Source organism: Zootoca vivipara, chromosome 6 (assembly GCF_965207765.1).
Source record: "Zootoca vivipara chromosome 6, rZooViv2.hap1.1, whole genome shotgun sequence".
Lineage (NCBI taxonomy): Eukaryota > Metazoa > Chordata > Lepidosauria > Squamata > Lacertidae > Zootoca > Zootoca vivipara.
Genome location: NC_142589.1, coordinates 54,974,415 through 55,203,123, shown reverse-complemented (window position 1 = coordinate 55,203,123; position 228,709 = coordinate 54,974,415). Strand labels below are relative to the sequence as shown.

General features: G+C 46.9%; 10 protein-coding genes and 2 long non-coding RNA genes across 25 annotated transcripts; 4 read left to right on the top strand and 8 right to left on the bottom strand.

The window, feature by feature from the left end:
* The first annotated feature begins 20,025 nt into the window (after positions 1 to 20,025).
* Positions 20,026 to 38,981, top strand: LOC148685346 (uncharacterized). 2 transcript variants are annotated; one of them, XR_015950586.1, is made up of 3 exons: positions 20,026 to 20,280; positions 28,394 to 28,501; positions 38,790 to 38,981. It is a non-coding gene; the product is annotated as an uncharacterized LOC148685346 (long non-coding RNA). The 2 variants fall into 2 exon arrangements; XR_015950585.1 differs by lacking the exons at positions 20,026 to 20,280; positions 28,394 to 28,501 and adding an exon at positions 35,639 to 36,030.
* A 10,920-nt stretch (positions 38,982 to 49,901) lies between these two features.
* On the bottom strand, positions 49,902 to 58,716 carry LOC148685345 (uncharacterized). Its single transcript, XR_015950575.1, has 3 exons — positions 56,271 to 58,716; positions 51,012 to 51,493; positions 49,902 to 50,215 (listed from the first exon to the last, which is right to left on the bottom strand). It is a non-coding gene; the product is annotated as an uncharacterized LOC148685345 (long non-coding RNA).
* Positions 58,717 to 66,459: 7,743 nt separating this feature from the next.
* Positions 66,460 to 84,872, bottom strand: PNMA3 (PNMA family member 3). The gene is made up of 4 exons (XM_088671317.1): positions 84,713 to 84,872; positions 72,096 to 75,878; positions 67,088 to 67,177; positions 66,460 to 66,549 (listed from the first exon to the last, which is right to left on the bottom strand). Exons 2-4 carry the CDS (start codon positions 73,332 to 73,334, stop codon positions 66,460 to 66,462), a joined length of 1,419 nt encoding a protein of 472 aa, XP_088527443.1. The 5' UTR covers positions 73,335 to 75,878; positions 84,713 to 84,872.
* An 8,978-nt stretch (positions 84,873 to 93,850) lies between these two features.
* MARCKSL1 (MARCKS like 1) lies at positions 93,851 to 97,818 on the top strand. Its single transcript, XM_035118447.3, has 2 exons — positions 93,851 to 94,220; positions 96,271 to 97,818. The coding sequence occupies exons 1-2, from the start codon at positions 94,125 to 94,127 to the stop codon at positions 96,922 to 96,924; spliced, it is 750 nt and encodes a 249-aa protein (XP_034974338.1). The 5' UTR covers positions 93,851 to 94,124; the 3' UTR covers positions 96,925 to 97,818.
* Positions 97,819 to 103,209: 5,391 nt separating this feature from the next.
* Positions 103,210 to 121,323, bottom strand: HDAC1 (histone deacetylase 1). Its single transcript, XM_035118448.3, has 14 exons — positions 121,238 to 121,323; positions 116,562 to 116,674; positions 114,477 to 114,594; positions 112,702 to 112,776; positions 111,785 to 111,923; positions 110,163 to 110,304; positions 109,238 to 109,330; positions 108,670 to 108,778; positions 108,324 to 108,464; positions 107,666 to 107,774; positions 107,417 to 107,547; positions 106,894 to 107,040; positions 105,053 to 105,101; positions 103,210 to 104,615 (listed from the first exon to the last, which is right to left on the bottom strand). Exons 1-14 carry the CDS (start codon positions 121,284 to 121,286, stop codon positions 104,588 to 104,590), a joined length of 1,443 nt encoding a protein of 480 aa, XP_034974339.1. The 5' UTR covers positions 121,287 to 121,323; the 3' UTR covers positions 103,210 to 104,587.
* Positions 121,324 to 122,807: 1,484 nt separating this feature from the next.
* LCK (LCK proto-oncogene, Src family tyrosine kinase) lies at positions 122,808 to 149,861 on the bottom strand. Of its 3 annotated transcripts, none has more exons than XM_035120089.3 (13): positions 149,615 to 149,861; positions 141,972 to 142,075; positions 141,241 to 141,322; positions 140,271 to 140,361; positions 139,477 to 139,575; positions 138,441 to 138,544; positions 137,283 to 137,432; positions 136,552 to 136,704; positions 136,047 to 136,226; positions 132,196 to 132,272; positions 129,534 to 129,684; positions 125,559 to 125,690; positions 122,808 to 123,930 (listed from the first exon to the last, which is right to left on the bottom strand). In XM_035120089.3, exons 2-13 carry the CDS (start codon positions 142,068 to 142,070, stop codon positions 123,728 to 123,730), a joined length of 1,521 nt encoding a protein of 506 aa, XP_034975980.3. In that variant the 5' UTR covers positions 142,071 to 142,075; positions 149,615 to 149,861; the 3' UTR covers positions 122,808 to 123,727. The 3 variants fall into 3 exon arrangements, with proteins under 3 accessions (XP_034975980.3, XP_034975981.3, XP_088528366.1); XM_035120090.3 differs by having other exon boundaries at positions 149,760 to 149,861; XM_088672240.1 differs by lacking the exon at positions 149,615 to 149,861 and adding an exon at positions 141,690 to 141,748 and having other exon boundaries at positions 141,972 to 142,008.
* Positions 149,862 to 154,917: 5,056 nt separating this feature from the next.
* On the bottom strand, positions 154,918 to 175,091 carry FAM167B (family with sequence similarity 167 member B). Of its 2 annotated transcripts, XM_035117653.3 has the most exons (3): positions 174,977 to 175,091; positions 158,196 to 158,614; positions 154,918 to 155,764 (listed from the first exon to the last, which is right to left on the bottom strand). In XM_035117653.3, exons 2-3 carry the CDS (start codon positions 158,487 to 158,489, stop codon positions 155,501 to 155,503), a joined length of 558 nt encoding a protein of 185 aa, XP_034973544.1. In that variant the 5' UTR covers positions 158,490 to 158,614; positions 174,977 to 175,091; the 3' UTR covers positions 154,918 to 155,500. The 2 variants fall into 2 exon arrangements, with proteins under 2 accessions (XP_034973544.1, XP_088528364.1); XM_088672238.1 differs by lacking the exon at positions 174,977 to 175,091 and having other exon boundaries at positions 158,196 to 159,307.
* Positions 163,275 to 185,165, top strand: LOC118086249 (myotubularin-related protein 9-like). Of its 8 annotated transcripts, none has more exons than XM_088672234.1 (13): positions 163,277 to 163,565; positions 165,224 to 165,346; positions 166,866 to 167,160; positions 168,333 to 168,392; positions 170,158 to 170,266; positions 173,592 to 173,717; positions 174,793 to 174,966; positions 176,428 to 176,645; positions 177,554 to 177,715; positions 177,951 to 178,092; positions 178,726 to 178,946; positions 181,071 to 181,216; positions 182,026 to 182,614. In XM_088672234.1, exons 3-13 carry the CDS (start codon positions 166,964 to 166,966, stop codon positions 182,115 to 182,117), a joined length of 1,647 nt encoding a protein of 548 aa, XP_088528360.1. In that variant the 5' UTR covers positions 163,277 to 163,565; positions 165,224 to 165,346; positions 166,866 to 166,963; the 3' UTR covers positions 182,118 to 182,614. The 8 variants fall into 8 exon arrangements, with proteins under 8 accessions (XP_034973538.3, XP_088528360.1, XP_088528361.1 ...); XM_035117645.3 differs by having other exon boundaries at positions 163,298 to 163,565; positions 166,897 to 167,160; positions 182,026 to 185,165; XM_035117647.3 differs by lacking the exon at positions 165,224 to 165,346 and having other exon boundaries at positions 163,275 to 163,565; positions 166,897 to 167,160.
* On the bottom strand, positions 183,663 to 189,658 carry EIF3I (eukaryotic translation initiation factor 3 subunit I). Its single transcript, XM_035117651.3, has 11 exons — positions 189,608 to 189,658; positions 188,799 to 188,891; positions 188,389 to 188,476; positions 187,674 to 187,739; positions 187,042 to 187,191; positions 186,816 to 186,943; positions 186,512 to 186,622; positions 185,647 to 185,736; positions 184,380 to 184,453; positions 184,108 to 184,200; positions 183,663 to 183,994 (listed from the first exon to the last, which is right to left on the bottom strand). Exons 1-11 carry the CDS (start codon positions 189,608 to 189,610, stop codon positions 183,913 to 183,915), a joined length of 978 nt encoding a protein of 325 aa, XP_034973542.1. The 5' UTR covers positions 189,611 to 189,658; the 3' UTR covers positions 183,663 to 183,912.
* Positions 189,659 to 189,977: 319 nt separating this feature from the next.
* TMEM234 (transmembrane protein 234) lies at positions 189,978 to 194,495 on the top strand. 2 transcript variants are annotated; one of them, XM_035117663.3, is made up of 5 exons: positions 189,978 to 190,155; positions 191,238 to 191,389; positions 192,601 to 192,667; positions 193,375 to 193,467; positions 193,665 to 194,495. In XM_035117663.3, the coding sequence occupies exons 1-5, from the start codon at positions 190,143 to 190,145 to the stop codon at positions 193,739 to 193,741; spliced, it is 402 nt and encodes a 133-aa protein (XP_034973554.2). In that variant the 5' UTR covers positions 189,978 to 190,142; the 3' UTR covers positions 193,742 to 194,495. The 2 variants fall into 2 exon arrangements, with proteins under 2 accessions (XP_034973554.2, XP_034973552.2); XM_035117661.3 differs by having other exon boundaries at positions 190,143 to 190,398.
* Positions 194,496 to 195,438: 943 nt separating this feature from the next.
* Positions 195,439 to 198,714, bottom strand: IQCC (IQ motif containing C). Of its 2 annotated transcripts, XM_035117659.3 has the most exons (6): positions 198,588 to 198,714; positions 197,927 to 198,083; positions 197,651 to 197,794; positions 197,155 to 197,482; positions 196,785 to 196,903; positions 195,439 to 196,380 (listed from the first exon to the last, which is right to left on the bottom strand). In XM_035117659.3, exons 2-6 carry the CDS (start codon positions 197,981 to 197,983, stop codon positions 196,342 to 196,344), a joined length of 687 nt encoding a protein of 228 aa, XP_034973550.1. In that variant the 5' UTR covers positions 197,984 to 198,083; positions 198,588 to 198,714; the 3' UTR covers positions 195,439 to 196,341. The 2 variants fall into 2 exon arrangements, with proteins under 2 accessions (XP_034973550.1, XP_034973549.1); XM_035117658.3 differs by lacking the exon at positions 197,927 to 198,083 and having other exon boundaries at positions 198,588 to 198,713.
* Positions 198,715 to 199,809: 1,095 nt separating this feature from the next.
* On the bottom strand, positions 199,810 to 227,424 carry LOC118087354 (CD2-associated protein). Its single transcript, XM_035119919.3, has 18 exons — positions 227,287 to 227,424; positions 224,002 to 224,159; positions 217,912 to 217,972; positions 215,276 to 215,400; positions 213,791 to 213,881; positions 213,386 to 213,474; positions 211,390 to 211,462; positions 210,658 to 210,758; positions 208,083 to 208,181; positions 207,494 to 207,530; positions 206,878 to 206,952; positions 205,984 to 206,101; positions 204,345 to 204,415; positions 203,648 to 203,763; positions 202,751 to 202,810; positions 202,025 to 202,176; positions 201,520 to 201,583; positions 199,810 to 200,886 (listed from the first exon to the last, which is right to left on the bottom strand). The coding sequence occupies exons 1-18, from the start codon at positions 227,288 to 227,290 to the stop codon at positions 200,731 to 200,733; spliced, it is 1,650 nt and encodes a 549-aa protein (XP_034975810.1). The 5' UTR covers positions 227,291 to 227,424; the 3' UTR covers positions 199,810 to 200,730.
* Positions 227,425 to 228,709: the final 1,285 nt, after the last annotated feature.

The following is a 228,709-nucleotide window of genomic DNA, read 5'->3' as shown; positions in this document are numbered from 1 at the left end:
CGAGCTCCAGAGGAAACTGGTGGCTCTTCACAGATTTTAGAAGGTGCTTGATAGTGGTGAGCTGGGAAGAGCATTTGCAGAGTCCTGGTTCATGTGAGAAATCTTGAAATATGATTCACACCATAGTGCAGTTTGGCAAAATGGGGTGGAGAAACCTAATGGGTGTAACTGGATAGAACTACGTGTCAGCCATAATCTATAAGCATTAAAAGGCATGCATTAAGTAAAAAAAACTAGACCACTGACTAGCAAATGTGTTCTTAGTGCCTTCAGTATAATAACAGTGGATTTCACCCAAAACACAACAAGCCATCTTTTTGACTGCTGCCTCCTTCTCAGCTCTTTAAGAGGACGTTGAACAGATGCCAGGACCAACCCCGGCAGAGTAAAGATCCTTTCAGACAACGGCCCGTGATTCATTCTGCCTGGGTGAGTGAGTATACCATCACACCAGTTTATTTGATCTGCACCTTTATTTTAAATAAACAAACTGACAGTTTCAAAGTTCTTATTCTTTACAGGTTTGTGGGGGGGGGGTTTTGTTCTAGTGTTCCAGTTCAATAGAAACTTTCAAATAATGGCTTCATGTTCTGTTTGGGTTCAGGAAGATTCAGGAAGTTTCTGGTTTTGCCTGACTCCCTGAAATGTTGTATCACATTAGCCGTTTCCTGCACCCGTTCCAAAACTCTCCACCAGTGTGAATAATACTCCTGCAGACGGCTTTATCTGTGCAAAGGTTGTGTGGTTTTTTCTTGTCGTGGAAGCAGATGCTTCATGCTCCCACTTACTCACACATTGTTCTCGCACCCAACCATCTCGTCTCCTGCACTTATTCTTGGGCTCCCTGGTATTGGCCTGGCGAAGGCATTCTCTGTCTGAAGGACTATCCCAGGCATCCCCAATCTTTTGCCCTCCAGATGTTTTGGACTACAATTCCCATCATCCCTGACCACTTGGTCCTCTTAGCTAGGGATCATGGGAGTTGTAGGCCAAAACATCTGGAGGGCCGCAGTTTGGGGATGCCTGGACTATCCAGTCCAAATCTGGTGGGTGGGTGGGTGGGTTATGCAAATGTGTCTCTCTTTTTGTGATGCTCGCCCTCTTTTTTTAAAGCAACGCATAAGTGGCCAGCCACTCTACAAGGAAGCATTTTGCTTGGTGTACTTGTTGCTAAGCGTAAGGTAAAGGTAAAGGTAAAGGGACCCCTGACCATTAGGTCCAGTCGTGACCGACTCTGGGGTTGCGCGCTCATCTCGCATTATTGGCCGAAGGAGCCGGCGTATAGCTTCCAGGTCATGTGGCCAGCATGACAAAGCCGCTTTGGGCAAACCAGAGCAGCACATGGAAACGCCGTTTACCTTCCCGCTGTAGCGGTTCCTATTTATCTACTTGCATTTTGACATGCTTTCGAACTGCTAGGTTGGCAGGAGGTTGCTAAGCGTACACAGAACTAAACAGAAACAAGTTAATTTGAGAAATGCTGGCCAAGCAGCTATAAAGCTGTTGTGCAGAAGACACACGGGTTGTCGTTGTGTAACCAATGGTTCTGGAGTGCGCTCCTGAATTATAGGCTCTGTTTCGCAGGTAGTAGTCGTATTACCCCAGCTGTGTGCATCATGCTTTACATGAACAGGCCTGGTAGGTCTCTGCCCCAAGGTGCTTACAATCTAAAATTTAACATCAGAAAAAAGGAGAGAAACAGTGCCAGACACAGATAAGGGAAAAACATGCTGTTATTTTCAGGTGACGTATAATTTCACTTACTCAGCACACACACCATACATTTTCCCCAAGAATTCTGGGAACTGAAGTTGGTTAAGTGTGCTGGGTATGGTAGCTATTTGAAGGGTAAGCTACAATTTCCAGAATTCTGAGAGTGGTGGTTTGTTCACAAAAGGATTCATGGAAAATTTGCAAAAACTCAATGTGTCCTGGTATCTAAGAGCACACTCTACAAAGGTTTCATTGTTTTATCAACCATTTATTATGTCCGCTTCTTCTGGAAAGGTAAAGGTAAAGGGACCCCTGACCATTAGGTCCAGTCATGACCGACTCTGGGGTTGCACGCTCATCTCGCATTATTGGCCGAGGGAGCCGGCGTATAGCTTCCAGGTCATGTGGCCAGCATGACAAAGCCGCTTCTGGCAAACCAGAGCAGCACATGGAAACGCCGTTTACCTTCCCGCTATAGCGGTTCCTATTTATCTACTTGCATTTTGATGTGCTTTCGAACTGCTAGGTTGGCAGGAGCTGGGACCAAGCAACGGGAGCTCACCCCGTCACAGGGATTCGAACCGCCGACCTTCTGATCAGCAAGCCCTAGGCTCAGTGGTTTAACCACAGCGCCACCTGGGTCCCTGGGTCTGGAAATGTATGAATTACAAAAAGGGAAACTTGGTTTAAATTAATGATTTAAACGCTGTTTCTATTCCCCCTTGGCAATTTCAATCACCTTGATTTAACAGCGTACCTGCGCTGGGGCAGGCAGGCAGCTTGAGCAGGCTCAGGGGTGTTGGGGTCTCTCATGGTCTTGCTGTGAACTGTTGTGTCGTCATGACTCAGCACCCTGTCTGTATGCGCAGGGCCTGTTGTTTCCATGTGCATGTATCCCTGAGTAAGGGAGCAGAATACAGCCGGGTCACCTGGCACGAATGGCAATAGTTGAAACAAGATGAAAAGGGAAGATGAAAGCAAATGACTTGGCTGTTTTTCTGCACACCTCGCAGGGCACAACAGGAACCTGCCCAGCCTGTTTGGCCACAGGGTGCAGTGGGGCAAAGGGGGCACCCCATGGGCCAGGATGCTTCTTCCACGCCTCTTTTCAACGCTCCAAATTAAGTAGCATCTCTCTCTCTCTCTCTCCTCACAAAAAAGGCAGAAATGAAGAGCCAGGCAGGCATGCTGATCCTAACAATAGTCATATTCAGGCAATTTCACAAAGCTTGAAGAAACGAAATGCACCTGTGGGACAGATATTGACATTGCAAGGCCGGGGCGGGCTGTCTGGAGGCCTCTCAGAAGATGGGAGCAGACTGTTTTTGGCTCCTGCGCCCATTTTTGTACAGAAGAGGTCCTAGGTGCGATACATTCAGTGTCTGCCTGGCCCCTTTGCCTTCTGATCACCACACATGACAGTTGCCACACACACACACACACACACCACACACACACAACCTGCACACAGGCCCAGAGGCTGCCATGAGGTGTCTGTCTCTGGCTGGCCGCAAGCGGTGATTGGCAGTTTGCAGACCCATTGACTGCAGGAATCCTGCCTGCCTCGTATTCATTCTCCGGCTTTGGGTATGTGTGTAGGGAGGGTGGGGGAGCGGTCGTCTCATTTGTCAGGCTGGGCACATCTTCCTGTGCAGCACAGCAGAGAGAAAAATGTCTGAAATGGGCGGCAGCGGGGGGGGGGGCGGGCAGGGAGGATGTGGAGAAGTATTGGAAGAGCAGGCAGCTCACAGCATGAGCCGCCGGAGGAGATATTCTCCTCCCCAGACCCAGCGCATACACACACACCCAGCAGCCTTGTTGATATTCCGGGCAGGAACTGCTCTAGCTGCGGAAACCATGGTTATAAGAGGCTGGGGGTGTGGCTTCTGTGCATGGGGGGGCATAGTGGGCCATTCACAACTCTCCATCTCTCTCTTTCTCTCTTGCACAACACATGCCATTCTGGGCCACGCGGAGGGAACTAGACCATCCTTTGCACAACACAGCAGGCACCTGTATAACGTGGCACTTTTTCCGGAAGACAGTTGCTCGCTTGCTTGTTTTGGTGCCACACCAAGGGTGGGCTGCAGAAATGGGCAAATACCTTGATATATTACTGCTGCTGTTACTGGTACTAAGAATGCCTTCCAAATGGTCTGCTGATATTTGTTCTTAATTTGTTTTTCTTTCAACTCGTTACAGTTTGGTGTATGTTTTCTTATTGCTGTGATATATCTTTAAGATGCAGTGGTATATATTTACAAACAAACAAACAAGGTTCTGCCAATATTTATCAAATGCTTTCCCCTATAAATCACAAAGAGGTTTGCAGAACAATTACTGAAATAATTCCCCATTCAGATAATATGTTTTTTGGAACAAGCAAACAAATCATAGGTAAAAACTTAGCGCAACTCACTTAAACTTAGCACAACTCACTTAAAATTCCTACCAGCATAGAAAGGACTTTGTCAAATGCCAGGACGGGGTCTGTCTGATGTCAGCTGGGAGGGAGTTCCACAGCATCAGGCCCCCAGTATGGACTGTGCTGCTCCTTCTGGTTACAAGCTGTGTATCTGAGCCAAGGCGGACGATTAACAGGATCCCTGGAAGATCCCAGTGATCGGGCAGGGATATGACCACCAGAATCTTCTTTATCTTGGCCTGCCTAGCCGTGTGACAGCACTTTATAATCCCAGGTGACAGGAAAGGACTTTCCCAATCCTGACACCTGAGGGCCAAAGAGCATCAGGCACTTGGCTGAGGTTGATGGACATTGTAGTCCAAAACATCTGGAGGGCGCAAGCTTGGAGAAGGCTGCCTTGCACCAACCTGCCTCTTGCTGTTCTCTCCACCCCTTTCGACTGGCTCCTGCACAGATCATCCTCTGAATTCAGCTGAGCCGCTGGCATCCAAGTCTCTTCTGTCCCCTGGCCAGCTTCTTTGGTTCAAACCTAGAAAAAAAGCCAAGCTCGCAATGCAAAGATGGCCTTCTTACTCAGGACCTTGGACCTCCTTGGCTCCCAGGGGATGGAGGGGGAAACTGAGACAGGGCAGCTGCTCCAAGGAACTCGAGGCTCGCTCTTCAGCCAAGCACATTCTCCTTCTCTGAGGTTTTGGCCTCTTTCTGGGCTCATGGACGTGGCGTTCCCAGTCCCTGTGGTGTTCAGCTCAAAGGCACATCCCCTATACAGCGAGCTCGAGAGGTGAGAACACCAGGCGTGTGGCCCATCAGGACAGGAATCTCACAACATCAAGGACAGAAATGGACAGCTTCTCCTGGAGACGGGTGGATCAGAACAGCCAGCCACACACACAAAGAAGAGGCCTCTCCTTAAAGGTCTGTGGCTTGACAGGAGGTAAAATCCCCAAGTTGAAGTGAGCCTTTGAACACTCTCCCCCCTGCCACCATGGCCCTGTTCTTTCATAGACTCATAGAATCATAGAGTTGGAAGAGACCACAAGGGTCATCTAGTTCAACCTCCTGCAATGCAGGAATCTCAACTAGATCATGCATGACAGGTGGCCACCCAACTTCTGTTTAAACCAGTGTTTCCCAACCTTTTCCCAACCATGGCCTGTTCCAACCTTGTTTCGTCCCTGTGGCTGCTCCACGGATGTAGCCCACATTGTAAAACACATACCCCTTGCATTGGTTTTCCCAGTGCAGGCATTTTCACTCCAACTCCTTCCATTTTGTCTTCTGCTAGCCCCTAATCACTGGCTTTTCTCAACCATGTCTGCCTTATTGTAGTGTGGACACAGCACATTTCCATCGTTGCGCTTGTCCTTTTTTGTTAGGAAAAATTCACAAAAAATAGTAAATCGCTGCCACTTCCGCTGGGGTGTTATCTTGTTAAAATGTATATGATTTATGTAAATAAATGCTCATTTTAAACGGAAAAGTACAAATTATTAACATAATTTCGTCTGTGCAATGGTTCCATCACACATGCTCAGTTTATCAGGTAGGAGTGGTTTCCATGGAGACGGGGTTAGAGGTGGAGTTAGAGGCAGAGATATTCCTGATAAATAAAGGGGAGACAGCCATGGAAAAACTTAATTTTCAAAACAGTCCATGCACAAAATGCTTGATTAACGACAGTGTGAGGCCAACCCGGATTTTCTAAGCAGGTATGGATGACATTGTCTTCAAACAACAACAGTCTTGATTCTTTCCCTCTGTGAATTTCGGGATATGGAAATAATCCACTAAATTGAGGGAAATTGGGCTCCAAACCACACCACCATCACAGACAATTTGTTTCAATTTTGGGGTGGGTGGATCAATTCCCTCCAAATCACACAAAACCAGAAAATGACACAAGCAAACCAGATTAAAAAGATCTACACCAGGTATATTGGGACACAATCAGACAAGAGTATGCTGAGAATTTATCATTGCTTTCACTTCTTTTCCAAGCATGCTAGTCAAGGCATGTCAAGAGCTTGTGTGTGTGTATTTGATCCCTCAGATTTGTACAAAACCTGAAAACTGCGCAATCCTCAAATGTGGCAAAGCCCTGGACTGCCCACTTCAGACTGTTAGGGTTTGATACCCAGACTAAGGAAGTCAGTGTGGCAGGTAATTCTGCAGGTTACAGGATGATCTAATGAAATGTTCCCTCACAAAAGAAGATTCCTACACATGTGCAGGACGCAGGTGGCGCTGTGGGTTAAACCACAGAGTCTAGGGCTTGCCGATCAGAAGGTCGGCGGTTCGAATCCCTGCGACGGGGTGAGCTCCCGTTGCTCGGTCCCAGCTCCTGCCAACCTAGCAGTTCGAAAGCACGTCAAAAATGCAAGTACAGTAGTACCTCTACTTATGAATAACTCTACTTACGAATGTTTCTACTTACGAATGGAGCTCCGTCCGCCATCTTGGATGCGATTTAGATAGGATTTTTTCTACTTACGAATTTTTAGATAGGGTTGCTTCTACTTACGAATTTCTTCTCCCAATGCATTCCTATGGGATTCAACTTACAAATTTTTTTGACTTACAAATGTGTGTTCGGAACGCATTAAATTCGTAAGTAGAGGTACCACTGTAGATAAATACCTACAGCTGGAAGGTAAACAGCGTTTCCGTGTGCTGCTCTGGTTCGCCAGAAGCGACTTTGTCATGCTGGCCACATGACCTGGAAGCTGTACGCCGGCTCCCTCAGCCAATAACGCGAGATGAGCGCCGCAACCCCAGAGTCGGTCACGACTGGACCTAATGGTCAGGGGTCCCTTTACCCCCTTACCTTTACCTTTACACATGTGCAAACTAGGATATCAGGGTCCTTTATCACAGACTTCAAGGCTGTTTCAGCGGTGGCCAAGCCATGCCCAGAACTCAGATCCAACATCCTTTGCCAATGCCGGGGCTGAGGCCTAGCATGGATGGAGTAAGCATAACTGTTTTCCCTGAAAATGGACAATGGGATTGAGACCTGGCTGGCATGAACAAAGCCTGGCCACAGTGGTCCTACCCTTGGAGGCTGTGCTGCGCAAGAGGATTCCTTGCAACCCAGAAGAGGAAATGCAACTTGATCGCTGGATTTCCGAAAAGGGGGTTTCCCCCTTCCTCTTCTGCTTGGTTTCCAGTTTCATTTTACCGGGTTTTCCCTTCAGTTGCTCAGCTGTTTTACTGAAAACTGCCCCAGTTCCAGCTTTTGTGGCTGCCTCCGGATGGGGGCTCCCTTTGGGGAATTCCCCTGTTTCACTTTCATTACCAGATAACTTCAGAGGGTCCCAAATTGTGTAAATGCCAAAGGAAGAAGGATCTGCAGCGTCAGGCTCTCTGCAAAGCTGCCTGGAACTGCACTTTTGGTGCTAGGAGTTCAGGAGGGGAAGCTGCCGAGGAAAGGAGTCGTCTTCCACTTTCTTAGCAGTGCACCAAACCAGGCAGGGGCCAAAGGGAAAGCTGAGCAAGTGCTGGGGAAGATGAAAGGAGTCCCAGTGTGAGGAGCTGGAAAGGGCAGCCAAGGACTTCAAGTTTAACCTTCCCCAACCTGGTGCCCTCCAGATGTTTCAGACTACAACTCCATCAGCCCCACCCAGCATTGCTGGGGTGCTGTCACAAACATCTGCAGGGCACCAAGTTGGGGAAGGTTGGGGTGGTGGTTGCAGAGCTTTGGGATGGTGGGGACCCCAGCAGAGGGCAAATAATTAGGTGTGGAAGAGGGTTGAGTGCTCATTATGAGATACAGCGCCAAGCACAGGCCCAGGGTGCCACCAGACTCAATATTTTGTCCATACTGGAACTTTTAGGTTTGTGCAATTAGGATGGGTTAAAACATCCTCTCAACCTGGCAAAACAAATCCACTTTTTAAAAAAGGACTTTTTGCAGTTTTGAAAGTGATGAGGAAATGTGTGGGTTGAACAAATCATAGAATTGTAGAGTTGGAAGGGACCCCAAGGGTCATCTAGTCCAACCACCTGCAGTGCAGGAATCCTACTCACAGCGGTCCTTCGGGGGCCTCGAACCATCAACCTTCTGTTAACAGCCAGATGTAATGACCCACCGTGCCACATCCATCGAATGGTGAGAAGTGTAAACTCCCCACAGGCTGGCAAATCAAGATGAATGCTCGTTGCCATATAACTGCCCCAGAAACAAATCAGAATGGATGCTCAATAGAGACTGGGCATGTAATCTTTGGACAATGCAAATCAGGACAAGCGCTCAATAAGCAGGTTGTCTGGAGGAGCCACCACCCAAGACTCCCTTGCTCCTTTTTATACTGTAACTTTATCAAAAAAAGAGGCCACCTACTGCCTTTTAGCCCGCTAGTGAACATATTCATTTTCTCAGGAGTGCAGTAAACACAGTTTCATGTTTATAATTATCTTTCTGTCCAATAATAATGTGAACAGCAGTGGCACACTTTCATTTGCAGATGTATTGTTATTCTTAGCCCAACCTTCTTTGCGTTCCATATAAAGATTTCAGCAAGTCGTCAAAATATTTTAAGCCAATTTGAGATGGTGACTTCGGAGAGATGTGGCCGTTGCCTTTTATTCTCCATTTCTAGAACAGTAGTTGTGCAAGGGACTCTCTCTCTCCCCCCCCCATCTCCCTGGACCTACAGCAGGGATGGGGACAATCCGTGCCCCTCCAATCATTTGCTTGACCCCCGTCAGCTCCACCTGAATCCAAACAATTCAGGATGACTCCAAGATGGATGCTCATTGTCATGTGACGCTCCTGCAAACAAATCAGAATAAATGCTCAAAAAAGACTGGGTGTTGTCGTCATCTTCCCATGGAGAAGTAAATGGGGCATCTTTGGCTGCCAGCCATCTGCTGGGGTCCCTCTAATCCCGTGGATTAGTGGCTGAATGGCAGGTGCAAGTTTGCTGCAGGTAATCAGAGGGAGGTTATGGACCTCAAATTGCAGCCAATTACTGCTAATCCTGCACCTGTGCCCAACCTGGGGTGGCAAGGAGCCAGCCTGTATGCAAGGGAGAGACAGGCACCTGTCTGTGGAAGGAGGGGACAGCAGGGAAAGAGGGACCAGGAGACACCCCTCACACGTTCTTTGAGCAGTGGGAAAGGTGTTGGAGTGGTCCGGCAAGGTCAGTTTTCTCAGCTGCACAAGCAACCCAAGCAATGCTTTAGGAAGAGCATGGATCTTCTGGGAAATCTCTGGGTGATTTGAAATAGATTGGTAAGAATTTCTGTCAGCAGTGCTAGGAACAAAATCCCCCCTCCACTGCGTGCCAAAGCTGCTGAAATCAAGAAAGCAGAACCAGGAGTGGGCTTTGAACTCCATTCAGTTCTGGGATGATTTCCGGGCTCCAAATTCTTTAATGCTGAGTGTGTTACATGCATTGCACCAAGGATCCAGTTGGTGGATCTTCTAAGCTCTAAGTAAAAAACACAGCAGATGATCCCACAAGCCTGAAGTGACCTTGGAAAAGGAATCTGGAGCATACTTCTCAAGTCTCATTATGCAGCCACTTGGGGCAGAAAAGTAATAATACTTGGCATTATAGCACATTTTGAGTGTTCAAAGCACTTGGCCTACATTATCTCACAACAGCCCTATAAGGTAGTCATTATCATTATTTTTATTATTACTACTACAGAATTAATCACCATCATATTGCTGCTGGGAGGCTGAGGTTGAGAAATCAGGGCCTGGCCTAAGGATATCCATTGAGTTCATAGCTGTGAGATTTCAGCCATGAACTTCTATTCAGAGGAATAGAATCTGGGGATGAATGAATCAGCTGTGCCAGTTTAGTGGGGAGAATTATCAGCGGCTACTAGTCACAGTGGCTCTTTGGCATCTTCAGGTATAGATAGCATTGCCAGGTCAAGAGCATCCCAGATCCAAAGATCTGACCTGACACCAAGGGGCAGTCCCTGGTGATATCATTGGGGCATCTCCTGGGGAAGTAATGTGGCAGGACCTCACCATGCACTCACAGTATGGAACAATTTGCAGCCAACTCATGCTGGGCTGAAGCTCACAAGCTGTGTGCCTGGGCCTTATTAGTAGTTTTTTTAAAAAAAAATTAAAATATGATTAAAGGCACTCTCAACCACCATTTAAGCCCTCAACCTGCCACCTGGACAGGCCAGGCAAACCTGGAGACTGCAGGCCAGACCTGGGGATCAGGCAACTCTAGGTGCCTGAGCACCAGTTGCTGAGGTCTGGAGCAACAGCAGAGGAGGGCTATGTCCCCTGGAACTTCTCCTTGCTCAGAGAAACAGTGTGAACTTAGCTATATCCGCACATGATGGTAATAAACATCATCCACTTCTCAGGGCTCCTCTGCATTCAGAGCTGGGTAGATTCCTCTCTCCTGGCTGTGGGGCCTGAGACCTGAGGGAGTATAGCCTTTCAAACAGCACGAGGCCAGACCCCAGAGGCAGCGGCTATTCTTGAAGTCCTATCCAGTGCATTTAAAGATAGGTTACAACCTGGACTTGGGAGTCATTGAAGGATAGGAGGTTTGGTTGCATCTCAAGAACCACCAGCAGATAAGCAGGAAAATGATGTTTCCTGAAACAGCCCTCTTTGTGGTGAATTATATCCTTACTCGGTATGTATCCTTGCTATACTTATCTTTGGGGCAGAGGGAGGGTGGCTGGACAAACACCCACCAATCAGAATGGGGCAGGGCGGACTCCACAAAACACCCTTGCTGGAGTCCTTTGCCTTGGACCTACCGTAATTGCCATGAAAAGTCCCTGGCCAGCCTTTTTCTTTCTCCTAAGCCTATTTTGAATTTTTAGCTGTACCACCAGTTGGTTTGGACTACTGTTTTGCTTAGGGATGGTGGGAGTTGTATGTAGCCCAAAGCTTCGGGGGGGGGGGGAGCCAGGTTAGGGAGGTCTTAGGTGGAGAAAATAAACAAGGTCCCTGCTACAGACACAGCAAAAAATGGGAGGGTAAGCTGTGACATATTACAGGAGAAGGCAGAAGTGCCTTTGCTTAGTAGAACAGCCATATTCAGTCACAGGCTGGATATTCAGACTGACTGAGAAGAGTTAACAGCAGCCAAATGTTTTGGCCCAGCCTTCCCTGTTAACTTGAAAAGAAAAGAAAAAAAGGAAAAAGAGGGGGGGGGACAGATGGTAACAAACATGGATGGTTACTGGCCATGATGGCTGTGCTCTGCCTTCACAACTGGAGACAGCAATGCTTCTGAATACCAGTCGCCGGAAACCACAGGAGGGGTGGATACTTTAGTGCAGGCATCCCCAAACTGCGGCCCTCCAGATGTTTTGGCCTACAACTCCCATGATCCCTAGCTAACAGGACCAGTGGTCGAGGAAGATGGGAATTGTAGTCCAAAACATCTGGAGGGACGAAGTTTGGGGACGCCTGCTTTAGTGCTTGAGTTCCCACAGGCATCTGGCTGGCCGCTGTGAGAAAGGATGCAGGGCTAGATGGGCCATTGGCCTGATCCAGAGGGCTCTCCTTAGGTTCTTATGTTTAACATCTTATTCCAGTAGGCCTTCAGGGTAAGTGGAATTGTCCCCCCTGGTCAAATTGTCCCTTGGACTTGTGCATCTTTACTACTGTGCTATTTTGATTTCCATTTATTACCATTGTTTTAAAACCTGTATTTCTAGCATCTTTGCTGGCCCATCACCCTGGGGGCTCTTCCAGCCATTACTATCCACCTGCCCCCACAAAGTTGTCTTTATACATTTTCAAGGATAGAAACAAATAAGTTACAGAACCTGGAGCATTGTAGCAAATTTCTAACATGAGAGGTACCAGGGCATCTTTGGAGAGAAGCCTTTCCCAGGGGCGGAGGAAGTGGGGGCGGCCCACCCCAGGTGTCACCACTGAGGGGGGGTGACAAAATGCCAGGCGGCACTCACCATGGGGCCTGCAGCCCTCCTGGGAGTGATGTGGTAGCTTGGGCACCCACAGGCTCTGCACTGCCCCAAACGGTCCGCCCGCCTTCTCCCTCTTAGCTGTAGGGCACCTGAGTGGGAGGAGGCAGGCAGACTCCTCAGAGGCCCCGCGAAGCATCCTGTCCTGGCTGGCCCCGTCCCCACAGCCAGCTGGCCCCGCCCCTGGGCGCAGGGCACGCTCACCGCCCCAGGCGCTTGATTGGCTTGCTTTGCTGCTGGCCTTTTCCCCCTTGTTCGGGGCTGGGTGTAGTAATTTAGTCGGCCAGGCAGTCTGTGTATAAGCAGGGACTGTTGACAAGGTTGCTGTTTTACAGAGGTCAGCCTGCTTTTTTAAAGTGTCCCCTGTTTGAAGGACGAACCAAGTCCAGTTTAATGAGAAAGACCTATAAGAAGGCAGAGCAGGAGAGGCCTTGAAGGTCACCCAGGCACAGCCTTCCCCACTCTGGGGAGATGTATACTATTCTTCTTTAAATGACATTATTTCATTTCCTCCCTTAAACTGATAGGTACGAAAATGCCACCTTGGGCAGGCACAATATTCTTTTGACAAAAACATTTCTAGCAATGAAACCGGTGTATAGTCAGAGGGACCAGATTTCCCCATTGCTGCTGCTGCCGTCACCCCTGTCTTCCCTTACATACGAGATCTGTCCTTGGAGCGCTGTGGTCGTTGCACATGATGCCTCTGTGACAGTTTCATTGTGTGTGAAGACTGGTGGCCAAGTGCCCTACTTTACAGTCATAGAATCATAGAGTTGGAAGGGACCCTGAGGATCATCTAATCCAACCCCTGCAAGAGCAGGAATATGCAGCCATCTCATATGGGGATCAAACTTGCAACGCTGGCAATATCAGCACCAAGTGAACTATCTAGTCCTCTGTATTTGAAAGAGTTCCCTGTTTGATGGGCTGTCTGGTTTACCGAGAGAGAATAAATTGGGGGGGGAAATGTTTAGAAGTACTTTTTTTTAATTAAAAAAAAACAAAACCAGAGTCCTTTTTGTTGGGGATAATTCAGATGGAAATTCCCAGGTGTCAAAAAGGTTATTTATGTATGCCACCACTGCGGCCCATGTTTCGTTAGCCCAAAAATGGAAAACGAGCAAGGTCCCAACTAAAGAAGAATTATAGGGTGGCAATGACCAGGGCCAGAATAATCCTGGTCAGGCCATAAGAGCAAGAGGAACTCCATTTTGTATATTCAATTCTAAATCTCTCTGCCTCTGATAGAAAGCAAACAGGCACAGCATGTTTGCACATCTAATGCAAAGATCTAACCACACACAGCACTTCTAAGAAATTCTAGCATAAACCACAAGAGCAAGAGGATGCAGCCCACCGCAAATTCTAAGTAGAGCACAACCACAATTGTGCCTGTAAAATTCCACATAGACACGTGTATGAAGGTACCAGGTACATAACGCCACCTAGTAGAGTTGGGCGGGTGACTTTGCATCTTGGGGTGCTCTCTCTTGATTGGTTGATGAAGTACTGCAGAAAGGCTGATCTTCACTTCACTCTGTCAAAAAGGTATAAAAGCACTCTGTGTATGCCCATGGGTCGGGCAGAATGAGAAACTCATTCTCACTGCCACCATTTATTGCAATAAATGTTTTAATAAATCTGTTTTATAATATGTACAACTGCCTGAGATTTCGTCTGGTCAATTTGGGAAGCCAATCATCCATATTACATTTCTGGTGTCCTTACATTTCTGGTGTCGTCCGTGACTCGGATGAGGGCATTTCCCTGAACCAGAGGCAGTCCCCTTTTGCCCCACTGGACAGGGCGCAGATTCCTAACGGCGCCTCTGGTCTGGTGCACACCGGCAGACTTTTTCCGGAGGATCAGAGGTGGCCCTTGAGTTTCCGTGCCCTGGACGAAGAGGCAAAAGGACCGAGGTTGGAAGGGAAGAACAGGAAAAGCCGGCTGGGGTAAGTAGAAAGGGAAAAGGTACCTTGAAGGGAATTGGCCCCCTTTAATGAGGGGAAGGGAGATCCTGATCACATCTCCAGCGTGTTGGTAGTACTCAGTTAATCAGAGGTCAACTGGGAAAACCAGGCGCTTTGGGTAAGAGGCAAAAGGGAGGAGGAAAATGTGTATGTTAGTAGTCAGTAGGGAGGAGGTCCCCTGACAAATAGATACTTAGGAAACAAGGAAAAACTGGGAGGTAGAGTGTGGTAAAGTGTCCAATGCATGGTATGTGTGGCAAAGTTTGCAGTGTGTGCTGTGAATGAGGGGATACTTTACAGGGCCATAAATGGGAGGAGTATGGTCAAGAGGAGGGAAAAATGTGATTTCCCTAGAATTCATGATAGATAAAGTCAGAATGCTATAAAAGAAATTTAATTTACAAGTCCTGCCAACAACAAGTTCAGGAAAAAAAAAAGGTGGCGTCAACCAGTATTCCCCCCCCCCCCCGAGAGAAGAAAGGCATTGTGAGAAAGAAGATGAAGAGAAAGGCAGTGGTTAAACAGCAACAAATAATGGCTCAAGGACCAGTGAGGAACCAGAAGGGGTTCAAAGGTCACTGGTGAAGGTCAGTTGCTAGGACGGAGATGTCTCGGTCAATATAAAAGAGGAAGGAAGAGTGTTCGGAGAAAGATGGGACAAGGGGGTCCCAGCAGAAGAGAGTTCGTCGGTTTGGCAGGCATGGCAAGGAGCCGTGGTCAAGGTGACCTAAGAGTTACCTGCATCTGGACTTTGTTATAAACATAGGCACCCAGTATTCTGTTTTTAAATATCCTTGAAACAGCACCAAAAAGCCAAAAGAAGCATCAGACTGATTTTATGCCTAAAAGGGCTGTACAAACAGACAGCGGAGGATTGGTTCAGAAAAATCATCTCTGGAACCTTTAAAATGCTATTCACCACACTAGAAATGAGGCTACCGCCGCACAGGATACTGACAAAATGCCAGTAACGGTGCTCAGAAAATGTTTTCATATGCTTCAGCTGGCTTCAAAAGAAAAGAAAAGAAAAATTATGTACTTAAGTAGTTCACAACGCAAGAGACAATAGATTTTATTTGAACAATTAAAATCTTTTCCCCAAGTCCTGTTGGAACTGTGCAGACTTTAGTTTTTGGGGAAACTTACAAGAATGGGGAAAAAGAGACATTTGAGTCCTTCAAAAAGCAAACTACGTTTAAAGGGTTTAACCCTCCTACCTGCAACCCCATTTCATATGTTTTTGTGACAGCAACATGTTGGAAAATTTGTAGAAGTGCATATTTTAATGAAATGAATGTCTGTCAACTAAAGAATTCAGGATAAGGTAGAAGGAAGTTATACTGAATTGAGATTTGTGTGTAAAGACATTGTTTGAATCTAACACTACGTTGGAAGACAGGCTGCAACATCTCAATAACTCTCAAACCTCCGGCAGAGATGTGTGGCGTAACCCCCCTTATTTGGTTACACAAGCGATTCTGCATGATTTGTATTTGCACAACTTGTTTTCTCCTGCAACCTGCACTTAGAGACTGTGGCTGTGCCTGGCTGGTGTTGCCATTTCGGACATTCTATTGTGTGACATTGTGTGACCAAGACCGTTGCTGTGAAAGTAGGGAGAAAAAGATGTTATGTTTTGGAGGTCCATGTTTCGGCTTACAAAAACACTACTGCTCTAAATGCTTTGACTTTAAAAAATTTTATGTCTCACAGAAACAGCCCGTTGCTACAAAGCATCTGTAAGTTTTTCTTCTTCTAGAAACCACAAGACTTTGCATAATTTGAAAAACAGGCTTCAGTATCCTAGCAGAACTCAGCCGTCGGCAGCTGGATGGGAGGCAAATACGGATTTAAAGGACCCCTCCTTAACCCTGCACATGCATGAAGTTCTGTGGAAGGAAAGAGAAACCACGGGGAGATCCTGAAAGATGGACCAGACGTGGAATCCTGTTGCAAGCCTTGTGAAATTCTGCAAAGACTGCTGTAAGGCACTGCTGCTATATCCCAGAGATGACTTCTCAACTAACTGCTGCTACATCCCAGAGATGACTTCTGTGTGCCAGACACACCTCAATGTCCAATACGTGGGACGCACTACCTCGGAGAGTTTGGTGGTGGACTAACCAGCAAGAAGTTCTAAAACAGCAGCGGCAGCTACAAGGACAATCTCTCTCTCCCCCCCCCCCTCCTTTGTTTTTTATCTACAGGAAATCACTCGAGCGAAGAGCGTGTAGCCTTGCGGAGCCTGACACGATGGTTCCAGCCTGACGCTAGCGAGTCCCTGAGTGAATCCTTGAAGGAAGGGAGACGAGACCCTCTTCATTCCTAGGTGGTGAGGTATCCATTCCATCCGGTGAAAGTGCCTGAGATGACCCCCTGGATCCACACCCTGCTGTACCTAATCAGGAGTGGGTACCCAGCGCACGGTGCACCAGTTTCCCCTTGCAGCGTCTGACCGGCAAAAGACGCCCAGCGCATGGGAAACCGAAGTAGCCCCTGCTGTGACACTCCGGACGCTGTCACTCGACGCACGGGTTGAGGAATGTCCATCTTATGCAGCACCAAACATCAAGGAGACAAGGAGACGCAGTAAATCTTAGACCCTTATATATGTATGTATGTATGTATGTATGTATGTATGTATGTATGTATGTATATTTGTATGGGAGGCATCAATTGAGTGGGACCCACAGTAGAAGTCTACCTGCCCCCAAAGCAGTATCCTTAATTTGGAAGGAAGGGCAGTGTACCTGCCTCACTTGAGCGAACAGACCCAAAACAGTTTCAGAAATTGAACCATGGGGTGGGTTCCAGCAACTCCCTAGGTCATACAGATATGGGGAGGGTTCCAGCAACTCCCTAGGTGATACAGGGCTATAGCTGGGTTGGGGATGTAACTGGAAGAGCTGGCCAGGTGCACCCCTCAGTTCTGGCTTTGGAAATGATGGGAGAAGCTTCTGGTAGCCCACTGATATCTAATGCAAGCCTCTCCTGATTCTGGCAAACTGGAACAATAGCCATTCTTTCTGCAGCCAAATGCTCAGCTAGGACAAACTTCCAATTGTTATATATATATATATTCCTGGCCTTTAGAACTGTGTAGGAACTTTTGAAACCCACTGATTTGCATTGAAGCCCAGTACTGAGCTGAGAGAGAACTGTGTATTTTCCTGCTGACATAAAGTTTTGGAAACAGTGGCTAAAGCCCCTTGGCTTTTAGATTTCTAGCAACTATAGTATCCTAGTATCTCTGAAGACTAGTGTGGCCATTATAGATTCATGGCCCACCTGAGAGAAAGAACCCTTTGTTGCCAAAAGTCTGTATTGCGATTTTTTTGTTGTGCCTCAAATGGAAATGCAATGTAGTAGAAAGTGGCACTTGTGCTTCGACAAAAATGATGTTTGTATAATGCAAATATGTGTTCCCAGTTAGGTCTAACACGAAGGCTAAAAACTTCAACAGAAAATGCTTAGGAGTTATGGAAATAGATTAATCAAAAGCTGAACCAGGCTTAAATTCAGCAAGCATTTTTACTCTGCTTTATAGCATCAAGCTGAAGCAGGAAAAAAAAAAACTTTCATGGTTATTTTACACTGACAGTTCTGCAGACTGAATGCCTTAATCTACAGGCTCTCAGAGTTTGTGTATAGCCCTATGAATTAGCTGATGGTGTCTATCCTAACAATGAATTATCCTTTCCCCCTTAGGAAAGTTTCCAACCCCATGTGTATGTGTGGTAGCATTTTTAAGAAACTGCTTAGTAATGCACGTTATTCACAAGTTTTAGAAACACTAGCTTGTATACCTTAAGTTAAGAAGTTTCAAAATGAAGGTCTGAATGTGCCAGGTAACAAAATTTAGGTCTGTTTGTAAAATATTTTGCTATTTGATTTAAGAAAAGCAATGTACTATGTCTTTAATGACTGCTAGTTCCTGATCACAGCCGGAGGTTCCTGGAACCTTTTTAGTTCTGGTGACACTAAGAAACATTTAACAGCCTTGGTCAGGTATTTTAACTGTTCAGTAGAAAAGGCAGCCCCCACCCCGAAGTTCTCTATCTGCCTTGCACTGTTTCCCTGGAAGTCAAAAACCTAACATTTGAGCAAGCTTCCAGTTAGCCTTCTTCTGCCCTACATACCTCTTTGCAGCCCAGCAATCTTCTGAGGGCTCTGAACTAGCATCTGTATACAACCAGAGTAAACGTGTTGAGAGTGATGTTAAAAACATTAAGAAGCAGGCTGATTTGTACCGCAAGGTTAGCCTAGACGGTGCAGGTCTACCCAGTGTATGGAGTTAGATTAGTTCTTGGCTCCCAGGTTGGTCATAGTTAAAAGAGATTCTGCTCATAATATTAATTTTCTTTCTTATTGTCTTAGCCCTATGCAGAACCTTGGTCTGTATAAAGCTTCTGGTAGCCCTTCTGAGACAAGCTGAATAACAAGCCTGGGAAAAGTCAGCAGAAGCTTCCTCACTTACTTTGCTCTCTGTTGCCCATCCTTTGGCCTAACATTGGAGCATGGGAAGCTGCTGGCTCCTCTGTAGAATCATAGAGTTGGAAGAGACCACAAGGGCCATCCAGTTCAACCCCCTGCCAAGCAGGAAACACCAGGAAACACTGTAGTGCGATGGGTCAGTCAAATGGAGATGCAGAAACACACCTGTTCTTCATCTCCATATTGAAGAGGAGGGAATATAGGGTGGCAATGACCAGGGCCAGAATAATCCTGGTCAGGCCATAAGAGCAAGAGGAACTCCATTTTGTATATTCAATTCTAAATCTCTCTGCCTCTGATAGAAAGCAAACAGGCACAGCATGTTTGCACATCTAATGCAAAGATCTAACCACACACAGCACTTCTAAGAAATTCTAGCATAAACCACAAGAGCAAGAGGATGCAGCCCACCGCAAATTCTAAGTAGAGCACAACCACAATTGTGCCTGTAAAATTCCACATAGACACGTGTATGAAGGTACCAGGTACATAACGCCACCTAGTAGAGTTGGGCGGGTGACTTTGCATCTTGGGGTGCTCTCTCTTGATTGGTTGATGAAGTACTGCAGAAAGGCTGATCTTCACTTCACTCTGTCAAAAAGGTATAAAAGCACTCTGTGTATGCCCATGGGTCGGGCAGAATGAGAAACTCATTCTCACTGCCACCATTTATTGCAATAAATGTTTTAATAAATCTGTTTTATAATATGTACAACTGCCTGAGATTTCGTCTGGTCAATTTGGGAAGCCAATCATCCATATTACATTTCTGGTGTCCTTACAGAATGACAACTTAAATTGATAGAATATGCACAGCTTGCGGACCTAACATATAGAATAGGAGAAAAAGAAGAACATACATTTAAAGAAGATTGGGAAATGTTTATCGAATATATGGGGGGGGGGAATTGTGTACACTTGAAAACGTTGGCAGCATTAAGATAAATTCAACAGTGTAATCAAATTTTGTTGGATGTAATAATGGAACACAGTACTGAATGGTTTAGTAGTTTATGTAAAATATGCAAGGATATGCATACCAGTATTTAAAATATGCAAAATGAACCATGGAAAGAGAAGAAGGGAAGTCACTGGCATTTTAAGGTTGTTTAAATGAATATTACATGGTGTAAAACAGAAAATTTAATAACAATTATATATAAAAATAAAAGAGAGAGAAGTTTAAGAAACGAGAAAAGGAGGGGGGCTGCCCATCCCCAGGGAGTCACACCTGGGGAGCAGACAGAGCAAGAAAGCACACAGCTCACTTGGCCACAGTCTCCTAGAATGGGGCCTACCAGGTAGGGTCATTGAAATTAATGAACAGGACCAAGCCTGGCCTATTAATTTCAACAGGAGTACTCAGAGTAAAACTAAGCCGGATGCAACCTGTATTCTATGTAAGTGATAGCAATTTAATTAATGCCTCTCGGCAACGTCTAACTGAAGAAAGCATTTGGCCTCTTCTGAGTCTCTCTCCCACTCTTGTTGCTGCAGGAAGCCACGGGCACCTTCTCCTCGCCGGGTCATAGTGGAGATGCCCTGGAAGAGGCTGGTCAGCCTGCACCCTGCTCACTACTCCAGCCACCGTGGCCTGCAGGATTACTGGATCAGCCCCCAGAGGCGCTACCCAGCTGGCAGCGCATGGCACACCCCCACCAAGCGGCTCTTGATCCTCCCTGGGAACACTGGCGTTTCAGAAGTGGAGTCCGTTCACTGGCCAAATGCAGGCCAATACAGGCCCAATCTCGTGTGAGTATGGAGCACAGGGGAGCATTGTAACTGAGCACTTGGCCGCCAGTCTGCGTCATTCATTCCTATCGGGGTTTGATTTCTCCCGGGATGCGTTTGGGGGCAGCAGCATGGCTTCCCAGTTGCCCACTTGTTGAAATGACTCCTGCTGTATCATCTGCTCTGGGAAACAGTCAAAGGGGAGGGTGCCAGCGCTCCACAACCTGGCACCCTCCAGATGTTTAGGACTACAACTCCCACCAGCCCCAGACAGCACATCCATTGCAGTTGGGTGTTGTGGTCCAAAACATCTGTAGGGTGCCAGGTTAGGGAAGTCTGTGCTGGTCAAATAATTCCCTTCTGATCCTGATAAGTACTGTAGTCTCCCCGCTATCAACACAGAGGTTGTATTTGTGACAGAGCAGGAGATGTGTACGAAAATGATCTTTTCTGAGTATTTAAAAGCCAAGGTGGACAGGACTTGAGGGAAGGCTCTTTCAGATACAAGCAGTGCCACAGCAAAAAGACAGATATGCTCCCCACCCCCACTCCAACACACTGTTTTTGTGGGGTTCAGACTCCTGGCAATCGCTCCATTGCAAGAAATAAACCCATCCCTCTCTCCTTGCCTGTTTTAATGCCAGCCACCCCACTAAAGTGTTAATTAGCTGTTAGCAGTTGCTGGGTAACCACATCCTGCCTTCCATGGTCTTTAAGCCAATGAGTGTTTGTCCTGGTGATGTCATGCTCTTAGCTCGTGTGTCATTGGCCAGAGCAAGGCTGGCCTTTTAATATTCTGCCAGGATGGTTACCTGGGAGAAGTTTTGTCCTTGCTGGACTAATCCTGTTGCCTCCAGATTGGATGAGGAGGTGTTGCATCTCTGTGTCCTCCCATGGGAAAGAACTGAAACCTCCTGAAAGAAGAGCACATATAGGAGTCGGTCCAGACATACGTGCCCACAAGCAAACAGAGATATTAGTAAAGCACAGCCAGTCTTCAAAGGAGAGATTGCATTGCACTGTGCTTTGTACATTTCCTGGCCCCTGGCTGAGGTTTCAGCCTGAAGTGCTGAATGGACTCTGTCTTTCATAGGGGTGTTTCACTGTGGAAAGGAGATAATCAGAGATCATTCTGGAGGATCAGGTGTATTCTCCTCCTCTCTTCCCATGAAAATGCGTGCAGGAGAAAACAAGGAATTAAAACATTGAATTATGCTGTAAATGTGCATCTCACATTTTATTTTAGCATGTCGGTCGTCCAGAGATTTAGCATTTTACAAACAAGCAAACAGAAATGTCACTCCCAGGGCTCAAATTATGGATTGACAGATCTGTATTTCAGGTAAATAGAAGTGGGAGCCAAGCTTAATTAGCAGATCAAGCAATGAAAGTCTGAATCCACTGATTTCTGGGAGCCAATTTCAATAGGTAGCACTGAGGGTTTATAGGCACCCTTGTTCGCCTTCCAAAAATATTTGGAATGGCCTGTTCTTCTAGAACAATCAGCCATGACTTTATTCAACATTCTTTCCACATTTTAAAAAAGACATGATGTGTTGATCATGTGCAAACTGACCTTTAAATTGATTGATCAAACAATTAGAAGCCTGATGCTTAATCAAGAGGAAATGCTTTTTTAAACAGCCTGTCAGAATATATTGAAATGAGTTTGCAACTTGCCTTCAAAGTCTGCCTGGCATGTCTGTTCCCATCCCATCTAATTCCCCCCCCTTTATTCCCCCATTCTTATCCTCTGCTTTCTTTCATTTAATTTGTTTCATTTTTTCACCCAGGAGCGTGAGAGGTGCTTGTCCCCTTGGATGAGTGCGAGGGCCAGTGTGAGGAGGCATTGGGGTTTCTTTGATCATTCCCGATCCCTTTGCCACCAGCATTCAAAAATGGCTGGAAAGAAAATGAGCTAATAAGAAAGCCCCCATTGACAGGTGGCCGGCCCGACTGATGGTTGGCAGGGCTGGAGAGCCCAAGGGAAAAGCCCTCAGCCCTCTCTTTCTAAGTGCTTTTCTGCCTCTTCTTGCTCTGGCTTCCAGTCCACACTACCACACCCTCCCTTTCTCCCGCCCCTTTGCTGCTTTCTTATTATTTGGGTCTCCCCTTTTCTCTACTTTTTCCTACCCTCCTCTATCCTCTGTCCTCCCCCACCCCCCAATCTTACAGGAGCCTTGGTCTCTTCCTCCTCCTCTTCCTGCTGCTGCTGCTTTCATGCTTCCTGGTCCCAGATGAGCTCCTCTGCTCCTCTGTCTCCATCTGCCCCACCTTTTATGGAGACTTGAGAAGCTGCCAGGTCCAGAAAGAAGATGGGGTGGAGGAGGAGAGAGAGAGAAAGCTGAAGAGAGGTACCCAGAGACCCTGGGTGGCCCAGCCGCTGAGGAGCGCCCCATTGGCAGCCCAGGGGAGGCAGGGGCAGGGCAAGAGCCTCCGGGTGGGAGGTGGAACAACCTGACCCAAGGCACGCCACCTGCCAGGATTTTCTCCTGGGTGCCTCTTCCTAACACTGCTTGCAAAAAAACCCTGGCTCCCATTCATAGAGCTGTAGAATGGTGGAGTTGGAAGGGGCCACCCTGCAATGCAGGAATGTTTTGCCCAATGTGGGGCTCGAACCCATGACCCTCGGGTTGAGTCACATGCTCTGCCACAGGAGAACACCCCCACGAGGCTGTGCCTCAAAGTAGTCAGTGTGGAGGTGGTGGCAGTGGGGTTAAGATTGTCACGTCAGGAGCATAGCTGCCAAGTCTCCCGCTGAAAAATGTGGGATCAGCAGCGGCGCGGCACCGGAAGTCGCTTCTACGCATGTCCAGACATACGTAGAAGAAACTTCCGGTGCTGCTCTGCCCAATTTCCGATGCCCAGGCATGGGCAGAGTGGCACCCAAAATGGAGCCTCCCTGGCAGGTAGGAAAATGGGGGATTTCCGGGATTTTTTCTATTCGGGATAACAGCAGGAAACGGATTAAAATCCGCGGGTTTCCCATGAAAAATGGGAGACTTGGCAGCTATGGTCAGGAGCATCCTAGATCCTGAGCTGTTAGGGCCCATACCTGAGACCTGGGGGCATGGATGGCATTACGCATGACACATCAAAACAAAACAAAAAATACCAAATGTGACAAATGAACAAATATGTCACCAGTTGGAAATTAAGGGGTGTTCCCAGGTTCAGCAGAAGTGAGGGGATCATTCCTTCTCACCTACTTAGGGAGTCTAGGTAAGGAAGGTGTTCTTGCCCACCGGGAGATTAAAGACCTCCCTTTGTCACCAGATGGCCGGGAGGCAAACCTGGAGACTTTAGGTGAGTCTCCTAGGCAGTGCTTTTTTCCTAAATAAATGTTATGGGGTACTCTCATTTTCCTACTCATATTGAAATACTGCCCCTCAATGAGGCCAAACTTAGATTCACAAAATGTTTAGGGATATGCATACCTCTGCGTCTCCCCCAGAAAAAAAGCACTGATCCTAGGAGTATAGCAACCTAGGGAAAGGGGTGCCATGTGGACTTTCTGCCTTATAAAATCATGGAATCACAGAATTGTAGAGTTGGAAGGGACTCAGAGGGTCATCTAGTTCATCCCCTGCAATGTAAGGAGTTTCAACTTGATCAGATGGCCATCCAACCTCTGCCTAAAAACCTCCAAGAAAAGAGAGCCCACCGCCTTCCAAGGGAATCCATTCCAATGTCAAACAGCTCTTACTTTCAGGAAGTTTTTCCGTATGTTTAGTTAGAATCTACTTTCTTGTAACATGAAGCCCCTGGTTCATGTCTTGACCTCCAGAGCAGGAGAAAACAAGCTTGCTCCATCTTTCACATGACAGCCCTTTAGATATTTGAAGATGGCTGTCGTATCTTGCCTCAGTTTCCTCTTTTCCAGCCTAAACATACCCAGCTACTTCAACCGTTCCTCATAAGGCTAGCTTTCCAGACCCTTGATCATCTTGGTCGCCCTCCTCTGCACACCTTACAACTTGTCAATATACTTCTTAAATTGTGATGCCCAGAACTGGACACAGTATTCTACGTGTGGTCTAACCAAGGCAGAATAGAGTGGAACTACAGTATTACCATACTCCCCTTGATCTGGACACTATGCGTCTTGATGCAGCCTAGAAATAGCACTAACTTTTTTTACTGCTGCATTACACTGTTGACTCATGTTAAGCTTGTGGTTAGGCAGATGCAGCACAAAGGAATCACAAAACTGTAGGGTTGGAAGGGGCCCTGAGGATCATCTAGTCCAACCCCCTGCAATGCAGGAATATGCAGCTGTCCCATACGGGGATCGAACCTGTAACCTTGGCGCTGTCAGCACCACACTCTAACCAACTGAGCTATCTAGGAAGGTTTATCAAGAACAGTGGCTGGCCAGGTGAGCCCTGTGGAAGCTCGCAAGCAGGGAAGTGTCTATGGCGCTTCTCCAGCATCTAGTCCTCAAAGGTATAGTGCTGCGGCAGTTGGAGGTACCACTTAATTGCTATAGCTGATGGTAAACCTCACGAGGATGCCAAAAATCCCTTTTCAGGGCCAAAAAGGCCTCAGGGGGCTCCTGCTAGTCAACCGGAGGTGTTAGCTCCCTGTCGATTCAACAGGATGCAGACAGAGCATGTGGAGTCAAGCTCCTGAGGCAGGCAAAATGACATTAATTGGAGAATTTTCTCTTTCTTGATGGGGAGGCCCCCAAGTCTGGGCCAGCAGGAAGACTAACAGCAGCTTTATGAAGGAGCGAGGCAGGTGGTCCCTCCAGGTTAGGAGGAAGGGAGCAGATCAAAGCGGGAGATGTGAACAGCCACCTGCCCTTTGAAATAGCAGCAGCAGGCAGTGAGGAGGGGGCCACTGGGAGGGGAGAGAGACCACATAGCACAGCCAGGGCTGAGAAGGAAGAGCTGCTCCTTCTTTTCAGCATTCCACAGGCAGAGAGTCTCTTGCCTGGCCAGTGATCGAGGGAGAACTTCCCTGAGGGGATCCAATTCATCTGTCTCTCGCTCTTCTGCCATTCATGCTGCCCAAAGGTACTGCTTGCCACTTGGAAAAGTGGCAGCAATTGGGACTTTTCAGTTTAGAGAAAATGCAAGTAAGAGGTGGCATGGTAGAAGTTTATAAAATTATGCATGTCACGGAGAGAGAAAAGTTTTTCTCCCTTTCACATAACACCAGAATTCACGGACATCCAATGAAATTCACACTTGGCATTTCTAGGTGTACACTTTAAAAAGAGGCCCTGGGAGCCCCTGAAAAATGTGCAAAAGGCCTGACATCTAAAGGTGAAAATGGGCTTTGCAGGTTGTGGGGAGATGTACATTTGTACACTAAGATTTGGAGCTTGCCTGGCAGCACGTGCCGCTGGACCGCAATAAAAGCTGTCTGCATATTTTTAGCCTGGTCCTTCAGCACCAGGCCCATGCGCACCTGCTTCTCTCCATCAAACTCGGCAAGCCTTGCAGTGCTGTGTGTCTTGGGACACGGAGCACACAGGGAAGAGACACCGGGCTCTTCAGCCTGGGAAGAGAACAGGCGTAGCCACAGCAGCCGCTGCCATTTCTACCACAAAGCGACGCAAGAGCAAACAGATCGCCTGCGAGAGCAGATGGCTCTTTACCGAATTACCGCACCAGGCGTGGCTCAAGGAGAGCAGATGGACTTGAGGGGGAGACTCATAAACAGAGAGGGAACTTCGCTAAGCCAGCTCCTGACGCTTCCTATAAATACTTAACAACCTCCAAGCTTTCTCCTGTTATGAAACTGAATTCGTTAAACTGCCTTCAGCTCCCGTGGGAGAAAGGGAGGGAAGCCCATCCAGCAACCAAGAAGCAGCTCTTCTGTTTCTTCCTCGGGTGAACGGCTCCGTGATTCATCCTGGTCCGAGACCGAAACCCATTAGTTTAAAAGCACCTGCTTGCAATTTTCGGGGCACCATTTCAGTAGGAAAGGAAGCAAAGAGATTTCAAGATGGGTGGGAGAAAGGTTCACAAGAAGCTTTATCTTTAAGGCAGGGATGGGAAAATGTAGGACTGGGGGGTCAAATGTGACCCTCCAGGCTAATCTATCTTGTCCTTGGCACTCTTCCCAGACCACTGGCCCTGCTCTGCACCCTCCTCAAGTGGCTTTGCCTGGCTGGAATGTGTCCTTCAACTCTGATCATGCTCTTTGCTTGCCTAGATATAGTGGCGGTGTCAGTGTACAAGCCACTTGCTTTTGCATGGCTGGAATGCAGTACTGTACAAAAGTTAAGAGGCACATCCGTTATTCTGCCAATGTTTCCCTCTGGTCGTGCTCACCACTGTCATGTGGCCCTGAGGAAATTTGGTCCTCAGGTTCCCTGTTTCTGTGGGAAAGGCAGGCTCATGGACATACTCAGTTAAAATTTTAAAAAATCCTTCTATGTGGTAGCACCTTAGAGACCAACTAAGTTTGTCATTGGTATGAGTTTTCGTGTGCATCTGAAGAAGTGTGCGTGCGCACGAAAGCTCATACCTATGACAAACTTAGTTGGTCTCTAAGGTGCTACTGGAAGGAATTTATTTATTTATTTTGTTTCGACTACGTCAGACCAACATGGCTACCTACCTGTAATCTGTTAAAATTGTAAGAGCCAAGCCCCAGGGAATCCTAGCTGGGGTGACCTGTGTGATGGCCGATTCATGCAAGCAACCATTTAACCCTGCAGTTATTTCAAGGGATGAGCACAAAGGTGTGCCCCAGTCCAAAGTCCATTTTGGATGTAAGGGGCAGTTCATGCACACATTATCTCCATGTGATCAGTGTCCTTGAGGAATGCAACCACATGAAGAAATTCTTGTGCGAACTGACCACTTACCCAGGGACAGCTGCAGCCATGGCAGTGATCCCAAGCAAGTTTGGGAAGAAAAATCTCTAAATGCTCATTTGGGTAGGTGGGACTTAAACTGTGTGTCGGTTTAAGCACAAACCGAATTAAGAGGCCATCAGTGTGTCATGAAAATGCAGCCTTTGTGCCGCTCTTTCCAGTTCCGGATTCCCAGCAACAGCCCTTCAAAGGTGGCTTCATTCTCACCACTTGCGGGTCTTGGTGTTAATGGCTTGGGCCTTTCTTGCGCTTGCATAATCCATTCTATTCCTGGCTGAGGACTGAACCTTGTAACCTACATTACTAGTCACTTTCTCCAGAATACGTGATTACACAGTCTTCACTCAAATAATTAAATTACTCAGGCACACCACTGACTTTGAATATCAAAACACCCTCAAAAGCACAGGCAGAAAATAAACGGAGCTCATGTAGCAGCTCTGGTGCTCAACCAGCGGGGTGTGGGAGAATAACTGGTTCTGCTTTGTTCCTTAATGGAATTATTTGGGGCTATTTTTTCTTTCCCCACTTCATCCTTCCCTCCTGCACCAGGGACACTTTCCTTCTCCGCTCTCTCACATATGACTTGGATTGCAATATTATAACACATTCTATTCAACTTACAATGCAGTTTCACTTTGCCAAACCTACTCGGCTGTCAGGTGCCCATAGCCCAGCTCAGGGGTCAGCAAACTTTTTCAGCAGGGGGCCAGTCCACTGTCCCTCGGACTATGTGGGGGGCCGGTCTATATTGGGGGGGGGGGAATGAACAAATGCCGATGCACCACAAATAACCCAGAGATGCATTTTAAATAAAATGACACATTCTACTCATGTAAAAACACCGTCCGCAGGCCAGATTTAGAAGGCGACCGTCCCGGACCGTCCGCAGGCCAGATTTAGAAGGCGATTGGGCCGAATCCAGCCCTGAGCCTTAGTTTGCCTACCCATGGCCCAGCTTATCAGCTCTGCTTGGGACTGGTTTAATTCGCTTGATTTCTGTTGCTAGAAGGTATTCAAACTTATATAGGTAGGCCAAAAAAATATATGTCCCAAATCAGGATTGTTCACCATGCGCACCACACACACTCTTACCCTCAAATTTCTGTTTAATTACCTCATCCATATGGTGATACGGTTGTCAACATTTCTACTGGACTCTCCTCCTGGGCCTTTTACAGCCGCTCTAGTTTTTCACAGCATGGAGACAAGCCCCGGCAAAGGCACTAGGAGCAGAACAGGACAGTATCTCCCTGTCATTTGGTAACCTAGGCATGATCTAGGATGATATCTCTTTTGCAGATGGAAAAAGCGCTGGCAGTACCTGAACCATTATTACCTGGGCAAGAGAGAACGCCACTTCCTGTAGCTGAACTTCTGAACTCTGGCCCCAGGGCCATGCACTCAGAGGTAAGTAGCGAAGGCCTCCAAATTCAATTATAACACACACCAGGGAACAGATGGTGCCAGAGAAATCTCTGGTGTAAATTGCCTGGGAGAACTAGGAGGTCAAAGGGGACAGAGCCACCTCTTCCACCTGCTGGCTGCTGTGAAGGTGGAAAGGGGCTCTTCGTTTCTATACGAACTTTCAAGAATATGCACAGACCTACCTAACTACTTAGAACATTCACGTTCTGCTCCATAATTACAGGAATTAATGAGGCAGATAACAGATAGAAGATGTAAAACCGCAATAACATCTCAATTCAAACCATTAAAACAACCTCAAAGAAAACAACCCCAACAAACATTACAGTGTGTGTGTGTGTGTGAAAGTGAGAGAGATGGCATTTGTAACTTTTTTGAATCTGCCAGGGCAAAGAGCCCTCTTACCTTTTGTGAAATCACTTCCCATCCCCACCACCACCACCTGTGGTTTATAGAACAGTATGAAGGATGAGTTTTGCACATTTCCTTTTTAAAGTTCCTCTACCTTTTGGCCATAATCAAGCACTGAGAAGAAGATCGGATTTATTCTGTCTGTGATGCTGAGCAAAGCATCTGGTGATGAGAGTTTTCCTAGGCTAAGTTGTATGAAACACAAGGGGGCATTCTGGAGTTTGCAGGGTGAGTCTCTTCCTGGACCCTTCAGGGAAGGTGTGCTTTGTAACAGGCCAGATATTTGTCACACACATACACACACACACACACACACACACACCCTTCCTGGTATCCAACCCCAAATTATGCACACCCGCTCCACTATTGGTTCAGATTTGGCAACAAAAATTGGCAGGCTTTTGATTTACTTTTTAAACAAAATTTACATACCACTTGGTTGTTTTAAAGAAACACAACTCAAAGTGGTTTACGAAAATAATAAAACAGTCAAAATCAGCAATTTAAAACATTCAGAAACATTTCAAAAAACCTTCTTTCCTCTTCTCTTTCAATCTCTATTGTTCTCAAACCAAACCTGCAGTTCCTTAAACCTTTCCCTACAATTCTATGCATATTCTAAAACACTCGCCTCGCACAGAGAGAGAGAGAGAGAGAGAGAGAGACAGAGAGAGAGAGAGAGAGAGAGAGAGAGAGAGAGAGAGAGAGTATACTTTCTTTTTTTCTTTTATTTTTAATGCCCTCTTTTAGGGCCAAAAAGCCCTTTCAAGGCAGCTCATAATACATTTCAGAATACAAAAACAAACACCTATACATAAAAAAAATGGAACAAAAACAGGAGCATAAACATCACCATCCAACCCCAACCCCTGCCCCAGTCTCCTCCTTCTCAAGCCGTCCTGGAGCAATCCAGGGAGTCCCTTGCAGGTCATCGCCATGCCATGCGCCAGCAGCTGTTAGGCCCTGCATGCTTACTGTCGCAGCTTATGAATGGCTGCATTATGCTCAGCTGGACCAACCTCCCCTCCCCTCCCCTCCCCTCTCCCCACCAACACCACTTTTGCCACACTGTTATTTTACACTTGTGCCACCCACCATCGCTATGTTTGATCGTTCCTCCCTTGCAGCTGCACCTGCTGGGAGCTGGTGGAGGGAGGGAGCAAAGGCAGAGCAGGTGCGGCTGGCTTTGCTGCTCTCTCCACAGATGCACAGGCCTTGCTGAGCGGAGAGAGAGGCCTGGGCCTCAGCTTCCACGCTGGCTAACAGGCAGCAGCCCTCACTGTGGCTGGTGGGAGAGGTCCATGGAGCAGAAGCAGAGCCCTGCCAGATCAGACCAAAGGAGCCACCGAGACAACCCATGTCAGGCGTCAGCAAACGTTTTCAGCAGGGGGCCGGTCCACTGTCCCTCAGACCATGTGGGGGGGCCGGACTTTTTTTGGATGATTTTCGCCCTCCCGCAAAGAGGCCTGAAGGTGCTTCACTTTACCTGTCCCAGTTATCGTCCCTCCCAATAGCCACAGTTGGGCTTCTGCAGCCAGCCAGGCGCCATGGCAGGGCAAGAGGCTGCATTGGCCAACGAAGACAGGAGGAGCCATGGATGGAGGTAGGGGAACCGGGGGGTCGCTGGAGCTTTTTCCCACCACCTGCTGCTGCTGCTTCCCAAGAGGCACCGCAGAGAAGAAGACAGAGCTGCCTGCCAACCCGCAAGCGGCAGCCGTGGCCACTGCAACAACCCGCCTGAATGCCATGGGAGGAATGAAAGAGGGAAGCAGGCAGGCAGGCAGGCGGCGAAGAGGAAGAAAGCATGCGAGAAAGTGGCGTGGAAAAGGGGCGCGGAGAAGGGATGAAGGGCAGACTTAGGGAGAGGGAGGAGGAGCAGGAGGAAAACACAGCAGCAGCCAGCAGCCGGCGTCACACGCCCCCTTCACAACACCACCCTGCTGAGGCGGGCAGGCAGGCGAGCCGACTCCTGCTGTTGATAGCGTCCAGCGTGGGACAAGATTGCTCCGTCCCTGAGGAGAAAAGCGCCGCCGTGGGAGGGAGAGGGAAAGAACACGTGTGCTGCCAATCCACACGGCGATTCCTGAACCGTCTGCGGGCCGGATCTAGAAGGCAATTGGGCCTGATCTGGCCCGCGGGCCTTAGTTTGCCGACCCGTGCCCCATGTGCTAGCAGCTGTCGCTCACATGCCCCCCTCGAAAAGCCCCCAAAAGCAGTGCATGAAAGTATCATCTTACTGTGGGAGTGGGTTACCTCAGGCCTGGTGGAGATACACAGGCAGGGAACATGCCCCCCCCAAAGGCCAGGGATGGGCCGCAGCTCAGTAGCAGAGCATCTGCTTTAAATGCAGAAGGTCCCAGGTAGGGCTGGGAGAGACCTCTGCCTGAAATCTTGAAGAGCTGCTGCCAGTCCGTGTAGGCAGAACAGAGCTAAGTAGAACAGAATTCCAGAAGAGTTGGAAGAGACCACGGCAAGCCCGTCTTAACCACATCAAGCGCCGTGGCACAAAGGTCCCTCTGCCGCCGCCGCCCCCCCCAACTAACCGCGGACGCAGAGGAGGGACATGGCATGGGCGGGCTGGGCGCTGAAGGTGGGCCGGGCTCAGGGGCGCCGCAGCAGGTGGGCCGGGCTGCCTGGTTGTCCTCCGGGGCGCCGGTGCCGCCTCCTCCTGCGCGGAGGCCTCTGCTGGGGGGGGGCGGTGCCGCGCAGCGCCCGGCCTCTTGTCCTCCTCATGCCCCCAACACGACCCGCCAGGCTGAGGCCGGGACTCGAACCCGCAGCGGGCGGGCAGGAGATTGGCAAGGAGCAGGGCGAGCGGGAGGGCGGCTGGGCTGTCTGGCGGGCGCGGCGCCCCTTGGCAGCTCGGCGCCCTGGCGCATTGCGCCACCCAGCCTTGACTTAGGGCCGGCCCTGGACCACGGGGATTATCTCATCCAACCCCCTGCAATGCAGGAGTCTTTTGTCCAAAGAGGGGCTCAAACCCACAACCCTGAGATTAAGAGTCTCGTGCTCTACCAGCTGAGCTATCCCAGGAACTCAGTTTGAGAAAGCTTGCTATGATCGATTCCCATGTTCTCTCCTCCTTGTTCTCGGGAGACTGCAAAGGCTGCACCTCCTTTCCCTAGGCCACACCCCTCACTGGTGCCACTTACCCCTAATTCAAACAGCCGCTCCAGGAGGACACCATGGTCGATGGTACAGAAAGCCTCTGAGAAGTTGAGAAGAATTAACAGGGACACATTTCGCCTCTTTCTTTTTGACAGAGGTTGTCATACGGGCAATCAAATCAGTTTCTGTGCCCAAACCAGGTCTAAACCCTGATTAAAATGGATCTAGAAAAGCAGTTTGCTCCATTCAGACCACCCGCTCAAGAACCTTGCCCAAGAAGGGGAAATTGGCAGCTGGCTGGTAGTTCCTTAGATTTTCCGAATCCAGGAAAATCCACAGACCACATCCTGACTCATAAGTTTCCATTCAGGACCATTTTGTCAGCATGATAATTTATTTCTGTTTAATTTTTTTAATTGATTGTTTAGTTTGCCCTAAAGCATCTGTTCTGCACGCACACACATTAAATATTCAAATATCCATACAAGAGCACTTAAAAGAAACATTAAATTTAAAAACAGTACCCTACTTTTTAGGTTGGCACCATTTTTGAAGCATGTCCCTCCCCCAATTTGAAAAATATCTGCTAATACTTTGTGCCTACTTTTTTTAAACAACAACAAACCATGATTTTTTTGGGTGAAATAGTACCTAAATAAAAAGGCATATGAGCACAAATTTGAAATTGATATTAAAAAGTGGTATGCGCAGAATTTTTCTTTTCCTGTCCACGCATCTATGCTCTTTTGACTGTTGTGAACAGAACATCCTTGTAGGCTTATGGGCAAGAACCCATGACCTGGTCACTAGTTGGGAAAGACCCAAAGCAAGTCTTCCTCTGTGCCTCTGACTACTAGTTGCAGGGGATCGCAGATGGGCAGAGTGGCTGCTATGCTCATGTCTTGCTTGCAGGCTTCCCATAGGCGCTTACTTGGCCCCTGTGAGAACAGGATGCTGGACTAGATGGGCCCTTGGCCTGATCCAGCAGGCTCATCTTCTATTATTATATATGCTCTTACATTTAATCAGGGCAACAAAATGACCTTCATAACCCACATCTTATATTAAGTGACAGCCTCCTGTCTGCCCTTGTGGAACTTGCCTTGGTCCATTGCCAGCTCTCCAGCTTCATCCCCCACCCTACACCCCGCTAACCTGGAGCACATGCATGGCTCAGAGAGATAAGGACCTGCTGGCCCCCTGGCCCATTCCTCCTCATTACTTCCTCTTCCCCATCTCCGCTTGGATTCCCAGGCCTTCCTGCTGACCTTGGAATGTTTCAAGCTGCTTTCCTGACCTCAATCTGTCCCTCTTCCTTCCCCTCTCGTCAGTTTCCTGCCTGTGAGGGTCCTGTGCCAATGCAGTGCTTTGATTTATTCCCCACTTCCTTTGCCGCTGTCCTCATCCTAAAATCATTACACACCGCCAGCGCCTTTGGCGGGTATCCTCTCTCTGCCCTGGCCTCTCCCTCTTGTTTGGTCCTCCAGATTTTGGGAGAGAGTAAGGAATGGCTCTAGGAAACTGGTTACATCTGGGTGTGTGGGATAGGCTCTGCAGTGTAAACAGCAGCAATGAGGGAACTTGCTAGGAGGAAACTGGGCCTCCACTCTTCACATCCCATCACCCAGTCAACTTCCCTCTGTTGCTTTTGCCACATTGCCCTATACCTTTCAAGAGCACTGCACACGTCTGTCAATTAAATTTAATGCTGTGACTTCCCCAAAGCTTCCTGGAGATTGTAGCTTAGTGAGCGCACTGAGCTCTAATGGAGAATTCTCAGGGCAGGGGTCAGAAGGCGATAATTTTGTAGCTGCTAATAAACTACATATTAACTCCATGCTTACTTGTTTAAGTAGCCTATTTTTAAAAATCTAATGCAGGGATGAGGTGCCCTCAAGGACCCTCAGGTGCTGTTGGACTCCCAACTTCCACCCACCCCAGCAGTTGTTGTGATTCTGTTCTGCTTGGTTTTAGTGTATCTGAAGAAGTGTGCATGCACACGAAAGCTCATACCAATGACAAACTTAGTTGGTCTCTAAGGTGCTGCTGGAAGGATTTTTTTTTTATTTTGTTTCGACTACGTCAGACCAACACGGCTACCTACCTGCTTAGAATAGTAAGGCTACATACACGCAATACCTTTAAAGCACTTTTGAAGCACATTCTTACCCTCAAAGAATTCTGGGTACTGTAGTTTACTCCTCACAGAGTTACAACTCTCAGCAGCCTTAAGGAACGGCAGTGCCCAGAATTCTTAGAGGAAAAGGATACCGGTATGCTTCAAAGGGTCTTTAAAGGGCAATGGCGTGTATGCAGCCAGGGTGGGAGGCCTGTGGTCCTGCAGATGCTGCTAAACTTCAGCTCCGACCATCCCTGTTCATTGGCCATGCTGTCTGAGGCTGATGGGAGTTAGTCCAAAGGCACCTGAAAGGCACCACATTGAGGAAGGCTGCCTCAGTCACAACAACTCTGAACAAACTTGGTCATTGCTATTCTGTTACGAACATGGGGAATGAAACCAGGGTTAGGGCTAGGGTTATTCCATGTACTGTATACTGTATATTACTTCCCACGAGAAAATTCTGGAGCGATTTACAAGCCAGTAAACAATAATGCAATTACAAAAGCATATTAAAAGCAGATTTAATAATATCATGTGTGGCCCAAATGCCCGCCCCCCACAAATGCATTTGCCTGGCACCAAAGGATGACCAGTTGGTGCCAAGAGAACATCCCCCAAAGTGGAACAGTTTGTGGAACAGATATCGTTGCTTGCCTAAGATCATCCAGGATGCTCATTATGACTGAGCTGGGGACTTCCCAAGTGTTTTTCTGATGTGTACAGAGAGTGGCTTCATCAGGCACTTTACACCATGCCTGTGTTTTTCCTAAGTTCAAAGTACATAATCCTCTTAAGCAGGAGAGAGAGCGGCGGCGGTGGTGGAAGTTATCCCAGCTGGCATCTTCCGCTTGCCCGCTCAGGCCAGCAAGTGATCTGCAATGGCAAGGAGCAGCAGCGCTGTGCATCCTCCCTCCCTCTGGGCATCACCAGTTGCCCACTGGGCAGGAGGGAAGCGTAAAGGGGGGCACTGCTTAGCCTGTTTCTCTATCAGGGTGAGGATGGAAGCGGGGAGGCATCCTCAGTGCAGCCTGGCACAGCACCAAGCAGGATGGATCCAGGAAGGCGTAGCCACTGCCTCACCTCCCCCCTCGCTTTGGGCAGCAGCTTCCACAACCACACTGAGCGGGAGAGAGCACTGCCCATGTTAGAGACCCTTGTGGCCCATAGTGCATGGAAACAAAGAGTCCAGCTTCTCTGCCTGGGAATCCACTCCTTGTTTTGACCCCGTCTTGCCTGATGGTTGTCCATCCAGTTCAGAGTGTGCCTATCTTGTTTTATTTACTGTGTCAACAGTTTCCCCCCCCCCCCTTTACGCTAAGCAGGGACTGGGTGAGATGCCTTGGTGACTCAGAGGGTGACTCACCCCGCAAGCTTGGGATGGCAAAATGCAGCCATTGCAGACATGCCCTTCAGAAGCAGAGGCCAGCCCAGCTCTCCGTTCCTGGCTTCCGGTCAGGAAGGGGGACTCATAGGGCTGCAATGTTTGGCGCAACTGAGCTGTGAGCGCATATCTGGCCCAGCCATGCCAAAGCGCGTCAGCCCTGAGGAAAGCAGCTTCCGTTTCCTTCCTTAACTTCCTCCGCCCCCGTCGGAAGCCACCAACCAGCCAGACCCCTCTTCCTTGTCTGCTGGGAGAGAGCTTTCCTGTGCCCCCTTCTCCACCCAACAACAGCTGTGGCCTCAAGACCACAAATGAATGAACGGAAATTGAAGTGGGCTGTGACCCCGCTAAAGGGAGGTTGAATGCTGAAGCAGAGGGGCCCCGAGGCCACTTCATAAGAGTGACACAAATGTTGTCTAGAGCAACATAAGAAAGTTCAGAAAGCTTCGCATGCATGGTTTCATTCATCATGTACGACTACCCTGCAAGGTAGGTCAGTATTACCCCCATATTGCAGAAGTGCAGCTAAGAAAGAAGTGGGTTAAAGATTACCTGCTGTGTTTGGGGCAGATGTGAGATTCAAGCCAGAGACCTCACAGTCTGTGGATCAGGATCTTAACAGCAATTCCTTCAAACCTAGTAGGCTCTTTTTTTGTCAACTTCCTGCCTTATGGCAACTAGCAATAAAAGAAAGTTACTCTACACATGCTCAGAGGTATCATTTGTGCTGTTTTCCTCAGGTCCTAGGGCTGGAAACTTTGTAAATGAAGCTTCCAAGCTCAGCAGCCAATGCCTTAAAAAACAACAACTCATAAGCAGTGACACCTGTGATTCCTGCATTGCAGGGGGTGAACTAGATGATCCATTGGTATCCTTCCAACTATGATTCTATGATTTTATGGTTCTATGAAACGGGGACTCCTAGGCTTTCTAGTTAGTCTGTATTCTGATCTATTCTGGTCTCTCAAATAATAGCAGGATCCCTGTGCCACTGGTTGCTCATGCAGAGGCTGCAGACAGGAGCTGCATATCCTGGCTCCTGCAGAGAAGCAAATATTTGCTCAAATCCTAGGTGATAAGCATCCCCCCCCCAAAGCCTGCTTGCTGACACCCTGGCAAAGTACACAGCAGTATGGAGTGAACAGCATTATTCAGGACATGTGGAAAGTGTTAATGAATCCACCTTTAGGATACCTTATAAAATCCAGAGAACAAGTTTGGAAAATCATGAGATTTTAAGCCGATTTCAGTTTAACTTCGAGACTTCTTGTTGCTCTTTCTACGTTTTCAAGCAGGGCTGGTGCAAGTAATTTTGCTGCCCTAAGGTGGAACACCCAAACGCTTCTCCATTGCCACCGCTTGTGAACCTGCAGCACAACTCATTGAGAAATTATTTTGTGCAAGCCCCATTTGAAAGCCTCTGAGCATGTGCAGAGTGCACCTTCCTTTTTCACGTTTTTAGGAATTGGGCACTTGGCAGCTTCAGGCTTCAGCGCCTCTCATTTTAGCCAGTAAGAACTGAATTGTGAGTTCAGTCTTAGAAGTGGGGCATGTATATATTTTGCCGTTCCTAACAGCCAGAATCTGGCTTGTACTATGGCAGGATTAAATGCTGTGATTGCAAGGGTTGTGAACTGCCCTTCCAGCAGGAACTGCTACGTTTAGCGTGTGTGAGAGTGCACAGCCGCTGACGTAATGTCCTTCCTCCTCATCTGTGAGAAATGCTGTAAAATCCTGGATCAGGCACTTGAGGAGAAGGCGAGGCTCATGTAGCTTGTCCCCAGCCTGAAATTCTACCCTGCCTCTGGGGCACTGGCAGCTGCGGTGTGACTCCAGAGACTGACATTCCTAGCTGTGCCTGGGAGACCAAGCCTAGAAAAGAGGCAAGGATGCCCTGAAAAGTGGAGGAGTGCTTGAGAAAGCTGGGAGGGGATGATATGTATTGATCTCTATTGGCACAAACTACATTACAAGCAGAGCTGGATGTCTGCTGCCAGAGAGCAACAACAACAAAGTACTAAAGGTGGCCTTGTGTGTAGAATGCAGCTTCATGAGAATCAAGTTTCTAGTCCTTATGCCTGCCACGGTACTTTTGAAAGCTGCCTAAGGATATCCAAAGGAATCATCACATCCAGGAGGATTAGGGCACCGACCACTGCCATAAGTGAGAGGAGAGGAGATGTGTGGGGTCAGCCATAATAATGAGGAACAGCAGAGACTTCTGAGCCCCAGCATTTCCTGTGCTACCAACAAGAATGATAGTTATTAATCAGCATCGTTTCCCGGGATTGGAGCTTGTTAAGGACTCCTGGTCTCTTTCCAAACACAGCACTTCTGTTAATAGGAACCAGCCGCTGGGTGTATTTGTGCACATCGGTGTCTACATTGATGCAGCTGCAAACACATTCCTGAAACCCCCTCAAGATACACATGTTGCTTACATACAAAGCTGCATACATAAAAATGCACGAGTGGGCATTTGCAAAGGCTCCTATTTCCAGAAAAGTGCAAAAATTTAAAAAGGGCAGCGGTGCCTGCGCATTTAAAGCACGTAGGTGCATCTACACACGAAAGGCCGCATAACCCCAGTGCTCTCCTGGTGGAGCCCCTCCCTCCCGCTCAGCACTGCCGGACCACATGTCCGCAGCACAAAGGAAATGTCTCAGGCCGTTCCAAGCAGAACAGCTGCCACTGGCTCACTCAATTCCCCATTCATCGGAGCCCCATCAGACAGAGGATGGGGGCTTAAAGGGACAGTAAGCCGTTTCTTTTGAAAGCCTGCTCTCTCTGCCTGGAGGAACCATCTTTGCATTCAGGTCTCTCCCTGACTCCGGATTGGGCCAGGTACAAGAGAGCTTGAGGAAGGGCTTGGCAGGGATGGATCAGACCATGATGTGCAGGAAGCCCACTTTAAAGGAGATTCTCCTAGAGATGGAGGAGGGAGGGGCTGAAGGTAGGACCGTATTGCCACTGAATTGCACTTAATACAGATTCAAGCTATTTTGTGAAGGAAGTACTGTTCATACCTTCAAATTCTCTTTGAGTGAAGTTAAAATATCAGCTGGCAAGACAAACAGAAGTTCCAGATTTTGTTCCTTTTTTTTTTTTAGTGTCATGATTTTCAAAGCAACCGTTGTCGTTTAAAGGCTCCAACGTTATGCCAAACCAGGGCGGATATGGGGGGAAATACTGGCACAGTTGGCAACAGTTGGAACTGACTTGGCTTTTTCTTCTTTTTCCTGTTTCAGCTTAAAGGTGGACTCCAAAGGAGCCTGCTGTACCCACCTAATTTGCCTGCCTGGATTCTTTGGTAATTCCTTGGATTTCATGCTTCAACCTTTTCTGCTAAGGACGATGCTTCTCATTTGATGCTGTTCTTTCTCCCTGGACCCTGCCTGGCTCTGTGTTATTTGTAGCTCTAATAAAATGATTGGAACATCTTCGCTTTCCCCCTCTGCTTCTTCTTTCCTACCTGGGAGCAACCTGTGCAGTTAAACAGGAGCCAACTGCTAGAGCCTTGTGCTGACTGTACATTTAAAGCACTCTTATACCACTCTTATACCACTCTTATACCATTCATGGTTTGAATCCCTGCAACGGGGTGAGCTCCCATTGCTCGGTCCCAGCTCCTGCCCATGTTCAAAAGCACGTCAAAGTGCAAGTAGATAAATAGGTATGGCTCTGGTGGGAAGGTAAATGGTGCTTCTGTGCGCTGCTCTGGTTCGCCAGAGGCAGCTTAGTCATGCTGGCCACATGACCCGGAAGCTGTACGCCGGCTCCCTCGGCCACTAAAGCAAGATGAGCGACGCAGCCCCAGAGTCATTCGCGACTGGTCAGGGGTCCCTTTACCTTTACTTATACCACTTTAGCAGTTGGGGCTTCCCCCAAAGAATCCTGGGAACTGTAGTTTTTAAAGGGTGCAGATAGGTGTTAGAGAGATCTTTGCAAACTAAATCTCCCAGCATATGTCCGTGAGTGGTCCTAGTCTCAAGGCAGAGTCAGTGCAATGCCAGAGTCCAGCAAGACAAAGCACTTGACACCTCCCAAGCCTCTGCTCCTAAAACTCTCTGTGAAGCCAGCTCAAAACAACCAAGGCACCAAACGATCTCCCAGCTCTTCAAGCCATTTTAACACCTGGGATGGGCAATTGAACTGGCACTCCAATCCCAAGCAGGATGGTCCACCTGACCTGGACATTCTCCTGTGCAGGCATCATTTAAATCAACATTGGGCAGTTTGCCTGGGTACCTGCAGTGAGTAAGAATCTCCTCCAGGCTGCCAGGTGGAGGAAGCATTGTTAAGAGAAAACAACAAGAGAGTCTTGTGGCACCTTGAAGATGATTGCTTAAGCTTTCATGGGCTGCAGTGCACTTCAGCAGGCTTCCCCCCCCTCCCCACCTTCCATGCTGTATTGATGGGCCACAATCAGCCAATATAAAACAATGGCATGGCTAATTTCTTAAAGGATACTTTCCTGGCACATTTTACCTGGCACATATTTTCATAAAATGGGCATTGGCTGTTTTTTTTTATGAATAGATGTCTCTGGAAAATTAAGATTTTGGGTGACTCGGGTCTCGCAATGCAGTTGTGTGTGTATGTTTCTAAACCGCTTTAAGGGCCCCTCCAGGCTGGTCTTTGGTGGTGAGTGTATTCTACAGCATGTGCTTGAGACAATACTAGTGAGTTAGTGGTGGATTCATTTTGCTTTATTACCGTATATTCCGGCGTATAAGACGACTGGGCGTATAAGACGACCCCCAACTTTTGAGAAGATTTTCCTGGGTTAAAAAGTAGTCTTATACGCAGGAATATACAGTAGTTGTTTTGTGATGCTTCCCCAATGCTACCACATTTTTGAGGTCCAGATGGGTCCAGAGGGGCTAGAACACAACAGAAGTGGAAGAAAAACAGGACAGCACCACACCAGAACATATGTGCTATGCAAAGGTGTGGGATTTTGGCAGGAAATTCAAGGATATGCACTGATTGGAAATGAAGCACTATAACCGCCCCAAATCTTTTGCAGGTGCAAAGAGTTTTAAAAGTGGGATCACATGAGACTGTCTCAATAGCATCATGAGCACAAATAATCATGACTGTACCATAAAAAGGGCACCTGAAGGACCCCCTTTAAAGTGGGGAGGGCCCATAACAAAGATCTGATGCTCAGATCCCCTACTCCATCCTGTAACAACATCCGTGGTACAGGCTGGTGAAAATTTCTACAGGCCAGTGGATTTTGTGTGCTGACTTGCAGGGCTTTTGCACAGTTGTGGTTGTGAGGACACAACTAGGTTTGTACATGTGATATCTTTTTGTAAATAAGTTATCTGCTTTCCATTTACAATGGCTAAAGTTGATCTTGTGAGGAGTTGAGGGGGACCCATAATTGGCCTTTTTTGCTATTTAATTTCTTCCTATATACATAAAAAAACAATGCTATCATCATACAGCCCCCATTGGAGAATTTGTAGTGCCATATTAGAATCCTTAAATTGCATGAAGCCAAGAGTAGGTGCGGTTGGCAAGCAAACACTAGTAGTTTAATATTTCTATGCTGCTTTTTCAGCCAAGATGAGCTCAAAGTGGCTCACAGCAACAGCAGAGCATTAAGAAATAACAGCAACACTTCCTAATACAAAAAAAATACACAATGAAGGTGCAATAAATGAATCAAAACAATAGCCTAACGAATCCCTGGGTTGCTCCCTGGAGCAGCCTAGAGCAGGCCTCCATTTCCTAGGAATCTCCTTTGTCTGGGCCAAGATGCATCACTTTGACCCCACCTTGTCTGCTGCAGGTGTTTTCTTTGGAAGTGCTTCCCATTTTGCTGCCTGTGACCTCCACGGCTCCCTGTGGCAAGCCACGTCACTTCTTTCCTCACGTCAGGCAGGAAGCAAACGTGATGATGAAGTGGCAGCAGAGGAGGCCCCTCGAGTGGCCTCATGCCACAATAAACATGATAGTTTTTAGCATGCCATTGAGTCCCACGTGTAGATCTCTCACTAGCAATCTGTGGATAGTTTTTTAGCATAAACCTGTAATCATTTGCAAAATACTTTTGCAGTCTTGACTGTGTTCAGTCTCACAGCAATCCTAGAAAGCAGGTCATTGGTAGCCCCATTTCACAGATGTGATTTTTGCCAATATGTTTGCTTGGCCTTACCATCAGGACCTAGGGATGGGGAACTGAAAGTGATTGACTTTTCTCTCTGACTCCCCTCCGCATCCCTCAGTCCAGGAAGTCCATCACAGAGGAAGGTGTCTATGTGGTTTTAACTGTGCTTATGATCCAATCTCCTTAAACCCTGGCCGCCCCCCCCCCAAATTCTGAATCTCCCCCTCCCACAAACCTAGCTTTTGGCAGGTATCCAGATCTGATAGCGAGCTCAGACAGTGACTGAGTGGTGTCCAGTGAACTGGCAAATGACGAGAGCTACATTAACACTCTCCTATTGTGTGGGCATTAGCACATGGCGGAATGCACACATAGTGGCTATCCCTGCTGCTGAGACATCTCTTCTGCTCATCTGGCTCCTCACATACCAATCCCACCCAGCTAGGGCAAAGGTAAGCAGGGTGGGCACTGGGCTGGGGGCATGGGGCCAGTACTCTTAGCAACTGCAGTTGGAAAAGTCCAGCCTGTTTGGGTGCTGCTTCCTATTTCGCTTCCATTAACTGACAGGCTGCTCCCGTCTCTCTATACATCTCAGCGTGAAACCTTTTTAGCACATTTAAAAGAGCTGTAGCGCATGAACAGCTCATCCCTTTCATTAGCGTTAAAATAAATTGACATATCTGCATCCGCCTTGTTACAGATCACAACCATGCAAAGGGTGACCCCTTGTGCATCACCAAAAAGGAGGGCAATCACGGACACTGATAAAGTTTACATATACTAATTTATATGTGCATTTTCCTAATTTCTTAAGAAATATTGTAATTTAAATAGAAATACTGCGCCAGATTTCAGTGGTAGGGCAACAGAAGACTCCCAAGTTCAATCCCCACCTTCTCCTGGTAGGGATGGGGAAACCTTCTGGAGAGCCACTGCCACTCAGTGTACTGAGCTGCCAATAATCATTGGTCTGACTCAGGATAAGGGAGTTTCTATGTTCCTAGAATCATAGAATCATAGAGTTGGAAGAGACCACAAGAGCCATCCAGTCCAACCCCCTGCCAAGCAGGAAACGCCATCAAAGCATTCTTGACATATGGCTGTCAGGCCTCTGCTTAAAGACCTCCAAAGAAGGAGACTCCACCACACTCCTTGGTAGCAAATTCCACTGCCGAACAGCTCTTACTGTCAGGAAGTTCTTCCTAATGTTTAGGTGGAATCTTCTTTCTTGTAGTTTGAATCCATTGCTCCGTGTCCGCTTCTCTGGAGCAGCAGAAAACAATCTTTCTCCCTCCTCCATATGACATCCTTTCATATATTTGAACATGGCTATCATATCACCCCTTAACCTTCTCTTCTCCAGGCTAAACATACCCAGCTCCCTAAGCCGTTCCTCATAAGGCATTGTTTCCTGCATCACCCTGGTTGGGAAAATGGTGCCCTTGTGTTTTGTGTTCTTTATCTTAGGGCTCATCCACACTTACCTTTTCCCCTGTGCTTTCTAGGGACAGGTCCATGTTTTAAAGTGCTGTGTCTGAGTGCTCCCCCACCCCCGGTACTTTCCCCATTAAAACTCAGCCTTTAACAGATTGCCATTTGCTCTGATTCAGTATTAAAGAGTGAGTTTCCACTCAGACTTTAAGATGCAGACCTGTGCCTAGAAATATAGCACAAAAGGAAGGCTGGACGAGCTCTTTATCTCAGGCATGAACTGGATAGCCTATTACATAGAGGACATCTCTAAATAGAAGACTTCCCTCTGTAAAATAGGACACATGGCCACTCTATGCCTGGGTCCATCACATGGTGAGTTTGCCAATGCTTCCTGGCAGTGCCAGTCTTTGGGGTCTGACGGGGGTTTGAACCACTTGCCCAGAGTTTATGCCCTTCTTTCTAATCCCTGTCAACACCAACCACATGGAATCATTCACCCACACTGTCTAGTAGTTCTCCAGGATTTCAGACAGGATATTCCCAGCCCTGCCTGCAGATACCACAGATTGAACCTGGGACCTTCTGCAGACAAAGGCGAGGCTCTTCCACTGAGCTACGACCTTTCCCGTTAATGAACATTGTATATGCTAAGATATACGTCTATGTAGAAGCCATTGCCATAATTTAAATAGAAATGTGTCCAATGCCTCTCAGCATAGTGAGGAAGACTGTGTGCATATGACTTTTGTGCCACCTCAATCTGCCTGATGGGCTGCTGTGTACAAGAAGACGCAAATATGTTTTCTTTTGTCCTGGAGGGTAGGATCTGAATTACAAGAAAAGCAATGTAGACTAGTAGACATGAGGAAGAAATTCCTCTTGGTATGTGATTATGAGCTCTTTGAGAGTGGAATAGTGGAGGTGCCTTGGGAAATGGTGGGTTCTTCTTCAGTAGAGGCTGGATGCTACAAGAGGGCATTATTCCAACTCAATGATTCTATGAGTCTTCAAATAAGAGAACTGTCACCTGTAAACTAGGATACATGCCCAACCTATATAATGTACCTGAGTGCACTTTCATGTGGGTCAACTAACTCCAATGTCCTTTGGATGGCATGCCATTAAGGAGGCTGCCTCTTGATGATAGATTAATGGCTGTAGAGGAACTGAGGTTGTGGAGAGCAATTTGTGGAGAGCTGAGGCATTATGATCTAGTGCAGAGGGGAATGCACTGAAATAAACCAAAAGGGAGATCCTTTAACCAGAACATAAGTATGTATTAGCTACAAAAGGAAGTGTGACTGTATTGCAAGGAGTTTACACAAACAATTATGTTCCTGAGCTGCCACTTTGGAAAATGCAATTGCTGTGTGGTATAATAAAAGATTATAATGGCTGCTGCGCATTTGTGGCCTGTTTAACCAACTCTGCATTTCCATAATTAAAATAATTAAAACAATGCAACCAGGCACCAATGATTATAGTACTATGGTCACTATATAGGCCCCTTGACGTCCTATTTGTTTTGCTCTCTCAAGTTGGAGGGTGGAGAGGCAGCCCGTAATTTGCCAAGTTTAAGAGTGGCAGCTCTTTGGGGGGAAAGGCTCAGGGCTGCACTTGTTTATTGCAGGGTAGCCATCTGATTAAGCATGTGCCTTTCAGAGTTGCCAACTAACCAGGGGAAGAATCATTCTGACCAGCTCTTGTGCCTGTAACAGCAGCTTGAGCCACACAAATCAAAACAGGAAGATTATCATCAAGACGGACAAAAACACAGCAAATAGTTAAACCATGGAATTCATTCCCACAAGACGCAGCAATAATGGCAGAATAACGCTACTCTTGTGATGGCCACCAACTTGGATAGCTTTAAAAGAGATTTAGACAAATTCATGGAAAATAAGGCTTTCATCAGCTATATGATAACTATGTTCTGCCGCCACCAACCAAGCCGCCGTACACAAATGATGATGAAATGTTTATACTTTGCTACGTTGCCTCAAAGTTCAGAAATTAATGTGTAAATTGGCCAAGGTCAGCATCTCCCTGTGGCCAAGGCCTCTGAAATATCCCCCTCTCTAAACACAATTTGAGATTGCGGGGCCTTGGAGATGAGCAGGCCTGTTCCCTCCTGGGTTGCTATGGCAACTGCGCTGAAGCAAGGAGCTCAGCTGAGAGGAAGGAAGGGCCTTTGTGTGGCCTTGGCGGGTCCCCTGGGTGTTGCCTTGAAAAATGGGGAGGGGGGAAGGTCACAACGCGGTGCAAAAACAGAGGCGCACGCCTGTCTAGGAGCTATGCAAATAGGGGCGGGGGGCCTTCAGCCAGCAGCGGTTCTTCAAACTGCAGCATTTACCTTCCAAAACAAGCCACCCTCGCCAGGCCAGGAGGAGGCAGATTAACCGGCTTTGGGAAGTTGGGTGTAGATCTGATTTCACACACGCACACCATGCCAAGCCAAGGGGGTCCTTCTAAGTCCAGGGGTTTGATGAGGAGCAGGACGAGAAGGTGTGTGCTGCGACTTGAGTTGCCAACTGACCAGGCCAAAGGAAACAGCCTGGCATGCTGTTTTAATATATTAGAGGCAACGAAAGAGCAGAAGCCAGTGAAATAGTTGGCAGCCCTAACCCACTGTGGCCTCTTGAGCTGAGCACCAGAGCTGAGCCCCAGATGCATTGGAGGAGTCATGCCTTTACTACTTTTTGAGATGCAGAGAGCAAAGAGACATAGTACAGGTCTGGCCTTTAACAGTCGCCTGGAGAAAGGAAACAGAAGGGGGAAAGCAGAGCTTGCTGTCTCAAAATAACCAAAGAAGACATTTCCCAGCAGTCACAACGCATGGCAGAAACAGACATTGACTTATTTTACAGATCTCCCTCCAGTGTACATTTCTTTCTTTCTTGAAATCATTTCTAGACCGCTTCATGTTTAAATAACGAAATAAACAAATCTCCAAATCCTTTACAACAGGGGTCAGCAACCTTTTTCAGCCATGGGCCGGTCCACCGTCCCTCAGACCATGTAGTGGGCCGGACTATATTTTTTTTGGGGGGGGGATGAACAAATTCCCATGCCCCACAAATAACCCAGAGATGCATTTTAAATAAAAGCACACATTCTACTCATGTAAAAACACGCTGATTCCCGGACCCCGGGCCGTTGGTTGCCTACTCCTGCTTTACAGTAACTCACATTGTCAAATAGAACATTACAAAATATCAAAATAAAACATTACAGGTAAAGGTCAAACACAAACTGCAATAAAGAGCCATGCTTAAAGCAGCAACATTAACAGGAAAAACAAATTACTATCTGAAACAAAAAACAAAACAAAAAAATGCATTACAAGCAAAAATTGTACAAAATAGACATTCAAAACTCCACAAATAAAGCATCATTAGTAACCATTTCCAGGGAGATTTGCAAGAGAACGAAACACAGTAACGCTAGGAGCATAAACCTAAAAGGAAGAGGGAATGAGAATTACAGCTTTCATTTTTTTTAAAGAACAAGTTTCTGGACCTCATGATCTAGTTGTGATTGTTGTTGTTGTTGTTTAGTCGTTTAGTCGTGTCCGACTCTTCGTGACCCCATGGACCATAGCACGCCAGGCACTCCTGTCTTGCACTGCCTCCCGCAGTTTGGTCAAACTCATGTTCGTAGTTTCGAGAACACTGTCCAACCATCTTGTCCTCTGTCGTCCCCTTCTCCTAGTGCCCTCAATCTTTCCCAACATCAGGGTCTTTTCCAAGGATTCTTCTCTTCTCATGAGGTGGCCAAAGTATTGGAGCCTCAGCTTCACGATCTGTCCTTCCAGGGAGCACTCAGGGCTGATTTCCTTAAGAATGGATAGGTTTGATCTTCTAGCAGTCCATGGGACTCTCAAGAGTCTCCTCCAGCACCATAATTCAAAAGCGTCAATTCTTCGACGATCAGCCTTCTTTATGGTCCAGCTCTCACTTCCATACATCGCTACTGGGAAAACCATAGCTTTAACTATACGGACCTTTGTCGGCAAAGTGATGTCTCTGCTTTTTAAGATGCTGTCTAGGTTTGTCATTGCTTTTCTCCCAAGAAGCAGGCGTCTTTTAATTTCGTGACTGCTGTCACCATCTGCAGTGATCAAGGAGCCCAAGAAAGTAAAATCTCTCACTGCCTCCATTTCTTCCCCTTCTATTTGCCAGGAGGTGATGGGACCAGTGGCCATGATCTTGGTTTTTTTGATGTTGAGCTTCAGACCATATTTTGCGCTCTCCTCTTTCACCCTCATTAAAAGGTTCTTTAATTCCTCCTCGCTTTCTGCCATCAAGGTTGTGTCATCTGCATATCTGAGGTTGTTGATATTTCTTCCGGCAATCTTAATTCCGGCTTGGGATTCATCTAGTCCAGCCTTTCGCATGATGAATTCTGCATATAAGTTAAATAAGCAGGGAGACAATATACAACCTTGTCGTACTCCTTTCCCAATTTTGAACCAATCAGTTGTTCCATATCCAGTTCTAACTGTAGCTTCTTGTCCCACATAGAGATTTCTCAGGAGACAGATGAGGTGATCAGGCACTCCCATTTCTTTAAGAACTTGCCATAGTTTGCTGTGGTCGACACAGTCAAAGGCTTTTGCATAGTCAATGAAGCAGAAGTAGACGTTTTTCTGGAACTCTCTAGCTTTCTCCATAATCCAGCGCATGTTTGCTATTTGGTCTCTGGTTCCTCTGCCCTTTCGAAATCCAGCTTGCACTTCTGGGAGTTCTCGGTCCACATACTGCCTAAGCCTGCCTTGTAGAATTTTAAGCATAACCTTGCTAGCGTGTGAAATGAGCGCAATTGTGCGGTAGTTAGAGCATTCTTTGGCACTGCCCTTCTTTGGAATTGGGATGTAGACTGATCTTTTCCAATCCTCTGGCCATTGCTGAGTTTTCCAAACTTGCTGGCATATTGGGTGTAGCACCTTAACAGCATCATCTTTTAAAATTTTAAATAGTTCAGCTGGAATATCATCACTTCCACTGGCCTTGTTATTAGCAATGCTTTCTAAGGCCCATTTGACTTCACTCTCCAAGATGTCTGGCTCAAGGTCAGCAACCACACTACCTGGGGTGTATGAGACCTCCATATCTTTCTGGTATAATTCCTCTGTGTATTCTTGCCACCTCTTCTTGATGTCTTCTGCTTCTGTTAGGTCCTTACCACTTTTGTCCTTGATTATGGTAATCTTTGTACGAAATGTTCCTTTCATATCTCCAATTTTCTTGAACAGATCTCTGGTTTTCCCCATTCTATTGTTTTCCTCTATTTCTTTGCATTGCTCATTTAAGAAGACCCTCTTGTCTCTCCTTGCTGTTTTTTGGAAATCTGCATTCAGTTTCCTGTATCTTTCCCTATCTCCCTTGCATTTTGCTTGCCTCCTCTCCTCCGCTATTTGTAAGGCCTCGTTGGACAGCCATTTTGCTTTCTTGCATTTCCTTTTCCTTGGGATGGTTTTCGTTGCTGCCTCCTGTATGATGTTACGAGCCTCCATCCATAGTTCTTCAGGCACTCTGTCCACCAAATCTAAATCCTTAAACCTGTTCCTCACTTCCACTGTGTATTCATAAGGGATTTGATTCAGATTGTATCTTACTGGCCCAGTGGTTTTTCCTACTTTCTTCAGTTTAAGCTGGAATTTTGCTATAAGAAGCTGATGATCTGAGTTACAGTCAGCTCCAGGTCTTGTTTTTGCTGACTGTATAGAGCTTCTCCATCTTTGGCTGCAGAGAATATAATCAATCTGATTTCGATGCTGCCCATTTGGTGATATCCATGTGTAGAGTCGTCTCTTGTGTTGTTGGAAGAGAGTGTTTGTGATGACCAGCTTGTTCTCTTGACAGAACTCTATTAGCCTTTGCCCTGCTTCATTTTGAACTCCAAGGCCAAACTTGCCAGTTGTTCCTTTTATCTCTTGATTCCCTACTTTAGCATTCCAATCCCCTGTAATGAGAAGAACATCCTTCTTTGGTGTCATTTCTAGAAGTTGTTGTAGGTCTTCATAGAATTGGTCAATTTCACTTTCTTCAGCACCAGTAGTTGGTGCATAAACTTGGATTACTGTGATGTTAAAAGGTCTGCCTTGGATTCGTATCGAGATCATTCTGTCATTTTTGAGATTGCATCCCATTACAGCTTTTGCCACTCTTTTGTTGACTATGAGGGCCACTCCATTTCTGCTACAGGATTCTTGCCCACAGTAGTAGATATGATAGTCACCCGAACTGAATTCGCCCATTCCCTTCCATTTTAGTTCACTGATGCCCAGGATGTCGATATTTATTCTTGTCATCTCATTTTTGACCACATCCAGCTTACCTCCACTCATGGTTCTTACATTCCAGGTTCCTATGCAATATTTTTCTTTACAGCATCGGACTTTCCTTTCGCTTCCAGGCATATCCGCAACTGAGCGTCCTTTCGGCTTTGGCCCAGCCGCTTCATCAGCTCTGAATCTACTTGTACTTGTCCTCCGCTCTTCCTCAGTAGCATGTTGGACGCCTTCCGACCTGAGGGGCTCATCTTCCAGCGTCATAACTTTTATATGCCTGTTGTCTTTGTCCATGGAGTTTTCTTGGCAGGGATACTGGAGTGGCTTGCCAGTTCCTTCTCCAGGTGGATCACGTTTAGTCAAAACTCTCCACTATGACCTGTCCATCTTGGGTGGCCCTGCATGGCATAGCTCATAGCTTCTCTGAGTTATTCAAGCCCCTTCGCCACGACAAGGCATTGATCCATGAAGGGGTGGATCATGAAGGCATTGATCCATGAAGGGGTGGATCTAGTTGTGATAGCTAGACAAATTCCTGACATTGTCCCTTAATATAATGGAAGCTGCCTGTTGTTGCTCAAGGTTTTTTTTTCCTTTTTCTTGACCTCAAATTAGGAAGGTGGGTTCAGAATGGGGAGGGGGAGGAAGATGAAGATGAGGGTAGCAAAGGAACAGGCCAGGGCTGTAAGAGGCCTGCACTCTGGGTAGGTGTCTCTGGGCTTGTTTTCTTTCTCCCCTTTGCTCCTTTCTTCATCTTCTGCTGGGGACGCAAAAGAAAGTTGCCCAACAGGTTCCAGCACCAAGTCCACTCCTCATATCCTCATATCCTTGGGAGAGAAAATAAATATGAAGTCATTTCTGTGGTGAACTCTAGTGAAGAGAGAAAAGAGTCAATGTAAGATAGTACAGTAGTGCAGAGCTTGAGCCAGACATCCCAGATTTGAATCTCACCTACCAACTACTAACTCACAAAAGCAAGCCGCTCTCTTCCACCACAGCACTCCTGCTCTTTCTGCAAGGCAGGGATCACAACACCGGTCTGCCTGGCAGGGCTGATGTAAGGAATATATATATATTTACATTTATAACCCACCTTTTCCCCAAGATGCTCAAGGTGACTTAGACGGTTCTTCTCATCTCCATTTTTTATCCTTACAAATAGTTGTAAGTTACAACAATCTGCAAGGTAGGTTTGGCTGAGAGACTGTGACTGGCCCAAGGTCACCCAGTGAGTTTTACAGCTGAGTGAGGATTTGAACTCTGGTCTCCCAGGTCTTAGTCCAGCACTCTAACCCCTACACTACACCGGCTCTCAAAAGTCACTGGATCCCCATTGGAGAATCAAGCCCAAGTCTCTCATGTGACAGACAGATACTTACCATTGTATGAATGAGGAAATTATGATAAAATGCATACAAAGCACTTTTGAGACTAAGCATTATAAGGTGCTATTAAGAACCACACTGTCCATAGAGGAGGATGTTTGCACACAGCAAGTGCAAGAATGAAGAAGTGTGCATGCACACGAAAGCTCATACCAAAATAAAAACTTAGTTGGTCTTTAAGGTGCTACTGAAGGAATTTTTTTATTTTACTTCGACCCAGACCAACACGGCTACCTACCTGTAACAAGTGCAAGAATGATAGCCTTTCTTCCTTAACCTTTCTCAATTGCCTCTGACCTGACAAGTGTGCATCTTGTTATGGCTGGTAGTCACCAACAGACATTGCCTCCATGTTTTTTTAAAATATATTTTGTACTTAATAATAATAATAATAATAATAATAATAATAATAATAGTTGTTGTTGTTGTTGCTCTTGTTTAGTCGTTTAGTCGTGTCCGACTCTTCATGACCCCATGGACCATAGCACGCCAGGCACTCCTGTCTTCCACTGCCTCCCGCAGTTTGGTCAAACTCATGTTCGTAGCTTCGAGAACACTGTCCAACCATCTCGTCCTCTGTCTTCCCCTTCTCCTAGTGCCCTCAATCTTTCCCAACATCAGGGTCTTTTCCAGGGAGTCTTCTCTTCTCATGAGGTGGCCAAAGTATTGGAGCCTCAGCTTCACGATCTGTCCTTCCAGTGAGCACTCAGGGCTGATTTCCTTCAGAATGGAGGAATAATAATAATAATTTATTTATTTATACCCTGCCCATCTGCTTGGGTTTCCCCAGCCCCTCTGGGCGGCTTCCAACAGAAAAAGGAAACAAAATAATCTATTAAACAGAAAAATGAAATAAAATAATCTATTAAACAGAAAAATGAAATAAAATAATCTGTTGTTGTTTAGTCGTTTAGTCGTGTCTGACTCTTCGTGACCCCATGGACCATAGCACACTATTAAACATTAAAAGCCTCCCTAAACAGCACTGCTTTCAGATGTCTTCTAAAAAAGTGGCCTTTTCAGCATCTTGTGGCAATGAGTTCTACCGCTTTGTGATGCAAGGAGAAAATAAAAATACATGCCTTCTTTTACTTATCGTCAACCGGCAACTTATCAACTTTGCTTCTCGAGTGTCAGAGGCTTCAATCTCTGCATGGGCAACCCGGATTTGCGGGCAGCCCTTAAGAACTCTGTTGTCTCATCCACACTTTTACTGGAGCCTTATTTTAATTGTACTGCATACTGATTAATTCCCCAGGGTCCAAGAATTTTTCTTGTGATTCTGCAACTGTTCCTTGCAAAAATCAGATCTTACCCACCAAATCAGATCTTACCAGATGTGCAGAAAATCCAAAGAGAGCTTTTGCTTAACCAAAGCTTCTGATTCAGCATGTAAGATCAGATTTTCCCAAGGCACAGCCATGGAACAACAAGATTAATTGGTGCACAATACAATCAAAATACGGGTCAAGCAAAAGTGTGAATGAGCCCTCTCTGTCTCTCAGCCGCGTTACCTTTTTGCTTGGCCAATTTGTGTTCACACATGAGGGTGGAGACTGCCTGGCACTGCCCTGAGGCGTCTGTTCCGCAAAGCCAAGTCTGTCACAAGGAATGCCAATTAGTGCCAATTAGGGTGGTAGATTCTGTCAGGTGGACATTTGCCCACTAGGAGCTGGATGGCAACCAACTGCTCAGACTTCCCTGCCGGCCAACCAACTGCCATTCAAACAGATGGCTACAACTCATGGGCACTGCGAGGCCAGGCTGGAGAAAAATGGAGGTGAAAGGCTGGGCCCTCTTCCCTCCAGCCCCCCAGAGCCCCCCCCCCAACTGTCATAATTTATAAAGATCGCTCAGTTTAGGGGAGCCCTGTCTACAAAATACCGGTAATTGGTCTTTGGCTATGGGAGTCCAGCAAATTGTAAACAATGTTCCTTCAGTGGGCCACAGTGTTTGTTTAAATGGTGGTTATTGGCTGGTGGCTACTAGATACAAGCATCTGAAGAAAGCGCCCTGGCAGAGATAGAAGCCTCTGTTGTTTTTTCAGCTGGCTGGGAAGAAGGAGCTCTGAGGGGCTTCAAGGGCACACAATTTGCTTTTGGGGGAATTGATGCAGTTATAGAGACTAGCCCTCTGTGTGTGCCTGCCTGCCTGCCTGCCCACACCCTACAAACATTGCTCAACATTTATGTGTGTGTTTTTTTTCAGTTAAGTTTTGTTATGACTCAATTACTCACACTTACAAGGAAACTTTGTAAGAAGTGCCCCCTGGTAGCATTAAGATAAATCCAACAGTAAAAATAAGTTTTGATGGATGTAACAATGGATTACTGAATGGTTACGTTCATGTAAAATATGCAGGGAAGAAATGGTATTTGAGTGGATAAGGGTATGTTTTAAACGAATGACAGGTGTCATGCACTGGCGTTATGAAGCTGAATACTGAGATCAGACCATTGGTCCATTTAGCGCTGTCCCATTGACACACGGGCAGTGACTCTCCAGGATCTTAGCCTTCCACAGCCCTACTCAGAGATGCCAGCAGGGATTGAACCTGAGGAACAAAGGCATACGGTAGATCCACGGCACTTCCCTGTCTTTTGACATATTGCCTTAAATGATGCCTGTTTCTGCGTAGACCACACTACTGAGTCACCAACCTTAACTCACTTCAATTCATTATTGTTCCCTGTGATGCAGGAAAATCCAATACAAATTTGCACAAGAGGTGGGCAAAGGAGTATTTTCTAGGGAGAAGAGAAACCCCACAAAATGCGGTGAAATTTTGAATCTGTTTTTCTCAGAACTACTTGCCAAAGATCAAATGCATGATGACCTATATGTTTACTTCAATTATCATCATGGGAAAAACTATGGAATGAGAATCGGAGATTTACGGCTTGCGACGCCATAAAGGAAAATTTTCTAAAGATGTTTTCTAGATGGTGCATAACACTTAGCAAAATATTTGAAATGTATAAAACAAAATCCAAAATGTGTTGGAGGTGTAATCAAGCAGAGGGGGTGCTGCTACACATGTGGTGGACCTGTAATAAAATTAAGAGCTGAAGAAAATATTTAAACAAACCTTTATTTAAAAAAAACCAGAAGCTTTTCTGCTGGGCATATTAGACTCCGACATTGCAAGTGAAAATAAGAGAATATTCCTGTATGCAACATGGCCAAAATGACTGATACAATTAGGGAACAATCTAAACAAAAATTCCAAAAAGATTGGGGAAAATATGGAGATTATCTTAAAAAGCAGTGTCCTGAAATCAGTACCTGGACTTGCTTTGAGTAATTTTTGCAAAACAAAATATGGTGTAAAAGTATAAAATATAGAGAAAAGCAGGAAAAGGGAAATGAGAAAGAAACAGTTTACCAAATATGAAATTAGACCCGCGTTGAGGACGAAGGAAGTCAGTTAGAAAAGAATAAGAATTGAAATAGGGATATACGTTTATTATTTGTTTTGTAACTGTATTTGTATTTTTTTTTAAAAAATATGTTCATTGTGTGTGTTTGTGTGGTAATAAGAAGCTGATAAAAAGCATATATATATAAAAACAAAAACAAATGCATGAGGACCAGGGAAAGGGCCAATAGTGAGTGATGGCATCATATTTGCAGCATGTCCCCCACAGGCTGTTAGCCTGCCTCTCTGTTTGATGAGACTAAGATTCCTGACCACCCCTGCAGCCCAGATTTAATGAATTTTAGAGCTGAGGTTTATGGTGTTTTAGGGTGCCAGTGCGGCTATTTTATTTGTGTGGACGCATACGTAGAGCCTGTGTACACACTAGACCTTTAAAGCACATCCTTTTCCTCACAGAATTCTGGGCAGACTCTGGAAATGTTTCAGATGGTAGAATTGCCACTTGTCTTGCCATTAATTTTCAGCGCCATTTTAATTTGTTCTTGTGTCCCTATTCGATTGTATTTTTGCCCTTTCCTTTTATCCTGTGTAGCGTTCATTGTATGATGCCCAGATAATCTGAGTTTATTGGGCATCTAACAGCACACAGAAAGTAAATAAATAAAGAAGTGGGCAACAAGCATCATGGACGGAACCAACCTCACCACAGCCCAGGGGGTGGCTGCTTCCATTAGGCGCAGAGCATGTGCTAAAGGGAGGCCCCATCTGGTATCGTCTATTCCAGCAGGGAGAGCCAGTGCTATAAATACAGAGGCTGCATTGCATGCTGTGACCCTGGGAGTGAGATTGCAGGGAGAGGAGGCGGAAGGAGAAGAGGCCTGGTCACATGAGAATGGAGCTAGTGGGCCATCCAAGGCCTGGTGAAGAACAGGGTGGTAATAACCTTACACTAGCGAAGGATTCCCTGTATTTTAAAACATGAGCTTTAGCAATGGAAAATTACAGCCATACAGAATAACAGGAATTGGGTGGCTACTTAACAGAATCTAATTCATATGTATAGGTAAAAAGGTAAATGTAAAGGGACCCCTGACCATTCGGTCCAGTCGTGACCAACTCTGGGGTTGCAGCGCTCATCTCGCATTATTGGCCGAGGGAGCCGGCGTATAGCTTCCAGGTCATGTGGCCAGCATGACAAAGCCACTTCTGGCGAACCAGAGCAGCACACGGAAACACCGTTTACCTTCCCGCTGTAGCGGTGCCTATTTATCTACTTGCACTTTGACGTGCTTTCGAACTGCTAGGTTGGCAGGAGCTGGGACTGAGCAACGGGAGCTCACCCCGTCGCAGGGAATCGAACCGCCAACCTTCTGATCAGCAAGCCCTAGGCTCTGTGGTTTAACCAATATGTATAGGCAGAAATGCAGAAATTACTATAATTTCAGTCAGGGGTGAGAAACATCCATCCCAGGGAGCCAAACACTGTTCTCTGAATCTCAGTCTCTCTCTCTCTCTGGCCCTCAGGACTCTCCCCATAACATGCCTCTCACTGACCCTGCCCTTGCCTGGCTGGAATGTATCCTTGAAGTGTGATAAGGGCTTCTTGCAAGCGTGGATGCAGAATGGAGAGGGAGTGGGGGTGAGTGTATAAACTTTTGACTTTTCTGTGGCAGGGATGTAGCCTACTCAGGACCAGCCCACCCATGAGGCAAAGTGAGGTGACCACCTCAGGCAGCAAGATCCACAGGGACAGCAGATCCAGCCTCCAAGGAATACATTGCCTGTTGCTGCCACCCCCATCGCAATTACAACTGTGGCACACTCCTGGGAGGCTAGGTTTGTTGTCTCCTCAACAGCAGCACCCCCCACCCCAGCCTCTTGGCAAATAGGAGGTGCTGCTGGTCTCCTCCCAGATGCAGATCTTCACTCACCCCTTCTTTCCGGGTCAGGTGCCAAAATGTACTGAACCTACTGTTCAAAGGTCACCATCCTATCCATTGCTCCACCCATGTTTGTCCCTGGCCCCTCCCACCACTGGCATGCACCCCCAGGAGCCTGCACTCACGAGGAGAGATGGCCCACAGTTCCCCACATTAATTCAACTACTGTATATCTCACCTTAGCGGTGTCCTCGTAAGATATGTGTGGCTGCTCAGTCTGCTGTCCAGGTACAAATTGTAGGTGGGTGACTTCAACTGCTGTCCCTTCTTAGGGCTCTTTACACTTAATTTGGACAGACTGGCCTTCAAACTGAGGATTCTCCTCCTCAATAAGACACACAGGCATCCTAAGCAGGCATGGGCAAGACGCAGCATCAGTGGAGAGAGCCTTCTTGAGGTTCTGCTTTTGGGCTTTCCATCAGCATCTGGCTGGCTACTGTGAGAAGAGGATGCTTGACAAGGTGGGCCTCTGGTCTGATCCAATAGCCAGGCTCTTCTGATGTCCTTATCCTCTGGGAACATCCCCTTTGCACATCATGAAGGCAGGAAGAAGGCTAGTTGTCTGCTCAAAGTGGACTGGGGGATATGCAGAAAACATTCCTGCTGGGTCCACATGGGGCAACTGTCCCTATTTATCAGGGGCAATCCCTCTTTTCTGGCCTCTGTCTCTGATAAATCCTATTTCTATTTTGGGGGTTAAGCCAAAAGGCAGGTGAAGGTTGTTGTCACCTAAAGGCACTAACAGCCATTCCATAAGGCTGCAGAGAAGAGGGAGAGGAAAGAAGCAGGGCAATTCCTGAGAGAACAGCTGCCTTTGCTTCCCCCCCTCAACTGTCAGTTAGTGGCAGATTCCATCTGGCTATCGGAACTGTTCCATCCCAATCAGCAGTTGCCAGAAGACTAACTTTAAAAACTGGTGCCCGAGCTTGCTTTTTTCCTCCTCCCACCCCATCCCTCTTTCTTTGTGTGTCATGTGCTTTTGCTGGTGAACATGAAGGCAGACACTGTCCCACTACTGATCTTGTCAGCTGCCCTGAGAGCCTTTTGGGCTATAAGCAAACAAACACATTATTAAAATGTTGTTGGTGTGAGTTGTTTCCACACTTGCCATTCTTCAGCCCTACCCCCAGAAATTAAATACCTGAGTTGCTGAGGGTGATGGAGGAGGATATATTTTTATCTCTAGAACGCATGAACATAAATGCTCATGCACGGACAATGAATGTATGGACATTAGATGCTGCCATTTTACAAGCTTGTGAATCTCTTCAATAGCAGATTGTAAGACAATGATTGCATATTAATAACCGAATGGATGAAAAAACTTCCTGTTTTTTTTTTAAATCAGTGTGAGATGAGGCTGTTGCAGAGGCAATGAACAATGCCTGCAGCAGACAACAGGGCCTTCAGCAATGCGTAATGAAAGGGATCAGGGAAGCAATGGGGCCAGAAATGTGTCCCTATTTTCATTTATGAAATGCCAAAGAGTATGAGCATGCAGGAGAGCATCAGTTACACGCAGAGGGAAGACTGGAGAAGAGAGCTCAGATTTATTCAGTTATCAAAATTTCAGTTTTTTGAGATTTATGGAAGGGTGGACTTGAGCTGCTTCCGCATTTGGGGTTAGCAAATTGCAATCACCAAATAGATGGACGCCGCTGTCCAAAACATCTGGGGGGTGAACCAAGTTGGGGGAGGCTGTTTTTTGACAGGTTCCTGCCCCAAGGAGATTACAATCTAACTGCCCACCTTTGGGGGAGCAACAACAGGAAAATGATGGGGTAGGGGTAACATAACAGCAGAGAGGTGGGAGGGAAGGGAGAGGTAGAATGAGCACAGTGAAGTATGTGGAAACATACCCAAGCAGAAAGCTTCCTTTTTTGCCAATGAAACCTATGCGGGAGAGGTGATTTTTGAGCAAAGCTACGTGTGACTGGAGACTACTATTAATGTATTAATGCAAATCATATGCAAAACCCAGCCCTGGGGAAGAGCTGCCTGTTTTGTCAGTGCGCAAGGAGCATGTTTTCATCCAGGTTTTAACATTCAACTACATTGGTACGTGCTGCAGGTGCACCGTTCGCATACATACTGAACACATGCAAGGGCGGCGGCCAGGGTGGCTGCTGTGCACAGTTACAGGATGTGCGGCCACCGAGGCACAGAACATGAATGTCACATGGTCACTCCCTCCGTTGTATGTTGCTGGTGTCTTGTGCAGTAGCAGGAACAGGGTGGCCCTCCAGACCTTCCTACCTGGCCCTTGGGACTCGTCCCTGCTCTTCACCTGGTAGGAATGTGTCCTGAGAGTCCCAACTCACACCCCATTGGCACAGCTGTGGTGGCTGAGACTGATGGAAGTTGTAGTCCAACACATCTGGAGGGCGCCAGGTTGGTGAACGCTGCTCTAGTGGAAGTCCTTTCCTCTTACAAATGCCTCCAAGGCTTTTTCTCATCTCCAGACCCAGCAGCTCAACTTGTGGCAGTGAATTCCATAAGCTCATTATTCTGCCTGGAGTGAAGCCTTCTTTGGCAAACAAGGAAATAAAAGATTGGAGCTGTTCCTCTCTCCTCTCTCTTCTGTAATGTTTAACCAACAGGACAATTTGCTAGCTCAAAAGAAAATACAGATAACATTGTTGTATCCAGAGGAACAACAGCAAAATGACCCTGCAGGGTGTAGGATGGAGAGGAACAACTCCAAGCATTGTGACTTTAACCCTTAGAGAGCCAGCTCGGAGTGGGGCAGGAGACTCCAAGCAACCTTGTCCTGCCAAATCCAGATACTTCGGAGGTGGCAGCCTGGGCAGCATGTTGGACTTGGACAAAATCCCCACACAGCCATCAAGAGAGTCGATGTGGAGTACTGTATTGGTTAGAGTTGAATTAAGACTTGGCAAAGAACAGGGTTCAAATCCCCACTCTGTCAAGAACCTCACTTGGTGACCTCGGGTCACTCTCTCTCTCCCAGCCTAGCCTACCTGCCAGGATTGTCATGAGAATAAAAATGGAGAGGAAGAGAAAACCTGTATGCTACTGTGAGCTCCTTGGAGGAGGGGTGGGATAGAAATGCAATCAGTCAATCAAGCTTGTTGGGCAACCTCAAGCCAGCCTTTCTCTTCCAGCCTGACCTACCTTGCACTGAGGTGTAGGGAAGGAAGGCACGCCAAGACATTTTGCTGCCTGAGGCAAAGACAGGATGTGGCCCCTCCATTCCACACACGGAAGCTGGCTTGCCTGGCCACTGAATCTCACCACAGCACTGCCAATGGGGCAGCACCCTAACTAAGGAGGTATGCCATCCTCTTTGCCACTTCCTGCCTCCTGAGGCAGCTGCCTCACTCTGCCTAATGCCAGGGCTGGCCCTGATATTACCCAGAGCTCCAGGGAGGAAGGGTGAGATTCTGGCTGAGGTGGTGGCAGCGGCCTCGTTTAAGTCCACTTATTATGTGCCTCAGAAGGGGGGTGATTACAGCCGCTTCCTTAAAGGGCTTTTGGAAAAGATGAGGGATATTCCTGGAGGCAGAGGGAGAGAGGAGGAGCAAATCCCCTATGAGGAAAGACAACAACATATTGGATTTTTTTTAGTTCAGATAAAAGGTAGTGAGAGGTGACATGGTAGAAGCTTGTGAAATGATGCACGGTGCAGAGAAAGTGGCTAGAGGAAAACTTTCCTCCCTCTCTCAGAACACTAGAACTTGAGGACTTTCAGTGAAGCTGAACGTTGGAAGATTCAGGATCACAGAAAAAAGTCCTTCATGCAGCACATAGTTAAACTATGGAACTCACTGCCACAGGACGCAGTGACGGCCACCAACTTGGAGGCCTTCAAAAGAGGACTTGACAATGGAGAGGAAAGCTATCAACGGCTTCTAACCATGATGCTCATTCTCTGCCTCCATGGTCAGGAGCAATAATCTTTCTGAAGATCAGTTGCTGGAAACCACAGGAGAGACAGCATTCCTACAGGCTTCCTATAGGCATCAGATTGGGCACTACCAGATCCTGGGGGTGGCAGCCCCCCCCAAAGAGAGGGTGGCCCATTAGAGGAAATGGGGTGCTGCCGCACCAACCCCAGTTTGCCCTCAACCTGCCCCACTTGCCTCGCTTCTTTCTTAGAACCAGTCATGGGGTGGCTCTTCCTGTCATGGACCCTGGGGCTCCATCTACTACCACTGAGCTCCCCCCATCTGTCCTACCCAATGGGCACCAGTCACCACTACTCCCTGAGTCCCCTAAGCTAGACTGCTCTGCACTCCCAGTCCTAGCCTGCTGTGTTTGGGCAGGATGAAGGATGCTGACCCTTCACCAGTGTTGAAGTAAGATTTGATTACCCGTCTTGTCAGAAACTGGGGGCACCGTCTTGTCCTTTTCCTCAGGCAGCAAAACAGCTTGGGCTGGCCCTGTTGGGCACTTTTGACAGTGGACTCCCTCAGAAGCTGGTGGACTCACTGGAGTTTTTAAACTGGTGTTGGATGGCCATCCGTTGGAGGTCCTTTAGTTGTGATTCTTACATTTGTGGAGGGGTTGGACTAGATGACCCTTCGGGCCCCTTTCCAGCTCTGTGATCCTGTGATGCTGGACTAGATGGGCCATTGGCCTGATCTAGAATGTTGTTCTTATGCTCTCCAGGGTGGAGAGCGGACATGGGGCAATCTCCCACGACTGTCACAGAAGGCCACTCTCTCTGGCCTTTGGGACTCTTCCTGAAGCACACACCCTCTCAGCAGCCCTGCTCCACACCACCCTCCTCCAGCACTGGAATGTGCCCTTGAACTTGGATAATCGTGCCTCTCGCTTGCCAGGAGGGAGGACGGAGAGATGGGATGGGTGGGCTGCATAGTGATCTCTGCCTTTTGGGTGAGATCCACATCCACTCTGCCCACCACTAGCCCACAGCCACTGGAGGGAGTGCAGCCCTCGAGATTCCCTTGCAGCCCTGTTACATGCAGAGCCGTTCCAAGTGACTGGCTGTCCAGTTCATGAAGACACACTGGAGAGAATCGAGGTCACTTTGCAAGCTTGGCTGGAGCAGGCTTGCTGTCTGTGAGGGTTGCCACGCCAGGCCACTCCATGCCTCGACTTACACAGGGGCAGAACAATCCTAGCTGGAACAGCAGCCACCACAGCAATAGCCAAGGCAGGCCATGCAACTGGTGTTCGGCCACTGCTAGCACAGAGATGCTCCCAGACCCCCCTCGGCCTATGGCTTATCTCCTCTAAAAGGCAAGGGGGTGCCATGCAGGCTAGGTCTATGGGCAACCCTCCCCCCCCCCAGGAGAGAGGGAGGGAGGAAGAAATACCAGACAAGTCAGAAGGAGGAGGTTGTGCATGCAAGCAGGGATGCGCGTATGTGACAGAATGGGGGCAGAAGGAGACTGCAAAGATAGTTTTGTGCCAGGATATGTGAGCAAGTGCCTGCGAAGGAGGAAGGAGAGAGAGGTAGACCGAATACATTTATTTAACGCATTTCAGTCCCGCCAGGATGCTCAGGGTAGGTTATCCTCTTGTACGGCCTCCTCCAGTGGAGGCTGCTCTGTTAGGATGATTGGAGTCCTGCCTCATCAACCTCAGTCTGCTCTCATCCAGCTGCAACCTGCCTGCCGTCTTACCTACAGCCTGTCCATCGGGGTGGCCCTGCCTGTCAGCTTCCCCCTCCTTAGCCTCAGTGATGCCCTTGGAGAACTCAGCAAGGAGGAGGACAGGGAGGCTCCGCCTCTTCTTGGGCTCTGGATCCACCTCCCAGTGGGGACCAAAAGCCCTTTGAGGTCGGGTGAAGCAGAGAGAGAGAGAGAGAGAGAGAGAGAGAGAGAGAACGTGATTTGCCAACTGAAGCACAGTGGTACCTCGGGTTACACTCTTCAGGTTACAGACGCTTCAGGTTACAGACTCTGCTAACCCATAAATAATACCTCAGGTTAAGAACTTTGCTTCAGGATGAGAACAGAAATCGCTTGGCGGCGGCAGGAGGCCCCATTAGCTAAAGTGGTACCTCAGGTTAAGAACAGTTTCAGGTTAAGAACAGACCTCCAGAACGAATTTAATTGCACCTTAATGTCTAACCAAGTTATTATGGCATCATCGGGCTGATACAGCCCAGTTTGCCAGAGACATGAGAGGGGGTCCCTATAGACAATGTGAAGGGATTAAGGAACAAACAGTTGATTTTGTGTTTTTATTTTTCCTTTTTTTGTAATGTTATTATTGTGGTGTTTTTTCTGTTTTTCTGTTTTTGTGCTCTTTTTTCTTGTTGTATCTTGAAAAACTTTATTAAAAAATATTATATAAAAAAAGAGATTTTCTTGTATACTACAGATTTGAGATCAGGCCTGCCAGTGTTCTCTCCAGTGTCCGTTCTGTCTGTAAGTACTGGCCATATGTCCATGTGTCTTATCCAATAGTCCATACATCTGATCTTCTGGTAGGTAACAAGTTCTGCTTAAAACCAGTAAACCTGAAGGTCAAACTACGCCCCACCCTGCCTTTTTTTCTTTCTTTCTTTTTTAAAATGCAATCGAACAAATCAACAAACCATAGTCCATTACACACAATACAAATCAGACATCAAGAAAGGAAGGGAAAGGGAAATCGAGAAACATGTCACCACTCAGTGCAATAACATGCAAAACTATAGAACGTTGCCTGTATGCTCTGCAATGGCCTAGGATATATACAATTCGCATTCAAAGATCTGTTATATTAAGGAAAGCACACTGGAGGCAATCTGCCTAGAAATAAGACACCAGACCCCTCGAAAAAGAGAATTTGTTGGGGTTCCTCTGTGGTGTTGCTTCTATCTGTCTTTAAGTAAACCAGCTTTTCTTAACTTGGCGCTCTCAAGATGTATTGGACTACCAATCCCATCAACCCCCGTCCAAAACATCTGGGCACCAGATTGAGAAAAGCTGGTTTGTCAAAAGAGAGAGAAAGAGAATACAGCAGGGAGGGGTTATAGAGAATAGAGGAAGAGTTTGGCTCACATGTCCACACAGGAGGGAAGGAATTTGCAACTGGACACATGTGTGACTGTGTGCGAGCCCAGGCAAGCAGAGGGGGCTGTGCCCCAGTGTGTGAGTGGGTGTGCAAGAGAGGCTGCGTGGGAGAGTGACCCTCCTAGGCTGAAGCCTGCATTTCATGCATTTTTCAGAAGAACAAGGTCAGTGGGTCACTCAAGCGCTGGAGGGTTTTCTCCAGCTCAGCTGCTGCGCTGCCAAAGCTGCCGGGAGCCGCAGGCTCCTTTGCCACCAGTGGATGGACGGAGGCAGGGATGGGGGAAGAAGAGAGGGGTGAGGGGAGCTGGCATCACCCACACAGCCAGGGTGATAGGAACGCCAGCTGGCATTGCCCTCACACAGACACAGTCCGGTTAGCTGCAGAAAACCTCCTGCATCTCTCTCCTCACCCAGCTGACCAGGCCTTGGTGTCAGCTGGGGCTTGGAGCCTCTTTTCAATTACAGGCCTTCACCATGGGAAGGAGTGTAAATTATCTAGAAGGGTGCCTCTGGGCATATGCAGAGTGTCCTCTCCTTGCAGCTGCCAGCCCTCACACATCCGGGATTAGGGGGAACAGCTTCCTGCCCAAGCCTTTCCCTCTACCCTCACATTTGTAAAATTAATGGCTGGCTGATCATAGGTCTTGAAGGTTACAACCGAAGCAGTAAATATGGGTGGTCAGGAGCCAGCTCGTGCATTTAGCCTTTCAGTAAGGTCACAGAACAGATGCAGACCCAGATCTTGGGGCTGTGAGTGCCCTCCAATCCCAGCGAATGAAGTGATGTGTGAGTTGAGTCGAGTGTCCCACATGCATAAAAGTGCATGACCATTTCACATGTTTTCCTGAGGGCAGAAAAGGTAGACAGGGACATATGTGGACAGAAATGTTGGGCTTGCATATTCATTACGTTAATTAGTGTGCAGGACTCCGGGGAGAGGGTGCTGCTTAGGTTTTACACCTGAGGCGCGCAGGTGCAGAGCAGTCACAATGAAAAATGGACTGGATGCACAACCTGGGAAAGGTGTCATATTTTCCATCATGCTTTCGGTCAAGGGATACAGTGTGTAGACCACATGCGACAGATTCAAAACATTTGCTAAACAGGAAAGCGTCTTGCAACAGCTTAAAGACCCAACAGAGTTCTTATAGCATAATGCTCTACATCGCATGACATGAGTTACAGGTAGATCTGTATGAACATATTAAAATACACACACAAGGGCAGACAGGCGTTGTAAACAGTGAGGGCAGAAGGAAATGAACTGCAGAAAGTTCTACAGGCAGTGAAAATTTGGTAAATTGAGTCTCTGTGTTCAGAGGAAGACTTCCTCTGAGTGACTGATGCTAGACAAGAAGAGAAGGCTGTTTCCTTTTTAGATGGGTCACTGGTCTGATCCAACAGACTCTTCTTATGTTATTACATTCCTGTTCAGCTTTTGGGTTTCTCAGTAACATCTGATTGGCTACTGATGAAAACATACTCCTGGACAAGATGGGTGCTTGGTCCCATCCCACAAGGATTTTATTTTTTCTGATCTTTAAACTAGTGCAGCCTTTCCCCAACCTGGTGCCCTCCAGATGTTTTGAACCACACCACAGCACAGCTGATGGTGGTCTCAGTCCAAAGCATCTGGGGCGGAGCAGGGGGGACAGGCTGGGGAAGGATTGCAGCTAATGTGTAGCTGTGGTGCAAAAATTCAGACTCGTCCAAAGTGGGAAGATTAATTTTCCCACCAAGCTTTAACAAAAGAGCTTCAGCCAACTGAGATGAGCTTTAGCATAATTTTCAACCAACTGAAACACAACTTTTCGCTTTTTAACTAGAAATGGAAACAATCATGCAGAGAAGCGTTACCATTTTAAACTGCTAGCCTGAAGTAGGAACCCCCTCAAAGGAAAAGAAAGAAGTCTCCGGCCTCTACTTGATTCTTTTCCTCATTCTCTGACTTCCTCTGTGTAAGTCTATCACAAACAATAGTAGAACCTGAAAGCTTTGTTATCACCTCAGTCACTTCTCAGACCAATGAGGGCCTGTCCATTGCCATGGTACTCTAGCAGATTACATCATTGCTCCTGCTCAGAAAAAGTCCCCACTCTGCTACACTCCTGGGCACCCTAAATCAGTGCAACACCCCCCCAAAAGGAGCCAACTGGAAACAGCTTTATCTTAGATACAGATGATAGTTTTTCAGAGACTCAAAGGCAACAAGATAGATATGAATTTCAAACTGATTTCCAGAAAACCCCTGAGCATCTCTGAAGCTGAGAATCTATTGTTCAGTAGGGTGATCCTTGATGAAAAACAAACCTTCCTGGAAGACAACTGGCCCATCACTACCAATCTCTCTCAGTTCAAATAGAGGGTCCACTCCATCTCCAGAGGCTTAGCCAGCGCCTGTGGGAACTGGCTGTGCACCCCAGAACCCACCTCCAAGTCCTTGGCAATGGGCTCAGCAACTCAATGGGAGTGCCATGGAATTAGGAAGTATTAAAACCCTGTGGACGCTTTCCCCCAAACTATCACAACTTGGAAGTGGGAGCCAATCACACGCTGCAAAATTCAAGTTGCACAATTGTAATTGATTGGGAGATGATGCAACACAAATGCCCTTTAAATGGCCACTGTAGTTGACCAATCACGATGTAGCTAAAACTGTCTCTCACCTGGAAGTGCCCTGGGATGTCACCTCTGAGCTGTGTCCAATATTAGTCCTACTCAAGAGTAGACACACTTTCTTGGTTCACCAAGCATGTAGCTTGTAACATGCAGTTTTAACACGTAGAATAGTTTTGGAATTGCTGGTTTTATTTATGCATGGATAACATTTTATGTCAACTCGCTTTTCATGTTTGCTTTTATTGGTATTCTTAAATGGGTATTTTTAGACGGTTCTTTGCGTGCTGCTTAAGACGTTTTCTGCTGAGTAAATGGTATATGTTTGGTTTTATTTTTTAAATGAAATTAAGGAACATGAATAGCATACGTCCATTCATTTTAATGGACTTAGTTAGCCCTTTACCTTAGTGAGAGTGTGCACACTCCTTCATCCGACGGTCAGGATGTGGTCTCTGACCAAACAGGTTTGGCAGGTTTTCGAACCTAGACCGAAGCAGCTGGTCCCGAGAGTTGTGTGGCTCAGGCACCAGCCTTGCCAGCCCTGTCTCCACCCTTCTGCTCTTGGCTCAGTCAGGCAGCCTTTCCTTGGCAAAGGCCTGAGGTGGTGGAGGAGGAGGAGCTGCAGCAGCAGATGAAAGAGGGCCGCAGGTTAAAAGTTAGCTCAGCAGACAATGTGGCGCTGGCCTGGCAGCCTGTGCTCCCGAACATTTGAGCACACAAACCAGCCCTTTCTGATAAAGGAACAAACAGCCCTGCTCAGCAAGCAGCCGAGTGGCCCTGAAGGCCTTTATCCCTGTCTTCCTCCTCCTCCTCCTCCTCCTCCTGGCTACACAGTAGCCCTCCTTTCTGCACCATTTGGAGCAAAGAGGGCCAGCGAGCCTCTCTCTCCCGCTGGCACAGAAGCACTGCTGCTTCTGCTCAACTGTCTCCCTGCGCATTCTTCAGCTCCGCTACAACCAGCACGTACACATATTTCTAGCATGTGCTTCTGCAAAGCGCGTCAACAGCCGAAGCAGCCATGCATGTCAAACTATACAAACAGCATATGCTCGGGCACATGAGATTGGTGGGGGATTATTTCAGCCTTCTCGTGTGCAGGTTGGTGCTCCTGCAATCCCTCCCGTGGTCCTCGCTGGTTGGGCCACAGGACTGGGTTTCTGTCCACACTGCGTACAGAACGGATGCGGGGAGCAGAATTCTGTGCTCGTGTGCAGCAATATCCATTTCCGTGGGAAGATGGTCTGTTGATGCTTCAGCTGTCATCTAGGGCAGATGCAGGTTTAAAGCAGCCCTAAGATGTGAAAGTGTGAGTGGACAATCTTTGGAACTACGAAATCATGGGGTGGCCTTAAGGCAGGCCACTAGCATTACCTCTGTTTCTCACCTGCAATATGAGGATGATAAGACTGACCTGCCTTATCAGACGGTTGTACGGCTCATTTAGATGGTGTTCCTTTGGCCCTGTCTTCGTACCCTGAGGAAGTGTGCAACAAGGAGAAAGTAGAAGAACCCAATAATAATACCTGTCCCCAGTGAGACTTCCTAGAAAAATAACCTGGACACCTTCTTAGTGTCTTAGTGTCCTTGCTCTGGCACAGGAGTGGGGAGGAGGGTGGGGGAAGCCCTTTGCAGGTGATCAATTCATATCTCCAGGGGTGACGGGAAAAGGAGAAAGGGGGTGGCCCACCCACCATTGGCTTGAACCCCATCCACTGCAGTCCTGTGAGCCCAAATAGATCACCTCCAAGGAAAAGTGGTCTTTAATCAAAAGAAGGATCCCCACCAACAGCTCTAGGGAAACCAGCTGTTTGTTTAAGGCTGGTGGGTTGTGCCCCATCTTGATCATAAGCTTCTGTTCTGACAGCCTTAATGGTGCCCAAAGGCTTCTATCCACAACACCCTATCAAAGTTCTCTCTCTCTCTCTCTCTCTCTCTCTCTCTCTCTCTCTCTCTCTCTCTCTCTCTCTCTCTCTCTCTCTCTCTTTCTCCCTCCCTGTCTTTTCCCTTCCTGATCCTCTTCTTCCTTTTGGCATCCATGATCAGCAGCTGTTGCCATAGCTACATACATGCACGTTGTCTGGGCAAAGATGCCTCCGTCACTGAAGTTTGCACAGTGGACTGGGGATGGCAGGAGAGTATGTGTAAGCAAAAAGAGGGGGATTTGTGCTTTCTAGGATGACTTTGCCCTTGGGTGAAACAAAATAAAAAAAATTATTTCCAGTAGCACCTTACAGACCAACTAAGTTTGTCATTAGTATGAGCTTTTGTGTGCGTGCACACTTCTTCAGATACCTTGGGATTTACCAACAGGCCCTATGGTGAGGTTTCTGTATGAAACTTGAGCCCCATTTGCACCATACATTTAAAGCAGTATCAACACCACTTTAAATGGTCACAGCTTCCCCCAAAGAATTCTGCGAGCTGCAGTTTTTCATGGGTGCTAAGAGTTGTAAGGAAAACCCTATATTCCCATCCCAGGATCACAATTCCCAGAATTCCCTGGGAAGAAGGACTGCTAAACCACTCTAAACATTGTAGCTCTGTGAAAGGAGACTAACAACTCTCGGCACCCTTATAGCATTCTTTGGGAAAAGTGACTGTTTAAAGTGAGATGCTTTCAAATTGGACTATTGGGGGAACCGAAAGCTTCAGGACAGGCACAGGGAGCAGCTGAAACCCCCTACACTCCAGATCTTTTGAACTACAGCTGGGTTCTTCCTAGGACTGATGAGGGTTGTAGTCCAAAAAGTTGGAGAAGACTAAAGTAAGGCCCTGGCTGATTGGCATCCATTTGTCTTGATGTTGCCAGCTCTCATGAGTAAGGCCCACAGAGTAGGTATCCTCCTTTTCACTGCAGGATCAACATCGATCAACATGGATTGTGGCCAATGGCATGGGAATGCAGCTTAATACATTATCACTGGATGCAGAGTACGGTAAGCAGAAATGTGAAGATGCATCTGGTGTCCTGCAGATATTTTGGACTACAACTCCCACACTGGCTGGGGCTGATGGGAGTCAGAGGTTGAAGGTCACCAAGTTGGCAAAGGCTGTCTTATCCATCTGCCCCAGTCCACTATTTTTGTATCTGGCTCTCTTTGGTGTATCTCAACCAGAAGTAGATTCTGAGTAACATATTAGATCCCACGGATTAGATCCCACAAGCCTGAAGTCTTCTTTCCCCTGTCTATGCTGTTGTGACGTGGGGTTTGTGATTTCAGCTCTCTTGACATAATATGCTGGAGACAGTTCTCTAGTAACAGCTCTTTATTAAAGTGAACAAGACTGAAGACTGAGGAGAGGAAAGCTACATTTATAGGGACAGGGGACTAGCTAGGAAGGGATACATTTTGGAGGGAACAATATCAAGCAATCACAGTGCTGCCTTTTGGAGGAAACCAATAAGACAGAGGATCCAAATACAGCAGCTTAAATGAACCAATAGTAGCTGTACCCTCTGGAACCAAAAGGCAGTTACTTTATCCTAATGCAAATACAGACAATAATAATACAGATATAAAATCCTTTGACTCAATACACAACACCCCTCCCCCCCTAGTGAGCACAGCAGACGTAATCCCTCAGGTACTGTGGGGTCCTACAACTTCTACCTGATCTCCTGACAACAGGTGTTGCAGGTTCTGGATTGGATGTTACCTGTGGTGGAGGGGCTACTATAGGGGTTTCATCAGGAACAGATGGAGTCCCAGACATCTCAGGGTCCCCGACCTGTACCTCGTCATCATGAGGACTAGCAGACCCTGGTTCATTTGCTGAAGCCCCTGGTGACTGTACCTCTGGGCCATCTTCACTCTGGTCTCGCAGCTGTGCGTCATTAGCCAGGGATGAATTATCTGACTCCTCCCTGCTGAGCGCCCGGCGCCTCAGCTGATCTATATGTCTCTTCCAAACTTGCCCATTTTCCAAGGTCACATAATAGGACACAGGTCCACTAGCCCGGGTGATCACACCGGCCACCCACCGCGGACCTCGTGAATAGTTCCTCACCCAGACCAGATCTTCAGGGGCGAGATACCTTGTTGTGTCAGTCTCAGCCTGGGGGGTTGCTCTTGAATTACGGTTTGGCATTTTATCTGGGTGGACATAATCCAGCACCGTTACCAGTCTTCTACCTAAGAGCAGCTCGGCTGGCGACTTGCCCGTCGCAGTACACGGCGTCGCATGCTGCAAAAATAACATTCGCGCAATGCGAGCCGACCAGTTACCCTCCATTAAGCGCGCAATGGATTCTTTGGCTGTTCTTACCATGCGCTCAGCCTGCCCATTGGAGGATGGGTGAAAGGGCGCGGATGTGACCCCTCTTATAAAGTTATCAGCCAAGAATGCCCTGAATTCTTGGGATACAAAAGCTGCCCCATTATCTGATACAATGGTCTCAGGTAACCCGTGGGTAGCAAACAGCTGCCTCAACACCTTGATTACGGCAGCTGATGCCATGCTAGGGACCATCGCCACTTCTAACCATTTGGAATATGCATCAACGATAACCAAAAAGACCTTCCCTTGGAATGGCCCAGCTAAATCTATGTGCAGCCGGCTCCAGGGAGACCTGGACTGCTCCCACCAGTGGACTGGTGCTCTGGCCACTTCTGGCCGCACCTCTTGGCATGCCTTGCATGTTCGTACCCATTGTTCTATGTTCTGGTCCATTCCAGGCCACCACACATAACATCGGGCTAGCGACTTCATCCTGACCATTCCCGGGTGTCCCATGTGAAGCGTCTCAAGAACCCTGTTTCTCAGTGGTGCTGGGATGATCACCCTATCTCCCCATAGGAGACAACCCTTATGCATGGACAATTCGTGCTGCCTTGTCGCATAAGGCCTGAATTTTTCTTCATGCGGACCACCTGGCCACCCCCTCCCCACCCAAGTGAGCACACGGGAGAGAACAGCATCTTTCCTCGTTTTCTCAGCTATATCCGTAGCTGTTACAGGAGCCCCCAGAAGTGTTTCTAGCATCATAATGTGCTCCGCCGGAGCAGGATCCTCATTGCTCCCGCCAGGAAGGGGCAATCGACTCAGCGCATCAGCATGGCACAACTGTTTCCCCGGCACATGGGTCAAGGTGTACTGGAACCCATTCAGGAATATTGACCAACGCAACATTCTGGGGGAGAGAATTTGTGGCGTTTGTTTGTTTGGGTTGAACAACCCTAACAGTGGTTTGTGGTCCGTTTCAATGGAGAAATGGCGACCGTACAAATAATCATAGAACCTTTTGATTCCGGACACAATAGCCAGTGCCTCTTTATCAATTTGAGCATAGTTGCGCTCCGTGGGCGACAACGTACGGGAATAGAAAGAGATGGGCTTTTCCGACCCATCCGGTTCCCTATGACTCAGCACAGCCCCCAGACCGTATTGAGAGGCATCACATGCCAGGACCAGCGGCTTTGACTCATCATAATGAGCAAGGACACTCCTGCTACTCAGCATTCCTCGCAAGGAGTCAAAAGCCTTCTGCTGCTCCCGCCCCCATCGCCACACATTCTTTTTCTGCAATAGTCTATGTAATGGTTCAGCTACTGAAGCTTTCTGGGGTAAGAACGAATGATAAAAGTTAATAAGTCCCAGGAATGACTGCAACTCCGTCTTGTTCTGTGGTCGTGGTGCCTCGATGATGGCCTTAATCTTAGCATCTGTGGGGTGGATGCCTGATGCATCAATTTTAAACCCCAAGAAATCCACCGTTGGCACCCCAAAACTGCATTTTTCCTTTTTCAGTTGCAACCCCACCTCCTTGAACTTGAGCAACACTGCACGGACACGCGCAACCAGTTCCTGTGGGTCTTTTCCAGCAATCAAAACGTCATCAAAAAATGGCAAGACCCCCGGCAGACCTCTTAACAGGCGTTCCATGAGCCCTTGAAAAATCCCTGGGGCCACACAAACTCCAAACTGTAATCTGTTAACTCTGAACGCCCCTTTATGTGTGACAATAGTCTGTGCTTCCGCTGATTGTGGGGTTACTGGCAGCTGTTGGTAAGCTTGTGCCAGGTCAATTTTGGCGAACACCTTGCCCCCAGCCAGTTTAGCCAACAGATGTGATACGACTGGAATGGGGTATGAGTTTCCCCTGAGTGCCTTATTGATAGTACATTTGTAATCTGCACATATCCTGACTTCCCCATTTGCTTTAAGGGGCGTGACGATTGGAGTCTCCCACTTAGCAGAGTCCACGGGTGAGAGAACTCCCTGCTTGACCAATTTATCCAGCTCTGCCTCGATCTTGGGTTGCAGTGCAAATGGCACTCGCCTTGGTTTGAGTCGGATTGGGGCCACCCCGGGGTCCAACTCGAAGTCAACTGGGGCCCTTTATAACAACCCAGTTTTCCATTAAAGAGACCAGCAAATTCCTTGCATAATGCCTCGCTCATCTCAGGGCAGGTTTGGATTGAATTAAGCCCTGAGATACTCAGTCCCAGGGCGGGGAACCAGTCAGTGCCCAGGAGACTGGGGCGACTGCTCTTCGCAATCACCAGTTTGAGTACAGCCTGTTTGTCCCGGAACTGTACTCTCACGGCACACATTCCCATAACATGGATGCGGCCTGCTGAGTATGACTGCAAGGTTGCCGGGAAGGGCTCCAGAGGGGGCAACTTACCCCTGAGGAAGAATGTCTTCGCGGTCTGGTCCGACACGATGGTGAATGCAGATCCGGAGTCCACCTCCATGTCGCACTGCTGACCCTCAATCTTCACCTTGACGTGTGCCTTGCCTTGCGCTGGAAACTGCACGGCCCTCCCGTTGATCTCCGTTACATAGTGGCAGTCTTTTAGAAAACGAGTTGCTGTGGGCGGTCTGCGATGCTCCAGTCTAGGTGCTCCTGTTGCTCCCGACGCCGCCGATCTACAGACCCTGGCGATGTGACCCGTCTTTCCGCACGTCCGGCACATAGCATCCCTGAAACGACAACTCTTCCGCCCATGGTTTCCGCCACAACCTGGGCAACTGCCTCGGCGATCTTTGTGCACTGTGCAGGCCTGACGCACCAACTCGACCCCACGGACTGGGCTCTGGCTCGGAGTAGCCTCTAGCTCGTCCATGGCATGCGCAACTTCTATCTGTGGCTTAGTGGCCTTGCGACTGGCATCAAGCTCCTCTCTTTCATAATTCTCCGTGGCGGTGGCCTCCTTCAAGGCTGAAGCAAGGGTAACCTCTTCTTTAGCCACGATGCGTCTTCTGGCTTTCTTGCTGCTCAGACCACCAATAAACCGATCCAGGAGAGTCTCTTCCAGATTTTGGAAGCCGCAGTGCTGAGCGAGCTTCCGGAGTTCAGCCAGAAATGTGGATACAGACTCCCCAGCACGCTGCTGCCTCTTATGGAACTCCATCCGCCGGGCCATCTTGGTCTCAGTAGGCGCCAAGTGGCTCGTTAGGCAGGCAAGAATATCTTTGAGAGATGTCTCACTCAGCTTCGCTGGAGCAAGCAATGCCTTGGCCAGCTTGAAGGTCTCGGGCCCACAGTAGCTCAGGAATGTGGCCCTTCTTTTGCTGGCATCGGTGATCCCTTGAGCCACTGCAAAGAACTTGAAGCGTTCGACGTAGTCTTCCCAGGTGTGGGGCTCTGATGGCTGGAAGGGCTCCAATACCCTTGGACTCTCCATTGTCCTAGCGGGCAGGGTCGTCTTCTCAGCTGGCCAGTGAGTCTTGTTCTCAGCTGCAATCCGGACTCTGAGGCAGGGTTGTGTTTAACCGCTCCTCAGCATTCCGGATCCCACCTTCGTCGCCAATTGTTGTGACGTGGGGTTTGTGATTTCAGCTCTCTTGACATAATATGCTGGAGACAGTTCTCTAGTAACAGCTCTTTATTAAAGTGAACAAGACTGAAGACTGAGGAGAGGAAAGCTACATTTATAGGGACAGGGGACTAGCTAGGAAGGGATACATTTTGGAGGGAACAATATCAAGCAATCACAGTGCTGCCTTTTGGAGGAAACCAATAAGACAGAGGATCCAAATACAGCAGCTTAAATGAACCAATAGTAGCTGTACCCTCTGGAACCAAAAGGCAGTTACTTTATCCTAATGCAAATACAGACAATAATAATACAGATATAAAATCCTTTGACTCAATACACAACATATGCAACAGTGGGTTGTTGCTGTTTTCAGTTCCTTGTGAAAGGTTCCTTTTGCCCTTCAGAAAGTTATCTTTAGTGAAAAGCGTAATGACATCAGACATTTCCATCGCCCCAAAAAGAGCAGAGTTAATGTTATCTTCAAGATGAATGGGTGGGAGGAGGCACCCACAGAAGGGCAAGGACTGTGTTGAGAAAGAGTACCTTTGTTATCGCCGGAAGAAAATCTAACCTCATCATGCCTTCAGTAGTAGAAAACAATGAGTTCAACTCCCCAACCTTAAATACATCACCTGAAGGTGAGTCCTAACAAATTAAATTGGACATCACACCTCATTATGTGTTTCGGAACAGAGGGTTTATAAGTGAATCAGTTCAACAATGATCTACTCGCCCCACATTCCTAAAACAGGCCATTTTAAAACCAGCTTAGCTCAAGTTTGCATTTCACAATGCTCTGTGGTAGTAAAGCTGGCTCACTTTCTAACCTGCTTAAAAGAGTTTATCATCACACACTGCAAATGGGGCCGAGACAGGGGCAAGGAAGAGTGTCTTCTGTAAGAACTTAAGAAGAACCCTGTGGCTGAATCTGGCCAGTGGCCCATCTTGTCCAGCATCCTGTTCTCCCAGTTGCCAACCAGATGCCCCAGTGGGAAGCTCACAAGCAGGACCAAAGTGCACCAGCACTTCTCCCCCAGTTCATGGTATTCTGGTATTCAGTGGCATAGTGTTGATTCTGTTCTCTCTAGTTGGTCTGAATAAGGCAGCTTCCTCTGTTCTCCGAATCCATTCAGAGTGAGATTTGAACTGTGGACTTCTCTTCTCAGAGTTGAACCCCTTCATGAACCAAGCCGCAGATCTGGATGACCTTGAGCACCTGACCAGGCGCGGAGGAGCTGTCCCGATTCCCCAGAGGCTCCCTTGATTCATCCCAAAGGGGGGCACAGCCACAGATGTGAGAAGTTGGGTCTCCTGTGAGCATGAGCTGCCACGTGTGTTTGCAGGCCGTGTTTCCATGGAGACCTGCACAATGGCCACATTAGTCTCAGATTTGTTTTAAAAGGAGAAGGCTTTTGTGCCACCGATTTGTCCCTAATCGCAGGCTGCTTTGTCCCACTTTGGGAGGTGGGGAAGTAGGGTTGCGGGCGGGCGGGTGGGGCTCTGAAAGATCTGTTGGTCTTGTGTCACAAAGTTGTGTTTTGCTGCTGGAAATGGACGGCTGCATTTGGGTCACAGTGCCAAGCGGATTGTGCATAGACAGAAACTAGTCAGTTTCACATATACACTGGTCAGTGACACATATACTAAATAAATAAATTTTGAAAAGATACCGAAATAGCAGAAGATTTACAATGGCAAAGGGAGAAGATGGGTAGAATAGTGAGAAGAACAGCCTAGGGTAGGCCACGGATGGGAAGGAGGCAGTGTAATTTCCTGGAGATCAGCAAGGATTTCTGATTCCCGTTTGTTTAACAGTGTCAACAGCAAAATGAGACCCACTTTCATCCTGCTGAAATGAAAGAGTTTTGGGAGGATTTCTGTGTGGAAGGATTTTGTGCTCCATTCAGTTCTGAGATTCAAAGTGAATCTCTGGCCTCAGATTATTTAATTCAAAGTCTCCACTTGGTGACCCTAGAAAAAAGCAAAGTAGATTCCGCAAACCTGGAGTCTTCCTGCCCCTGGAGCAATGGCACTTCCTGCAATGGTAATTGCAGCAACCGATATTGGCTTGAATGCTAATATTATTTATTGTTTTAATTCTATTTTACATATTGTTTTAATTCTTGTTGTTGTTGTTTAGTCGTTTAGTCGTGTCCGACTCTTCGTGACCCCATGGATCAGAGCATGCCAGGCACTCCTGTCTTCCACTGCCTCCCACAGTTTGGTCAAACTCATGTTTGTAGCTTCGAGAACACTGTCCAACCATCTCGTCCTCTGTCGTCCCCTTCTCCTAGTGCCCTCAATAAGTGTTTAATTACTTTGCAATGGTTATCATTTCTATGTCTTTGGTTTTTTTCTGCTTTATCTGTGTTTTTCTATTTTTCTCTGTAAGCTGCCTTGAGTCCTGTTCTGGGGAAAAGGCAAAATACAGGCAATGATTGATTATTGCACACCCGAAAGATGTGCATGCAAACACCCAACCCAGAAGTGATCAAAAACATCACAAAATATGCTACTAAAAGGGTGTAATGTGGGTGGAATGAGGGTGGGGTGTAACAGGGTGGGGCACACTTATACATGCTCCGGCAACACGTGTGGGGGCCAAAAACAGAAACCCCGTGCAAAATGGTCGTTGACTGTCACTGTATAAATAAATAAATAAAATAATAAATGATAGTAGAACACAACACACAGTACGTACATTTAAAGCATGCAACCCCCCTCCTCAAAGAACCCTGGGAACTGTCATAAGGATGCTGAGAATTGTACCTTTGCGAGTGATAAACTACATTTCCCAGAATTTATTGGGGGGGATATTGTATGTATGTAGCCAAACACTTGCATGTATTTTCTCCATTGTTCAGATGCAAACAGTGGAAGAAAGATCAGTTCAAAAGGGCTTTTTCCATGTCTTGCATAAAAATACCCACAACACTCAGGACTGTGATAGTGGATTTCCTGCCATGGGTGGGAGGTTAGACCTAATGTCTTATCCAGGATGATCTGCACACAAAAAGGAAGTTCTGTGCACAGATCACCCTTCTGGATCTCTTAACCTCCATAGTGTCACCTTCCCTGCCAATCACTGCCGAAGCCCCACCTTTTCTAAAAAGACTTTGGCATGACCCCCTGGTTTGCCAGATACCCAGCTGCAAAGAAACCCATTGCACATTCTTCCTATTTTGTACCCCCATTTACCTCCCCTCCCACTGGATAGAGAAAGGAGGGTTGGCCCTGTCGTTGGGCAGAGTGGGGCAACTTCCCCAGGGGACAGTTGCTGAGGGACAGTGGAGGCAGCCCCGAGGACTGATCCCTGTGTGGTACCTGTCCTATCCTGATTCCCCCATAAGCTGCCTGCAGTGGAGAACCCAATCCCGTTGCCAGGGTTGAGATAAGATTTAACCGCCACTCCAGTTGGCTTCTGCATATGGAATGGTGGGGGGGGGGCATCTTTCCCTTTGGCTCAGGCAGTAAAATTTGTTTGGAGAGGCTGGGCGTGAGTGAGCAAGTTATTACTGTATCTCCAAGCAGGTGTTGGTGCTGCTGTCATACCTGCAAAAATAGCTAATGTGGGAGAAGGGGACTCACGAGAACTGGGATTGGTCCCCGGTGGTTGGGAAAGGACTGTTTGCTGCTAATCATGGCTCCTGCGTGACACTGTTCATGAGAGCAGACTGTGTCTCATAGGCTCCCAAATCCCTTCATTTTCAGAGTTTAATCTGGCAGCCATAGACCTCTCATGAGCCTTTCGGTTTTACTTTTAAAAAGGGGTTTTTTTTTAATTTCCTCGAAAGCAATGAGACTCTGGGAAAAGGCGTTTCTGTTGGAAAGTTATGAACAACCCAAGCTCTCTCTCTCTCTCTCTTCCTCTCTGAGCATGTAAAAACATAGCATTAATCTGGTTTGTTTTTAATCTTTATAAGAGAAACTGGAGCTCAAGTCCCACCTCTTTCTCTTTGAACCCCGGTAGCAAATGGGGGTTATTCCTGAGTGAGGAGAATGTACTCTGCATATGCTCTTGAGTGAGAGAAGAGTACACTCTGCATGTGCTCAGTGGCACTCTTCTCTCATTTCAAATAAAAATTATAATTTCCATGTTCCACAGATAAGCCCTCACAATCAGAAGGCCTGCAGTGTAGCTTGGGCACCAGTTACTAGGTAGCCAAAAGTAAAACCTGCTGGGATTAAGAGAGGTGGTTGAGATTTTTCTGGTCTGAGAAGCAACAGTGGGAAGGTTAACAGCTTTGACACTTAAGGCCTGCTAATTGGGCTTTAAAGTTAACAGCCCATTACAAGTGTGTTGGGGGGGGAGGGGAGGGTCTGGGAGTGTTGTTTCAGCTGGTTTGGCTAAGGGTCAGAAAAAGACAAGCGCTGCTGAGGTCTGCCTTGTGGCCTTTGGGTTTTCTCTGCCAGAAGTGAAAGGGAGAAAACAAACACTCAGAGCAAGAGGACTCTGAATTGGATCTACATCCTAGCTTGTAGGTACTAAAATCTGTAGGAAGTCCTTGCTGGGATTGCCAACTTTTGACAGATCCCTGTGCTTTCAGCCCCTGGCTGATGTGCAGGTGTATGTATGTATTTAAAGGAGGCTGGAAGCTCTCCTGGCAATGGGCTAGAGTGCGTGAGATGGCATGATTTTATTGCAAGGTCTTGGAGAAGCAAGAAATCACTCTAGATTAGGTTTAGACAGATGTGTTTTTCCATGTTACTTTCATATCTCTGTCTCCTTTGTAGTCAACTGCTAAAACTGCTTCTAAATCTGTTTCCCCCCCCCAAACTATTGTTACAATAAATGTCAACTAGCTCCTTTTCCAGACTCTTAGTAAAAGCGTTTGTTGTTGAGAAAAACGTATGTACTTAAAAGTGCTATTTCTTCAAAATGGTTGATATACAATCAATAAAGACAAGGCCCTCTCTGCCCATTGGCTTACACTCTGAAAGAAAAACACACACACACAAAGGGGAGGGGAGAGATGAGGCTGGAAAAGCCCAAGGACCACATTCCCTCATAGGTAACCTTCTGGAGGCCACATGTCACTGTTGGGTGGGTCCTGAAGGAAAAGTGGGTGGAGCAAAGGGACCTGCCTCTTACTACATTAGGCTACATTCTCACCATGCAGAAGTCAGATGTTTTTGCCCACCCTGCTCCACCCTCCTCAAGGCAAGCAACAGGCATTATCAGAGACCAAGGACACACCCCAGCCATACATCCTACAGAGCAGGACTCGTGAGTGGTGTGGCCTGGTGGGAGTTCCAAGAGTCAGATAAAGAGGCCTGAGGCTGCATTTTGCCCGCAGGCCTCAGGTTTCCTATCTCCTCTGTTCTAATGACTAGCTGGGATGGAAAGAGCTCTCAAAATGGAGGAGCCTGCTGGAGCAGCTGGTCTCTCAGCAGGGCCCGTGGAGTGGCTCTGCTTCCCATCTCTCCCTCCTCTGCATGCTGGTGGAATGGGAAGCCAGAAGTGGCCTGATATAAATATGAAGCCTGGTGAAGCAAAAGGATGTGCCTGCCACCTGTAACGTCAACACATCACCACAGCGCCCACATCTCATGCTGCAGATGGGGGCAAGGCAACTTGCTTCAAATGTGGTCTCACTTAAAGAGGGCTTCTCTCCACCCTGATTTATGCAGATCAAGCTGTGATTAAAGGTGACAGAGTAGGTCAGAGCCCTGTATTTTGGGTCCGTTGGGATGTCCCGCTGACAGGCAGAAATCTAGTAGGTCTGATCAAGTCCCTATCAAATTTTGTAAACCACCTTGAGGGTTTTTTTTTAAATAACCAGGCAGTGCATACATTTTTAAAATAAAACACAAAATAAATACATTCAGGTGCAATTAAATTATAGCGGCCAATTGTGCATTGCCAAAAGCAACATGTCACCAAAAAGGACAATAGAGGCTACCTATCAGGATTAAAATTGCATACGGCAATTTACATGTGTGCAGATGCAAACATAGAAAGAGAATTGTAGAGCTGGAAGGGACCACAAGGGTCATATAGTCCAACGCCTTGCAAAACAGGAATATTTTTGCCCAACACAGGGCTCGAACCTGCAATGCTGAGATTGAGAGTCTCATGCTGTCCTGCAAAGAAGCAATACATCTTTCCCTAGCAGGGAAAACTGAGGCCTGTGTGGCCTTGCTGTTCAGGGGCTGTTCACTGTTGCTTAGCTCCACCTCCAAGGCCACTACCCTCCCTCCTTAGGCTTCTTTACCTTTGGACCACCAGACATCTCTTCAAACAGAGGACATGGTGGTCACCCTAAATCAAATATATAGGATGTTCACCAGCTGACCCATGCCATCCTACTGAGCCCTGGGATGAGTCAGCTCCCTTGCCCACTTCATTAATGCACTTGCAATGCAGCCACTGCCTCCTCTTTGGGTTGAATTGAGTTTCAGAATAAAGCCCCACGTCAGAAGGAAGGAAGGAAGGAAGGAAGGAAGGAAGGAAGGAAGGAAGGAAGGAAGGAAGGAAGGAAGGAAGGAAGGAAGGAAGGAAGGAAGGAAGGAAGGAAGGAAGGAAGGAAGGAAGGAAGGGCAGCATGCAAAGCTCCTCCTTACTTTTGTTAATTAAATCATCGTTGGAATTTTCAACATAACAGGATTAAAAACAACAAATTGTGAGGGGAAAAAGAATGCAACAAACCCCCACACCATGCTTGCATTAAGTAATACAGAACATGGTAAACTTTACCTGGGAATGAGAGTAAAAGCAGAATATGTGTGAAGCACCATGGATTAAGCTGCATCAAAAGAATTAACTGAAGTCCTCCAAAAGCAAAGGTGGCAGTAAAAGTGATGGGTCGTTAAGATTTATATCAGGAATAAACTGGTGCCACACTGCTGAAAATGGACCTTTAGGTGCTGGCAGCCATTTTAGGAGGTTTGCCCGAAAGAACCAGACCTGCCCTGTAGCCCTTCCAGCTACCCAGAGTCCGGCCACCTCACCTTGCCCTCTTCCGTGGATAAGGGCCTTTGTCCCTGTGTCACTGCCTTGCCTTGCCTCCCCTCTCCCCACCCCACTCCTCCATTCTCTGCACAGACCATCTCTAGTCTCTCTCTCTCCCCCCCCCCCACTTGGGGCCATCAGATGTTGCTGAAAAGGAACAATGGGAAGTATTGTCTCTGCTGGCTGACAGGCTTCGAACCCCACCAGCACAAACAAAAAGACACATTGACTCAGGAGGAGAAAGGGTCCCATAGATTGCAGTCTCCTTGGGGGGGGGGGAGAGAACCGCCTGGTGTGCCAAAGGGGACATCATAGAATTATAGAATTACTTTTCCCAACCACCACAGCCACAGACTCTCTGTGGTCAGATGCTGGGAACTCTCCTCCAGGATAAAAAGTCTCCAGGCTGGGGTTGAAGGGGACCTGTAGCATGGCTTAATTTGAGCTTGGCCTTGTAAGGTCCTTTCAGTGCCAGGGTTTGGATCTGGAACATTTTTACAAGAACAGGGTGTACCTCTGAACATGTGCAGAGTGCCTTTACCGTACCACATAAAACCTATCTTCATTAAGCTTTAAAAGGAAGGGATTCTAAGGAAGGGTCAAAATTCCAGGGAAGAATTAGGCCTGACCCAACACACACACACACACACACACACACACACACACACACACACACTCCATTGTAGTCAAATTTCTTTGGCGAGAGAATTGCAAGTCAGTCACAAAGATGGAGTCATTGCCACCCTCGTGTGTGCTATGGTACATATGCAGGCTTCTGATGCCGGGGTGCTGTTCTACATCTAGTTTTCTGAGCAAGGAAGTTTGTGAAAGAACTCAGGTGTATCCTTATTTATACTGTAATTTGTTGGTTGGTGCATTTTTATCCCACCTTTCCTCCAAAGAGCTCGAGGCGGTATACATAGTCCTCTTCCTCCCCATTTTATCTTCACAACAACCCTGTGAGGTAGGTTAGGCGGAGAGGCTGTGACTGGCCCAAGGTCACCCAGTGAGCTGAATGGCCAAGAGCAGGGGGGATTTGAACCCTGGTCCCCCAGGTCCTAGTCCGACACTCTAACCACTACACCACACTGACACTTGAATTCTAACTACAGCTGGGTCCACATTACTGGCTTAAAATGCAACGGCGTCTCCCCACCCCACCCCCGTGTTTCAAATTCCAAATCGTATGGAAGCTGGGTTGGAGCGAAAGGCATCAAAATGGAGCATTTCCCAAGCACGACAGGATGGGTGCATCATGTGTGGACCCGGCTTCACAAACTGGTCGTGGGAATCCACTGCATGCAGAGTAAATGGGAGTGTTGTTGTTGTTGTTAAAACTGTACACCGCCCTTTATCTGAAGATCACAGAACAGTTCACAACATAAAAACACAAAATGAGAATATAAGGTGCATAATAAACAAACAAACAAACAAACAAACAAACCATTAACCTATGTCTTCTGTTCCTGGCTCTATCTGATAGACCTTGGGCAATCTAGTAAAAAAGAAAGCCAAGACACAGTCCTGGTTCACACTCGGTAGCACTGAAGCCCAGCAAGGTTACGCCTGAACTTGCCTTTCCTATATCACATCCCAGAATCCTCAGTAACATGCTAGCACGACTGTGCACACGTGCACTGCCGCAAAACCCAGAAGTGGCATGAGAAACGGCACAAACAGCCCTAAAAGAGCACAAAATAGGCAAACACGGCATGAAAACAGCGCCTAGCAATCCCACAGTCCTTTACAAGTGCAATCCCAGGAGCCTTTGCACCGACCTTTGAGGCCTGTGGAGAATTAGAGTTTGAGCAAGGAGGTTAGGAGGGACCAATTGCGCTGCAGTTTGGTGGTTTGGGTCCCCCCCCCAATGAGGTTTAGAGGGTGTTTGCAGGCTTTTTCAATGGTGTTCCCAATTTCACTTAAACACGAGTTGCCTCAGATTCCAGGAGTCAGCATACTTTTTCAGCAGGGGGCCAGTCTACTGTTCCTCAGACCTTGTGGGGGGCCAGACTATATTTTGAAAAAATATATGAATGAATTCCTATGCCCCACAAATAACCCAGAGATGCATTTTAAATAAAAGGACACATTCTACTCATGTAAAAACACCAGGCAGGCCCCACAAATAACCCAGAGATGCATTTTAAATAAAATAACACATTCTACTCATGTAAAAACATGCTGATTCCCGGACCGTCCGCAGGCCGGATTCAGAAGGCGATTGGGCTGCATCCGGCCTCCGGCCTTAGTTTGGGGACTCCTGCCTCAGAACATAATCCCCGCCACAATGGGGAGTTGCCTGTATTTGCTTGCCTATACGTTGAGTTTGAAACTATGTATGGGAATGAGACAGACCTGGTATATGAAGCCACCAGGACCTTCTCCAGAGGGTGGCCATTTGATGGGGTGCTGAGGCAACATCACCACCATGTTCACTTTGCGTGGAACGTCATTGGTTGCAATTTCTGGGATTGCACATCTCACTTCTCCAAGGTCAGGGGGTGTCACGTCAACATATGGGGAAGATTTCCAGTGTGGGGTATGGCAGGGACTGGAGGCCTCCTCTCATTATAACCAGAGCCCTGAGAGGGCCGCGACCAAGGAACAGAGAGAGAGAGGGAGAGCCCTTGCAACCGCCTGCCAAGTCTCTGGCAGAAAGCAGGCGGGGAAAGCTCTGTTTGGCCTGAAACGTGCTTTTGTTTTCATTATAAACTCCTCTTTTAATGAGGAAGGAGGCCCTGAAAACCAACTCTATCTTCTGCGCAGCTTCTGCCAAAAGCTGACTGGGCAGCAGCAAGGGGCAGGGGAGCGAGTGGCCAAAGGCCAAGAGAGCCCAGCCCGCCCTCGGAGGCTGACCTGCCATCCATCGCCTGCCAATTGGAAGCTGCACCCTCATCCCCATTCTCCCCTGACAAATGCTGGCACTCAGCCTGTTGCCATAATGCAAACTCCACTGGCAACACAGCGTGGGGGAGGGGGAGCTGACCTCCCAGGGGACGAGTGAAACAAACCCATGATTTATTTGCCACATCTCTACATAAAATATGATAAAAGTGCAGTAACAGGTGGATGTTCTGTGTTTAATAGAACTTTGTTGTGCAGGTGAATTTCTTTCTCAGTTTAGGGTAGTATTCAATGCAAGTCCTACTTAGAGCAGACCCACTTAAGTTAACAGACAAGTGGTGCTGCTTTGAGTAGGTCTTAGCTGAAAGCAACCCTTACAAAATGCACGAAGAGCTAATGACTTTATTAATAAGCCTTGTTAACAGTCCCCTTCTTTTTATGTTCATCACATCGTTAAATGCTACCAGTTTATGTCAGACTGTACTGTCAGGCACTGCTTGCCTTAAAGCAACCTTAGCATCATATGAACATGCTGCCTGGGAATGATGGGAGTTGTAGTCCAAAACAGTTGGAGGGCACTAGGTTGGGAAAGGCTGCCTGAGAACATGCCCTTGAACCCTTCTGCAGTATAGACAAGAGCAGACATAGGCAAACTCGGCCCTGCAGATGTTTTGGGACTACAGCTCCCATCACCCCTAGCTAACAGGGCCAGTGGTCAGGGATGATGGGAGTTGTAGTTCCAAAAATCTGGAGGGCCTGGACAAAAGTTTATGTGGCAAATCAATGTGGAAACATCCCTTGAAGTGTGAAAATTTCCTCATAATGGTCTGCCTGGTACGAACATTATTCCGTCCTTATCCAGGTTTCAATGTGCATTTATTTCTTTATTTCCCATTTTTTTAAAAAATCACATTTGGCACTGTTGTATTTTGCAGTGCCCTAGGAGTTCTGCCGGGAGACAGCGCCTACATCTTTTTCAACTAAATAAAACCTTGATTCGGCTATGAATTTGCTCCACTTCCTAAAATTTGACACTTGGGAATCATAATGCTAGTTGGTTTTCTTTGGTATCTGTAAGGGTTACAGACATAATGTTTGCAGAGTTCTTTAAAAACACCAGGACACTCTATAAATGCTTCATCACAAGAAGAGCCACCCAGTGCCCAGCCAGGAGGAGTCCTGACCATCTTGCTAATCAAAGGCCCAGTCAACCAGGAAATGATTGTTCGGGTGTTCAAGGTTGCTTTGAAACAACTCGTCAGCCTTGGCATTACTGAAGGGAAGGGAAGCCACCACCCAAGAGCTACGTGGGTTGTCATCGTCATTGGTTCCTCTCCCCCCCCCCCCTGCGGCATTGCCCAGGTGTGCTGGACAATCTACTCCTTTGTTGTTCTCAGTGCAACCTTTAACAGCATGACACAAAGGAGGGGAGAGAGAGAGCACGCACCTTGATTGCACCATGTAAAGAGGCTGTCTGTTTTTCTCTCATACACACCACCAAGTCACCAATTGCCTCTTCTTAACTGATTAAATCCTTTGGGTTTGATACTGGATGAAAAGGTCACTTTTGCCTTCCAGAGAGACTGGAGAAAAAGAAGGCAATTAAATTTTCCCTCTCACTCTTCTAGTATCTATTGGCCCTTTTCCAGCTCTGCCGTGACCATTTTTCGTGCCAGACTGTTGGTCCAGCTAAGCAACCCTGAGTCACACAATTGCAGCCTACTAAGAAAGGGGCAATTCACCAGTTTTCCTTCCTTCCTTCACAGGAAGAAAGCAATACAAGGGGCAAAACCAGCAAGACAGAAGCTAGTACTAATTAATGTTGCAAAGGACTGTGCTGAACAGGATTTACTAGCAAGTAAAGACCTTGTTGGTGGAGCCTGGCATGGCTGGATCACATGGTGCTTGCTATGTCAAGAATTGTGTGGAAGCACAGTTTTGTTTCCTTTTAAAATGTTTTTATTACAGATTTTATTGGGTTACAAAAGTACATACATCTCTGCTTTCAGTTAATTGGAAGTGCAGTTTTGATTCTCCTTTCAGCCTCACTAATGGTCTCTTGCGTTAGAGCAACCTGAGGCATGCAAACTTTACATTTCAGTAGCTAGTTACAGGTAGGTAGCCGTGTTGGTCTGCCGTAGTCGAAACAAAATAAAAAAATTCCTTCCAGTAGCACCTTAGAGACCAACTAAGTTTGTCATTGGTATGAGCTTTCGCGTGGTATCTGAGGAAGGGTTTTTTTAAATTTTATTTCAGCAGCTGTTTCCTTCAATGCCACAGCCATCCTTAGTAGCCCTGGGCTAATTTCTAGGAGGGATGTAGGTGGGTGGCAGTGGGGAGGGGTGTGCCTGCCGCCAGCGTCAAAATTGCAGAATTTGCCGCATTGCCAAATTCTCTTGAAATACATCCTGAGGGAGAGCCGTGAAGAGAATCTGCCAGTCAGCCAGTGTAGAATCTACTGAGCTAGATGGATCAATGGCCAGCGGCAGGCCACATTTCCTGGACATTAACGAGATTTCAAAGGTGCCACTGAAGTTTAGGGGGAATTTCCCAAAGGCAGCTCTCAGACAAGTCAATTGACAAGTCAAATACCGTATGGCAACCCTACACTGACACCATACATTTAAAGCAGCATGATACCACTTCAAAGATGTATGCTATCAAATGCCAACAGTGCGCTTCAGCTCTCTATATTGGACAAACAGGCCAAACCCTACGCCAAAGGATAAATGCACATAAATCTGACATCAGGAATCACAAGACAGAGAAACCAGTAGGAGAACACTTCAATCTTCAAGGACATTCTATACAAGATCTCAAAGTAGCTGTCATATTACAAAAGAATTTCAGAAATAGACTGGAAAGAGAAGTTGCTGAATTGCAACTTATTACCAAACTTAAAACCATGGAGAGTCCTGGTCTGAATAGAGACATTGGATTCTTATCTCATTATACATGATGAAGCTATTTTTAGCCATCTCACCCCTTGCTTTTTCCCGTAAGACCAATTGCAGTCGTTAACAGTCGTCAACAGTTCTAGTTACAGGTAGGTAGCCGTAGGTAGCCGTGTTTGTCTGCCGTAGTCGAAACAAAATTTAAAAATTCCTTCCAGTAGCACCTTAGAGACCGGCTAAGTTTGTCATTCTTCAGAAGTGTGCATGCACATGAAAGCTCATACCAATGACAAACTTAGTAGGTCTCTAATGTGCTACTGGAAGGATTTTTTATTATTATTTTGAGTCATCAACAGGTTTACCACACCTATCAGCCAATCACCCATTCCCACCACCCTTCTGAGTAATACCCCTCCCCACCCTCTCACTATATATAAGGGTCTGGTGACTTCTGTTTCAGTGTATCTGAAGAAGTGTGCATGCACACAAAAGCTCTGAGGAGTAAAGAGGGGTCTCCTGACAACTCTCACTGGAATCAATCAGCTCAAGTTACTGAAGTTCACTTATTTCCACAGGTCTACTCTGAGGAGGACTAGCACACAGTGTTGACATGTGTCACTTTGCAATGAAATGTAAATGGCTAGGGAGATGCCCCTTCTCCAAAGAGCTTGCAATCAAAAATTTGCAAACATGAGGGGTCTGCAGGGTGTAGGAGGAATACAAAAGATGCAGTGATGATTTGGGAGCAGTAGCTGGTGCTCCCCCCCCCAGTCCCCCAGCCCCCCCCTTTGCTGCAGTCTCTCCCCCTGCACATTTGTGGCTTTAGAGTCTCCTGCAGCTTCAGCTTGGCTTTCTCCCTGTTGGAATTTGCTCCCTGGAGAGATCTAATTAGCTAATTCCGTTGCTATTTTTAAATCTAAATGGAAGGCACCACACTCTCACCACTTTCCCCTCCTTTATCCTGAGTGTCAGCATTTCGAGCAGTGCCATTCCTCTCCTTGCCTTAACTCAGTTAAGAGCCCAGACACTTGGGAACAGTTTGAGCTCAATGGATAAATCAATTGCATTGGGAGGATTTTTTTTTTATAATGTTAATAGCCAACTCAATCAATTAACAAAGGTTGGCAGTGGAGTGGGATTCCCAGCTTTTGATTGCATTGCCCATCCATTTCAATTTCTCTAAGCTCTTTAGATGGAGAAGGCTGTCTGGATTGTGTGCCCTGAACGATCTCTGCATGCAAGAATCCAGAACAAATTTCCACCGGGTAAAAAACACGTCAGGCCACGCCAGCCTTTTCCACAAGGCCTTCGAAGGAGGCGTGGACCACAGACAAAATTGACATCAACGGGCAATACTGTATATGGCTCTTCCATTAGCTCTCTGGGCCGTGAAGTGGTCGTGAAGATGGAATAGGCACATGATAACTTAGGGTTACATGTGGGAAGTCTGTCAGCTACCACAATAATTTATATCAAATTCAAACAAAGTGCAGTGCATGGGGATAGAGAGAGGGGGTTCAAAAGGATTTCTCTCCAGACAACAAAACGACACTCCTGGTTCTTCAAGTGTTTGGAGAGGCAAGACGAGGAACAGGAATTCCTGAAGATCTGGCTGCAGCAGGGATGTAGCTCTGGGGGGGAGCGAGAGGGGTGGCTGTGGCCCTGGGCACATTTTTGAGAGGGTGTGTTACCAGCTCCCGCCCCCCCCCCCTCATTAGTGCCTGGATCTGGAGCGCAAGCTTCCTCGCACCTAGCCACAGCTCTGTTCCTGAGTCAGGTCTGAACCAGGGGTGGTGGAGAGGTGGAGACAGCAGCGATGCCACAGCCTCGCCCCTCTCCTGTACGGAGCTGGATAAAGTGGGTATGAAAGAGGTCCCCTTCCTTTCTCCTAACACTAGAACTCATGGACCTCCAAGGAAGATTTGGGACAGATAAAAGAACTGACTTCTTCATGCACCACATAGTTAAACTATGGAACTCACTCCCGCAGGAGGCAGCGATGGCCACCAACTTAGATGGCTTTAAAAGAGGAATGGACAGATGCATGGAGGATGAGGCTATCAGGAACTGCTAGCCATGCTCTGCTCGTTTGCTGGAAGCCACAAGAGGGGAGAGTGCTCTTGTGTTCAGGTCCTGCTTGCTGGTTTTCCACAGGCATTTGGTTAGCCACTGAGAACAGGATGCTGAACTAGATGGGCCACTGGCCTGAAGAACCTTCTTAGGTTCTTAATTAAATAAGCAGAGATAGTTCTACTTCAGAAAACAAAACACAAAACATGGTCATGTGGCTGAATCAAGTACAACAGCTATTGACTGCGGTTTCAGGGGCTTCCCTGGATCCCTGAGAAGATTCACACATGGCGCTGATGCCTGCAGAGCTCTATCAGGAGGGGAGATAATGTTGTCATTCTCACTCACCAAAGGGAATAGTCAGGGATGTTGCAATGTATCAGGTAGTCCTTGGCCTGTAATCAATTTCCACTGGTGAATTAATCAGCTGAATCATGGATTAGATCATCGTTCTCCATCTTCTCCAAGTGCAGATATGTGCCAAGCCTAAAACTTTTGTGAGGGTCTATGCTCGTCACACATTCCCAGGGGGGGGTCGGGGGGAGGAATTATCTTGATGTCTCATACTATGGCTATGTTCACACCATACATTTATGGCAGGCACTCCCAAACTCGGCCCTCCAGATGTTTTACGACAACTCCCATCATCTCTGACCACTGGCCCTGTTAGCTAGGGATGATGGGAGTTGTAGTCCCAAAACATCTGGAGGGCCAAGTTTGCCTATGCCTGATTTAAGGACTATTATATCACTTTAATCAATCATGGCTCCCCCCAAAGAATTCTGGGAAGGATAAGCTTGTTAAGGGTACTGAGAACTGTAGCTCAGAGCTACGGTCTTCATAGTTCTCTGTGAATAATGAATGTAGCTCTGGGAGAGGAATAGGGGTCTCCTAACAACTCTCAGCACCATTAACAAACCACAGGAGAGGAGGGGACTTTTAGGTTCAGGACCTGCTTCTGGGCTCTGCATGTGGGGCATCTGGGTGGCCACTGTGAGAACAGGATGCTGGACTAGATGTTATTACAGGCATAAATTGATATAGGATCATAGAATTGCAGAGTTGGAAAAGGTCACCTAGTGCAACTTTAGCATGTGGCACCATCTTCCATGTTTTCAGGTGACATCCAGCGCTTTCATTTTCATCTTAGAATTGTAGAGTTGGAAGGTACCCAAGGGTCATCTAGTCCAACCCCCTGCAATGCAGAAATCTCAACTAAAGTATCAATGGCAGATGGCCATCCAACCTCTGCTTAAAAACCTGCTTAAAGGAGAGTCTGTCACATTCTGAGGGACTCCATTGTGGAACATCTCTTACTATCAGAAAGTTCTTCCTATAAAAGCCTTTCCTATAACCTGAATTCATTGGCTCATATCTCCTATCAGTATCCTCTTTTTCAGGCTAAACATAACAACTCCTTCAACTGTTCCTCATAAGGTTTGGTTTCCAGACCCTTGATCACTTTGGTCACCCTCCTGTGCACATATTCCAGCTTGTCAATATCCTTGTTAACTGGACACAGTATTTCTGGTATGATCTGACCAAGGCAGAACAAAATGGTACTATTATTTTCCTTGATCTGTACACAAGACTTCTGTTGATGCAACCTAGAAAAGCATTAGCTTTTTGCTGCTGCATCACACTATTGACTCATGTTAAGCTTGTGGGCCACCAAGACCCCTAGATCCTTTTCACATGTGTCTCCCATCCTATATTTGTGCATCTGGTTCTTCCTGCCCAAATGCAGAACCTTACATTTGTCCCCAATGAAATTCATTTTGATAATTTGGGCCCTTTTTCAGAGTAAATAAAATTTCCTGGATGGCTGACAAAGCAATAGACAATAAAATCTAAAGCAACAATAACACAGTGACTAAAATAACAGAGGAATAAAACAGCAGCACTGAAACAATAAAAAGGTTATGCCCAGGAGTGGGAAGTCCCACCCAGGTCCATATGTCTGCTCAGCCAAGAAACACACAAGATGATATTGGATCGGTCACTGTCTCTTTCACAGGGTTGTTGCAAAGATAAAATAGAGGAGGAAAGCAATGTCTGCTGCCCTGAGATCCTGGAAAGGCAGGGTATAAATGTAAAGATGAAATGCACACTGAGGCTGCTGCCAGGTAAACCTTGACGGGGAAGAGCTTTTCACAGACATCCCCACTCCCATCGGCACCCACTGAACTTCAGAGTGTGGGAAGCAAGGGACACGTGATGGAATGGCCCCCTGAAGATGGCTTGTTTTACTGTGCTGGGGTGACCACTCTCCCTTAAGCCCAAAACTACATGAAACATCTCAGCTCCAGGGGTTGCCGGAGGAGACTGATTATCTTGACCCATTTTAATTAGATTTCAGGCCTGGCTATGGGACTGAGGGATCATCCACACCAGGCATCTCCTGTTAGCTAGGGATCATGGGAGTTGTAGTTCCAAAACATCTGGAGAGGCAAGGTTGCCTATGCCTGATCCACACTTCTGCATGTCCCGTGCCTAGAAAACAGGGGTCTGGGTGGTTCTCCCCTCACCCTGCTCCTTTCCCAGGGAAAACCCACGAGTTATTCCGGATGTAAATCCAGAGTAAACCCGAATTGCCATTTGAGTGCTAAAGAGTGCTTCTCTTCCCCACCCCCAACCAGGGGAAAGCAGTGGGACAAGAGGAAGTGTAGATGAGCCCCAGGGGTGCTAATGTGAATAAAATATTGAGGTAAGCCCTGCCCTGCATAATCAATCACATGACGCAATGCACGCACACCATTTGAATGGGAATGCCCATCAACTTGGGGGCCCCCCTGCCCCCTCAAATATTTTATTGGGGGGCCAAAGAGAAGACCCCTCGGGCCCTATGAGTTGGTTCCTATAATGAACCCAGAGATGGCTTGGGTCGACTTACACTGAGAACTGGACAGGGGAGTGTGTCCCTATTGGTTTTGCTGTGGTATCCTTCTAGGCTGCCTTGCTGGGATGGGACTTGGAGGCATTGTTCTACAGTGGCTGTTTTCCTTCCTGGAGTGGCGAACCCAGGTGGTAATGCTGGGTTCAACACCTTAGCCATTGGCCCATGGGGTCCCCCATGGTTTGGTTCTGTCCCCCATGCTGTTTAACGTTTACATGAAACCACTGGGAGAGGCTGTCTGGAGTTTCGGGGTTGGATGCCACCAGTACGCTTATGACACTCAGTTCTATTTTTCCTTTCTATGAAAATTCAAGGAAGCTGTCTCGGTTCTAAACCGGTGTCTATCCTCAGTAATGGACTGGATGAGGGTGAACAGATTGAAACTGAACGCAGACAAGACAGAGGGAACAGGGATTCAGCTTGTGCTGGATGTGGCAACGCTTCCTCTGAAAACACAGCCTTGCAGTTTGGGGATGTTCCTGGACTCAGCCCTGAGCATGGATGCCAGGGTCCCTGTGGTGGCCAGCAGTACATTTGCACAATTAAAGCTAGTGCGCCAGCTGCCCCCGTTCCTTGAGATGTCTGATTTGGCCACAGTGAGACATGCCTTAGTTACATCCCGCTTGGATTACTGTAGCATGCGCTACACGAGGCTGCCTTCGAAATGAACCCAGAAACTTCAGCTCAATTAGCTGCAGCCATATTGTTGCCTGGGGCTAGTTATGGGAAGTATAGGACTCTCTTAATAGAGCGGCACCACTGGCTATGGGTCTGTTTCTGGGCACTATTCAAAGTGCTGGTTATGGCTTATAAAGCCCTACACAGCTTTGGTCCAAGCTATTGGAAAGGCTACACTCCCTCATCCAAACCTGCCCAGGTTTTGAGATCTTCAGGGGAGGCCCTTCTCTTAGTCTTGCCACTGTCACTGGCACACTTGGTAGGGAAATGGGAGAGGGTCTTCTCAGTTGCTGCTGCCAGACTTTGGAACTCCCTTCCTAGAAAAAATAGGCTGCCTTCCTCCTTGTTATCCTTCTGCCGGCAGATGAAAACTTTGTTGTTCCAACAGGTTTTGGGGAATTGACTGCTTTAGTTAAAGGGCTGGTGCCGTGCTGTTTTCAACTATTAGTATGGTTTAAACCTATTTTGTATATGTATATAGTTTTTAATTCGATCAGTGTTTTGTTGTGTTTTCATTACAGTATTTGATTTTTCTATGTTTTTAACAATTCTTGTTTTTATCTACAAGCTACCTTGAGTCCTGTCAGGGAGAAAGGAGGGGTATGTATAAATAAATAAATAATAATACAAATAACTCCCACAGTTCTGGGCACCACAATTTAAGGAGGATATTGACAAGCCAAAACGTGTACAAAGGGTGACCAAGAACATAAAGCATATTGGAAACCAAGCTTTATGAGGAACAGATGAGGTAAATGAGTGTGTTAATCCTGGAAAAGAGAAGAGTGAGAGGCAATATGAGAGCCATCTTCAAATATCTATAGGGCTGTCATGTGGAAGGTGGACCAAGCTCTTTCCTTCTGCTCCAGAGGGATTCTCCAGAGGGAAGTTGGGCTCTTCTTTCTTGGAGGCTTTTTAGCAGAGGTTGGATGGCCAGCTTTACAGTGGAACCTCGGTTTATGAACACCTCGGTTTATGAATTTTCGGTTTATGAACGCCGCGGACCCATCTGGAACGGATTAATTCACTTTCCATTACTTTTAATGGGAAAGTTCGCTTCAGTTTATGAACGCTTCAGTTTATGAACAGACTTCCGGAACCAATTACACCCATGTTTCAGTTTATGAACGCTTCAGTTTAAGTACTTCACGGACCCGTCTGGAACGGATTAATCCACTTTCCATTACTTTCAATGGAATAGTTCGCTTCAGTTTATGAACGGTTACTCCGCGGACCGTCTGGAACGGATTAATCCACTTTCCATTACTTTCAATGGGAAAGTTCGCTTCAGTTTATGAACGCTTCAGTTTATGAACAGACTTCCGGAACCAATTGTGTTCATAAACCGAGGTACCACTGTACTGGGAGGAGGGTCCTCTGAATACCCCAATTGCTGGACATCACAAGGGGGAAGTGCTGCTGCTACTGCTGCACTCTGGTCTTGCAGCCACTGTGAGGATACAATGCTGTACTCAATGGGCTTTTGGCCTCATTTTAGATGGAGCCAAAACCCAAGGGACAGAGCAGCAGCAGTGATCCAGTGCAACCCTTTGGAACGGACTCCTCCAGCTCAGGCGATCCAGAAGCACCCAGACGTTTCAGGCTGCAATCATTCCCACCAGCCCTAGTTGCAGTTCGCAAATACGGGGAGAGCACTTCTTGTCCACCTGCGGTGAGGAGCGAGGTGCGCTCTGCAGTCGCTCAGGCGCACTCTTGTTCGTCACGATTCCCAAGGTTACCAAGACATCCATTCAACATCCAAAGGCTGGCCAATAAAAACTCCCCGCCCGCCCCGGCCACCGCCCTCCACGTGCCAGACCGCCCCCCCTCCCTTGGCGGCGATCCCCTTTAGCTTACGCTCCCCTGGGGAGGTCCCCCCCTTGCCCAGCCGTGCCATTCCCTGCCGCTCGCCAGCGCTTCCCCACCGGTGGGAGAGACCCCTCCCCAGGCCTGGCTCTGCCTCCCATTGGGCGGGGGTTTAAATGCCCGGCCCCGCCTCCCCCCGCCCGGGCGCTCTTATTAGCCGCCGCTTTGGCGCAGCCTCGGCAGTTCAAGCAGCGCAGCTTCGACGAGGCGGGCGGCGGAGGTGGTCGCTCGGTCGCGCACAGCCGGAGTGGGCACAGCAAGGGGGGGGGGTGCGCCGCAGCCGTCGGACCCGATCCCAGCTCCTCCTCCTCCCGGGGGCGCTCTTTCCTCTTGGGGGGAGCCTTTGCCAAAGGCGCGCCCGGGGCTCTTGCCCAGCGCCCGCCCTTCCGTACTGGGATTATTATTACTTCGGAGCCGTCTTCGGGTGTGACTCGCTTCGCTCCGCAGCAGCAGCCATGGGGAGCCACAGCTCGAAAGCCGCAAAGGGGGACGTGATGGCCCAGGATGCCGCCGCCGCCGCGGACGCCTCGCCCTCCAAGGCCAACGGCCAGGTGGGTCTCCTTCCTCGCCCCTGCGCTGGATTCTCAGTTTACGCGCCCTCGACGGGGCCAACAGCCTCCTTAGAGATTCTCCCCCCTCCCGCCATGCCATTGTCTGTCTCTTTTGGAGAAAGGCTGAAACTCGGGGGAGGGGGGAAGAGATAGTCACACACGATCTCTTCCCTGCGCCCCCCACTCCCCAATCGCACTGATCCGGATTTGGGGCTTCGAAGGAACGGCCGTCCGCGCCACGTTCTTGTGGACGCTTTTATTTTTGCGCTGGCTGCCGTGCGCTTTCCCCGGACGCGCGTTTTGAATTTCCGAGCAGCTTTAACTCGTTGAACCGCCACGCTCGTTGAATGGGCTCAGTTGCGACCGCCTCGTTTAAAAGGAGATTGTTGATTTTTGTTTTTATTAAAAAATATATAGCTCTGTTCGGATCAACGCAGCAGCGCCCCTCTTTACGCTCTCTCCCGCGCGCCCCCTCCCCTCCCCCAATCCGTTGGAGACAGTGCAGCCGTGGTCCGCCTTTGTTTGGTGCTCCCTCCTCGGCGAAAGGAGCGGAGACCCTCCCTCGCTCGCTCGCTCGGCTGCGGCTGGGCTGTTTGCAGAGGAAACAAAGGAAGGACCCGACTGGCTCGACCCGCGGCAGGGGGAGGGGAGGGGGCTGCGCTGTGCCGCGCCGCATAACTCGGATCGAGGGGCAGAAAAAACCGCCTATGAGGGGCTTCATTTTGGGGGTGGGGTGAAGAGCAGAGAAGATCGCTTGCTTAGTATATGGTGCTTAGCACGTGCCATATTTTGGGGGGGTAAAAAAAAGCCGTGAATCTTTATGCATTTTGCAAAGGAAAGCGGTTGGTAGCCTTTTTTGCATTTTGCAAAATAAAAGCCGGACTAGGGTGCACATAGACGTGCTCGCGCGCTCTTAGTGCAAAGCTGAGATCTGGAAGAAGGCGCCGCCGCCCCACCTTTGGACTCGGGTGGGACCCAGATTTTGGAGTAGAACGTACGGGGGGTAGGAACTGCTCTGTGCAATCGGGGGGGGGGCGCGAACCCCGAAATGGCCTTCCCTGACGCGCCCCATAGTCTCTCCCCAAACACCGTCAAGAGGGAAAAATCCAAGGGGCTTTTTATAACATCATGGCTGGAAAGCAAAACTGCAACGGGCCAATTTCCCGAATGGGGTGGGAATTCCCGATTTGTAATCCGTCCTCCGCCCCGAGCGCGTTTGGCTGCCTGCATCGAGGCGAGCTTCCCGCGGGCGCTCGTCTCTCTCCCCCCCCCCCAACTCTGCAACCGCGCAACGGGGCGCCCCAGAAACTATTGGAGTGCGGGCGCCACCTTGTGGTAGCGTAGAATGGGGTTCTTTCCATTCTGCGACCCACCTCCTGCTTCTCTGCACTGCCATTCAAATGGGCGGCTGGATCCTAACAAATCCCGAAAGTGGTAAAGAGCATTGAGAGGGGGGACACCTTGAAATGTACCCTACCCCCTGTATATCTGTTTATGGGGAAATTGCTGGAGGCGGCGCAGAGGAACCGAATTCAGTTTATAGAAGGTGGCTCCTTTTGGGTATGCCAACAGCAGAGACCACTAGGCTTTTGGCAGACAGATCCAAAGCATTTTTAGTCTTTCCGGTAAGAATAGAAGAGCCCCTCCTGGATCAGGCAAAGGTCCCGCCTTGACAAACTTGACAGCACCCACTGTGGCTTGTAGGAAGCCCACAAGCAGCACAATCTCCCTCTCCTGCTCTCCTTCAGCAACAAATATTTTTTTGGGGGGGGGGAGGTCTCCTGTAATGGGTGACCTAACAGGGCTTACTCTGCCCTACAAGGCTCCGTCCTTCAAATCTGGTGGGGTGTAAGCGCACATGTTTTCTGCGCATCAGGGGCATGCTGGTTACCTGCAACTTGGGTGTGTCCCCTGAAGCATGTGCAAGAAAAACCAGAAAGTGGGAGGGGGGGGCTGTGAGGCTCATTGAGGTTTAGCTTCCTAAGTAAAATGCCTTTTGAAACCTGGCTTGAGACCTGTAAAAACAGCGAGTTCTGTCTTCTCCCACCAGGAGAACGGCCACGTGAAGATCAACGGGGATGTGTCTCCCAAAGCTGATGGAGAAGCCACTCCGCTCAATGGCAATGGATCTGCAGAGCTGGTCAAGGAGGAAGCCAAGTTAGAAGCGGGCAGCGGCGATGCTATTGAGCCAGCCCCTGTCACCGAAGGCGCAGAAGCCAAGCCGGCAGATGGGGCCACGGATGCGGCTGCAGCTCCCAAAGAGACCCCGAAGAAGAAGAAGAAGTTCTCTTTTAAGAAGTCTTTCAAGCTGAGCGGCATCTCCTTCCGGAAGACCAAGAAGGAGGCCGGCGATGCTTCGGCTGTGTCCTCCCCCAGCGAGGAGCAAGGCAAGGCGGAGGCCAAGGGGGAGGAGAACCTGGCATGTGCTGCAGGGGAGTCAGAGCAGGAGGTTGCCACCAAAGAGGAGAGCCCGGAGGAGAAGCCGGCCGCCCCAGTTGAGCCAGCTGTTACAGCGGCCGCCCCTGAGGGCCAGCAGGAAGCAGAGAGCAAGAGAGAAGAAGTGGCAAGTGAAGGACCAGAGGAGGAAGAGAAGCAGCAGCAGCCGCCACCCAGCGAGAGCCAGGAGGACACGAAGCCAGGAGAGACCTCAAAACCAGCAGAGGCGGAGCCCAGTCCTGCACCTGCTGAGCAGAAGGAAGAGTAGAGGCAGCTTAATGATGTCCACCTAACTTAAAAAGAAAAAAAGAGACTTATTTGTGCCATCCTTCTCATCCCCAGTAACCCCTTTGGAACTGCTGCCTTGTTCACACACAAACACAATGCCACAAACACAAGTCTCTCAGTGTAGAACTGACAAGCTTTCACTCCAGTGTCCCCCCCCCCTTTTCTCACTCTTCATCCAACACAGTTAAGCAAAAAACCAACTTGGATCCTTGGTGCCCAGCACAGCCACCGCTACCACTCAGGAGTAGGCGTTCTTAAGATCCTTCTGAAACTCTTATGGAGGAAATACTGTTCCTGGATGCAACTGGAAATTTGCTCAGTTTAATGAGACTCCAGATATTAACACCAGGTTCTGGTCTCTCTCTCTCTCTCTCTGATCTTCTGTTTCTACTAATCCTCAAAGCAGCTTTTTCAAAAAGAAAAGGAGTCCAATAAACCAGCAACTGACCGTTCTTCAAAACGGATATTCTTTTATCTCTACTTGGTTTACATTCCTGGTTCTGACTTCATTTAAAAGTATTTTGTGCTTTTTATAGAAACCAACAGTTTAAAAGCTAATCTGGTTAGTTTTTTATAATGTCTTGCTCTTGGCTTTAAACTATAAAGCTTGTAAGTCCACTGTGTTTAATTTGACTTCAGAGGGAGAACTTCTTTGGGGTTTATTTAGGGGGGGCACCTGGGTGGGGGGGCAGGGGGTGTGGGAGAGTGCTGGCTGTATGCTGTGACTTCAGTTTTTTTGTTTCATTGTCTTTGTAAATAATTTTTTAATGACCCAACTTCTGATCTGCAATTTTCTAACTCCTAAATGAAAAAAAAAATAAGTTGTATGGGTCTTATTGTAACATTTGAAAGGAATAAATGGTGACCCCCTTTATGGATTAGACTTGGGTCCTTATTATCTGAGGAATGCTGGCTGGCTATTCAGGAGTGCTGTCAAATTGTTGTTGACACAAAACTAGAATTCTTTTACTTGCTAAGCTCCCAAATCCCTTATTGGGATTCCTCAGTCAGTGGTGGGTATGGAAGACGCCCTTTACCTACATTCGTTCATTCTTCACATTTTCCAAAGTATGGATCTGCAAGTTGCATATGTGAGTGCTGGGTGTTGGCCTTGCCCACTCCCAGCAGTAGTTTGCAAAGTAGGGGTGAGAGTGCCTAGGCTTGCATCCTGGGTGTCTTAATGTGCCAGTATCCCTGTGGGAATAGTACACAAAAGGTGCACAAAGTTCATTTTCTGAAGGGGATGAACCCTAACCCCCAAGACTTGGCTTAGTCTTGGAAGGAAGATCAACAGGCTGCCTAGTGGGAAGATGTCTAGAGGCGCTGTTGTATGTATTTGAAGGATCTGCTACAGCAGCTTTATTAATTTCAGTGTATTGAGCAGACCCCAAATACTGTTAATCAGTCCCTTTCTGGTCTGCGATGAATTTGGATGTGGTTCCCCAGTCCTCTTCCCTGGTTAACAGGTAAGAAATAACTTCACCTTGTCATGCTGCCTAACCTGCTTGGGAGGCCAAATGTCATGTTAATGGCTCGCCTCCCCTCCTTGATGCAAGCTAGGTATGTTTTGATGCTATACATACCTACATTTTCCCCTTCTCCCTGCCCCAAAGCAAACGGAACATTGCTTCAGTATCTACCTTAAATATTTAATGTGCAAATGCTGATGGGTGCCACACCTTGAGTGGTGTCAACCTATGGATAAAACTGTCCATATTACTTGCTGTTGGGCCAATAGCAGTGACCATCTAACAGAAGTCAAGCATTGAAGGAGCTCTCCGGTGCCTCAAGTAGCTTACAGGTGAGTAAAAAAAAAGGGGGGGTGGATATTTATCCTCTGCCTACATGCTCTGGGACCCTGCTCTTGAGTATGAATGATTAGAGCTCTGCTCCTCTGGAAGAGGGAAGCAGCCTTGTGGAGGCACGCTTTATAAGCCAGCATCACCCATGTTGAGTAGTCCGTATGGCAGCCATTTTAAGTCGTCCTACATGATCAGGCAGAGATGTTTCTTAACGGCCATTGTGATGCTTCAGCTGCCTTTGCTATATGAGAAGGCAAACTGGATGGGTACCTAACTGTACAGCTGTTTGTAGTGTGACAAAAACTACCAAAAAATGGGTTGCAAGAGACTAGATAATCTCCACAGCACATCAGCTGTGTGTATTTCATTAACCAGTGGGGTAGAATATTTTACAGATTTGCTATGGGGCTATGTATACTGTATTTCTGCTTTCTGGGCAGTATGGAAAAAATTTTTGGAACAGCTTGGTTTGAAATGAGATGTAAAACCAACCTGTTCAAATTGAAAAATAGGTTATGTGTCAAATGGAGGATACTGTCAATTCTAATATCCCCTTGAGAGAAGCTTATTCATTCAGCTGTTTTCCCCCTTCTAATTTGCTTCAGTTTTGTGCCTTGTTGCATATGCAAGAATGCCACAGAGAGTGTACTTAGAGGTGTTTAACTGGTGTTTTTTTAAATAAAAAGCTCCAACCTTTCTCTAGTAATCCTGTGTAGCATTCAAGTTCTTCTCTTCCCCAATGCCCATCCCCTCAAATTTCTACATGACCTTTGCAACCTGCAAAGTACATAAGCCTAAGTAATGGAGAGGCCCAGGGTCATCCAATAACCTGCAGGGATGAGAATTATCTTGTTTGCTCATATACTGGAAAGGGAGAATACCAACAGCACAGCACACCATAGCTCAATTAGTAGTGCATGAGACTATCTTGGGGACATGGGTTCAAGCCCCACGCTGGGCAAAAGATCCATTCCTGTATTAAGGTAAGGCAAAGGACCCCTGGACAGTTAACTCCAGTTACTAATGGGGTGTGGCGCTCATCTTGCTTTCAGGCTGAGGGAGTCAGCGTTGGTCCAGACAGCTTTCTGGGTCATGTGGCCAACATGATTAAACGGCTTCTGGTGCAATGGAACACCGATTGAAACCAGAACTCATGGGAATGTAGTTTCCTGTACTGCAAGGGGTTGAACTAGATCACCCTCATGGTCCCTTCCAATTCTATAATTAACCCCAAATTTTTAATATATAGCACGTTCTGGAAGTGCTTATGTCTATTTAAACAGCCTGTGGAGTTCTTCACCTCTTACCTTGTCTGCAATGGCAGCATTCATGGCAGGTGGGCATCTAGAAGACTTTTCTGTAGGTGCCCGTAGCTGTTTAGCAGGAATATAGGAAAACATCCATTTTGTCTCTTGTGGAGCAGATTGCGGCTTTTAAAATGCACAGGAAGTGTGTGGCCAACCTGCAGACCAGGCTAAGTAAAGCCGGCACTTGGATGAAGGCTGTAATTACAATGCACCATTTACAGGTGAAACTCGGAAAATTGGAATATCGTCGAAAAGTGCATTTATTTCAGTAATGCAACTTATTATTTTTTCTTTTAATTTTAACAAATGCTTTCTTTTGGAAATTCCACAGTAATAAAACAAATCATTACAATAATACAAAAATAAACATCACTATTACATTTCATTAATTACATTCCATTTATAATTGACCCGCCTAACGACAATTACAATTGCAACAAATAAAGGCTTGACATATCTTGCTTTGCATGTCATGCATCTATCTCATATATTGGTTTCACCTTTTAAGTTGCATTACTGAAATAAATGCACTTTTCGACGATATTCCAATTTTCCAAGTTTCACCCGTACTTCTAGAGTGCATACTGCACACACAGTGCGGGTGATGGCTACTACAAAACATTTGAAAAAAGCAAAAGCCTCTGGAAACAGGCCAAGGAAGAGTTGCTAGCATCAGTGTTCAGAGGGAGTCTACCTTCATATACCAGCAGCCTGGGCTAAACATTAGAATGGCCACTTTCTCTTTTCTTCCATTCCTACAGTCATGTGGGATGCCCAGTGGACTTCTAGGCTGATCCTAGTTTGCATGTTTTTAGGTAAAGATGCGAGGTTTATAGAAACATGGCCCAAGTAAACAACACTAATAAAATTTCCAATTGCAGGAATGACACTATAAAATGGAACTTGAAGGGTGTAGTGTGGCTGTATGGGTAGGTTGGGGACTAGCCTTTTAAACCCTTTTAAACCCTCTGCCCTGCTGGTCCTGGTTCAGACTGGGGCTCCCATACAGTATTTCTATTTTCACTGGGTTGGGCAGGAGAGAAACTTATTTGTGTGAATGGGTGTTCCCCCTGGAAAAAGATGAGTGTGGGCAGGCTGTGTCAGGCCCACATGCCTGCTGTTTACTTTTGAAAAGGGATTCAGTTGCTAATTGTTAACGGCCTTCAGTTACCTATGCAGCACCACCAACATTGGGTAGGCAACCTAATGGTCTGAGGGACAGTGGGCCGGCCCACGGCTGAAAAAGGTTGCTGACCCCTGACCAGCATCCTTCCACTGTTGAACAGCTCTTACTGTCACAAAGCTCTTCCTTATGTTTAGTTGGAATCTCCTTTATGGTCTTGGTTGCCCTCTGCACACAACCCAGCTTGTCAATATCCTTAAACTGGCACCCAAAACGACACAGGGCTCCAGGTGCGGTATGATCAAGGCTGAATAGAATAGATTACTTGCAATTTATTATTGTTAGTTCAATAAATAAATACTTGCTTTGATCTGGACACTATACTTCTGTTGATGCAGGCTAGAATAACATTTTCTTTTTTTGCTGCTGCATCACAATGTTGATAGTTTGTGGTCCACTCACCCATAGATCCTTTTCACAGAGGACACCTGGCTTGCCAGTAGTACATAAGTGTAGAGCAGGCACCCCCAAACTTCGGCCCTCCAGATGTTTTGGACTACAATTCCCATCTTCCCCGACCACTGGTCCTGTTAGCTAGGGATCATGGGAGTTGTAGGCCAAAACATCTGGAGGACCGCAGTTTGGGGATGCCTGGTGTAGAGCCTTAAATTTGTCCCTATTGAAATTGATTTTGTTTGGGCCCAGCTTTCCAGTCTGTTAAGGTCATTTTGTATTCAGATTATTTTCTGCGGCACTAGCTATCCCTCGCAGGTTGGTGTCATCGGCAAATTTGATGAGCACCCCCTCAATTTATTTTAGGTTGTTTATAAAGACATTGGACAACAGGCCCAGGACAGAACCCTGTACCATCTCACTTGTCACTTTCTTCCAGGAAGATGAGGAACCATTTGTGAGAACTTTCAGTTCGGTCTATCAACCAGCTACAAACCCTCCTAACAGTTAACCTTGTCCAGCCCACATTTTACCTGCTTCTCTGCAAGAATACCATGGCGGTCTTTGTGAAAAGCCATATAATATAAAGACCACCTGTTTGAAATGTCACATTGCCTCATTCTAATTCACCAGGCATCTACAGCAGCTCACATGTATAGTCATAAATACACACATAAGCAGCTAAGGAAAAAAGATGCTCCAAAGGTTTTTAAATTGGTGCTTAACAACATTGGTGCTTGGCCAATGGAGGCAGGAAGGCTTTCCAGACAATATTTTTTCCTCCATGGCCTCTAAAAGGTAGGGGGCAGACAGAAGAGATTCAGTCACAGCTGGGCCTACCATTCAGCAAGTTGAACCAAGGAAGAATACATAGCACAGCTGGACTTTTTAAAGTGTTAGCCCTAAGCAGGGAGCAAGTAGATTTGGACCGCAGCTTAACAACACTAAACTGTCTTAATCTGTACTGATTTTAGTAGGTCATCTTATATAGGCAGATTCATATAGGAGCAGACCATCGTTGAGATTCTCCAGACTCCTAAACTGCTTAAACACCACCTTGAGTTGTTCCCAGAAAGAAACCACTACAACTGGCAACTTCATAAATCCTGGTGAAATTCTTCTTTGGCGATCACTCGTAGCAGAGTAAGATTGTCTTCCCTAAACACGGTTTTAACAATGAGCCCATAAGTGACTGTGGAGGCCAATTCTGGATCCACACATCCTTCCACAGTGGAGAAAGGTTTCTGGGCAGGAGTTGATCACGGTGTGGATTTGCCAAGCGTGCCTTCCTCCTAGCACATTTCTCCCTTGCGTCCTGAGTTTGAGTGAAGCCTTCAAAAACCACTCAATATGTAACAGTTGATTAGCTGAAAATGGACATTGCCAAGACATAGATAACCAGGACAAACTTAGATCTACTTGGGAAGGATGCACCAGCTGAAGCTGGCAAAAGGCACAATAGTAGCCAACAGGGCTAAGTTTTCTTGCTCCCTGCTTTGTTGAGGCAAAGACCATGAGGTGGCAGGAACGCTTCCACTGGTTTCTTTCCATCTATACACAGAAAATAATTCACTACCCAAAACCGAGAAACAGACCAATTTTATTACAAAGCCTTTTCTTCAAAAAAAGAAAATAAAAAGTTCTTTTTTAAAAAAACACCACAATATATATATCTTCCCTGCCCTGCCCCCAAAAGACAAATACAATGATCTTTCATTTCACCAATACGAGTATCGAAGAGCTGCATGGATCTTGCATCCCAGAGACTAAAAAACAGCTAAACCAGAGGCTTAAAAAAATAAAAACCTTTCTCTCCCCCCCCCCAACCCACCCTCCGCCCCAAGAGTAACATGGCTAAATTAGCAGCATCGTTGGCATTGACCCCTTACGGTGGCGCTCTGTGGAAGGATGCTTCCCCTTCCAATCCAATCCCACAACCCACTGAAAAATTCCACCCCCACCACTTGCTGGCTGGCATGTGTAACCAAACCACCCCTAGAAATTTTCTCATAGAATACGGTGATATTTAAGAGGCCTTTTTAAAAAAGATGTCTTTATGAATCACTGGCTAGTTTCTGCACATGCCAGCTATGGGCTTTGGAGCAGATTCTGAGGGTAAGGCCATGACAGGACAAAAAGAGGATTAGACAAGTGAGCACCATGTGTGCTAAGCTCACAGTGAAGGAGTGTTTGATGCAGAACAGAGGGACCTTCACTCCTGCACTGCCCTCTGTGGAGAAAATGCATATTCCTTTCCACAGCATGAGACTTCACATTAATAAGCACTTCCACTGACACTTCCGCCATGCCCTAGACCTAGAGGACTCCCTGTTCCTTGGAGGTCCTGACTGCAGCTACCCCCCCCCCTCATTAACTTGTGCCTCTGGGATGCTGAGGAGCAGCATCAATTTGTGGTTACGCAGAACAGAGTCGATTCTTTCATGGGTGCTGCTCAAAACTTGAAGCTTCCACCCCCCTCCCACCCCCCAAAAGCCTCCCAAAGTTTTATGGCTGTATCCATACCTCAAAAAACTATTCAAGGAAAACAACAAAAGACAAAAACAAAACAAAACACCAAAGCCCCAGAGCATATGTTTCTCCAAGGCGAGACCATAGTTTCAAAAGAAGAGAAGGTGCAGGAGAAAGGGAGACTTTTAAGTTTTTTGAAAAATGAAAAAAACAAAACACACACATGTCCCCAAAGAGGCGGCGGCAGGAACGCAAGAATAAGGGTTCCACTCAAGCTGTACCCCTGGGGCTGAGTAGGACTGTGTACCAAGCAGATTCCTCACCCCCAGGGAATCGCAGCAAGGAAATCCACCTGGGTCTCAAATCCTCAAAATATTTATATAGAAATATCTACAGAAACTTATATAAAATACAAACAAATCTTGTGGAATGGGAAGGAACCCGAGAGGCCAATCCAGGGGACTGAGGGGTTACCCGTCTGCCAGCTTCTTAGGTCGATTTTGTCTCTTCCTTTATGCTGTGGGATAAAGGCAAGGAAGAAGCAGTGTGTTGACAGGTACCAAAGGTTACAAATGTTAAACTGAGAAGCTTAACAAACCTGAACTCTCACACCATCCTCAAAACTTTTAGCTCCTATGCTCTTACACTAGTCCTCTTTCCTTTCAATGGCCCATCCACCTCCTCTTAAAAAGGTACCAAAATCTACCACCTGAAGAGACAGCCTCACCTTAATTCATGGTAGGGCTGCCTCTATGAGTTGCTCTATGTGTGCATGGCTTTGCCATGAGGAAAGGAGCTGCTCATGCACACAGCTAGATGGTTCGCTTAAACAGCAAGGTACCTGGCTATGAAGATTTATGCGCACTTGGAGGCTCAAGAGTTGAACCAAAAGAGCTTCACTTTCCAAACATAACAAGCAGCAACACTGTTCAAACAAGGGGAAAGGGGTCTCACCCTTTGGGGTCTGTCGTGTCCTCTTTTGCCTTCTCTTCCTCTTTCACTTCTGTAAGAGATCATGGCATGCAGTTATATAACTAGGTGCAGAAATGATTCTTGGACACACACTCCGACCTTTAGCCTACCCTAATATTCTTGTATTCGTTTTTTTCTCTGAAATGTATGCCCTGTTGCCTCTCACTATGCCCATCCTCCTTCTAACCTCCCCAAGAGCTCTACATTTATTGTTATTTATAAAATGATTCTTTTGACAGGGCTCAACATTTGGGGCAGAGCCCACCCAAGGCAGTTTACACAACATAAAAACACAATGCAAAAGAACCAAAAACACAGCACTATCAATCTGTTAAAAATAGGCCAGTTTCCACAAGAAAGGTAATTCAGCTTTTTGAATTCTCAGCTTTTGTATAATTAATAACAGCAGCAGGAACAAGTTTCAAGGCCTGTGGACATATGCTTGGGAAGTGTGTGCAGAAGGCCTGCTGAAATCTCACAAGTCAGAAAGGTGACTGAACATTTCTTAACACTGGGAATAGGATGTGGTGGTAAAAATCAGAGCAAATTGTGCTAATCAATTAAAGCAAATTAATCTGCCTAATCTTACAATTTCGAACCTGCCCCCATATCCCCACCCATTGGACATCCCATATGGATGCTGTAGGTCTTTGGCTGGGGCTCTGCTCGGAGTCTCTTGGCAGGCATAGGCAAACTCGGCCCTCCAGATGTTTTGGGACTACAACTCCCATCATCCCTAGCTAACAGGACCAGTGGTCAGGGATGATGGGAATTGTAGTCTCAAAACATCTTGAAGGTCGCGTTTGTCTATGCCTGGTCTTGGGCTCCAGAGGTTCAGGCACTGGCCATGAGAACCTGGCTTTTTTTGTGGTCACCTCTTCTTCATTATCTGCAACTCCCTGCACCCAAGGAAGCCCCCTCTCCTCTTAGCTTTTGGGAGGCAGACAAAAACATTCCTCTTTCCCCAAGGCTTAAACAATGTAACATTTGGATTTTATATATACATATTACGCCACAGGGATCTGAAGATGGAGTAGAAATTAATTAATAAATCCTCCAGAAGGTGCCACAGTCACATACAGATTTTCAAAGTTCTAGTGACTCCAATAATGTATTGTTTTGTTTCTAAAGCTAGGAATTGTCACTTCCCCAACATGGCAGGGGTAAAACTCTCAAATTACAAAACAGCCACCATTAAGCTTGCTGTTTCCCTGGGAACACAGAACCAGCAGATATGCTCCTACAGGCAGATGGTTACTTATGAAATCTGCGGCCAGCTACACTGTCAAGTGCAGTTCTCTTGCTGCCGCCAAAAGAAAGCAATGCAAAAGAAAGACAGGCATTCCATACTTGGGAATGCTGGGAGCACCCCACCTCCCAAAGGCTAAGTGCTGCTCATGGGGTGCTGCTCAGAAAAAGCGGGTCACGTCCATACCACCATTTGCTGCCTACAGTGGTTCCTTTCTAAAGCCAGACAAGACAGCACATAGAAGCCTCTCTCTCTCTCAAAATGCAAGACAGGCTGGTCTGCAGCTACTCCGAGGCAAGAGAAACACACTCTGCATGTGCTCAGAAGTACTTTACACTACTTTATAGGTACTCAACAGATGGTCTGGGGGTACCTGGTGCTGAAACATTACTGAGCAAAGCAGGTGTGGACTTGAGCAGCTCCTTGGATGTGAGACTGCCACATATAAGAACCAGCTATAATTATTTTTCAAAAGCATATCCCGTGGTTTCAGCAGAACTACCACCTAGGGGACTGAACCCTGAAAAACAGTAAAAATGTTAGTCAGTAGCTGTTAAGCTGCGGCTTCCCCCACCTTTCTTCTCCTCCTCCTTCTCCTCTTCTTCCGTTTTTGCTCGTTTGGCCTTCTTGAAATTGGCAACGTTTTTGCGCCCACCTTCCCCTTCGTCTTCAGAGTCAGAGAATTCCTCATCACAAGCTATTCTCTTGTCTGATGAGCGGACTGGAAGTGGAAGAAAAGAAAAGGCTGTATCAGCGGCACCTGGCTTTTGGTTTCAGGCAGGGGAGCCTTCAGGAGCAACTGAAAAACTATAGATGGAAAGTGCACAATCCTGGCTCTGAGATTACAAATTGTAATAATGAAAGACAATCCTACGCCACATTATGGGTCCTACAAAGAGCCATGGATGGCAGTTGTTCCTTGGCTGGGGCTGCATATCTAAGGCAGGGCAGTCCCCACTGACCGGAAAAGGGACTGGTTCCTCTACTGTTATCCTGCTAAAGGTTGCACATTTCCCTTGCTCTAACTACCCAAAGTGTGCACCCGCCTATGCATGATCCAAGGCAGCAGGCAATCTCCACAGCCCCAAAGCACTCACTGGAAATCCGCTTGTCAGGATCCTCTTCATCTTCATCTCCACTGTCCTCTGGGACGGCATCCTCCGGGATCGGCTGCATCTGGACTCCAGGAGCATGGGGAAGCATTCGCAAGTTCTCAAAGAGACGTTGCCTGTGGCCAAGCAATCACAAAGGGCCCACCAGAGAGCAATCAGAAAGGGACAACAAGAAACACGCACACAGAGCAGTAGTGACTAGCCTCACTCGTGAGACAAGCAAGGCAAACTTACTTAATCTTCTCCAGATATTCATTGGTGTTTTGGTTGGTCATGTTGGAAGGGCTGATGTGGAGCTTGAAGTCCGGCCCAAAATATTCAAAATAATCGTTGTATGGAAGCTCTGCAGAAAGGTGTTTTTTTTTTAAAAAAAGCAAACAGAATGTTACTGGGTCTGCATCGAGGCAATTCAAATACTGGCTGTAAAAAAAGGCAGGTGCAAATGAAGAAGGGGGCAGAAAATGCTTCTGTCAGGGAAAGACTCTTCACATTTCCATGACGCTGCCTCCATTTTAGCAGTGAAAGAAAATACATCCAAAAACATTTAATCTGCATAATTTGTTTAGGATGCAGATATGGCTTGTTTGGAGGGGTGGTGCTTGCCCTACCCCAAATGCACACAGCTGCAAAGCAAAGTTTCTATCACATGATTACACTGCTTGAAATTCTCTGGGACTCTGAGGTTCTCAGATTAATATGAACCACTGGAGACCTTCTTCTCACCCTAAGAAAGGTTGCCAGTTTCGTTGCTATAAATCCCATGTAAAGCCCAACTCCTCCTCATGTCTTACTAGGCTGCATGCAGGCCTGGCCTCCCTCAAAGACCATTTCCAGAGAGCTCAACAAGAATCTTTTAAAGGTATTCTAGAAATCAAAAGGCAGGTGACTTTACCATTTGGAATATCTGTATTCAAAGCCACAGCAGTCTCATAGGTCCAGCACCTGGCCACGTTGCGGATGGTGTAGCCACCCCCTCCGAGCATCAGCATGGGCAAGTTAAAGCTCTTGATGAATTCCACACACTTGGCATGACCTGGAAGAAGCAGAGAAGGGAAGAAGGGTGTTGGGTTGCTGAGGGAAGGGTGGAGAGCTTCCGCACAATAATGAACTGTCCAAACTACATGTGCCCAACAGCAGAAGCAACCCAATAAGCCACTTTTAAGAGAGATCTCCTTAATAGGGCCTCTTTAGATCACCACCCTGGAGGAGCAATGCAGGTCCTGTATCAGCCTGCTTACCTTTAATGGTCAGATTAAAGCAACCCAGCCTGTCCCCCGATAAGGAATCTGAGCCACACTGCAATGCAACAGCACTAGGCTGGAATGTCTCCATCACTTTGGACATCACCTGGTCAAAGAAGAGAGAGAGTCCAGATGCATACCTGAGCAGGATGGACCTGCAGCAAGCACATAAATCCACATACATTTTGATTCTCAGAACCCCTCCTTCAGTGTAAGCTCGTATGTTTACTAGGAAGTAAGTCCCACTGTATTCAAGTGGGCTTATTCCAAGTATGTATGTGTGCAGAAGATTGCAGTCCTAATTCCTTACTTTTTGTGAAGCGTTCCTGCAAGAAGTCAGGAAATAATCTTCTGCCCCAACCCCCCACTAGCTCCAAACCACAGCCATCTTCTCTAGTCCCCCTCTGGAACTCAGAAAAATGGAAGAAGGATCCCACCCACCTCATCTCTAAGCTAGAAGAGTAGATTAGGAGTCAACACATCATCCTTGCCTTGGTGAGCAGAAATGTGGAACACTAAGAAAGAATATCCCAACACAAGGAACATTCAAGAATGGGAAACTTACTGGCTTAAAGATGGCTTCATAGGACTCATCATCTATCCCATCCCGGAGGGGATAGTTGACTGCATAGTATTTTCCTTTGCCTGCACCAATGTCCTAGAGGGTAAAGGGAATGAGACACTGTGAAATAACCTGGGCTGGGTCTCTTGGCCTTTGGAGGTCTCACTGCCCACACAGCACTGCTCTCCTCAATTTGCATAGGCCACCCAGGAGCTAGCATGTCCTGTTTTTCCAAATTTAAGAGGGCCACCGAGAAGACCTTGTCCACAAACTGCCAACATCTCATTCAGACCTGCCTCTCTGCAACAAATCTGAACACAGCAATTTAGAAAAGGCAAGGCCAGGTATATTTTGTATCAGTATTCAATAAAACAGAGCTGGGGAGAGGTTAGTGGAACCCCACTCTTTAACCTGATTAAAATATGCAGATTTAGCAAATATGCAAGCTAGTTTACTTTGTGGTAATCTGTTCTATGTCCACAGGCTTCAGATGAGGGAAAAGGACCTACAGAAGAGCAAAGTCCCACCACTTGATTACATGATATTGACCACACTCCTTCCAGTTTGAGTTTTTACCAGGAGTACTGGTTAAAAACAACAACACTTTCCCTCACATCTAAAGGGCTAAAAAAACGATTTTAGAGATTGGGTGGGGTGGGAGAGAGAGGCAATCCTCTGAATTCTGAGGCCAGCTTTCTTGCTGCAATCTCAATAGCATGCAAAATACAGCCCCATGCTTATAGGTATTTTCAATGGGAGGCAACTAATACTGTGAGTGACTGGTGAACATTATGCATTAGTTTAAGAATGGGAGAAGCTCATGAACAAAGCTGCTCTCTTCATCAAAAGGCCTGGGAGGTGTCACAGGGGAACCTTGCTGTTTCAACCAGCCTTCCAAGGGAGGTGCTGCTGCAGCCTCCATTCTCACCCGCAGGTCCCCTGTTCCTGGGAAGTATTCGCCATACTTATGGAAAGATGCCGTCATGACACGGTCTGTAGTGTAGAAGGCCTCCTCCACACCGTCACCATGGTGAATGTCTATGTCGACATACAACACTCTCTGGTGGTACCTGGGATTGCAAAGGGACTGTCAGACTGGCATTACAAGGCCCAAAACCACTTCCTTGTCCATGACAGGGAAGAAGGGAAACGGAGCATAAAGCTGTTGGTTAGCCACAGAAACTTGTCTGCAGGGACCCATCTTCCCATAAAGGAACCCTCAATAAAATTCCAAGAGCCCCCAAGGTTCCTTGGAGCACTGTTTAGAAATCACCTCACTAGCTTGATACCCCCATATCTGTTTCTTTACTTGTTGTAGGATGTAAGGTATTAGCATCACAACAAGAAAGGAAACGCATACATATTGATGAAATTCACAGGGGCAAGTTTCTGCAGATTAGCTTTTCAACCGATACCAACAGAACAAGATGGAAAGCCTAGGAACTTATGCATCAGACAAAAGGTCCACCTTATTCAACTGTTCTCACAGTGGCCAGTCGGATGCTCCTGGGAAGCCTACAAGCAGGATCCGACCCCACTTTTGCTTCCAAGAAACTGCTATTCAGAGGCATGCTGCATCTGAATTGAAAGGTGCCATACAGCTATCAACACTAGTGGCTGCTGACAAATTTATCCTGCATGAATTTGTCACTCGAATCCCCTTTAGAAGCCATCTGGGTTAGGAGCTACCACCACAAATTGTGGCAACAAATTCCCTACAATTGTTATGTCTTGAGTGAAGAAGCAACTTTCTTTGGCCTGCCTTGAATCTCCTTGCCAAAACATTTTCATTGAGCTTTCTCTGACACGACCTCAAACTCTCTTTCCTGATTACAGGTCAGATTCCATAAGTGTACACATGAAGTTTTTTGCCCTGACTTAGCTCACAAGCAAAAGAAAAAAAAGAGTTAAAAACTGCTGTATCAGTTATACAGTTGACTGCACAAAGGACAGTCGTGAAAATGGAAGACTGAGGAGCACCAATGGACTAGAGGCAGCAACCATTTTAGGCGTGTTTGATATGTGTGTGACTGCGCATGCGCATCTTGCCAAACCCAGAAGTGACCCAAAAATGTCAAAAAGCGGTGGGGCGGGCATGCGTGGGTTCTGCTGACATGCGCAGGGGTCTGGAAAACAACCCCTGTGCAAAATAGTCGCTGCCTGTACTACCTGGGCCACCTCAGGGACAAGAAGTCAAGCAGCTGAACATTTCCCCCTGGAAAAAGAAATCCCTGCACATATAAAACCAGTATGCTGGAAATAAGGCTAGACTGGAGGTTTTCACCCAACAGCTAGCTAGCTTTCCTTGTGTAAAACCATTTTTGAATTGGATTAATCAAGCAATCCTCCACTTGCAGTTCGAAGTAGTACAGCCCAAGAAGGTATTTTCATCTCAGAATGACAAATTCAGACGAGTATTATAATATAATCATATAAAAATCAGTAGTAAAAAGGGGAGGGTGGCTACTTATAGGGGAGGAGTTGTTATCATCTCTGCAAGATCTGAGACTATTGTTTCTGAGAGCTTCAGGGGTAAATTGTTCTACGTACTTTAGCAACTCCAAGATGGCCAGAACGATGTCATTGACATAACAGAAGCCTGAGGCTTCAGACTTCTTGGCGTGATGCAAGCCTCCTGCCCAGTTCACAGCAATGTCTGTCTGCTGCTTGTTCAGCTTCACTGCACTGGCTGTAGAGAGAATTTCAGACCAATGACACAACCAGATAGCAAAGTATCGTACAGCAGAGACCCTAGAACTTTGCAGAGGACACTCAAGCTCTACAACTAAATGCAGAATTGCTTATAAACAATCCTTTGCCAGGTTTCCCCTCAATCTACAAGGGAGAGGGCAACCTCAGGAGTGGTGTCCCCCCCCCCCGACTGAAAAAAGCTGCACCTAGAGCTTTACTCTCCATGCTCCTTATATATGTATGTGTTGATTCTATTGTGGTATTTTTAATGGTATTCCGTGTGGCTTTCTTTTCAAAACTTAAATTAACTGCATCACCTGGAAAACAAGTTATGGGATGATTACTAAATAAAACTAATAGTAAACACACTTGTCAACAAAATTATCAGAACTCAGGTTGTGGAGTGCAAGTTCCATTGTTTTCAAATTCCAATTTTCCCAAAGTGTCAGGCGTAAGAAGAACAGGAACAAGATGTAACAGGGTTGCCCCGTTAATTAAGCAACATTTAAGACCTCGTTAAAGATATATTTTACACACTTCAATCTATAGTTCATTCATACAGATATTTAAATGAGGTTGCACTTGTAGATTCCCAATTTTAAAATTGAATTTTAACATTGTATTTAATCTGCATTTTAATTGAATTGTTTCTTTTATGCTTGCTTTGATATTCTTGTTGTTAGCCGCCCTGAGCCCGGTCTTGACTGGGAAGGGCGGGGTATAAATAAAATTATTATTATTATTATTATTATTTATATAAAAAAGCTGTTACTTACCAACTGACCCTCCTGTAGAAAGCTGACAAAATTCAAACAAGCCATCAAACACAGGACAGTCTTCTCCAACATTGACTTGAATAAAGAAAGAAAAAAAAAACATTGAGGAGACAAGATTTAACTTAAGGGCCTTAACAGACTGGAGAACAAAGAGGAAGAGGTATCAGAATTCTGAAACAAATTTTCCCTGAGACACCAAGAGTACTTTAACCCATCTGAAGGGTGGGTGACGAGGAGAGGCAAGGTGGGAATCTGGCAGAAAGTCACAAAACTGTAAACTGGGTGGAGAAGATTTCCCGTTCAAACCTGCCCATGTTAATCCAGATGTGTAGCACAACTAGAGGGCAGCTGCACTGAAATGGGGTGCTTGCAGAGAAAGTATATCAACCTGTTGGCTACTCAAGACAAGAGCTTGTATTTGTAAAAGCTGCCCCTTGGCACAGAACATAAACACATTCCAGAAGGGTGGGAATCAACGCTAGAGTAACTCGCCACCTGCTGTAGTCACATGGAACTGAAAGAGGGAGCTTAAATCTACTACCGGTATATATACTTTGGAAAGTGGATTATCTGTTTGTCCATCTATAGGTTTGGCTTCCTCTCAAGATTTTGTTGCCAAGCTTGGCATAAGGATTTATGAGGTGGTGGCGCCAGTCTTTGTTAATGCTTTGTTAAGGTACCATTTTGAAACAAGATGGTGAACTAAAGCTTCACTTTGATGGGACTTTGTCCAATTTTTGGTGTGACAGGTCTTTGTTGTTGTTGTTTAGTCTTCTCCGACTCTTCGTGACCCCATGGACCAGAGCACGCCAGGCACTCCTGTCTTCTACTGTCCCCTGCAGTTTGGTCAAACTCAAGTAAACTACTCCAATTTGGACACCTCTGAAGATACTGCCACCCAATTTGCAGGATTTTGCCAAAATTGGCAGAGTGCTTCCAACCTGCACCAAGCTAGATGCCTCTTGAGATACTGTTGCCAAACAAAGCATGAGGGTACCTGAGGTGGAGGAAGTGGTTTTTGCCTATGTTTGGAAGGCAGACACCATGTTGAATCAAGATGGCAGACAAAATGAACCCTAATTAAACATTAGCTCTCCCCACTCCCACAAACTGATTCATAGCCAGATCCACAGATTTCCTTGGGTCAGGTCAGAGCCCTGGGTTGGTGTGTGCATGTGAGTACAGCCCCAAAACTCACAAATTACACTATCCATTTAAAAATTGTGGTTTTTGTTGGTTAATTTTCCAGGTAGTGCTAGGCACTTTCTGCTAGTTAGTAACTATATAGCATTTAAGGTACTTCATGTCTCTCAGCACACTTCAAACCTAATAAACAATGGTTTGTTGTTACATGAGTAAGTCTCTCCCTTGAGTCTCCTACATCTCCACCCCTTTGTGCAGAAGTGGTAGATATTAAAAGCTTGAACTTCATGTTGAGGACAAATAAAGGGGGCAAAGAGGAGGAGGGAGTATGCAAGCCCAAGGCTTGATGTACTTATTTTCCTAATGACAAGTCATGGTTTATACTGTTTTGTATGAATGCAGCTACTGTCCTACTAGGGTAAGCCAGTGTTATCCCTAATGCTTTCTGAAAGCTTAGTACAAGCTGATGACAATGCAAAGTGATTTTACTACTGCAGGTACCAAACTCTGCTGCTCATATCTTATCTATGACCATACTTTTTATATTTTCAAAAACAAGACTACTGAGTGGAGAAAGTTCCCTTTCAGCTCCAACTACCAGCAGAGATAAAATAATCACACTCAGAACATACATCGCTGCATTTGCTTGCTGTACTCAGACATGTTGTCTGGGCGAATCGACCGCAGAAATTTGATGTAGTCATCGCTGTGGTATTTGGTCATTTCTTCAGCACTAGCTTTATAGGGTCGCTGTAATGACATAGTTAAAAGAAACACCTAAATAATGCAACAAAATGTTAACACAGTGCAGATTCTACCAATAATGCTTTCCAGCAGCATTTCTGTTAAGAGTCTGAGCAGCACAGGAAAGGTGAGAACCCAATGGGAAGGTCTAGTTTCTACTTCTACCATACAATGTAGAATGAAGGAACTGATGGAAAGGACTGTATAGGAAAACCTAAAGAGAGCTCACCAATCCAGATACAATCAGACTTGTATGCCTGCCGTTGATAAGCTTAAGCATCAGTGTGTTGTTCAAATTGATGGTATATTTTTAAAGGCAGGTCTGTAAACAGCCACGTGAGTTAGGATTGCCTTGTGGAAAATGGGTATCACATAGCTGCCAAGTCCGGGTCGTAAAGATCCGGGATCGGCAGCGCGCGCATGACCGGAAGTTGTGTGATGCAACTTCCGGTGGCGCTTCGCCCTTCTATGGGCATCAGAAAATGGTGGTGCCAGCGCCGGAAGTCGTTTCCGCGCATGACCGGAAACACGTAAAAGCGACTTCCGGCGCCGGCGGCGCCATTTTCTGATGCCCATAGAAGGGCGAAGCGCCACCGGAAGTCGCGTCACGCAACTTCCGGTCATGCGCGGAAGCGACTTCCGGCGCCAGCGGCGCCATTTTCTGGTGCCCATAGAAGGGCAAAGCGGCACCAGAAAAATGGCCGCCGGGAAGAAGCGAATTTAAGGGAGAATGCCGGGATTTATCGCCAAACGGGATACCGCCGGGAAACAGTAAGAAAAAAGGGGTTTTCCCGGCGGATACGGGATACTTGGCAGCTATGGTATCAATTTCTGTACAATATGTGAGATTAAGAATGGCTGGGTCTGTATTTTGCCTCAAAACACTTACTGATATTCATTAGTAGGAGAGAGAATAAAAACAGTGGGCTAGTAAACTTTTTGGACTTGTCTGCAAGACTACTTTAATGGAAAGCCAGAGTGCCTTCAGAATTCAGAGAGAGAATTCTGGCCTCATCATAGGCCAGAATGTACTCTCTTCATCTCACTGTGCTTGCTTCTGGATAAAAGTCCTGACTGGGCATGCCTAGTGGGTGGGGCCCAATTGTCTTTTTCTGTAGGAGTGCCAGCAGCCAATCCTGCTATGGCATGGGAGTCTTACATGCTATTCCCAGCTTCCCATCAGCTGTTCCAGCTTTTCTCTTCTAACCCTATTGCTGTCTGGTTCCTCATCCCGTTTCCTCCTGTTCCTGTTTTTGTGAGTTAAGAGGTCTCATCAGACGGCTAGAACTCCATTGCTGCAGGTCGCAAACCACTTCCAGCCCAACCAAGTTTACATCCCACCGGGCCAATCATGCTGCAGCAAAGGATCATTGGCTGTCCGCCTCCCAACACACATTATTATTTGAGAAGTTTGATTTGCTTGTGATTAACTCGGGTGAGTTTAGTGAACAAGTGGATTATTCCGTTTCCCCTAGTCCTTTAATAAGGGTATTTGATATAGTTTTTTGTTCTGGTGTATTAAGAATGTTTCTTGTCTGTGACACCTTCTTACTATGCCCTGGTTTGCACATTATAGTAAGCCAAACCATGGCTTAATACAGATATGCAAGAATGTGGGGTCCTAGAGCAGAGATCAGAATTGCTTTGCTTGTCTACACATGTTCTGCTGCACTGTGCTAAGCCATGGCTTGGCGTGTTATCTGAATCTGGGGTTTGTGGTTTATTCTCCCAGATAAACCTTTTTTCATAGCTCGTGGTTAGTCTGGAGAGAGCTAAACTACAGGTTTGAGTCTGAATTACATGCTAAACCTTAGCACAGCGCAGCAGCAGAAAAATGGGGGAGATGAGCAAGGTGACCATGATTTCCTCTCCTGGAGTCTGCATGCTCACATGCTCACACTAAACCATGGCTTGGCTTAGCATGATGCGCAAATGAGGCTTGCATCTTGGTCCCCAAGTAGTTAGAAACTTACATAGATTTCCATTTTTCTGTAGAGGCCATAGTTCAGAAGGAGATTGTGAGTCATCCTGATTCTGTGGGGCTTCATAGGGTGGCCTTGACCATAGTAATAGTTTCCAATGTCACCTGAAATACAAGAAGAAGAGAAATACATACAGGTATTATGTTGTAAACAACTTTAGGAATGTTAACAAGGAGTGAATGTGAGCATCATAGCAGAGAACAAATGCTTTGCATACAGATGGTCCAAAGTTAAATCCCCAGCATATCCAATTAATAAGGTCTCAAGCAGTAAGGCTGAGAAATACACCCTTCTCCTAAGGAGCTGCTGTCAGCCAGCAGACAAAAGCACACTATATGGAGCAATGGCCTGATTCAAAAATGGTGCTTGAGTTTGCTGCAGCTGGGAATGAAGATGGGGCAGGGCTTAAGATGTGTCCAGAAAGGGGAATTGTGCAGAGAAAAGAAACTCTGACAGCCAGGACACGTGTATGCACATACACATCCAGAGGCCTCTTGTTGCGCAAATTTTAGAGTGGCCTCACACTTTATGTGGCAAACACATTGACTGCAGGTGTGCCAAAGCTTCCTGCAGCACAAACCATGATGAGTGGTGTCTTCTACCAAAGATTGACCACAAATACAATGTTTGTCTGCCTATGAGACCTTGTTGTAGCAGACATCCAAGACTGCAATGGGAATCACTTGGAAACGCAGCTCAATAAAGGCATTTCTTACGGACACTGGTGAGAGTTTGGTCAAATAACTACATCTAAAATGCTCTGTTCTCAAGAGCGGATACCAGGGGAAAATTTGGCATTTCTGATTAGTTGCAGCTCCCTCCTAGATTCTATACAGAAGAGCCAATCCCTTAGTTGATACCTATTCAAGGTCAAAGCAGAGCTCAGTTGTGGAAAATAATAATACAGTGGCACCTTGATTTACGAACTTAATCCGTCCTGGAAATCCGTTCTTAAACCGAAACTGTTCTTAAACCAAGGCACACTTTCCCTAATGAGGCCTCCCACCACTGGTGCCCTTCCACCGTTCGGATTCCGTTCTTAGACCGAGATAGTTTGCAAACCGGGACACTACTTCAGGTTTTGCAGAGTTCGTAAACAGGGCTATTCTTAAACCGAGGTACCACTGTAGTCTAAAACATTTTGACAAGTTGTTTTCCAGAATTGGTTATCACTCAATTCCATATTTATAAACACACACACAAATACTGAGAACAGTTCACTCTTGCTCACCCTTGCCTTATTTGTTGGCCATCAGGATTCTGTATGAAAAAGAACTGCTGATATTCCTGATGGTAAGGAGTACAGCCTTGGAAGTCGAACAGAATCCATTCCAGAAGTCTGTTCAACTTCCGAAAAGTTTGGAAACTAAGGTAAGGCTTCTGATTGGTTCCCAATTGCACAGGCACGCCGGAAACAATAGCGGAAGCCACGCCGGACGTTTAGCTTCCAGAGTTCAAAAACTGGAACACTCACTTCCAGTTTTCGATCGTTCGGGAACCAAAACATTCAACTCCCAAGGTGTTCGGGGGCCAAGATACGACTTTCAGAAAAAACGGAGTTCAAATCAGAGCTCCAGGTTTCAACACCACATAGCATCTGAGTAAGCATTTTACTACCAAATATATTTAGGGCAGGTTAAATCAGTTGCCCTCCCTTACTGTAAAAGAACATCAATGCTCCCATGGTTTTCTGTGCTTTGACTTTCACTGCTTCCATATGACAATTCCAAGAGAGGGTTTGATTAAAAAGTACACCCAAGTATCTAAATGAGTAAGTTTGTTCTATAACCTGCTGGTCCAAGCACCATCTATACCAAATATTTTGGACTCGATGCAAGCTGTTGTCCAACACATCTGGCAGGCACCAGGTTGGGGGAAGGCTGCAGTATATGAGCTTTTATTTCATTTTTGTCAAACAGATTATCTAAGCCAATTTCTTTTTCCAAAAATAGGGTTCCAAAAAGTGCATATGTACATGTTTAAGGAAATGCAAATATAAGTCACATTTTTTATTTGCCAATGTACTTCCAGAAAACAAAACTGTTGCACAAAGAAGGGTTCTTCCCACACACCCAGGAACCATCTTCCCCAAGAGTCAAGCATACTGTTGGGAGTAGCAAGTGATCCAGATCTGCCCTTTCCTAAGTGAGGAAATAGTTTCAACTCAGTTTTCATAAAGGGATGAAGTGCTTAAAACTAGTGTAAAAACCAGGACACAGGAGTTCTTCAGAGGCTGCAAAACCTTGTGGATACAGCCAAACCTGTGGCAAACAGAGAAGCCTAGAAAAGAACAGGCAAGAGCAGAGCATCTCCTGCTGAAACAATGCCAAGAGAAGGAGGTAGAAGGGAAAGTGCTCTGGGTAGGGTTTGGCCAGAGTGTGAAGGCAAATACCCCAACACCTGGGAAAAGCACCCTGGTGGAACTCGCACACAACACCACATCCAATATACAATGCACTCTTATTACTACCAACAAATCCAAGATAATGTGCTGCTGACTTTGGGAAGGAAATCAAAGGCCTGAATGTCCCCTGGGGGAGAAACAGCCTTGAAGTTTAGAAGGAGCTTTTAGAAGTGGTGAGTGGGTAAATCTAACCAGTTCTAGGTCCATTCCATAGGAGCTTCCTCCCCAATCAACAGTAGGATTTCTATGTCTCTCAACCCTGATGTATCACCAGTTCCTCTTCCAAGGCGCTTTGAAAATTACCCCTCTTCCACAACTCAGACCATACCAACTGTCCATTTCTTGCCTGCCTAAAGCACCAACCTCAACAATACAATTCTCATTTCCCCCATCCTATCACAAACCCCCCTCTGCAAAGCTCTTAATTTCCCCCCTCTTAATTTTTCACCAATCCCACTGAACATCTTCCCCTGCCCATAAACTTTTAGACAGCCACTTAATATCCAGTAGTGAGACCACCTCCAAGCAACCAGACAGAAAACCTTTGGCAAACCTGAAAATGATAGCTTTTTTGTCTCTTTTAGTTAAAGGAGATATGTGTGGGAATGTAAGCTAAAAGAAATGTCTGCAGACCAATAATTCTACTGGGCTTATTTAAAGTCTGTCCTACCTAGCTCAAGTTTTCCCTGTTTCCCAAAACCCAGGTTTCCTATTTGACTGACTTCCCTGCTATTAGCCCACTGCCAGTGTTCAAAACTCCCATTGTTCTAGGCACATTTTGGGATAGGGAATTTAATTAGCGTGAGCAGTTTCTGAGCTCTGGGTGCAGTACTGCGCTAGGATTTCAGATTAAAACTGCAGAGTGGAAGGAAAGGATAACCCTTTTCTGCCTTCCCACTTCCAGCTACTCTCTGAAGACTGGAGAAGAGACCCTCTTAAGAATATTAGTGTGGTGGGCAGGGGAAGAACTAGACCATGTGAAAAATGAACATAATTATTTTAACTGCAGTTTATTCATTTTCAGCTTTGTTATTCTTGTTATAAAAAAGCACACCTAGACATTCCGTTGTTGTGTCCATATCCTAAGTTTAAGGTGCCATTTAGCTCCTAGCTTTCATATCTCTAACACTGCCCTCCCATAAGCCATCTCCACAGTCCTCTCTCTCTGCTGCTCCCTAAATCTTCACCCACCCCATCTTCACCAGTACCCCGACATCACCACTGTTCCTTCTTCCTGAGCCATCCTCTCTGCCCCCACAACACCCACCTTCCCGTCCTATCTTCCCAAAAAACTTGTTCTCTATTCCTTCCTCCTCACTCCACCCACAACCTGTGCATCCAACTTCCTTGAGCAAGACTCACATTTCCCTGCTCTTGCCCAGCAAGAGTCTTCCTCAGCGTTGGGGTCGGTTAGAGCAGAAGCCTTTCTCACAAACTCACTAGTTGGGCCTCAGGGGGACGGCACCCCCAATCTCGCCCCCTCCAGCCCCACCGTCTGCAAGACCAGGGGACCGACAATGCCTGCCTACTGTACAAAGTTGGCGTAAGGATGCCCAAAATCACAACGAGCGAACAAAAAGTGATTCGGGCACCTGCTTCGCAAACGCTGCGCGCTATTTGATGCCCCTAAAGAGCCCACTTCCCTCGAGAGGTCTGCACTGGCGCCCTCCTTCCCATTCTCCAGAGCCGCCGCCACCACCAGCACCCCCTCAGGGGCCTGGCCTAGGACTGGGGAGACCCAGGCATGAGCCCCAGTGGGTGACCTTGGGGCCAAGTCAATCCTTATTCTCGGCCTAACCTACCTCGCAGGGCTGTTGTGACAATAAGGAGAGCGTTAACACCGCCTAGAGCTCCTTTGGAGCAAAAGCAGGGATGAAATGCATAACTGTTCCCCCTTGAGGCTCTATCCGTCCCCGCTTTCCAAGACCCTCGCTCCCCTCCCCACCCCCAGGTTACAAGACCCTCACTCAAGTTTCCCCTCCTCGCTAGCTCCTTTCATCGCTGCCCCCGTCAACTCCCACCCCCGCCTTCATCCCCTCCATTCTTCCTCCCAAAAAACCAGGAGGCTGCACCGCCCCTGCTTTCCTCCCTGCCCCCCATAACTTGCTCCCTCCCCGCCCCATAGCGAACAGCACCCTCTGCACGCAGACTGCCCCTCCCCCACCCCACCGCCATCCTTCCTCCCTGACTCCTCCGCTGCCCCTTCCCCAGTCAAGAGGCTCCCTCGCCGGCCCGTCCGCGAGCCCAGAACCCCCCGACCCACCGTCGTAGTAGTAGCAGACTTTCCGCTTGGTCCCCTGAGTCAGCGCCATTTTCTGCCGCCTCCCGTCACCTCCTCAGCTCGGACCCGAGTCCCGCCACGCAACCGAGCCCGGCTGGGGGAGGGCGGCGGCGGGAGGGGGCACCATCCCCGCCCCTTCCAATCTCCACAGCCTATTGCAAGTGGAGATGTTCCACCAGCGACCAATGAGAAGTCTGATGAGGCGGGGCGTTTCGAGCGAACAGGTTAGATCGAGCGGCGAGGAGTTGCTTGGACTGTACCATTTCGCCACAGGAGGAAAAGTAAAGGGGTGTATGTATGATTGGATTATACCATTTCAACATAAGATAGGGGGTGGTTGAGCATCGCTCTCTTCCAACCCCCCGCGCCGAGGAAATGGAGATGCCCACCTCTCCGCCCAACAAAGAATGTGAACTTTCAAACTGGAGTGTGCCATTATCATAGTGGGGGAGGCTGAGCATGTTTTCCCCACCGTGATACCTTTAATGGTGCGCAGATTCCCCCCTGTCAAACTTCCACTGTGCAACTCCTGAGTTTCATGCCCCGCCGCCCCTCTTCAAAGTTTATTAAGAGACAGATTGCTACGTATACCTGAGGTGCTAGATAGCTTAGGTCTGGAAGTTTGACATTTGTAACATATCTCAGCCCCGTAAATTTACATTTATTATCTCAGGCCTTTTATTAGAGTATATAGATTTTAATTGTAGATGACTAGAGGTGTATTTGTAAATATATCTTGGGATATAACTCTCTAAAAGCAATCAGTCAATATAATTTTCAAAAGTTATATTTTACAAAGAAAATATGTGTTCGTGTCATATATTTTTAAAATTAATAAAGCATTGTGTTCATCTTAAAGCAAAATGGAGGATCCAGGATATTTCAGGATGCTATTCACATTGCATGAGGTTGGACTTGGTGTCCCTTCCAGCACTACAATTATATGATTCTATGACAGAGTGCAGCCTTAGCATGATTAGCACATAAAGGCTGCTTTCTGATGACCTGTTTATTTCACATTCATCTCAATTCTTTTGCACTAACTTTGTAGAAGGTTTTAGAATGCTGCATCAAGCAAATTGCTGTTCAACACTGCCCAGTCCATTTCCCCCATCATTTCTCCTATTGCAAAAAAAGTCCAGGTTGGGGAAGCAGGTTTCAATTTGCAGGTATGTGATCGAATTTCAGCTAAAAATAGCAACAGTCTGGAAGGGCGCAAAGGAAGAGAAAACAGCACTTTCCTTCCCTCTCCACCAAAGCCCCAAATTCTCACTTCCCCATCTCCAAGGTTCTATTTTCCTGCTCCCAGCTCAGCCAACCTGTTTCCCTTTCTCTGCTTCACCTGCCCTGAATGAGAACCTTCAAATCTTGCCCTCCCCTGCAAATCATGGGTCAATGCACTGCACACATACCCATGGAAGCAGGGTGAGTGGGTTTGGCTGACAATCACAGTAGCCAGCGCTGCACAAGTATTTAATCAAGTTAAGCAAAATCTAAACACACACACACACAGTCTGCACTTTACCATTTTTTTTTCTGCAAGAGCCAAAAATTAACAATGAAATATGTTGTTTATTTGCACAGTTAACAGGGCATCTTTGCTATGTATTCATTCCAGAGTAGGAGTCCTTAGACTGAGCTAACAGCTCATCCAGGATCAATCTGAGATTATGTTATCATAGCCAATGCTCAGCTCTGGAATATGCTGCATGGCAGTCACAGAGAAGCAAGTGCCTCTGAACATGGACAGAATGCCTTCTCAATTATCTGTATCTATTTTTTTACTTCGTTTGCTAATTATTTATACAGCAACATCACTATGTGTGGCACTTTGCAGAATAACATAAGCAAAACAAGCACAAAATTAAAAACAGAGGTCTTTGCCCTGGAGAATATTTCGTAATAAATCACAGCATCTAAGATTATTGAATCCCAGCTTTTTTTTATGCAAGACTGAAGTCTGTTTTTGGTTTTTTAAGCATTTATTAAAAGAGTGAATGCAAGGGCTTTTTAAAGTCAGTTCTTCGTGGATTAGCCTAGAAGGTTCCCGCCCCCCGCCCCCCCACCCCGTCCTTGAAAATCTGAAATAATATAAGCCAGGCAACCCCAAACTGCGGCCCTCCAGATGTTTTGGCCTACAACTCCCATGATCCCTAGCTAACAGGACCAGTGGTCGGGAAGATGTAAATTGTAGTCCAAAACATCTGGAGGGCTGAAGTTTGGGGATGCCTGATATAAGCAATAACTGTTTCCCTATAATAGCCCCACCCTCATCTCTCCTCCACAGGGATTATGAGGAAAGGCATCTAAATCTCACTCAAAGGGTGTCATTTCATCTGGGGTCTGGGATACATTAGGTTCCTCCAGATCTTCAAGGTGCATCTTGCTACAAAATGTCTCGGTGGGGGAGCGGGGGAGCAACATGAAGGGAGATTTTGCATTGTATTGTTCGGGATGCTCTGAAGTCCATTGTCACACACCCTGCTCATATTGTCCTTCAGTGGCAGTGAAAAAGTCCTCCAGGACACCTTTCAGGTACTCAAATGTGGGCCGCTGCTCAGGGTTCTCCTTCCAGCACTGAAGCATCAGTTTGTACAGCTCTTCCGGACAGTTTTCAGGTGCAGGCATCCGGTAGCCTCGCTCCAAATTCTGTATGACCTCTGGGTTGCTCATCCCTACAGCCACAATGCAAAGTGTTATGTTAGAAGGAGCCTGGGAAAGATCGTAACATATATGGGTAGACTAGGAGGCAGGGTAATCCCAAGGACATCCAGGCCAATTCTGGGGTCCAAGGAGCAAGGTCCCCCACACCTGTATTAGGACCAACTAAAAAAACACGGCAAAGCAGTAAGTTGGCTTTTGAGTTTCAGAGTTCCTCAGACTTGATGTTAACACCACCACTACCACCCCAAAAAAAGGATCAAGGGCGAAAAGGTGAGACAGGGATCATAGAAGCTTTGTGTGCAATATTTTAACCAGCCTGGTGACTCAGGAAGTTCATAGCAAACTCATTAGGTTGAGGCTGGTATATGCTCAATGGAAAAGATTTCAGGTCGCCCCAAAGAAGACTTTGCCTAGGCAGGCACCTGCCCCATCACTTCATTTTGCATTAAAGAAACGAAGGTGTTACTCTCAAAGCACATTTGAAGCACATTCTTTCCTTCAAAGAATTCTGGGCACTGTAGTTTACCCGCCACAGAGCTGCAGTTCTCAGGCACCCTTAACAAACTACAGTCCCAGAATTCTTTGGGGGAAGGAATGTGCTTCAAAGGCGCAGTGCATACACAGCTTAAGTGGACAAAATGTTTGATCCAAGTAGTATTCTAAAATACCGTTATGAGTTTTGGGTGCCCAAGTTTGTAGGTGTCAGGCACCCATAAATTCTAGATTTAGTAAGTGTTAGAATGTAATCAGTGCTTGGAGAGGCACGCTCTTAATAGTTGGGCTCAGCTTCTGTGTCCAACGTACCTGATAATGGCCAAGTTGTTCAGCAAACAAACACAGGTTTGTTTCAATAAAGTCATCAACAGGGCAAAGAGTCTCTGCCAGAAGCAGATGACCGAGGAGTCTCAGAGCATTGCCATTGTGGTTAATAGCCATTAATTGCCATCTACCATGAATCTGCTCACTTTGCTCTGTCTGGCCAGATTTCAAAAGTCATGTACAGTACAAGCCTTCCCCAACCTGGTGCCCTCCAGATGTTTGGGACTAAAACTTCCATCAGTTCCAGCCAGCAGGGCCATGGCTGGAGCTGATGCTATTTTTCTGCTTGTTCTATTTATTTATTTCATTATTACATTTATATGGCATCTTTTCTCCAAAGAGCCTAAGGTAGAGTACACATTCTACCCCTCTCCATTTTATGTTCACAAGAACCCTGTGAGGTAGGTTAGGCTGAGAGGCAGTGACGGGCTCAAGAGCACACAGGGGGCTCCATGCCTGAGTGGGGATTTGAACCCTGGTCTTCCAGCTCCTAGTCCAGTTCTCAAACGACTATACCACATTTGCTTCTCACAGGTAAGAGTTTATGGAAATGTTTTTTCCAGTGCTGTGGATCATCTATTCATTTTATTTTCAGCTATTAAGACTATCTGTATAGAATGATTCCCCCTCCTACCGATTTTCCACTGGTGGAGGCTTTAGTATGGCTTTTTTTCTGGCTTAATTTTTGAATTCACAGTGCAAGGCAGGAGAAGGGTCTTGTGGTTTTGTTTTCATAAAGGAACTCTGGTTCTCCCTGTGGGTACAGGGTACTTTGTGCAGGAGGGGAAATGGTTGCATTTTGCTGCTGAGAAATTCTGACCTGGGTAAGGAATCCGCCCGTAGGTGATGATCTCGGTCAGCAAGATCCCAAATGACCAAACATCTGATTTGATGGTGAATGTCCCATAATTGATAGCCTCTGGGGCTGTCCACTTAATGGGAAATTTTGCTCCTGAAATACACAAAGAATGCAGGATTATATTATCCTTGGTGCAGAATTCAGGTACAGTGGAACCTCGGTTTATGAACACCTCGGTTTATGAATTTTCGGTTTATGAACACCGCGGACCCATCTGGAACGGATTAATTCATTTTCCATTACTTTCAATGGGAAAGTTCGCTTCAGTTTATGAACGCTTCAGTTTATGAACAGACTTCCGGAACCAATTACACCCATGCTTCAGTTTATGAACGCTTCAGTTTAAGTACTCCGCGGACCCATCTGGAACGGATTAATCCACTTTCCATTACTTTCAATGGGAAAGTTCGCTTCAGTTTATGAACGCTTCAGTTTATGAACACCGCGGATCCATCTGGAACGGATTAATTCATTTTCCATTACTTTCAATGGGAAAGTTCGCTTCAGTTTATGAACGCTTCAGTTTATGAACAGACTTCCGGAACCAATTGTGTTCATAAACCGAGGTACCACTGTACAGTACTTTTCCTGGTGCTGTAACTTGTGGCTGTTAATGCGCTGACCACAAGAAGGAGCTCTACCTCCAGCTGACACCAATGACTGCCCTGCAGACCTACAACCTGTTCCAGAGCAAAAACGCATTTCCCCCCATCCTTACAACCTTTCCCAATGCAGATTTGCAGGAACAGATGCAAAATTCACATTTGTACCGTGGGTAAACATTGCTGGCTGCTTGTTCAGGCATCCTAGGCTGGAAATATAAATGCTACTGGCTATAAGCAGGAGGAGAGGTGACGGGGAGCTGGATCTCATTTAGACCTTCATTAGAAGCCAGGTGGCTCTGTGGGTTAAACCACTGAGCCTAGGGCTTGCTGATCAGAAGGTCAGCGGTTCGAATCCCTGTAACGGGGTGAGCTCCCGTTGCTCGGTCCCAGCTCCTGCCAACCTAGCAGTTCGAAAGCATGTCAAAGTGCAAGTAGATAAATAGGAACCGCTACAGCGGGAAGGTAAACGGCGTTTCCATGTGCTGCTCTGGTTCGCCAGAAGTGGCTTTGTCATGCTGGCCACATGACCTGGAAGCTATACGCCGGCTCCCTCGGCCAATAATGCGAGATGAGCGCGCAACCCCAGAGTCGGTCACGACTGGACCTAATGGTCAGGGGTCCCTTTACCTTTACCTTTATGGAAGATAAGAAGAGCCCTGCTGGATCCAGACAAAAGCTCACCTTGCCCAGCATCCTGTCCTCACAGTGGCCAATCAAATGGGATGCCCAAAAGCAGGATGTGAGCGGGACAGCAGCCCTCTTCTCCTCTCACCCATTATCTCTACCAACTGGTACTCAGCCAGAGGGATGCTGCCTCTGGCGCTAGAGGGAGTGTTCTACTGACCTTCACCAAGCTGGTGCCTGGCAGATGTTTTGGACTCCATCTGCCATCTGCCCTGGTCAAAATGCTTCCCAGACTGGGGCTGATGGGAGTTTTAGTCCAAAACGTTGGAGGGCATCAGGTTGGCAAAAGGTGCTATATTATTATTATTATTATTATTATTATTATTATTATTAGAAAAATAACTTGAAGCAACTTACAAAAAAAAGAACTCCACATACATTAAAAGCAACATGGAACTAAAACAAGGCAAAGCTAAAAGCACATTCATTTTTATAAAAAGGCAGAACTAACACTGAAGGAGGTCACATATAACTGAAGGCCAAAGGACGGGTGGGGGAAAAATCATTTTTCCTGGTGCCTAACATTTTGTGTGTGAGCATACGCACACACTCTCTCACACCAATTCTGAAGCCACTATGTGATATATTTATTTTAAAATAGCTTGACTATACCTCGGTAGTCAAGACAAAAGAGGGGGGGAGGGACTAGACTGGATTCCCCCCCCAAAAAAAAAAGATGGAGGAGGAGGAGGAGTAGAAATGGCTTCCTTCTGAAGACTGGATCTTCCTGCTCTCCATGTAACAGAGGGAAACAGGTTGAGGCCTTATTATCTAAGAAGGCGACTTGCTCTCTCCTCACTGCACTGCTGGGTGAAAAATCTCTTCAGAGAGCTCCAGCTACAGGTTGCTTCAGCTCAAAACCGCAGCCCCCCCCCCAGCACAGCCTCTGTGTGCAAAGCACTTGCTCACACTTCTTCCCTCTCTCTCACACACACACAAAGCAGCCCCCACCCCCACCGGGCTCTGGTTTCCTCAAGAGGTGAGTTATTGCTTTAAGCAAAGGCCTAGGCTAAGCAGCTGTGGCTGTCAGTTGCCAAGCTGTGAGATGGGGAACTGGGACGAGTGTTTATTATGTGTCTTCACCCACCTGTGGTGGGAAAGGGGCAGGAGAGCAGCTGAACCACCAAGCCCCATGAGACTTTTCAAGGGAGGGAGGGGAGAGGAGCATCATGACCCACATTCTAGGGATCCAGCTTCCAGTACTTATGCACATGTGTGTGCCATGAAATGCAAGCACATCATCTTTTCTGCAAGTCTATCTGTGCATATAAGTCCATAAAAGGCACTAACCCCCCAGGTTGGTAGAAAGTTCTGGCAGCGAAAAAGTGCCTGTGATGGTGTGGGCATGTAACAGAGGGAACTGCATGTGTGAGGATATTTCATAGCTGCCAAGTTTTCCCTTTTCTCACGAGGAAGCCTCGTGCATAATGGAATTTCCCTTTAAAAAGGGGAGAACTTGGCAGCTATGGGATATTTCCACCTGTGAAATAAAGTAATTCCACATTGCGCAGGCTTGTAAAATGGCCACTCAGCCTCATGTCCCCACTCAGGAAGCTTTGCAAAAATGTTCTCCCCACACACACACACACTCCACAGCAACCCCATTTTAGGCCATTTGTGGACAGCCTTCAAGCCTGAAGGATCTATGCTGTTGTTTTTGACTAGATCCTCAATCTGGGGAGTGACTGGGGAGGCACAGCCAGAGGTGAAATTGTGATGTGATTGTTATTGATACCTGATGCAAGAAAACTTTTACTTATGCTCATCAATCTAAGTGATACAGCTTACTATACATAATGGCGTAACTGAAATAACTGCAGTAATTTTGGTATATACACTTTGACACAACTTTGTTAAACTATTCAGAAACGTTTATCTGAGTGTTTGCTGTTGCTTTCTTATTATGTAATTGTTGCATGTTGATATGCTGTAATGTAAACAAAGATCTATCTCAATGTAACCATGTTTAATGATGGCAATGGATAAAAAAAACTATGTTACCAAAAAGGAAAAAAACCTTTCACTCAGGGTTGGAACCAATTGCCATAGGAAGTTGCCTTATACCGAGTCAGATCATTGGTTCATCTAGCTCAGTAGTGTCTGCACTGACTGACAGCTGCTCTCCAGGGTTTCAGGCAGGAGTCTGGTTTAGGTAGAGGGGAAGAGAAAAGCCATTTATTTTTCGCTAATGTGGGGAATTGGAAACCTCCTTTGATCTATTTGCTGATCATCCATTAGTCGTAGTCCACCAGTAGATCCCAATCTACATTCTCACCCCACCCCCACCTCTGTGTTGGGCTGCAGATAACTAACACAGATAAGCCAGGACAGGAACATACATACACACACAAACACACACACACACACACACACACACACACACACACAATATAAATACTGATAAACATGTGGACTAGTACCTTTTGTTGATTCACTTGCACAGGTGGCACTCTGTGAAAGGAGTCTGTATAAGAGTCCATTCACAAGCAGGCATCCTTGTCTGGTGTGGGCTCTAATGTATGCCTTTCACACCTTGGGGGTGGTACCAGCTAGCTGGACCCTGCAAGGACCCTTCCCTGTCACTTTCCTGTTTCCCACAAAGAGGCAAGCAGCAGCTGACAAGACCAGGCTGAGGAAGAAGACCCACCCTCTTGAGCTGTGTACTCATCCTCTATAAGCCGGGCCAGGCCGAAATCAGCAATCTTGCAGCAGAGCATATCTGACACCAAGATGTTGGCAGCTCGCAGGTCACGATGGATATAATTCTTCTTTTCAAGGAAGGCCATTCCTTCCGCTATCTTTACGAGAGAAGAGGATGGGGTTGTTACATATTTCTTTCTTGCAATTTCATCCCACTACTCCCAGCAACCCAGTATAAGATTTTCCCCTTCCCCTGTTAGGTAGGTTAACCGTTAGAATGACAATCATTTGAGGATAGTGCATGGCTGACAGTCTCCAAGAAACTTCAGGACTGAGGGGGGATTTGAACTCAGGTCTAGCCTCACCACTCTAACCACTGCACCAAACAGGTGAATGTCACCAAGAACAACTTTCCCTGCTGTTCTCCACTCACTCCATTGATGCTTCGTTCCCCTTTTTGTCTGGCAGATGTTGTGTGCTTTTCACAGATGCCCAGCAGGCAGAATTTCAACAAGGGCAAATTTATTCCTGGCTGTGTGTCCTTGGTTTTGTTATGTTTGTTTCATTAATATCTTAGCTCTCCACCAAGGAACAAAAGCTGGCACATGAGCCCTTCTCACATACAAATATTTATCCTCATAACAATCCTGTGAGGTAGGACAGGTTGAGCAGTAGTGATAGTGACTGTCAGAAGAAGAAGAAGAAGAAGAGTTTGTATTTGATATCCTGCTTTATCACTACCCTAAGGAGTCTCAAAGCGGCTAACATTCTCCTTTCCCTTCCTCCCCCACAACAAACACTCTGTGAAGTGAGTGGGACTGAGAGACTTCAGAGAAGTGTGACTAGCCCAAGGTCACCCAGCAGCTGCATGTGGAGGAGTGGAGATGCGAACCCGGCTCACTAGATTACGAGTCTACCGCTCTTAACCACTATACCACACTGTCAGGATCACCCAAGGAGTTTCATGGCTGAACAAGCATGTGAATCCTGCTCCAGGTCTGACACTGGCTTTCAACTGCTTTAGATCAGGCATCCCCAAACTGCGGCCCTCCAGATGTTTTGGCCTACAACTCCCATGATCCCTAGCTAACAGAACCAGTGGTTGGAGAAGATGGGAACTGTAGTCCAAAACATCTGGAGGACCGAAGTTTGGGGATGCCTGCTTTAGATAGTCTTACTTCATGCACAGAACTCTGGGAATTGTAGTTCTGTGAGGGTGCTGGGAGCGTGACCCCCCTCAGTTTTCCAAGAGAACAAGAAATGACAGTTAAATCTGTTTAATACACACACACACACACACACACACACACACAGAGGTACCTCTGATTAAGAACTTAATTTGTTCTGGAGGTCCGTTCTTAACCTGAAGTACCAATTTAGCTAATGGGGCCTCCCGCTGCTACTGCACCGCCGGAACACAATTTCTGTTCTCATCCTGAAGCAAAGTTCTTAACCCGAGGTACTACTTTCGGATTAGTGGAGTCTGTAACCTGAAGCATTTCGTAACCCAAAGCGTTTGCAACCCGAGGTACCACTGTACAAAAAATCATTGGATTAACATGCTCCAATGATTTATCAAATGATACCAGACATATTGTAATATTGTTATAAGAATTTTAAGGTCTTACATATATAAAATAAATGTTCATAAATGTACCAAGCAAACACACACACACCCCAATAGTATAAACACAAGATGTGTAAAGCCCACAGAAAAAGCCCTGAAACCATTTTGTCCCTCCCAAAATGACCTCAAAAATTTCTCTGCAAGGTTGAAGGAAATGGAAAACCTCCCCATTGTCTCTTTGCTCATAAATCCTGTCTTAAGGGCACATTTAAGATATGAATAGACTGAGCCTGTGACCTGTGACCTGGATTCAGGAATTAAGGAGTTATCATCACAAAAGAATAGCCAGGCTCTCCAGGTAAACCCATCAACAGGTTTCCTGCCGGGCCCCTTCTCCCGATGTATGTATGATGTATTGGGGGTGGTCATGGGCTACACTCCTTCTAGTATGTATGATGTTTCTGGGGGTGGTCTTGAGCTCCAGGGCGGGGAATTTCAAAAGTCTATATAGGAGTTTGCACACCATTTGGTCCCTCCTGCCTCTTGCGTGTGGCAGTGAGCAACCTGTTGCAACAGTTACTGGTAATAAAGATCAGGCTTACTAGCTGCTTTGCTTCTCAATATACTCTGGTTGGCCTCTGTTATTTTCTCCTACCAATAGAGAACCTACAAAAGGACTCTATATGGGCTCTCGGGTACCCCATAAGGGAAAAGGAGAAGTTTTTTCTATTGACAAATATTAATATTGCACTCTTTCCTAAACGGGACTCTTCCCCTCAGCAGCAGATATGAACCAAGAAAAATGGCAGTTTGCACTGAGCACTCCAAAAGTTAAATAAAACCTTATTACCTATGTCTTAGGTAAGCTAAGTCCATTATCTGATGGAAAGATTAGGCACTCCATATTACATTTGTAATGCGGACATTATTCTAGGTTCTGTTTCCCAGCAGAAATCCTTCCCCACATTTATTCTGGTGCTGAAATTAAGTTTTCAGGAAATGTAATCCAGACAACCAGCCCATCTCTCCGTATCATATATTCCCAGCTGGCCCTCTTCTACCATCCTCCCAGGTTTTACTCCTTGCCCGCTCTTCTCCTCACCTGTGCTGACATATCCAGCAGTTTATAAATGGTCAGCTTGATGCCTTCAACAGCTTTGAGGAAATCCACCAAGTTTCCTGTATGGGTGAGGGAGAAAGCCTATTAAAATATGTGAAGTATATCTCTGCGCAGCTCTGCTGACCTATTTTAGAATTCCGAGCTGCTATCACTCAGCTGTAGTTGTGAACTCGAATATGATGTTCATGTCAGTGAATGTGTGCTGCTTGTAGACCATCACTAAGGGGGGGGGGTTTAAGTTGCAAACAAGAAAATTCAGATTCAGGTAGGTAGCTGTGTTGGTCTGACACAGTCGAAATAAATAAAAATTAAAAATTGTCCAGTAGCACCTTATAGACCAACTAAATTTCTTCTGGTATAAGCTTTCGTGTGCATGCACACTTCTTCAGATACACAGGAAAATTCAGGTTGTTTAATTAAAGTGGATGCTGTACAAGAAACCCACTCCAAAGAACCCTGGACTTTTTTTGGGGGGGGGATGCACCAGTACAGTAAGTGTGAGAGCAATTGCTTTGAATTGCCTCCCCACAAACAAATCAGAATGAATGCTCAATAAACAGCTGGTGTCATCTAACCTCCCTGCAAAGTTTGTGCAAATGAATCAGGATAGATGCTCAACGAACAGGTCATCTTGAAAATACCATTGACTCACAAGCTTCCTAGAAGCTGGCCGGCCAGCCTCTTTGCATGAGTCCAATACAAAACAAGCAGCACGCAAGGGCACCAGATTCAATCTAGTTTCAATCAAGTATTATTAATCCAAAGAGAAAACAAGAGAACCATATACAAGTGCTGACACAGAAGCCAAAATCAAACGTTAAACAGATAGCATGTACAAATAAAAGGCAAACCAGTCTTTATAGTCTTTGAGGCTATATAGCAGTCAGCAAAGTGGCAGCAGGTCAAACGAGGTGTCAATGGTACACTTATCTTGGCTTAGGCCACAATGCTCAGGTTTTTTTTTCAAAAGGTTCTCTCATTTACATATTCACTGGTAATACAAATCAAATTCTAATTATTGTTTAAACTAATACAGTAATACAATTTCTAAAATACATGTACACATAAAGAGATACTTACATTTCTTGTATTCAGAGTATTTTTGGTTTGAGCATGTATTGACTAAGCAAAAATCCTGTGTTTGGAGCACACTTATATACAAAAAGTTGGTTCACAGGTGATAATAATTAGAGATGACAATTAGGAGGGGGCAGAAGAATGTGAGTACTGATAACACTTACAGTATCTCTATGATTACTGTATGTTATACTGCTGGTGTGTTAGTTTAAATGAATACAGAAAGGTCAAGATCTGACTTTAAACCGTCCGGTTGTAATGTCTTAAACATAAAAATCAATTTAGTTTCTTGTTGTCTCAATATTTTGGGGATGTCCTGCTTGTGGTATTTCTTGGGTGTGTACTGCCATAAGCCAAAAAACATTAAATCGGAGTCACTGTGTTTCATTTGTAAAAAATGAGGTGTAAGAGGGGCTTCCATCACTTTATTGTGGATGCGTGATCTGTGTTCCCCTATACGTAAAAGGGGGGATCTTTACAGCCAGGTATGTTTGCTATCGATGGGGCCAATGCCGCGCCCATGGCAACCCCCTTGCTTTGGATGTAGAAGTCATTTTTGTACCTGAAGAAACCCCTTTTAGGGTTGAGGAAGAAAGGAACTTTGCGCAATCAATTGGTCAAAGCTGATTGTTTGGAATCACCATCCACTGTCACTAAAGGCCACTACAGATGCGGCTCATGCAATATGTGCCCCTACAGTTTACAAGTAAAAGAAATAAAAAGTGAACATATGCAGTTCACTTTTAAAATCAACTCCATGACCACATGCAACTCCAAGAACGTAGTTTATTGCATACGGTGCCCTTGCAACAAACTGTATGTAGGCAGCACCACGCGGGCACTAAAGGTACGTATAGGGGAACACAGATCACGCATCCGCAATAAAGTGAAGCTCTCTGTTTTTGTTGTACCTATAGCCTCTTTGCATGAGCTGGAGGGAGAAAGAGACCCTTCCCTTGACCCTTGCTGACAGCTATGCATTTTTGGCATCCCGCCATTTATTCTCTTTCCTTTTTGCTCTTCTTCCCCTTTCCCCCTAAATTGTCATCATGGCTTTTTAGATTGCAAGACTGTGTTATTTCTCTTTGTTGTTGATTTTTGATGATGATGGATAATGAATGGAGAAGTAGAATTATAAATGACAGATCTAGGCAGACTCTGGTGCAGCCTGCAGAAGGGACACGAGAGCCAAAATGGGTGGTAAAAGCTTTGAGAAGCAGGAAACCCCTCCCAAATCCTCTGGCTATTTTTGTGCCTTGGCAGCCTGCTCCCATTGTAGCTGTAGCTGTGTCGCACAATAACCTTTAATTTCCCTCTCTTTCTCCACTGCCTTATGCCAAATCCAGCAAGCAAACTGGGGTTCTGACCTCCATTAATCTAGAGCAAAGGGCACCGCAGAGGAAGTGTCTAAAACAATCTGATGATGCAAGAGAGGGAGAACAGGAGGAGGAGTGGGGTCATGGGAGTCAGCACCCTCTGCATTGGGGAGGGGATAAAAAAACCCCACGGCTAATTTTACTCCCTTTCCATATTTTTCTTGCTCTTCATTCTATCCCAGGCACAGCCCAAACCTGAACAAAGAGTGGTTATAACATTCAGAGGTACTGTTTTGTGGTGTCATACACTGAGGGTCATCTTTCTGTAGCACACGAATGGGCAGTGAAGGTCAATTGATTGCATGCTAATGGACAGCAAAGGTTGATTGCATGCTAATGGACAGTGGTAGCCAACTGATATTTTCTCAGTGTGCACAAAAGCCTAAAAGATGCATCTTCGATCAGCTTTGGTGGCTAGATGCGACTGTGTGAGACGGGTCTGGCAGGGACTAAAGAAGCAGTGAGGTTGCCGTGTGGTCAGCCAAGCAAAGACTTGAGCTTTGTTTGCCTATCAAAACTCAGGGCAAGTTGGGGAGGCCCCTGTGTTTCCCCTTGCCGCCAGCTTCAAGTTCTCTTGTGCCTGATGGGGCAGTATCCACTTAAGGTGACATATCCGCTCTTTATAATACGTTGGAGCTGTATTCTGAGCCATTCTAAAGAGAACAATCAATGGAACATTCCTGTACTCTTGCTGCCTGGAAGAAGGAGCCTTAGTTGGCTATTTGCCTTCAGAGAAACTGCTTTAAAGATAAGCACTTTCGGTTTGGATGCTTGCCTGTTCCCTCATGCTTAACGTTTGTGCAAATACGCAGGTATCAATGCTCTCCTTTGAGTGCTGTCTCCAGTCACCTCTCCCAACAGGAAAAGAAACCCTGAGGCACAAGCCTTCCCCAACCTGAAGACCTATAGATGCTTTGGACTGCAACACCATCTGGAGGGCCTTAGGTTGGGCCCTCTAAGACTAGAAAGAACTTCTTCACTCACTACATACTTAAACTATGTCCCTCCCACAGGAGGCAGTGGTGGCCACCAATCCAGCTTTAAAAGAGGACTGGACAAATTTAGAAACTGCAGAAGGGGAGAGTGTCATGTGAGTGATTTGATTTCTGGGAAATTCTGGGCAGTGGGAGTCAATGGTACCATCTTGAGCAGGTGGGAAGGCCCTGTCTGCTGCATTGGATACTAGCAAGTTGGCAGGACTCTCTCCCAACATTGCCAGGAGAAGTTGGGGATGGAACGTGGGACCTTCTGCATGCACAGCAAAGGCCCTTCCACTGAGCTATGGCCCTTCCATGGCTGGAGTCTCTGGAGAAACCCCAGCTCAAAATGAAGCTCTGCCAGAGTGAAGGAGCAGGTAATGCTGTCTAGCTAGAGCCTCACCTTTTTCCATGTACTCAGTGATGATGTACATGGGCTTCTGGGTCACCACAGCATAAAGCCTCACCAGCCGGGGATGCCGCAGTTTCTTCATCAGGTTAGCTTCAGCCAGGAAGGCCTCAGGCGACATGCTGCCTTGCTTCAGACTCTTGATGGCGACTTTTGTGTGGCTGTTATAGTAACCTGCCGAGGGACAGAGTGAGGATCTCAGCTCAGGGGGACTGGAGCCAGAATTTGGGATTGCACCTGCCAATGCATGTACCTCCACAAGCGCACCCTGGCTGAGTGAAGGGACCAATGGATGTCTGGTGGAAGAACTGGGGTGCTAAAAGTCCCCAAGACTGTCCTTGTTTTTTAATCACTGAAATGTTGCTGGATGTGCTTTAAATCTTATCGCCTTGAGGGCTAGAAACTTGCTGGGTTTTCCAAAATCAAGCTGAGGTTCCTCAGCTGAAATCTATGGGCAAACAGGATGCCAATGACCCCTGCCTCCACCCCGACTACTCACCCATCCAAACTTCTCCAAACTGCCCGGCTCCCAGTTTCTCCACCAGCTTGAGGCTCTCCCGAGGCACCTCCCACTCATCCTGCCACCAGGGTTTCTGTGGCTTCTGCGTCTGGCAGGGCTTGCCAAGGCGGGTGCAAAGCCCATCCATGTTGTCTGTGAAGAAACGAAAGAAAGACAGAAGCTGAAGGACAGGAAGGGGGCAGCAGAAGATGTGTTTACGCCATCAGGCTAAGAGAACATTAGAACACAAGATCTAGGCCACTGGCCCTCTAGTCCAATGGTCTCACAGCGGCCAACCAGATACTTGTGCAAAACCTGCAAGCAGCATTTGAGCACAAGAGCCCTCTCCCCTCCTGCGGTTTCCAGCAGCTGGTATTCAGAAGCATTTGCTGCCTCTGACTGGAGGAAGAGCATTGCTATTGTGACTAGCAGCCCTCGATAGCCTGTGGCAACAGTGGGCGACAAGCACAGGAGGTGGCAAGTGGCCAGATCTGCTGGCCCTCCCAGCTGTCCCCAACCTGCCACCTAAGGTGACTGCCTCACCGAGCTTCATGGGCAGCCCAGGCCAGGGCACCAAGTAGGTGAAGGCTGGCTTTGAGCAACAGATGTATTGGTGGCACCAGCTTTCATGGACCAGAGCCCCCTCCAGGAGAAGGAGCAGTGTCCTTCCTCCCAGCAGCCAGGACAGGCAGAGAGAGGCTTTCAGGGTCGGGTGGCCTTGTTAGCCTTACTCATATAATGCTCCACCAGCTGGTGCAGACTCTCAAAGGTGATGCGAGGGGAGATGTAAAAGCCGCCGTTGTCCATATTGCGGATCTTATAGTGCTTCACAACTTCTCCCTGGTTCTTGTCAAAGTCACGAATGGAGAGGGAAAAGGAGCCTGAGGAGACACGCAAGGAAACAGAGTGAAGAGGTTGGATCCTGGATTTCTTTTGTCACCTCATACCCAGAGACATGTAGGCTCCTCCCCACTCCCCACAACCCCCCCAGCACTTGCCTTGCTGATTCCCCCCCCCTTCCGTCAAAATTCCACAGATATTTCTCCCTCAGCCTTTTGTGTCCCTGGCCCTGCCTCTTTCCCCCTCTGTGGACCCACACTCCGAGAAAATGATGCTGGTCTTAAAAAAAAATTATTTCATATACACCACAAGATCATTCAGATATTTTATTTTAAACAGGAATCACATTTTTCCTCAAATGTTAAGGATCTCTTCTGGTTCTTTCAACAGAATGGAACAGCACCCTCAAAGTGGTCCAGCCAGGCACCATACCAATGAGATAATATTCAAGAAGCAGAGAGAATCAATACCTGCTGAACACTCTGGTTTAGAACATAAGAACTAAAGAAGAGCCTGCTGGATCAGGCCAATGGCCCATCTAAGCCAGTGGCTTTAGCCTGAGCATGGCTTGGTTAGCTATCATCCAATGGCAGAATGAAAGGGGTGTTTGTGTGTATGGAAGGAAGGTTAGGGAAACTTCTCTCAACTCAGGCTGTGTACACATTCCCATCTTAGGACACAGCTAGGACCTTCTTTTTCTCTATTCAGAGCAAAGCTAGCTTGGGGGAAAATATGCCAAAGCACAGTATTTCATAAGAAACGACAATATAGATGTGGATTGTAGCTACAAGTCATGTGTAAACACCACTTCCCAAACCAGAAGCAGGAGCACATTGGATGCAAAGTAAATGGGAGTGTGCACACAGACTCTTAATTGTTTTTGTCTGTCTCCAGCCTCTGTTACAATTCCTGGGGTGGGGGAGAGAATGACCCTGTGTGGAAACACGTGGGGTGGGGTGGGGGTGGGGGTATGACACACATGCCTGCCCAGGGCCCTCTGCCCCCCACCGCTCCCTAATTTGAGCACTGTGGTGGCAGCTGTTGATTACCTGTGGTGGATTCACTCTCCCGAATGAGGAAAGCGCCATGCGTGTTGCCTGCGGTCAAGAGCTGCCGTTCTGCATCCTTCCTGCTGAGAGCTTTGAAAAACCAGCTGCAAGAAAGAAGTAGCACAGAGAGGTTTGCAGAGTTTGAGCCTTTCAGTATGCTTCAGGTCGGCAACAGCCATTTAAATTTAAAGCAAAAGAAAACATTAATCAATAAAATGTTTAACTTTTCGTGTGTTTGTGTGTGTGTGTGTGTGTAAACAAAATTTCCAAGGAATAACACACCTTCCAGCACCCACTCTACCTTGAGAACCCAAAGGCCATAGTCACACCAAACATGTGTGAATATGGGGCCTTCTGCATGCCCTTCTCCTTAACAAACAGATTAACTAACAGCACCACACTAAGCAGTGAGTCCCATTGAGTTCAGTGAGATGTACTCAGAGAAGTTAATGGGTATAAGATTGTAGCTTACTTTCAGAGGAACAGTCCTGAGTAGGTCCTGTCTATCCAGGATTGCACTTTTTGTCTGCACACTTAAAAAGGTAAAGGAACCCCTGACCATTAGGTCCAGTCATGACCAACTCTGGGGTTGCAGCACTCATCTCGCGTTATTGGCTGAGGAAGCCAGTGTACAGCTTCCAGATCATGTGGCCAGCATGACAAAGCTGCTTCTGGCGAACCAGAGCAGCACACGAAAACGCCATTTACCTTCCCTCTGTAGCGGTACCTATTTATCTACTTGCACTTTGAGGTGCTTTCGAACTGCTAGGTTGGCAAGAGCTGGGACCGAGCAACAGGAGTTCACCCCGTTGCGGGGATTCGAACCGCCGATCTTCTGATTGGCAAGCCCTAGGCTCTGTGGTTTAACCCACAGCGTCACCCGCGTCCCTGGCTGCACACTTAAGCACCACTAAACTCTTTGGGACAACCATGCCTAGGATGGCACTGAAAAAATCATACAGTTGATTACTTTTTATTTAATTGGGTTTCTGGAGGGGCATCGCATGTGGAGAAAAGTGGAGATGTTTTTACTCACGGCTCTTGCTCCAGGGTGTTCATCCTGGCAACAAAATTTCTTGGAATGTAACCCACTCGCCCAGTGGTGAGAGACTGCGCTTTCCACCATTCCCCGGTCCTAAAGGGGAATACAGTAATTGAATACTACCAGTCATTCTCCTACCTTTGCTTGATTTTGATCCTACATCCATTAGGGAAAGGGAAAGAACGGACCAAAACCTGATAGTCTTGTGTCACTTTGAATGAGCTCCTTTGCCTTTGATTCTAAACCAGCAAACACACATGGGCTGCACTCACATGGCAGTTAATTCCATTTCCCCCAATGTTTCCCTAGCTATTAGTTTCTGTATTACATTTCTGCTTTCACAAGACATGAAAGCCACCTCCAAATATATAGCGGAATATAGCACAAGTTTAATGCTGATTTCTATGTTATTTGCTTCCAGGGAAAAAAAACTGTTTTCATTTATTCAGTTCAGCTTCTATTGAGCATTTGACTCCAAATGCCAGCAAATACAATGATAAGGGTTTCAACCATCGAAAAATATGGAATTCCCCACACTGTTTCAGTGAACATCCAACTTAGGGCATCTACCATTCTAAGTATGACCGTGTTCAACCATATTGACTTGTATCAACCATATTGTCTTGGCCAAAAGAGGTCAAGATTTTATTCTGGAAGGCATGGTAGAAGGCAATGTATCATGGGATGCAAACCCACAATGCAGCTGCTGCTGCTTGGGTGTGACAGATGATTCTTTTTGTTGGTGTGCCGGACATACATGTAACACTCTAATGTGGAAGAAGACTTACTCTTCCAATACCCGGAGCTGTTCACCTTTCCGGAGCACCAGATCTCCATCATGCAGTGACTCATAATCGTATAATGCAACCACCAGTTTATCTATAAAGAAAATCAGCATGTCACAATAAGACAAACCAGGTTTCAGGACTAGATGTTATTTTGATTTCAGCTCACATAACATCCTCTATCCCCCCTTCCTTAATGTGGTGCCCTCCAGATGTTTTGGACTACCACTTCCATCAGCCGCAGCCAGCATGTACTGACTGAAACTAATGGGATTTGTAACCCAAAACATCTGGAGGGCACTAGGCTGGAGAAGGCTGTACTCCATGAAAGACTTTAATATTTTCTCAGGGCTAACATTTCATTATGTGATCCTGCTCATGTCTCAAGATTGAATCACGGGGCCTTTTTGGTGTTGGCACCAAAACTGTGGAATGCCCTCCCCGAGAAGATCTGCTGGCTCTCTTCTTGCTTTGTGGAGGGGACTCAAGAATCATCTCCATAGTGTATAGATTTTTAAAAATCTCGTTAGTCTGCCTTATTCTGACCTTAGTCTTGCTAGTTGTTTTATGCTTGGCTATGATTTTTATTGTTGTAATGGTTTGTATTCTTCACTAGGTGTTTTGAATGTGCTAGCATAGAAAACCAGAATAGAAATTTTTTAAACAAGCAAAGACTGGATCAACCACAGAAACAACCCAAGCATTCACCATTGTAGAGGGTGGGAGGAATGTTTTTAGTGGTGCCTGTGTTTCATATAACATTGAAATGCAGGTCTTTCAAAAGCACAGTGGTCTGGGCCTCTCTCTGCTACTGGTAGCTACCACTACACTGGCAATGGCCCCTGGCCTAGTTGGTCTCTGCTCTTGAGTTGCCTATTTGACAAACCCACTCCAAGACCGTTTTTGCATCCCAAATAAATCCAGACAGCCTTTGTGCTATTGTTAGAAGTTGGAAGAAGGGCAAGATTTTAACCTTGAAGAGGTGAGCTGGGAGGAGGAATAGTTTCGCAAGACATCAGAGGATTGTACATTTCAGACCCATTGGAAATCAGCCTCTGTGGAAGAAACAAAGTTCAAATCAAGGATCCTTCCATAGCAGTGATTCTCTCTCGGGTTTCCCACCAGCCCTATAGTTTTATGACTTCCGTCTTATTTTTCTTGGGCTTTGTCACATTAATGAGAAAATTAATGTGGAAGCAAAGTGGGACAAACACTTTATGCAGAGTTAGCTAGAATTAAAAGTTGGTTCAATTGATTTTTAAAAAAACCTGGTTTAGAAATCCAGAGTTAAAATTTGTCTCCACTGACGAAAACGAAATGAATATTCACATACAGTTCCCTTTCCACAATCTGGTGCTCTCCAGATGTTTGGACTACAGTGTCCGTCATCCATTGGCCATGCTGGCTTGGGCTGATGCTCACCCCAACATCTGGAGGGCAGCAGGCTGGGCCAGGTTGACATACAGCTTGAATTCCAGCATCTAAAATTATGCATTGCAGTTTAATGGACAGGTTGGGGCAGGAAATGGATTAAACAGTAGAAAGGTGCAATGTGCAATTGGGCTTATTATCAAAGTGGGGAGAGTGAGAAGCTAGGTCTTGACGTTTATGCAAAACCTGATAAGGAGCTAGTGTGGGCTTTTAAGAAAAGGAGTGATGCAATTAATCTAGTTATTGTGTGGCAACTCTTGCAAGGTCTCTCACCTGGGACTTGGTGGCAGGGTCAACAGGGTAGTGACATGTCTCACAAATTTCTATGTTCTCATCCCAGTCATCATCGTAGTCACTGCAGCAGCAACCCATAATCTCTGCATGGGGAAAACAAGAGGCAGACTATAAATTCAGGTTCACTTCCCTGTTCTGCTATAGCATTCATCAAGTCAAAAGAATTAAATGGAGACACTGTGGGGAGAGGGGGAGAGGAAGAGTTTTCTTAGAACAGGAATGGGGGGTCCTCATGTTGTTGTTGTTGTTGTTGTTGTTGTTGTTGTTGTTGTTTGCTTTCCTCATGACCTTAACACTATTACTGTAAGTCCACCCCAAATTCCACCATCTGCTATTCCTGTTGTGTCCCCAATAAAATATTTAAGGAGGCTGGGGTGTGGCCAGTGTGGTGTTAACAGTGTGGTGTTAACAGTGTGTGGTTAACAGCAGTAGACTCGTAATCTGGGGAACCGGGTTCGTGTCTCCGCTCCTCCACATGCAGCTGCTGGGTGACCTTGGGCTAGTCACACTTCTCTGAAGTCTCTCAGCCCCACTCATCTCACAGAGTTTGTTGTGGGGGAGGAAGGGAAAGGAGACTGTTAGCCGCTTTGAGACTCCTTCGGGTAGTGATAAAACGGGATATCAAATCCAAACTCTTCTCTTCTCTTCTGGGGATCCCCAAAGTTAACGGCCATTGTCATTCAAATGGTGTGTGTGCACCGTATAATGTGATCGATTATGCAGGGTGGGGCTTACCCCACCCCCCATATTTCATTCAAGTTGGCACCCCTGGTGTATATTTGGCTGTATATTTGGCTCATGTAAAAATATTACAAAGCATAATATGAGTCTATGGTTTTACGATTTAATTACACAAACAAAAACCAGCAAATCTGAGGCCTTCCAGACCTTGAAGGGTTGAAGTCCAAAAACACCGAGAAGGTTAGGACAGTGTGGATTTGAGCATATGACATACATTAAAACCAAGATTCCATCAACACAATTTCTGTTTTAAACCTGCGGTTGACCTCTAATCCTGTTCGCGTTATACAGCATTTAGACACGTGAATATTACACCTGGGTGAGATTCTGTGAACTTACAATTGACACATGGAGGATGAATGCTGGTTTTGCCAAAACACAGACATGGGGCTGTATCACCTCATGTAGTATGCGGATGGATCCCCAACCCCCCTGGAAATTTAATCTATCCACATAATTTGGTTTCATAGAGCAACTATGATTGATCAGTGGCTAGATGTGCTGAAGAATTGGGGGGGTGGAGTCAAAAGGAACCCCAGAGTTGGATCAATGGATGCATGGCTGACTGGTGCAAGCAGTGCATGAGTGGAAGGAAACATGCATGAAAACAGAGAATGGCAATTAATTTACAATAGTTCTTAAGATTCATGGGGCTCTCAACCTGGTCGTCCCATCCCATCCTGTCCGCCTCCCCCGCCCTGCCCAATCCCAACCCAGTAGACACACAGAGGCACAAAAGGCAGAGTGAAATAAAGCGTGGAGTCATTTACTATAGGCTTGCCATATTTAAAGAGGTAAAAATCTGGACACCTGCTCGTCCCACAACCATCTGCCACCACGGAGCCTCAGTTTACAAAGGTTTCTCTTCCATGTTCTGTTCTATATCAACAGTGATCACACACTCCTACAAATTACACTCAAAGGTGTTACAGTAGAGTGCTCATATTAAACAAACACTATTAAAACCACATGATTTGCATGGAGTGGGAAAAGCTGCACCTCTGAAAACTCCAGGCGCAACAGCCTGCTCTACACCCAGGACCAAGAATGAGTGTGTATGTATGTATGTATTCATTTTGGCAATGCAGCCGTTCCTTCTCCCATGCAAATCAATGGAGATTGTGATCTTAAAACTTTAGTACATAAATATTATTTCATTTAAATCTTGTTGCACAAATAATTTAATTTTTCATATATCTAGAAAGGCATTTTAACACTAATTAGAATATATATTTTAAATAAATACATAAACAGCTTGATAAAATGGCACAGGCTAGAAAGGTCATAGTGAAGGTGCCCTGTGTGGCAATAAGTTCAATATGTCAGCACACACCTGTCACAACCATGGCCCTTAAAGAAGATGGGAGAGCTAAGAGGCAAAATCCCAAAATGGTTTTAGACCTTCTAGAGGGCAGTGGGGGACCCAGGTGGCTCTGTGGGTTAAACCACTGAGCCTAGGGCTTGCTGATCAGAAGGTCGGCGGTTCGAATCCCTGTGGCGGGGTGAGCTCCCGTTGCTTGGTCCCAGCTCCTGCCAACCTAGCAGTTCGAAAGCACGTCAAAATGCAAGTAGATAAATAGGAACCGCTATAGCGGGAAGCTAAACGGCGTTTCCGTGTGCTGCTCTGGTTTGCCAGAAGCGGCTTTGTCATGCTGGCCACATGACCTGGAAACTATACGCCGGCTCCCTCGGCCAATAATGCGAGATGAGCGTGCAACCCCAGAGTTGGTCACGACTGGACCTAATGGTCAGGGGTCCCTTTACCTTTACCTTTAGAGGGCAGTGGACATGATTTTCACCACTCGACAGCTTCAAGAACAAAATTAACCCCTGTATATGGCATTTATTGACCAGACAAAGGCCTTCGACACTGTAAATCGTACTGTTCTGTAGACTGTCCATCTGAAAATTGGCTGCCCAGATATTTGTGAACATCATTCAGCTCCTCCATGATAACAATGGCTCTGAAAGTGAACCATTCACAGTGGCATCAGGTGTTAAACAGGGTTGTGTTATCACTCCAACTCTTCATTTTTTTTTCATTACCATAATCCTACACTTTGTCGAAGGGAAACTCCCTACCACAGCAGAAATCATATATCGAACAGCTCTTTAATTCGAGTAGGCTGAAAGCAAAGAGTAAGGTTACCATAACTTCCATCATAGAGCTTCTGTATGTGATGACAACGTAGTATATGCACACTGGCGTGCTATGGTCCATGGGGTCACGAAGAGTCGGACACGACTAAACGACTAAACAACAACAATATGCACACTCAGAGGATGACCTCCAAACCATCCTAAATATCTTCACAGAAGCTTACGAAAAGCTTGGCATGTCACTTAACATCCAAAAAACCAAAGTGCTCCACCAACAAGCACATAACAACCTCTGCAGCACCACAAATCCAACTCAATGGTGTAATGTTGGAAAGTGTTCATCACTTCTCCTACTTGGGCAGTTATCTCTCCACAAGAGCAGTTATCTTTCAACAAGAGCCAAAATCCAGCAGTGCCTGAACTCTGCGAGTGCAGCTTTCTCCCAATTGAAGTGCAGAATGTTTGAAAACTGGGACATTTGCAGGGAAACCAAAATGCTTGTTTACAAAGTTATTGTACTACCGTGTTTCTCCGAAAATAAGACACCGTCTTATATTTATTTTTCCTCAAAAAACCCCCCACTATGGCTTATTTTCAGGGGATGTCTTATTTTTTTTCCTCCTGCCACAGCCGGCATTGCTGCTGCACCTATCACTATGTCTTATTTTTTTTGGATATGGCTTATATTCCTTGAATGCTTAAAAATCCTGCTATGGCTTATTTTATGGTACCAACCTTATTGTTTGCTCGTGAAACATGGACCACTTATAAACACCATCTCCAACTCCTCAAAAGATTTCATCAACTGTGTCTCCGAAAAATTCTGCACATCACTTGGGAAGACAGGCGAACTAATATCAGTGTACTGGATGAAGCAAAGATCACCAGTGTTGAAGCAATGATTCTTCAACATTAACTTCGCTGGACTGGTCATGTTGTGCAGATGCCTGATTATCGTCTTCCAAAGCAACTCCTTTATTCCAAACTTAAAAATGGAAAGCGTAATACTGGTGGGTCAACAAAAGAGATTTAAAGACTCTCTCAAGGCAATAAAAAAAAAGTAGTATAAACACTGACAACTGGGAAACACTGGCCTGCGAGTGCGCCAATTGGAGAACAGCCTTTACCAAAGGTGTCATTGACTTTGAAGATGCTCGAACTCAAGATGAAAAGGAGAAACGAGCTAAGAGGAAGGCACGTTTGGCAAACCCTCACCATTATCAACTTCCACCCAGAAACCTATGTCCCCACTGTGGAAGGATGTGTGGATCCAGAATTGGCCTCCACAGTCACTAACAGATTCACTGTTAAGACCATGATCATGTTAAGACAATCTTACTCTGCTACGAATGATAGCCATAGAAGAAGACCTTCAGATTTCCTGTTTATTTAGCATTCACCCTGCTTTGCCTGTGCAGAGGTATATAGGATGTCAGCTATTTATTAAGGATCATCCTGATTTTTTTATTTAAAAATGTATTTCACATTCTTTAAGAAATAGCAACATAAAAACATGCAGCAGATGAATACTAAGTTGCAGCATATTACATATCAGTAAAATACAAGACCCAGCATTCATTCTGATTTGTTTGTACGGATCTTATATAACTTTCTGTTCACTGATTGTTAGCCCCACACTTTCTAGTAAATTTTCTTGTCGCTTTGCTTTCAACAAAAAGCCCATTAAAAAATAGATTAGTTGCGTGCGCAAGAGTGCCAAAGCACTTCTATCAACTTCAATTGTGGAAATCTAAGTCTGTTGTTAGGCACCTGAATTGCCCCCACCAAACAGCAACAGTCTGGTGGGGACCCTGCTATACTGCAAATGATGTAACCGCTTCTATTCAAATTTGGACTTTCTGCAATCTGAGAAATGATGGAAGAACTATAGAGAAAACACAGGAGGGCAAATTGTTGAGTGTTGAAATCATGTGGATGCCCCCCCCCCCAAACCTAAGTGATTGAGGAATTAAATGTCTAGTATTTGAAACTTCCCTAAGCCTCATACAAGAAAATACACATAAACTGTGGGAGGTATTGAAAACCCAGATCTAGAAAATCTTTCCAATATGATGCACAATTTCTTTTTCTTTTTTCTTTGCTAAGTATGTGGGAGGAAGTCTGGTTATACCCATGATTCAAGTGTTGACAGCTAAGGGAGTGGGATGGTTTGAAAGTACAAAAACAAAACAAAAAACGCCTGTTTCAGACTATCATTGTATGTTCCTCCCTGAAGTCTAACAAGGCTTGTTCATGAGGATTGGGCCAATTATCTATAGAAGTAAAGGTTCACTTTTCAGTATAGCTTTTAGATTTTGGTAATGGAATAGAATAATTGTCAAACTTATGCACTAGCGAGCAAATCCAGGCTTTAGCAGAATAACTTCTGTCAAAATATTGTTCATTGTTTGATTACTTAACAATAAAGACTGCTACTATAGCTAAAGTGAAGGTAAAAAATACAACTCAGTTTATGTTTAAGCCACAGGCTACTATAATGATGAAGAATGCTCAAGTAGATGGACCATCTAGGATTAGTTTAAGGATCCTGGTTAAAGATTAGATCCTTAATCAGCAGGAGAAGGTAATAACAGGATTACAATACATTTATAAAAATTACCAATGATTTCGAAGGATATCTATCAGACATAACCTAATTTTGTGTTTTTTTACACTGGGTGTTTACAGCGTTAATTATTTCAGTTCATCTGAAAGCCAAGATAAAAAAATTGTTTAAAATTGATGTCTTTGTGGCCCCGGACAAATTAAAGAACTGCCACATTATGTATCAAGATTTGAGGGAGAAAGAGGGTGAAGTTCACCCTGAGTAAATGTAATAATCACTCGTTATTGGGAAAATATAATAATTATTCCGGAGGAAAAAGACTGAAATGTTATAAATCATATTGCTTGTGTGCTGTATGAAGCTGCAAAATGAGCCCCTACATGTAGCTACCCCCAAATCCCAAGCATAGCTGCCAAGTTATCCCTTTTTTACAGGGATTTTCCCTTATGCTGAATAGGCTTCCTCACGAGAAAAGGGAAAACTTGGCAGCTATGATCCCAAGTGGTAAGAAACTCCAGAGGTTCCTGAATTTATCCAGGGTTTGGTTTCATTGGAATGAAGGCCAGTGGAGACTGTGGTGTCTTTAGGGGATATGAACATGGCACCCCTTTCCTTATAAACAAGGACTCAGGTTGGGGGCAAAAATCTAAAAATGGTGCAAAGGTTGAGAAAAACTTTATAAAAATGCAGCGTGTTGTAGCAGAGTGGGGGTGTGCGGGGTATTAATGGTTGTTGTTGTTGTTGTTGTTGTTGTTTTGTTTTGTTTTGTTTTGTTTTCCCAGTGTGCTATAGTGGTTAGAATGTTGGACAAGGAGGTAGGAGATCAGGGTTCAAAAAGCAGGTGTTTCCTGCTTGGCAGGGGGTTGGACTGGATGGCCCTTGTGGTCTCTTCCAACTCTATGATTCCTCCCATGAGGCATGACCTTTGGCCCCATTGCTGCTTCTCAGCCTAACCTACCTCGCAGGGTTGCTGTGAGGATAAAATGGAGAGAGGGAGGACCATGATGCCACCCTGAGTTCCCTGGAGAAAAATTGGGGTATAAATTAAAGAAGCAATGCAATCGCTGAAAGCTGGTGTGGGGCAATGCAGGAACTATGGGGATTACCAATGACGAAGAAAACCACCAGTTCCAGTGTTGCCTCAGCTGCACACATGCATTCGTGGGAGTCGCCATCTGCAACACAGTTGCCAGGGAGTAGTTCGGATTGAACATTTTTGGAACATGTGCTCCCATGGTCATAGTGCTTTCCAGAGCTTACCTGACAGGGTGGGTGTAAAGCCTGCAACAAGACTGGGCTTGAACACTCTTACAGTGCATATCTCTTCATGCTCCTATTACTTCAATGGGACATCTTCCCAGAGAAGAGCGCATAGAATTCTAACTGGTTCAAGTGCTATGCAAATGTTAAAAACTGCTGTTTTCATGCTGTACAATAGACATTATTATATACAGTACAGTATGCACATTAATTAACACGGTGCAATATTTGTACTGAAGCACTTTTATCCACCACAACTATTAATTCTATTATTATTTTGATTTACTATACCTTTTAAAAAATGAAACTCAAGGCAACTTACAAAAATGTTTTCTTTCATCTCTTTTTTTTCTATCTTACTCGCTTAATTGTCATGTATCTTGATTGTGTTCTATGTGGATATATACATAATTTACGTTGCACATATTGCATTTCTGTGTAAATAATATATACTTTATGTGATATTTGAGATTTGTTTAGTAAGGCTATAAACATATCACACACACAAACATATGTATATCGATGTCTACATTTTTAAAGGGAGAAAAGGTTGGTGTTTGCCTTCTTAAAGGTTTGTGCCTCTCATTTTAAACTCGTCTTTTTCAATTTTTTATTTTAAATGCAGTGTCTGCTTTTCAACCTACAGGGCCCCAAAAGAAAGAAAGAAAATCAGTGCAGATGCTGAAATTGTAATAAAATTGTTACATTAAAGAAATAAACAATGGGAGATAATGTTATGATGCTTTTAACTCAGAAGCCTCCCCACCACAACCAAATAAAATGTTTTACTGTCCACATAAAATAACAAATATAATGGACTTGGCAGGTCTTCCTTGGGAGAGAATTCCTGTTTCTGTGTGTACAATTCTTGACTAGAGTTGAGAACTATATGGGGCCTCCTGGTCCTTGTCCATGCCTCACCTGTCAGGGGCCATATTTGCCCTCCGTCACTTACCTGTTAGCAGGGATGGTGAAAACTAGTCTCTCTCCGGTTCCCACAAATTGAAAGGGAGGGAAATGGCTTTTTCCTCATCACATTGGGCAGTGAATCATAGCGTGTCTAGAGTGCAAAAAGGCTCCAGGAGATCTCAAACGCATACCCTGTCCTTCTCTCTCTTTCTCTCGCCACCTTCTCTGCTGATTTCCTGCCCTCCGAGTGCTTTGCACAGACAGCTCTAGAAGCTTGTTCTCAGCACTTGTTTGACCACAAAAGGTTCCAAGGCTGCTAAGAAAACCCAGAGGTTTCCTGCCAACTTCAAAGCCCTCCCTGCTGTCGTGCTGGATGGTGCCACTGGCCCCACGTGGATCCCATGTCCCACATTGTGTAGCTCTTTGCACATTTGACACGGTCAGCTCCTACCAAGCCCAGGGGACTCCTGTGAGCTTAGTTCAGCTGCTAATGTTGTGATTGCTTCCATGTTTCTGTGTGGCAGCTGTCTTGCCCTCCAAGCCAGCATGGGGTAGTGGACAAAGACTTGGGCCACTCGGTGAGTAGCTCACGATGCCATTATGGTCCTGTTGTTCTCTTAGCCATACCACATCTCTGTGGTTCCTGGTGGGGTCCATAACTGACATCTGGCTAATCAGGGAATGCACAGTGCCTCTGGCACGAAGCTGGATGGAGACAGTGAACCACAAACACCCTCAGGCCAAGCAGAGCCAGTGAGGCATAGTGGTTGGAGCGCAGTGTTGACAGGGCCAGAGCGTCCATTTAGGCGAACTAGGCCGCTGCCTAGGGCGCCAAAATGGAGGGGGCGCTGGCCAGCCTGCCCACTGCCTGCCGCCCCCCGATGCCGCCTCCACTGTGCCTGTCGCCTGTTGAGCGGCTTCAGGCTGCTCTCCTGAGGCGTGCGCTTGCCTCTGGAGAGCGGCCTGAAGCCGCTCAACAGGCACAGCTGACAGGCACTGTGGAGGCGGCGCCAGGCTCGCGTTCCCCGCACGAAGCTCCAGAGGCGCGCGGGGAGCGCGAGCCTGGGGCCACCTCGTCGCACCTCTCAGCTGTTTTTTATTTTTATTTTTTGGAGGGGGGGGCGGGCGCCAGAAGGTGATCTCGCCTAGGGCGCAAAAAGCCTAGCACCGGCCCTGAGCGTTGAAGTATGGCCTGGGAGACCAGGGTTCGAATCCCCTCTCAGCCATGAAACTCATAGAGTGACCTTGGGCCAGTCACTGTCTCTCAGCCTAACTTACCTCACAGGGTTGTTCCATTGATAAAAATGAGGAGAGAGGAAAAGGTATTAGCATGTAATTTTAGCTTATAATGTATATTTTTAAATCAGTTCCTTTTGTTTACATTTAAAAAACTTAGTTTTATTGAAGAGTTTACTGTATATTTTATACGCTTTGTAAACCACTTTGGGGTTTTATAACATATTATTAAGCAGTATACAAAAACTGTCAAGTGCATAAAAATGTATGCCACCTTGAGCTCTTTGGATGAAAGATAGGATATAAATGTCATTAATTAATTAATTAGACTGCTCTCCCCCACCCACTTTGATTCTGGCCCCTCAACCAGGTATAGCTTTTGTTTATTTTATTTTAAAATTAGTTTTCAAATTATTATGGATCCCGGAATGTCCCGCTTTTCCTAGGATGTCCCGATTTTCATTGGAGAAATGTTGGAGGGTAGGGAGTTATCCAAACCCCAAGCTTTCTGAAGTCAGTCCTGTGTAGGGAAATTTTTTAATGTTTAATGTTTTTTCTGTGAACCGCCCTCAGACCTCTGGATATAGGGCAGTATATAAATTCAATAATAATAATAATAATAATAATAATAATAATAATAATAATTGTTTTTATATATGTTGGAAGCTGCCCAGAGTGCTGGCACAACTCATTGAGATGTGTGGGATATAAATAGTAAAATGATCATTATGGAATGTTGGAGGGTATGATGTTCTGTGTGCATGGTTGGAGACCATTGAAATTCAATGGTTCTGAATTTCAGTTATTTGAAACCACAAGAGGGAAAAGTGCTCTTGTGCTCACGTGGGATGTGGGGCATCTGGTTAGCCATTGTGAGAACAGGATGCTAGACTTTATGGGCCATTGGTCTGAACCATAGGTCGGCAACGTCCGGCCCATGGGCCGGATGCGGCCCACTGAGGCCATTTATCCAGCCCACGGGCCACCCGTAAACCTTAGCAACGCAGCGCAGGGACTCGCCGAGTGGCGCTGGAAATCATGACTGCGGCTGTGCAGTCTGCACAGCCGCGGACATGCACATGCACAGAAGCCATTTCCAGTGCCACGCTGCACATGCACATGCACATGCACAGAAGCCATTTCCAGTGCCACGCTGCCCATGTCCGGGACACCAGAAATAGCTTCTGCGCATGTCCCGCCCAAACAATAGTCCGTTTGAATCCTCTGGCCCATGGCCGGAAAACGTTGCCGACGCCTGGACTGGTCTGAACCAGCAGGTTGCTCTCACGTTCTGAAAGTCAGAAAAGCTGACAATATAAAGAAAGAAAAGGGAAAGGAAAAAGAGGGTTTCTTTTCATTCTAAAGAAAAAGACAAAGGGTTGGTGAATCATGAAGTTTGGGGTTTCTTTTCCATTGAGGTTTCATTCATTCATGCCAAGCGCAAGCCTACCATTTCAGCTTACTAAAGGAACCACAGAAGCATTGTTCGCCATTTGGGAGAGCAGAGTCACCAAACAAAAAGGCCTGAGAGCAAGCAACGAGCGTGATCAGGAAACAGTACGTGTGAGAGAGAGATTCTACACAGAATAATAATTTTTAAAAAACCCACAAGAAAACGTAGGGCTTTTGTTGCGCCTTGTAAAAGATGAATGCACCATATTTGAAGAGTATGAGTTTTGTAGGCCAGCTGTTCCTTTTCTTGAGATGATAACACTGAGGTCCTTCTTTCTGGCTTCCCCCAAAGGCCTGTAAGAACAGGATGCTGGACTTGATGTGCCATCGGCCTGATCCATAGACAGGCTCTGCTTACAGTTTCGTGATCTTATGATAAAGCAAAACGTGTGAAATGCCACACTCTTAACAAGGAGATGATTTTTTAATTGAGTAACGTGCTACAAATACAGAAGTTCAACCCATCCCAGAAAGCAACCACATACTCATCCAACCTGAATTTTATCACACAGCAAATTCCAATACAAATAAGCAGCAGTGGCAGCATTTTAGCCAGAATGATCACTATCAGTTATAGTTACAGGTAGGTAGCCGTGTTGGTCCAACGTAGTCGAAACAAAATAAAAAAATTCCTTCCAGCAGCACCTTAAAGACGAACTAAGTTTTTATTTTGGTATGAGCTTTCGTGTGCATGCACACTTCTTCCCTTTCCAGACCAGAGAAGCAGTGAAAAGAATATGAGAGGAAGCGCATGAGACCTTTCTTTTTAAGGGTTACTTTCGTAAGTAGGGTTGCCAGACTCAGTAGAGGACAGGACTTCTGTGCCTTTAATTGCCCTGCTCTCTTTTGAGTCTGGAAACCTTAAAGAGAAATCAGCAGACCCTTTGTTTAATTTCCAAGCAAAGGGTCTGCTGGTTTCTCTTTAAGGTTTCCAGACTCAAAAGAGAGCAGGGCAATTAAAGGCACAAAAGTCCTGTCCTCTATTGAGTCTGGCAACCCTATTTGTAAGTGCTGACACAGAGAAGATGCAAGCCACTGCTCAGATTTGACAGCCCCATACTTACTGCCCCCCTCCCCTAGCCTCCAACTTTAAAGCTGCCCAGGGAGGCACCGGATGTGATTGGGCCAGCATCACTGGTGGGAAGAGGTGTTTCACCTTTACTCTTGCACTCTTTCCCGAATTTAAATCACCCTCTTTGAAGCAGGGTTGCTATTCTTATCATGCCTGTAGATATTCCTACCATGGATAACATGGGTTAGGGGAGGGGCAGTATTTTGATCAGGGAAATGGGGGGTGCATTTGAATCAGGGGAGAGGGTTAGCCACCCCTTCCCCCAACAGCACTGCTCTAAATTTAGAGGGCCAACCCCAACACCCTTGGTGGCTGCTATGAGGTGACAGTGAAAGCATTGGGAGACCCAGTTATTGATCTCCCACATGACTCTTCCAGCTGTTTTGGCTGTAAGAATCGAGCCCACCCACCTGTTTCTGAATGAGTCACTTTGCTGAGTGTGTCTCACACTATAATCAGTGCCAACCTTCCTACTATGTTTTGATTTGATCCAACTGCCGCCCTCACCTGCCTGGGCTTCCCACATGCTGTTTCCCTGACTGGGCTGTAGATTCTCAGACTCACGTCTTACCTGTCTTACCTCGTTTGGCAGTGGAATGTATTCCCCCTAAAGGTGGTGCGGACTCTCCTTCCTTGGAGGTTTTTAAGGAGAGATCGGATGGCCATCTGTAATGGATGGACTAAACAACAACAACCACCATACAGGCAATTTGCACCTAAGGCAGCTCCATGCAAATGCAGCTTGAACCACAGAAGGGAAGAAATGACCTCACTGCGCTTTAAACCACTGATGTGAATGTACCTTGAGGTCAGAGCAAAGTGGAAACAATCTACACATTTACAACAAACCATGAACTGTGGTTTGCCCTGACGTGTGAATGCTGGCAGTGCCTCAGGCGTACAAAGGGGCCCTGACTGTGGAACCAACTGTTCTGGAGTCCTCCTGGGAAGAGAACCTGATTCTGCTTTCTATTTCAGTGATGTTGTTTGTTTTTATATTCTACACCACTTAGAAATGTTTAAAACATTAAGGGGTTTATAAATGCTTTTCAGTAAGTATATAGTGGCAGAACCAGGCTCTCTTCCCAGGAAGCCCAGATATTAATTCTAGTATTAGTGTTGGAGAAATGTTATTATATGCAGGGTGGCCCTCTCTTTATTCAAGTTGGCACCCCTGGTACCGACGGTACCTAGAGGGCCATGTTCAGCCCCTGATCCCCTGGCCCTATTTTAGGAGTTTGCATTGTTTAGCACTGGAAGGTGCAAATTAGGACCTTGATGGCTGGTGGCTACTCCATGTCACACTCTGAAACGAATAGTTGGTGTAGTTTGGATCTGGCTATTTCTGAAAAAGCTATTCAGAATTGCAGGCTCTGTTGCTGTTGGGACTGATGCCCACCTTCCTGTTTGCTCATTATCTGCTCAGCTTTTTAATCTGTAAAGGAATGTATGTTAGATAGTACACATGTTGTTCAGGCACAGGGCTGTTGAAACAAAATGTACAAAGTTGTATCTGGAACAGTGGAGTGGGTGAAGCGTGGTGGCAAAGTACAACAGATACAAATTCAGGCTATGCAAAGAGACCAGTAAACATTTTATTTGTCTGTTTATTTAAAGTCTGTAACCTGCTCTTGAGGCAACAGCCTTTCAGAGTGGCTAACTAACGCATATTAAGAATAACATGATACAGAATAAAACAGGAGCAACAGGAAGAGATAATAAAAGCCGGAGAACAGTGGTGCATCTAAGTGCAATATCTCAGTCGCCTGAGGAAATGCAAAAGAACTGAAAGGATGTCAGATCTGGTGCCAGGCAGGCTTCCCTGAAAAGAGCGTTCCAGAGTTGTGACAGGGAACGGGGACAACTCAGAAGGCCCTATCCTGGAACACTCCCCTCCCCAGTTGTGAGGACTGGTGGATCTGAGGATACTCCATTTTTGTCTGCAGCAAAATGGCCTTATTTTACAAAGCAGTTGGCAGTTGCTCCGAACCACCTGCTGACAGGGAGTCTCTGGCCTTTTGGGAAACTGTCTCTCTCCATCCCATAACCAAAAGCCTATGCCAGGTTGCTTTGTGTGAGTCCCTGGCAATTGATGGGTTTGTGTGTGTGTATCACTTGCTGAAGGATTCAGGCCTTAAAAATGCAATCAGAAGAGGGGTCAAGCAAGGCCCTTCAGCACAGAGAGAAACGGCGAGAATTGATGTTCATGCGTGTGACGCCAATGTGCTTGAGGGGTGTGGACAAGAGGAACGCCATCTTGGGTGGGATGTTACACAGCAGGTCAGAGTCCTCTTCACAGCCCTCCAGCTCGAAGGTGGCGTCGTCCAACATCTCCTTGTGTTGGTGACAGGCCTGTTCCACCTTCAGCCGGTGGATCTGAGTACGCAGGCCCATTAGTTGCCGTGCCAACTGGTGATCCAAGGCCTGCATCTCCCGCTGGATAGAAGCAAAAAAATAAAATAAAAAAATAACCATGAAGCCTGAGAGACAACACATACACACCCCATAAGTAAATTAAAAGAGCGTGGCTGGGTCAGACCAAAGGCCGTGTCTTGTCCTGAGTCCTGTGGAAGTGTCTTTGAGAGGGTGGATCAGGCCCTGAGGAGGAGTGTGAGGAGCTTGGGGAGTTGGAGGACCCTGGAGAAGGTGGGGTAACAGGTTCTAAACCCCAAGAGACATCTGATCCCAAGGAGGGTCTCAGTGGGTTATGGGGTGGAGATCCTCCCTCCCAAGGATGCTCAGGCAAACTCAAAAGTGCCTCCTGTCACCTCCCTCCCAAACACACCCACCATAGCTTATCCAGCCAAGGAGGTGGTTCCTCCCGTTACATAGAAGCTAGGAGCAAATCGGATGCCAAGTTGGCAGCCCCCCTGCCTCTGTCACCTAGGAGGCCGGCATGCACAAACCTCACTTAGCCAGCCCACTAGAAGGAGCACTTGTTTGCTTGGAACTCCAACTGCTTGCTGTGCTAAATGCTGTGCCCGCATTGCCCTTCAATGGAAGGTGCAGGAAGTATGCCACTTGTTGGTTCAGTGTCTTAGGACCCATCCATACCTTAGCTGAATGTGGACTATGAACTCCTTGTTCTTCCTTTAATTCTTACCTGTCCATGCAGTGTTCTCCTCCAGCTACTGCTGTCCTATAATTTCTCATCCAGAGATTCCCCATGCTTTGAAAATCGAAAAAGGACATCAATTGCATAGGGAATATCCAGATTTAGAGAACAGGACATGTGGGAAGGCAGCAGTTGGAGGAGGGGGAATTAAAGGGGGCGTAAAGGGTTCACAGCCCACATACAGCTGACATCTCTACATTCACAGCAGCCGCTGCAACTCTCCAATGGCATACCCTCCAACATTTCTCTAATGAAAATAGGGAAGTCCAATTCCATAATGATAATTTTATTCTTTATACCCCACACATCTCACTGGGTTGCCCCAGCCACTCTGGGCAGCTTCCAACACATATAAAAACATAATAAAACATTGAACATTAAAAAAAAACCTTTCCCTATACAGTACAGGATTGCCTTCAGACGGCTCAGGGAATCTGTTAACTCCACAACCTCCAACATTTCTCCCATGAAAGGATGTCCCTAAGGAAAAGTGGGACATTCTGGGATGGAATCAGAAACTGGGATGGCTTATCTAAATCAGGGACGTCCCTGGAAAATAGGGACACTTGGAGGGTCTGCAATGGTTTGACTTCACCCCCCCCACACACTCTTCCCTTGTCTCCCGAGACAGACGAGTGAGAACAACAAGTCTTAAGCCAAAAATTAACACACACACACACACACCCCAATTATTATACACTGTTGCCAGGATGAGCCCTACCATGAAGCAAAATGAGCTAAGCAGCTGAAGCAAAGTGGTTAGTTTATTTGATTTATTATTGTATATTTTTACTACCAGGAAATGGGAGACACTTGTGGGATTTTCCACCTCAGGTGCCAAAATAACTTGGCTGGGCTTGGATTTTAGGCACCCTAGTGTGTGTGTGTGTGTGTGTGTGTGTGTGTGTGTGCATGTGTGTGCGCAATTTTTGGTGCTCTTCCTCAAAAAGCAAAATACAGTATATTGGGCTGGCCCTGATTGCTGCAGGCGCTACTCTGCCTTCTAGATACTATAGTTTCATTTACCTGTCTACATATTCTCTATATATTAATTAACTTTCCCCTCTTCCTCCAGCAACACAGAAAGGGGTGTGTTCATTACGTGGTTAACGATACAGTATGCTAGGAAATCATAACTGTCTTACAGCAGTTTACCAAAAGCTCAAGACAAACCTCAGCAAATACACTGCGCGAAATGAAAGACAATGCAGGGCAGAGTTCAGTTGGTCTTCATAAGCGTACATTGTTCACTGAGTTCACCTGCTCCTCCACTACAGTGCAGCTGTATGATGCTGGGGCTGATGGGATTTGTAGTCCCAATTATCTAGAAGGTATCAGGTTGAGGAAGGCTGCTGTAGAGGTGGGCTAAGTTGTGAAAAAGGGCAACTCCAGCAACTCACTCTACAAACGTTAAGCAGAAATTCGAGACAAAACAGGTACCAAGAAACAGGGACTGTCTGGGGAGCACATATGTGGCTGGACGGTACCACTTCAGTGCCTGAAGCTTTAAAGATTTAAGCTAGAACTGAAAAAGACGGTCAGATGCAAGTTTGCCAGTGGAGTGAGCCATGCCATAGAAGACCACTGGGGAGGTCTTGCCAGGACGCAGCCTTTGCAAAGCTTGTGACCACCGGTGGTGGAGGTGCCTCCTCCACCCCACTGTTCCAGACTTGCCCCTAAGGGCTGGGACTAGTCCTTTAAGCCTGCTGCTTAAACTCATGTTTTCCCCAGAAAGGTTGAGAAAATACTCACCAACTCCATCTTGAGCCACTCCAAGGCATCACCAATGGTGGGGAACCCACAAATGGTCTTCAAAGGGACGGGGGCCTGAGAGTCCTCCCCAGCCGTCTCCCCGCTCTGCTTCTCCTGCAGGGTCCTGAGCCCGTTCCGCCAGGAGGGGCTTTGCACTCGGGCCTTCCACTCCAGGTAGGAAGGGCGTCGGGTCTGCAGCTTCAGCTTTGCTGTCAAGGCCTTGACGCTGTCCAGGTTCTCTGCCTCCGAGTTTTCCTCCTCTTCCCCAAACTCCTTGAACCTCACCAAAGACATCGCAGAGGTGTGCAGGCAAAGGGCTTTCTTTCCAAGACAGACTGACTCCCTCAGTCACCCACTCCCTCTGTGTCACATGTGTCTGTGCATAGAGGAAAGCTGTTTATTCTTGGAACAATAAAGCCCTGCCAATAAAAAAAAGAAAGCAGGAACTTTAATTATCCAGAGGTTAATGGGAGGCCTTTTCTCTCTCTCTCTTTGGTCTTGACTTATTGTCTCCAACTGGGAGGAGACACCCTGTTCTTTGAAAGGAAGTTTCAATGACATAAAAGACAGCGAGAGTGTAAAGCCATTAATCCCAACAGCACTCCTTCCTTTCCTGACTCTTACTGTCAGAAGAGAAAAAGATATGGGTCCTCCACCCAGGTCTAAAAAAAGGAGCCAAAGGTCACTCCAGAAGATTCAAGGGCACTTTATAGCAAATCGTGCCCTCTTTCAGATGACATGTCAATAAAATCAAGGTGAGATAGTGGATTAGCAACATATTCAGGCAACTACCCTCCAAAGTCTTATTGTCCCTCTGCATTGTAGCACTCACCCAGCTTGCTTATGTTTTAATACTCCTTTTAATTACAGCACAACAATTACAGCATAGCACCACCTGCTGACCAGTAAGAAAATAGCCACTTGATGCACTTCAGTGCAGTATAGTGTTCACCAGTGAACCCTAGCACACTTTGAATTACCCATACATTGCAGTCATGCATCATGTGAGAATTAGCGGAGCACAGACACAAGCAGTAGCAATTTCTATGACTAGGGGAACAGAGAACGTTGCCTTATTTCTTTTCGGTTCCATGCATCGGCCTCAGAAGTGAAAGGTTCTGACCCAAAGCAAGCGAGCAGATCCAGATGGGGTGAAGTAGAGCAAGGTCCATGTTCTGGCAAGGCAAAAGTCCAGAATTCAATAGCACCCTGGACAGCTCTATGCAAGGGTCACATTGGATAAGCAGGAAGAACATAGCCAGATATCACTGCAGCACCAGTGGACTCCTGGTTGAGCTTTAAATAGGCACCATGGGTCTCTTTGAGCTGCTAGTGCCACTCTCTGTGGGAAAAGCCTCTTTGTTTAAAGGGGCCCAGTTGGCTCCAATGGTGTGGGGGAGACTGGGGTTCCTATAGGGTGGGGAATCTTTTTTGGCCTGAGGACCACATTCCCTCTTGGCCAATCTTCCAGGGCCCATATGCCAAAGGTTGGTTGTGGTCAAAGTGAGCACAGGCACCACATCCATTCACATGCCACACAATGCACACACATACAGCACAGCACAGGCACATGCATGCATATCCACAGACACACCTTCCTCCCCAGCAATTCGGCTTAGGAAAAAGCATTCTCTGTCCAGCCCTCAAGGTCGGCAGTTCGAATCCCCGCAACGGAGTGAGCTCCTGTTGCTCTGTCCCAGCTCCTGCCAACCTAGCAGTTTGAAAGTACGCCAGTGCAAGTAGATAGATAAATACTGCTGTGGCAGTAAACGGTGTTTCCGTGCGCTCTGGTTTCTGCCGTGGTGTCCCATTGCACCAGAAGCGGTTTAGTCATGCTGGCCACATGACCCGGAAAGCTGTCTGTGGACAAACACCAGCTCCCTTAGCCTGAAAGCGAGATGAGCGCTGCAACCCCATAGTCGCCTTTGACTGGACTTAACCGTCTAGGGGTCCTTCACCTTTTTTTTACCTACAGGGTGAGAAGTTTTGCATTTTGCTCCCTATTCCCAGGTTTGGTGAGGCCACTAAAATTCTAGCACCCAACAGGCGTGATATGGACAGGGATGGGCTCTGAGGATGCCCACAACAAGTCTCTGCTCCCTTTAGTCCAGGGGTTGGCAAGGTTTACCTTGCCTGGGCTGGTTGACTCCAGCAGAGATCCCTCTGTGGGTTGGATTGCATGTGTGTGAGAGCGCCTGCGCCCACGATTTCTGGCATCTGCATCTGTGCAGCCGCAATTTCCGGCACCGTGGAAGCCAAGCAGGCGGCTCGGTTTGGGGGTGGCTCGTGGGCCAGTTAAACGGCCCCCATGGGCTGCTTGTGGCCCATGGGCCTTAGGTTGCCTACCCCTGCTTCAGTCCCTTTCAGCTGGGCCATAGGGTATTTGGTCAGGTCACGTTAAGCTGGTGGCTTGTTTGCTGCTAGAGCACAGCTGCACTGCATTTGAGGTGGAACAGGAAGCCTGGACTAAAGTGATAAAGAAACGGAATGAGAGGGTTGTCCTAAAGCATAGCAGAGAATGGCCAGGCAGTGTGCTGGTTCCTTCAAAATGTCCAACATTGAACTCCCATGGACTGCAAGAAGATCAAACCTATCCATTCTGAAGGAAATCAGCCCCGAGTGCTCACTGGAAGGACAGATCGTGAAGCTGAGGCTCCAATACTTTGGCCACCTCATGAGAAGAGAAGACTTCCTGGAAAAGACCCTGATGCTGGGAAAGATTTAGGGCACAAGGAGAAGGGGATGACAGAGGACAAGATGGTTGGACAGTGTTCTCAAAGCTACAAACATGAGTCTGACCAAACTGCGGGAGGCAGTGGAAGACAGGAGTGCCTGGCATGCTCTGGTCCATGGGGTCACGAAGAGTCGGACACAACTAAACGACTAATCAACAACAAAATGCAAATCTAGAAATAATAGTTAAATTTCCATAGAAATACAGTACATCTCACCATAGTGACTTGTGTGCCTGCTCAGTCTGCTGCACTGGGGCTGTGGATGGGCAACTCTGAGCACCCTCTTTTCTCATGGCTCCTTATCTTTAAACTGGACTTGGATGAGACAGCTGGACTGTGCCCTACAAAGGAGGACACCCGGACACCTTAGTTGAGTCCCAAACATCTGAAGGGCACTGAGTTGGCAAAGGCTGATTTAATACACGTGTGGTTGTACACAGTCTTGCATAGGTTTGCTGCAGCTTCAGATTGATCAGACAGGTCATTCAAGGCACCATAGTTAAGTCTGTAACCTTTGCATTCTGCTAAGGAGCAAGTCCCATTGAACTCAGGGGGATTTACTTCTGAATAGACATGCCCTCTAACCACTACTCCACCCTGGCTCTTTAAATGGTCTCCTGCCTCTGCCACCATCAGCTAAGGTTACTGCAAGCCTAAAGGTGGTGAAGTTGGGTCTGCTGCCTACAACAGATGGAACAGAGCCTTCAAGCAAGGGGGACAAGGGCATTTCAACCTCCCAGCACAGCATGCAAGAAACTGGAGAATAGCCAGCCTGGAAGGAAGAAACTTCAAAGGGAGAAGGCAAGTTGAAATTCATTGCATTGCAATTCCTCAAGGGGTTCCACCTTATCACTGAATCGGGACAAAGGATTTTTATCGCACTACCTATGCTAATTGACTCTTGGATGTCAGCAACAAGTGGTTTAAGGTCACTGTTAATGCAATTTTCACTGCTTTTTTCTGCATTTCATTTCCCTCTGACCTCACTGTTTACAATCTCCCGCCCTCAAAACCAAGCAACCTAGGATAAGATTTCATGCAGCTGATGAAGTTTATGCCAGAATAAATTTGTTCCATTGATCTTTAAGGTGCCACAAAGCTATTTGTTTTTGCAGCAAGAGAATAGCCCAGCTACACCTCGGGAGACCAGTGGCCCTATTTTCAATCTCTAATATCCTGTAGGGGATGAAATCTCAATATTGTTGCATGCTACCCCAATCTCCAAGCTGTGAGATTCCATGTGCCTACCCAAAATTTGTGTTTCTTTGGGGGAATAAGGCACAGCAGAGGCTGTGGTGTCTTTATGATATATGGTTTATTTACACATATATACAACCTGAACCTACGATGGAGGGGCTCACAGCATGGACACCCCAAGAGGGTCTTGTTTCTACCACAGCCTTGGATTCAAACAGAAATCAACCGTTCTACTCTGATCCTCTCTCCAGCTTGCTGCCTTTACCAGCCTGCAACCTCCCCCCCCCAAGTCACACCACAGCCCCCCAAAACTCTACTTCAAACACTGGCTATGTCTTCTAACTCAGTGTTTCTCAACCAGTGTGCCTCCAGATGTTTTGGGACTACAACTCCCATCATCCCTACCGGTAGCTAGCAAGACCAGTGGTCAGGAATGATGGGAGTTGTAGTCCCAAAACATCTGGAGGCACACTGGTTGAGAAACACTGTTCTAACTAACTCAGAGCTGGAGGAGAGGCCCCACCCACATTGCATTTGGCACAGAGCCTTTGTCTTCTTAGTGGCCCATTACCTTTCCTTAGGTCTCTAAATGGCTCATCTCCCAGGCGATTACCTCATGAGGGAACTAGTCTGGCTTATTTATCTTTTTAACATTTTCTGGGTCCAGGGATTAAGTGGCTGGCACCCCCAAGCTCATAACAATATATTTGCACAGCATGATGGTTTTGTTTTGCTTTCTTGCAGGATATTTCAGTAGGAAAGTTGAGGCTCTGCTCCATTCCTCTCTTGTCGAAAAGCGTGGATATAAAGATGGCTTAGCACATCAGCCTGCAGAGCTCTCTCTCCCCCCACACTGCCAGAGTTTCACTTCCTGTGGTTCTCTGTGTATCTTCAAGCCCCATTTCCCCCACCATCTGCCTGGAGCCCATCAAGGCACCCAGGAGGGGGGGGGGATATTGTGGTAGTTTAATTGCACTGCCAGTTAATCTAACGATCTTCACCCATCAAGTCCCTTGACAGTGGAAAAAATAAATAAACGGAAAAGAAAACATTATAGCCAGGCTACCTTAAACCCAATATCCTCCCTCTCTCTCTGCTTCTCAGCCTCTCCCACACGGCTATGTGTGCAGTTCCTGTTGCATACTCTCCTTTTTTTCCTCTCTCTTTCACAATCTAAGAGCCAGCATGCTGCCTGGAACTCCTAAGCTATTTTGAGAAGCCAAACAGCTGTTGAAAGGTTTTTCAACAGCAGCAGCAGCAACAGCTTGCCTCCTGCACCTCTCTCTGGCCATGGCACTTCCAGCAGGCCCTGCACATGCTCAGGCTCTACAACTTGCCCCCTTGCGGTCCTCATCACTAGGGGCTTGACCCCCGACTTCTGCCAAGCAAGATCTCCTGCAAGTTCTGACAGGGCTCTGCTTCCAAATCCAGCTGTCAGGTAAGGTGAAGGGGCCCACCCACTCAGGGAGCACCCCTTTGCTGGCTTTTTAAGAGGCTGTTTTGCTCTCTCTAGGTCTGATCCCCAGAACCTCTAGTTAAACATTCCCAAATAGTAGGGCCGGGAAGATGACCCTGCTGGCCAGAGGAGATTAACTGGCTAGGTGGGATCCAAGGTCTGACTTTCTTAAATTCACATAAATCCAGCTAGCAGCCAAGGATCCTTTTACAGTCCCCACTTTAAAAAATGAACACTGGCCTGCCTTTCAGGGCTGTGGCTGTTCTAAGGATTGTTGTGATAAACGGTGCAGGCATAGCACGTATTGGGGACCCCCAGGTTGAATGCAAGCCACCACTCTGGCTGTCAACTTTTCAGCAGGGCTCTGTAGCTGTGGTTTTAACCCCAGCATATTGTACACCTGTTAGCAGGTGATACTTATCTCCATTCTGTTAAAAAGCTTCGTTAAAAGTTGCACTTCAAGCTGCTCTGAAAGGCAAAAGAACAGGCCAGGCGGCTCTTCTTTCTTGGTCAGTTGGCAACTCTACCCTTGGCCCACATATGGTAGCATGCCCAGGGATCTGGGGCACCACTTCCTTTTACTAGCATTGCAGGATCACACATTATGGAAGTCTAATGTATGTATTGCCTTTATGTGAAGAAGAATGTAGGAATCTGTCTTACGCAGAGTGAGACCATAGGCCCATCTTGCTCAGGATTGCCTATGATGATTGATGGGGGTTGCAGACAGGGGTCTTTCTTTCCCAGCCATCCTGAGGATACACCTAGGACCTCCTGCATGTGAAAAGCAGGCCCTGCACCTGGGCAGATTTTGTTCTAAATTTGGATATCCCATATATTGTCATTTTGGTTTCTTTTTAATGTTCAAAGCGACTTTCAAAGAAAAGTATTTTAAAAGTCAACAAAATCCCACAACATTATAAGGAAGTTAAATAAATTCATAAACACACGGAACATTGTTAAATATTACTGTTACTTTCCCATCCTTTCTTCCTGTGCCTTCAAAGCAGAAGCATGGCATGCAAACACGTTGAGAGCAAGCCTCACTTAACACAGTAAAGATCAGGGCCCTACCTAGAGGTGGAGGGAACAGGCTGCCTCTGTCAGCAGATTTTGGGTGTCATGAAAGGGTAGAAAATGAATTATTAGCATTTATCTGCCAGGGAAGGGGAAAGATGACTTGTGGGATTGTCTGCTTCAGGTTTCCAAATAATTCAACCAGCCTTGAGGCCTCTTGCACCTTGAATTGGGGAGTCATTTGCTGCTTTGTTTTAGGCAGCAAAATGTCTTGAGATGGCCCAGGTAAAGGCTCAGAGGGTTGCACTATAATAATAATATTTAATAATAATAATAATAATAATAATAATAATAATAATAATTTATTTATACCCTGCCCGTCTGGCCGGGTTCCCCCAGCCACTCTGGGCAGCACAATATTATTATCCAACAAAATATTAAAATACAGAAATCCATCAAACATTAAAAGCTTCCCTAATCAGGGAAGGTGTAGCCTTTCCTGTGGCTTTATCTCCACCCTGGGAAGAGCTACATTTCTTAGTTTCGTTATTTAGCACACCTTTAGCTGTGAGGGCTCTACAGCTCTTCTGGTTTTATTTATACCTTTTTATATCGCATCTCAGCCCAGATCACCTGCTTGGGAGCAAGGGAAGCAGGGAGCAATCGCTCCCACCCCCACCAAAGCCAGACTGTGCTGTTCAGAAGGAACCTTGAATGCCAGAGCTTGAGATAAAGAAATTAAGCAGGTGACTACGAGGCTTTTCTCTATTGCTTACTCTCCTGTTGGGAAAGGGAAATCACATCACACATGTTTCTGTATGGTGAGCGGCTGTCAGAGAAGCACGTATCTGGACTGGGGTCACTTTGCATGCCAAACAATGACTTTCAAAACAGTCTTTGGAATGTTTTAGGAATCTGTGTTTGAATCCTTGTTTCGTTTTTGGCATATTAATCCCCCGGAAGCATAGAAATTGTGGAAATGTTAGAAGCAGGCTGTTCCATTTTAGCTGAAATATCTGAATCAGGCTTGTAGCTGAGGGACAGAGGGAAAAGGACACAGACACACCAGTTTTGCTTCCTCCTTCTTGGAAACAATGTGTTTACCGTTTTGTTTTGTTTTTGAATATACCCTTGTTAGTCTTATTACTTAAGCAAATTTGCAGGGGTTCTGGAGTCAAGCTGAACAGCAACACTGTGGCCTGAACTGCACCCAGACCTTCACCCGAGTAACATGCCTTGTCTGAATTCCATATGAGTACTATCATCAAAAAAGAAATAAGCAACAAAGCATCAGAGAGGCACCTCTATCTTTCCTTTCCTTTCCCTTCCCTTTGGCAGACTGCTGTGATGTTGCAGCCCCCTGAAAATAAGACAACACAGCGGCCAACTTTCCTCTTCTTTCCATTGCAGGGCTGCTGTGCCTTTTAAGAACAGAAATTTGGCATCCCATGCTTTTCTCATCTGTCTGCCTGCATACTAGGGGAGAGTATTACCTGCTGAATTTCTGCTTGTCACACAACTGTCCGAATAAAACTGGCAATGGGAAGCCCTCCTGTTTCAAACCAATAGTTCTTATCCTGCCTTTCTTTCTCAAGCTGGGAAGCTCCCTTTTGCTGGGTTCTAACTTACTACTGCTGATCTGTTTTGGTTATTTTATACAACTTCCAGCAAGCACAGTGTGTGCTGACAATGTCATTTCATTCTGCACAGAGTGCAGGCTGGCACAGATCCTGCCAGGCTAACAAGGCTCTTCCAGACGACTCATTTAGTCCTCATTCATCCTGATCAAAAACAGCCTTCTCCAACTAGGTGCTATTTGGATGTTTTTACTACAACTCCCATCAGCTCCAGCAAGCATGGTTGTGCTGCCAGGGGATGATGGGAGTTCTAGTCCAAAACACCTGACTAGCACCTGATTGGGGAATGGTTACAAACTCTGCTAACCCGGAAGTAGTATCTCGGGTTGCGAACCTTGCCCCTGGATGAGAATAGAAATCACGTGCCGGCGACACATCGGCAGCAGGAGGCCCCATTAGCTAAAGTGGTACCTCAGGTTAAGAACGGACCTCCAGAATGAATTAAGTTTGTAACCCAAGGTACCACTGTGTGTGTGTGTCCAAAACTTTTGCAAAATCTGTATGTTGGGCAGAAATGCTGAGAATTGTGTCACATAACTGTATCTGGTCTGAAGCACATCCACCCCTTCTACGGTAAATGCTGTTCTGACTCACCTGCGTCCGTCATATCTGTCTGCTCCTCCAACAGTTTCCTCTGGAAGACCTTTTCTTTTCTACAGTCAGGTCCACAGGACTTTCTGGAGCAAAACAGACACGTTTGCTGCCTGGGCCCAGCCTCTCCCTGCCATGGAGTTTGCGGAGTTGATCAAGACCACCAAGGTGGACCATGTGGTGCTGTCATGTCCAGGACTCCCGTCCGTCAAAGGGACACTTTGCATCACCAGTCACCACCTCCTTCTATCTTCCCAGCCGGGGGGAAACGGGGAACAGGGCCAGATTGAGCTGTGGCTTCTTATTCGCAATGTGGACGCCATTGAGAAAAGGTGACTCTCTCTCCCACATCATACTTCCCCCACCCCACCCCCAGCATCATTCGACCTGTTAAGAATCACTGAGGCTCCATATGCACGAAGTCAAAATGCTGTTGCTTTGCTCCCCGGTTCGTGAACTAACCAAACAAAGCCTTACAGAACCTGAGCAAATCAGAACCCCTTCTATTCCCCCACACCAAGAACAACTTGCAAAGGAGCTGCAGTTTTTAAGAGAAGCATTGCTGAGCCTAAACCCAGATCGAAGTCTTGCAAAGTGACCTCAGTGCAAAACATTAGCAAATGATGCAAAGCTCTGGGGAGGGCTGTAGCTCAGTGGCAGGACATCTGCTTGGTGTGCAGAAGGTCCCAGGTTCAGTTCCCAAAGGACATCTTCAGGCAGGGCTGGGAAAGACTCCCTGCCTGACGCCCTGCTGCCAATCGGTGTAGACAATCCTGAGTTAGATTTACCAATGGTCTGACTCGGTGTAAGGCTGCTTTTTATATTCTTATGTTGTTCCTATCGTGCCCGCCTCAGGCTAGTGTCCTGGCTCATGAAGTCACAGACCAATAGAAGTATAGAATTGTATAGTTGTAAGGGACCACAGGGGTCATCTAGTCCAACCCCCCCCCCCCCGCAATGCAGGACTATTTTCCCCCAACGTGGGACTTGAACACACAACCCTGATATTAAGACATGCTGCACCAACTGAGCTATCCTTTTGTGCTTAGCAGTATTATCACAAGAAAGTGCTTTAGGAACATGGGGAATACAATCTTCCTCTTCTATAATACTGAATTGCTCCTTTCCTCTGCTCCAAGGTCCAGTTGCCACCTTTTACCCTGGCTGTGCTCCGGTGCTCTTTTAACAGCAGCCTAATGTATGGACACTGAGCATGTGCTGTTTGAACTGAGTGTTGGCAAAGAGCCCGCCTCCCTAATATCTTCATCTCAGGCTGCTGTGAAAGGCAGAAGAGCAGGGCTGGGAGAGAAAAGTTGGTAACCCTGCTGGGGTGGCAAGAAGATGCTGGGCCGTCTACCTTGCCAAATGACCCCAAAATCAGAACCACATTTGGCTTCTTGTCAGATGAGGATCAAACCAGCAACCGCCGCCCAGACCACCAACCTCTTGCATGCACCTGTGGCACAATGCTAACCTCTCCTCTTTCCTTCCTGTGACTCCCCAGCGTTCAGAATCTAAGTTGGTATCAAAGCGCCCGGACTAACGGCTCCCCCCCAGGAACCAGGTTCGCCTTTTAACTCCATTTCAAGCTGCGAGGCATGGCCGCAGCTTAGAGGCTCAGTGTGTGTCTGCTCCTCAGCTTGCGCTGCTTGCCAAACTGGTGTGTGGGCTGAAGCAGTCCTAGGCCTCACATTTCCAGAAGACCCGCATCATGCCTGGAAGATGCCTGCCACTATTTTCTTGAACCCTGTTTGTACAGGGAGAAACGCGTGCAAGTTACCCTGCCTTTGATTTCTGCACCTACAGCCGGGGGGGGGGGGGATTGTGCAAGTGGGTGAGAGCACAGGAAGGCATAATCTGAAGCGGAGCTCCCCAGGGCTCAGCCCCAGGACATGTGGAGGAATCCATCCCTCACCCCTAAGTATCCACAGCCCCACCCATTCCCACACCTTAGTTATTTAATGCTGATTTTATTTATTTGTAAAATTATTTTATTTTATTTATGTTACTGTTTTTTTTGGGGGGGGAACGGGGTGGGCAGGTGTGGATTCCCTGGTCCTGAATGGGGTAACTGTGCCCCTGAAGGACCAGGTGCACAGCCTGGGAGTCATTTTGGACTCTCAGCTGTCTATGGAGGCGCAGGTCAATTCTGTGTCCAGGGCAGCTGTCTATCAGCTCCATCTGCTACGCAGGCTGAGACCCTACCTGCCTGCAGACTGTCTCGCCAGAGTGGTGCATGCTCTGGTTATCTCCTGCTTGGACTACTGCAATGCACTCTAAGTGGGGCTACCTTTAAAGGTGACCTGGAAACTGCAACTAATCCAGAATGCGGCAGCTGGACTGGTGACTGGGATTGGCCGCTGAGGCCATATACCACCGGTCCTGAAAGACCTACATTGGCTCTCAGTATGTTTCCGAGCACAATTTGAAGTCCTTGTGCTGACCCTTAAAGCCCTAAATGGCCTCGGCCCAGTATACCTGAAGGAGCGTCTCCACTCCTGTCATTCTGCCCGGACACTGAGGTCCAGCTCCGACGTCCAGCTTCTGGCGGTTCCCGCACTGTGAGAAGTTAGGTCACAGGGAACCAGGTAGAGGGCCTTCTCAGTAGTGTGGAATGCATCAGATGTCAAGGAAAGAAACAACTATCTGACTTTTAGAAGACATCTGAAGGCGGCTGCCTAGAGTGGCTGAGGAAACCCAGCTAGATGGGCGGGGGTATAAATAAATGATATTATTATTATTATTATTATTATTATTATTATTATTATTATTATTTCATTATAACACTGATTTTAACATTGTATTTTAAATTGCTGTAACCTGCCCTGGGACCCTGTGGTGAAGGGTGGGCAAGAACTTGTAGCAGTAGCAATAATAATAATAATAATAATAATAATAATAATAATAATGGAGGCTACCTCAATTAGAGGAGAATCCTTCCATCTGCAGACAGCATAGGAGGTTGCCTTATCCTGAGTCATACAGCTGCTCCATTTAGCTCAGTATTGTTTAGGGCAGCCCACATGGCACCCTCCAGCTGCTGTTGTATTAATGTAGATTCGAGAAGACATTTCTGCTCTTTGAGGCAGCTCTCCCCTCTCTGCTTTGCTTTCTGTCTCTCCCAGCAGGCTGCTCATGTGACTTCCTGCCCTTCTCAAACCCAGAGTGTGCAGCTGATTGGGATTGTGGCCAAAGGCCTCCACACCACCATGCTCATTGCTGCTGCCTCTTCTGCTGCAGAGAAGCTCACTGGGGGTGGGGGGAGGAAAGTGCCTCTGGATCTTCCCCTGCCCATATTCACTGCCCTTTTATTTCATTTCCCCCTGCAGGCTTGCAAACGCTTCGGGCACCATCACGCTCAAATGCAAAGACTTGAAAATTCTGCAGCTGGAGATCCCTGGGATGGAAGAGTGTCTTAACATCGCCAGCTCCATTGAGGTGAACAGCATGCCCATCCCATGTAGCTTTATCTGAACTCGGATGTAGATAAATGCCCTCTGAACATGCACAGAGTGCCTGTCATTGTCACAGCCAGCCCACAAATTCCTTGAGAAAAGGTGGCAGGGATAATAATAATAATAATAATAATAATAATAATAATAATAATTTATTATTTATACCCCGCCCATCTGGATGGTCCCTTCTGCCTCTGCACCCCCTCCAATGGTAGTTTAAATTACCTTGGCCTTTGAGGGAAGGAAAAGCACTTTGTGGTAGCTCAAAATGACAACTAAAGGGCAGGATGAGTAACTGAGGTTCCCCTTCTCTTCCTCAAATCATAACAGGAAGGCAAAGACGTAAGTTAAATTCTGGTTCTATTTTAACAAATCTCTGTGAGTTTGGAGGGTCCAGGCTGAGCCTGTCAGTAACCTGAATCTAGACTGCTATGGTGGCCCGCAGCCAGGATTCCTGACCTGGGGTTGCTAGCTTGAGTGGCCTACTCTCTCTCGACCAGCCGAAGGGGGCAGGAGGCTTTGCTAGACCAGACCTATCCCCTCCAGAAAAGCAGATATCGATGGTGCATGTGTATGCATGATGTATACCAGCCTTCTTCAACCAGGTGCTCTCCAGATGTTTTGGACTACAACTTCCATCGATAATGCAGTGATTGTGTTTGTAGCCAGAAATATCTGGAAGTGCTGACTTGGGCTGACCTGTCATTCAAAACATCTGCAGGGCCCTAGGCACACACACACACACACACACACACACACACACACACACACACACATATATATAGACACACATTGGCCCAGTGCACATGTCACTGTAAACCATGGTTAATGGTTAGTCATGCATGCACTAAGCTGGGCTGTTGTGCACTTCCCCAGTCACACTTAGGAGAAACAAATGATCCCCGGCTTAGCATAGTTTCAGCCCCAAACTAGTAATCCAAGAACAAACCATTTCACTGTCAAATAGCTCTTAACACTTATAAGCTCTTACCACTTCTTGAAATTTGGATCCATTGTTTCAGATCCTTCCCTCTGGAGCAGCAGAAAACAAGCTTGCTCCATCTTCCATGGAACAGCCCTTCAGATATTTGAAGATACCGTATTTTTTCATGTATAACATGCCCCCCCCCTATTTTGGGGGACTCGAAGTTAAGAAAATTGGGGGGGGGTTGACCAGAATTGTTGAGCTTTTTGGGGGGAGGGTTGCTTGGAGTTGTTGAGGGGGTTTTTTGGGGGGTGCCCACACTTGTTTAGCTTGGGGGGTGGGTGGGGAGATTGCCGGAAATCACTCACCATAATGACTGGTGCCAACTGGCACCAACGGTCGTCCTCATGATTGGTGCACCAGTAGCCAATCAACAGCAGCCCTTGACACAGCCAACAAACAGCCGCGGCTACAACCAATTGCCCACCACCCCTCAGCACTACCCATGTATAAGACGACCCCAAATTTTTAACATGGTTTTGGGGTAAAAAAACCTACCTAGTCTTATACAAGGAAAAATAATGTATTTGACAACCTCTCAGTTGTCTCTTCTCCAGGCTAAACATACCCAACTCCCACAGATTAGGGATCAGCAGCTGCTTGCCCTCTGCCCAAAATCCAGCTTCATGAACAATGCATGGAGCCAACCCAAATGGGAAAAGAGAAACCAAGGCAATAGGATTTGGCTGGAGGCTATTCTGCCCAGGATTGGGAGAAGTGACTTGCCCCCCACCATTCTCTGTCCCCTTTATCAACCTGGGTCTCTGGTGAGGCCAGTTGCCGACCAGCATGCAGCTGCCACTATCTTCTACCCCCCCCCCCACACAAAGGACTTGACTGGCAGTATTGCCAGTCAACACAAATTACCCATTTTTATAACAGCAACTTTTATTTGTTGCATTTTTTCCAGGGACCCCAGGGCAGCTTATGTTGCTTTCCCCAGCCCACAACCCTTTTTATTCCCAGAACATATGACAAGCTCCAGGTCACTGACTCACGGCCACGCGTCAGAATTGGAACCCAGGTCCAGTCTCATGCTGTGACCACAGAGGACCCCGTTGATAGGAAAGGGGGAAACTTGCACCTCCCAGGCACATACCTGAGTTGCTCCCATATGGGGGGGCAGCTTTGCCTTGCGCACACTGGCCTTAGAAGCACCCAGAAGTGACTGGGGGGTGTCACAAGACTGGCTGACCTGGCTTGCATCCCACAGGCAGCACAGGAAGGCTCTCTGGCTCTTTGGCAAGGGCTGCTGCTGGCCTGTTTATTTGTCCGTCGCTAACCCGCTAGCACAGGCAGCTTCTGTTCGCCTCGGGATTTCCTTGTTGGAAGGCAAACAATACCGAGAGGTGGAAAAGCATGAAAAAGATCCAAGTTATTTTTCCACATCAGGCACCATTAACCCTTCCAGAGGGATGTCCCTGAGCAGCAAGGCAGCGATGGCAGGAAAGGTCATCACTTCCCCAGGATCCAGTTCTGAGAAGCTAGAGCTGCACATGCAGGACAATTCAGAATGTCATACGAGATGCACTCAAGGCCACCAATGCTGCCTTGACTGCCCAACGGCATAGAGTTGGGTGGCTGGGCAATGCAAAACACTAACACCTAGACACACACCCCATTATTATTATTATTATTTTGCAGTATTTCCCTCTCTGGCTTCTGAGTTGCTTGCCCATAGGGTTCCAAGCATCTCTTTGCAGCCATAAGGACTATAAACTTTTTTTTTTTAAGAGCAAAAGCTGACACCCTGATGCATCAGCCCAGCCTTACTCTATCGTTAACAGCACCGAACAGAAAAAGGGTGGGGAATAGCCTGCAAGATAAAGAGAGGGTGCTTTGGTGCAGGAGAATGCACCCACCCACCTGACCATTTTACCTGCACAGACCCCTGGCTGCTGCAACTCATCAGGCTCAGGGCTTTCAAATTATTATTATTATTTCTAAAATTTATACACCGCTTGATTGTTTAGAAACCCTCAAAGCGGTTTACAAAAATAATTCTAGACACTGGAGATGTTTTAAGTCTGTGCCACTCCCTCTTCCCTATGGTTGGCAGAGCCAGAGCCCCTTAAGCAGGTTGTTTAGGTAAGTGGCAGCGGTTGGGGTGGGGGGCTGCCGGTTCAAAAAGACACAATTGGTCTCGGCCAGCCTTCACCAACCTGGTGCCATCTACATGTTTTGCACTACAACTGCCATGAGCCTCATGCTGGCTGGGGCTGATGGGAGCTGCAATCTGAAACATCTGGAGGCCTCCAGACCGGTGAAGGCTAGGTGTGGGGAAAGCTCCTGGGGATGATCCACCGCCCTTGTTCTCTTGCAGGCCCTCTCCTCCGTGGAGTCGGTGATGATGACGTACCCCTTCTTCTACAGACCACAGAACATGAAGATGGAAGATGGGTGGGGGCTGCACAGCCTTGAAGAATTCTACCAGCAAATAGCTGCAGATGTGAGTCACGAGGGTCTGCGGATTTGCAGAGGCAGAGAAAAGCAGGGGTGACGGCTGGGGGGGCAACTTTCCTCCCCTCCATGTCCAAAGGAGCAGCACCCCTTCGCTCCTTGCCAGCCTTGCAGATAGTGTGGACCACGAGCCATATTGCCCAGAGCAGGGCAGGAGTCTGCCGCAGAAGACAAGCCACTCCACCCCCATGTGCGTGTGTGTGCACGCACACACACACACCATTCACCCTGGCACCCATCAAAATGTCTCCTCTTCCCCCAGGGCAGGGCAAGCAATCCCACCCTATAGCCAACTCTTGACCTGAACTGCCCTATCCCCTTATCCCATAAAGGGTGGTGGGACATTTGGTCCCTGGAGGGGACACCCAACTGGATGACAGCATCAAAAGAAACAGTATTCTACTTGCCACTGGACTTGACAATTTCCAGATAAAATTTCCTCCCCCCCTTCAAATATCATTTTCATTTTACACTTGAAACAATAACATTTCAAATAAAAGAAATGCGCAATTAATATTGACTCCCCTTCACCCCCCTTTCCATGGTGCATTTTATTACTTTCTTATCCATTACATAATTCTAATTTCTCCCTATATCTTTTTTTCTACTTGCCACTGGCCTTGACAATTTCTGAATAAAACTTCCATTTCAAAAAATGACCAACTACACAGGGTATATAGAATCTACCTTAAAAATTGCATGTAATCATTTATTTTATCTACATCTGATTAAACCCCTGATTAAATGTAACACTTTTTTAAAGGCTGGTATTATAACAAGGACCTCCAATTTAACTGCCCCAATCCTTTCCTTTGGCCTGAAGTTTCCATGCAGTTTAAAGAAAACTGCATTAACTAAAATGCATTGTGGGTGGGGCTATATAACACCACACACACACCCCAACCTACCACTGTGGGGTTGGTAGACACACACCAAAGATGATGGGGAGGCTGAGGGAGGAGCTCAGTGCCAATCTACTGGGCTGCTTCTGGCTTAAGGGCAGCAGTTCCAGACCTCTGCCTTGCAGGCTACAAGAAACAATCTGACGTTGACCCACTTCCCAGACAGGTGCCTGGAGGCTCAGCTACGTCAATGAGGATTTTGGGGCCTGCTCCAGCTACCCGCCCGTTGTCATCGTGCCAACCAAAGTGGAGGAGGGAGCTCTGAGAGAGAGTGCCCGCTTCCGTCATGGGGGACGATTCCCCATTCTCAGCTATTACCACAAAAAGAATGGGACTGTGAGTCCACCTTCATTTCCAGTGTCTCTTTCCTGCACCCGTCTTCCCACAGACCACGCACTCCTAGTCTCCTGTGTTATTCTGCGGTGGAGGGTGGTGGTGGCAGAGCTTCAGAAAACAAGCTTGCCTGTTTTGTCTGAAGCTGAGCAAGTTATGCAAAATAATAATAATAAATCACTTATTTGGTAAATTAGTAAGCTGCCCTTCGGAGCAAGAATTAGGCAAGAAATGGTGCAATGTGAACTTGCATAACTGATGCACAGTTGTTATCTGTTGTGCAGTTACATTAGGAAGCTCCCTTGCCATGAGCCAGACCACTATCTAGCGAAAATAGTCCACTGCTCAATTATGGTCAGGGAAAGAACACAGGAAGAGTGCCTGATGCAAAGTCTAGCAGCTCTCTGGGGTTTCAGATAGGAGTGCCCTTTCCCAGCCCCATCAGAGGACTGAACCTAAACCATAGCTGCCAAGTTATCCCTTTTTTAAGGGAAATTCCCTTATGCTGAATAGGCTTCCTCGTGAGAAAAGGGAAAACTTGGCAGCTATGACCTGAACCTTTTGCATGAAAGCAAAAAGACTACCTCTTAAAAAAGATACTGTGGCATTTGAAAAGGTTCAGAAATGATCAAGGAGGGGATGGAGAGCCTGCCCTGTGGAGAAAGGTTGCAGCGGGTGGGACTTTTCAGTAAGAGGCGACATGATAGGGATTTATATAATTCTGCATGGTATGGAGAAAGTGGGAAGAGAAAAACTTTCCCTCCTCTCTCATAACGCTAGAACTTGCGAAGTTGAATGTGAGAAGATTCAGGACAGACAAAAGGAACTCCCTTCAAGCAGCTATGAAGCTATGGAACACACTCCCCCAGGAGGCAGTGAGGGCCACCAACTTGGCTGGACAAATTAATGGAGGCCATGGCTATCAATGGCTACTAGCCGTCATGGCTGTGCTCTGCCTCCACAGCCAGAGGCAGAAATGCTTCTAAATACCAGTTCCTGGAAACCGCAGAAGGGGAGAGAGCACTCTTGTGGTTGGGTCCTGCTTGTGGGTTTCTCGTTGGGGCACCTGGTCAACCACTGTGAGAACAGGATGCCAGGCTAGATGGGCCAACGGGCTCTTTTTCTGCACTTTACTACTGAGCTTGAGCCACCCCTGTTGCAAAGGATATTATTAACATTATTATTACTTCATGAAATTTATACACCGCTTGATTGTAAAAGCAAAACAAAACTCAGAGTGGTTTACAAAAAAAAGCATCAGTGAGAAAAATTAACAGCAAGACTTTCAGAAAGCTAAAAGAGCAATAGTCTAAAAACAGATGAGAAAGGATTGACTCCCTTGGCCCCTATGGCAGCGTTCCTGCAGGGATTTGCAATGATCACGGCAGGGGAAGAGAGCTCCGGTGCTGCCACAGAGGCCCCCTCACCCCCCACCTGCCCATCCTTCTCATGTTGCTTTGGCAGGTGATGCTCCGCAGCAGCCAACCCCTGGTGGGGCCCAACCGGAAGCGCTGCCAGAAGGATGAACTGCTGCTGCACGCTGTGCTGGCAGGGGGGGACCGTGGCTTCGTCCTGGAGACCAGGTCAGCGCAGGCAGCCAAGCAGGCAAGGATGCTGGGGGGAGGCACAGAGCACCGGAGTGCCTATCCTGGTTGGAAGAGATTTCACCGGCCTCTGGAGAGGTGAGCATGCTTTCAGGGCCCCAGAAATGAAATGGAGAAGTAGTTAACTAGAGCTCAACCGTCTAGCTCAGTGAGTGGCTTTGGGCTGGTGACCGTCTCTCTCAGTCTAACCTACATCCCAGGGTGGTTGTGAGGATAAAACAGGGAAGGGGGAACCACATTTGTATAAACTCCCTGCAGGAAAGGTGGGGTATGAATGTGAGAAATAAAACAATGAGCAGGGCACACCAGGGCACAAATGGAATGGAAAACCGATTTTAAAAGAAAAGCCGATTTTAAAAGAAAAAGTCCAAAGGAGAATAAGCAGAGCTGGGTGTGGTCTGTGCTTATGTGGCTCTGTCTACTTTGCAGGCATCACCTGGTTTACAGGTAATTTCTTCTGCTGAGATAGTACAGGAAATATCACTCTGATGATGGTCCTGGGATCAAACTACATTTCTCCAGATCCCAGACTATTTTCTTTTCTTTTCTTTTATTCTTTCATATCAGCAATTTTTTAAATACAATTTTACCAGTACCTACTCCCTCAAGGCTCCATCTATAACCAAACAGGTTAATAGCTCAAAAAGTAAAAGGCGGCTGTGTTGGTGCTTAATTCTCCTCCTGTCTCAAATTCGCAAAAAAAACAAAAAACAAAACTGCCATTTGCTCCGATTCAGCAGTAGAGCACAGGTTTTCCTGGGGAAAGTGCAGGGACAAAAAACAACAATACTCAGACATGGAGCTTTAAAAACACGGCAAAAAAAGGAAGTAGGGATGAGCAGAGGCATCCATCCTCCGATTGTGGAAGGAGAATGTAGCTTTCATGGCGAGTAGCCACCGAATGGCTTATCCTCCACATTTTGACCAAGTCTCCTTCTCTCTCTCTCTTTGCTCCTTCCCTGCCAAACCCCTCCCCCCTCCCGCAGGGGTCGTCCCCTCCAAGAGAGCTTCATCAAGCTGGTGGAGGCTTGCAACGACCCGTCCCACAACATGGACCGCTGGCTGAGCAAGCTTGAAGCCTCCAAATGGCTGTACCATGTCAAGGAAGCCCTGAGCACTGCTTGCCTTGCAGCCCAGTGCATGGACAGGTACTGATGCAGGCGGGGAGACCTAGACACCTCCTTCTATCCTATCCTCTGCAGCAGGCTGGGTTGATATGGGCTCAGGTGAACTCTGCAGAGGCAGGTGGAGAATAGACTAGAAAGGGGGATTAGAAAGGAGGGGTGAGAAGACAGTAGGAAAAGTCCCTTGAGCAGGACCACATTTCTGTTGGGCTGCGCAGGGTGGTGCCAAGCTACTGGGCATTCTGCGGCTTGCTTACAGGGAGGAGGCCTGCGTCTTGGTGCACGGAGCCGAAGGGACAGACACAACCTTGCTGGTGACAGCCCTTGCCCAGGTCATCCTGGATCCCAACTGCAGGACACTCGCCGGGTTCCAGGGGCTGCTGGAACGGGAGTGGATACAGGTACCGGTACCTGCGGCGGGTGGGGCTTCAAGTGCCAGGTCTCAGTATGAAGGGTGCCCTGCTGCCCTGCATCTTCAGATCCTATGGGGTTATCCTCAGTGCACCCTTTATCTCTAGCTTTACGTACTGACTTGTTATAAACCAGCCTTTTCCACAGAGGATAAGGCTACCATTAGCTCCTAATTGTGAAGGCTATACGGTAGCCTTGAGCAGATCTTTCTATATGGTGAGTCTTTGCCAGGGCAGTCTACAACTCCCATCAGCCCCAGAGAGCATGGCTGTATGATGCTGGGGTTGACGGGAACTGGGCCATGTTAGCAGGGCCTGATGGGAGTTGTAGTCCAAAATTATCTGGAATCCACCAGATTGGTGAAAGGCTGTTAAAAGCCATTCAAGCAAGCCTGTGTGCTAGAGGTATGTGTGGCCATCACATGCACACAGGAGGCCATAAGGACTAGTGTTATGTACTGAGCTGAATCCTAGAACAATAGGATTCAGAATCAGCGGGAGCTACCCAATCCAACTCCAGGTGGAAGTGTGAAATATACTCGGAGTCAAGAGTGAATTTCAACTAGCAATGCCCTTTTTATGTTCCCACCTGCCCACTGCTCCTTGCTGCTCCTCTCCTCCCAGGCTGGGCATCCGTTCTGCCTCCGCTGCACCCACTCGGCCTACTCCCATGTCCGTCTCAAGCATGAGGCGCCCACCTTCCTCCTCTTCCTTGACTGCGTCTGGCAACTGGGGCGCCAGTTTCCCTTATCGCTGGAGTTCAACGAGGGCTTCCTCTTGGCGCTCTTCGAGCACAGCTACGCGTCTCCCTATGGCACCTTCCTGTGCAACAATGAGAAAGAAAGGTGAGGCAAAAGTTGGGAGAGCGATACTGAGACTTGAGGCAAAGAGGCTTGGCAGTGGGGCAGACACCAAACAGCTTGACCAGGTCTTCAAAATGTCATCCAATGATTTGAACTGGGTCTTTGCGCTTTCATAGGCAGCTGCCCTATAGAGTCAGATCACTGGTTTATCTAACTCAGTCCTCTCCACACCAGAGGTGGGGAACTGGATCCAGCCAGCCAACCAGATCCTTAAATCTCCACCAGTGGGCAGGATCCCAGTGATTGTCAGGGCTTCAAACCATAGAGCTGGGCGCTGATGGTTGGTTTCCTGTGCCCTGGGCTTTGCTGGCCTGCAAGCCCCTCTTTGGCCCAGTGGCATCCTTATTTTTATAGGGGCAGGTGGGCAAGGCTTGGTTGAAATGGCCACACAAGCCAAATGGGGAGGCTGGCAGGCCTACTCTGACTGGCAGCAGCTTGCCACGGTTTCAGGCAGGGGTCTTGCCCAGCTGTGCCTTGAGATGCCATCGACTGAACAGGGGACCCTCTACATGCAAAGTAGACCTTCTGCCACTAAGCTATGGCCCCACACTGCCAGAAAGTATGCAGGTGTCCTGCTCCTGAACTGCGACTCCTCCAATCTAACGGCAGTCAGGGCAAGGAGAGAAATGGATGGCAACAGCTCAAGTGTTCACAGGAAGCTCACACAATCAAAAAGCCCATGGGACATTCCAATGCAACTCTTGCATTGTTACCGGTACTGGCTCTTATAAATTACAGCGCCACATGGTGGAGGTGAAGAGCAGGAAAGGCAGAACTTCTGCACCATGGTAAAGGTAAAGGGACCCCTGACCATTAGGTCCAGTCGTGACTGACTCTGGGGTTGCGGGACTCATCTCGTGTTATTGGCCGAGGGAGCCGGCGTACAGCTTCCAAGTCATGTGGCCAGCATGACAAAGCCGCTTCTGGCAAACCAGAGCAGCACGTGGAAACGCCGTTTACCTTCCCGCTGTAGCGGTACCTATTTATCTACTTGCACTTTGACGTGCTTTCGAACTGCTAGGTGGGCAGGAGTTGGGACCGAGCAACGGGAGCTCACCCCTTCGCAGGGATTCGAACCGCCCACCTTCTGATCGGCAAGCCCTAGGCTCCGTGGTTTAACCCACGTGGTTTAACCCCGTGGTTTAACTATCCCCGTGCAGGTTGAGTGATTATATAAATCTAGACACACACAAACAAATGCAGAGGCTGGTGCCCCTGCTTGCATTGTTCCCCAACCCCACCTACACCTCTGCCAACCACTCCAGCCCCATCCTTCCCTTTACATCTCACCCAAATCCCCATCCTCACACAGCTCCCCTGTGTCCTGCCACCCCTGCTTTATTCAAACCTCTGATGTTGTTTAAAACCACCATTTTTAAACCTGCCTATTCTTCTGCTCCCATCTCCCTTCCTGGCCTCATGCAAAACCAGGTTTGTAGTGTGGCCATCTTCTAATGGAGACTGTGTGGTGACAGCCTTACATTTTTATGTGTATGGGAGAGAGAGACAAAGAGAAAACACACACAGACACACACTCTAATTTCACAGGGAAATGTCACCATCAGGTGTGAAATTGCCACCATGCTTTCATGGTTACTCGTTCTTACGGATGCAACCCCCATGTGGTGAAACAGAGATGCAGCCACAAGATGGGAGGGGCACCCAAAAGCTACAAGTACAAAACAGCCTACGCACATCCGATTGCAGTTGCTCACATCAGCCCTCTCTATTGTCAAGATCTCAGGATTCATTGTCATTGTAGAACTCAGGATAGGATTGGGGAACTCACGGCCCTCTTTCATTCTTGATCACTGGCCACATTGGCTGTTGGTGGGAACCGCAAGGTCTCCCTCCTTGCCCTAACAGGAGTGCTCAAGTTTCTGGTTCAGACCCTCCCAGCCAGCCAGATCCTCCCTCCAGGGTGACCCTCCTGCCCCCAAACTGCAGGGTAGTTCAACAGGTGCAGCACCCGTGTATTATATTATTAAGCACTTCTACACATTCTAGCATAGCCTTTACCAACCAGGTTTCTTCCAGAGGTTGATACTGTTCTAGCTCAGACCTACCCCGCAAGAGGGACTAAAATGTCACCATCTCCCCCTGCAGGAAGCTCTGTGAAGTGAAGGAGAAGACACACTCACTCTGGCCCTGGCTGAACAGCAAAGTGGGGGAGTTCCTGAATCCGCTCTATGCACACAACCCCTTGGTTATCTGGCCATCGGTGGAGCCGCAGAGTTTGCTGCTCTGGCAAGGTAGGATAGATAAGTCAATTCTCTCTCAAAATAGGGACACCAACTTGCTTTATTTGCACTCTGTGGTCTGTAACCAAACCCAAGCCCCCCACCATATCAGGACAGAATTATGAGAGGAATTCAATATAGCACTAAAACAAATGTTTCATCAGCACAAGCGTTTCTGGTTACATGATGGAACAACCTCCTCTCTCCCTTCCCCCAACTTGCTTTGGAGCATGGAGGGAGTAGGGGAAGGCCCATTGCACTAGCAGGAACCAAAGCATTGGTTCCCACAAGTGGAATTACTTGATTTTAGAAGCTCCAATGTGTCACAGTGCTGGCAAATTTTCAGTCTTCTTGAGGACTTGAAACTTTATTTTTTTAAATAAATAAATTTGTGGACAACTTTGTATTGCTAATTTCCATAACATTTAAAAACTGGGATGGGGTATCCTTTTAAATAAACTTTAATTCACTTTAGCAATTCTCTTATACATTGGGGCTTCAAAGAACATTTTAGTCCTTTGCAATTGTGGTACAATCAAACCCTTTTATTGCATATCCATTTCACTGACTGATTCGGATTATGCTACAACATGCCCATTTGGGATATCCAAATACCTTTCCTATTCCTTCAGCTGCAGCATTTTACTCGATATTCCTCTTCCAGACTATTAGTTATGGTGATACAATACTGCTATCATCCCAATCACAGCAAGAGCCCAGAGTCGAAGGGGAGTAGGAGAGGAAATAACTTTAATTACTGTACTACTTTTTCAACCTGCTATATATGGGGATATAGATATTAATCTAACAATTTCCTACAGGCTTATTCCTCCGCTGGGTCCGCTCATCCCACTATCTAGATGACGCATGGGGAGAAATTCAGAAAATAGTGAAGTCCACACAGGAAGACTGAGTGGGATGGCACCAAAGCAGACTGCAGCACAAGCCATTTCAAAAGCAGAAACCAAAGAACTGGGAAGGAAACGATCAGCCACAGCCTGGTTTCTGCTGTGCTGGAAACCAGCAAGCACAGAGCTATCAAGGAGAGTAAATGGTGCTGGTCACTAACCATGTTGTGAACCCAGCCCTTGTTTGTGTGAGAGATTTGTACAGTGGTACCTCTGGTTAAGAACTTAATTCGTTCCGGAGGTCCGTTCTTAACCTGAAACTGTTCTTAACCTGAGGTACTAATTTAGCTAATGGGGCCTCCCACTGCCGGCTGCCACACGATTTCTGTTCTCATCCTGAGGTAAAGTTCTTAACCCGAGGTACTACTTCTGGGTTAGCAGTCTGTAACCTGAAGCGTTTGTTACCCGAGGTACCACTGTAAATAGGAGAATTTCCCCACTGGATACAGAGCCGGTCACTAAAGTCTGACAATTAAAAGACACTTCATGTTGGACTACACAAGTTGCCAGATCTTTGTGTAGTCTAATTATTCAGGCTTCTCATCAAGGAAATAATCCTGTGCTTAGAGTAAGTTTGGCAAGTGGGCAAAGTGTTTTGGTGGGGTTTCCTCCAGAATATGATCTTAAAAAGTGAACAACTTAGTTGAATATGTCCTTCTGCAGAATCAGGCCATGAGTCAGACCATCCAGCCCAGGGCCATCTCCCTTAGCTTTCCCTTTCAAGTGGTTTTCCAGACTCGTGATTCCCCTCTGCCCTAGGGAGCACAGCCATGCTGGTTGAGGCTAATGAGAGTTGTGAGTCCAAAACATCAGTTTGGGGAAAGCTTGATCTACTCCAACTGGGAGCTAGTCTCCAGCAGAGCAAGGGCTTCCTTCACCTTCCTGCCAAGGGCCCTTTTACCAGAAAATGCCATGGGGAAATTGAACCTTGGGCCTTCTACATGCAAGGCATTTGCTGGGCCACTTGGTCCAATAACAGCATTTATGCCTTTTATTCTGGTTTTTGGACACCTGAGATGTGTCTTTTTAGTACCTGCCCTATTCTTCTGGTTGTAAGGCCTGCTGACTCAGGCCAGTGGCCTATCTAGTCTGGCATCCTGTTCTCACCATGAGCAAGCAGAACATGAGCACAAGAGCGGTCTCCTATCCTGCCATTTCCAACTCCTGTTCAGAAGTATTGCTGCCTCCAGCTGTGAAGGTACAGTAGAGGCATGGCTGGTAGCCATTGAAAGCCCTCTCCCCCATGATTGTAAGTTGTTCTGACTGATTTTAATATTCTGTTTTTATACGGTTGTAACTTGCTGCGGGACCTTGTGGTGAAGGATGGGTAAGAAATCCAGTCTGTACCATTACAACTACTACAAATGCCCTGGGAATTATGCGCATCTTGAGAAAGGAAGGAAAATTATGCAGCGAGACCACCCAAATCCTAAGGCTAAATTCGAAGGCCCACGTAAACTATTCCCCTTCAACAAATCTGCATAAAATGACCAAGTGTTAAAAGAGTAACAAAAGACATAAACAGCTAAGAAATTCAAACACACTCCTACTGTAGCTGGAAACAAGAGTGATGATTTATTATTTCCTTCTGTATAACTTTTATAAATATGCCAAGCATGGCAGGAAGCAGCTGTTCCCAAGAACAGACAAGAAGCTGGACATTCTCGTGTTTCTCCAGAACCCAGCACCAGTTATAGTGCACTGTTCTCTGCTTCAGTCTGTGCATCTCCACTAAACCTCCTTAGGAACAAGCAGAAATCCAGAAGGCAACTGTAGAAAGGGGAGGAGGAAGGGGCTGGTTCAAACTTCAAACTCAAATTCAAAGTACTGGGGATCAAAATAATGGATGCGAACATAGCCGTCCTCTCCACCGCTGCTGTAACTGAAAGCAGGAACAAAGCAGAAACAAAGTTATAGATTCAATTCCAGGAGTTCCACATTTCACCCTGGTGAGATGCATACCCGCTTAGAACACAGGGAGATGGACACCCTTACCTCTTTCCATCAGGGTGGAAAGCGACACTGTTAATAGGGCCAAAGTGGCCCTTGACTCTCCCAAATTCTTCCTCAACGCCCAGGTGGAAGAACCTAGAACCACGAAGGAAAAGGCAGTGAGATACAAGCAACAGAGCCCAGATGTTGATGCTGAGACTATCTTCAACATACCTCACCAAAGGGGTAACCATTGCCTACTGGTTGCTTGGGGAATTGACTGCATCACCACCATCACCCCCTTGCAGGAATAGGAGAAGCCAAAATTTGCTCACCTGGCCTCAAACTTGCCAATCCTGGTGGAAGTGGTCGTCACATCCATGGCCTCCTGTCCACCACCCAACACCACCTGCCAAAGAGGGAATGGGGGATGGGGAGAGAACACCTCAGTCACACACTCCTTTGTAGCATGTTAATGGGCCAAGGACTCAGAGCCCAATACATGATGTCTTCACTTTCCACCACACAGCAAAACATACTAACCAAGGATAGCCTAACTTCTGTCTACAGTCTGGTAACCTCTAGATTAGATTTGCAATGCATTGTACATGGGGCTGCTTTTGAAGCTGCTTCAGAAATGGCAGCTAGTGCTATAGAGTCTTGTGTGTCTTAGGACCCCAATACCTCAAGGACCACCTCTCCCCATATGAGCTGACCCAGACCTTGCAATCATCATCTGAGGCCCTTCTCCATCGGGCCCCACTGTAGGAGGTCTGGAGGGTGGCAACATGCAAGAGGCCTTTTTCAGTGCTAGCTCCCTGCTGGTGGAATGCTCCCCCCCGGCACAATCATTACATACCATCAGGCACCAGAGAAAAAACATGTCAGGCATTTGGCTTTTAATTATGTGTGACCTCCTTCAGTGGGTAGCGCATTTTAAAAATATGCCTTTTTTAAAAATATGAATGTGTTTCAGAGTTTTTTCCTGTTCTGTTCAATGCTGGTTTAAATGTATGTGTTATTTATTGTTGTAAGTCGCTGTGGGTAACTTTTTTAAAAAGCAACCAATAAGTTTAATAAGAAATACTTAAATACTGTACATAAATAAATAATATACTGGTGTTCTAGTGCCCACATGAATTCTAGGAGTTCTCCCAGCAACCAGACAACAGGGATGATAATCAATAATCAATACTTTAAGCTCTGGCCCACCCGAGTGTCTCCAAGGGGTATAGAATCATAGAGTTGGAAGAGACCACAAGGGCCATCCAGTCCAACGCCCTGCCAAGCAGGGTAGAGAAATGGGGAACCCTAGCCAATGCTCCCTGCTTGCTCTTTCACTCTTGAGTCTTGCCCCTCCATCTCTCAGTGTATTGTCACATCACACCTACCCAATCCTACTGAAGCCAGGAGGAGCTGGCAAAGGAGGCAATGCACAACCAACAGCATATATTCAAAAGGTAACATACGAGTCTAGCATCTCTGTCTCACATGGGGAAGATCTTTCACAAGCCTCTGGGACTCTATGAATGTCTAGCTATGAGGACGGGTGGGGATGCCCCGAAACAAGGGAGAGGTGCCCCATATGGCCCACCAACATACATGATCAAAGATGGGGGAGAGGGCTGCAGAGTTCACTGGCCGCTCTGTCCGGAACGTCTTCAGGTGGTCAAGCGTCGTGCAGTCAAACAGCTGCAGAGGAAGAAGTGAATTGGCAGAAGCCTTCTTAGCACACGCATCTCTTAAAGGCACAAAGCATCAGAGTCCTGGGAAAGGTCCCAGTCACCCGCCCTGGGAATGCCACAGCATCATGCCTAACCAGACGAGCACAAGAAGCAGAATTATCAGCCACTGCAGAGACCACCCAATGGCGATGGCAGCAGGCAGCCCATTGCGGTGGCTGCAGCAAGCACAAAACAGACCTCAGAAGCCAAGGAGGGCTTCTTCTGATTGATGGTGCATTGTGACATGCACTGATTTATTACACTGTTTTAAGCAATCTTCAGTCCTTTGTCCAGCTGAGACAGGAGCCCCAGGCTGTGCCACCAATTCCAAACCAGGAAACTGCTATTTGGTGCAAGCAGCTCTTGTGCCATATCAAACTTAAGAGCCTGGCAGCTGGATCAGGCCAATGGTGCATCTAGTTTAGCATTCTCTTATCACAGTGGCCACCCAGAGTCCCAAATGGGAAGCCCACAAGCAGGACCCAGGCACAAGAGTACTCCTTCCACCTGTGATTCTCAGCAACTGGGAGTCAGATGTGTACTGCCTTCAACAGTGGAAATGGAACCTATTCATAAAAGCCTTCTCTTCCAGCACTTCCTAGTATGCTAAAACATGGATGGGGAGTATGGGAAGCTTCCTTTTGGGGTCACCTTTTTACCTCTCCGTGGCTACTAATGGGTTTTGCACCAATCTCAAATTCCACACTTAAAGAGGGCAAATCAGGGAAATATGCAGGACGCACCTTGGCAGTGTTATCCTTGGAGGCAGTGATGAACATGGTCATGTCTCGAGAGGTCTGAATGTCATTGATCTGTTTGGTGTGCTCTTTGACGTTCATGAGGACCTCTCCTGACTAAAAGAGGAAAGAGAGGTGAAGGAAACTGAGCACCTCCAGACCAATGGAGGAAGAAACCACATCTTTCTCAAGTCCTGAATAAAACAGCCCATCCAAAACAGCTGACATGCATAAAAAAGAGAGACAAACAATACAAGACAATTTGTCATTTGGTTATCAGCTGCAGCTCACAGTTCCAACCCACACTAACCTTTGCACTGAACTGGTTCAACTCCCCGTTCTCATGTCCCGCAATAATGTATTCCCCAAGGGGACCCCAAACAGCGCTGGTGATTTTGGAATCACTACAGGGGATCTTCATGTATGGCTCGTTGTCCTCTGTAGACAAAGCAAAACAGGGTGAGATTCAGAGATGCCAAAGGGCAGGGGAGGCAGCCACCCATCCCAACCCTGAGCCCTCCACCTAGTGGCCTCACCAATCTGGCTGGAGTCACGGAGGTCAAAGAAGCTCACAAAACACTGGTAGCCCATTTGTTTGTCTGTGGAAAACATGATGATGTTCCCTCCAAAGTCAAAGCCGCAGGTACGCACGGCTGAGTTGGTCTTGACCAGAGCAAGCTGCTTCCCTAAGGCAAAAGACATCACACATAAAACTAGCCTGAAGGAAGGTATGCAAATCTCTGTATACCAGGTCCATCAGTTCTGACCTGCTCTCCAAGGCCTCAGGCACAGGAGTAGGGTGGTTGGGGAACGAGAGCTTTCCCAGCTCTGCTACCAGAGGCTTTTCAACCAGGGATGCCGAGGACTGGATTCTGGTACCTTACTGATTCAAAACCAGTGTGCTGCAGCCCACCTCTTATCGTCAGATAAGCGCCTGCCAAGCTTAAGAGTTCAATCCTACACGTTTACCCAGAGGCAAGACCAAATGGGTTCAGTGGGGCCTTTTCCCAAATCAGCCTTAAGTTGATAGGTTTTTAATCCAGCCTTCCCCAAACTGGCACCCATCAGATGTTCTGGCTTACAACTCCCATCAGCCTCAGGCATCTCCACCCTGCCTCACTATGGAGTGCTCCCATCATTCCACAAAAGCTTTTGTTTGAGGTTCTACCTGTCTCACAGTCCCAGAGCCGGCAGCTGTTGTCTGCAGAGCCTGTCAGCACATGCCTCGTGTCCCCTATAGGAGCAGTCAAGGAACCAAAACACAATTATGTACAACTTACAGAAGGAGGTGTATATGACTTACTGCACAGCTTCAAGTATCCATACCAAATGAATTCCAAAGCATGGCTCATCCAACTGCACAAGCCTTTTGCTGTCAGGTGTCTGGGGCAAAACTTCAACATCTTTCATATGAATCTAAGCATCCAGGAAGTTTCTTTTAACCAATCTGTATTCTTTAAAAAGTAGGTGTTCTGTAGGGTTATTACGATCTACTAATATGTTCAAAGTCATATTTGTACTAATTAGCCTCTTAGTCAAACTCATAAATTTGGTTATTGTCTGTGAAAGTCAAGCACTATGACCCTTGTCTCCTTGATGGTACAGGCAGCTACTGTAATCCCCAAATTAGAGGTCAAAAATAACATTAATGTAAGGCCCAGCCACTACTCCAGGAGTAGCCAATGCAGTGTCCATGTTCCTGGACTCAGCTCCCATCAGCCCCAGCCAGAATGCCCAATCAATGGTCAGGGATATAGGAGCTGGGAATACAGAAATATTGGCTATGCCTCCACTACTCTCTGAAATGCTCACTCCAACTGCAAAGTCTCTCAAGAGTATCTCAACTTAATACTTGAAAAAGGGTCAAAAATACCAAAGGATACAGTCAGCATCCACACACCAGACTGCGCCAGTATGTCCGCTGTATGTGCCGAGTCTCTCCCCGTTGACAGAGTACCAAACATTAACAATCTGATAAAAGAAGAATAATCATATTATGAAAATGCACCCAAAACAGAAAGACAAGAACAAAATTACCACCCTCTAGTCTACCTGATTTTGGACAATGTATTGACTACTTAATGGCTTGTGAGAAGCAAACAAATTTGCACTGAATTTTGGTGAGGGGGAAGTACTGGAAGAACTGTTTATATGGTTAACTACAAATCAGCAATACCTTCAAAAGGAAAAGAAAATAATATGCTAAATAGGCAACAATGTATACTTTTTAAAGGCAGCAAGAAGTTGCGACTGTGAGAAAGGTGTAGAAAAGAACAGTTCGAGGAAAACATACCGGATCTTTTGCTACTGTGAATAACAAGTCTCCTTCCCTGTTATATTTGATCTGAGTAATTGATCTCTCGTGGCCTTGCAACAATATGGGTTTCTGTGAAGAAATGTACTATTAAATCACATATTCTTTATTACCCACCCTTCAACCTAAGGTCTCGGGGTGGGTTACAACATTAAAGAAGTTTAAAACAACTTTAAATTCATAAAATCCTCAGTTTAGTTGTTGAGCTGAACATTAGTTACTAAAACCACAAATAACTACAATCTATTTAGACTCCACGCACAGGATCTGCAATAGGACCCTTCAGATATACGGCAGGAATGAAGCTCTCTTTAATAAGGCCATTTCGGTAAGGCAAGCCAAGAGGGTGAGGGCGGGGAGGGAAGGGGGAAATTGTCATTTCAACAGCATCGCAAGGCGCTCGCTCTCCCCCCCCCCACCTCTGCCGTGTAGAGGAAATACCGTAGTTCGGCCATTACTACTTTTTAAACCTACCGAGCAAAGCAATTGGTGGGTTATCAGACGAGGAAGGGGGGTGTCGGCGTTTGTGGGTTGGGGGGAAGAATATAAACAAGACAAGGAGGCAGTCTGGATTTAGGGTGTGGCGGCTTCCGAAAGCGTCGTGCGCGCACACGGACACGCGTCCCGTTTCTGCGCGGGGCTCGAAAGAAACAAGCATGAAAACAACCCGCAGTGCGGCCTATAAAAGCCTACAGGTAAAGCGCACAGGCGGTAAAACAACGCCCGGGTCAATTAAGAAACCCCATTCGATAAATCCGGAGGGCGGCGGGGGATAAAGGGAGTCTTACCATGGCTGCGGTGAAGAGACGCCACCGGGAACAGCAACGGCGCCACGAGCGAAAAAGGCAGAGAATCCACTTCCGGCATCAAACCGGAAGGAAAAGCCCGGCAGCGGAATTATAGAGATAGGAAAAGAAGAGAGAAGTGCATCCAAAGCTTGGTTTCAGTTGGAGGATTCCGCGTATGCGGGGAGGGTACGTACGCAAGAAGATCACAAACACACAACACGCAGAAAACGAGCAAAGTTCCAGGTCTCGTTCTATCTATGCGGTGAGAAGAATAACAATCCGCTCTTTCCTCTATGGTTCTCCCCTCATGCGCACGCGCGCTCCTTCTCTAGAAGGTCGGAAATATACAGTTCCCTAGAGGGACGTCACAAGCGCCTGGGCCACTTAGGAGGGCGGGGACCACAGAGCTAGGAAGAGAGAGCGACGCCCCGCCTTCTGCCAAAGAGATTGTCAATGGCCGACTTCCGTTTTGTACCGGAAGACAAGGCTGCGCGTCTCTCTAGACTCTTGCTCGACTGTGGTCGAGTCTGTCGCCATGGTGTCGCCGGGTGAGCAAGTTATTTCCGGTGTCACAGAAATAAGGGCCGGGTGGGGGGACGGTGACCTGGGAACGAGGCCCTCTTAACCGGAGGGAGGGGAGGCATTCTTTCTGAGTAACGCGCACGACTCTGCGCTGGCCTTTGTTCGATTTATTTGCAGGCCGCCGTTCTGCCCGCCAGCAGTAGCCTGCATGGCCAATCGGGAAGGTCACAGGCTCGCCCTACCTGCTTTGAAACTTCCGTCATCAAAGGGTTATTATTTACAAAGACTGGGAGAAAAGTTTTGAGGTGGGGAGGGGGAAGTATGTGCGATTTGTTACCAGAAAACGAGGGGCCCACACTAGAATAGAATAGAAATACTTTATTGTCACTGTACCACTTGTTCTCAATGCTACCAACATGAGTCTGACCAAACTGCGGGAGGCAGTGGAAGACAAGAGTGCCTGGCGTGCTCTGGTCCATAGGGTCACGAAGAGTCGGAAACGACTAAACAACAACAACAACCACTTATTTACAGTGAGATTAAAGGAGCCCCCCCAATCTCTCAGTCCTTGTTACACTCTGTGTGCTGTCATAGTACCACCAACCCCGAACGTCAGCTGCAATGTTGCTGTCTTCCATTCAGCAGCCTCACAGCCCATGGGTAGAAACTGTCATTTAACCTGTTAGTGCGGCTTATGCTTCTGTATCTCCTGCCCGAGGGCACTAAGTTCAGCATCATTTTCTCTCCCCTCCCTTGCTCTCAAGTGGAGATGGGGAACCTGCAGCCCTCCAGACTTCCAATTCCCATCAGTGCCAGCCAGTATGGTTGATGGTCACTCTGGAGTGATGGGAACTAGTTCAGGGACATCTGGAGGACCACAGGTTCACCATCTTTGATGTAGGGCTTCCCATTGCGTCATATATTGATGCTGCTGCAGTTTATGCTATTGGTAGTCTTACGGGTGTGGGGGCTCTGGTACCATGCCAAATGGTGTTGGTGCTGGGGAACTGTTGGACGCTGGACCTTGAATCATTTCCTAACACATGCACTGAAAAATTCTTCAAAACAATTCTTAGACTGCAGGGATTAGAGCACTGTGTTGTTACAGGTGAAGTTGCTGCTTTGGTCTTGGTGGCAGTTCTTTGGGGAGGAACCAATCCATTTTTGAAAAGAGGAACTGAGGGTCTGGAGCGAGTGAAGAGAGAGAGCAGAACTCTACAGCTGCTGGCAGAAATTAAATTCCTTTGCCTCAATTACAAGGTATTTCAATCTCTTAAGTGGTGTGATTCCTGGGGGTCCAGGTGCTTACCCAGGGTTCGTGTTTCCTTTTGGAAATGAGGCACAGCGGAGACTCTGGTGTCTATGTTGTATGGTCTCTTTACACGTATATGCAACCTAAGCCTATGATGGAGGGTTCACAGCATCGACAGCCCAAGAGGGCTTCTTCCATAGCTACAGCCTTGGACTCAAGCAGCTTGGATTCAAGCAGAAATTAAATGTACTTATGTATTCAAGATATTTGTATGTTGCTTTTCATAAAATTGTATCCTAAGGCAATTCAAGGTACAATTTAAAACACAATAAAACAATAAGCTACAGTAAATGGATGTATAGTATGTGTATATATGGCGGTTCAAAAGATTAATAAACATTGCAATCATAAAACAGCAGGGTAGACAAATTTACTAGCAACACAATATTTAAAACATCAGATCTTTAAATGCCTGAGAGTAAAAATGTTTTAACCTGGTACAGAAGACAGGAGTGCCTGGCGTTCTCTGGTCCATGAGGTCACGAAGAGTCAGACACAACTAAACGACTAAACAACAACCTTGTACATAAGATAGTAAAGAAGACATGAAGCAAGGGAGGGTGTTTCACAGCTGAGGCACCACAGATGAAAAAGCTCACGGTTGTTGCCCCTGTCAAGTCTCTGATGTGGGGGAACACTGCAGAGAACTACTGGGTGGGATGCTACTTGCTTTTGGAGGTGACATGAGAGTAGGTGGTTCTTAGGATGCCTAGATCCTAAGTGTAAAGCACTTTAAAGGCTGAAACTAGCACCTTGTATTGGGCTGATAAGGAACTGGTAGCCAGTGAAGAACTTTCAGAATTGATATACTTTGTTCCCAGTGACCCATTTCAGTTAAAATTGTGTTTGCCATATTTTGAATCACTTGCAGCTATTAACAAAAACAGCTCCAATTACAACACATTACAGTAGACCAGTGTTCTTCAATCTTGGTTCCCCAGAAGTTGGACTACAACTCCCATCATCCCTCACCATTTGTGAAGTTGGCTGGGGAATTGTAGGTCAGCAACAGCTGGGGAACCATATATGAAGAACACTGCAGTAGCCTGAAATGGGGGTATTAGCAGCTAAGGTCTTCAGGATCTCATTGCAGCTCATTGTCATTTCAAATCCAATAATCCTGGAGGTCTGACCATGCTGTTGTTTTTCATTTTTGCAGTACGTGGTGCCATTTGTGCTCAACCAGTGTGGCTCTTTTGTCTACTATCTTACTTTAGCATCTACAGGTTGGTCCTTAATTACTGCTTCTAGAGGATGTGAGTGATATTTGGGGAAGTGATGCAGACACTTCAAGTCTTGATTACTGTTTTGTAGCCGTTTCAAATAGAACATACTGCAAGTGGGTGGATGTGCCATTTTTTAACGCTCCCCTGTGTAAAAACGCTAACAAACCTGCAGTGAGCTCAAACTCAACAAGAAGTGAGCTTGCTTAGAACCTGCCCAATTTTTTGTTTGTTTACTGACAGGATGCTTTTCACAAGGAGAGCATTCAAAAACAACACCCCCACCTACAGCCTGAAGTGGTATCATTCACTCTGTCACCTGCACATTCTACCACTTCATTCTGCTGCATGTGTAGACAGAGCCAGTCACTGTGGCTTTTCTGTGTTTATTGTGGCTTTTTGCAGCATCCACATGACATTTCTGGCACAAACACCAGCCCATATTTTTCCTGCATAAACCTGGATTTACATTTTTAATAGAAAAACTGATAAGTTTTAAAACCCTAAAACCTGCTGCTATATTAAGCCCCTGTCTTTGCAATGTCCTTCACTTACTCAAGGGGCTGCACTATCAATAGGTCAGTCTGGAAGTATCTTCCCTGCAGACACTTTCCTGCTTGAGGATGGATTGTTTCCATCACAGAGCCATTTCATATTTGTTTAATTAGATCAGATGCTTCAATGGTAACCCTTTCCCTCTTCCATTTCAGACCTGACCTTGGCTGTACCTCTTTGTAACTCTCTGGCTCTGATGTTCACATTAGCAATGGGGAAGGTTCTTGGAGAAGACATTGGTGGTGCAAGTAGGTCTCTCTTTTCCTGAGCAGATTCTAACCCTGTCAGCTCCAGCTGTGCCCTTCTTCATAGAGAGCTAACAGGATTTGCATATATAAGAAAACCATATGCACCTCTCTTCCATGAGCAAGTTTCATTGAAGTGGATAGCAACAGTGAGCACTTTCAGAGCTTTTGCTTATTTTTCTGATTTTTTTTTCCTTTAGGGGCTGCACTGGGAATGCTACTGACAGCTTTGGGAGTTGCACTCTGCATAGCTGGGTCTGTACATGAGACATCATGAGAACCGTCTTGGAAGGAGGGCAGAATTTGTGGAAGGCAACAGTTCTCCATGCTAATGCTGGCTCTACTCGTAGGACACACACACAGCATCTTTGGAGGCACCCAGTGGACTCCGCACAAGCTTAGAGCTCTCAAGGCCTGAAGGGAAAGCATTGTCTTCCTTAACCTCTAGCCCCACTGGTTGGCAGTGGGCCCTGGGTGGAGTGACTTGGCAATGGGATGCTCCTGCCAGCCTGTCCACAGCAGAACCCCTGAGAGTTCTGGGGGTGCCTTCACATTAGTGGTACAATAAGGAGCACTTTCAACTTGGGCAGAGTTTGTTCAAAGTGCTCAAGAGAGCAATTTTCTGCAAAGGTGAACTAAAAGTGCAGGCATTCCTGCTAGTGCACATGCAGAGCTGTGAGGCAGGACAGTGGAAGAAGACATTGGAAGTGCTGAACTGTAAAGCCCCAAACAGCATCATCTGAAGGACTGCTTAGGCTTATGTGAAGTTGCCTAAGCACTGAAATTGGCTTTGGTAGCCCTGTTCTCTGGCCCATAATTAGTTAAGATCAGAAGGGCATGCAGAAAGGTTGGAGGACAATATGTTGGGAAAGTCTGGTCTAGGCTAATGCCTAGATTTTTTCTGTGGATTTACTCTTTGATGCTTATTTTAATTGTTTCTTAATCACAGTATAAGCCACCATAGAAAGTTGTTACCTGGATGGGTGATGTGTAAATGATGGTAAACAAATAAAAAACAATTCTGCATTTGAGTACCAGTATGTGCAGAGTGGCTTTTCCCTGCCACTGTGCAACTACAGCTCCCCACCCACCCAAACCACTGGAAAGGGCAGGCTGGGCAGGGCATCTTGAGCTCCAGCACTAAAGAAAAAATAAATGAAATAAACCCCTGATAACTCTGGGCAAAGCATAAATCTTGTGTTGGCTACATTTGCAAAGTTTCAGGTGTGGACAGCTTTACCCTCTTCTTCAGAAACTCCCCAGTGTTTTCAATGAACTCCAGAAAGAGTAATTAGTTGACCACATGTGGGACTTGCAACAGAGTGTTGCAGTGGTTGTTGGTGGTTTTTTTTAATTAAAAAAAAAATTAAAGATTTTCTTGGTTTACATAAGTACAGTGGTACCTTGAGTTACAAATGCCTCAGGTTACAAAACGCAGGTTACAAACTCCGCTAACCTGGAAGAGTTACCTTGAGTTGAGAACTTTGCGCCGGCAGCACAACAGCAGCAAGAGGCCCCATTAGCGAAAACACGCCTCTAGTTAAGAACAGTTTCAGGTTAAGAACGGACCTCCAGAATGAATTAAGTTCGTAACTAGAGGTACCACTGTAGGTGCATTGCTTCTTTTTTCTGGTTGTAAAGTCTTTTCTACAGATTGGTTACGTTTGATATGAGACATCAGTGTTGTATACAGTATACAGTCAGGGAAGAAGCGGGGGGGCAGGGAGAGAGGAGGGGTGGTGGTGAGTTCAGCAGCACCCCTCCCCACAAATCAGTATTCTGTGGCCACTGAACATGTCTAGTCTTCATTTTTCTATTTTAATTTTTTTATAGAAACATTAGCACTCCCCACCCTCTAAGCCTTCAGAAACACACCCCATGTGTGTAGATTCTCCTTGTATATATACTGCTAATGTAGCAAAGTACAGCAGAACAAGAAAGCAAAGATTCAAGAAGATAACTGTGCTGAAGACACATGTTTCCATTTCACCTTTATTCCACAGAGTGTGGTGGTTTGCATGTTACAACATCTCTGCCTCAGTATCACTCAAGGAATAAATAGTTTGTGTAAAATGCAATCATAGCGTGCAATTTCTCTCATGTGACTACTGTGTAATTTTTCCATATAGGGAGGTTTCACAAAAAATGGCTCCTTGTGTGAAAATGTGGCAATAAAATATTGTATGCAAAGTTAAGTAGCACAAAAATGAAGGTAAAATCAGTCCTCACTAGCAAGCGCTCATCATTCTTGTGTCAAAGGAGTTGGTCAAAAATGCTGGATGAGAACTAGGGATTCAATGACTGAAAGAAAGTTGCATTCTTGAAGGAATATTAACAAGGCCCAGGAGGGGGGGAAATCCCTGTACTTTAAAACCTACTTTTATATATACTACGGTATACAGTGGGAAACTGTAGAGAGAATGCCTGGCTCACCTCTTCTAGCTGTCTCACTGAGAAGGAAAGAGACCTAGGGGCATTATCAAATTGAAAGCAAAAATGGTTATGGTCTGAACAAGAATGGAGAAAAATGATTATGTTAAGACAGGACTTGCCAGTCTGACTCACACTGGAACAATGTCTTCTGACCCCCATAAAGCCCCTCAGCCCCCTTCCACAATGTACCCTGCTCTAAGACACACACCCACAACAGGGAAAGCTGTGACATGAAAAATCAGAAGAGAATTTTCACTGTTGCTTTCACAAGCATGAAAGCTGGGACCATGCAGAGTAGCCAGCTCCAGGAAGCCACAAGCCCTTCCCTGCAGTCATGGTGGGAGCTGCTCCCCCAATGTTTTCTTCCCCCTGACAGCTGGTAAGAGCAGCTACATCGGTTTCTGTGTGACTGGGAACATAAGCTGGATACCTCCAAGTCGGCAGTCACTCTGGGCTCCCCAACTTCTGTTTCAGGATCAAATACTATGAAGAAGGGAGGTAGGGAAAAGAGAGAGAAAAGGGAGAAATAAGGAAATGAGTTGTGGATGAAATTTTGTCCTTTGTACAGCACCTAGTGCACTGTTGGTTCTGAAGAGTATTAAACACTAATAGGCACCAGCACACAATGTACCCCATTTAGACTCCAATGGATGCTGCCTCTGACAATTTTAGCTATTTGTGGCTGAGCACCCACCCACTGAATTTAAAAGAACCAAAAGCTGAAGAATCATCCCAGACCCACCAACTCTTTTCTCAAGGGTGGGAGGGTGCTGTAGGCATCATATTACAAAGGTGTGAACAAGAAGTCACAGCTCCACACCACAGCACTGGCTCTCCTAGCCTCTCCTCCCCATGCACAGAGGAGTTCCTTGAGGACCAGCTCTTACGTTCTTACGGCTGGCAATCGCTTGTTGCAGCCACAGGAGCTCCATGGCCAGGTGCTTTCGGTAGCGCTGGAGGTCAGGCACAGCTTGGGGCATCTCTGGTACTTTTTGGAAATGAAGCTCTGCATAACAAAAGGTCAAGAAACCACTCTTAGTCTGGCCCCCATGCCTTTCCCTTCCCGTTGGCTCCTGTTCCCTGCCCCCCCACTACTAGGTAAGTTTATTGGGGCAGGAACCTGCCTTTTCAGCATAAGCAAAAAATACCATGTTGGGCGATGATGCTGAAGAACAGAGAAAAACAGTAACTGTACTGCAAAGCAAAGGAAGACAGTGGGTGGGAGCTTGGAGTCTCAAATTGTTCCACATGCCTTACCATGGCTCAACTTTGGAGACTCCATGTTGAGGATCATGCTGCTCCATTCGGACGACATGCTGTTGTGCTGCTTGCCTTCCTCACTCTCTCCTGGCAGGCTGCAGGCATTCCCAGGGGACCTGCTCACAAGACACTCCTCCTCAACCTCAGTTTCTGCCACCACCTCAGGTGGAAGGCTGCTTGGAAGCTGCATCTTGCAATCAGGGTCCTTTTTGGAGAGTAGCTCTTCTTGACAACAAAGCGCTGCCTCCTTTTCATGCAACTTGTTCTTGCTGGCTCCTGGCTCTTGGACACTTAATTCCCTGGCTTTTATTGGTTTCTGGACAGACTATATTTAAGACAGAGGAAGAAAAGCACCATTTTCAGTACAAGGCTGCAACCTCACATTTACTGAAGCCAGTTCTCATTTCCCTCTTCTCTTTCGTTCTGGTGCAATTAAAAGCCAGTGAAAGCACTGCCAGCTTCTACCAAGAGCAGAAAGAACCAGCAACCGTACCTTTGGAAGAAACGCTGGCACTGGCATAGAATGCCTGTTCCACTTCAGCCAGTCCAGATCCCCTTCAATCTCCTTGACGATGCTCTCATATTCCCCCTTTAAGCTTTGAAATCTCTTCCTGACCAGGTAACCCCTGACATGAGCCTAGGAAGAAAATGAATAATAAAAAATAACAATCACAAATTAGGAAGGAATTAGAAGCCATGAGCCCAAGCCTGGATATAACACAGGCCTTCTAGGGTTGCCATGACTCCCCCCCACTTCCTGGTCTTGTACCTTTAAAAAGCAGCCCAACAAGCAGGAATTATATAGTGACACTTTTTCTATCTCCATCTTTGCCAGGCTGCTGTGGAGGACTCAGGAGAAAGCCCAGTTAGGAAGCTGGCAGTCCTAGTATACTCTGCTCCTGACCCCAATCCCAAGAGAAGAGATGCTGGAGGCAGGAAAGGAAAGAAAGAGGAGCAAAAGGCATATGTATGTGTGTGTATTTATATATTACATGCTACCACCACCACTTTTGAGAACTTTTCCCTATGGGCATTCTTTAACAGAAGCCACCATTTCCATTTAAAAACAGCAGCAGCACAAAATGCTTTAAGCAGAGCAGTTTATTTGCTGCAAGGAAATCACTGAGGAAAGGGGTGGGATGGGTGAAATGTGTATTTACGCAAAGCAGGCCATGTTGGGAAGGGAGAGTAATGGCTCAGCGGTAGAGCATCTCCTTTGCATGCAGAAGCTCCCAGTTTTACATGCATGCAGAAGTTCCTCTCGCCTGCTTTGCACCCACATCAAGCCTTCCGCCCTCCCAGGGCTGCTGCTCCTTTTCAGGGTCCCCAGGGGGATGAAGCCAAACCATGAGGACTAGCACCCCTAGGTCTGCCTTGAGTGACAGGTCCACCATGCCAACCGATGCCACCCACTATCCTGGTTCCGGCACCTGAAGCGTCACCACCACCCTCCTCCTCCTCCTCAGCGTTAGCTCCTGCTGCTCTTCCTCGCTCTCCGTCATCTTCGGCTTTGGCTGCCCAGGCAACCGCGCTTCCCGATGACGTCTCCGACGCGCCACAAGCGAGACCATTTCTTATTCTTGCAGTTCCCATGAGCAGTCGCGAGGTGGCGCTGCCCAGGCGCGCTCTTTGTTCTTTAGGCTGCCCACGTTGCAAAGGGAATGTGTTTCCCATTCCTTAGAGCTGGGCTTTTGCCGGTATGCTGCTTACTCTTACCTGGCCTCCCCAACACTGGCCAAATCTTCTGGGTCCTGTAACAGACTGCTGTTCTCCAGGTGCACCAAAGATGGCTTGTCCCCACCCCCGCGGAAACCCGCTCTTTAGCGCTGAATCAGAGCAAGCGTCACTTGGGGTCCCCCCCCACCCCCCAGGATTGCTCCCTTTGCTCCAATTCAGCGCTAAAGAGCAGGTTTTCTTCCGGGAAGCAACGGGGCAAGTGGGAAATCGCTTGGACTTACGCTTTCTAGCCATGGAACAAGTGTGAACAAGCCCTGAGGATGGTACCGTAAACACCCCGCAGCCAGTATTAGGCCTGCTACTTCTCTCTTGCTCACTTGACTTTTCATTTTTTCAAAGCATTCATGCAATTAAAAAGCAAGGTTATCTATTAACTCTAGAATACTTTATAAGCTTCATGTCTTTACTTTTAAAGCTCTTCATGATCAGTCTTCCTATCACTTGGCCTTGGTGTCCCCGCTATAGGCCTAGTTGCTCTGTTCATTCTTCTGATTCTGTGCTTATTCATACCATGGTTTCTTGCACTTTATGATTGTCCTTTTTCTCTCCCAGATGCTTGGAATTCTATTCTGGAACACTCGCAGGCTGCCCCTCACACTGTATGATTAAATCTCTGTTACATAAGAACATAAGATGAGCCTGCTGGATCTTTATGCCCCATCTAGTCCAGCATCCTGTTCTCAGTGACCAACCAAATGCCTGGGGAAAACCAGCAAACAGGATTCAAGCACTGTGGCTTCCAGAACCTGGTATTCAGAAGTATTGCTACCTCCGGCTGTAGAGCATAGCCATCATGGCTTGTAGCCATATTCAGGGAGGAGTTTTTTTTGCAGAAGATTCATCACCCAGATCCAAACCTCTATACATACTCCCCCGCCCCCAGCGCGCACACACACAAAAGGGAAAACCAACCAATTGCATAGAAAAATATTTTTATTTTAAATTAAAACGTTAAAAAGTTATGCATAAAGAGTTTTGAGTATTTTCATCTACTGTATTAGGCACTGTCCATGAGCGAGTCAGATTTCTTCAGACATGCTTCTCTGCCTGCCCTGGGGCAGTTGAAAGAGACTGGGCAGTTTACCTAGTGCTCCCCACTGGGACATATTAAGAAGAGGAGGACCTAGGGCTAGGCAGAGGGTGATGTAGTCCAAGGCAGTAGGAAGGCACTAGGGTTGGAGAAAGTTGGTGCAGCCTATGGCAAGCTATATGACTGCTTCTGAAGGGAGACTGAAAACGTTTGCCCACATTGCAAAGAAACCAACTGCTCCCAAAACAGTTTAGCTCCATCCAATGAAAGCAGTCGCTTGATTTGTAAGAACTCTTGGGTGGCTGAAGCATCTTAGCCCATTGGCGGGAGAAGCTATGGCAGCCAAGCCAAATTTCATGTGCCACAAGCCTGCTCGGTTAGCCATGGCCTGGCTTCAGAGGGTAAAAAATGACCTGAACCCATAGTTGGTGTTTGTGGGCCAATATGGAGGGGGATACAGGAGGTGGGGGGGGGCAGGAAAGAAAGGTGTGTTGATCACCTTTGGTTTCACTTGACAAACACCCACTGCAGCATTGTCATAGCAACTGCTGCTGGACCATCCCAGTGACCGAGGTGTCCTTAGCCACAGAGCAGCTGCCTGAAGCAGGCAGGAGGAAAGTGCAAATGGGTGGCGGCAGGCACTGCTAGTCACACATCAATACAGTTCTCTGGATGTGGCTGAGATGGGAAGGCCACAGGCTGCAAAGCTGAGTGGTATCCTTCCCCACCACCAAAAAAGGCACAGATTCAGCCAAGAGGTCAATAGTGATAAGCCGAGAGAGAGAAGTTGCAGCAGTGCAACTCATTCAGTCCTTGGTAGAGATTGCGGAGGGAGTGTTGGGAGTATTTGAGGATGGGATGGCAGGGCCTGCCAGCTCTATGGCTCCACTTCCAGGTGTGTGGCGCTTACTGTCCAGTGACCCAGGTACAGGCACCGTCTGCTTCAGCCATTCAATTTCTGCCTGCAAAGGAAGGAGCAAATGAACGTGAGCCATGCACAGCTCCCAAAATTCAATCACAGGAACAACAAGACATTGTGCAGCCTGTGGAAGCGGAGCGAAATGGCTGCTCTTCCCTGAGTCACGTATGGTCAAGTTTATTTCAACACCCAAGGCAGAAAATCCCACAATTATCTCTTCCTGGATGTAACCCCCCACCACCACCAATAAATTAAACAGTAGTTTTCAGCTTTTCATGACCTCCAAAATCTCCAGCCTGAGGCAACTGCCCCATTGTAACTGGCAAGGCCGGCCCCGCTTGGCTTTGGCTATGTGCAGTGGTGCCTTGCTAGAGGAATTTAATTCGTTCAACAGGTCTTTTCTTATAACGAAAAATTCGTCTAGCGAATCCCATAGGAATGCATTGGATTTCTTTTGAATTTTTTTGCCCATAGGAACGCCTTAATTGAATTTCAATGCATTCCTATGGGAAACCGCGATTCGCTAGACGAATTTTTCGTAAAACAAATTGTCTAGCAAGGCAACCTCCGCTAGAAAAAAACTTTCGTTAAGCGGAAATTTTGTTAAGCAGGGCATTCGTTAAGCGAGGCACCACTGTATTGCAAGAGTAATTCTCCCTCCAAAGCCATTTCCTACCTGTAAGGCGGCCCGCTTGGTCTGCTCATGTCCCATCACCACCTTCAGATCCTCCATGTCTTTCCTGCAAGAGGAAGGGGAGACATGAATTTTGGAGGGGGGAAGAAAACAGAGGACCAACCCTCCTCCACCCCATTGTTGTGGGAGAATCCTCAAGAAATGCAGAAACACACACTAACAAGTTACCTACAGCCAGCCTTCCCCAGCCTGGTGTTGTGAACTACAGCTCCCACCAGCCCTACCCGATGCTAAGGCTGATGGGAGTACAGTTGTGCAGGCTGGGCCTGATAGGAGTTGAGTTCAAGACAGCTGAAAAGCACCAGGAAGGCTTATTGCAGGAAGGCCCTGAACAGATGGACAATGACACCACCAAGCTGAACGCATGACTTATGACATTGCTTTGTGCTTCTCCACTGTTGTGGGCTGGGCAGGAGAGCTTTTCCAGAGCTTCTGGGATCTCTGCCTGGAAGAGAAGAGGAACCTGCCCACTGCTGGCCCACCTCACCGATGTTGTGCACGCATCAGGTCCATCACGGTCCTCAGAGACCGGAGCTCTGCCTTGAGATCATCCAGAGATGCTGGCTGCTCCTCTGTTTGTGACGCCTCACAGGTTAGAGCTAAAGGCTCTTCTCTGGTGTAACTGGACTGCTCCTTCAACTGCCGGGGGAGAGACAGATACAGGACAGAGAGGGTTGGAAGGGGCTGATGCTTCAATTCCTCCATGGGCCAAGGCTCCCAACCCCCATAGTAAAACAAAGGCAGGCAATGGAGGGCTGAAGCCCACCAATCAGAGAATCTTAGAATTGTAGAATTGGAAGGGACCCCAAGGGCCATCCAATCCAATCTCAGCTAAAGAATCCCCAACAGATGGCCATCCGGCCTCTGTTTATAAACCTCCAAGGAAGGAGAGTCCACCACCTTCTGAGGGAGTCTGTTCCACCGCTGAACAGCTCTTACTCTAAAAAAGTTCTTTCTAATGTTTTGTCATAATTTTCTTTCTTATAATTTGAATCCATTGATTCGGGTCCTCCCCTCTGGAGCAGCAGAAAACAAGCTTGCTCCATTTGACAGCCCTTTAGATACTTGAAGATGGCAATCATATCACCTTTCAGTCTTCTCTTTTCTGGGCTAAGATCCTGAAAATGGTACCCAGAAAGGAGGGGGAAACCATGGACCACACGACTGTTCAAACCAGTTTGAGCCTATTGTGTTGCTACCTCACACAACTCACCAGTTCAGGGCCTTTAGCTTTCTCTGTGGAGCTCGAGGGCTGGGTTGATCCCATCTCATCCTGCAACAGCCAATAAGAGAGAGAGATTTGGTGCCAACCGTCATCAAGACTAGCCATGTTTTAATATGCATGTTTTTAAATGCATATTTAAATATGCATGTTTTAATTTATATTTCACAAAATTTATACACCACTCAATTGTGAAAAACCTCAAAGTGGTTTATAAGCAGAATAAAACAATATAATTATCAGTTAAAACAATTAGAAACAACTATGTAAAACATTTTAAAAAACAGCAATAAACTAAAAACAGATTGCAACACACACCAACATCCTGCACATCTGGATAGGGCTTCCTAAACAAAAAATGTTTTTAGCAGTTGCCAATAAGAGTGCAGCGAAGGGACCTGTCTGATATATATCAATAGGCAGGGGGTTCTAAAGTGTAGGTGCAGCCACACTAAAATTTTATTACAAATGCAGAGCAGGCATTACATGGCATCTGTGACAGCACCAGTTCTGCAGATCGAAACGGGCGCATATGGGGAAAGGCAATCTCACAGGTAAACGTGTCCCAAGCTGTTCAGGGCATTATATACCAAAAACAACACCTTGAACATGGCCCGGTAGCAAATCAGTGACCAGTGCAGATCTCTGAGCACAGGTGCTGTATGCCGATGAGGCCTCACTCCTGTCAGCAATCATGCTGCAGCATTCTGCACTAACTGCAGCTTCCGGATCGAGCACGAGGGAAGCTGCACATAGAGCACATGCTTTGCTTCCTCTACTCTGCAGCCGCTGTTTAAAAAGGCACAAGATCCCATCCCTTTAACAGCTCTCTTCCTCCTTCCTTGAGAACAGTTGGCTGGGGGTGGGCAGGGGGTGGCAACAACTCACCAGTGAGCTGGTCATCAGCTGGCTAGGTGGCCTCTTCCCTGGCACTTTAGGGCGGCTGGCTGTTGGGTGGCTCAGTTTGGCACTGGGAACAAGGACGGCATCAAAAGTGTTGGTCTCTGTAATGGAGAAAGTGGCACCATTGGGGAGCAAGCACAGCAACCGCAGAATCTCAGCCAGGGAGTGCAATACTGGCCAGAGGGAGATCCGTCATTCCCAAAGCAAGCCCAGGAAGAGACTGGGGTTTGCAATGCCCTGCCAGACCCCAAGCTGCTTCTGCATGACTCCATGACTCCCCATGACTCCAGGCAGCTTCCAGACCATTTTGTGGGAATGGTTTAATCATATACCAGCAAACTGAGGTTGTGCAATTAAGCTGGATTTGGGCTCTTTTGCAACACTCTCCTCCCTGCGCACTCACTGCTCTGCCCATCACATGGATTTTTTGTTGGGGGGGGAATAGTAAGAAAAATGATGGGAAAACACCCTAAGAAGTGTGGGATACGGGCATCATGGGGCGATGTCATATCACCACTGCATGAACCGATCAGAACGGATGCTCAGTTCACAGTGAGGTTGTGCATCCTCAGTGAAAAAATTCATTAAGATAAAGGCTCAATACAGAAGTCATCAGCAGAAGCTGCTGCAAAAGGGGAGGACACTGGGCAGTGGGAGAAGGAATTAAAGGGCTGGCACCTACCTGCTGTTTTCTCCTTGCATTTTCCTTTTCCCACAGGGGTTGCTGTGCTGGGAACTGGAATGCCTAAGGATCTGGATCATCATGATGTGCAGAGAGAGACAGACATAGAGAGAAATCATGGGAGGAGTGTTTCCAGCTACCCACAACCTTGGCCTTTGGAAACCCCAGAAGAACCTGCTGCTGCAGAAGGACTGTGAGCCGCATTATGGGAGTGGTGTTTCTAGGACCAAGGTGAAACTTTAAAAGTTCTGTGGATATTTTTGCTATTAGATACTGGATAATGTTTATGTAGTCTTGTTATATTTATAGTGATGAAATGCTGTTATTTGCTACTGTGCTGTTTTGCTATGTTATTATGAAATTGGTTGTCGGCTGTTTAATTTTGTAATGCATTCCTATTTTCTTTGTTGCAAGTCCCTTTGAGCATGACTTTTGTGTGTGGAAAAGCGGCATATAAAAAAAATATGAATGAATGAATGGAGAGTTGCTGACTACTAAAGCCATAGAAGCAAAGTGTGTACACCCAGCAAATTCACCCCAGACCCAAGCCAGCTAACTGCATCTAATTGGTTAAAAGAAAGTGGAGGTGGTGGAGGTGGATCAGGAGGGGTGGAGGGTGGAGGGATGAATCCATATACTGTAACACATGAATTTATCACTTCCTCCAACTATCACAAAATCTGTATCAGAATCCATAAGACACAGAGCTGTCTTATACAAGCCTTTGCCAACTTGGTACTGAGGCCAATGGGAGCTGCAGTTGTAGCACAAAGCACCTGGAAAACACTAGGTTGAGGATAGCTGGAAATTATAGCATGTGATTTGATAGGCAGCCTACTTGCGAAGAGATGTAAAAACTGTGAAAGGATATTGTTGGGAGAAATTGCTTATTCAGGCTGTATTAAGAATGTGTCAAGAATGTTCGGCCTTGAGTTAGTCTGATAGAGAGTAGGCACCCTATTCTTCAGCTCTGATAATGCAGGCATGCCTCTCCTCTGAGATTGCGACTTGATTTCTACACATATACAAAATGAATGCTTCTATATAAGCTTGTGGAATCCACTTTTGTGGGTTCCCTGGCAGCTGTTGTTGCTTTGACCAATCGAAGTTGCCTCAACATTACAATGTTGTATTTAGTGAAGAAATCTACCACGGTGGCCCGATCCATCTGACTGGCAGCACTCTCCAGGTCTGGGGCAGAGTGAGGCCTTTCCCTCAAGCGCTACCTGATCCTTTTGGCTAGATACTGCAGCTGGGGCCTCCTTCTATGTGCAAAGCACCCACTGTGCCAGAAAGCAAATAGCTAAGGATTTAAATATTGCTCCCAGTCTTCCCTCCTACCAGCATTGTGAACCCCACTTAGGAGGGCATGACCCCCAAAGATCTAAGCCTGGCAGGGCACCAGAAGTGCCCTGTTCTAGACAGAGACATGCCTATGCTTGAGGTTGCCCGGAAACTCCACACTCTGCTAAACCAGATGTCTTTCTTTCCAGCCTCAGGTGGCAAATTCTACCTGCCTCTTACTTGCTTTTCTGGTTCTGGGACCATGTTCAATGACTCAAAATGAGATCATATCAAGTGCTGGCCAATCCCAGAAAAGGATGTGCACACACTCTTTCCAAGACTCATAATGTCTTACTTGTGGGGAAGGTTGGGGGCAGGTTTTGTCTTAGCCGGCACAGGAGGAGGGGGAGCTGTCTTCTTGACCGGAAGAGGATTCATCCTGGAGCTTTCCATTTTCTTTTGTTCCTTTGAGTCTGCAAGACATGAATGAATGACTTAGGATACACAGTTATTGCAATTTATCTCCTAAGGAAGCATTTCAATAATTCTAGCTTGAATGTCAATAATCTACATCTGATACCTTTCCCCTCAGCAGCATGAATATTTATACAGAGGGAAGGAAGACCCTTGACCTGTAGGCAGGATATGGTCCACAGCCAATTTTCCCACCTATCAGCTGGCCAGCAGAGAGCAGGTGAAAAGGGAAAAGGCTCTGACATTTTGCAAAGTAAGCAATTGCAGCTCTTTTTGCTGCAAGATTGCCAAATGGGGTAAATGCCTAGCAGAGAGGTAAAGCTGTGTTTCTTCCAAAGAGGCAAGAGATTGCCCATGCATTTTGCAATTGCACACATGCTATTTGGTGGTGGTGGGGGGGTTGAAATTGCATTTTGAAGTTGGAGGCTCTGAACAGCAGTAAGAATGTGAGGCAGCACATGCAGTTCAGCTGTGCATTCAAGTTCGAATGGTTCTGCAGGGAGTACCCTGCTCTGTTCTGTATCTTTAAACCAGACTTGGACCAGACAACCCTGTGAAATAGGGGACTGCCCTCCAAAAGGGAACTCTTCTGCTCCACTTTGCAAGAAACATGATTGTCCTGCTCAGAACACAAGCCAAGCACCAAACCACAACAGGAAGAGGAAGAGGCAATACACACACCTCTGCCTCTGCCTCGGCTGTTGCTGGGCAAAGCCAAGGCTGCGTATGCTCTGCACAGGCACCCTGACCCTCTGCAAAAGGTCAGCCATCTCACCTTTGTGGTCTCCAGGATGTTTCGTCTCCACCTTGCCACCTTGGAGGACCTTCTTCCCTGGCTTTGGAGCTTTTTCTATTTTTCAAAAAAGAAAGAAGAAAAAAAGTACTGTAAGATAGGTGTTATGGGAAGTGAGGAGGAAAAGAAGGACAAGACCAGGGGAACCTGTGTCCCTCCAGATGGGCTGCTAACTCCCATCAGCTCCAGCCAGCCTGGCCAAAGTTCAGGGGTGATGATGGGAGTTGAGGCCAGCAACATCTGGAGGGTCATAAGCTCCCCAACCAGGCATCAGGGAGGATGGGGAAAGAAGAAGGGACGGCTTCCTGGGTATTCTACACATTGACTGGCAGCGATGGCTCTCTCCAGGTGGTCAGGCAGGGGGCATTTCCAGCCCTCCCTGGAGATGCAACCATTGAACCTGGGGCCTTCTCTGGATTGTGCACTGCCACAGAGCTATGATCCTTTCCCCGACTGACTCCTCCTCGGCCCCCTACTTGCACCCGGACATTAAAATAAAGAAAGAGACCCAGAGATCCAATGGGCAGTGACGGCAACCCCCCTTGAGCTACAAAATCCCCTGCCAGGTGCCTGAGCCAAGTGGGGGCTTGTGACTTACCGGAGTCCTTCCTCCGCTCTGGTACCTTGGCTTTGATCTGTAGAACAGAGAAAAGAGCAGCATGACGGGAAAGGAAGGCGCTGGTGATGAGTCACCCAAAAAGAAAGAGCAGCCTCACCACCTCAAGGCAGGCCAGGCTTGGGTTTCACTCCTGCACAAGTTCAGAGGCAGGAGAAGTCAAGGAGATCAGAGGCTCAGGGGAGGGAGAACGAGACAAGGGAACCTGCAAGACGGGAGTGATCCTTACAGTGCCCAGGCGGATGCTGAGCAAAGGCACATGGCAGGCTGCAGATTCTGCCAACAACTGCAATTGGCAGTCTAGGCTGGTTGTCAGGGCAGTCTTCCCCAACCTGGTGCCCACCTATGGCAGCTGTGGCTGATGGGAGCTGTAGTCCAAATTGTCTGGAGGGCACCAGGGTAGGGAGAAGCTGGCTGGATGAGGAAGCTCTTGCCGTCCTCCTTTGTAGCCCTTCAGCCATTCCAAGCCTGTGAAAGTGCTTCAGTGTTGTGTGGAGCAGTCAGCATCTCCCCTCCGCCCTGCCAATTCCTCCTGATGCAAGGAAGGGTCAGGGGCCATCCACTTCCTTACCTCAGGCTCCACCTGGGCCAGAGGCATGACAAAGTTGTCCGGGAAAAGCCCCCTCCGGCCACGGGACTCGCCTTCCCACCAGCCCACATCCGCCGACTCCTGCAACAAGGAAGAGGAAAGGAAGGATATGCACACAGAATTACTTTCCAACAATGAATTTAATCAAGAAGAATCATTCAGTTCAGTTGCACCAATAAGAGTTGTAATCTGTCATTAGCCTCCTGTTGTTTTCACCTATTGAAAGTCTTGAATCATTATTAATTCTTCTAATTGACAATCCTTTTTTAAAAAGTTTTTATTTTTATTTGCGCTTCTGATACAATTCCATATCATATAAATGAACTGAAATAAAGCAAAGGACACAAAAAAGAACACTCTGAAATAGAAAAGAAATAACAATTAGGATTTCGAAAAATAAACAGAAAACCAGACACCTTCTCCTCTCCTTCTATGTTCCTTTTGTCTCTTTTTCTCACGTTTTCTATCACAACTACCTATATACACATTAGTTTTTTCTTACACTGCTGAAAATCTTACCATCCTGCTAGGTTAATTGTTTGCAATACTTTTTCATATATTCAATAAAAGATATCCAGTCCTCCTTATATTTTTCATCATTTTGATTTCTTATTCTAGTGGTAATCCCTGCTAACTCCATGTATTCTAACACTTTAATAGGCCATTGTTCTTTTGTTGGTACCTTATCTGTTTTCCATTTCTGCGCTAGTAATACACGTGCAGCTGTTGTTGCATAGAGGAACAAGTTTCTCTCTTTTTTAGTCACTTCTGTTGTTATTAACCCCAGCAACAATGCTTCTGGGTTTTCAGAGAAGGGTTTTTAAAGGGTTTTTTAGTTCATTATGGATCATTTCCCAGTAGTTTTTAATTATACAACACTTCCACCATGTTTGGTAAAAGGATCCCTCTGCTGTCTTACATTTCCAGCAATTGCCCTTTGTTGATTTTAACATTTTTGCTAGTCTATTTGATGTCAGAAACCACCCATGCAGCATCTTCATAAAATTTTCTCTTAGTGTGTAAAGGTAATGGTAAAGGGACCCCTGACCATTAGGTCCAGTCGTGACCGACTCTGGGGTTGCGGCGCTCATCTCGCTTTACTGGCCGAGGAAGCTGGCGTACAGCTTCCAGGTCATGTGGCCAGCATGACAAAGCTGCTTCTGGTGAACCAGAGCAGCGCACAGAAACGCCGTTTACCTTCCCGCTGTAGCGGTACCTATTTATCTACTTGCACTTTGACGTGCTTTCGAACTGCTAGGTGGGCAGGAGCTGGGACCGAGCAACGGGAGCTAACCCCATCAGTGGTTTAACCACAGTGCCACCCGCATCCCTCTTAGTGTGTAGCATGCTGTAAACTTTATATTTACTTTCCATAACTGTTCCCATAGTGCGAAATCGATACTGTGTCCCATATCTAATTGATAATCCTATTGTTTCATCTTCCATGTAAACCACCTTCATACGTCATCAGATTAATTCCATACTAGTACATTTTTAAAAGTCTGTGCTGCTTTTTGTACACAGGTGAGCAGAAACCAAAATACACCTCTTCCGCCTACAAACCTCTCACTCATATTATGACTCTGATTCAAACTTCCTCATTAAGTCTTCCCCTGTCCGTCTTCCTAGCCAAGCTCTCAGGAGTTGTTGTAACTCAAGAGAAAGAAAACAGCTACAGCTCTTATCTTCTGATCAGCAAACAAAAATAATAACCACATTTTCATTATGCAAGGCAAACGTTCTGCCCCTCTCACCCTCCTCCACCTGCTGCATGCTTTTGGAAGTCAAGGGCAGCAGCAAAGTGTTTTTCCTCCTAACACAGGTATGTGTGGGGATCCCTCACTGGATCACCCAGCACTCGGAGGTAGCACTACTTTTCCCGGTGCCTACTAAAAACCTTTTTGGTTTAGACAAGCCTACCCAGAAACATTAGGAAGTTGATGTGAGTCTTTTGTTATTTTAACCTTTTGAATGTCTTGAATTATTGTTGTTAATCTCACTAAGGTCATTTTTGTGTGTGTTGTCTTCTTTGTAAACCGCTTTGAGGGTTCTCTCGCCCCCAATCAAGCAGTGTATAAATTTCATTAAATCTGGCCGTGCCCCCAAATCGCCAGTTTTGGGGAAGAAGTTCCAGATATAATATCAGTGGTCACTAACACCCCCTAGAACACCTATGAAATAGCTGTTGTTTGGGTATTTAAGATTTAGAATGGTTAACTGGAGGACAGAGAGGCTTGCTTCCATAGTGCCAGCTTCTTCCACCCACCCTGAAGATAAGGTCTGCTCCTCAATACCAGTTCCTGGGGAGCCCAAGTAGGGAGAGTAAGTGGCTCCCACACTCAGGGCCTGCCTGTTGGCTTCCCCAAAGGCATCTAGGGTGCCAACATGAGGATGGGGCTAGATGGGTCTCTGGTCTGATCCAGCAGCAAAGCTTCTCTTGAGAGCTGAAGGCACTGTGCCCTTTTAGCTCTGAGCAGAGATGGGGCCGGGGCTCTTTGTGGGTGTCCCTCATACCATCGGGGAAGTTACCCATCCCAACTTTCCCCAGGACTCCCACCTTGCTCAACAAAAGGACCAAATCGCCTTTCCGGAGGAGGAGCTCATCTTCATGCTCTGGTTCGTAATCAAACATGGCTCGGCAATAGACAGGAGCGTCACCTGCAGGTGGAGGAAAGCACAGACACCCCTTACCTCGGATTCAGATATTTCTCTTGCTCTGGTCTGAGTGCTCTGAAGGCAACCATTCCCAGCTGGGCACCCTCCAGATGTTTTGGACCACAACTCCCATCAGCCCCAACCAACACGGCAGCTTTGGACCACAGCTTCCATCAGCTCCAACCCACATGGCAGCTTTGAGCTACAACTCCCATAAGCTGGTTGGGGCTGAAAGGGGTTGTAGTCCAAAACATCTAGATGGCACTGAGTTAAAGAAGGCTGACTTGTCCACTGAAATTAAGCCCTCCACACCATCCAGCAAGCCCCACCCACAAACCCGCAGCAGCTTTCCCACACAAAAGGGCATCAGGTTAATCTCCCAGCCCTCCCTTCCAGATGTTTGCAACCACCACTTCACTCTGGGCTCCCACCTGGGGCTTGCACACCCTAATATAGCTTGGCCCCCTATGCCACATTTTTCCTCCCCTGCAACAACCCCATTCCAGACTGAAATGGAGAAATAGGCGTTCCCTGCCTCATTTTCCTCTCTGAAAACCGCAGGAAGGCTCCAGTGCCCCCCCCCCAAACAAAGTGAGCTCTGAGGTAGCAGAAGTCTATCTTGGCCACAACTCACTGGTCTGCAGAGCCTGGACTTTGGGGCTCGCCTGCATCCGAGGAGGGGTAGGCTTCTCTGGGGTGTTCTCCACCTGGAGCAGGATAAGGATAAGGATAAGGATAAGGAAGAAGACTGTTGACACAGACACAAGCTCTGTGCAGCATCTGACCACTGCTAAAGAAACATCAGCAGTTGCTTCCTCAACCTGTTGCCCAGCAGATGTTTTGAACTACAATTCCCAACCAGCCCCAGCCAGCAAATAATGCCCTTTTCTCTAGCAGAGAGCAGTAAACTTGACCCAGTGGTTGTTTTCTGAAGAGAAAACTGGCTTAAGAACTTACAATACTTGGGTCAATGTAAAAGGTATTTTGTTGCTCCCCCCCCCCCAAAAAAAATAGAGACACTGATTCTTGGATTTAAACAGAGGGCATTGTCCAAGGGTGTTTCCAGATATGGACAATTCTGTAATTCTGTAGCACTCAGTCAATGCTACTTTGCTTTACTTTTACTTTTTACTTTTTGCAAGTAAAATAGCAAAAACTGCTTCCAGACCTTTTTAATCCAGGAAACATTCTGTATTAGGCCAGAAAATGTTTCCTTTTCCCCCAGCCCCAAATGTGGGGACAGGATAGTTTTCATTGGGACCACAGTGTGTGCGCAGTGTAAAATACTTCCTTTCCCCACCTTGCTGCATCACTGATCATGATTGCCCCTTTAACAATGGAGGTGGGGTGGGAAGGTAAACAGCTAAAAATGCAATGCTATTTGAAGGGGTGATAGACAGAGAGAGGACCATAGAAAAGGAAGTGGTTAGAGCTTCCCCTTCAGCCCTTCGGATACTGTTGGACTCTAGCTCCCATCGGCCCTCAGCCAGCATGGCTAACAGTCAGCTGGGAATTGCAGCTCAGCAACATATGGCAGGTCACAAGTTAGCCACAATATATGCAGGCTGTAGTTACCAAGAATGGCTGTTGCATGTTTTCCAGTGTGCTTTAAAAAAATAAAATGCTCCATGGGAAAACAACAACAGAAGCTGAGTAGGGAAACACAAGAGGGAGATGTTTTGCTCATGGTGTTATGCAGATACTCCGTAAAAAAATCAATGAACAAAGCACAGCTGTCCCATGGGATATCCCCTGTGTAGAAGCAGCACCAGAGAGCTGCAGGGAAAAGACAACTACCTGTATAGTCTGGCATATAAGACGACTGGGCGTATAAGACAGCCCCCAACTTTTCCAGTTAAAAATATAGAGTTTGGGATATACTCGCTGTATAAGAAATATGACCCGGCGTATAAGACGACCCCCAACTTTTGAGAAGATTTTCCTGGGTTAAAAAGTTGTCTTATATGCAGGAATATACTTATGCAGCCTCAAAAGAAGAAAAACAAAAACCAGGACACTGATTTGCATATGCTAATATTTAGAATGACTTTAATTTAAATAGAAATGCAGCACACCTCACAGTAATAGTATTAATAATAAATAGCTGGTGTGAGTATTCCTATTTTAATTTTTTGAAAGTCTTAAATTGTTAATTTTCCTCACTGGTAGTTTTATTGTTTTACCTTTTTTTTTGTAAACCACTTTGAGTTTTTGAGCTTTTTTACAATCAAGCAGTGTATAAATGTTATGAAATATTTTTTTTAAAAAAAGAAATCATTGTGGGGAAGGCTGGGACCTGTTGATCTATGGTCTGGTTGACATCCTGTGCTAAGACAAACCACAGTGCCAGGGTGTGGCAGCAAAAAGGAGGAAAGCAACGGCCTTGACACACTAAGCCTAAGGTCTTGCTGAGCATGTTGTGTGATCCAGACAGTGTGCCAGCTCAGTCATGCTGTCAAAGTGCTAACTGTTGATAGACAACGTCAATACTGCCCCCCATCCCTGTTCAAATGGGACCAGAGGGTCTTTCAAATAGAGGACCCCTCGAAACACAGCCCTGTCCTCTGTGAAGGAGGGCACCTGAAGCCCTTCTGGTCCGAATGCCACGGAAGCATCTTCCTTCCGCTCACCTTCTCTGGCTCACTGAGGACGAAGGTCTCATTGGTCATTTTGGGGCGCTGCTTCCCCGCTCCGACTTTGGACTCTGCAAAAACCATCTCTGGAAGTTGACAGTTGAGGGAGGAAGGGTGGGGTGAGGTTAGCACTTCCAGTCAGGCCCTGCCTATCTATTCCTCCCCCCCCCCTCTACAGACCTTAACCAGATCTTGAGCCTCATAAAGATGTGAGGGTGGTGGGTGCTTCCTGGATTGCATGGAAGCCCCAACCAACAGGGAGCACCCACATTCAATTCAGATAATTCCCCCTCAGCTCTGCCCCACCCCCAACATTTACGTCACAGAGGCTGCAGAGGCACCAGCGCCCCCATCCCCCCCACCTCCACAACATGCCCACCCTAGGCCCTGTGTTCCCCCCACCTGAAGCCAGGCCGTTTAGCTCTTGCACAAAGTTGGACGGAAAGGCTCCCAACTGCCCGTTCTTCTTGCCCAACCACCAGCCGTCCTCAATCTGCAGAGGAAGAGGACAAAAAACAGCCGTTGTCATTCTGGAAGGTCCTCCGCCTTCCTGTTGCACAACCCACCACCGGCCCACAGAAGAGAAGTGGCAAAGAGTCAGGCAAAGAGTCCCAGGGCCCCTGTCCAGGTACATCGGGTGCCCTCCTAACCACCTTCCACCTCCCTGGATGCACTCAGAGATTTGATGGAGAAACAAGATGAAGACTGCAATGCAGGCTCATGGTGCCCTCATAGTGCCCCCAAAAGGAAGGGAAGCTCCTGAGCAGGACCCGAGTGCAACTGCAACACTTTCCCCACAGCAGGAAACCCTGACTGTAGAAGAATGGCTGAAGAAGATGATTGAATATACAGAGCTGGCAAGACTGTCTGGGAAAATCCAAGACCAGCGAGACCAACAGTTTGAAAAAGACTGGAGTAAAATTTTTATTTATTTGAAAGAGCATTGTAGACACTTAACAACACTAACAGGACTGGCTTAAAGGTTTGTCAGTTAAAATTAGAATCTTATTTACAATGAGAAGGAATTTCAAAGTAAAAGGAAAGGTAGATGAGGGGAATGAGAAATGTGGATGCAATTATAATTGGAAGTTAAAAAGTCATTTGGGAGGGATGGGGGGAAGTCGTTGACTCGAGAGAGTCAGAGTATAGGCAATGTAAAGTTATGTAAAATCACACTGCGTTTTTTGAAAATGAAAATGCCAATAAATATTATAATTTAAAAAAACACCGCTTTTCCCACTTGCAGTTCCAGGGACCCCCCTCAAATTTCACAACTCTCATTTTTAGGGCATCATAATCTGGGGGTGGGGACTGGAGAGACAGAATTGCCAAAGGAGCAAGACTGTCTCTATAGCTTCTTCACCAGATGAAGTGCCTTTCTATTTGGAGGGTGCTTTGGTGCATACGGTATAAGCTGACACTTCATTGGGTGGTGAGACAAGGATAGAAAAGGAGAGATCCAACTTGCAGCCTGCCATCATTCCCCTTCAGTTTGATACACTTTTGATTAAGGCCAATGGGATCAGAAGAAGCTGGCCTGTGATGATAGCAGACAGCAGAAGATCTTTCCCAGGCAGGAGCCAAATATTATAAATGGGTTGTTGGCAACCAATGCTTTTTAAAATAATAATAATAATTGAACAGGAAATGACAGATTTGTATTAAACTGGGGGTGGAGGGAGAATACAAGCCAACCTTTTGATGGCATTGGTGCCCTGTGGATGCTGCAAAAAACATTAACCCCAAAAACCCTGGCATGAATGAGAAGCAGGCCTCCCACAAGGAATTTTCACCTGGAAGCACCCTAAGCCTCCAACAGCATTCCCCGCCTCCCACTTCTACTCTGGGAACCCATCCTTCTACCACATACTCGCTCCCCTACCTCACCTCCTCCAAGATCTGCACCACTTCTCCAGGGCACAACTCCAGCTCATCGTCCTTTGCTGGGGTGTAAGAGAAGGTGACCCGGCACCAGCGCTCCTTCGCAGCTGGCAGCTTGTTCACAGTGTGGGCTACAGAAAGGATAAACATGGAAAGCAGGAAACAATAAGACAAAGAGAACAGAGAACATGACCGCACAGCCAAACTCCAGATGGGCACCAGAGGGGGATTCTTCTTTCCCCATGAATTTAACTTGCCTTGGAGAATAGTGGCAGGACAGTAATATAAAACAGGCGCTTGCATTATACTGGTTTTGACACCTGCTAAAAGCTTTATTTAAGCAAGTCTACCCAGACATAGTGTATATTGTGTAGATTTGCTCTTAAACACTGCTGGATTTTATATAATGTTTATTATTTCTACAGTGGTACCTTGGTTTACGAACTTAATCCATTCCGGAAGTCCATTCTTAAACCAAAGCATTCTTAAACCAAGGCGTGCTTTCCCATAGCAGTGGGGGACTTAATTTACAAATGAAACACACTCAACTGGAAGTGAAACATGTTCTGCTTCCAAGGCAAAGTTCGCAAACCAAAACACCTACTTCTAGGTTTGCAGCGTTCTTAATCCAAGTTGTTCATAAACTAAGCTGTTCTTAAACCAAGGTACCACTGTACTTTGTTTTTAAAGCCCATTGATCTTATTTTCTTATGATTATTTTATACTATTTTAGGCCAAGCGCTTAGAGCTTATTACTGTTCTCTGGTTAAGCCAGAGCTTTCCAAACTCTGTGTTGGGACACATTAGTGTGTTGGCTCCCTGTGCTCCTCCTGGGACTGGAAAGGGGCGCTAGTTTAACCTCCAGTTTGCTAGTAAAACTGAATTATTGTGTCGCAAAATGATACATGTCTAAAAAGTGTGTCACCAACACGAAAAGTTTGGAAAGCTGTGGGTTAAGCTGTCGATAAATCTTGTAAAAAAAATTGTAGGTTTAAAGAGTCGGAATGTGTTCTCTTAATATCACAATCAGATCACTGGCAAGAAAGTTTTCCATGAAAATTGTAAATCCAGATTAAATGAGGGTGGGTGATAAACTGTATCTGTGATGCCAACAACACAGCCTGGTTACATTGCCAAAAACTTGTGTCCCTGAGCAAGGACAATCTCACAAATGCATCCCATCTGGAAGCACTCTGGGAACAAAGAATGCAGAAAAGGAGTTCGATAAATTTTGACAGATCCCTTTGCTCTCACAGCCCAGTAGAATTAATCAAGAACAGCCTTCCACAACCTGGTGGCTTCTGGCTGTTTTGGACTGTGACTCCTAGCATCTGTTTTGCCAAAACACCCGGAGGGCATCAGTTTGGGGAAAGCTGATTTAATTGAAGCAAGCCAAGAGCTGAACTTGCCACTGGCCTGTCATGGCCATGCCCAAGGCTGCAGGCCCCAATTGGCACTGATCCCTGCAGCAGTCCATCCTTTTAGAGTCAGGGCACACACATGGTTACAGATGCACATGTTAAATCTGAATATATACCATCCTTTTCTGCAAAAAACAGTGCTTGTTCCAAAATCAATGTGTTGCACATCAGTGCAGCAGAAGCAAACCCAAATTCCTTTAGTTATGATAGGGCTATGATTTAAGTGAGTTCAAAATGTGAAACTGCATGTGCTTAAACTGTTTGCTTTTTTCTGTTTAAAAAATCAAGGATGGCAAACAATTTTTCCATTTGTTCCAACATTTCAGGAATGTAGAAGAATGACAGGCGGGCAGGCAGGGGAGAGAGAAGAGGACTCTTAAGTATGTGTTTCATCACTGAAGTATGACATACAGCCTTCTCAGCTGCATAGCGAGAACTTCTGTGCTGTTCAAGATGGTCATCGTAGCTATCATACCCATGCTCCTTTCAAGACCATACAGCAAAAAACTGAATTTTTGATGACCTATGCAGCCATTTTGGCTTCAGTACCAAGCCATTTTCCATTCTCCCCAACACTAACGCCCCTTTGCTTACTCAAAAGTTTGCTCACTGTGTTGTGGCCTTTTGGCTGGGCATAATAAAGGTTGTGTGTGTGTCCCCCCTTTCAAAATAAAAGTGGCAGTTTAACCCTTAGTCAGTAACACCAATAAAACCCATGTTTAGCTTATTTGGTGAGATTCCACCCAAGAGCAGCTGATTATTGGGCATGCAGAAGATTAGCATATAGCAGTCCAGGAGATAACATTCTCACAGCTGTGAAATAAGGTGGCAGCACTTTGACCACAGAGCCACTGGTTCAAACTCTGAACTGCCTTAGCTGTAGCACTGATGGAAAGATACCCACACTGCTTTCAGAAGATGCCTTCTGCATAGAGCAGACATTGACAGCCCCACAGGTACTGTGCCGAAACACAAACAGAACCTCCAGCAAGGTCCTTGGATTTCCTAAAGGCCACAAATGCCACCTTACACTTGCCTACTCCCCACCAGCTCTCAATTAAATAGAACTTTGCTTTTTTATATATTAAAGAAAGGAAAAAGTCATGGGCAAAAGCTTTTACGTTCCTTTTAAAGATAGCCTCTCCCCAGTTGTCCTTAGTTTGAAGCTGCAGCACTGGCCTAAAGTATCCTCCCCACCACCAACAAAAAAAATACACTCACCACTGCGGATGGATCGGGGGTATCGCTGGGTGCCATCAGCTCGGAGGCTCACTGGGATTTCCTGAGGCAAGGGGAAGAAAAAGGTGCCCGTGACTAGGAACAAAGCTTAAGGTTGCCAAGTTTGCTGGTGACACTAAATTGTTTAGGGTGGCTAAAACAAAAAGGGATCGCGAAAAATCTCTCCAAACAGAACAAATGAGCAATAAAATGGCAAGTTCAATTTGACGTCAACAATCCCAACAACTTGTTGGCTGTCAGGGAATGCATAGAATCATAGAGTTGGAAGGGATCCCAAGGGTCATCTAGTCCAACCCCCTGCCAAGCAGTATCACAGCTAATGGTGACGTTAAATCATCACGTCCAGTTTGCACAAGGCTGGCAGTTTGAGACTTCCTGTTCAAGTCATGTTTTCATCCTTCCTCTCCAATTGATTCAAGCACATAATTTAGAAAGAGGATCTAAACACACAACTTGCTATTCACAGGTTATACAGCATAAGTCAAAGGGGCGGGGGGGGGGCAGAGTTTCTGGAAGAGCTAGCACTATGTGGTCTTACTATTTATTAATTGAGGAACCACCTTTATTAATTGGGGAATCGCCTTTTACCTGTGTGTCAAGATAAGGAACAGACATACCATAAAAACAGTACAAAAAACCAACAGGAACATAGGAAACTGCCTTATATTAAGTCAGGCCATTTGCCCATCCAGCTCAGTACTGTCTGCACTGACTGGAGGCAGCAGCTGGCAGGAGTCTCTCCTAGCTCTCCCTGGAGATGTCATTGGGGAATGAGTCTAAGACGTTCTGCTTGCAAGGCAGACACTCTTCAACTGAGCTATAGCCCTTTCAACTGACAAGAGGTTTAAAAACAGTGCAAAACGGATACCTTTGCATCCACCTGGGAAAGCTTATGGGGGCCAAAATCCCTTCAGTACAGATATCATGTCCCTCTCCTCTCTCAGCTGGAATGCTGTCCCACAGAACAGGGGCAGCCACCCTGCTCTGAGTCACTGTGGAGCAGTGGTATCTGATGTTTGGGGGCCTTTAAGGAGGACCCACCTCTCCCACAGGACACAGTGACATCCTGGGTAGCGAAGGGACAGGTGCCCCCTTAAGGAACCTGATCCTGAACTGTGAAGGGCGTTCAGTACTAGCCCCAAATTCACTAGAGGCGAACCAAAGCTGGGAAGAAAAGCCAGGAGTCTCCTGCTTCTCTTCCCTGCTCTCAAGAGACAAAGCAAACGAGTATCACCACTGGAATGGCTGGCTGGGCTGCTCCACTGAACAGGTGGGAGTGCAGCCTGCAAAGGAACTGCCCCCTGGAAAAGAGAAACATTCAGAAACTCAAAAATCGAAAGAGGCCTCTCCCCTTTACCTGGCGGAAAAGATAAGGGCTCTGGGTCAAAACAGCCATCCTGGAGAGGACGCTGGGGAAAGCAGGAACCTACCTCAGGTATATAGGGGGCGGCGAGTGGGCGTGGCTTCAAGTGCTTCAACACATGACACCTTGTCACCCGTCTATACTGTACTACAAAGCAGAATGGAACGACCCTTCTGGCTCCTCCCCCCTCAAGGAACCTTGGGAATTGTAGTTCCACGTGGCAGCAAACCTGTAGTCCCACAGAGCCCTCAACACCTCCATAAACCACAATTCCCAGAGCTCTTTGGAGATGGGCAATAATGCATGCTTTTTAAAAACAACAATAACAATAACAATAACAATAACTGTGTATCTGAAGAAGTGTGCATGCACACGAAAGCTCATACCAAAATATAAACTTAGTTGGTCTTTAAGGTGCTACTGAAGGAATTTTTTTATTTTGCTTCGACTCAGACCAACACGGCTACCTACCTGTAACAATAACATTAAGACAGATACTTCTTTCCTGATGGGTCTTTATATGGCCTTCTGAAGATGCTGGATTTAACATGGGTTCAAATCCCACCTCTTCAGCCATAAACTAACTGAGCACTTTCAGGTAAGTCCCTGCCTCTCATCCTCAGTTTGTCATTTATAAAATGGGCTTGCCTCAGAGGGCTGTTGGGAGGACAAGTGGTTATTTGAAAAGCCCTTTAACCCTAGAATTAGGGCAATTATACGTAGGTATTGAAGTCAAAAGCCGATGCCTGCTTTCATGTATTTTTCTTCTTCTTCTCATGCCTCCTCGTACCCTGCCTCCAAGGCTTGTTTATTGGGTTCCATTCTAGCAAAGAAACACACAGAGCTAAGAGCTGATAACGTCCCCTGGCAACTTGCCCATGGAACTGTGGGAAACCTGCCACTGCGGAAACAACTAGGCCCCATTTTTCAGAAAGGGAAGGGGTCCCCTTTATCAGAAGTGGGAAAAACTCCTGATAATGTGGGAAAGGCCCTGAGAACAATTAGGGAGCAACAGGCAGGCGGGACTTGGTGAAAGGGGAAGGAGTGTCACTTTTATGGCATGTGAGGCAAAGGTGCTCCTTGCTAGGGTGTGTGTGTGTGTGTGTGTGTGTGTGTGTGTGCCTGCTTTTCACTGGTGCTTTAGCTTATTTCACAGAATAATGGGTGCGGACTGGGGCATCCAGTTCACCCTCCTGCCACAAAGGAGGACTCTAGCCGATTGTGGCAGGACAGACCTTCTGTCTGCCAGGAGCGGTGCACTGGAGGGAGGATGTTTTTCAGACACCTTTGCCTGGCAACCCACAAGGAAGTGAAGCTTTTTCAAGGAAATCAAGAACTGGAATGCCAGGTGCAGACCCCCAAAGAGCTGCCAATGTTCAGCAACCGGGGGGGGGGGGGGACCTTAGTGCAAGTGGCTGACATTCTATATGTTCAGAGATGTACAGCTGGGGGAAGATGTTGTTGAGTTCACCTGGGTCTGCCCCCATGCATTCAAGGTCACCCCTCCCACTGTGGCCCACATGCAGTACAATCCATTGTGCAGAAGACTCTGCACATGCATTCTGTTCAGGGCTGGCTCTATCATTAGGTAGAGGGAGGCACCTACCTCAAGTGGCAGATGCTGCAGGACAGAAGAGCAGCAATAGTCAACCTCTTCCCCGGCATGCTGCCTTGTTGACTCTCTTGCCTGGTTGAATTTCTCCCATGCATTACCATTGGCATCATTCCTTGCCGAGGAGGCAGCCCAGGAGGACATGCACTTCAGCAGGCACTGCCTCTGTGTGTGTTTTGTTCTGGTCATGTGATGCAATGCCACCCAGGTAGCTTGGGGGAGTGAGCAGTGGTGAGATGTTGGAGGGCAGAATTGTGTGCACCATGCAGCCTGGCCTGCACACACCACCTAAGATAGCCGATTGCACTCTGGTACAATGGAAAAGTCTGATTCTTTTTAAAAGGGGGGTTTATTTGCACCAGCAGGCATAGGCAAACTCCAGCCCTCCAGATGTTTGGGACTATAATTCCCACCACCCCTGACCACTGGTCCTATTAGCTAGGGATGATGGGAATTGTAGTCTCAAACATCTGGAGGGCCGGAGTTTGCCTATGCCTGCACTAGGGCAACAGAGCCCATTGATCCACTTTCATTATGCAAACCTAAAGTGCTTATTTATTTATGTATTGTATTGTATTGTATTGTATTGTATTGTATTGTATTGTATTTACGGTATATCCCACCTTTTCCTCTAAGGAGCTCAAGGAGTACATAGCTCTCCTCCTCCTCATATAATCCCCACAACAACTCTGTGAGGTATCTGAAGAAGTGTGCATGAACACGAAAGCTCATACCAATAACAAACTTAGTTGGTCTCTAAGGTGCTACTGGAAGGAATTTTTTTTTATTTTGATTTAACTACAGCAGACCAACACAGCTACCTACCTGTATTTATGAGGTAGGTTAGGCTGAGAGAATGCAACTGGCCCTGGGTCACCCAGTGAGCTTCATGACCATGGGGGGATTTGAACCCTGGTCCCCCAGGTCTTAGTCCAATGCTCTAACCATGATGCCACACTGGCTTGAATGCCTCCTACAAAAGAGCTGCAGCCTGGAGCCCTCCTTGGGCACCTGATGGTCAAAGCCCTGCTTTTTATCATGTAACACAGATTGTACAGCCTAGTAAAGAACCAGCCACTGATCCCACTGGCTAATTGGACAAGGGTGTTCTGTTTGGCTCCACACATGTCTGGCTCAGATGTGGGGCAGTCTGTGCAGTGGCACACAACATGCGCAATGTGTCAGAGGCCTTGCACAGCTGCCCATTTCCACACAGCCTTCTCATTTGCAGTTAGCCCAGCTGCCTTGTTTGAGCAGCCGCAAGGCCAGGCAAACATTGGCAGGAGGCAGGTGACAGACATGGGTGCGTTGCAGCCCTTACAAGGTGAAACTGGGGGAACAAAGCACCTCTCACCCATCTCCATGCAGCTTCCCTGTGGGATGCTCTTTAAACAAATTGTCCTCAGAGGTGCAAATTAGCTCGGGAAATAATTTGCATTATTTGGCCATGAACTTCAGCAGGAGGCAAATACCCAGTTTGTTATTTTGCAGGAATAGAACAAAGCTGAAGAGGGAGGAAAAGTCTGGAGGACCAGGCCTTGGGTGGAAAGGAAGAAGGGGCTCCTACACCTTTAATTGTTATTATTGAAGAGGGCAGCTTGTCATGTATGGTGTAGGTTCCCTCTTCTACATGACTATTCACCTGGATACTTTATTCGTTTTCTTACATTTATATCCGCCCATTCCTCCTTCATGGAACTCAAGGCAGCATATGTTTGGTTCCACACAGTTTTCTGTCTGGGTACTGACCAGAACCAGACCTGCTTAGCTTCAACAAGGTCATGGCATTGTGTACCTTGGGAGTTGCTAGAGAACTGCTTCACTGCTATAATGCCCAGTGCCAGAAGGGCTCAGTTTGGGTTTGAAAAACCTTTCCTCTGACCTCTCCCAGATTCCAAATACATTTGTTTGAAAATGGAGACACACGACACACTCTGTCTCTCGCTGTGTGGTGTTCTTGCACCTTTCATAGTTGTAAAGAAGAGGAAATCTGTCATGCAAGTCATGCCTGCCAAAATTCCCTCAGCTCTACAGCAATTAAAGATGCAGGAGGTGCCTGACTGCTTTTGCATCTGGCCACCAGAGAGCTGGTCCAGCCATTGGGCAGAGTGAGGCAGGCACCTAAGGTGGCAGGTGCTGAGGGTCGGGGGATAGACACAGCTGTGCTAGCCATCCGTGTGTGTGTGTGTGTGTGTCGCTCTGTAGGAGCTCAGGGGTAAGAGGTATATGGTGCATGACACATGCTCAGAGGCACTCTTTTCCAGTGAGGGAATCTCATGTTCCTTGCTGGATAATGGCACTGGGCACAGGTCCCAGGGCTAACAAAAGGCGTTTTCATGCATTCAGGCCATGGCAAATCACAGTTTCCCTGCTGACAGGTCACTCAGTAATCATACCCGATTGTTGCTCCCTAATAGGAAGCTGCCTTGTTCTAAGTCAGAATATTGGTCCATCTACCTCAGGACTAGGCACCCAGGTGGCGCTGTGGGTTAAACCACAGAGCCTAGGGCTTGCTGATCAGAAGGTCGGCGGTTTGAATCCCTGTGACGGGGTGAGCTCCCGTTGCTTGGTCCCAGCTCCTGCCAACCTAGCAGTTCGAAAGCACGTCAAAATGCAAGTAGATAAATAGGAACCGCTACAGCAGGAAGGTAAACAGCGTTTCCATGTGCTGCTCTGGTTTGCCAGAAGCGGCTTTGTCATGCTGGCCACATGACCCGGAAGCTATACGCCGGCTCCCTCGGCCAATAATGCGGGATAAGCGCGCAACCCCAGAGTCGGTCACGACTGGACCTAATGGTCGGGTCCCTTTACCTTTACCTCAGGACTGGCAGTTGTTTCAAGCAGTGGATGTTCCCAGCCCTACTTGGAGATTCCAGAGATTGAACCTGGGACCTTCTGCATGCAAGGCCAATGTCCTACCCACTGAGCCAATGGCCCTTCTCAGACTGGTGTAACAGGCATGTTTGCAAACACGCAAGTCTGTCTCCACTTGTTCCTCATGCTTCTCAACACACCCTGGACACACACTTACCTGGGGCTAGGCTACTTCCAAGGAGATATGCCTAGACCTGGAGTGGGAGGGGGTGTAAATGCTCACCTGCACAAACTGGCGAGGAAAGAGCCCCACCCGGCCCTCCAGCTCCCCCTGCAGCCACCCCTCTTCGGGGCCTGGTTGCACCTTCTGGATGATGTCGCCAGCAGTGATCTTCAGCTCATCACCCAGCTGTCCGTCAAAGTCCACCAAGACCAAGACCTCTGGAGGAGGAGGAAAGAAGTAGGAAGAAGGTTTTCCCCAAAACATCAGCAGCCTCACTCCAATATGGGCACTCCCAGATGACCTTTCTGAAGAGCATTCATTCTGATTGGCTCATGGGGAAGTTAGGCAACATTGCGGTTATGCAATGTGGCTAAGGACATTTCCCCCCCTCAAATAATTCTGGACACTGTAGTTTGTTAAGGGTTGCTGGGAATTGTAAATTTGTGAGGGGTAAACTACAAAGCTCAGAGTCCTTTGAGGGAAAGAATGTGCTTTAAAAGTCTAGTGTGTATGTAGCCTGCACCAAAGAATCATTAGCCCACACTTCGCAGTGCATATATCCATCACTTTCCTTATTGCAAAAGTCTGATCTTTTGAGAGAAACAGGATCATTGCACAAGACCTCCCAATCAGCTGCAGTTGTGCAACCTAAATTTGCAGGCAGGGCCGGTTCTAAGGGTAAGCTGGGTGGCGTGTTGGGTTGGCGCTGCACGGCAAAGCCGTGCGGAAACCACGCTGTACCCACCCACCAGCCGCGGGAAGAAACGGGGCGGGGTGGGGGCGCCAGAGCGATCCGCGCACCACGGTGCCAGGGCGCCCGACCCGCTTAAGACGGCCCTGTTTGCAGGTGCTTTGTAATTGAATCCGACCCAAAAATAGCAATAGTCTGCAAGGGCCCTGAGCGAGGACAAACTTTGGCGCCTCACCAAAATAATATTTCACCTTCTTATTTTCACAATAATTCGAGTTTGTTATATCGCCCTCCCACCTCTTACCTTCCATTCTATGCATGCTCTCAAGTGCACTATTTTGCACCCCCTCGGCTTGGCGCCCGGTGCAGGGGAACTGCTTGTACCACCCTAAATCTGGCACTGAAGTCTAAGACCACATTCACACCGTACATTTCATAGAATCATAGAATTGGAGAGTTGGAAGCGTCCCCAAGGGTGATCTAGTCCAACCCCCTGCAATGCAGGAATCTAAACTAAAGCATCCATGACAGATGTCCATCCAACCTCTGCTTAAAAACCTCCACAGAGGGAGAGCCACATTCTCCACTATGATACCACTTTTAAAAATTCATGGCTTCCTCCAAAGAATCCTAGGAGCTGTCGCTTGTTATGGGTGTGGAGACGCAAATCTCCCTCACAGAGTTACAATTCCCAGAGTTCCCTGGGAAGGGGGATTGATTGTTTAATAACTCCTGGAATTGTAGCTCTGCACTCAACACCCATAACAGACCGTAGCACCCAGAGTTCTTTTGAGGGAGCCATGACTGTTTAAGGTGGTACCATAGTGCTTTAAATGTATGGTGCAAATGTAGCCTAATGTTGGATGCAAACCATGAAGTGGAAGTTGAATGGCAGTGCAATGTAAAAAAAAAAAAAGCGGTCCGTGATAATTAGATCTTAAGTGTATCTTAAACAGGGATAATTGGTGATAATTTAATATTGCTGAGATTATTGTATAAGCACCTGGAATGGGGCAGAAAACCATTCACAAGAAGCAGTTATGGATGGCAACAGCCAGCTAGGTCTGATGGGAACTGTGGCCCAAAATATCTGAAGGCCACCAAGTTGGCCTAACCTTTTCCAAACAGGTGACTGGTATTTACTTCCCTTGTCCCACAAGGAGCTTCTTCACAGGGTTGTGAGGCTGAGGCCCCTTCCATAAAGCAGCAATGGCCAGCCAGTGACCAGTGCATCAACTTCCAGCTGGTCCCTTTAAGTGGAACCCAGTAACCAGATGGTACATCCTAAGTTCTTTCTCCTAGGGGTGCAGCAGGGCAAGACAGAGCAGCCTTCACCAAATCCACAAGCCCTACTCTCTGAGGGCTTACCCACATTAACCTTTTGCCCCATTCTTTCTAGCCACAGGTCCATGCTTAAAAGCTCCTTGCTCAAGCATGATTTCTTCATATTTGACCTGGAGCTTTCCCCATGATAATCTACTCTTTAGGGCACAACCAGAGCAAACATCAATTTTGGTTTTCCATATATTGCTGTTTGCTCCAACTGAGCTTTAAAGAGCAGGTTTTTGTGGGGAAAGCAAAATAAGGGGGGTGCTTGGACATGGAGCTTTAAAGCACAGACTGTGTCTGGAAAGAGCGGAGGAAAGGTAAGTGGATAAGCTCTGACTCCTCCCAGTGGTAGCCGAATCTCACACAATACTCTGCTAAAACTAGAAGCCTCAATGAGGAAAAGGGGGCTGGCCAGACCCTCTCTGCCTCTCCCTTGTTAAATTCAAGCACTGAACATACACTGAAGGCCAAGCCAAGCTCTTTAGCCAGGCAAAAGTTCAGAGGGAGACCTGGCTGGGCCGGGGGGGGGGGGGCTGGATGGAGGCAGAGGGGCCCAGTGATACTCTGACAGAGACTGTGGCCAAGGGGGACCATCAGTAAAAGTAGGGGCAGGGACACTTTTATTAATTATGCCTTAAATTTAGGCCTTAATAAAAGTAACATCAGTAAAAAAAATAGGCCTGATTTACCTTTCTTTTTGCTCTGTCCTAGCAGTTACCTGAGGGCGCAGGTATTCTCATGTTTCCCTGGTATGCCAAGCATGCAGGCACACACACAACCCTCCCTCAGCAAGTTCAGTTTCATCACTTCAGTGGAGAAGGTGGGACCTCCACTGGGGTGGGGGATGAGCTCCACTGAAGTGGGCCTGGCAGTGGGCACCCTGTGCCCACACTGTTTGCTCTAGAACGGACTTCCACTCTCATAATCCTCAGACACTCAAAACGCTAAAAAAAATCTAAATCCTCCCCCCCGCCCCTGGCCACAACAACAACAACAACACACATACCACATTATAGCCGTTCTCCTTTAACTAACATTAAACTCACCTATTTTACAAAAATAATGCCCTTTAAATCATTGACCTGCCAGAGCACTGAAGCAGTGAGCCAATTCAGTGTTGTGTATCAATTGTAGCGTTCATAGGAAATGAGGAAATGTGATCCTACAGAACTGTATGCCATCACACAGCTGTGTGTAAGACGTGGCGGCCGGCGCAGCTGGCAGCACCTGTGAGATTTGTCATCTGGAAAACCCAGGCAAGAAAGAAATCCTTCCAGCTCCAGTCCCATTCCCTGCAGGGCTCCCAGGTGGCCCCTGAAACCTACCCATGGCGGCTCCTTCCTCACTTTCCGGCTGCCTCCCTCCGCATAGATCCAGCCAGCTGTGCCTTCCTGGGAAAAGTGGGAGAAGGAAGCCAGGCACTCCCTTTTTGAAGCAGGGAGGGGAGGCCCGTCAGGACAAGCCTGCCACACAGGGAAGGGAGGGACAAGCCCAGGCGAGGCAAACAGGCGAGGCGGGTTCGTGAGAGAGCCTAGGAAGGAGCAGGGAGGGCTCCAGGCTGCTACCGGGCAGGTAGGGGAGGCCAGGGGGTTTGCTTGCCCCAAATAGATGGGCAGAGCCTACCTGTGACGGGGAGTGGGGTAAGCATTGAAGTGCAGGCCTGAAGTGTGGGTGGTTGCACCTGAGCGAGGGAAGTGGCCTTACTTAGGCATGCCATCTTTCTCAGCCTCAGTGTAAAATGGATGTATGAAAGCTGCCATCTCTGCCATTGTAACATAGAGCCACTCCTTGGCAAGATACCCTAACAAAAAGGGCAAACCCCTGACTTGAGCAGCTTGCACTCTAAATGTCACTAAGAGGAGAGAAAAGGCCTGACAGGAGAGCATTAAATGGCTGTATCCATATTGTTGTACAGTATGGCTCAGTACCTTCAGAGCATTTGCCGTATCTAAAAATAAAAAGAGGCCCTGGAGCTCTGTTCCAACTTGAAGTCACACCATTTGACCTGGCAGCTGTTCCTTTCTCGCGAGGAAGCCTATTCAGCATAAGGGAAAATCCCTGTAAAAAAGGGATAACTTGGCAGCTTTGCAGGCACCTAAGGTGGCAGGTGCTGAGGGTCGGGGGACAGACACAACTGTGCTAGCCGTGTGTGTGTGTGTGTGTGTGTGTGTGTGTGTGTGTGTGTGTGTGGCTCTGTAGGAGTTCAGGGGAAAGAGGTATATGGTGCATGACACATGCTCAGAGGCACTCTTTTCCAGTGAGGGGATCTCATGTTCATTGCTGGATAATGGCACTGGGCACAGGTCCCAGGGCTAACAAAAGGCGTTTTCATGCATTTAGGCCTTTCTTCTGTACTGATTTCCAGCTTTGCAAAAACACCGCATTTTTTATTTGCTGTTGTTATCTTTCACAAGGAACCTGGGTGTTTCACTTCTTGCTGGAGACAGATCTAGAGAACTGCTGGATTCTATTTTTTATTTCTTTTAAAGGGGGGAATCTGCTGCTGTGTGTTTCGATATCCCATTATCCCTTGGTGTAACCCAGGGGTCCCCAAACTAAGGCCCGGGGGCTGGATGCGGCCCAAGTGCCTTCTAAATCCGGCCCGCGGACGGTCCAGGAATCAGCATGTTTTTACATGAGTAGAATGTGTTCTTTTATTTAAAATGGATCTCTGGGGTTTGTGGGGCATATGAATTCATTCATTTCCCCCCCCCAAAATATAGTCCGGCCCCCCACGAGGTTTGAGGG

Coding starts and splice junctions, on each gene's coding strand:
- PNMA3 (XM_088671317.1), bottom strand. CDS start 73,334: ATGGAGAGTCCAAGGGTATTGGAGCCCTTCCAGCCATCAGAGCCCCAC. Junction 67,178..72,095: donor CCTGCCCTGAGATGAGCGAG/GCATTATGCAAG, acceptor ACACTTCCTCAG/GGTACGAAGACAGGGCCAAA. Junction 66,550..67,087: donor TTATCATCCTCATATTGCAG/GTGAGAAACAGA, acceptor CAAATGGTGCAG/AAAGGAGGGCTACTGTGTAG.
- LOC118086249 (XM_035117645.3), top strand. CDS start 165,315: ATGCCAGAGCTTGAGATAAAGAAATTAAGCAG. Junction 168,393..170,157: donor GGCTCCCCCCCAGGAACCAG/GTTCGCCTTTTA, acceptor TTCCCCCTGCAG/GCTTGCAAACGCTTCGGGCA. Junction 177,716..177,950: donor GCAGCCCAGTGCATGGACAG/GTACTGATGCAG, acceptor GCTTGCTTACAG/GGAGGAGGCCTGCGTCTTGG.
- IQCC (XM_035117658.3), bottom strand. CDS start 198,659: ATGACGGAGAGCGAGGAAGAGCAGCAGGAGCTAACGCTGAGGAGGAGG. Junction 197,795..198,587: donor GGGTGGTGGTGACGCTTCAG/GTGCCGGAACCA, acceptor TTTTCTTCCTAG/GCTCATGTCAGGGGTTACCT. Junction 196,904..197,154: donor GTCTCCAAAGTTGAGCCATG/GTAAGGCATGTG, acceptor TTTGTTATGCAG/AGCTTCATTTCCAAAAAGTA.
- EIF3I (XM_035117651.3), bottom strand. Junction 187,192..187,673: donor GCTCTGGGACTGTGAGACAG/GTAGAACCTCAA, acceptor CTTTTGCCTTAG/GGAAGCAGCTTGCTCTGGTC. Junction 186,623..186,815: donor TGAACCAGTTCAGTGCAAAG/GTTAGTGTGGGT, acceptor TTCCTCTTTTAG/TCAGGAGAGGTCCTCATGAA.
- FAM167B (XM_035117653.3), bottom strand. CDS start 158,489: ATGTCTTTGGTGAGGTTCAAGGAGTTTGGGGAAGAGGAGGAAAACTCG. Junction 155,765..158,195: donor AGTGGCTCAAGATGGAGTTG/GTGAGTATTTTC, acceptor GCTTCTATCCAG/CGGGAGATGCAGGCCTTGGA.
- HDAC1 (XM_035118448.3), bottom strand. CDS start 121,286: ATGGCGCTGACTCAGGGGACCAAGCGGAAAGTCTGCTACTACTACGAC. Junction 108,779..109,237: donor ATGAAGCCATCTTTAAGCCA/GTAAGTTTCCCA, acceptor TTCTTTGACCAG/GTGATGTCCAAAGTGATGGA. Junction 108,465..108,669: donor CTTTAATCTGACCATTAAAG/GTAAGCAGGCTG, acceptor TGCTTCTTCCAG/GTCATGCCAAGTGTGTGGAA.
- LCK (XM_035120089.3), bottom strand. CDS start 142,070: ATGGGTTGCTGCTGCAGTGACTACGATGATGACTGGGATGAGAACATA. Junction 141,323..141,971: donor ACCCTGCCACCAAGTCCCAG/GTGAGAGACCTT, acceptor TTTCTTCCACAG/AGGCTGATTTCCAATGGGTC. Junction 136,227..136,551: donor GTTTGGAGAAGTTTGGATGG/GTGAGTAGTCGG, acceptor GTCCCTCGGCAG/GTTACTATAACAGCCACACA.
- LOC118087354 (XM_035119919.3), bottom strand. Junction 213,475..213,790: donor GCTAAACGGCCTGGCTTCAG/GTGGGGGGAACA, acceptor GTCAACTTCCAG/AGATGGTTTTTGCAGAGTCC. Junction 208,182..210,657: donor TGGTCCTTTTGTTGAGCAAG/GTGGGAGTCCTG, acceptor TCCTTGTTGCAG/GAGTCGGCGGATGTGGGCTG.
- MARCKSL1 (XM_035118447.3), top strand. CDS start 94,125: ATGGGGAGCCACAGCTCGAAAGCCGCAAAGGGGGACGTGATGGCCCAG. Junction 94,221..96,270: donor CCTCCAAGGCCAACGGCCAG/GTGGGTCTCCTT, acceptor TTCTCCCACCAG/GAGAACGGCCACGTGAAGAT.
- TMEM234 (XM_035117661.3), top strand. CDS start 190,338: ATGGCCAATCGGGAAGGTCACAGGCTCGCCCTACCTGCTTTGAAACTT. Junction 190,399..191,237: donor GAAACTTCCGTCATCAAAGG/GTTATTATTTAC, acceptor GTGTTGTTACAG/GTGAAGTTGCTGCTTTGGTC. Junction 192,668..193,374: donor TCTTACTTTAGCATCTACAG/GTTGGTCCTTAA, acceptor CTTCCATTTCAG/ACCTGACCTTGGCTGTACCT.